We start from the raw sequence: 243,793 nt of genomic DNA on the forward strand, positions 1-243,793 counted from the left end.
CTATTTGAGGGAGTTACTGTAGAGCCATAGCATAGCAAAGCTCTTAACTAGTTTGGAAAGGTGGAAGTGCTAGGTGGTAAGTCAAAGAAGAGCTGAATAGTTAAAATTGTTGATAATTTTGCATGTTATAATTATGTTTCATTGTTTTGGTGGTTTTCTCCCTTCACTGTGCCTAGATCACTTTGGTCTCAAGCTTTGCACACTTGTCACAGGAGAACTGTGGAGGAAGCCAATTCCACTGCTCCCTGGGAAGGGCAGGTATAGGCCTGATGCATCCTCTCCTCCCATAACTCACAAGTAATTACTCATAGCCTTGAAAATCATCCTCACCTGAGGTTCAGAGGAACAGGTGGGCAGAGAGTTGTATACTGTATTTCACTTTTGCTGCTGTTGGGTGCTCTACCACAAGTTTTACCTTGGTGTCATAGACCGACTATTTCCTAGTAAGGTCTGGACTGATGGCAGCAGTCCTCCCCCCCCCCCCCGCCTTGCAGTGTGGAGATTGGCTGCTCCCAGAAACTTGGGGAAGCCAAGGGATTGCTGGATGCTATGGGAGGATTCTCCATGACTGGCCCTGGTCTTGCTGTGTAATGGTAAGAGAAACATTAACATAGTTACTCATGAGGGTACACTCTCCAGCAGTGTGGAGGAGCTCTGACGGGTGAAACAGGCAGGATGGTGGCTAAGGTGATATTGTATCAAATGCAACCAAACATAGTCAAGATTGCATAATCATGCCTACCACATAGCAGTGAAGGAGGCCTTGAGAAGTTGTCCAGCAGAACTTTTCTTAGAGATGATGGGGTTGGTGGGAACTTCCCTGAAGGGCAATAGACTGGAACCCTTTGACTCCTGTTGAGACAGGTTTGCTAGGCACTTTGGTGGCAAAGTTGCTCACATCTGGGCTAAGCTTATGACAGGTCTAGTGGGGTGTCTAGAGCACTGGTCTTCAACCTAATCCAAGGTGGGTTGCAGCAGGAGCACTCTACCACCATGCATGGTACAAGATTACGAAATGGGTCCCCAAATGCATGTTGGGTTTAAAAGTGGGTCCAGGGCCTGAAAAGGTCTACACTACTGGTCTAGATTGCTCTTATCTGGTTTGGGATGAGTTTCTCTTGATGAGGCTCAAGGTTGTAGACAAGGTACTTTAAAGCATTTGGCCTACCACCTGAAATCTCAACCTTTGCACTTGGCTTGTAAGAGCTAGTCAAGGGGGAATGACTGTGGGTGGCTAATTCCACCTTTCAGGAAGGGAATGTGCCAACTGCTTTGGAAGAGGCAGTGCTGTACTCCTTCCTCAAGAAGACCTCCCTGAACCTGGGAGACTATAACAGTGATGAGTTTTCTTTGAGCTTGATCTGGGAGTGAAAATGGTACCTTTCGCAGAACAAAAATTGCTGAGTGTGTTTCCACAGTGAGCCTACTGCTCAAATGATGCATGTCTTTACGCATGCTGAATACACCTTAATTGTACGTAAGATACCCATGTGCTTAAAGATAAATGGACAGTCCTTAGCAATTTAGAGTAAACAGAATAAAAAGCGGAGAAAGCTATATATTGTTGTATAGGTAGAACGGCTTCACTATTTGTATTTTGAGCACCTTAAAAATGGCACTAGCCTTAACAGGCAGTCATATTCAACAAAATAAGAACTCAGTAGTTTAATCTAGAATTTGCTTTTTTGTTGACTGAGGTGATAATGCCAAGTTGGCTGTGTCTTTCTCAACCCTACCCATGTGCATATGGTTAGCCTCTCTCTTTAGCTGTCATTAAGGAAGACTTCCAAGTTGGTGCTGTATCTGCATTGAATGCAAATAGGTGTTTCCTCCTTGCTGCCTAATTTGCACCTGCTTCTAGTAAGGAAAATGTACCAAAAGATTGCCAAATCTGGTACCATATGCTCCAGATTTACCACCAGTCAGAATCTAAGACTGCCTAATGAATGAGCCTGCCTTTTGACATAATGAATAGGTTTGTGGGATGTAATATACACCTAAACAGACAAATAAATTGTGGGCTACCCTAAATAGTAAGCAGAATGACCCTAAATAGTAAGCAGAATGCTACCCATGGACTGGTTGTGGAGACCAACATTTGTGGCAAACAAGCAGGATCTTTGGAGATGGGATCAATCAGCAGCATTTGAAGAGTTACTGTTGCTGTTTAGAGGCAGAATTGCTCAGATTTTGACAAAAGTGGATAGCACAATTTGAGCAAGTTCAATGAGGATGTCTAGAGTACTGTCTGTTCCATCTATACTGGATTAGCTTACATTATTGCAGCCTGAGAATGTGGACAAGTTGCTTCAAGAAGTACAGCCAACCCACCTGCCTCCTTGTGCCTTGCCCATCTTGGTTTCTTAGAGCTAGTCGTGGGGAGCAGACTGGGTGGGTTCAGGGACTGATTAATACTTTACTGGAGAAGGGGTAGATGGAGGCAGTGGTTTGTCCCATCTTTAAGGAGACCTCCCTGGACCCAGAAGTGTTAACAGTTATTGCCGTGGAGAATAGAGAGTTGACAGTCTACTTTCAGGTCTGCTTGGAGGAAACTGATTACTCGGAGACATTCAAGTCTGGCTTTAGGTCTGCTTGTGGCACTTAAGCTGCCTTTATCACCCTGGTTTATTACATTTGTCAGGAGAGAGATGTGTGGGCAGTATGACCCTGCTCATTCTCCTCAATCTCCCAGTGGCGTTTGATACTGTTAACCATGGTTTCCTTCTGTAGCATCTCAGGGAGGAGGTGGGGCTTGAGGGCACTGTGCTTCACTGGTTGCACTCCTACCTCTAGAATGGTTTCCAGAAAGTAGATATGGGGGGGGCTACAGTCTGGCATGATGGGAGGTGTCCTGTAGTGTCTGTCCCACTGGATTTCATCTTGCCCCGATGCTATTTAACATTTATATGAGGCTCCTGGGAGCTGTCATTAGGAGATTTTTGGTGAAGTGCCATCAATAAGCAGATGGCACCCAGATTCTAGTCCATTTGAATCTGGAGAGGAGGTTGAGATGTTAGACTGGTGCTTGGAAACTCTTACTGGGGGGGACACCAGCATGCCCAGGTGGGTGTGTTACCTGTCTGTAATAGACATCAACAGTCAATATAGGAGTAGACGAGAGATAATCAGTGGTGGTCTGATATTGGGCTTGGGCAATCATCTGCATGTGAATATCCTAATGGTAGTGTCATATATAGGTAGGGTAAGGTAAGGTATGATAAGGACATATGTGGACCCCATTCTCTCATCATCAGTTTGACCACCTTCAAGTTAAATTCCAAACCCCAGCAGCTATGGATAGTCTAGTTTCCTGTAGATTAAACACACCCACACCCACACACCCTACTACACCTGAGAAGCTGATGCGATTCCAGGTATCTTAAGGTTACATCCCTTTGTTTTTCAGCCCCATTGATACTGAAAGCTCAGGGTGTTCGCAGATTCCCTTGTGTTCCCCAAAGGGCATGACACCATAGCTTGCCAATTCACTTTAGAAGAGTCTTCCTTTGAAACTTACACCACCCTGGCAATTGAACTAAAAAGCATGCATTTATTCAAGGGGAGTTGGGTGGACTCATTGATCGGGTGAGATGGTGGAAAAAGCCAATATGGTTTGTTTTGTGTTCTTGTATAGATCGGAGTGTGACCTCAAAGAGTTTACATCAAAACACAACCTATCGACAGAAATCATACACAAAAAACCCTGTTTATCACAAAGGACACGGAGGGCGACTCTTCTTCTCTGGGCCTGTGTGTCTGTCCTGCTACTTTCGGACGCTCTTCGCCTATTTTTCTCTATGTGCATCTTTACTGCGTCTCTCCACGACAGACTCTCGGAGTGTGTGCTTCGCTGCGTGTGTGTGTATACACACGTACGTGTGTGTACACGCGCGTGTATAGCTCTCTCTTCCGCGGAGGTGTCTTGCCAATTGGCTGGTGATTCCGCGAGTGCGTTATGTGGGAGCCTCCTCTCTGCTCCCTGGGCAGACAGTGCGCGCCTTTCTTGTCCCGTTTCGCCCCCTCCCGGCCCTCTGTCGGAGAAGAGGGTGGGTGGGTGGGTGGCGGTGGCGGGGAGAGATCTGTGCGCCCGAGGCGGGTGAGGAGACTGAAGGGGGGACGGGGGCGGAGCCAAGGCTGCTCCTGCTGTCTGGGCTTGATGGATGAGACGGGGGCTCCCGATGTGTGTCTTTGAGAGCGAGGCAGCGAGACGCGAAGGCAGCGCGTGTTCCTGTGCTTAACCCTCCCGGGCGGCCGGAGCTGCTTCTTCCTGCGACCCGGACAGGCGACGAAGGCGCCAAGTGGAAGCAGCAGCAGCAGCCGGGGTCGCCCGCCTGCGCCAGAAGGCAGCCTCTCCACGCCGCCTCGGCGAGCGCGCCGTGCGATCATGTGCGGGGCAGCCCCTCGCTAGCCAGCGCAGGCAGCATGGCTCCCGCGAAGCGAGCGGCGTCGGGCGGCGTGTGGCTGCGGGCGGGAGCCTGCCTCTTGGCCTGGGCGGCCTTTTGCCGGGTCCGGGCGAGCGCCTGTCCCGCGCCGTGCGCCTGCAGCGGCACCACCGTCGACTGTCACGGGCTGGGGCTCCGCAGCGTCCCCAAGAACATCCCGAGGAGCGCAGAAAGGCTGTAAGTGCTGGGGGGCGGGGCGGATCGCAGGCCTCGGAGGGGGAGACGTTTGCGACCCCGGGGGGTCCTGGGGGTGGCCCCTCTCTCGGGTAGGGGCTCCGCCGGTGCCGGCCGCCACACCCCCTCTCCCGCCCTCACAATGGAGCCCCGCCGCTTAGGATGTGCAGCTGCGAGACGCGCTCAGACGGTCCGAGATGGGGGGCAGACAATGATCCATCTGGGGGACGTCGGGAGGGAGTTGGGTCGGGCTGAGGCGGCCGCCGCAGATCCCTTCGGAGTCTCCGGGAACAATCACTCGATTGCCTTTGTTAGGGAACTGCGGCGCGCGCCCGTGCGGGTGTGCCCCCCTCCCAAACCATTGGGTGGGTGTGTAACGTCTTCCCAACCCACCCTGCCTCTCACACGTGCGCCAGAGTCCGGTGGCCTGCAGGTCCGGGTCAGGTTTAGAGCAGCGTGGGTCGGGGGGGGGGGAGATTCCTGCTGGGCGCGATCCGGCCGTTGCGCTGCGCCTCCTTGCAGCGCGTGAGATGCCCGGGACCAGGCTAACTTTAGCTGCACGAGCTGGCTGCTCGGCGAGGTTCCAGAAACGGGGAGCACGCACCGTGGACGCGTATGTGTGTGCTGGCGCGTTCACGCGGGTGTGAATCTCCTGTGGGCCGGCTGGCGGGGGCTTCTTATTTTCTCCACTTATCTGCATGCAGTGTGTGTATGTTTGTTCGTGTTCTGTCTGCTCTAGTAAGACTCTCTGGGGAAACTGCCTCCTCTTCTGTGGAGCTAGATGGATGCCTTTTGGGGGCCCTTCCTTGGAAATGGGAGCTTACGAGTGAGAGGGTCAAGTCCTCTTTAGGAGCGTAGCCCCCTTTCCTACCCCTACACCACATAAGTGTATCTGACACGATAAGGCTGCACCCACACTATACATTTATTTTCCTCAAACAATCCTGGGAACTGCAAATTGCATGCCCCGAGCTACAATTCCCAGCACCCTTAGCAAACTACAGCTCCCAGGATTCTTTGAGGGAAGAAATGGGCTTGAACTGTGGGTGCGACCTTTGAGACAGAGGAGCTCTGTGGAGCAGGAGGAGGTGGGTGTGGAGGATGGAATCTGGACCGTGGAGTCTTGAGTGTCCCTTGCCGCCTCTTCCAAACCCCTACGGGAGGGGGCTTGCTGTCTCTAGCCAAGGCTGCAGCCCTGGTGACTGTCCTTTCCCATCTCTCCCTTTGCCCCCTCTTTCGACAGTTTAATGAGGGGTGAAGAAAGAGGATCCATGGGGGGGGGGAGAAATCCTCTCCCCATGATCAACCCTTCCCACTCGGGCAATATCCATGGCAAAAGCAGAATACCAGGCAGATAAAGGGGAGATCAATTGGGGAGGGGTTTGAACATGGGGTGGAAGAGACAGACAAGGGAATGGCAGCCCAGGCACTGTGTGTGCCTTTCATCTCTGCATGTGAGGTTCTGAATTATCCAGAATAAAGGCAGGAGGGGAGGGGAGGGAATGGGAGCTCAACTGGAACAGGGGCTGATCATTAACGCACACACAGACCCCTCCTCATTACACACTTACCGTACTTAATGCTGGCTGGAATGCTCCTCATTCCTTCGCAGCAGCAGCAGCCTGACGGTGTCCATTGCTTTGGTGGGGGGTGCAAAGGGAAGTAAAAAGCTGGAGGGGATGCTAAATAATTCACCAGAATGCAGCACTGGAACGTGCTGTTTAGGCTGGGGGGAAACAAGGGGGCTGAGTGGTTGGATTTATTGCAGTCAAGCAGGATATTCCCTCCTTGCACCTCTTAAGGCCTTGCGATTCTTTCCGTTTCTTTTCTGCTTTTACGCTTGAAACGGAACGGACAAAGTCTGTAGGAGAGAGTCAGGACCCTTGAGCCTGCCTTGCAGCTCCTGTGCCATTGCTGTCTGGGCTCCCCCAGAGCCTCTGCTCAAGCCCCTTAGTCTCTGTTCCTAGCCTCCCTCCAGCCTCCCCCAACCTGGCACTCTCCAGATGGCTTGGACGACAACTCACGTCAGACCCGGACAAGTACAGCTTGCTGCGGTCCCAAACATCTGGAGGGGGAGGAAGGCTGACCTACTGCTCTCCCCACCACCCAATTTGCTGTCTCTTGATCTCCTCTGAGGAATGTCTCCCTCTGTCGCCAGACAGGCTGGGACGGGGCTTCATGTGTAGGATACTCTTTCAGATTTATGCTTGACTGCAGGGTAACCTAGAAAAGAATGGGGGTGACATGTGGTGTAAAATGTGAATGTGGAAGATTCCTGTGAGCATCAGGTGCAGCAGAAACTTGGTGGGCAGGGGTGCTCCCCTAGCTACCCAGAGAGATGCTAAACCTGAAGTTAAGCAACTTTGCATAAAGGGCAGTACCATGAATATTCTCGCAGCGGGTAATTATAGCAGTTTTGTTTAGATGCAGCCCTTTTCCTGGTCTCTTGTGAGGGTAGCATCTTGTCTCTGGTCAGCATGGTTCAAGACAACTCCACACCAAGGCACCAAAGCTTTCCTGCTTCTGGGTATCATCTTCTTTGCTCCCGTCTGAGCTCATTATTGGGCCAGGCATGGGGATATGATCCATCTACCCAGTTCTAAGTGTGGCAGTGCAGTGGGAGCACAACAGTCCTCCCTCCCCTTGAAGTCCTGCTGATTCTAAGAGTTTCAGAAGCCATATTCCAGGTGCTAAGGCAGGCCTGGTCCGTTGTGTGTCATGAGGATCTCCTACAAGGCAATCCACCCATTCCTATTTGTTCCTACAGAAACAAAAAGCACCACCATGTGGGCAGATGTAAAGTAATCGGTATAAATTTGGTAATAATGGATACAGCTGGAAGCAATTCCTGTGATCACAGTGGCACTTTCCCCAGTTGCTGTAATTGCTGCTGGCTGAATCTGCAAAGGCCTGTTAACATGCTATAATGCCCATGCAGATTCATACTTTGAAAAAGAATGCAGGTGTTTATTCTGAGAAGGAAATGTGTTGTAGAAATCAGCCCTTAGTCTGATGCGATGAAAAGATGGCTCAAGGCTCAAGGTATGGTGGCACAATTCAGACATCATGCCAGGCCATGCTTAATGAAGTTTAACCATGGTTTGTCTTGATGTCTGAATTTACAAACTCGGTAGCATCTTGTGTGGTGGGGAAGAACCATCCTCTTGATGATGGCATTGCTACTGCTTTATTTGGTTTGGTGTGGGTTGGCAGTGAGGTTGAGGACATGTGGTTGTATCAGTGGGACTACTGCCACCCATCTCAGACTGCTTCAGCTGCAGCCGCACATTCCCAATCTCACTGCCTCTCTGTCCTGGCAAAACGCAACAGCACTAGTGTTAGATGGTGGCTTCAAAGCTCCACCTCAGCATGTACTCGGCTACTGGACAAACCATGGCTTGTGATCTGCCAGCAACCAGAATCAGAAACAATGATTTGAAGTGGGCTGTTAAACCATGGCCTGGCATATTTATATTTACAAACCATAGTTACGGTCATCAGCCTGTCTATAGAGAGTTTGCTGCATTGTGGAGACAGGAGTGAACTTAGGAATTTATGAAGCTGTGTGTATGTGTCGGGGTGTGTGTGGGGGGGATAACAAAAGGAGACAAGCCATTCTACATAATGATTTGCTTGTTATTTATAAATATTTTTTATTGCCAATTTCAAACAGAAAAAAATCACCAAACATATATAATCCCTTCACCAAGAAATAACAAACAAAGAAAAGTATACATAAACAAGAACATAAAAACATCATCATGATTTGCTTGTTGTACATTTTGAAGCTTGAACTGCAGTTTGAGTTCTAAACTATGGTAAGCACAATCAATGGTTTGGAGTGATATCTGAACGGAACCAATAACTCTTAAGTTGGTTTCCCTTGGTCCAAGTTTTGCATTTTTGCAGCGGAGGAACAATCTTCCCTAAATGGTGACAAACTGAAAGTTTGACTAAAAATGGCTCTTCACCATTTAGAAATCTGCTGAGCCTTGAGCAAACACTTCCTAATTTTGGCCATCTATGAGATAATATTCACTTCCTCTCCACCCCACCCTGCTTTTGCCTGATTTGAAATCCTATATTTCTCGAGTTCTTTGGGCAGTTGCCACTGTTGTCCTGCCTTGGATATTGCTGGGCAGCTAAAATGTTGCATTGTGCACGTTTTATTTTTATTTTTGAGAGAAATGGCTTCTGATCACTGAAGCTAGATCTCTAGGTGCTGCTTACATATATAATTTTTTGTTTCTCTTTGACTGTTTCCCAGTGATGAAAATATATGGGATCCACTCTTTAAAACTGTGTGCCATCATGTTGTCTGTCTTTAGAAATAAATAAATCTCAAGCTTGTAAAGGTGTGTGGAGGGCAATATTTTGGCAGGAAAGCAATGAATGTGAGAAGCAACAACAATCTCAGGATGTTGTCATGCCGTTCGGAACAAACTACATTCTGCAAGATACTAAAACCAAATTAAATTTAGTACCCAGTACCCACACAGATTGACATGCAATGAACCAGGCACAGAAAATAAAATAATGCAAACATATGCTATTGGCTAAACACTAAGGACCAGATTCAAATGAGTAGTTTTGCTAGCAGGAGCCCTCACAAGGGCTCCCCCTAGAGCAGTAGGGCTTTCCACTCTCTCCCTGTGTGCCAACTCCATCAAATCAGTCCTGTGGGGGTCAGGATAATCCATTGAACAGTGTGCAGGGGGAGGAGAGGTGAGGTTCTTCTGCTGGGCAAGCAAAAATACTTGTGCGGTTGAAATTGGTTTAGTGCAATGTTGAATTCTTCCCTCTTAGGTTGTATTTAAGAAAGTCATGTTCATTGACTTCAGTGGGTCTTTTCTGAGTAAGAGTAGCATTGAATGCCACCCTAAGCTTTGATTTAGCAGTGCAAAGCTATCCATGTCTACTCAGAAGTAAGTCCCTTTGAGTTCAGTGGGGCTTAATCCCCAGTGAGTGGACCTAGGAGTGCAGCCTTAGCCACCACTGGGAGGCACAATGGCAGGACACAGATGGTGTGGGAAGTTACACAGTCTAGATGTTCTGGTCAGAAGCAGAGCCTGTGACACAGTATTTTTGGTCTTAGAGGTATGGCATGCATGACACATGGTCAGTTGACAATTTATCAAGTGAAAAATGAACCCTTGTTCAAAACAAAACCCAAACATTGTGAAAGGCCCAATTCTTTTAAAACCTAAATGGACAGGAGGCAGACCCACTATGCTGTGGTGCTCCCCATGCTGCTTTGGCAGTGGTGGAAAGGAAACAACCAGGCCAATGGGCATGATAGCTTTCCTCTGTGGCGTCACCAGCAGAGCAATGTCAGAATGGGAAGTGGCCATTTTTCAGGCGGCCTGTGCATGCATTTCTTCTCTTTGCATGTTGCCAGAAAGGTGTGGGAAATGACCAGGCTACAGTGACTCCTATGTCCCCATACTGTTAGGACAGGAATATACATTGAACCATTATTCAGCCCTGGACTGTCTTTGTTCATGTAAATCATCCTGCTGTGTGTACTTCAAAAGCTTTTCAAGATAAGAAATTCTTCAAATTTCACTGTGATTCACACGGAAGGTGTTTGTCTAACTGAGGCCTGTTCTTGATGCCTTAGAACTATTGTTCTCTAAATCATGGCAGCCTGCTGAGAGGACTTGAATATTTAAATGTTGAAATGGCCCACATGTGTAAATTAGGTTTTGTACATTCCGGAAATTAAACCTCATGTAGAAGAGATGGCCTTGTCAGAACAAAGACTCTCATTTGGAATCGGCCAGGCATACCAAAGGATACCTTTTTGGGATACATCAAATATAGATGTTCTTTATATAATGCAAGAAAAAAAATACACAACAATTCTCTCCTAAAGCTACCTTATGCCATCAACCAGTGGTTCCCAATTGGCAGTCTGAGGACCCCAATAAGTCTGTGGCACATACCCATCAACTGGCCAGGATATCCCATTTTGGGGCACCATGCTCTTGTATGGCTCACATGACTCATGTGGGAATGTAGTCTGAAGACCCATGATCCAGTTTTGCATTAGGATGTGTTGGAGGGTATGGTGGCACCATTCACATTACAGAAACTATCACAGAGAGATCAGCATTTTCAAAAGTAGGGGTTCCATAGCTTGGCTTATGAAAAACGGGGGGTTCTCTGTACTTAGTTGGGAACCACTGCCATAGACAATTAAGCACGCAGGTTCTTCTGCCCTGTCCACATATCTGTGTTATGTATCTTCTGAACTCATCCCCATTCTGTCCTGTGTGACACTGAATGTATCCCTCTGGAGCACGTGGCCTCAGTGCAAAGTCCAGGGATGCGGTGGGCACTCTGGAGAGCCCCCCAAAAGAAAAGCGGGTGGCAGTGATGGGCAGGTAGCAAGGCAAGCGTCTGAGGGATAAAAAATGACTGCTGACCAGGGCAATTGCCCCTGTCTGCCTAATGGAAGGGATGGCCCTTTGGAAGTGCCATGATGCTGCTAAGCTTACCACAGGCACCTGGTTGGCCACCATCAGCACAGAATGCTGGACTCGACAGGCCTTTGGCCTGATCCAGCAGGGACCTTCTTATGATCTCACTTCATGTTTTCTCAAGAGTTTAAAACTGAGCAGCCTCTTCCCCAAGATTCACACCTGTCACTTCCATAGTCTAGCGAAGCTCTCTTTCCTACCCTTTTCTCTTGTCTTGTATCCCTGCTTCATGGCATGCTGCTTGTGCAATATGTGTGCTGCCACAGCCATCCCCTGATCTAGGCAACAGTTGCAGTATGTTCCCGCTCTCCCTTTTTGTCAGAGTAAAGCTGTCTCTTATCGTGCAGCTTCACCGATCCCCGTATGTTCCATTCCAAGTTGCTTGCTGTTTGAATAGTGAAAGGCTGCTGCAGAGACTTTGAGGGTTGAGTGTCTCCTTAATCCAGCATCTCTGGATGGATTAGGCAAGAAATCCACAGAGTGTAGCATGCTGCTCAAAAGGGAAGCATGGGAAGTAAAATTGGAATGGTAAAAAACTGCCTTCTGCCCACATTTAATGCCAGCCGTGCTGTACAGAGCAGAATGGCAGGTGTGGCGCTGGAACGAACCCAGAAGTGTTTCACAGCTTTGGCAGCTATCAGACTCCAGCCTGCAACCTAAAACATAGAAATAAGGGGGGGGGGTTGTGTGTGTATAGAAAGAGGGGAGTGTGAAGACTGAGCATGCTTGGATAGCATTTAGCCTCCCAGATGATTGAGGTTTCTGGCCCTTTCCTCATATTGCTTTGGAACTGGGCACAGGATTGCCAATGGCATGCCAGCCGCCTAGGGATTAAGCTGGCATCAATTCTAAACAAGCCGCTTGGGGGCAAGAGTTGGTTGAGGTGCATTAGGCTCCTGCTTTGCTAGCACTGCCACAGCCCGCAAGTTCTGAATTTCTGTGCTTGTTAGTATTGTGCGCCTAGGTAAATGGATCAGATTTCAAGGGAAATCTTTCCTCATTTTTCCCTTCTGTTGCTTTGTGGTACTACTGGGGAGGGGGAGAGTTTGTATTGCAATGGTTAGGAGCCAAGAGAAAGTCCCCTTTCCCGGTATTCGCTCACATATGTTCACATTGATGTATTGCAGTAAGCTAGGCATCGCAAGTAGCAAATGAATAACAGGCCCTCTGGTTTCCTATTGGACTTTATGTGAGTGAGTGAGTGAGTGAGTGAGTGAGTGAGTGAGTGAGACAGACGGGCAAGGCAGGCAGGCAAGTACATCTAGCTTATCTAGCTGAAATGGGAGTTCAGATCCCACCAGGGAGCTTCCTAGCTTGGCAGAAGGTGCTCCCGTGTTGAAACAGCGTGGTAGGCTTGTGGTGGATCACACAGGCAGTCATGTTGCATTTCCTTTCCTTCAGATCCTTCCCTGGGTTGTGGGGAATTTGCAATTCTATTCCAGTTTCTCCCTTCAGCTACTTCCCAGGCAGATGCTGTCTATGCATTGCCATGGCAACGCTGTGTTCGCCTCTCCATGGAATTGCATGCTGGAAAAATATTAGTTTAAAAACTATGCAGTGTTTGTATTGATGGAAGCCGAGGTTGTTAGCAGGGATGGATCATCCCAGGCATGAAGGAAGCCCCAATAATGGGCAGTAAAGCAGCAGGATTTGCCTCCAGGGGACACTTCCCAGCAGCAGGTCGAGAGGCTCCCTACAAATACAATTCTGCCCTCTGTTTTATGGCACATTTTAAAATATAGATATATACTTGCCTTAAGTGTGCCACAGTGGCCCTTGTAAATGTAGCTTAGCTGCAAGTACTTTGAGTAAGTGTGAAAGGGGTTTAGTTATTATTTGTATTTCATTCTTTAGGGAGTTCAGAACAGGATTTTTCTTAGCCCACAAACAACCCTCTGGGCTAGGCTGGGCTGATAAATAGGGATTATAGACTGAAGGTTGCCCACTGGGTTTTATAGCTGAGCAAAGTGATGAGCCAACAGAATTCTTAGCCACTGAACCGCACATTGTTTCTTAAATGTTTTTTCAGCGCTCTTTCCATTTCAGCAAAAAAAAGTCGCTTGTAGAATAGATCAACAAGCCTTCCCCCAACTTCTTCTTCTTTGAAATGTGTTTTGTCAGTTTTCCTGAAAACATACAAGAAAATCAACATAGGCAGGTGAATAAACACACAACCTGCCCCAGCTCAACTTCCCGAAGCAGGAGCTTGGTTCTTGAAACTGCCTGTTTCAGCTCCATTTGCATCTCCCCAAACTGAGAAAATCTGTTAGTTCTATACTGGCCATGCTGCGCCATTCAAGACAGCTAGTCAAAGCACATGTTGGCAGAGGGAATGCTGCTACTTAGCCTGGTTTTGTGTGTGTGTGTGTGTTTTGCACAGAGAGAGGATCTGGATGGATTTTGAGTGGAGGGGTGGAAACAGTGATCACTTTCCAGGGAGGGATTGCCAAGGGGAAGCAGCTGTGATGGGAGAGCCAACAGAGAAGGAGCTTTCTGTGGGTGGACGGTCATAATCTCTGTCTCTCAGTGCATGTGCATGTGTATGCTCGCATGTATGTATGGAACCATTACCAAATAATAAAACTTTTATTTGTATCAGTAATGGATTTTATTACACCTATGGCTCCAGTAAACATTTAATTCATCCAAATTAGCCCTTGGTGATTTCCTAACGAATATTGCGGGCCTATTGTCTGCTGTTCTGCCTACAAAGCAGATACTGTGGTCCCCAGACATGGCAGTTTGTGACTCTGCTGCAGAGTGCATTTGCTACACCATTTCTTACAGCAACACTACCAGGCATTTCTCCAATGATTTTGAGCTTCTCAGTGAATGGGACTTTAGTTGCTACTTGCAGCAGAAATAACAAGTTGAAAGAAAAGCAATTATCCCTACCATACTCCCTACTTCTATATAAATAAAAAAATTATCTGGACTGCCCCAGAGACTCTGGGTGGCTTCCAACACATATAAAAACATAATAAAACATCAAATATTAGAAACTTCCCAATACAGGGGTAATAATTATAATATATTATAATATACAATATAATTATTCGATGTTGAGGGAATGGAGTGTGTAGAATCCCTATACAGTCGTACCTCGGAAGTCGAACAGAATCTGTTCCGGAAGTCCATTTGACTTTCAAAATGTTCGGGAACCAAGGCATGGCTTCTGATTGGCTGCAGGAAGCTCCTACAGCCAATCGGAAGCCACAGAAGCCATGTCGGACATTCGGGTTGAAAACCAGAATAGTCACTTCCGGGTTTGCAACATTTGGGAGCCAAAACGTTCGACTCACAAGGCGTTCGACTTCCGAGGTATGACTGTATGTATTTATCTCTCTGCTTTACAAAAGCCCCTTTCTGACATTTATTTAGTATATTTTATCTATAGTCGGTCCATCCTCAGAAGATCTCTGGGCAGTGCAAATGGTGGTTCTCCCCATGCTATCTTCTGAACAGCCCTGAGAGGTAGGTTAGTATGAGACAATGACTGGCTGAAGCAGGCAGCTCTCCCAACCTTGGTGTGTTCATTACAATGTGCTTCCTGAGAGTGCAGCTGTATACACAAGGCTCTCTGTTATAAGTTCATTGTAACATGTGCAGAGAGCCTCACATGTGCAGCTGAATGTGCAGAGCTCGCTACGCACACAGGTCTGGTGCCTGCCATGGCAGTGTTGCTCCCTCCTTACCTGCAGACATTGAGTTCCAGGTAACATTCTAAAAAGGGCAGAAGTTTAGGTCGGAATGGTGACAACAATATCTCCAAAGTCAAGGAGAGTGTTCCCTTGCCCTCCCACACTGGATGTGATCTGTTCCCTACTTTTTACTCCTCACACCAGCTACCTTTGATGGAGTCATTCTTAATAACTCTGGGTTCTGACACTTGCTGGTTGGCGCAGGCCCTTGGACACAGCTAGAGAGCCAGTGTGGTGTAGTGGTTAAGAGCGGTAGACTCGTAATCTGGTGAACCAGGTTCACATCTCCCCTCCTCCACATGCAGCTGTTGGGTGACCTTGGGCTAGTCACACTTCTCTGAAGTCTCTCAGCCCCACTCACCTCACAGAGTGTTTGTTGTGGGGGAGGAAGGGAAAGGAGAATGTTAGCCGCTTTGAGACTCCTTCGGGTAGTGATAAAGCGGGATATCAAATCCAAACTCCTCTTCTTCTCTTCTAGAGACTGTACTTGTAGCTGTTAGCCCAGAGCAGACAGACAAAAAGGCAGCCAGCTGTAGAAAGGAGCTTCGGTCTAGATTGAGAAGACCAACAAACCTGAAGCATAGCAACCTTTAGTTTCTCTGTTTTGAAGTGAAAAATTATTGGGCTGAGAGCAGGTCTGCTGCAGTGTGGTTTAGAGCAGTGGTTTCTACTTGAACTTAAGGACAAAATCACTGGTCAGAAAGATATCAACTAGCTTTTATAAGAAGGCCCAGGTGCATGTGGGTGGTTCTCTGTCTGGTGTCAAACACCACCAAAAACTGAACATAGTGTCTGAAGTCCTCGCTGCTCAGTCATGCCCTGAGCATAAAAGAGGCAACTCCAGACACTTGTCACATGCAGTGGCTTTTTTCTATTAGGGATTCTGGTAGTGGAGCGAGCGCTTCAGAAGAGCAACCCCAGTTAAACAGAGCAGTAGCGTTGTACGCAGAGAGTGACTCAGTCTCAATTGCCAAAATCAGAAGGAGAGGTGGAATCTTTTCGAGCAGTCAAGGGGAAGACAAGTTCATTGGCCAGATGGGGAAGTGCAAATGGCTTTTAAGCATCTGGTGTCACTAGGCAGGAGACAGGAACAGATGCAGAGTTTACTGGAGGCTTCTCTGTTCCCTGGAGAACTGCCAGAGGTGAGCAACAGAGGAAAGAGGCATAGCTGTGAGACCCATTATACCTTATAGCATTTGTGTGTCTGGGCTCAACTGATGGCATCCTCATTGCATGTGGATGACTCCAGCTCTGAAACAAAAGCTAACCAGAGCATTAGTTTCCCTTGTGAAGATGTGTGAGATGAAGGAAGAACAAAGAGAGCTCTGGAAGGATAGATTTAGGCTTCCTGGATGGGTTAACTCTGCCACTTTCTCATGATATGGACAGAGATAGAGGGCCAAAGGAGAAGTGAAGCAGGAAATATGTGAAGAGGATCTCTTGAGAGGGTTTCAAAAGAAAAAAAGATCAAAGACGCTCTGCATGTTTGTTTTGGGGAGGGGACTGAAATCATGGTGCTCTAGAAGGGTTGGTTTTTTCCTTAAAAAATTCCCTCCCGGAACCATTTTGCTCATCAAAATGTGCTGAGGTGGAGAGAAAGGAACAGAACCTGCCATTTCCAATGCAGGGCAAAACATACAAACATACAAGGGTCCTAAGGGTCTTCTCTTCTTAGGGCCTCGTTGTCATAGGGACAGGGTCATTCAGTCCTCAGGAGACAAGGGCAGAGCTGCTGTTCTCTTAAACTAGGAGCTGGGAACCTCAGGCCCAGGAGTGAAATGTGGCCCTCCAGGCATGTCTGTCTGGCCCTTGGAACTCTCCTCAGGCTACCTCACAGGCCCTGCTTGACTCCCCAAGTGCTTTGACCTGGTTGAAGTATAATGTAAGAAGAGTCCCCTGGTCAGCCAGATGCCTGTGTGAAGCCCACAAGCAAGTAATGGAGCTCAGCAGCAGCACTTTGCCCACTTGCAGTTGCCAGCAAGTGGCTCAGAGGTATCCAACATCTGTCCCTGGAAGCAGAGCAGAGCCATCATGGCTAGTAGCTATTGATCGTCTTGTCCTCCACAACTTTGCCTAATCCTCTTATGATATAAGATGATATCCGTAGACAACTGGATCGAGGCGGGTCAGGACTGCTGATCCTTTTAGATTTGTCAGCAGCCTTTGACATGGTCGATCATGATCTTCTGGACCATCGCCTTGCAGACGTGGGGATACAGGGCATAGCCCGTAACTGGTTGTGCTCTTTTATCTCTGGTCGGGGACAGAGGGTGGCACTAGGGAGGGAAATGTCGTCACGCCACTCCTTGGTGTGTGGAGTGCCGCAGGGCGCAATTCTCTCCCCAATGCTTTTTAACATCTTTATGCGCCCCCTTGCCCAGATTATCCGGAGCTTTGGGCTGATGACACTCAGCTCTATCTGCTGATGGATGGCCACACCAACTCGGCCCCTTACACACTGACCAGATGCTTGGAAGCTGTGGCTGGATGGTTTCGTGGGAGCCGATTGAAACTAAATCCTTCGAAGACAGAGGTCCTATGGCTAGGTCGGGATAGCATGGGGATGAGGGACCAACTCCCTTCTCTTGCGGGGGCCCAATTAGTGCCATTGCCTTCCGTTAAGAGTTTGGGTGTAATCCTTGACGCCTCCCTTTCCATGGAGGCGCAAGTCACAGCAACAGCCAAGGCGACATTTTTCCACCTTCGCCGCATCAAGCAGTTGGTCCCTTACCTTTCCCTTCCCGACCTGGCCACAGTGATCCATGCGACAGTCATCTCCAGGCTTGACTACTGTAATTCGCTCTACACGGGGCTGCCCTTGAAGCTGTCCCAGAAACTCCAGCGGGTACAGAATGCTGCAGCGAGGCTCCTCACAGGGTCTCTGCCATGGGAGCATATTCATCCAGTTCTTTTCAAGCTGCACTGGCTCCCGGTGGAGTACAGGGTCAGATTTAAGGTGCTGCTTTTGACCTTTAAAGCCCTTCACGGCCTAGGACCCTTGTACCTACGAGACCGCCTCGCCTGGTATGCCTCACGGAGAGCCTCAAGGTCCATAAATAACAACACCCTAGTGGTCCCAGGCCCTAAGGAAGTTAGATTGGCTTCAACCAGAGCCAGGGCCTTTTCAGCACTGGCCCCAACTTGGTGGAACGCTCTGTCTCATGAGACCAGGGCCCTGCAGGATCTGATTTCTTTCCGCAGGGCCTGTAAGACAGAGTTGTTCCGCCTGGCCTTTGGATTGGAGCCAATTTGATTCCCTCCCCCCCTTTTCTTTTTTCTTTTCCTTCTCCTGCAATGAGGCTTCATTTTAATATTTTAATGTTCCATTATTTTAATGTTGTATTTTATTTTTGTTTTTAAGTTGTAATCACTCATCTTGTTTTTATTATTGCTTGTAAGCCGCTCTGAGCCTGGCCTTGGCTGGGGAGGGCGGGGTATAAATAAAAAAATATTATTATTATTATTATTATTATTATTATTATAAAGCCACCTCTTGTGGGAGCAAGTTCCCTAGTACTGCAGGAAGAAGTTATTTCTTTTATCTGCCCCAAATTTTCCAACGTTCAGCTTCAGCAGAGGTCTGTGAACTCTGATTCTGCAAATGCCCACAAGGTCTGTATCTTTGAGCTCTGATAGTAACTCTTGCATGTGTGGATGGAGGCTAGGGAGGTTGTGTGTGTGTGTGTGTGTGTGTGTGTGTGTGTGTGTGTGTATAAATTATTCTGCAAATGCAATTTCCTTCAGAGGCACCAGTGCTCAGTGAGTTTGCAGAAGTGATCCTGGCGAGATGAATCTATGAACTGCATCCATTTTAAAAAAAAAATGGTTCACAACCTGCCGTCTTGAAAATTCATTGCATTTTGTGAATGATACTTGTTCAAACATTTCTGCAGTTACTTAATGGTAGGGAGATCAAGAAGATAACCAAATCTGATATAATCTTGCTTAATCTACTTCCTGGAATGTAACTTCTCTTGGTAAGGGAGCAGGAACAATGGCTTTTGTTAACACCTTTGTTTTAATCCCCAGGTTTGTTGGGGGAGAATGGCAGTGGGCTGTAAGGGAAGGGTAGCTATTTCAAAGCATGCCTCCCTTGTACAGCATAGGACAGCAATGTGTGTGTAAGAGAGAGAGACAGAGATTATTATGCTTGCTGCTCTTTGGAGACTGAAGACATAACATCGCCTCCCTCCGCACCAGGCAAATGGGAGCCACTGTGGTGCAGTGGTTCAGAACCTCACAGCCATGAAGCTCATTGGAGATCTTGAGCCAGTCACTACCTCTGAAAACAAAGCATGTTCAGCTGCCTTGAATTTTAAAAAAAAAGTGAATCTCCTGAATCATGTTTAGTTTGGCCAATTCTTGGTATGACATTTTAGAAAAGTTTGATGCTTAGTGACATGCCTAAGAGTTGGTGTGCTGGATGTTGGAATGTCTATATAGTAAGGACAGCCAATGTTGTGCCCTCCAATTCCCATCATTCTTTATCATTGACCATGCTGGCAGGGGTTGATGGGATCTGGTGTCCAACATCTGGAAGGCATCACATTGTGTTTCCCTCATCTAGAGGATCAAATAAGCTTGTCCTAATGCACATTGATCAGTCCTGCAGAATTATCTGGGAGCCTTACCAGGTCCCACACCCCCTATCATTGCACAGTTGTTGTGGAATCCAGACATCAAGTGCTTCTTTTCTGAGTATTCACTTATGAGTTTTCAAACCACAGTATTGGGATTCTTCTCTCCAGCCAATGCATCAATTTGTTGTAGTTAGTGTAGTGTGGAATCCTCCTACAGAAAGATTACCCTCCCAAGCATTATGTGGGAATGGATACTGCATAGCACTGTTGGGTTCTCATTTGTTGCTCAATCTGCTGTCCAGATGCTAACTGCTGATGGGTCACTTTGAATCTTTTGCTCTCTCTTCTTATGGCTCATTATCTTCAAACCCGATTTTCGGCCAGACACTCCTTCAAACTGAGCCCTATCCTCTGACAACTCTTTAAATAGTGGACTCTCTTGTGGAAAGTAGGACATATAACCACCCATCCAATCATGTATAGTCCACCATAGTGACTAATTTAGCCCTGAAGTCAAAGAAAGGCTAAAGGCAAGAACTTCATTGCCAGGAATGATATTGTAGACGTGTACTTGATAATCCTTATTGTTCTCTGCCACATTCAAAGGATGACATGGACTGATACAAATGTTAGTCTTTTTACAGATCCTAATGTGGTTTCGGGAGAAGTACTGTGAATGATATAAGGATATTAGACTACATTATTCAGTTTGTAGAAAGCTGTACAATGTAACCAGAGGAGTCTATGAAGCTTATTAATTGAAAAGATTATTATGCCACCATATAGCCAAAGAGTCGACGGCAGATTACAAAAATTTAAGATGAAAAGAGCAACAATAGAAAGTATGCACACGAAAAGCTGCACAGTTATAATTCAGAGTTTAAAATAATCACGTTGGAAAAGCTTGAATTTGGGGGGTGAAGTTGGCTCCCTGTCACTCAGAGTGGTGACAATTTCTGTCACCTTTCTCCCTCTCCTGTAGTTATACACTCCACTTCATCTTACTTTGCTCTATACTATTTTTCATACCTATCACTTCTGAATGATCTTTGCTTCATTGCATATTAGGTGTAATGTTAGTCGCCGGGTTTGCAGGCCTTCCTCATTAATCATCCATGTCTTAGGGTGCATTTTAAATGGGTTTGGGTAACTGGAATATGCTAATTTCATGATTTATTTAAAGCGTGTATGCAAAGGTCTGTGCTGTGCTTATCACTGCTTGTCTCTATTTGAATGCAAGAGTTTGGGAGGACCTGCAGGAGAATTCAGAGCTGCCACAATCGTCAGGGCTTGTCAGGTGCACAAATTCTAGTCAACATCAGTCTGACAGTAACTCCCCCTTTTTGTGCCCCAACTTCCCCTCTTTCTCAATTGCCAGAGTCATTAATTCAGTCACTTTATACACCAGAGAGCATTGCCGTCACAGTGGGAAAACCCGGTAGTAAAAGCTGTAGAGACCAGAAAGTCTTGCCTGCCTCCCATTATGGCTCTCACAGTTTGGTGCAGTTTTTGAGGCTTAATGTTTTATGGCAGAGCTGGAACAGTTTAATAACCTCATAAAACCTAATGGAGTGTTGTGTGCTCGTACTCAGTGGTTGCCAGTTACCATTTGCTTGCCCTTTGTCACTTTGCAGCTAGTGAAGGTTGTGAATTTGGTAATATACGGGGGTGGGACAGTGGGACACTGTAACTAGGGATACTTCCCTGACAAGTGAGTGAACTGCGGGCAAAGGTGAGCCCCCTAAAACCAGTAACCCCCTTCTTGCAGTTTTTTCACAGCATCGCATTCATTCCTTACACACGTTCATCCTTATTATCTTTGCTTTTTCTGTCTGGGGCTTAAATTCCTGCAAGCTCCTGCCCTGGATCATGAAGCCTTTGCTTTTGATATTAACCATACACTGCCTTATAGGGCTAATGGTCTTAATGCAAGAGCAAATGTTGTGAATATTGTTTTATTTGGGAGAAGCATGTTTTCACCACCATCCTGCCTCATTTATTTCTCTCTCGGAAGAAATGCTTGCAGCGCTTCCTGATTACTCGATAATCAGGTAATTTTGCTGTGACTGCCACTGGTTTCTGTGCCACGTGCCCTTCTCTTATTTACATGTTTTTTGAAATGGCATTGAAAAGTTTTCAACTTGTCTATGTTGGGGTTTTTAAAGTGCCATGAATAGAAGGCTGTTCTGTAAATAAAACCATTTATTGTTATTAATTATTAATATTCTGGATGATAGCAAATTGGGCTACATCAAAATCAGCTAGAAAGATGGTCTTGATGGTTAATTAGAGAGGAAGAACCAGCCCCGTCATCAGAGAAAAATAATAATGAGGGAATTGATCCATGGGAAAATTCTCGGTGCCTTTGGGAGAGCTCATCTATATTTTAGGAAGCAGCTGACTGGTTGCTGCTTTGGTATTCTTGAGAAATATCAGGAATAATGGTTGTTATAAGAAGACTCCTGGGTTATACACAAGGGTTTGATAAGGCTAGCAATGATGCTGCCACTACAAAAAGCATTTTGAAATGGACTTACCTATGCTAAAGGGTAAGTTCCTTTTACAGCCTGCAACCCCTTCTCATTCTCAATTTCCCTTTGGAGCATAAGAGATTGAGCCAAGCCAGTGCCAGCATATTGAGAGGTAGTTTTCTGAATCAGTTCGATTCTTTAAATTATCCTTGACTATATTTATCCAGAACTGTTGGATTTTCTTTTCCAAAAACATTGTGGTTCTGCTGAATGTATCACCTCTCAGACTTCAGACACCCTTAATAGGATTGCCAGCTCTTGCCCAGGAGGCTACACTTCTTGCTTTAGTACCAGGTTTCACAGGCCACATTTAGGAAAAGGCATCTTCTGCCATTGTGCCTCGCCAGCTAATTCTGGGGCGAAAACAGTAGTCCTGCTCACAACAGCAAGCAGGGAGGACAATGGTATCCTGTAACATGGAGACAGAAGACAGCATACCCAAATCCTGCCTATCTGACCTGGAGATGTTAATATGTCATTAATCATAGTCTCCAGCTCAAGAGCTGCAGCCCTAAGGAGAACGGGCAAACTCCATCAAACCTACAAAGGATTAAGCCAGGGGCAGGCAACCTAAGGCCCACGGATGGTCTGGAAATCAGCGTGTTTTTACATGAGTAGAATGTGTCATTTTATTTTAAATGCATCTCTGGGTTATTTGTGGGGCATAGGAATTCGTTCATTATTTTTTTCCAAAATATAGTCCAGCCCACCACATGGTCTGAGGGACAGTGGACAGGCCCACGGCTGAAAAAGTTTGCTGACCCCTGGATTAAACAAAATGCTTGTGTCACAGAAGTAGGCAAAACTATGCAGACCACATTTTCAACTCTCAAAGACTGTGTGTGTGTGTGTGTGTGTGTGTGTGTATATATATATATATATATATGCTTTCGTAGATTTTCACGGGTACATATAGTCACTATGTAATAGAGGTGGAAGCTGTTAGCAAAGATTCTACCACTGGTGACAGCAAAGTCTGACATCCTTTTCTTCTATGGAGAAGTTGTTGTTTCGTTTCATAGCCAAAGACCAAAGTTGCCATGCTCTTGATGTGTCCATGAGCTTCCTGAATCTCATTACATGTTTTTGAGAAAAGGCTTCCTCCACCCACCCTTTCCTTTGCCCCCCCCCCCACCTTTGGTCAAGGCAGAGAATTTGTGATGTGGTAGAGGTATGACTTTGACAGACTATAATTAATATCTGAGAGATTGATGGGGACCTGGAGGTGGAAGAACCACTATTGAGTTAAATAGCCCTGTTGTTGTAACATCATTGCAAATAAGCTTTCACCTGCTGCTAACTCCCTTCCGTGTTCTCAAGGCCATAATTCAATGGAACAAAGAAGCTATGGGAGCCGCAGATCTAGGGCAGTCATGGGCACATATGAGGGACACAGAATTGTGAATGAGCTGGGGGGACACTGGCCAGCTCAAGGGCAAACTGTGTCTTGTACACAGGTTGGAGAGTCTGTCCCTTCTAATGGATTTGATCTGAACAGAAACATCTGGTCTAAAGATATATTCATGGAGCAGCGCAGGTACTATCTATTCATAACTGAAAATACTGTAACCTGTTCTGAGCTCACAGAATGGGGAGGAAGCCTAAAATATATCATTAATCCATTTACACTCTTTGCTGATGGGGAGGAATAAGCCAGTGAATCCACAGTCTATATCCCTCTTGTATGCCTGTAGAGGTAATAATGTTTAAATGTATTGAGGTGCCTTCTATATAGAGAGGCAAATATATTTGATGTGCCTCTCATGGCTACAGGCCTGGGAGACTCATCCACTCCAAGCATTTAATGCACTCTGACGTCACTTTAAGTCATGACTTTCCTCAAAGAATCCTGGGAACTGGTTAAGGGTGCTGAGAGTTGCTAGGAGAACCTTAACCAACCCCAGTTCCCAGGATTCCTTAGGGAAAGCCACAATGGTCACAATGGCACAAAAGTGCTTTACATGTTTGGTGTGGATGGGGACCCTGTTGCTATGAAGATTTGTGTTGTTTTTGCAAGATGGCTATCCCAGTATACGATTGTATGTCCTTAGCATATCAGGAAGCCAGGAAATAGCTAATTAATCATTGGCAAAATGTAATCTACTGTCAAAGGTGTTCATTTTAACATTTCAGTGTGCAAGGAAAGTGACAAGCAAAACACCCAGGGCTGTATTAAACCAGATTGTTTCATTAGTGAAAACCAGCACAATGATGCGAGTGCAGTTGGACCCTGCATCCCTATGTCATCCCCAAATCTGCTCTGGAGGGTCAGAAATGCTTTTAGTGACAGAATGCCTTAGCGTGCTTTAGTGTGACATTGAATACAACCCCCTCTCCCTTTTGAGCTGTAGGATGGGATGCTTCCCCCTTAGCGTGCTAAAACTAAGGAGTTACGCTGCATTCACTTGGCATCCTTACTGAATTGACAATCAGGTGCTTTTCAGAGAAATGCACTCTGACACCAGTAACTTAATAGTCACATTGAGATAGGAAACTGGAGCAGAGGGGTGGGGGTAGTCTGCACTGAGGGGGTAAAACAAAAAGATTCAGCTATACCAGGAAGCACTTGATTCCCTTCTAGGACTGGCTGCCCCGAGCTGGGAGCCCCGAGCCAAAAGGTTGCGCTTTTGTAATTGAAAATGTAAATTTCTTAACGTTGCGGCTTATGATCTACTCTGGCATTTGTGTGTGTGTACATGACTATGCTTCTGCCTGCACACCTGCAGCTGAGTTCACATGTGGCACCCAAGACAATAGGCACATCTCCTAGATGGCCCCTAGACACCACAAGCAATATAAATGGTAATTTCCTGATGAAGTCATTTTGTTTGGAGTGGCTGGTTTACCCCAGAAAGCCCTTGAACACATGACCCTGATTTCTAACTGCTCTTCCTCCTTCCATATGTGATTGAGCATAGGGCTGTGCGTCGAGGCACCCACTGAGGCGCATAAACATTAGAACAGTTTCAACAGCTGCAGCAAACTCTTTCTCTCTCTCTTTCTGGCAGTTGTCTTGACTGCTGTGATGTTCTCTTGAATGGCCTTTTCGATTTCCCTGTCTCTGGAGGTTCTGAGCCTTTTATTGGCACGGTTTAAATTTCTCTTCACAACATGCCAGCAAGCAGCAAAACACTGTTATTATGATCCTGTGCGCTTGAGGACAAGATTACCTTGGCAGTTTCCCCTGCCTTATAAATGTTGTGGGGGGGCAGGGGGGGGGACGATGACGGCTAGCTAGATTTTTAACATGGCCTTAAAAACCATAGGCTGTTCTTTTCTTTGGTGATCTATGTTCAACTTGTATGTTTTCATCCCTCACTAGACTGACAATATCCCTAAAAGAACTGGGAGTTCTTCCCCATTAAAAACAAGAGGCAACAATTCAGTAGGTGTAGTTTTCCCTGCCAATGATGGGAGAAGTTGCATCTGTCGGACTTACGTTTTCCTCAGAACTCTTAAAGGAACAGAAGTCTTTCCCCTTTTGGAGCAGGGGTAGCTAACGGGGGTGTTTCCCAGATGTTGATGGACTACAACTCCCATCAGCCCCGATCACTGGCCATGCTGGCTATGGAAGATGGGAAATGAAGTCTAAAAACATCTGGAAGACACCACGTTGAATATCCCTGTTTTGGATACCTTTACCTTTAGCTGCTCCCTATTTCAGGAACTGAAAGGAAAAATGGTTGTAAAATGCAAGTTTTTGCCTCTTGCTCTCTATTTCTGTGGAGAAGACCGAGCTCCAAATCATTCAGGTTGCTGAGCAGTTACATTCCCATCAACTGTCCTGGAAAAAATTGGGACATCCCATATTTTCTCACGAAAGGACGGCAGCCATTTTAGCCGCCATGATTTTGCACAATTTCGGGCCACACTCTCACCCTGCAAAGGCGTTTTTTGGGGCAGTGCTTTTGTGTGGCACCCCGAAATGTGCATTTTTGGGTGCCGTGCCTGGAAAAAGTGTTTTTTTTTGGGGGGGTGATGTCATGTGGGTCATGTGACTTGCTCAGAAGTGCACTCCTGGAAGATGGTGTCTCGGATTGGAGCCACTATGTATTGGTGGGTATGCGATTAGCCTTTTAGCTGCCTCAGGTTCTTATTATGCCATGCATGTTTGTCATTGTAGCTTGCATAATTGCAGCAGGAATGGGTGTAGGTTTCAGCCTGCCACAAAAGGGCAGGGAGCAATGCTTGTTCACCCCATCCATTCAGGGTGGTCCTTCCTGGTGTCTTGGAAACGTGCTTCCCCGTTCCACCCGCACCAAGCAGTCTCATAATGAAAGGAGGCCAGCAATCTTTGTGATCGAATAGATGCAATTAGCTGCCGTTTCAGCTGGACAATGAGGTCTCTCCGAGGGATGATGCTTGCTTGTTTCATGGGCGAAGCCATATCCATAGTCTTGACCCTACGCAAGCCAAGCATACAAATTATCTGTTTGTGGAACAGTCTGGCTGAGGTGGAATTGCAAAGAAATTGTCCCAGGACCCTCCTATCAGTAGGCAGTGGGTTGAAGCTGAGAGTGGGATGAAAAGCTGGTGCTGTGTATGTTTGCTCTGACGCATCCAAAACTCCACATTCATCACAGTTGGAAGGACAGAGAGTTGGCATTGCACACAAAGGCGCTTCCTCCAGCCATGGCAAGTAATTAGTGGTTCCCTGTGTGTCAGTCTCCTTTGCCACCACACTGGGCTAGAAAATATATCTTTGAACACCCAGAACCCTAAATACATACCATATAGCCATCACTTCCACACTCTACATTACATACCTAAAGTTTCACATAATTAACGCTGTCTCAACACAGACTCTTTGTATATTCCAGATCCCATCTAAAATCTCTCCCTGGTCTATCCAGGCTCTGGTTTTCACTCCTGCTCAAACCAGTCAGGTTTTTCCTTTCCTCTCTTCTGTCGGTGAACCTTGCCAGTCCTCCCACTGGCTACTTTTGGTTCTCATTTGGGGGCTCAATTAAAAAAGGGGGGAGGAAAGGGGGGAGTAGTTTGTTTCTCATCCTCAGTAATTGTAGAAAGAAACTTGAAACTGAATAGCTGTAGCACAGAGACCTGAAGGTCAGAGAGGGGCATCAATGCACTACAACTGCTGCCATGGACCTAGTTTTTCATACCAGTGAAGAGGCAAAGGATTGAGGAGGAATATATACCCCCCCCCCCATGTTTTCTGCAGTGAAGCAGGCAGGGAAAAGAGATGCTGTTGAAATGTCAGAATTCAGACCCATCTCAAGTTTGTAAAAAAGCTGCTATTTTGTTTTTTATTCCATTCATTTCATTTCTTACCTGCCCTTCACCACAAGATTCCAGCATGGGTTACAGCGCTATAACATACAGGATTAAAATTAGTTAAAATAATTTACAGTCAGAAGAATAAGGTGGGTCCTGCCTGTCTGCCTATCTATGTGTATGTGTGCGTGCATGCATGTGAAAGGCTCACAACCCCCTGCTGCTCAATAGATGAACTCTTGTGAAATATGGTGCTAACTATGTGGAAAGCATAGTAAGGTGTCCAGGACAGGTGAACTCTGTTTTGCTTGTATGGAAATAGTACATATGAGGCTAGCACTCTTGTGTTAGGGACTACGGATCTGGCACTGGGCTGGTCCTACCATTAGGTAAAGTGCGGTGGCCACCTCAGGTGGAGGTACTGAGTGGAGGAGAGAGCTCCGCATTGCACACATAACCTTCCCTGCAGCCCCTAAACTAGGCTGCTGCCCTCAGGTGCATTTGAGCATACTGTCCCATCACGAGTCTTGGAATAAGATTCAACGGCTAGTCCAGTCATAGCCTCTGCATGGCATGGCAGTGGGCAGGCGCCATTTTGTCCTCTGCCTCAGGCAGCTGAATGTGTTTTAACCATGTGTCTGCTTCCTAACTTAGAGTGTTTCTGTCCTTCACTTCACAGGGAGCTGAATGGGAACAACATCACCCGCATCCACAAAAATGACTTTGCTGGGCTGAAGCAGCTGCGAGTTCTGTGAGTGGCCTCTCCCTGCTGCCTCCCAAGTGATATTATCCTCATGTCTCCACCCCTGTTATTACTGAAGCCACGTGGGGCTGCTGTGTGTGTGTGTGTGTGTGTGTGTGTGTGTGTGTGCCTGTGTTCCCTTTAATTCAGAGGTGGGGGACCTTTTCCATCCCAAGGACTGCATTTCTTTCTGGGCAACCTTCTGAGGGCCACATGCCAGTAGTAGTGGGCAGGGCCAGGAGCAAAGGGGCCAAATTTATGCCTTTGTACAGTAACTTGCCTTCAACAAACACTCACACACCCTTCTCTATCCTGTGCACAGTCAGCCCAACAAAGAGGAACTCCCATCTGCTAGGATGCTGGGCTCCCTTTGTCCTCTTCCTCTTGTTTTTCCCTTCTGCTATCCCAGCTCTGATGCTCTTATTCCTTTTTCAGGCAGCTGATGGAAAACCAGATCAGCGTGGTGGAGCGAGGGGTGTTCGACGACATGAAAGAGCTGGAGCGACTGTGAGTGTCTCAGGGAACTGATCAAACTACAGAAGCTGGGGGTGGGGGAAGTATACACACAGAGGGAAAAGATGTGTGTGTGGCACGCGGTGGGGGGGCGTGTAGAGATTTCCCAGCAGAAACCCTGTTTTCTCTCTCCCCTCCATGCAGGCCATTCACAGGCCTAGGATCATGCACTTGGTGGGTTTCTTGGTCCTAGGAAGTTCAGAGGTGGGACTGGGCCAGGGGTGGAAAGAACAGCTCAAAAGCAGTCAGCTCCAGTACCTACACCAAGAACCAGTGCTTCTCCACCCCCTCCCTCCTGCTGACACAGGCAGATGGTGTGAACACTAAGTGTTTTTACACCCAGCCCTGAACAGCCTGGCTGGTATTTACACCCAGATGCTTCCCAGTCTGTTCACCATTTCTTTCAAATCTAAAATAATTCTCAGCAGTGTGCGTTCAACGAGGGGCAGTGTTCAAATCAACCCAAGCTGTGTCTGCCTCTTTTCCACACAACAGCTGTAAATTGTCACCTGCGAAACGTGCTTCTATTGTCTCTGAATATATCCTTGCCTTGTCCTGCCACTGCCAGGGGGAAAGAGTTGTTCCAGTGCAGTCCTGGATGAGACTGGCATGCCTAGCATTGTGCAGAACATGCTACCCCTTTAATTGGCAAATGCCAGGCTAAATGGACTTTCATCAGTATAGAGATATCATACAGAAACCCCAATCTTCATCCATAAAGCATCATGGGTAATTTATTATTGGAAGTTTAGGCTGCATTGCCTTTTCATTAATCTGTGGCCACACTCTGACCATTATCCATGTCCTGTACAAATCTGCAAACACCACAATTGGACCTCTTATCTAGTTGTGTCTTGATACTTGGTCCTATACTACCTTTGTATTAGTTGCCCATTCAGATTCTTTGTTCTCCCCCTTCCTTAAAAACAATACTAAATTATATTTTAAAACACATGTAGTTTGCAATCTGAATTTAAAACCCCGCGCTAAAACTGCACACATCTGTATACAGATAGGTAGCTGCGTTGGTCTGACACAGTCGAAATAATAATAATAAAAATGTCCACTAGCTCCTTAGAGAGCAACTAAGTTTGTTCTGGGTATAAGCTTTTGTGTGCATCTGAAGTGTGCATGCACACGAAAGCTTATACTCAGAACAACTTAGTTGGTCTCTAAGGTGCTACTGGACATTTTTATTTTGACACATCTGTATAGTTTACCTGTACATTCCTACGTACCTTTGACAGAATTTGTACCCCTCTTTTCTCTTGAAAATACACACTTGTACCTTTTATCACAAGTATTTTTATGTTCTTAATCTGTAAGGGTGTGCTGAAGCAAATGGAATAGTTGGCTGAAAAATATCGGCAAAGGTTTTAGGGAGGTATTCTAGTTAAGCTGTGAGATCATTGGGGCACAAAGACTACTAGTGGCAGCAACAGTACCAAGTGACCTTTAAGCCCAGCTGCTATTGTTGTAAGACATATAATAAGGTGCAGAACGTGTGGACTCCCAACTCCCATCAACCCAGGCTACCATGACCAGTGATCAGGGATGATGGGAGTCTGTGAATGCTTATGAAACTTCCTTCCCCTCTGTTTTCCTAGACGTCTGAATCGGAACCAGCTGCACACTTTGCCAGAGCTCCTATTCCAGAATAACCAAGCATTGTCTCGGTTGTAAGTACCTAGAAATATCTTTCATATTGCTTTTGTTTTTTCTATCTTGAATGGGAAAGCAGCAAGAAAATGGTTTTTGGTGTGGTGCACCAATTGCTGTGTACTGGAATTGGCTGATGGGGCTACCAGAACATCAAGGTGTGGATCTGTGGTGTGCCCTGAATGTGTAGAATGAGAAGTGGGTCACCTTTGTCCAGTCCACAACTGCCACATCTTGAGATCCAGGTCACAAGAGTTTTAAGGCATGGTACAAATTGAGGCTGCATGCTCCCTGACCGGTTCGTAGAACAAAAATGTAGTTTTTCTCCGTCCAGAATCATTCATCCTCATCATCAACATGCTGCTTTCAGTCTTTGATTCTAGAACCTGCCATTCTCAAGAGGTGTGTGGTTACTTGATACACATTTGAAAACCCTCACCTTGATTAGGTTATCTATGCCTTTTCCTTTCTGCATATGCTCCAGGTAAATTAAGTAGGAAGTGGTGACTCTAGCCTTGGTATACACCCACCCACAGTGTTATTGGGCAAGTGTTGATACATTCCCCCATTCATGGGTCTGCTTACATTTCTCTTCAAATGGACACACTGCATTTCAAATGGAAACAATCTGCAATGAGGTCCCAGTCCCCTCTGAATTAAACCACCTTCTCAAGTAATGTTTTTTAAGGAAGGTGGAATACGCAATAGCTCTAGATTGCATGCGAACTACATAGAAGAAACAAGTACTCAGTCTCCATTGATTCTAGAATAAAATGTTGTGTGTACACAGCCTGGTATTATTGCCACCTGGGTATGGAGAGACCAGTGGGTTCTTGAGCTCTCCATACATATCACTTGGAAGCTGAGGACATTATGTGTATTGGACATTTCAAAGGTCATGTGTTGCACACAGATGACCACAATCCACCATGAACTGCAGATTTTAGGTGGACTGAATCCCGCTGAATGCCTACATAGAATAGCAGCAGAGATATGGAAGTTGATCATTGATCATTTATCTAGAACGCCTTCCTGTAAAACAGAGGTGGGGGATATTTTTCAGCTTGAGCGCCATGTTCAACAGGGGCTGCTTGCTGGTGCTGGACAGGGCCAGAGGCAAAAAGTGGGTGGGCAAGTGGATGTGACTGTTCCCTTTGTATACAGTGGACTTCATTCCAGACATGCAGAAGTCAGAGGTTTATACGCCCCAAATTGCATAGGTACCATTAAGCATCCATTTGTATCTGTGTATACCTGTATACCCCACAAAAAAGGGCTGTGATGAGTGATGCAAGAGGACTCTTTAGATTTTTGCTTTGCTGAGTTGATTGTGAATCTAAACATTTTGTCTCCCTAGTTGAACAGACAATATATAATCACTTCTATCCTCCCTTGCTAATTACCAAGAGCTAGGAAAGACAGAAAATGAACAACTGTGTCTTTTAAAAATAAAGATTATTGATAAAATGTTCATGTAAAATAATTAATAAAAGGAAGTATAAAATAACATTTCCTTTGTATACCAGCCTCCTTAAAAGCTCGTGCTAATAATTTGAAATATGCAGTTGCCCATAAAACGTGTTTATAATTATGTATTTCTTTATGGCTTCTATAAATACAAAAGTAACAATGACTTGCGTAACATGTTTTCTTCTCTGTGCACCGGCAGCTGCTAACAAAACATTATCAAAATCATAGGGGGTGGGCACCTGCCAAGGCTCATTATCACATGTTGGAGGGATTCAAAAAGGGCTTCTGGCAAAGCTTTTGAGTCAGAAAAAGCCAATTGCATTGTTAAAGTGTGTGTGTGTGTGTGTGTGTTTGTGTTTGTGTGTGGGCACAAACACAGAAGGTAGAAGCATTAGCAGAGATGACAGCTTGCAATAGGAGAGCTACTAGTAGAAACAAATGAATTACTTAAGCTGAGTTTTTGGCTTGGAATACTTTTTGTTTTTTAGCTTTTGTAGAAGTTGGCGGATAACCATGAGTCATTTCATTTTTCCTGTCTTATTTCCCTTCCACATCTTCACTTATCCAGGCTTGCCTGATTTTTAAAGACCAATTTCTAGAGGCTGGTGGAAGGACTTTCAGATCTCATTTAAGAACAGAAGTTCATACAACCACAATTAAAAGATTTTAAATCATCACAAGTGTTCTTGTAAAAATTATATGTTGGTATACATTCTCCTTACCCACACAGAGAATGAGGGTCTTTACTGTGTCAGAGGTAGCCAATGTGAAGCCTTGCAGATATTTCTGACCTATAGCTCCCATCATTCCTGACTATTGGCTACACTGGCTGGGGCTGGTGGAAGTTGGAGTATGATAACATTGAGAAGGCGTCATTTTGTCTACATGAGTTATAAGGGGAAGGGATGGGCTGCAGTGCATCAGAGAGTAGTTAATTTTTATCTTCATTTTGTATCCTTCACTTACGAATTGCCTTTCTAATGACATATGAGTTTCTTAGAGAGATTAAAAACTCACGAAGATCAGAAAATCAACATGTATTAGCTTCAAATGCTTACTTACATTGTTCCTTGCTGAAGGCTATGAATATGTGGCAGGGTACAGATGTCTAAAGCCATATTCTTCCGATCAAGTGTCTGAAATGGACCCCTGTCAGAGCTAAGGAAGACAAGCCATTAGACTTAACACAGTAATGTTGTCATTGCATTTTTACCCATGCAAACCAGACTCTGCAGAGTGCCTGGAATTATATTGGGAAGAGGTAAAAAGCCCAGTTGAAGAAGCCCACATGATCATAGCACAGTATCCTCAGCCAGTGGGTGGCATTCTGTGACTAGAAAAAGAGCACAGCGATGTATGTAAGGGAAGAAGAGGTTTCAGAGAATAAGTGTTTGCTCCCCTTCCCTCTCCCAACATTTTAAGGAGTGCCAGGTTGATTCCTGAGGAATGTCAGCTTGGCCTGGTTTGTTTGGGGCTCCAATCCCAAGAACAAGGACAGGAGGCATGTGCAGATATTTCCCACTGCTCTCCGGGACATGCTTCTCATCCAGATGCAAGACCTTAGGAATGAGTGTGAAAGGAAGTACCAAGGAGATGGTTTCCTCTGTTTTATATGTGATTATAAAAGGACAAGAGAGGGGATAGGCCTGTGCCAAGCCCCCTAAAAGGCACGGTTTCTGAGGCAGCCGTTACCATGGCAGCTGATGGCTTGATCTAGCTCACTGCCATTGACTGTCGACTTTGCTTCTTCAAGCTGTTAAACAGTTATTCACTGTTGTTGGACAGTGTGCCCCCACAACTGTGTATCGCCCCCTCCCAGAACGATGTATCCCCAAGTCATACTCAGAACAGACCCATTGAAATCATTGTCCTTGACTAAGGCAAGCGCATTGATTTCAGTGGATCAACTCTGAGAATGGCTTAGTTGGATGCAAATTTCCATAAATAAAAATGTAGACATTTGTGAGTTTGCCTGAGGGGCTCCAGAGCATATGTGCACACAAGTGCACACTCACAAACCCACACATAAAACCAGGGTGTCACGCTAACTATGAAGTTCTGGATGGATTAAGCCCTGCAGTGCAAAGCTACTTCTTCCCTACCTGATCTGGCCTGGATGTGATTAATTTTCAACCTTATGTTAGATGCAGCAGATACACACAATATTTATATTATTTCATTATATCATAAGGCATTTCGGAGAAAGGCAATGGCACACAACCCTATTTCTTGGTGACATCTGAATCAGATATGAGGCTGTGCAAGCTCTGGGCCAGTGTCTGGATGCAGTGGTGGACCTGCAGGAGGGCTAATGAATTGTGTTTGAATCCTGAGAAGATGGAGGCTCTTTTGGTACCCCTGGATGTATCTTTGTCCCTAGAGGCTCAGGTGTCCTCTCTGGCTAGGAGTGCCTTCTACCAGCTTCATCTGGTTCACCAGCTATGGCCATTCCTGGTCAGGGACAGCTGACTTCTGTAGTTCATATGTTGGTAACCTCAAGTCTGAATTACTAAATATGCTGTACGTGGGGCTACCCTTGGGCCTCGTCTGTGGTGGCTAAACTACTGATGGGGGCAGATAGGTGGCAACATGTTACACTGTTGTTAAAATCTCTGCAGAAGCTGCCTATCTGCTACCTAGCCAGGATCAGTGTTCTTGTATTAATTTACAAAGCTCTGAAAAACTTGGGATGAAATAGAAGAGATGGTGGCTATGGTGCCCCGTGTCAAGGAAATGGTGACGGGGGAGGTAGAGGATTCCCTCCCTTATTCTTGGGGTGGGCCAGCCATGTCTGCCTGGTTCTGAGTTTTAAAAAAATGATGTGCACGCATAAGCCTTGGTCTAGAATGAAGGAATGCAAGTGGTCAAATAAGCCGAGAATTGCATATACAACTTGGGGGGGGGATTTTGTCCCTGTTGGGGGGGACAAATGTTAAGTATCATGAGCTTCCACATACCTAAGTTTCCCTTGGGTACGCTGTAACCTTTGATTTGTTGATAGGAAGAAGCATTATCCTTTCATAGTCATTGGCACAGGGCCACTCAAATTCAGTATTGGAGGACTTTGTAACATTTGCTGCCATGGAACAACTGTAGAACTCAACATTCATATTCCACAGTCTGATAATTTTCCAAAAAGACACACAGATCACACTAGGAAGTGGTGTACAAGAACTGAGGCTGCCAGAAGTGTGTCTTTCAGAAATATGGGTACTTTTCTTTAGGTGTTTCGGGTATTCATAGCTCTTTGAGAACCTTCGTTCATTCGACCACGATGCTCCCTCCCCTGGAAGGACTCCCTTGGTTGTTGTATTTCTTCCGTACAGTGGTGCCTCGCAAGACGAAAATAATCTGTTCCGTGAGTCTCTTCGTCTAGCGGTTTTTTCGTCTTGCGAAGCAACCCTATTAGCGGATTAGCGCTATTAGCGGTTTAGCGGCTATTAAAGGCTTAGCGGCTTAGCGGCTAAAAGGCTATTAGCGGCTTAGCGGCTTAGAAAAAGGGGGGGAGCAAAAAAAATCACAAGACTCGCAAGACGTTTTCGTCTTGCAAAGCAAGCCCATAGGGAAATTCGTCTTGCGAAGCGCATCGAAAAACGGAAAACCCTTTCGTCTAGCGGGTTTTTTGTCTTGCGAGGCATTCGTCTTGCGGGGCACCACTGTATTTATTGTGTTTCAGGTATCTCTGGAATACAAAATCTTACCGATCTGAGGCGAGTTGTTAAAAAAATTAGGATATCCTTGTATATGCTTCAGTCTCAGATATTAAGGATGTCATAGAACAGACTTGTAATTATGTCCCCATCTCTCTTTTAAAAAATGCAAATAGAAAAAGAAAAACCAACACCATTAGCTCACATTAGCAAAAAACAATAAGTCGTCAGTCCTGCTTTAAACATTAATATAAACAGTCCAACTAGATCCCCAAATGAGATTAATGATAGGTAAGATAAAACTTTATTCGCATTAGCCAATGGCCATAGCAACAGTAAAACATTACAGTATACGCAGAAACGGAAATTTGATATAAGAGCACAATTTAAAGTCCTAAATCAACTGTCAGTTAGTGGCCCTTATTCTGATTGCCCCTGCTATGAACCTAGCATGAACCTTTGCTGTTATCTGCTCATTTTGATCTGATAGAAGAAAGGACATTGTGGCAGCGGTTGAGCGCCCTGGGATGGTTAGTATGAGTGGAGTGATGATCTCGTTCCTGAGGTCTTTCTAGAGAGTACAAGACAGGAGGACGTCTGCCGCTGTTTCGGTGCTATGATCTCCACAGGGGCAAAGGCATTTCTTGGGTGAGATCTTTTGTAATCGACCCTCAAGTACCGCAGATGGAAAAACATCCAGCCTTGAGAGATTAATGATGATATATGTTCAAATGTAGAAAAGGCTTTGAGTATGTGTGTCTTCATGTGTGGTGCATTATTTGCCTTTTGGCATTTCAGGCCTGGTGGCAACACCAGTGCATTAGCTGATGTATATTTAGCTGGGCCCTGTGTCTTAGGTGCTGTGGGATATTTAAGTTCAGTCGCTGAACTTGAGTGAGTCACTTTGTGAGTGAGTCACTTTGGAAAGAAGGATGCCAGGGATGCTGTAGGCAGTGGCCTGTGGAGAAACACTGCCCAGTTCGCTGGCTGGTCACAGAGTAGCTTCCCCACAACTATCACACCTCGTCTTCCAACTTTCAGGACAGAACCAGTCAGAGAAACCAAATGTGTATGCTGTGCAACAGCATGCCCACAGTCTGGTAATGGCACCTCTTTAAAATTAAGCTACAGACATTGCTATAGATCTTGGGTCATAGATGTGTGTGGAAATGGCACACAAGTATATGCTGGCTGGAACTAATGCTGCATCAAGGTCACCTCTGACTTTTACATTAGAAATAAAACAATTAAGATAATTATTGTAGAGCAGAATTCTGCCCCTCCCTTAATCGGCTCTGTCTTTAATGCCATCCTTGTAAACCCAAATCTCATCAACAGAAGATGGATGTGGGAGGGAGGAATGTTTAGGAGACTCCCTCATATTTCCTTCGTTTGTTGGCCAAGAGGTAAAACAGCTAGACAGAGGCAAGGGGGAGTGGATGGTAGGGGAGGGATCCTAGTCTTAGAAGATCTGGGTCTTCACAGTTTCTGACCATTTCCCACATCACCTTTAGTTCCTTGTCACATTTTAAGCTTTGTGTTGTTCTTTTACAGAGAACAACTATGTACAGTGCTTGGAACTTCTGTATTGACTTCTCCTGACTACATGGAGAGTATCCATGCCTTTAATTGAATGTTTCTGCAAGTATTTGCTGTTGGTGTGGAAATTCTCCTTGGAATTGGGACGGTCATAAGGACAAACTGTCCAACATATTGGAGCTGGGCAGGGAGAAAAGCAACGTCCTACATAGACCGTGGTAAAGAAAATGAGCAGTAAGCCCAGAAATTCATTAGTTTAGCACACAACCCAACTATGAATATATTGGGTGATGTTAAGCAGGCCACTACAATATTCCAAGTTTGAAACACTACTGTCCCCCAACTCACATTTATAATATGAGGAGGATAATACTGACCCCAATGTGCTGCCAGACTCAAAGCCTGGGGTGACTCCTTGTGTTCTGACTTTCAGTGAGTTGTGTATGGAGTTCTCCTCTGATGTTTACTCCTGTCTCCTCTCCTATGGTTCATTCCAGCCTTAATATCCTGTACTAGTCATAAAATGTCCTCTGCAGTTTATTGTTTTCTCCTATAACACAAATAGTATTTTCCCACCATGACGATGATGAATTCGGTTAGGGTGAAACCGAGTCTGGTGCATTTAAATCAACTCTGAGCACTAGCAGGAATGACAGCCTTAAACTGCGGTTACCATGCCTTGCATGGGAAATCTTGGTCGCACAGCTGGAAGTGGTGTCACCCTACAAGCCAGCTGTCCTCCCATGCCCTTTACGAGTCTCGTTTTAGAGGATGGCCCTTTATTCCTCACAGTCTCCTTGAATACAAAGGATGCCCCCTTTTTCAGTTATGAATGTTTCTCAAGGCTATTATTAAGTGACAAACAAGCTGGTTTGGCTGTAACAGTTTCCCTCAAGAAACCTTCGGGGTGTTCTTTGATGGGAGACGAAGAATTCCCAGCATCTATACAAAATTACATTTCACAGGAGAAATCATGATAGTTCAAAACCTGTTGAGATTTGTAATGTAATCCTAATGATCACTTTTGCAAATGACATTTTTTAAAAAAATATCAGTCCTAGGAAATGCTTTTTTCTGGGGGGATGCAGGGGAACACATACCCCTAAACATTTTGTGAATCTAAGTTTGGCCTCAATATGAGTAGGATACTCAATATGAGTAGGAAAATGAGAGTACCCCTAAACATATTTTTTAAAGAAAAAAAGCACTGGTCCTAGGCATGTGGCTCCCATTAGTTGAAGTCTGCTGTAAGCCTTTGGCCTGTAATTGTGATTGTTAGCTGTGGCCAGGTAGGCAGGGTGAGAGGGCGTGTTGTGGCAGTGGGGAATTTCTCTCTCCCCACCTCATGGACCTTTGTGTAAAAGGACTAAGACTTCAGTCAACTACCCACTTACCAGAACTCAATGGGACTTCCTTCCAAGGGGGCATATACAGGGTGAGTCTTTTAAAAGAGGCCCCATGGAACATGTGTACTCTGTATCCACAGGGCCTCTTTTAAAGGACTCACCCTGTATAAGGCTGTACCACTGTGGGGGAGCAGGCTGTGTCAGCTAATGGGCAAGACAGTGGTATGTTTAGATTAAAGGGAAAGTTTCAGTGGGAAAAGCACAGTGTGGAGAGAAGATGGTGTTTGGGGGAATTGACCTGAGGCAGGACTCAAGTCATCAGCTCCAAGGAAGGGTACCTGCTAATGTTGATCAGTGACCTGCATTTGAACTCAGATTTCTGCATGTGTGGATTTGGATATGGACATGTCTCTTTGGGCATTCTTTCTACAAGGTATATTTCATCTTAACTGAACAACAAAGGCTGTGCATACGGCAGAGTGCTAATGCCCATGTGGGTTGCACAGATTTTTCCATGTGAACTTTTGTGTACATTCATCTACGCATACGCATGAATGCTTTGAATTGAACTCTGTTCCCATCAGCGCTAGTGGACTATGCTTGATGAGGTGTATTTACTCCATGTTGCCGTTCCCTCCCCTCAATTAGTATTTCCCTACCCTCCCTAAGCTCTGAAAACCTAAGGTCCATTGTGGGAATGCATGAAGGCATATACTTTTTTTTTTTTTGAGATACAGGTTTTCCAACATACCAGACTTGCCCAAAATACTGGGTTACTGTTTTGTTTTGTTTTGTTTTGTTTTGTTTTGTTTTGTTTTGTATGCATGTGTATGTTCAGCCTGACCTGGCCCCACCAGTAACGCACCCTCTCTGAGTTCTGGAAAACTGAGGTCCATTGTGGGCATGCACACAGGTATCATGGGTACAAAATAGTGGGTTAAAGAATACAAAGTAATTATGTGTGTGTCCTGACCAGCCCCACCAACAGCTTACAAAGGAGTGACTCACCAACAGGGGGTGTGATGATAGGTGACGGAAAACACCCTACCCACACAATGTGCTTCCATACATTCACAGTTGGGTAACATGCAATTTTATGTTGGATTTCTCTCCTTAGGAAAATCCAAATTAAATGGGGTGGGGTGGGGAGAGTATGGACTACTACTTGAATAAGAGCAACGTTGTATGGATGACGCAAAAGATATGGACACTTGGGGTGCATCAAATCCACTTTAAACTGTTGTGTGGACACTGCTAGAGAGTTCTATAGCAGTATAAAGACTTGTCGTTTTCCATGCCTCAGGCTATCATGGCTGCCTCTCCTGAAGTTGCTCTTTCCTAACTGCTGTTGCATCACTGACTATCTTCATGGTTTATGTGTGGTGTAGTTGTTTTGATTTAGGTCCCTCATTCCCTTTAAGATGGCATATATAGGTCTACGGTATTTTGTCCCCGCAGGAAACCTGTGAGATATGTTAGGCTGAGAGGTGGTGATTTACCAAAGGTGTCCTTAAACCTATGCTCTTTGTCCTCTGGAGAGTATCTCATTAAGTAGCCTTGGTGCCTGAAAATGGTGCTTAGTTGATATTTTGCTGGAGAGCACCTGACCTTGCTGACCCTGCCTCAAATGGGGTTTAATTAAACTGTCAGCACTGGACGGAGGAACAAAGGGCCAGGCCTCCCCCACTTCTCCCCAGTCTCACACTAGCAGGAGGGCAGTGTCACTGTGAAAATGAAGAGCTGTTAAAAATGAATCTTGTTTCCCATCAAGGAAAATTACCAAGGCGGGAAGGTGACCTTGGCAATCATGCAGCCAAATACATTTCCATCGCTCTCGTTCTTGCTATGCATATAGTTGGTGACCCACAGGGATGTCCGAAAGATAGGCAAAAGTGGTGACAGGGAGAGAAAATTGTGGGGATAAAACAATGTAGGTTTCAAGATACAAGTTGCTTGTTATTCCTTGCCGGCCTGGCCACAGAGTATGATCGTCTGTCTCCCTGCTCTCTTGACTCTACAGCTGTTTTATCCAGCTACTCTATACAAGGCAGCATTGCTGTTTTCGTCCACACCATGTGAATGACAATGCCGTGCCTCCATCTCTGTGGACACTCACAGCACTCCTGTCCACATTCACAGTCTTCCAAATAAGGATCAAACTAGACATTATACCACAGACTTGCGTAACAGTCACTTTCTCTCAGATAGGTAGACAGAATGGATATAGCTATAGATATATCAACCATGGAGACTTCATGTTTGAGCAAAGGACTGGCAAGGCGGGGTCTGCTTAATCTTTTCTCCCTCTGCTCAAGATTCACCCTTCCTCAGCAGCTTTGCCACCTATGGGGAAAGGACATAGATACCTCTTTTCATCACAGGAGAGGCAATTTTGAATGGGGACTGGAGGGCAAAGGGTGAAGCATTCCCTCCCCTTGCTGTATCTTCACTGAAGATTGCAGCCGCCTGTGTCTCCTTTTTATTCTTTTACTTTAAAAACAAAGAAACCCAGTCTGCTGTGTGACTTCTAAGATTATTGTTCTGGAATCCATACAATTTGTCACTATCATGATCAGAATGAGTTCCTTTTAAAGGAAGCAAACAGGAAACCTGGTTAACTAAGCCTATAAATGTCACTGGGCTGCCATTTCAATTGGTTTAGCCTATAGTCGCTCAACAGTATTATGAATACCAAATGTCTGAACCTCCAGTTCCATTAAGAGGATATAGTTTTATTGTAGAATTGGGGACACATGGCAATATAGGCACTTTTCTGAAGCTAAGCAGGTCTGGTCAGTTCCTGAATGGCAGATTGCCTCGAACCCCATCTCCTCATTTCTGCAGGAAAAAATAGGCAGGTATCTTATATCTGCTGATGCCCCCCCACCCCCAAATACCACAACTGCCTTCAACTAAAAACAACAGCATGGGATATATGGTGATGGTTCTCTTGCCAACTTTCATTCAGGCAGCAGTCTAAGAATCTCTTTCCATTAATCTCCAGTTCCATCACTTTTCATAACAAATCCTCTTTTGGCATACAGTTTCCATAGCACACATATGAAATGTCTTCTAGGCAATAAAGAGGTAATAGATGAAGAGATGGTATCTTGCTGGTTATTAAAGAAGTTATCAACAAAGGCTATTTGCATTTTGACAATGCATGTTTAGGGCTTTCTACAGTGGCATACAAACTGACCTAATTTGCAGATTTTGACTTATTGCCTTAGGATAGATGCAGTGCATGTCCGTCCTGTCCCCCCACACCCTTCAGTGCTTTGACTACTTGCTGGAGATGCATAGTTTCTCTCCTGGTTGCAAATATGTATGTTTGATGAGGCAATGAACATCTTCCAAACTTGGAACAGACCCTCAGCAGTGCGTTCCATGTAGTGCCGCAAATCAGGACCATCTGTGGAAGCAGCAGGTGTCAGTCATTTTATGTGTTGTCGGAGCAATCAGATCTACACCAAGTTTCCTTTTTTTAAACAACAACAACAATACAACCCATTGGGTCCAAGATACATCTGACGCTGTTCTTAACCTGAGGTACCACTTTAGCTAATGGGGCCAACTGCTGCCACCACCGCACAATTTCTGTTCTCATCCTGAAGCAAAGTTCTTAACTCGAGGTACTATTTCTGGGTTATCGGAGTCTGTAACCTGAAACGTCTGTAACCCGAGGTACCACTGTAATAGAATCATGGAAGTATGGAGTTGGAAGAGACCCTGAGGATGTTCTAGTCAAGTCCCCAGCAATGCAGAGATCTTACCTGAAGCATCCAAACTCTGCTTAAAAGCCTCCAAGGAAGAAGAGGTCACCACCTTCTGAGGATGTCTGCTCCACTGTTAAGCATCTCTTACCATCAGAAAGTTTCTTCCGGGTGTTTAGTTAGAATCCCCTTTCCTGTAACTTGAATCCAAGTTTGCTCCATCTTCCATGTGACAGCCCTTTAGATTTCTGAAGGTGGCTATCATATCTCCTCTCAGTCTCATTTTTACAGGCTAAATATACCCAGCTCCCTCAACTGCTCCTCATAAGAGTAATGACTAAATGTCTACTTTTAGAACCGTAGAATCACAGAATTGTAAGGTTGGAAGGGATATTGAGGATCGTCTAGTCCAGCCTTTCTCAACCTGTGGGTCCCCAGGTGTTGTTGAACTACAACTCCCATCACCCCTAGCTAGCAAGGCCAGAGCTCAGGGATGATGGGAGTTGTAGTCCAACAACATCTGGGGACCCACAGGTTGAGAACCGCTGATCTAGTCTAACCCCCTGCAGTGCAGGAATATGCAGCTTTCCGTATGGAATCTGCTACCACTCTTTAACCAACTGACCTATCTCATGCCATCAGGAATGCAGTGAATAGGCATTTCATCCCCCAGTGGAACAGTGACAACCTGTTGATTTGGTGCTGGTTTGGACCTGACCTGTTTTCTTTTTCTTGGATGTAACATTCCTGCAAAGTGCTTCCTGTGAGGTGAGAGTTTTCCTGCCTTTATGCTTTCCCGCACTGGTGAGGGGGCAACTCTTGTCACCCGACATGTCAGGGTTTACCATTTGCAATTCTCTACCACAATCCCACAGCGCTGGGGAGGTTGAGTGTGTGTGCTTAAATGGCATAACTGACAAAAGACCCTTCTGTGGGAAGAAGGCAAGAGGCTCGGTGCTGAGAGTGATTTGCCGAATACCAATAAGGAGGAGAAATTTGCTTTGCCAAAATGGTTGGGGTGGGGTGGGGTGGGGGGAGGTGTGTGTCTGGGTCTGTGCAACTCAGCCTGGAAGGAGGGGGAGAGTTGTGGATGCAGGGTTAATGTCAACAGTGATCAACAGGAAAATGGGATGGGATGGGGGGGGTGAGCTCAAAGCAACAAAGAGTCAGTGTGGCTGGGTGACAGTGATAACAAATGAGGTGCTAATGGGTGAGGAGGATCACCAGAGTTCTTAGTCCAAAAGGAGTTGGCATGAAATAGACAGCTATACTTGGCTGTGTGGTGGAAGAGGCTTCAATCTGCACCCCTGCTTTATGTGCATAAAAGTTTCAACTGTGTCCTCGTGCATGATGAAATTAATTTTCTGCATGAATAGCCAATCAACGAATGGAACAGAGGGAGCAACTTTATTATGAGCCACACCATGGTCCATCTCATTTGGTATTTTCTACACTGACTGGCAGTAGCTCTCCGGTGTTGCAGGGAGGGGGCTCTCACAGCCCTACCTGGAGGTGCCAGGGATTGAACCTGGGCCCTTCTGCATGCAAGTCAGACACTCTACCACTGAGCACAGAATGCAGAAACATTTTCCAGGACTGAGACTGCTGGTGTTACACTTCCTGGCCTACGGTATGACCTATATGTTGTAGTGCATGGAGTGCTGAGCATGAATGGGTTCAAATTCCCATTCATGGTGCAATCCTGTACACACCTAGCACTTACTTCCGAGTAGACATGCATACTTAATTCAGGAAGCTCACTGGGCAGCCCACCTCTCAGCTTCACTCATCTCAAAATGGATAAAATTGGACAATACCCATTTGCTACCACGCTGAGCTCCTTGGAAGAGGGGCAGGGATCCTAGCAATTCTCCCAGATATTGATAAGGTAACTTTTATTGTTTTTCATTGCATAGAAAAAGGCACCTTCTCCTCCCCCCGCCCTTTTCTTGTGTCAGTGCAAATAGCCCACCATTTATCAGTTTCCAAAATTCATCTTTTTTTAAGCAAAAGTTTGGAGCTCTGAGTACTACCCTTGGACACTGCTGAGAATTCCATCTATCCAGCTGGTCAATGTTATTTCACCAGCAGAGCCACAGAAAATAATCCTTTTGAGGGTTTAGATGCTATTAGCAGAATTAAAAAGACCATCCTCCTAATGTGGTTTAGCTCAATCCATATAATAAAAATAAGTCAAAGCAATTAACAGAAGTAAATAAAATTGCCAATGGTTTACTAAGCAAATCAATCTGGGATAATTCGATTTGTGGAAAATAGAGAAGTAAAGGCTATTACTGGATGCTTTTAAGTGGGGATTATTAGGAATGGCTGGTAGGTAGGAAGCTTGTGGAGATGACAGGCTGCCCTATAGCTATGCGTTAATACTGAGCACATTTGCCCTAGTTGCTTTTTGTCCATTGATTTATCTCGGTTGGATCCACTTCTGATGAGCAAAACCTGTGGCTTCTTTGTTCCAGCAACCCCTTAATAAGAACCCTTTCTTTTTGTTGATTTTGCTGTCTCTTTTTGTGCATACCCTGCTTGTACTATTCTTTCCCACCCTGTTTGTGCTGCCTGTAGTCTTGAACATGCGGTGACATTTCCAATTATGCCTGCCTGTGTTTGCAATGGGACCTCATGTCAGTGTCTAGGCAAATCCCTGTCAATTGTGCTTTCTTAATCACTGGCATTCCACTGCTCAAGGGTATCTGCTCAAGTCTGGGCTCATTGCAAGTAGTCATAGCAGCAGGTTTGTGTCCCACAACACCTCACATTTTAGAAAACTGAATATGGTTGAATATTGAGAAAGGAAGAGATTTAGCTTCATGTCAGTCTAACGTTACGTTATTATTGTGTATGTGATATGTGTTCTTAATGTAGTTAAACAATTATGATGAAAGATATGGGGTGGGGATCATTAAAGGCAGTCTGGTTTTGATTCACACACTGCTAGAAATACCTGATAAAGTATGTGGTCCTGTTTCCAGTTTACACTAGCTAGATGTGAATAAGGTCACTCTAAAGTCTCTTAGCATTGGCAGAGGCCACAGATGCACAAATAAGGAATCTGCATTGACCCCATAACACTATTAGCTGAAGGAAACTGAGTGGAGTTGGGGGGCTTTGCAGAAGTATTTATTTGCAGTATTTATATATCACTTTTCAGGCAGACCTCACAAAATGGTTTACAAAAGATTATTAAAACAAAAAGCAGTGCTTTTAAAAAGTCACAATAGAATGGGCAAGACAACATGTTTGTGCAGAAGGAGCTGTTACTGCTTCTTCTCCCCTCCTCAGGGCAAGGTCTCCTGTAGTGGCTGTTTTGGGGAGAAACATGGAGCCCCCAGCCAAGGATCAAACTTGTGACCCCTGGTTTACAAGACCAGTGCTCTCACCTCTGAGCTATGAAGTCAAGTCGAAGTTAATTGGGATCATGTGCTCACAAGGGTTGATGCTACACCTGATGACAGTGAAGCACAATACCTGTGAAAGTGGTGTTGTGAATTTAAAAACACCCAAGTCACTCAAGAGCTCCAAGCAGTTGTTGCTCCTCCACCACCTTAGCCATAATGGAGGGGAGGATTCTAAGTAACTCTGCAAACAATTGTGGCATATTAGCAGGAGTAGAAAAACTCCAGCAAGGAAGCAGAGCTGATACATTAAGACAGCACAGGGATACACCACTGTGCCCTTGTGTCTATAGTACAGTACAGTACAGTTCTCACAAAGCTTTACCAGATGGGTACTTGCACAGACCTTGAGGCTAGCAACAGATAGAGGAAGGTCAGATGAATAATGCTTGTCTTCTCAGAGCCCTTACAGGTACTCTGTCTCTTGGGAATCTGCACACAAACATCCACCAAGACCCTTCCCTCCACCCCAGCATTTGGGCCTAAAGGGACAAGGCACCCCATGCAGGTAAGCAAGTGAGGGAGGACTCACCTGGAGGGCAGGGTCCTTGCTTTAAAGCTTGACACCTGCATCTCCTCCATCCCTCCTCCTAAATTCCCCAAATGCAAGGGGATGCCTTCCGTGCTCTGGAGAGGGCAATGGGAAATATAGTTACCTCTGCTGGTGAATACAAGGCACTCTTGCTTGGCCTCTTGCTACTGCTGGCCAAACACAGCTTGTTTTTCTTTGCAGGGCACATGAGCACAGGAAACAGAAATTACAGGTGGCACTTCATTGCATCTTCCTGCAGCGGATGGTTGAATGTTGTCTGCCCTGAGAAGTGAACATCCAGATGCAGTTAACAGGTGGATTGTCAGTGGAAAATTGCGGAGACCAGAGTGAGGCATTACCAGTACCTAGGGAGATATTTTCCCCTCCTTTATGCATTTGACAGTCCCAAAGTAGCACATGGTTACTTGAATTTAATGCCTGTTACCATCCTCAAGTCTCTTGTCTCTCTGCAGGCGACAAGGCAGCTATTCAACACACTCAAGAGGCAGATTCCCTGTGCTAGGCAGACAAAGCCTACAGTAGCAGTACCAGCAAGAAATTTCTCTGTGGGGCTACCATATTTTTAGTTCTAGTAGGGCCCCTGTGCCTTTCCAGAGTGTACAATGCACAGAAATGTATAAACTGCTGCATTACCCAGGGTAGAGATGCTGTGATGGAGAGAGGTATGTCAGGCAAGGTATGCAAGGCATTGGGGCCTTGCAAGATAAAGAAGGATGCCAACCCTCCATTATTCTGTGATGATGCCAGATCAGACTACAGAACCAATGTTCTTCAATAAAACTTGTGACCACTTTAGCTATGCCTCTGTTCTCATTAGCTGATGGGGAACCTGCATGTTTCTCACCTCAGGATGGGACGCACTAATGGGAAACAGTATCTTTAATCTTCTACCACAGCACTTCACCAGGGATGAGGAGCCTGCCTATAGTGGGACACTAGCAAGGGAAAATGGAGGTCTTAGTAGCACAGTGCTGACATCTCTCACCCCCTGCCTCCAGATACTGTTCAGGTGAAAATGAACCAATGCAGCTGGTTGGATGAGGAATGTTGGGTGGATAACAATATGTCCTAGGAAAATAAAAGGCAGGCACAGGCAGTCATCTCAACAAGTGCATGTTGCAGAATAGAATGAAGGAGGCTAGCAAAGTGAATGGTTTCCTGTGACACAGACAAGTCAGATGGTTACCTTGGGGTATTTGTTTATGTACCAGACACTCTGGTTGGCTATCACATTTCACTCTTTTTGGTGTGAATACATGTCCCAGAACTTTGTCCTGTGAGATTTTAACCAAAGGTTGAACCTCAGTCTTCATGTAGAAGAAGATAGTGCTTTTCCACTGTGTTTTTCCACTTATCCATGGCTCCAGTTAGGGTTCCTTTGGAGTTGGACTACAGGTCTGGAATCTCTTGGTTCCATGCACAGGTAAGCTGGCGGGTGACAAGTGGTGTGTACTCATGGACGTGGCCTCTGGACAAGCACAAAGATGTTAGCGGTTGGTTATATGGCTAAGCTGTTGCTCTTTGAGTTTTTGTCCTGCTCCCTCTCCGTGTTTCCACCTAAAATTATTGTTGCCATTAGAGCCCAGGGAAGTTAAGCTTTGTCCTGCGATGGACACATTTTTTTCTCCCTAAAGTTGCACCCACATCTCTGTTTCCTATTGCATTGCTCTTTCCCACTGAGTTACCAGGCAATATATTACCTCCCGTGACCCTGCTTTTGTTACTGTCCATCATGGCTTATTTATTACATTTATATACCACCTTTTCTCCCAAGGAGCTCAAGGTGGTGCATTTGGTTCTTTCCCCCTTCCGTTCTATCCTCACAACAACCCTGTGAAGTAGCTAAGGCTGAGAGATGGTGACTGGTCCAAGGTCACTCAGTGAGCTTCATGGCTGAGCGGGCGTTCAAACCCTGGCCTCCCAGGTCACAGGCCATCTCTCTAACCATTACGCAGCACTGTCCTTCCTCCCTTCAGTAAAGATTTCCCCTCTCACTCAGGTCCAGTACAAATGTGTTATGTGCAGTATTGTTGGTATTGGCTGTGTGGAATCATTGGTACCCCAGCAGGACTTCTGGGAATCCTCTGCATTATATGGGAAGCATTGCCCTCTATTCCTGTGGGCACGGCTGTGTGCATTGCCTCTGGAAGGAGGGATGTGCTTGCTCCAGGAAGCAACCATTGCATTCTTGTCTTCTGTCATGGCTAATATTGGGGCACCATTGGCAAGCATTGTCACAATTGGCAGTTGATGGTGGCAAAAAGAAACTGCCTTATGCTGGGCCAGACTGTGGGTTCATTTAGCTCTGTATTGTCTCCACAGGCTGGCAGCAGCTTTAAAAGATTCCATAAGGTGGCCTTTCCCAGCCCTTCCTGCAAATACCAGGAGTTATGTAGCTCTCCGTGAGCTACTTGCCTCCAAGAGTTGTCAGGGTGCTGTGGAGTGACTGCTGGCCTCGCTGCATGAGCTTTTGCTTCTCATGCTATTGCCGTGTTTCTGTCTTTGCTGGTGGCAGTGCGAGGGATCCCAGGAGGATAAGATCATAGAATCGCTCTGGCTATCAGTAAATGGGGGGGGGGGATAAGTGTCTCTTAAGAAGTGTCTCATTCCTGGACGAGTTGTCCACAATGGGTACATGCACATGTGTGTGCAAAGACACACACCCTGTCATTAACAGCATGGGCCACAGTTATTTAGGAAGAAAAGGGGGGGGGTTCATTCCTCTCGCCTCTGTTAAGCTAATTACCATTCCATGCTTATCTGCTCTTAGGCACCTAGACTGAGAGTCTGTGGTTAACTTCCCCACCCCTTGCCTAAAGTCTACTAGAGTGCTTGAGCAATTAAACAGTCTTTGGATTAGCATGTCTCATCACCGGCTGCCTCTCCCCCCCCCCTTTAGAGGCTTCAATCTCATTTTACGCCCATGTTTTTCTTAAAGACAAGAAAAGCTGGATTAATTTTTACTGTGCCCAAGGGAGCCATTTGTAACTAAAGATGTCTCACTGTCTGTGCACTGGGTGGTAGGAAGCAGCAGTAGAGATGGCTTGCAATATATAGCTCTGAATCTCCATCCCCACCCCCTCCCTGTCCTTCTCTCACATCTGACTCTGGACTTTGCCAGGAAGAGAGCTGACAGTCAAGACAGTGCTTGGCTTTTTAAATGAGAGGGGGCAAAGCTGCTGCCTGCTGTGATATCTTTCCTCCCCTAACTCCAGGTATCCATGTTTATTCAGACTACTTCCACCACACCTTAAACTGTCTGTCTTCATCTCAGTTTCTCTAAGCAAGGAGGTTGGCAGCATGCCTGTTTGTACAGTAGTTTTACACAGGTGCAAATTTATAAGGGAACAAAAATATGATACTAAATTAATGTTTGTTGTCTGCAATGTGATTTTTTTTTTAGGTGAACCCATGTAGAAGAATTATGTTTTGTTCTGGTTTACATAATTCTGTGGTTATTGTTCCATAAACAGGATCTCAGGTTCCCCATGAGTCCTACTCAGAGAAAATTTACATGGATTTCCCATGTGTATATATGCTCATGAGTGTTTCAGAAAGTTACCATGTGAGAATCAAGTGTTACACCAGAATAGGATAGGCTTTAGAAAGCTCCATGTGTATATACTGTTTCATTGGTAACGTAAGAGGAAAAATGACTATTACTCATACTTAATCTAAGCACAATCACAAGGGCTCCTAATTAGGTGTTTAGCTATGTGATATTGAATGTTAACAGATAACTCTGTTCTATCCTGTTTCCCCTTTGTTTTTGTTTAAACCAATTCACAAACCAGGAACTTATACATTGCCCACTAATAGCTATTTTTGTGATGTGCAAATGACATGAAAAGACTTGGTCTCTTTATTTGTGTCATTTAGTATTGCTATGATCCTTGTTTATAAGATCCCAAAAAGTTATTTAAAAGGGGGGAGCTCCATGTGCATGTTTTTTCATGCTGTGTTATATGGGGCCGAATGTGCCTGTGTTTGGGCAGGGGGGAAAGCATATTGTGGTATTGAGAGTTCTGTTCATTTTCATACTACAGCTTCACTTTGGCTGTTTCTTTCTCGCTTAAAATTGACCCAATTTTCTCTCAAGGCCAAACTCCATGCTACATAATTAATCACATAACTTACATGGCTTTTTTTCTTTTAAGTGTAGCAGGACCATGAAGCATAGGGAAGAGGTTTAACTTTTGCCCTGTGATGTAGTCCCAAGGAAAGTTGCCACCTGAAAAGAATATTTGGCACAGGAGGAAAGGTGCCATTGCCAGTGTGGTGTAGTGGTTAAGAGCAGTAGACTCGTAATCTGGGGAACTGGGTTAATGTCTCCGCTCCTCCACATGCAGCTGCTGGGTGACCTTGGGCTAGTCACACTTCTCTGAAGTCTCTCAGCCCCACTCACCTCACAGAGTGTTTGTTGTGGTGGAGGAAGGGAAAGGAGAATGTTAGCCGCTTTGAGACTCCTTCGGGTAGTGATAAAGCGGGATATCAAATCCAAACTCTTCTTCTTGCTGACCACTAGTCACTACCCCCCCCCCCGAAGTATTTTTTAATGGAGAAGCTTTTAAGGAGACAAAGTGGCTTTGCCCTTTGGTAGCCCCATGGTAGGACAGGAGGCAGTGGAGAAAGTCTGAGAGAGATCTGGGGTTAGAAACTTTTTGCAGACGTACAGAGAAGCAGAGAGTCACGTGGACTTTTCTAGGGTTGAGATAATCCAAAAGGGACCATGTAAAAAAGAAAAAAAAAAATGTGATTGCATTGGAAGGGGGTTCTTAGTACTTCAGACTGCTGCAGAAGCCAGTGGCATGATTCCTAAGAGGATTCCAAGGCATGTCCTCGGCTTAGCACACTGAGCTGGGTTTAGCTGCAGGATTAGGAATCTAAGGGCCTTTCCAAATTATCAGTGAAGGGGTCTCCCCATGCAAATTTTAATCTTTTCATGATAGACTTGCACATCTCTTTACAATGGCAGCACAATATCTTAACTACATGCGACACATAGTAAAGCTTTTCTACCTAATCTATTTATGAACAGAATATGAGGAGTTTCTAATACCACAGTGTGCAGAACGCAAACCTATTCTGCTCTATGTAAAACAGCGTGATAAACCATATACAGTGGTACCTCCGGTTATGAACTTAATTCATTCTGGAGGTCCGTTTGTAACCCAAAACCATTCTTATCCTGAGGCGCGCTTTCGCTAATGGTGCCTTATGCTGCTGCCATGCCACCAGTGCGCAACTTCCGCTCGCATCCCGGGGCCAAATTCGCAACCGGGAGCACCTACTTCCGGGTTACTGGAGCTCGTAACCCAAAGTGTGTGGCATGGGTAAGAAAGTGTGCTGTTGATGTTGGTGTAGCCCTTTTGCACCTGTTTGGACTAAAGTGCATCTACTGTTCCTTGCATGTTGCTCAGTAATATCTGCTGCTTAACCGTGAATTGGATTCTAAGTTACAGGTAGGTAGCTGTGTTGGTCTGCCGTAGTCGAAACAAAAAAAAAAAAATTCCTTCCAGTAGCTATTTTGGATTTTATTTTGGATTTTAAGGGCAGTTTCACACACAAACCGCTGTTTTCATCCACATAAATAGTCCCAGTTGTCTCTGGGTATGTAGTTGTATGGACAAATGTCATGTGTGTGCAGCCATGTCATCAAGGATATGGCTGACAGCAATTCGTGTAATTGCAGCAGAAGAAGAAATGCACGGTATCATGGGAATTGTTGCAGTCACATCTGTGGTCATTCTGATGGATTCCAAGTGATTTTTGGATCCTTGGAATATATCTGTTGTTTGATCCAGGGAAACATGGGCAGAACTGGTAGTTACCCCTAAACAGCTGCAGGCTACACAGGTAAGTGCAAATGGGACTTGCTCATTTCCGTTTCAGGCAGATGGGGTAGCTGAGGATTCTCAGGACCTAAGTGATGAATATATATACCTGTCTTGGAATAACCACCAGATAATATACTTGTTTTGGCTTATGAAAATGGTTTACAGATGGTACATGACTCCAGTCAAGCTGGCAAAAATTTATCATTTGCCCGATAATAAATGTTGGAAATGTAGAGAGACTGAAGGCACCTTCTACCACCTCTGGTGGACGTGCCCGAAGATTAAGGCTTTCTGGGAAATGATCTATAATGAAATGAAAAAGGTACTTAAATGTACTTTTCCTAAAAAGCCAGAGGCCTTTCTCTTGGGCATTGTCGGCCAATTGGTGTTAAAAAGGGATAGAGCTTTTTTTATGTATGCTACAACAGCAGCAAGAATACTCATCGCGAAGTATTGGAAGACACAAGATCTACCCACTCTGGAAGAATGGCAGATGAAAGTGATGGACTATATGACATTGGCTGAGATGACAGGCAGAATCCGTGACCAACGAAAGGAGACGGTGGAAGAAGATTGGAGAAAATTTAAAAGCTATCTTAAGGACTATTATAAACTTAATGAATGTTAAAGTGTTGTGGTTTTTAGAAATAAAGGGATACAGTGATATAAGGTCAGAATATAGAGAGGAATAAGATGACAGAGGGTGGAAGTAACAATTGGGAGTTGCTAAAAATTATGGACATTGGGATGCAGAAAGGGGGGGGAAGGGGAAGTCCAAGAAAAGAGGCTTATGAAAATATGTTATGAAACTATACGTGTATGTTTGTCTTTTTAAGTGTTTGTTCGTTATTTAAAAACTTTGTAAAACCAATAAAAATTTTATTTAAAAAAAAAAAGATAATATACTTGTTTTGGGACGCAGGTGGCACTGTGGGTTAAACCACAGAGCCTAGGACTTGCCGATCAGAAGGTCGGCGGTTCGAATCCCTGCAACAGGGTGAGCTCCCGTTGCTCAGTCCCTGCTCCTGCCAACCTAGCAGTTTGAAAGCATGTCAAAGTGCAAGTAGATAAATAGGTAGGTTTACCTTCAGCAGGAAGGTAAACGGCGTTTCCGTGTGCTGCTCTGGTTCGCCAGAAGCGGCTTAGTCATGCTGGCCACATGACCCGGAAGCTGTATGCCGGCTCCCTCGGCCAGTAAAGCGAGATGAGCGCCACAACCCCAGAGTCGGTCACGACTGAACCTAATGGTCAGGGGTCCCTTTACCTTTACCTTTAATATACTTGTTTAACATCTGTACTTTCAATATGTGTAGTATTTCTCATGAAATCTAGGATGTGATACAAAATTTGGTGCTTGTGACAAAACCTCATTTTTCATGTTAAAAAAGTAGCATGTTTCAATGCCTTGGGGTCATGGTGATACATCTGAAACGTCAACGCTGTACTTATAAAAGGCTGTAGTATCCAGGAACCTGTGACCCGCAAGTTTTCCTCTACCAATAGCTTTCCCTCAGTTAAACATAAATCTCCTCCTGCTGTTACATCATTCCCATCAAGAAAGAAATTGAACCACATATATATATTCATATTCATAGAACCATAGAGACCCTGGTGGGATCACCTAGTCCAGCCCCCTGCAATGCCGGAATCTCAACTAGATCATCCATGACAGATGGCCATCCGGCCTCTGCTTAAAAACCTCCCAGGAAGCAGAGTCCACCTCCTCTTGTGAGCGTCTTTTCCACTGCCAATCAACTCCTACCATTCAAATAATGAGCTGAGCTCGACAGTGTATGCACATATGTAAAATATTTTACATATTTACCCATTTTCATAATTTATTCTGTGTGCTGAATTTGAGTTCCCCCTGGTACAAATGTGAGTTTCTTTCATGGGAGGGGGTTTGGATTTTGGGGAGAGAGGTGTAGATTATAGACAGGTCTGGATAAGGATGAATCTCTTAAAATCTGGGTAGTAAACTAAATCCCTAAGTCCCAAGCAATTGCTGCTGGATGTACAGCGTTCTTGCACTGGGAACGAGATAAACAGTAGTGCTAATAAAGAGAATGGCTGCTGTGAAAAATAGTGCACTGTTCTTTCAGTTCTGCAACACATTCCTGAAGCTTAATGTGTGCATATTTGCGTGGAGGATTCTGTTGCATTTATGATACTTCCTTGGACATGGAGGAGCAGAAATGCTAACACCTTGTTAGTAGGCTCAGAATAGTGATTAAACCTAGCTGACTGGCAGACACAAATTTTTCCATCCCCTTTACTTGGAATCTAGAAAAGGGGATGGAATTTATTAAGCTATTGAGGTCATAGGTGGACTAGTTACACACTCAGTAAATGTGCAGCTTCTCTTCAAAGGTGTATTAACTGTAAGAAACAAGTCAGTGCAGGAGTTGTGACTCCTACTTCTGATCCTCCCCACTCCCCAATCCATTATATTAGCCCACTCTTCTTGCACAACTGATGCCCCCCGCTTTCCTACTCCTCTCGCAGATATGGGAATGAATGAAACATGGGAGTCCTGGCTTTCTGCCTGTTCTCGTACACATTGCAAATGCATTGCGTGACTCCTCTAAGGAGTGCCTGAAACATCTATGCGTGAGAATTGCATTGCACCCACAGATGCTTGGCACACTTGGTTGCGAGAAAAAACTAATGGACGTCTCTGACTCTTTTCTATGGCCCCTAAGAGTGGATTAGCATGTCCCGCAGGAGTCGGGAGGGTATCATTCCTAAGAGGGCCTCTCTGGACTAGTTTGTTCATCTCAGGACAGTTCCGGGTCCTCAGGATCCCATTCTTTGCCAGCAGGGACCTGGAGCCAGAACAGGACCCAGCAGTTTGCCAAGAAACAGCTGCATGTGTTTTTCCCATGGGCTATTGTTCCTGGTTGCTAAGGAACAGGGCCCTTCAGGTGTCGCCCGGGAGACAAGGGCCTGGGTATTTGGTTTTAGGTCAGCCGCAATAAAGGCGACAGAACTGCCTGGGCGTCCTGGGTCCTCCTCTGTCATTTGTCAGCTGCTCCTCTTTCCCTGTGCATGTAATACACTGTGTGTGTGTGTGTGTGTGTGTGTGTGTGTGTGTGTGTGTGTTTGTGTGTGTGTGTGTGTTCAAGAGAGAAAGACTGGGCAGACTGCCTGCCAGTCTGGGACCTATGCCAGTTTGGTAACGCACCTGACATCTCCCTGAGCAGTGTGTTATTTGCCTGGGCTCACTTTGGCCACATGGCAAAAGCACTGATGGGCATCCTTTCCCCTTGCTGTCAATATCCTATCATGGAATCATAGAATTGTAGAGATGGGACCCCGAGGGTCATCCAGTCCACCCCCTGCAATGCAGGAATCCTGCTCACAGCCATCCCTTGGTAGGCTCAAACCACCAGCCTTTTGATTAACAGCCAGGCGCATTGACCCATTGTTTCATCTGAATCAAGTATCTGGCTTGTATCCTGTAGACTTCTGGGGTCACCTAGGCCAGCATAGGGAAACATCAGGCCTGGAGGCCGGATGAGGTACTCCAGGGCCCTGAGAACATCACATACAGAGTATTTCTGCCTGACTGGAATGTATCCTTGAACTCTGATAATGCCTGTCATTTGTGTATGTACCATATGTGCAGAAACTGGCCTGCTTTACAAAGTTAAGATTCACATTCATTGCTCCGGCCACTTTTGCCTTTGCCCCGGCATCACAACTGACTGCCATGTGTCCCCAGAATTTACGCAGCCTTCGTGCTGAAAAGGGCTCTCCACCCCCACCTTCGGCACACATCTGGCAGCTTCCTAGTCCCTGCCCCCGAAATGGTTTTCTTCTACTAGAAAAGCAAACTCCTTGCTTATTATTTTTCTATAGTGCCCAACAGCCAAAGCTCTCTGGGTGGTGCACAAGATAAGAGATTAAAGCTATAAAATACAAGACTATAACAATAAAACTTACCATAAAATCTAAAACAAATTTAAAGCAGCCACAGAATAAAAACCAAAGTCCTTTTCCCTCCCTCTGCCTTTTTACTAGAAAGGGGCGGGGGGCTATTCAACCTGCATCCGATGCATTATTCTGTCTTCCTTTCATAGGCAAAGCCAGTCATATGCTCATGCATGGTCCATGTTCCCTAGAGAAAAGGCTGTCAGGTAGCAGATATGAAAGACCTCTGCCTGAGACCTTGGAAAACATACATATTTGGGAGGAAGTGGGTTTTGGCTCAAGCCCTCCCAATCGATTATAGACAACCCCCGATTTGTGCAGGGGTTGCGTTCTGGGTCATTGTGCGCTTGCGTGAAATCACATACAATTGAAACACTCTGTTCCGCTCTTGCCGCTGCCCTTGCCGCACCCTTTTAGTGATGTCTTTTATGAAGTTTCTGGGTTAATTCTGGGTTTGGCGCTGTGCACATGTGTGCAATTGCATACATATCAGTCACACCTAAAACAGGGGTTGCCAGTACTGTATGTGATTGATTCCTACCCCAAAACAGTGGCACCCAGAAGCCCCCTGTTGCGTCTCCTCTGCCTTGGTTGTTTCTTCTGCTGCTCACCATTTGGTTTGTTTTCTGCCTACCACCCCATTACCACCTATCTTACCACCTGATCTCACAGGTTCATGTATTAATCATTGGCTGTCCACATTGCCTTGGCAACTGCTGCTTATGTATTTTTGAAGTGTTCAACTCATAAAGTCATGTTTGCTAGTGAATCACATAAACATAATCCTACAAGCTGAACATATTTGTATGTATCCAGTTGGAAAGTACCAGGTTATACAAAGTGTGTCATTGAACGTCTTCCTCATTCTGCACAGTGTGGTGTAGTGGTTAAGAGCGGTAGACTCGTAATCTGGTGAACCGGGTTCGTGTCTCCGCTCCTCCACATGCGGCTGCTGGGTGACCTTGGGCCAGTCACACTTCTTTGAAGTCTCTCAGCCCCACTCACCTCACAGAGTGTTTGTTGTGGGGGAGGAAGGGAAAGGAGAATGTTAGCCGCTTTGAGACTCCTTCGGGTAGTGATAAAGCGGGATATCAAATCCAAACTCCTCCTCCTCCTCCTCCTCCTCCTCCTTCTTCTTCTTCACATTGGCTATCTTAATCCAATTGGTAGAGGGCACCACCACCACATTTTTGGGGGGGGAGGGGAGCCTTTTATGGTCCAGTGCCCAAGGCTGTTCAGAATCTGTGTCTGCAAGGAAATCCAAAATCTGAAATGTGCAGAAGAATAAAGTTTTCACATTCTGGTGCCATAAGCCAGAACTTGTGTGCCTGTGGGTGTGTACAAACTGAATTGTTCTGTGACCACTGCGCTGATACCTAGGGATTTAGGCTGCTGTTGGTTTGCATATGAGAAGAAATAGAGCACTGCATCACTGCATGGTTTCTTGATGCATAGAAGGCTCATCAAAGAGCATCTTTTTAGAATCTGCCTTCTATTTCAGATGCCTTGCTCTTCTCATCCTGAGCTCCGGATGCTTTCTCCACACACACCCAACTTAAATAAAAGCGGAACATCTCAGGGAGCCAAACCTGTGCCAGATTCCAGAGTGTTGTACACGGTACTAGGCCAGTGTACAGTTGAGCATATAGTGGAAGGAAAAAGCTAATGCCACCTTCTTGGAAAGACTGATTTGGATGCTACAGGGCTCCGCCTTTTAGCTGAGAAAATAGCACCACAAATGGGCGGTTTGGAGCATCTGTTGGTTCTCGCTCACTCTTGCCCAGCCTTCTCCATCCTAGTCCCCTTCAGATGATTCAGATTGCAACTTCCGTCAGCTTCAGCCAACACATGTGTTGGCTGAAGCTGTTGGGAGTTGTAGTCCAAAACCTCCGGATAGAGGCATACCTAGGGTCCCTTGCACCCTCTGATAAGGAGCTATATCTGTGCTGCCCCTCCCCAAATCTAAAAAGCAGGCAAGGTTGCCTGGACAGGAGGAACATGACTCTTCAGGGTTGGATGGAGTGCCCACACTGCTCCCTGCCTGGAAGCTGCTCCAAGGACTTCTTTCTGTCCCCTCCTGCAGCAGCAGCAGCAGCAGCTTCTCCTATTGGAGATCCTGGCGGATTCCTTCTGTGGGTGAAGCAAGGTGCTGTAGCGCTGAGCTGAGGTTGCATGTGCTCCAGGTGTCATGGGAGGATGTTGACGATGATAATAATATAATAATTTATTATTTATACCCCGCCCATCTGGCTGAGTTTCCCAAGCCACTCTGGGCAGCTCCCAATCGAGTGTTAAAAAAAATACAGCATTAAATATTAAAAACCTCCCTAAACAGGGCTGCCTTCAGATGTCTTTTTAAAATAAGATAGCTGCTTATTTCCTTGGCATCTGTTGGGAGGGTGTTCCACAGGGTGGGCGCCACTACCAAGAAGGCCCTCTGTCTAGTTCCCTGTAACCTTACTTCTCACAATGAGGGAACCGCCAGAAGGCCCTCGGCGCTGGATCTCAGTGTTGGGGCTGAGCGATAGGGGTGGAGACACTCCTTCAGGTATACAGGATGCCTGATAGGTGACATTTGTGGGTCCTCCCCAGCCTACGCCCCCAGGTGGTTTCGCCAACCCCTAGGTCTGCCTCTGCTTCTGGAGGAACTAGGTTGGGGGAAGGCTGGTTTAGCCGGTGGAATTGAGGCTGGAGGGAGGGCCCACCTGTTGGCTTTCTCCAGACATTCTGCTGCTGGGCTGCCTGCCTGGTTGCATGGATTCATGTTTCCTACTTTCTCTCATTTCCTTCCATAAATGATAAAAAAATAAATAGTGCAGAATGAAGAGGCAGGGCTGCAGAGGACTAGGGGGAGGGGGTGAAGCAGGAGATAGATTACCGGCCTCATTCGGCCCATTTTCCTTTACACAGGTGCTGACCCCTGACATTCCTTGGCAGCTTGGGGGCCTTAACCTGAGAAAAAGCAAACATTCGCTCTCCTCTACGCTTTGGCGGTGGAGTCTCCGCTCCTAGCCAGCACTTGCACTGGCCTTGTGGCTGCAGGATGGGTGGTCTTCACAGAAAGAGTTATCCCACCCTTAACCAGAGAGGCAAACCTTTCTGATTTGCTCAGCTCCTGATAATGGCTTGTTCCATAGTGGTGTAGCTGGAGGTTTGCCTTGTGGGTGGTGGCTGTCATCAGTGATGGTGAGGCAGTGGGAGAAAGCAGTGTTTTCAGATAAAGGAGTCTACACTGAGCATAATACTTTGCTTAAACTACGTATGTCTTTTAGTATTGTTGGGAGTGCCTCAGGCATGCCTTAATCAACTGACAGGGTTGTCAGATCCAAATTGAACCTACTTTGTTCTATAGAGTGGTGACATCCTGGATTAAGGGATAAACAATAGGATACCTGCTCAGACACAGGGCATCTGGAAGAAATACTCCCGAACCTTTTTCATAGGAGTCCCTTGGGTAGGGAACAGTCCCTAATGGGTTACTGCCCAAATCTCACTTGTGGGTCTTGAGATTCCCCAGGATTTTGAAAACTGTATGCTTTGACTCAGAACTAAAGACAAGTAAGAGGACTCCATAAGGGGCTTAAACAGTACTCTAGTTGGAACAGGACCTCACACCAGCTCAGTTTTATAGTGTGCACATAATTGCCTCTTGGCTTCGGGATTGTAATGTATAGCAGATGTAGGACTGAGCCACCTGGTGCTGCAAGGGAGGGTCAGGGTGGTGAATATTTTGACTAGGAGAGGCAACAGTGGCTGGTGAAGGTGCTTGGCTACTTTGGGGCAATGCTCAAGTCAGGCAGGAAATCTGTGACAAAGAGCAAAGGATATATACAAGGCCTCCAGCTGGCCCTGCATGGAGCCTTCGAAGGCTGCTGGGCGACTCCTAGCAGAACACATCATGAATATGCCCATCTCCACATTTTTATAGTCTTGTTCTCTTGGCATAGTCGCTACTTTGCCTTGCCCTTGTGGCTCTCCCACCCCCCACTGCCAGTATGCTACTCAGCTGAACAGACTGTCGGTGCCAGTGAAGGTTTGAGCTCCTGATGCTCAGGGTCAAAGGACTGCCTGAAAAAGCTGCGCTTTCTGGATAAGCAGAAGCGAAACAGATTTTCCTGACATAAATAGGGGATTTACTGAGATATTACGGGGGCAGCTGAGGAGAGGAAATGCAAACCTATCTCAGCTTACTAAACCAACTTAAATCTAACCCTTGAGTATATGTAATAGTGAAATGTAATCACCCACACAGAGTGAATGACTTTGGATTGGCCTCCTCAGATTTTACACTGGCTGTCTCACCCCATATATATGTGGGGCGGGGGGAGGATGTGGGGACTGCATCGGAGACCTGAGGCTTCGACCACCCAGATTTGACGGAACTCCTCTTGTTACATCCTCTAAGAAACTTTTAAAACAATGACAAGCTCTGTCCCCTTTTCCAATGTTCTCTATAGATTCAGAATTATAATAAGGTGGTGCATGCGTACATGACTGGGAAACTGTGGCAGGGAGCATCACATGGTTGTGAAGAAGGGCATAAGTGCTGCCTTGCTAAATAAGGCCATAGATTAGGATCGGAAACAGGAAGCCCTTTGGCTCTGGCTTTCAGAAGGAAGCATTCAATCCAGATGAAAGGGAGTTGTAAAAGATGTGACAGGAGTAACCGGATTTGCTGTCAGGCAGCTTTGAAGGACTGGGCTGTGTGGCATTATCTCATCGCTCCTCAAACCCTTTTCAGAAGGACTCCCCAGGAAAAGCAGTTTTTGGCCAGGTCCATAGGCCAATCTAATTCAAGATTCTGTCTTTTGCAGCAGCCAGGGCTGACCTACCCATGGGGCAAGGTGAGGCGACTGTCTCCAGTGTCCACAGGGGCAGCAGATCCAGTTTCCAAGGAATGCATTGCCCACTGCAGTAACAGCAACAACTGCGGCACACTCCTTGGAAGCCGGATCTGCCATTTTCTTGGGCAACCGTTTCCATGCCACTTCTACAGTGGCCTCTTGGTGAATAGGAGGAGCTGCTGCTCTCCTCCCACCCTTGTTCCCAATGCAGAACATTATTCTCCACCCTCCACCTTGTTACCTGATATAGATCGCCACTCCTTCCATGGCAGAGAGTGGAGTGCCATTTTGTGGTTCACCTCAGGTGCCAAAATGTCTTGGTCTGGCCCTGGCATCGGCCATTCCATGCACCTGAGAAACCCACAACTAGGGCAGGGTACAGCTGGTCATCCCCAGTTGTGGTGAGCATCACTAATGTCTGGTAAACAGATGAATGTGAGGTTTGCATTCTTAGCTATAATAACTAATATACAGTGGTACCTCGGGTTACAGATGCTTCAGGTTACAGACTCCGCTAACCCAGAAATAGTACCTCAAGTTAAGAACTTTGCTTCAAGATGAGAACAGAAATCATGCTCCGGCGGCGCAGCATCAGTGGGAGGCCCCATTAGCTAAAGTGGTACCTCAGGTTAAGAACAGTTTCAGGTTAAGAACGGACCTCCAGAACAAATTAAGTTCTTAATCCGAGGTACCACTGTATACTGCTATGTGTGCAAACTATGGTAGGCTAGTTGGATCTTTCTCAGGCGGTTTTAATAGTTGTTGTCAGGTGACAACTTCTAGTACTACCCATGTTCGTCTGTGGTAAGGGGCTTCTAGGCAAACAATAACTTGCAACTAGTCATTCTGATCCACTTTTTCTCTTTGTGCTATTGTCATATGAGGTTCAACATAGGCACAGTTTAAGTCCTATGCTTTCCACAGCTATACAGCAGTTTCCCATTTACACCAATGGGCCGTCCTTGAGGGGAATGTTCCTATGCTCGGTGGTCTGGCTCCCCATCTATATAACTACTCCCTTGTCATCCACTTACCTTTTCCTGTTCTGGACATGTGCACAAGTATTTCTTCTCCTTAGGGAAAAAGTGGCACCCTCTCCCCAAATACAGTGCAAATATTTAAATTGACAGTTTGCTGCTATTTCTCAAAATTTGATGTTTGAGGTATTCATTTTCCTCTGCTGACTTTTTAGGGTCAGCACTTGGCATAGTAGAATCATAGAACTGTAGTGTTGGACAGGACCGTGAGAGTCATCTAGTCCAACTCTCCAATGCAAGAATCTTTTTGCCCAACATGGGGCTCAAACCCACAGCCTTAAGATGAAGAGCCTCATGCTCTACTGACTACGCTATCCCAACACCTGCTTCTGAAAGCTGAGAAGTCCTCATATATATTTGTCCTCATGGGCATATATTTGTGCGCACACACACACACACACACACACACACACACACACCCCTCATTGCCTCTTCCCAAAAACCTTTGCATTTGATGATAGGCATTTCCCCTCAGGCTGCCACTAACAAATACACCTATTCTGCTGCTGGGTTAAGGGATTTGCACAGAAAGCCCAGCCTCTACGCTCATGAGAAGAATTAGACCTCACCCGGTCTGCAGGGAAGGTCACAGGAAGTGAAGCATGCGGCTCCTTTGTGTCCCTTTTGTAATTCTTTGTCACAATGAACTGCCCCTGGCTGCCCACCCAAGTTAAAGTGCATAGGCCTCGGTGACAGGAGCGGTCTGTCATTATTAGCCCCCACCTCTTTGGCACGAGTGCTTCACTCTTTTGCTACTGAGCTCACTTGTCATCATTCTGCCTGTCACCATCCCAAACTGCACAGAATGGTGGCAGACCCAAGTCTCAAGGAAGTGAAGGTTTCAGCTGAAATATCCCAGCTTGTTTCTATCTCCATTTAATTTAATCCCCCTTCTGCAGCCCTTAATGTAGGTGGTCCTGCTCTCAACCAATGGGGTCACAAGCTTGTGACTCTCTCATCCACAGAACCTCTAAGCACCAACCTGTCTCAGGCAGGCTATCGCCAGCTCTGCCATCCCATGGATATAATGAACCGTTCACACACTCGAACCCTTAAACCTGGCAAATTACAACCCTCTTTTGCCCAGCCTCTTAAGACTGGGCACCTGCAGAACTTTTTGCTGAACTGGCTACAGTGCTTTGCTGGCTGGTTTGCCAGTTCACCTTGGATTGTCAGTCTAACTGTATAAAAGTTCAAGTGCAGTGAAAGTAAAATTATATAAATGCATTCAGCATTCAAGGGTTGAAGGAGATATATGGTAAGCAAGTATATTGGCAGTACTGGCTCTTTCGCTATTTCAGTTCAGCATTCCCAAATCCAAACTAGCTCTTTACCTTACAGTTTCTTTTAATTGTCATTTGGTTTCATGCAGCCCCGGATGTTTATTTTCCAGCTATCCCAGCATACATTCAGACTAGGGAACCCGCTTTTTAGGGATGGGTGTGATTCCCCATCCAATGCATGTTACAGATGCTTGGAACAAAGGGGTTTCTAGCTGTATTCAGTTGCCCATTACTATGCATTGTTTCCCATCAACAAACAGGCTGCAGTCAAGGCTAAGGGGAGGGAGAATGGCATTTGTCCACTTTGCATAACAGAGTTGCTTGGCGTCAAACAATCCTCTTGCCCAGCAGTCCTCTTGCAGAGAGCATTCTTTCATGTCAAATCAATGTGCTTACTAGAAAGTATGCCAGGTGTTCTTTCATATAATATACAGCCATTTGGTTTCATGTCCCAGATGTATTTTAGCACTAAACCAATTTTATCCTGGCATTTTCTCATGAGAATATCTCCTATTGTGGAACTAGAGGGCAACTGATTGATGAAATGTGGGATAAAAGAAATTAAGGTTTGTATCAAATTAAGAGAGGGCAGCTGCTGAAATGGAAACATGGAAATAAGAGTATTATACTTAATTTAGCTAAAATCCATGCAATTGGGGGGGGGCGCAGGGGACAAATTGTATAACTTTGTTTCATAGTTTTATGCTATCATCTCCAAACCTTAAAAGTGGCATCCAGTTAATGAACGATTTATACTGATAATTATGGAGATCTTAATATTGCTTTTAGTGCTTTTTTCACTGTTCTGAGTACAGACTGCTAACGTTCAGTATTTCCTTTCTTTGGCTCTTGGCATTTAAATCATCCTAACCTTACGTCTTAACTCAGCATCCTGGGGAGTTGCTTGCACTTAAACAGAATATGCTACAAAACTACATAGGCCAGGAAAACCTGATTTTCTCCCCCACTGCCTGTATCTGAAGCAGAGTCCCCATTGCCACTTGCACTAACAGTTCTCCAGGAGCGTCTCAGGGTAAGGTAATGTCCAGGACTCAGTCATAGTGTATTTGCTTAGCGACACTTGGTTAAATATTTATCCCCTCGCTGTTCCTCCCCCCTCCCGCAACTCAGAAGCACATTAGTTGTTAAATGCCCCTCCTCGGGACAGCATGTGGCTCCCGGACCCTGACAGCTCAAGCTATCATTTGTACCTGTGAATTATTGATAAGCTATCAGACAACCCAGGTCTTGGAAGAGACAGGCTGCTTGGATGGTAAAGGTGCTGGGCTGCCCCTCTGCTCTATGTGTGTGTAGGGGGGGGAGTGGTCCAAGGGAAGATTTCCTCTCACTGGTGCTCAGTTGCAACAAAAGCTATTGTAACGCAGTATCCCTGTGTTTGGATCAGGCGTCTCACTTGAGTGTGGTGTCATAATACAGGGCTTGGTCAGAATAAGCACTTCCATAGGATGAACACCAACATGGCGTGGTGATTAGTGTGCCAGGCTAGGAGTGGGCAGGCCTGGGTTCAGATCGCCTGTCTGCAGTAGCTAAGGGTCAACACCTTGCCTTCTGGAGATGTGTTGGTGGGCGGAGTTCATTATTAGTAAAAGCCATTTCCTAGCAGAAGGCTGTGTCTGGTTTGTGGTCTGTCTCTTCTTTGTAAATTAGGCCCAGTTTGAAATGATGACTTTGGATGTTTGTCACCTCTAACCTACCCCACAGGGCTGTTGTGTGGATAAAACCCTCAACTCCTGGTAAAAAAATGGAATAGTAGGTCTTTGCATGTCAGTTCAGGAATTCACAAAGCTTGGAATATGTAGATCTACTTGCTGTTTCTCTCTAATAATAATAATAATAATAATAATAATAATTATTTATTATTTGTACCCCGCCCATCTGGCTGGGTTTCCCCAGCCACTCTGGGCGGCTTCCACAAAGACCAAAAATACACAAAGTTGGCATACATTAAAAACTTCCCTAAACATGGATGATACTAGGCGTCTGGTTTGAACTCTGGGCAGTCCATACCCTACACACACACACACACACACACACACACACACACCCATACAAGGGTTGTATTGGCCAGCCACTGGCCTTGAAGAAGGCACAGATCCAGGCACAGATCCAGCAGGCATTCCAATCATCCGTGTTTGGGTTGGCCCACATTTGGCTCAGAATCCAAGGAAAAGCCAGCAACTAGTGGAAATGCCTTTTCCCTAGTCTGAAGGAGCAATTCCTCAGGGAATCTGTTAATGTGCTGCTTTTGTACATATATAATCATAGAATTGTAAAGTTGGAAGGGACCACAAAGGTTATCTAGTCCAACCCCCTGCAATGCAGGAATCTTTTGCCCAACATGGGGATTGAATCCACGATCCTGAGATTAAGAGTTTCATGCTCCATTGACTGAGCTACCTTCTCTACACTCAGGGACGCGGACTTATAAAAAATATTGGGGGGGCCCGGGAAAGCTCGTGAAATGTAAATGAGCTCATGAATATGCAAATAAGCTCATGAATATGCAAATAAAGTGGCGCCGCCCCCTCGCGAGCGAATAGGGGAGAGCGTGCTGCTGCCTATTAATCAGCTCCGGAACAGCTGATATGCGGGAAACCTGGGGCTAGAGGCAGAAGCCCCCGCCCCCGGGGATTCCCCTGTTCTTGCGGGGGACGGCCGGGGCTCTCCAGCTAGGGCGCGCGGCTGGCTGGCTGGCTGGCTGGGGAGAGAGCAGGTGGGGAGGAGGCGGGGGACGGCGGCAAGGGCGCCCGAGATTATTGGGGGGGCTGAGCCCCCCCCAAAAAAATTTTGAGGGGGCTCAAGCCCCCTCAAGCCCCATGGAGTCGGCGCCTATGTCTACACTGATGTATGTGCTTCTGGAAGAGGTAAACTCTACTAGTTCCTGTAATATGACTCTGGAGACTGCACAACTCAGAAAGCAGCCCTAGATGAATTATTACAATGACCTTACAATTACAGTGACTATTACAATGTAATTAAATCCTTTCCCCCCACAAGTGGTAGGGAGCACCACACAGATGAAAATAAGTCCCAGGCTGCAAGTGCAAAGATACCTTCACTGGCTCTGCCTTCAGTGTATCAATATCAAGCCCATTGTGGACTCATGCTAGCCGAAAGCCTGTCATTCCTTGTTCCCTTTCTGAGTCTTAATTCTGAAAACTTCCCAAGGGCAGTCCAAAAGCCTGCAGCTGGTGTGCAGAATCTTTGGCCCTCCAGCTGTTGCTGAACTGCAACTCTCCACCATCCCTGGCCATTGGCTATGCTTTCTGGGGCTGATGGAAGTTGTGGTTTAGCCACAGCTGGAGGACCAAAGGTCCCCCACGCCTGGCCTATGGATTCTTATCAGCCACCAGAGGCAGAGCTTATAGTTTCCAGATTCCCACCACCAATGTGAGGCCCCTGAATTGCTGAGTTATTAACTTCTTGGTGAGTACCAGGATGGCATTGGGGCGTTTGTTTCATTTCTGATACATTTTGGATAGAGGGAAAGGAGTTGGACTTGTCCTCAGTGCACACTCATGCGCTGACCATGTTTCCAGCAGGCTGTGCTCAAAATCTCACAGCTCTGCTCCGTACATAACCATGAATTCCAGAATCTAAACCAGCCTTTGTGGTTCTTGAAATGTGTGTAAATGTTATGGTTGTTTAAAAATGCAGTAGATGGTAAATATTTAAACGTGAAGTGTCCCTGGTTCCCCAAAGTGTGTAGAAACTGGTAGCTGAAAGCAGTTCTGCCTCCCTAAACTCAGCAATATGTAGATAAGCAAAGGAGACATGTGTGTTCTGGAGGCAGCGGGAGAATTGAGGTTGGCCCTGAAGACAGGCCTCATTAGAATATTATTTTCGAAGTGACAATATATTTGCATGTCTGAAATGGGATGTGAGCATTGGGGGAAAGGTATTGTGCGCCATGTTTTCACTGCAGGGTATTGTAGCAGCTTCGTGAAATGCCTACCAGAATATTTTGAGCATTCTTCCATGATCAGTTATGGTCAGCAAACTTTTTCAGCAGGGGGCCGGTCCACTGTCCCTCAGACCTTGGGGGGGCGGACTATATTTTTGGGGGGAGGGAAGAATGAATTCCTATGCCCAACAAATAACCCAAAGATGCATTTTAAATAAAAGCACACATTCTACTCATGTAAAAACATGCTGATTCCCAGACTGTCAGCGGGCTGGATTTAGAAGGTGATTGGGCCAGATCCAGCCCCTGGGCCTTACTTTGCCTACCCATGAGTTATGCTATATAGAGTTACACGATGGTAATTGGAGGTAGGATGGTATACTCCAGCTTTGTGGAAAAAAATAACCTTGCTTATGTATATTATCTGGACAAAGGCATGAAAGGAAAAAAGACATAATTTATTATTGCTTTGTTAATTGCCTTCTATGCAATCATCTCAAGGCAATGTACAGTAGTAAAAAAAGACATGACCCAGCCACTTTCAGATGTCACACAATGGAACTGAGTGGCACAACCCTATGACCCTGGGAAGGCATCCCAGGAGTCATAGACTGGATATCCTCTCTGGCAGTGCTCTGAAGTGAGATCTGGTGCCAGATCCCCCATCCCTGATGCCACTGAAGCCATGGCCTAACTGATGTTGGTGTTTTCATGGTTCAACTTTGATGTGACTGGAGCCAACGTGCTACTTTGAATAAGCAAGACGCAAGTGTAAATGGAGGTGCCTATTCTGAATTGGTTTGGACGTGTTTGTCTTTATCGCTAAGTACAATACTAATATTGCTGTGCTTTTGTGAATGTATCTGCATGGTCAGAAGTTTGAGGATTTTAGTCCCTGTTGCCTGTACAACCTGGGAAGGGGAGCTTCATTTGCTCTTTCCCCACCATCTGAGCCACCCTTAGACCATCCTCATGGATAGTCTTGGCCTTCCTCCATTCCTGCCCTTTTGGTCTATTCCTGATATTATATGACCCTTATGGATAAAGACCATGTCGTATACACCGTTCCGTACAATACTCAGGGCACCACTGATAAATGTATAAAAGTAGTTATAGTTAACGACTGCGACAATTGCTCCCTGGGGCTATTCCACCGCTCGCTTCTGCTTTGCTGTGCTGGAGCAAAGGTGACTGCAGGCTTTGACTACATGCAATGCTGTTGAATTTAATGGTGCATTTCCTATTAAAAATCTTATACAGGAGATTGGCCTGGATAGCCATTAATTGCAGTGTGTGGTGGGGTGAGGGGCCAGCTGGAGCCCAGAGCAAACTGAAATCTCTGGCAGCAAAAAGAAGGAAAACGGCAAGGGATTGATTGCAGCACAAAGGCCAGAGAGCCTAATTCTTTCCTCGTCCCCATCCGCCATCACCCCCCCCCCTTTTCTTCAGTCTCACTCTGCCTCAAATCTGGCAGGCAGCACAGGGCAAGACTATTCCAATATTGACTTTGAAGTGTGAATTTCAAACCCTCGTGGCCTTTTTATTATCTCGCCTGGGCCTGACAAGGAGAGCGAAGAAGAAGTGCCGAGAGATGAAACAGCTTAGCTTTTCAAAGGCTGCCACTTCCAGGTTCACTTCCACAGCCCTATCACTTTGCAGGCAATTACACTGCATTCTTTCTCAGCAGTGATTCTCTGCTCCCTGCTGAAAAGCCAGGCTAGAAGGGTAATAAGGAGGGGGTACCTCTCCTACCTCCCACTCCCCCACCAACTTCACTGATGCTTCTGCCTTGCTTCCCTCAGTGCAGCTTTCTGCTACAAAACTTTGGAACTAAAGTGGTCAAAAGCATCGCCACATGTGCGTATATTGCCTGTTTGCATGTCTGAACTATGAGGTGAGTGATAACCCAAGAGGTCCTTTTGTGTACCAGACAACAGTATACCTGCAGTGGTTTCATGTGGCACCTCTGTCTTGCTAGGCTAAAAGACAACCGCCTGTGCTCCCTGAGGTGCACTCACAGCTCCTTCCTTGCTGTGCCTCAGAGAATAGTCATGCAGTGCTTGAGGCCAGGAATCAAACTCCAAGCAGTTCACTGTGTTTGCTTAGCTCACTGGGCTGTGTTAGGGCTACAACACTCTGTGTGTGTGTGTGTGTGTGTGTGTGTGCGCGCGATGTGATGTGTTGGTAGTATTTCAAGCTGATCACTTTCTGTCCCTTGATGAATCTCCAACCCTAATAAATGGCTGCAAGAAGGCAGATGGGGCCCTGCTTCCTGTCTGAAAAGAGAGATGTATGAAGATTGCTCACCCAGCCAAAAAGACACGCTTTCCTTGCCGCAGTGTCAGTGGACAAGGGGCTAGTTTGCTGTAGCCTGCCGTATCTAACGCAGTGTCAGAAATGCCTTGAGATCCTTGCAATATTTAATTAGCATACAGCTCTCTGAGCGCCAGGCAGGAAATGTGTTTGCTAATTAGACATTGTTGATTTCATACCCAGGAACATAATGAATGCCTGGCGGGTGCCCAAAGCAGAATCCCTTCCTCATTTCTATGCATGTATTCCACTTCCTACCAGCTGGGTCTTGCATGTCTGTGGGGCTGGTGTGCATTCACACTGGGCGCCTTATAGCAGCATCTTATGGTGATGCGAGAACACCAAGTATTCCTAGGTCGTGACGTGGAACTTCCCTTCTCCTCACCCAAAGTGGACACTAAGAAATGAACTCTTAATGAGAGAGAATTAAAGTGGCAAAAGTGTACAATGCATGCGCATCAATATTTAAAGGAGTTAAATGAAATGAGAAATTTTGCCTATGAATCAGGGCATCTCTCCAGTTACAACATCAGCTTGTTCTGTGATGGAGTGAGTGATCTATCTATAAAGAGAACTCAACTAAAACTACAATTCCCAGAGTTCCTTTGATAAAATGATAACTTACACCAGTTTGGTTGACGTAGGGTGTGTGTGTCCTTAGTCTTTTTGTTTTCACACTGCATTCCCCCCCCCCCATTTTCACAACTTATGTGCATTGGCTGTAGGGTGCTGGAATCATGAACCTATAGTCCTCCAGATATAGTTGCACCATAATCCATGTACCCTGGTCATCCTGGCTGGGGCTGATGGGAGTTGGGAATTCCACAGCTACTGAATGCCCACAGAATGGCCTATCCCTGATCTGAGGCCTGTTTCAAACAAAAATGTTTGTCTACATTGAAAGCACACGTTGCACGTACCCTAAGAACATACCACAGATCTATTTAATCCAGCGTTCTGCTCCACTGCTACTGCCTTGACATTCTTGTTGATTTCTTATGGCAATTATATGTAAGTTGCTTTGGTGAGGAAAAATATAAATAAATAAATTTCCACAGCAACCAACTAGATGCCTCTAGGAAGCCACAAACAACATGTGAGGGCAGCAGTCCCTCCCGGCCACTGATACTCACTGACTTGTTGCCTCTTATTGCCACATATATGCAGTCGTCACATGTCTTTACAAGGGTTGCATGCTTTTTCCTAGATGGAAGAGCTGTTGGTGCTGAAATTGTTTCATGTTTGAAGCAATCCTACCCCCCCCCCCGAGTGTTGGATTCATCAGAGTCCTTCAGATATTCAGATAATATCTGTGCTTCAGATGACCTTTCTTCTGTGTCATGGATTTGCATTGCTTGCCATATATTTGTTAGCTGCCTGCCTGCTTTTTCCATTGCTCCCATGTTCAATGCAGAGTTCTTCTTTACTTCCATGCCTGTTGGGATGTTTGATATCCCAACAGGCATGGAACAGAATACAGAGTACAGAATAGAGATGTCCTCTATTAGTTTTAGTGGTGTCTTGCACACATGGGGAACTGGGCAGCCCCTGTTGAAGCAACCACTAAATGTTACCATGAAATGGGCTCATCTAGCTTACTGGTCTTTTCCTGCTGCTCTTCACTGGAGCTACTTGTAGAATGATTATTGCAAAGGAATAAGAAGGGATCATGAGCAAGGCATTTTTGTGTGGTTATTGTAGCTCAGGAAATGTCCAAAGTGATGTGTGTCTCATAGCAAGCCGTAGTGGGGAAAGCAGAGTAAGGGCTTACATGGAAGTGTTTTGATCATTGTTTGCTTAACTAAAGGCTGGTCGCTGTCTGGCTGTCTGGGTGGCAGAGACCCGGGCACTGACTGGACATGCTAATACCAAGGTCTGAACTGCTGCCACCTACCCTATGACTGGAGGCTATGATACTAGTCTCAAAGAAATGGTGCTGTGCCTGCCAACTGCTGTCTGCTTGGCAGGAGATGCAATGCCAGCTCTTATTCAAATGCCTAGTGCCAGTTCCTTGGGATGCTGGTAACATGCGCTACAATTATTTGGAGAAAGACATGGCTGGCCTCCTCTCTTTCTAGGAAGCCATTCATGTTCCACGTGACTGCATTTGGGAAGCTGCAGTTTTTGAGCAGCAGTTGGGAAGGAGTGCTTAATTTTTCCACTAAAAAATTCCTTCCCTTAGCTTCCTTTTCCCCCTGTAGTTTCCAAATCATGAAAGCTGCCAAGCAGAGAAGAATATAAGCACCCTGATGCCTTTGCTCAAAATTGCTGCTGTGCATTTAATAAAGCAGTTGTTACGTGCATTTGCATGTAATGTATAATTTGCCCTTTTGTTAGTACAGGAACTGGCTGACAGCCTGGTTGTGAAAGTAGAGAGTTGGCCCTGATGTGCTTGTGTCCTCTTCATCTTTTATTGTCCCCATTTCTTTACGTACCTGGGCTGATAATAGAAAAGGAAGGAACTTTGGGAGATGTTTATAGTGAAGGAAGGAACTCTTGTGTCCAACTGTCTAATTGCTCCTGTCCTCTGACACTCACTCCAGAACAGTCCCTCAGGACTCTGAAGACGAGAAACACATGGAGAATAAAGGCATTGTAGGAGACACTTTCTGCAGGAGGACACGCTTTTGTTTCTTTTGATACCTGACCTCTTAACACTGATTTCAGAAGTTCTAAGCACTGTCCCCTGCAACCCCTCTCTGCACCCAAGCAATTACCTAGACACTTATCCCGTGTGTGTGTGTGTGTGTGTGTGTGTGTGTGTGTGTAAGTGTGGTTGATCTGGCACACATTTTCTCCATGCAGGTTTTTGCACCCAGGGCCCCACCATTCAGAAATCTCATTCCTCACTTTCATCTTGGCTGTGGGAAGGCAGGGAGCCGATAATGAGGAAGGAGTATAAATGTCAACAGAAAACCAGCTTCAGTCAAAACTGATAAAAATAAACCCACCAGGCTTTTATTTCGCAGGATATTTATTGTGAGAAGGTGTCTCTTCCATTGGGTCCTCGAGATTCTCAGTGCAATCTATGGTTTTTGTGCAAATGAAGACTTCCTTTAAAAAAAATTTGAGCTGACTTCCATTGGTGGGAATGCAGAAGGTGAATGGAATCTTTCCTTAAACTGTATGAGATACATAGATTGTGTGCTAATCAGAAACACATCACATGTAAAACATTTGTCTGGAGTGTTTTAATCAGAGGTGGGATATGAGTAAAGCAATGAAGATTACCTTTTTAATAGCAAGGCCTCTCTTTCACATTTATAGTGCATTTCAGTTCTCTCTCTTTAAAGTGTCACTGTCCCAACCATTGTATGATATGAGGGATCATAAAAGGAACTGTCCCCGCAAGGTGAAGGAGGACAAAGTTATCTGATGCAGGTCTTCTTGTTCTCAGGTTACATTGTCAGGTTGCTGCACACCATACAGCTGATTCAGGCTACAAATAGAGCTACCCACCAATCTTTGTTGTTGCTGATAAGAAACTGTATTGTGTTGCATCCTGCACTCAATTCCCCCCACCCTGCAACGTCCTGCATCTGTCACACACACACACACACACACACACACACGGCTGGCAATGTCCGAAAGCCACAAATTCCTAATTATAACACCCATTAACTCCCCCTCCCCATCTTCCTAGCCAAATTTAAATTCTGCTTCCATGATGTTGAGAAACCTGATTCCACTGACCCAGCCATCCCACAGGTCCCACTTATTTCCTACTTGGGTGTACTTGAAAATGCACTTGTCGTCTACAGTCTTAACAATTCAATAGTTTGAAAAGGAGGCATTTTCAAACGCGGGGCCATTGTATACATTAGAATTTAAACATGTTCAAAATTTCTCATGTTTAATTTATGTGACTAAATTAGCAATTTATGGACAGAATTCACAGTTTCTGAACTCATTTGTACAAAATACTGTATGCATTCTGGTAATTTTTATTAATGCCCTGAAAAATCCCAAGCTTTGTGCTCAGTCCATAATAACATATTGTAAGATAAGAATGACATAGGCTTGCAGTGAAAGATATTGTGGTCTTCTGTTGCTGTGTGATCTGATGTTGCAAGTGTAGTCACAGAATTGCATGAGTGGGACCTGTACCCTGCTCCTTCTGTTCACTCTTCCAGCCAGCCAGTGCCACAATAACCCAATCCATTCCCCCTCCCACCCAGTTTCCCACTCTCCATTTCACCTGCTTAATAGTAAGTCAGCATTCTGCGGTTACTGAGCACTCTCGTTACTTATTGGGCTTTTGTGGGGGAAGGATTCCCCCCCCACAGGGTTTTTTCCTTGAAGATATTGGGGGGGGGGTACTTTTGCAAACCATAGGATTCAGCCAAGCCTGTATAACACACTGAATATATTATAAAGTGAGTGTTGCAGGCCTGTGCCTCTCTGCCTCTTAGTGGGCTGACTGCAGAATCCCAGTACAAACAGGACTCAATTCTCAGCTTGGCTTAGCTTTATCTTCACCTTTCTCAGATCTGCACAGGTGAGAATGCCCACTTCACACTTATTAGCGAAGTAAAGCCATCGCAGTGGGAGTAAAATGAACTCTGAGCACAACACCATCCCTGAAAAGCCCCCTGTGGGAACTAGCACCAGCACGGAAGAAAGAGACCATAGCTTTCTCATTTTCACCTTGGATGAGTGTCTATAAAAACAAGGAGCTCCATGCTGACAGGGACATGCCTAGTGCCAGCCATCCTATCCGGCTGGAAGAAGAGACAGTGATGAAACTTATTATGCATAACCACAGAGTGTAAAGTTATTTGGTCTTCTTGAAGCACAGTGCCTCCTGGAGTCCATTCTGGAGCAGTGCAGGTTATCAATTCCCCTTTGGTGGCGAAGGTCAGGCAAATGAGGATTCTGTTAGGTGCAAAGCCTTCCAGGCCTAAGGCATGATCCATAGCACTGAATCTAGGGGTGCTTCCATATGGGAGCCTTCTATCAAAAGTGGGTAGTTCAGATTCCATTTGTGCATGTTTGGCACTGTAGCTTCCACACATTCCTCTTTTTGTCCCAAAGTCATGGATAGCAATTGATATTCTGCTGTTGCTGTCTATACCAGTGGGTGGTGCTTCATGGGATATATCTAGTCTCTTATGTGTTTTTGTCCCTCTCCTCCATTACCCCACCGCACCCTCTACAGATTTTTTCTGTTTTGGGCGTGCACATAGGTATTTCTGAATCCCTGCATGTGTCCCTTTAAAAAAAAAATTCTGCAGGAAGTGTGCAAGAGCACAACAGCCAAAACTTTAGCTACCACATTTCACAATGGGCAAAATGAAGTGAGGGAGGGCAATATCAATTTCCCTGTGTTTGTTTATTAATTTTTAATACTGCGGTCTTATGCAAGAGTGAAAATTACCTGACTAAAGCTTGCACAAGACTGACAAAGGGGGATTGTTGCTAAAGACTTATCGTCATCATCATCATTATTATTATTGAAAGTCGAATGTATGTACTGCCATTCTAGCCTCCAAGGTGATTCCCCACATGTACTGTGTGGGGATCATGAGAGAATGGCTCCTCTAACTGGGTTGTTAACATTCGAGAATGCTTCCAGCATGCAGCAACTGATGGAAATATCATTTGGGCCACCAGAAACAAAATGACTTTAAGTTCAGGTGAAGAGCAGATGGAAGTAAGGGAGTGTAGTGCTAAAGTCTGCTTACGAAAACAGCACCGTTAATGTGACAAACTGTCCACCTAAACAACAACAAATGCATGAATGAGCTTACACACCAGTGAATAGCCTGCTGGATCAGATCAATAGTCCATCCAATCCAGGAGCCTTTTCTTACAGTGACCAGCCAGATGCCAAAGGGAAGCTCAAAACAGGACTTTCCCCACTTGCGATTCCCAGCAACCACCAGCAACGATGATGGAAGATATAGAACAGGTTATTTTTTTACTTGTAGGATTTTATTTGATAAGGGGATATCTCGATTAAGTGTAAAAAAATAAAGTATGAGTTGGTATTTTAATGATTACAACGTTATGTGGACATCACACAAAAAAGACTTGTATGCATGACAGTACCCATTTCACAATAAACTCCTGTCTGGAAGCTGTATTGCCAAACAGGCTTCACTACAACAAGCGATCTGCTTATCTCCAATGGGAGGTGCTGTGTTCACCTCTCCTGCACTAGAAATGGATAGAGAGAAACACATGGATGGATTGAGATATGTAGAAAGTCATTTACGCCCAAACAAAGAGATCTTGATATCCATGATGACTCAGAACCATAATTAAATGGCTGTTCCCAAGATATTTAGATAAGGGGGTAATTAGTTAATTAGCAACAACACCAATCAGAGGCAGAAAGCACAGCAACTCTGGGAATCACCCGCCCCCTTTTTCCCATAGTGAGCACTTCCCAGAGTGGAAGCCTTTTTCAGGCCCTTGGTGGTGGTGGTCCACCTAGGACTTGGTTGTGCCAAGTGACCACCAAGCGCTGGGCTTTGGAGCTGCATTGTCTGGGATCCCAACAGGAGTGTGTCCTTCAAAAAACCTTATTCCATGTAGATCTTCATGATTAGAAGAATACAATTTAGTGGGATTGTGGTGCAGAAGAGAAGGCAACAGTTCTATGAATCTGTCTCCAGAGTCATATTTCCCTTGTTCATGCTAACCTTGCATCACGTGAGCAAGATGAAACCAGTCCCTGGTAAATCATATTTCTTTTAAAAAGAAACCTTTTAAGATATTTGACAGTGCCTCTTGTCCCCATCACTTCCATAAGCTAAATGTGGTTGGTCCTATTTCCCCTTTATATGTTGTGCATTCTGTAAACCCTTTATTTGTCCTTGTTTCTTTAGTACGAATCCTTTCCAGTTTGTTTGTATCTTTATAATGTGGTGGCCAGAAGTGGGTAAAAAAAAAAACACCACAAAAAAACAATTGAGTCAGCAGCTGTGGCCGCTTGGCAGTGGGAGCCAAATTGTCACAGCGTAGTGCAAGCTGCTGGGGCTGCAGAGTCAGGGGCGTAATGAGATCTTAATAGTGCAATTACAGCCCATTGATTTACTCAGCACATAATTGGCAGTGGCAGCAGCTGCCCAGTAATGGATGGCTGTGATTATTGGCAGTGAGGAGTCAGGAAAGACAGCGCTGAATTTTTGAGGGGCCATGGCTCAAGCGCATGCTTTGCATACAGAAGGTCCTGAACACAGAATCGGCTAAAGGATTTCAGGAAGCAGGCTGGGAGCGACCTCTTTCTGAGATCCTGAAGAGTGATGCTAGCCAAGAGTATGAAATGCTGAGCTAGGCAGACCAATGGTCTGACTCAGGATAAGACTGTTTCATATGTGCCCGTGTGGCACAGTAGTTCGAGTGTTGGACTAGGACCTGGGAGGCCAGGGTTCAATCCCCCAGTCCCCATGAAACTCTTTGGGTAACCTTGGACTATTCACAGTATCTTAGGCAGCCCACCTCGCAGGACTGTTGTGAGGGTAAATTGGGGAGGAAGAAACCATGTACACCACCTTGAGCTCCTTGGAGGAAGGGGGGGTGTAAACGCAAGATATAAATATATAATAAGTTATGGTAACCTATGGGGTAGCAGTGGTGGAAGTCTTATGCTGGTAACAGCTTATGTTAAGAAATACTGCAAGGGGAGCAGTAGATGGAAAGGAAAATTAGGGGTTTTTTTCCAGGTGCATCAAATGGGCTCACTACTTCCTCTCTCTCAATCACCCACCAGTAACACTTTTTGTTCTAGATTTGGATGTATGAGGAAGGATACATGGCAGATGGAATTTGGATGGGGCAGATCCACTGCAGGATAGTTCATGTACCACTGTAGGTGTCACCTCTGTTACCCTGGCCCCAAGTGCAAGGATGGCTCCCTACAAACACGACAATAAAGAGCAGTACGTTAGCAGTGCCTCTTTTGTTTAGGAGGTGGCACGTTGGTCTTCTGTCACAGCTGCACTGAAATTCTGGATTTCTCCATTGATTTCTGTAAGTAGCTCTCACTTGTCCCCTGGGGAGAAAACAAGAAATGATTGAAACCAGGAACTGCTCTGTGTGCTAATTTTATAAATCTTGTGATCCAGACAGTTTGCAACGAGTCACCTGTCTCAATGGCCCTGGTAGGACATGTCCACTAACATTGCCTCTCTTGGCAAGATGAAAAAACAGAGGGAAAAGGTGCATTGGGCTTTGTTGAGAATGTAGTGAGAAAACTTCTTGGCACTGTGGCAGGACATGAGAAGCCAATGGTTTAAATGTTATCCTTAATGAAAAATGAGATCCTGGTGAGCAAGAGGGCAGACTTTAGGTACACTTCATGCAAACATTCCTAAAAGACCTGGTGGCAGCCACATCCACAGCCTATGCTTCACGTTTCACACCGCACATAGTTGAGCAGGCCTGTGAATTTCTGAAAATCCATGTTGAGAAGTAACACAGGAATTTTGAAAGCAAGTTATCCTCTCTGAGGTTTTCATCCCTAATGAAGGTGCTAATTGCCCTTTTTATTTCCATTAGAACATGGCACCCTTCTTAGGCCTCACATTTACCATTCTGACAGCTCCTGCTCCTTCATAATATGGTCAATAACCATAGTCCCTAACAGCAGTACTGTGTTTGGAGAAGTGAAACTCATTGTTTATTCACCTGGAATTTAGTTAGTGGCTGTACGTGCAGTCAGGGTCAGGGAGGTGGATAAAGTTCCTGCAAAGAATTTCAGACATTCCTTATATTGGATTAAACCTGTCATGCAGCACTGCCTAGCTGTGACATTTCTTCTGGGTCACAGAACCTAAAGTGCTGCTTCTTTTCCCTGCAGCTGGTATTGGACTTTCCCCCCACCCATTGTAGTGGGTGTTCTTAAGACCTTGGTACAATAAGCAGCATGCAAACACGTCTTGGTCTTGCCTCAGAAGCACAAGGTGCAGAGGCTTCCTATTTTCTTTGCATCTCTGTCACATCTGAAGCTGCTCTGTACAGTTTCTGGTATTGTGCGATCCAGTCGCCCTATTTGCTGTTCCTTCACGGAACACACGGCGGGGTGGGGGTGGTGTTGTATATAGTTAGTGATCTCTTGAGTCCTGTTATTTTGGAAGCAAATCAAGTGTGTTTCTGCACCATTTCAAATTACAGAGAAAACTTAATATGTAGGGTTTTATCAAATCTGGGAACCAGGAAATGGGAGAATATGTGAAACCCATCAAATTCCTTGCAGTATCCTGTCTGCCAGGAAGCCCTGAATTGATTAGAATCATGATCAAAGGGCTTGTTGTGAATGTCTTCCTCTACAAATTCCAGAGCCAGTATTGTCTATGCTCAGTCTGGATGTTTGAAGTTTGCCTCTAAGCATGACACTGTAAAACGCAGCTGTCCTTGGGTCGGAAAACAGCAACAACAAACCAAATTAATATACAAAACACTGTCTCAAAACACAAAGACAGAATTGCAAGATGAGAAGGGTTTCTCTCACCCACCCTCCTGGCACAGGCCAGGGTATTTCCTCTTGTTAACACTAAGCCCATTCTATTATTATTATTATTTTAAAAAACCTTGTCTTTGGCTACACGTGTCACCTCTAGGAAAGCTCCTGGTTTTGCTTTGCAACCTAGGAGTGGTGGTAAATGCATCCCTTCCCTGGGCAGCTTATTCCAGTGCTTAATCCAATTCATAACCATTGTTGTTCCCAAGTGGGATGTGTCATGCTTCACCTCCCAGCTGTCAGTTCTTGTTGTGCTTCCTTCGCTCTTTAGTGCTCAATTTCTTCTCCCTGGGAAGGTATCTGCCAATGCACTAATTCCATTGCACCCTTCTCTTTAAGACATTAAACAGATTTGAACCCTTATTGTCTGTGACTCTCAGACTCTCTCATCTAATTTCTAGATGGAGCAGTGATGGCGGGGGGGGGGAGGGGGAGGGGGGATACATGGGTGAAGGTCTGAGGATCCTTCCCTGATATTCCATCCCACAGAGATTGAATTGGCCAGAGTATCTCATTTGCATGCAGGGGGCTAAATACATTTCAGCTTTCCAGTCACAGCGGGAGAGGAAGGAGGCAACTGCTGCTGCAGTAAATTGCATTTGAATTTACAAGTACCTGCCTGCTGGCCTGCAGTTTTGAATGTGTTTTGGGGGGAGACAGAGGGAGATTACTTTTTTTAAAGGCCCATTCAGAACACTGTGATGCTTAAAATCCTTTGGGGGGGGTTCTTTCTACCTTTAAAGTGTTGCCATGTCACCTCCGGAGTCTGTGTTGTCAGTCCGATATAATGGGTGGCATTCTTAACATGCCCTCCAAGAGCCTGCCATCCCATGGCTGGCCAGAACAAAACAACTGGTGTTGATTCTATGCTATCCAGTGTGCTTTGTGCAATATTCTTAACCCACAGGTGTAGATTCCTGCTTTGAATCTAAATAAGTGTGTCAAAGGGGAGCGGCGTTGCAAGTGTGCTTGCCTTTGGCACAAGTGCAGGGTATTCCCCTGGGAAATGCGATCCATTTTCACCACCCGCTGGCTGTCGGCTGATCCTACCTGTCTCCTGGCTGTTGTCTGCATGCCTCCAGCAGGCACAGCAAGGCCAGCAGCTGTGGAAGCGTCACTCCCATGGGCTGGATCCAAGGCCACTTTGGTGCTAATTACTGCCCACAAGCAACAGGGACGAATGGGGGCGAGGTGTTTGAAGGATGCACGCTGTGTTGGTGGTGCTGGTGACCAGCTTGGTGGGAGTGGCTGTGGTGCCATTTAAAATCTAGTGGGGCTTCTTGGCCCCACAGGAGTTTCTTCTGCTCCCAACCCTGGCAAGATGCAGCTGGAGTCTAGTGCACCACAGGACATCACAGACTGCCAGGTCAGGGATGGCTGGGATAGAGACAGATCTGAAAAGCGCTGGAGATGTGGCAGCAGATGTCAGAGCAGCTTTCAAGCTGGGCCCAGTACACCATAGGCCTGGGAGCCACCATGTTTATTCCCAGAAAACCTCTGTTTGCCGGGAAAGGCTTAGGCTTAGCACCAGGAGTTGATTGCAACTGGCTCAGGACTTATGTGACATGGATAATTTAAAGCAAAAACACTCCTCAGGAAGCCTGCCTAGTGAATGTCACACCAACAACCTTTCATCTGTAGAACCTGCACTTGGCTGAAGGCTTAATGCCATTTAACTTATAGCATGGTGGCGTGAGAGAGCGCAGCACTTAGCTATGTAGTCTCCAGAGGAAAATGAGGCTGACAGTAGACTCTAATAAGGAATCAGAATTCTGTCTTCTAGGAGAAGCAGTTCTGAATGGAGCAAAGGAGATAACTAGAAGGCGATAAAGAGAGGTGGAAATGGAGGTGGGAGTGAGAGAGAAAGACGCAGTCACGTGCACACAGGCAATCACTTTGGCAGTCTGGAAATTTTTAGAGGCTGAACATCAGGAGTGCGGTTGTTGGTATCTCCTCGCTTGTTAGCAAGAAAACTGTGTCCAGGCACTGTAGTGGCTGTTTAGAAAGGCTGGTGTAAGAGGGCAAAAGTTTTGTGTTTTAAAACTTCCATGCCATCCCTATATATCTGTAAGGTTGCTTATCTCTTCTGAATTCAATGTTTCCACAGAGAATGGGCTGGGCATGATTTTATTTATATACATCCTAGCTGCTATTTCTGGACAAGGTGGCATACAAATCAAAGTTTGCAAAATATCAACAAAACAAAAAATTTGCAACCTTCAATCCTTGTTAAAAATCAATCAACATACTCAGACTGTCAGTTAAAACACTTTTCACAGCACTAGCAACCCACAATCCAAGCCAGAAGGCATTGATCAATAACAGGCTAAGCAGGTGATATGTATTTAAAGACCTCCAGATAGCTTAATGAATGGCAGCTCTCTCTGGACCCTCTGGAAGGGCATTGCAAAGCTGTGGGGCCACTACAGAAAAGGTCCTCCCTCTCACGGCCACCAACCTCACTGATGTAGGAGGTAGGTGCATGATGAGAGCCGCCACTGCACATCTTGGTGTGTGGGCAGCATCATGATGGGTGCAGGTGGTCCCTCAAACAATTTAAGACTTAAAAGATGAAAGCTAGCCATTTAAATTCAACTCAGAAATGTCACAGAAGCCAGTGTGGCTGGTATGGTAAATATATTACTGAAGCTGACATTCTTATCCCTATCAAAACTTAAGTTTCAAAGGGCAGTCCCACAAAGAGCATAATACACTTGTCCAGCCTGGATGTGAGCGGGCACAAAATGTTTTGGCTGAGTGATCGACTACATGGAATTGGCAGATATGACTGGCAGAATCCGAGACCAGGGAGAAGAGATAGTGAAAGAAGACTGGAAGAAATTTAAAGACTATTTACAGAAATATTGTAAAATTAATGAATGCTAGAAGGATGTTGGATAGAAACTAAGGGGTTTCCAGCTGTAATGCTTTAGGAGATACGAAAAAAAAGGTTTACAAATGGGTAAAAGCTTAATGGTAAGGATTTGCTGAACTAACAAATTGAAGTGGAATACAAAGAAGGGAGGTACGAGGAGCTCTGGGGAAATAAGTGTAAGGAAGATATGTTATGGAAAAATATTTGTTTTTTTAACTTTTTATGTTGTATTTTGTATTTTGTTTTTTTTATTTTTCATTTTCATTGTTATATTTTAAAAAAAACTTTAATAAATATCTTTTTTTAAAAAAAACAAAAACAAAATGTTTTGGCTGAGTTAGACCTATCCAGATAAGGCTGCAGTTGGCATATCAGCCAAAGAATGCACCCCTATCTACCAGTACCACCTAAGCATACATAGGTCACACCAAGTCCAGGAGTGCTTCTGAACTGTGTACCTAGTCTTTCAGGGGAGCACCACCCCATTGAGAACCAGCTCCAAACCTCCTTCCAGAGCAGTCAGTCTTCCATCCTACAGGACCTCCGTATTTCTCTGATTCAGCCTCAGTTTGCTTGACCTCCTCCTTCCCAGTGTGACAAGCTAAGGAACCTCTCTTGGATTGGAAGATGGAAAAGACTGATAGAGTTGAGTGTCACCAACATACAGCATGCAGCAGACACAATCCAGGCATGACAAACTGGCAGATCCTTCCTCTGTGGGTGCAATATATATGTGCCTCATACCTCCTTATGGTATGGATGGAAGCGGGGAGTCTGGGGAGCAAATTCTGCACTGCAGGTTCATTATCTCCCCACTGGTGACTGGGCAATGAAGACAGGATTTTCCATGGCATGGCTAAAGGCTGGGCAAGATGGTCTGGAGCAGTAGGAAGCAATTACCATCCCGCTGAGCCGAACCCTAATCCCCTCAAACAGCACGAGGGGCTGGCAAGCCAAACACGCCTCAATCAGGTTAAAGTGTGAAGTTGGGATTAGCCAAGAGAATGAGAGCCTCATAATACCATTGCACCCCCTGCTTGCACCAGGCTCAGCCTGGCCCATAGGGCAGGAGATTAAGTGCTTGGCTTGTCTGCCTGAGTGGGCTCCCCACTGGGAAAGCTGTGTCCTATGGATGTCAGACAGTTTGGCTTTAGTTACTTGCTGAGTGCTGGCCAGGATCTCGCACTGGGAGGCCTCGCTTGCTCCCATAATCGAGACACCAATCCCAGCGAGGGATCCCTCCAAGTGGCTCATGTCCAAGGCACACAGGGGAGGAGGGATGGCTGAGGCAAAGACAAAAGAGAGGGTGCAATGTTAAGGGTGCAGACTAGCCGGGAAAACTCTCTCGGTGTAATGATTTGTTTAGTGATGGGATGCGACCACAGCTGAAACTGGAAATTGGGTCAGATTGCCCTGGAGAGGCTGGTGGTCATGCCTGTTTTAAAGGAGTCATTGGGTGAAAGAGATGAGCTAAGCTTTTCTAAACTAAATGCAGAGGTAATTAAAGGAAATCAGCATGTTTTCTGGACAAAGTGGTTTAAGTCTTTGCACATCACGTTGTATTAGGAAATATAAACAAAAGGGTGACTTGGGGGTCTGTTGGAATTATTTGCAGTAGAATGGAAGAGATGTCTTGAAACACCCTTGTCCAAACTGAGCATTCCCATCACATGTGGAACCCCCCACCCCCACCCCTGTTTATTGCCTATTTAACATTGAGCAGTAAAAAGTAACATAAGCACTTTAGTTTTATGAACCTCATATTCTATTTGTGTTGCTATTAAAGGGCATTTACGGTAGTTCAAAGTCAGATGAAGAGCCTGGGAGATATTTGCCCTGCTCTGTAGTCCGACCAGAATTTGCATTGCTTGAAACATACTTTGTTGTATGCATACTGGTTATGGGGTCCCCTAGTTTTCACTCACTAAGAGATGATCCTTCATAAGGCTGCTTTTCTTGGGGGTTTTGATTTATCTGACTCAGCATAAATGGATGGCAGGATGGTGCAAGTATTGGTCAAAATGTTCCTCTAAAGCTAGACAAAGCTGTTGCTACAAGCTGTCATTCATCAAGACTGGAGCAATTTGTGTCTGGGAAACTGGCAGCTTAATGTTCCTTGGAGTTACTGTGATACTGAATGAAAACAGGTCCATACATGTACAAGAGGGAGAGAACATGGTGATTTTCTCCATTATTTCCACTAACCTCTAGGGCAGCTGCCTCCCTGAAGAGAGGAGTGTGAATATGAACTCTCCAAAGGCAGGGAGAGTGGAAGGTTACATTACTCCAAACTATGCTCTGGCTCAACATCTGTGCAGCAGGTTGCTAGTCCTGTTGATTGGGGACAGACCAGACCATGGAGACGAAAAGAACCAAAAGTGAATAAAAATAGTGATAGAATCAGGCACTGTGAAAAGCTGGTGGACTCCAACCAAGTCATTTGTGGTAACAATGTTATAGAAAGATTTGAAGTTCCTAATAATCTCTAATATTCCCAGATTTTTAATTCTGAGGATGAAGCGATTGGAAAACCTACTTTCAGAAGAACTATGGTTTTAAAAACTTTCAATACGACACAGAATGTTGAGTTGTCTAGAACTCTGAAAGTCCTCATTAGATGGGAATGTTATTTGTGCTTTGGCATTTTCGCAAGGGCCTGGTTGTTCTAACGGTTTTGTGATCATGCACTCTTTCAGAGGAGAAATGTTGGCTCCCTGTTCCCAAAGGTTCTTTCCTTAGATTTTCAAGTGCCTCTGGCCAAATGCGCCCAATGGATGTTTTATAGGATTGTGTGAATGGGGTCCAGTTCATATACAATGCTAATTCATGATTTATTAGACAATGGTTTATTAAGCCATGGCTTAGTGTTATGTGTGAACCTAGTCCAGCTGCTTCATTGATGGTTTAAGGTCACTTGTTAACCAAGATTTGTAGTTTAATCTTAGTTAAATTTACCTTAGTTAAAATTACCCACAGCTTAGTCCTGTATGTGAACTTAGACCTCTGTCTTAAATATGGTTAAGGATCTATTGTGTCCCAAAAGCTACAGATCTGCTGTTGAAAAGTGGCAAAAAAATTGAAACTGCTGTTAAAATTTAACTGCTGTTAAATTGCTCTTGCTGATGCTTTTAACCATTCTGTGGCATAATAAGCTAAGGCTTAAGTGAAAGCCTGACAGGCACCACAGCTTTAACTATGGTTTGTTTTTGTTTTTTAACTATGGTTAATGTTAAACATCACATGTGAACGAGACCTATGAGACCCTAGAAACAATTCCCCTTAGGGAATATATGGGAATAAGGTTAGCAAACACTTCTCACTAGCTAGTTGTCAAAAATTGCCATTAAAGTCATGGTGGTCCCGGAAGAAATTGAGAAAAGTAATAGTGGAGGCTGGATTTTCTTTTCTTTTTTAAATTGCCTAGGTAAATAGATCTATATATCAGAGGCACACAGTGTGGTGGGGCAGTGATGCTCACCTCCCAACAGCTGAATTGTTGTTGCTGCTTACCAGGTGGTGTGGTCCAAACCCTAGATCAGTGTTTCCCAACCGGTGTTCCGCGGCACACTAGTGTGCCGTGAGACACCGGCTGGTGTGCCGTGGGAGGGAGGCGGGCGAGGCGGGCGGCGAGAGGCGGCGGCGGCGAGGATCCGCGTCGAGCCGGGGGCGGCTCCGCGGTGGTGGTGCCGAGCGGCGGGGCAGCGCGCGCAAAAGGGAGGAGCGCGAGACAGCGGAGGAGGAGGAGGCCGGCATGTCCGGGCAGCAGCAGCAACAGCAGCAGCAGCAACAACTCCCGGCGACGGCTCCTCCTCCGCCCGCTATCGCCGCCACCACCACAACAGCCGCCGCCGCCTCAGCTGCCGCCGTCCCTCAGTCCCTCGCTCTGCTGCCTCCTCCCACCCCGCAAGGGGAAGGGGAAAAACGTTCACTTTTGTGCGTCCCTCCCGGCGTGACGCTGCGCGCTGACGTCACGGGGCGGGGCTTTAATGGTGGTGTGCCGCGAGATTTTTTTCCGGTAAACAGGTGTGCCGTTGCCCAAAAACGTTTGGGAAACACTGCCCTAGATTGGCTCCAAAGCAGTAGCACCAGGTTGGTTCTGCTGATGTGATTGCACCATGTCAGCCTCCTCACTGCCTCACCCCTCCCAGTTGGCAGCAGCAATTGAACTGTCGGAAGGCCCCACCATGGTCTCTGCTGCTGCTGATACATAGAGATTGGTGAGGGATCCCATCACATGAAAACCCTAGTGCTATTTTTAGCACCTCCTAATAGTAAATTGCCTCTTTATAGCATACACCATTCACATGTGGAATAAACCGAATGAATGAATAGATAAATAAATGTGTCAATCTTTGGAAGTGTTTTGGTCGCCCCCAACATTCACATATTACCAGGAAGTTGTCAAGCCTCTGATAACCCCACAGTGCCTGGGTTAGAGAGATGTTTCAGAGATGAATTGGAGAGGAATACGAAGATGAACATATTCTCAGCTCTAAGCCTTTTCATCTCATTCTCCTTAGAAAAGGAGTACAGTCATTAATATTTTTTTTTTTAATGGATGTACCGTGCTATATTACAAGAAAAAAAACACACCTTGTTTTGATGAATTGGAAGAGCCACAAAAAGATTCCATTGAGCACATGGATTGATAATATGGACAGATTAGCTACATATGAACAAATTGTATGTTGACGCAAATTAAGAATGGATAAATATGAAGAAATCTGGAATGAATATTTAAGCGATAAGGTGGATAGTGGGGGGAAGTGGGGGCGGAGAGAGAGGTGGGAAAATATTGTTAAAAGGGGGCAGTCATAGGTATATCAGCGTATTTAAATCTGAATTGTCAAATTGTGCTATTATTGTTATCATGGTTTTTGTTGTAGTGTTTTTTGCGGTTGTTGCTTGTATCAAAAAAATGATTAAATATTTTTTTAAAAAAAATACCTCGCATTGCGTTTGCTTCAGGTTGCGTTGCATTTGCTTTCAGGTTGCGTCCCGCGGCGACCCGGAAGTACTGGAAAGGGTTACTTCTGGGTTTCGCCACTCGCGCACGTGCATGTGCAGAAGCAGAAAATCGCGACCCACACACGTGCGGACGCAGGTTGCATTCTGCTCGGGTTGCGAACGGGGCTCCAGAACAGATCCTGTTCACAACCAGAGGTACCACTGTAGTGGGATCTTGGGGGGTGGACTAAAGGGAAAGAGGCTGAAGAAAGTTGCTTCCAAAACGCGTCCTCTGAGAGAAACATGTCCCTGTGGGCAAAAGGTGCACAGCCGCTGCCAGTAGTGACATGAGGGTCCAATCTAAAGGAGTGTTGGACACTCACTATAAACAGTGGAGGCTTTTTAATGATGCCACGTAGCTGGAGAGGTTGGTTGTTAGCAGAAGTGTGGCGAAGAAACCAGGATGTCATGCACACTTCCTTTCCTCAATGCTATGTGCCAAGTCTGAGGAGCTGCTGTTCTGTCTCAAAGGTAACAGACTGAAGAGGTGACATCAGTCGGCAATGAAAGAGCTTCTGCTGCCCTCTCCTGGTTAGGATTGAGCTGTACTGTGGCAATCCTACTTTCTTCCTGCTCTTAGATTGCAGTTCTTATTTTCAAAAAAGGTTTGCAGGGGTGGTGGAGCAGGCTGTATGTTTGTGTCCACAATAGCATGTGTGCACATGTGTGTGTGTTAGTCTCATGATACAGAAACTTATCAGAAGGCACCTCACTGATAAGCATCAGCCATTATAGGCTTGCAGGAAACAATTTGGAAGTCGGGAAATGGCAGCAAGGCAATTATAAACCATCACAGCTTGTGCTCTTTTAAGATAAGATAAGACCGTGGTGTGACTCACCTTGTTTCTTGCATGCAGATGCCAGAGACTGGAATATGCATCTTCATTGTCCATTAGGTCACCTCCTTTGCTATTTTTAAAATGGACTGTTCATGTTTGTTTTGCTATTTTTAAAATGGACTGACTGGGTTGCTTTTGTACCTTGCCATAAATCAGGTGGACAGTGGATGTTTGAAAACGTGCATTCTTATTTTAATTGCTTAAGGTATTCAAACCACCATCAGCCATCTCATCTTGCTGTCATGACAGAAGTGGCATGAGATGAACCATTCATTATATGAACGGGGCACATAATACAATGCTGTTTGCTGTGCCAGTGTCCTGGGGGGTGTTTGGTGAAAAGAGCAGCATTTCGGGCCACAAACAGCACCTCTTCAGTGCCAGAGCTCACTCTGGTGCATATAAAACAATAAGGATGGTCATGCATCTGAGCATGTGCAGAATATTTCTTCATTGCTGCTTAGTATTCCCCTGCTAGTCCTCATAACCCGATGCCTCACTACCTTGCCAACCCCCCATACTTCATTGTTTCTCCACTGACAGATGGCTCTCTTAAAATTATCATCTGCAGGGACTTGAGTGAGAACCTCCTTCTGGCTGTTCCCAGGAAGGCGTTTCGTGGAGCTACTGATCTCAAGAACCTGTGAGTGACCTGGCCCAGCAGGGCAGCGGATAGGGAAGCACAGCATGCCACATTGCCCTGGAGAGATTGGCATTATGTTTCATGCATGCACATACTGAGGTCATAGGGCTAGCAACTGTGTAGAGGAAGATCTCAAAAATTCCTTCTACAACAGCAAATACTAATAGGATAACAGCAGTGGGAACGTGTCCCACAGATATAATGAAGTGCCTGTTGTGCCCCAAATCGTATTTCCCACCCACCCATACCTATACTTCTCCACCTCTTGGCTACTTGCAGTTCTCCAGTGATTCTTATGCATACCACAAAGTCCTCCAGCATTTCTTCTCCTTTCATTGAGTGCAGCAGATTGGTCTTTGTGTCGAGCATCCTAGGTATTGGTCTGCCAGCACAGCTATTGAGAACAGGTATATTAATCTCCTCTTTCATCACTCAGACAACTGGACAAGAACCACATCAGCTGCATTGAGGAAGGGGCCTTCCGTGCTCTCCGTGGCCTGGAAGTTTTGTAAGTGTCTCTGGGGGGGCTGTGTAGAAGGTTTGTCCCATCAGGCTGGATGGAGAGCCTGCCTAGAGAAGCATGACTGTGGTAGAATTCAGCTCAGTTGATGGGAGGGTGGTCTGGAAGCATCCTGGGGTTAGGGCTAACTCTTCACAAGAAACAGTGCCCATCCCTAAATTTGGGCAAAGAGTCTGTTTTTCTATATAGCTTTATCACTGGTGTACGATTTGCAGGCTCAGGTGGCCATAGCCTTGTCCCCTTCAAGTCCCACTCCACTCCTGGCCACATCAGAAATGTTTTTAACTTAGAGTGTATATCCTGAGATTCCCACCCATGCTGGTAACATACAGGGTCCAGGTAGCATTCCATCTCCCCAGAAGGATGGAGGTCTTTTGGTATTACACCGATTCTGTATCAGTTGCAGTGCTTCCCATCAGAACTGAAAGTGCTATTTCCCACCTTTAGAGCCCTCATTGGTTTGGGGCTAAGTTATTAGAAGGAAAAGCTGTGCCTGTATGAACCTACCTTTGCTTTAAGGTGGATATCAGAAGCCCTACTTGCTGGCCTGCATTTGAGATCATTTAGATTGGTGGGAACCGGGAACCAGAGCCTTCTCAGTGGTGGCCCCTACTCTATGGGATACCCTCCCAAGAGAAGTGTTCACTTTAGCTTCAGTATTTAATTTGTTTTGAACTGTTTGTAATGTTGAATTTTAAATTGTTTTCAAAGGGCGGGTGATAAATCAATACTACAACGATAGTAATGATTAGTAATAATCATCCTATTATATTACTATGCAATTGTGCATAGGATTGTAGCTTAAGAGGGTTTTTTAAATCCCAGTGGTGAAAACAAAGCAAAACAAATAACATTATACCTGGGCTGGTTTCAAAAGTGATCAGGTGACAACCCAAAGCCCAGTAGCTCCCCTTGTGCAAACCACTGGAGCCTGGTCCTGATCTTACTAATGTAAGGAGGACCTTCCTCCCAAGCTTGAGGGGAGTGTTGGGTCAGATGAAGGGGTTGCATGCAATCCCAGGGAAGCTGATCTATTAGTCAGTGTAACTTTTCTTGCTAAGGTGAGCCCTAAAATTCACCTGTTGCTCTGTCATTCTAAGATCCTCTGTTGTAGGGGTGTGTTAGAACTGGCCCTTGCTTCTCCCATGCTGAAAGTGATTTTGAAAATAAGATGTGCTGTCAATCTGAGAAGTGTCACATGCCACTCTGTGAGCATTGATTTTTTTGTGTGTACACTGCACACACAGCCAGATGAAAGGACAAGATGTTTCTCTCCAGCGTTCACTGATGCTCTTCCTCTTCCTCCTTCCTGCAGGACTTTGAACAACAACAACATCAGCACCATCCCCATCTCCAGCTTCAACCATATGCCCAAACTGCGCACCTTGTGAGCACATGATGAAGCAGCCCAAGGGCGGAGGGATTGGGGGTGGGGTGGAAGACCGCAGACTGGACATTTCATAAAGCATGGTGGGCTGGGAGCTACCAGTCCATACAAGGAATCCTGGTGGCAACTTTTCAGTTTTAGATCCTGCAGATCTCCCATCTTGGCACTGATGTTTTCATAGTAGGTAATGCCTAACCCTGTGCCCAGGATCCCAAGAACTTGGGGCCCTACGAAGATGTGGGATGCTGCCCCCCAATGGCAGAAAGAGCCACAGCTCTGTTCATGGAGTTGTTGGCTCCTTCAATGACAAGGTGTATCATGGGACAGAAAGGGGTGGCATTAATGTGGACACTGGGTGAGAGCAATCCAGTCCATGGAATGCAGAGTAAAAAAAGAGGTAAAGGTAAAGGACCCCTGACAGTTAAGTCCAGTCGCGAACAACTCTGGGGTTGCGGCGCTCATCTTGCTTTACTGGCCGAGGGAGCTGGCATTTGTCCATAGACAGTTTTTCCAGGTCATGTGGCCAGCATGACTAAGCCGCTTCTGGCGAAACCAGAGCAGTGCACAGAAATGCTGTTAACTTTCCCACCGGAGCGGTACCTATTTATCTACTTGCACTTTGACATGCTTTCGAACTGCTAGGTTGGCAGGAGCAGAGATCGAGCAACTGGAGCTCTCTCTGTCGCAGGGATTCGAACCGCCAACCTTCTGATCGGCAAGCCCAAGGCTCAGTGGTTTACACCACAGCGCCACCCGCATCCCAGAATGCAGATGTCACTTTGCGACTCTGAGTATATTTCAGCAGAGTACTAAGGCCCAAATCCCACAGCTTCAGATCCCTGTTAGACTAGACTCTCCTTCCCAGGAAATGTCCCCACATTTTCATTCCAGCTCTGTAAACCCAAGTCTGTCTCTCTAGAAATGGCTTTACCTACAGTATCTATGCAGGTGTCTCAAGAGGTAGCTGTGGAAAGAAAGTAATTGATGTTTCTTCCCCTGCCCTAACCTTTCCTCCCCTGGGTCCCTACAGCCGCTTGCACTCCAACCAGCTCTTCTGCGATTGCCATTTGGGTTGGCTTTCCCAGTGGCTGCGCCAGCGCCCCACAATTGGGCTCTTCACACAGTGTGCCGGCCCTGCTGCCCTCCGTGGCCTCAATGTTGCAGAGATTCAGAAGAATGAATTCAGCTGTTCAGGTCAGTGGCATCTATGGGGTTCCAGAGAGCTTTGCAGACCCCCAAAATCACCAGAGAGAGGCCCCTTCTGCCCTCAGATTCAAGGCATATCAGTCCTGGAACCAAAGAGTTAGTGAAACCCGCCACAGGAGACCATTGGTCTCTCAAATTAACACAGACGCTCTTACCATGACACGTTAGTTTCAGGAGCTCTTGTGTCTCGTGTGCAGGCCAAGGTGGTTGCATGACTGCAGCTTGGACTGCAGAAATTCTGTTAAAAGCATCGTCTCCTTTTATCCTGCATTTTTCTGTTTCTGACAGTGTGAAGCTATCAAACCATTAATGCCATCTTGAAAGATGCCCGCTTGCTCCCTGTGCTCTTTATGTAGTTTTCCTCACAGCGTTGTGAAATGGTGCACCATGCTGCCCTTTCTATCTCATGCTCATTTGTGCACTTGCCCTCCCCTGTCCATTTCTTGTCTCTGCTGATTTGAACTATCAACCTGTGCAGCAGTTCTGCAAATGTATATGCCTGCATATGTATTCATCTCTACATGTCAACATCTGTGGAGAGGGGCTGAGAGGAGGGCGTGCTAGTGGCCCAAAGGCTCTCTAGCTGCCCTGAAGAAAGAACACATTCCAAAACCCCAACAGACCACAAGCAAAGAACAGGTAGGCAGGGCTAGGGATGCCCTGCAGTGCTGTGGGTTGCAAGCCCTATGCAAAGAGGATGCACTAAGCTTCTGCATTCTTCTCTGCAGGCCAGATGGATGCTACCAGGACCCAAATCTGCAGCTTTTCATCAGGTTCCTGTCCCGCCATGTGCACCTGCAGCAATGGCATTGTGGACTGTCGCGGCAAGGGGCTGACAGCCATCCCTGCCAACTTGCCTGAGACCATGACTGAGATGTGAGTGGATACTAGGAACATGGTGGGTAGGCAGGGGATGGTGGGGCCTGAGCACTAGCACCCTTCCTAATCACATCTACTCTGCTTGGGTGCTCCTGTCTCCTTTGGCTAGTATTGATTCAGCTGGTATTGGAACAGAGAATATATTGTTGCCTAAGGAGCACCATAGGGCAATTCTCAACTGTGACCTTATGTCAGGGGTGGGGAACCTCTGGCCCATGGACCAGATTTGGCCTGCCAGGCCATTTCACTCAAGCCATATGCATGATGTGAGGACAGGGCATGACTGAAAGGGGCTTTCCAAACACCCCACAATCAGCCAGTTGCCATGTGTCTGGGAAACAAAGCACAAAGCACTTTGAGAGGCGTGTGTCCAGCATTTCCCAAGCACCAAGCATGTGACTAGCAAAGCACTCTGCACAGTGCTTTCCCAAATATCTGGCAATCACCTGGTTTGCTGGGCGTTTGGGAAGTGCTGTACAAAGCTTTGACAGGTGTCGATCACCTGATGCCATTATGTGTCAGGTGACTGGCATATGGGTGGCCCTACTGACTGTTGAAGTTGGCCCACAAGGGTAGGGGGAGTTAAAGATGTGGTCCACTGGTCCATAAAGCTTCACCACTCCTCCCTTATGCAGAGATGACTCTAGTTTTTGCCAGTCCCTTTTGTGGCTAAAAGCTGTACCAGGATCAGAGATTTCTGCTTCCAGAGAACTGGGGGAGATGTGTCAAAGTGAACTATCCAGGAATACAGCTGTCTGCCTACTCTTGGGGACTACCTCCTGCCTGATCTCTGTGGCATCCTTGTTGGAAGAGATGGCACTTCAGTTGCTCCCATGGTGCAGTCAAGCTGATTTGCTTCCTTGTGTTCTGTTTCCCATGCAGACGCTTAGAACTGAATGGCATCAAGTCTATCCCACCTGGAGCCTTCTCGTCATATAAGAAGCTACGAAGGATGTGAGTGTCTTCAGCCAGAGTGAACAGTGCTGGGCTTGATGGACAAATAGTCTGTGCAGGCCTAAGGCAATACCTTCTGTCCAGACATGATATGGGCAGAGGGGAAGCAGGTGTTGCATTGCAAGGTGTACTCGAGGGAGCACAGAGCTGTATGGGCTGATGTGCACCTCCATCTCAGTCCTGCTAAGGAACAGGAGTGAAGCCTTTATTATACTCTGTAAAGAACACAAGGTGGGAGAGGCACCTTCAGAGAAGGAAGGAGCAGTGACTACATGCGTAGGAGCGTTAACTTTGCCTTTGCCTTTCAGAGACCTGAGCAACAACCAGATCTTGGAGATTGCGCCTGATGCCTTCCAAGGCCTGCGCTCACTCAACTCTCTGTGAGTAGCCTCAGTGGGAACAAGCATGGCAGATATTAGTCTAGGTGGGGAAGTGAAATGCCACTTGTATGCAGCATGAGAATGTTCTTGCACAAGCTCCACGCACAGGCTATGCGCTGTGGCTTCCTGAATATGCCAATTCCAACTCACAGCCCCCTTGGCCAACATATTGCTTGGCCTTTCTAATTCATTATCGTTACGTCCGTTATGTATGAAGGGTGAACCTGGGTTCAGTTGTTCAAGATGGCCTCTTTCCTCAAGATACATCAGGACTTAACCACCGAGAGACACTACTAATTCAAGCACTGGTTTTGTTTCTTTTCCAGAGTCTTGTACGGGAACAAGATCACAGAGCTGCCCAAAGGGGTATTCGGGGGCTTGTATTCACTGCAACTACTGTAAGCACAAGTGAGAGGGATGGCTAGAGGGCCATTTGGACATCACTATAGCAGGGGGCGAGTGTCAGTGTGGAAACCTTGTTCCAGATGGCAAAGGGGCTCCAGACCTCACATCTGGCTCCTATACAATTTCAGCATAGTTCTGTACAAACCTGACAGCCCTTTATCTCTTCCCTGGAACCTGCAACTCTCCTTACTACTTAACAAGCCTTTTCTTCTTCCCTGCCTTCATCTTCCACACAGCCCGCTTCACTGTCCCCTGTGTCTTTCTACTCCACAATCCCATCTAGAGTTACTGTCTTCTCCCCAGCTTTAATCTTTGCTTCCCTCCTCATCCTCTTATATTCCTCATCTATACCAGGGGTCAGCAACCTGCGACCCATGGGCCACAAGTGGCCCACGGGGGTCATTTAAACAACCCACAAGCCGCCCGCTTGGTGAGTCCCTGTGCGCTGCGCTAAACTGGAGCAGTGTGGAGCGGGAACTCGCTTCTGCAGAACCGGAAATCGCGTCTGCACAGATGCAGACGCTGAAAATTGCATCTGCACAGGCGCGATCCGGCCCACGGAGCGATCTCTGTGGGAGTGAAGCATCCCAGGCGAGGTAAACCTTGCCGACCCCTGATCTATACTATCCCTTCCTTCTGTCCACCTCAGATTCAGGGAAGGGTTGTGGATATCCTGTCTCCTCACCTGTCTTCTTTGTGGCCATTTTGTTCTCTGACCTACTATCACTTGGTCTAGGCTGTGTGAGTAACATGCTGGGTGTTAGTTGAGTGGGTGGGATCTGCAGAATCCCCGGCTGTGAGCAATGGCTAAGAATACTTTTTGTGTGTGTGTGTGTGTGTGTGTGTGTGTGTGTGTGTGTGTGATAGCCACTACCACTATGACCATCACACACTCTGATATGGTGTTTTGTGCTCCTTCACTCCAGGCTCCTGAATGCCAACAAGATCAACTGCATCCGGGCAGATGCCTTTGCTGACCTGCAGAACCTGTCGCTGCTCTCACTGTACGACAACAAGATCCAGACCTTGGCCAAGGGCACCTTTGCCACCTTGCGAGCCATCCAGACTCTGTGAGTGCTGGCTTCTCTGAAGATATGTCCAATGAGAACAGGGTTCTGTGGGAGGAAGGGAGGAAATGCCCTTGGAACATTGGGGTCCCACTGAGAAGGCAGGGAAGATTCTGTGGTCAAGACAGGAGATTACCACAGGGGCAGAGCTCTAGAAAGAGAGCAAAAAGCATTGCAAGGTCATGCTTTTGCAACCATGTTCAAGACCAGCCTTCCCTAATTGGGTGTCTTCCCATAACTTGGCTGGAGCTGATGGAAGTTGTTCCAAAAATATCTGAAGGGCACCAAGTTAGGGAAGACTGCCGTAGGGTGTAGAGGCTGGCCCAGGGCCATTGGCAAAGCCCAACATCCTGGCACCAAAGTGAGGTCACAAGGAAATGGACCACTTTGCCTTTGGGGTGCCTACGAGAGCATTCAGCATTATGCCAGCTAGAAGCAGCATCTTGGTTGCTAGATTTAAGGTTGCTCTGACAGCAGCCACCAGAACAACTCTGAAATTCAAGCTGCTCTTGTTTCTTTCCCTCTACAGCCATCTGGCCCAGAACCCCTTTATTTGCGACTGCAACCTGAAGTGGCTGGCAGACTTCTTGCGTGCCAATCCTATTGAAACAAGTGGTGCTCGCTGTGCCAGCCCCCGCCGCCTCGCCAACAAGCGCATCGGACAGATCAAGAGCAAGAAATTCCGCTGCTCCCGTACGAATGATCTTCTTCTGTAGGGCTGCGTATAGATTTGGGGATCACGACAGAGCAGATATGCACTTCATTGCATACTTATTCAGGGATCCTGACATTAGCACCTCAGTGAAATCTAGGGGAAGATATTGTAGAAACATGCCCCCCCCCCAACTGAAAAACTGCAGTGTTTCTGTTCTCTTATTTTAAAAATTAACTCTTTCATCTTGTGCACACTTTGATGGCTGGTGGTGTATTTGTCTATTTTTCATCAGAAATATATATTAAGTTAATATGCATGATGTCATTTCAAACATATGTATCTGGATAGAAATATGCATTCTGTTTTCATTTCACACACTGCAGTATATATACTCGTTCATACATGTTTGAGGAAGTTATGAGCAGCACGGCCTTTAATATCTTAAGTTTGCTGCATTCAGATTAACACTCTGCATATTTCTGTTCACAGCCAAAGAACAGTATTTCATTCCAGGTAAGGGAGCCAGTATGGAGATGCTAGAATTTGCACGTGAGTTGCATGCATATGTTTGTGGTATGTTTGCACTACTGGAAGAATGAGGTTGCAGCCTTGCAGGATTGCTGTTATGATGTATTTTTAATGGCTTGCATTAGATCCAGCAGGGGTGGCATGGACTGTTTGCAGGCACTGTGTTCTTCCAGAGGCTCAGAACAAGATCAATCAGTCTCTGTCTTTTATATCTGCCTTCTCCGTTTGCTGTAGCACAGGAGTGGCAAACTCAATAGACTACAAGTGGTCCACAGCCAATTTCAATTTGTCAAGTCTCCACTGCTGCTGGCTACTCGGTGGTGGTGCCACTTATTGGAGCCTTACTCTATGTGCAGAAATTTCTGGCTTAATTATGCTGGCCAGAGGATTTATATATTTTTATTTATGAGTTCTGCATTTAACTGGGATCCCTGATAAAGCAGAGCTCCCAGATGCCTGGTGGCTTCTACAGTTCTACTCACATTCAAGCAGCCATGGTAGAAGCTTCCTTCAACAGGAGAAGGTCTGGGACTGGGTGAGCAGGAATGGTGGGGGCAGAGTCAGCATGTGAGGCCTCATGCCCTCAAACAGAAGGAATCCCCTTCCAGAATATTATGCTTATGCAACAGTCCCAAGTATTCACACACACCTCTGTGTGCACACTTTCTCATTGCTTTCTCTTGGTGGCAGGTACGGAAGATTACCAGTTGAACAGTGAATGTCACAGTGACGTCGTCTGCCCCCCCAAGTGCCGCTGCGAAGCCAACGTGGTTGAGTGTTCCAACCTGAAGCTGACAAAGATCCCAGAGCGCCTCCCTCAAGCCACAGCTGAACTGTAAGTTAGCATGCTTTGGCCATATCTAAGAACCATACTTCCTTCCTCACTATCAAAAACCAAGTACTCTTATTTGCTTTCCGTGTGGCTTTATTTACACAGTTGTGGATAGCAAATGTTGCTATTGTAGGGTTGCTAGTGTTTTGAGGACTGATCTCTGTGGCAGGGACATGGAGGCATTCTCTATGGTTTTGGGGTTTGCCCTCCCCCATCATGTAGTGAGATGGAAGGACTTGCTTGCTGATTGGCTCCCCCTGCTGAGGCACACCTGACTGGGTCTGCCTGCCATCTGTGAAGCAGGATTTCATTTTAACTCTATAGAGCCCAACAAACATAAGAAGAGCCCTGTTGGATCAGGCCAAATGTCCATTTAGTCCAGCATTCTGATCTCACAGTGGCCTATAGGAAGCTTGCAAGCAGGATCTGACACAACAGTGCTCTTCCCACTTGTAATTCCCAGTGACTGGTATTTGGAAGAATGTTGCCTCTGACAGTTCCCTACATACTTGCTGCTAACCATGAATCTATGAAACTCGCAGTTCTTTTTCTTAAGGTGAAAATAGAAGTGAGGGGGAAACTCCTTGTTGTCTAAGGGTTTTTTTCTTCTCATACTTAATTCATACTTTGAATCACTGCAGTATGTCCAATTCTTCATCATCGTCGTTGTTGTTGTTGTTGTTGTTGTTATTATTATTATTATTATTATTATTATTATTATTATTATTATTCCCCACCCATCTGACTGGGTTGCCTCAGCCACTCATCTAAGATTCCTAACTTCTGTACACACTGACAAAGCTTAGAACTTCTATTTCTGGTGCATTTTTCACTCCAGTGCCTCTGCCTTCTGTAGTGCACTGCATTGCACCCAGCATCCCATATTGTGTACTAAACAGGTATCTGAAGCCTTTTATATGAAGCATTTATTCTCCATGCAAGCACAGTGGAATGGCCCTTGGCCCTATCCAGTACTGAGTCTTTCATTGGGCCATTTCACCTTCTATTTCTATTCTATATTAAATTCTTTGAAATTATCTGTGTGTAGGAAAAGGGCACATTGTTCATGTGGACAAGTGGCTTTCTGCTGCAGATGCTTGATTTAGAAAGCTGGTGTGTATTGGCTTTCAAAGCCATATACTTACTCCTGGCAGAACAATCCATTTGCATTATGCTTTATATTCTGATATATATATGCACATTTTTATACACAGGGATTAACTCAGTACAGAGTGGAAAGAATGTGTTAAGCAATGCAAAGTTAGTTTTCAGAGATGGGCCTAGAATACCCATATATTTTATTTTATTCATGGCTTTGCTTTCCGAGCTGTATGTTTACAATCCTTTATTTCTGTTGCAGGCGGCTGAACAACAATGAGATCACAGTGCTGGAAGCCACAGGCATCTTTAAGAAGCTCCCACACTTAAAGAAAATGTGAGTATGTGGGTAAGGGGTTCTCATAGCAGAGGAGATACTCCAAAGACCTCTTGTGCACACAAGATCTGGGGGAAAGGAGGCGGCAATATGAACAGGGCTTAGAGTGCAGCAGTATTCCAACAGGAGCCAGATATTTCTCATGCAAGAGGCTGACATGTATGCCTAGAATGGAAAGGCCAAACTAGAGATGACCTTTGTCACATTGCTTGGTGTTGCATAGTTGATTTTTAAAAGTTGAACAGCTGCCATAGGGGGGCCAGCCAGATCAGGACAATGGTGTGGAGTGAGGGGAGCTTTGACCCAGTGCTGGAATTGCCCCCCACCACCACCTCAACTGCTGTTTACAAGGAGAATAAAGCTTCCATTGACATCAGTGGGAGCTTTCCTTTCAGTGCAGGCACAGGATGGAGAAGATTCTGATCAAGACTGCCAGGGGCTACTCAATGGGCCTTCAGAAGCACAAACATGTTTTTTTAGAGGAAGTCAAAGGCTTAAAACTAAACATATGGCATACATTCAAAGTGGGTTCAGCAGGCGCAGGTTGCAGAAGAATTAAAGACAGCAAAATAAAACCAGCGCTGTTGGAACTACTACAAATATTCTTCATTTGTCTCTGTTGGAGAGAAATGCTCCTTGTAGGCTGCGCACTGAGTTGAGAAAACTTTCTGCCTGCTCCTGTGTTCTACTATCACTTCATGTTCCTTGCTTTCCCAGAAACCTGAGCAACAACAAGGTGTCAGAGATTGAGGATGGGGCCTTTGAAGGGGCAGCTTCAGTCAGTGAGCTACACCTGACAGTTAACCAGCTGGAGTCAGTGCGCAGCGCCATGTTCCGGGGCCTCGAAGGGCTGCGGACCCTGTAAGTTGGCCTAACTGGGGTTGTTGACCTAACTGGGGTAGGGAAGATAGGAGAGAGGGGCAGCGGTGGGTTGTCAGTACGCAGGAGGAGTAGCAGGGTGGAGAATGCTGTCAGGCTCCTTTGGCTTTCAAGGGGTAGTTTGTAGAACGGGCTTCTTCCCATTCTCTGTCTTCCTTCCAGGATGCTGAGGAACAACCGCATCAACTGCATCCACAACGACAGCTTCACGGGACTGCGCAATGTGCGCCTCCTCTCGCTGTACGACAATCAGATCAGCACCATCGCACCTGGGGCTTTTGACACGTTGCAGTCACTCTCCACACTGTGAGTTGCGAGGCAGGGAAATTCCAACCTATTAACTAACCTCTGAACACGCTCAGTCCTCTATTCCTTGGTGAGAGCTGTCTGCACGGTATAGGCCACTCTGCTACCCCACCTTGATTGTAGGGAGGATCCATAGCTCAGGAGTAGAACCCACACTTTCTATACAGCAGGTCCCTACTTTAATCCTTGGCCTCTCAAAAGCGCTCCTATGTAGCAGTATTGGTAAAAATCTGTCCCTAAGACTTTGGAGGGGTGCTACCAGTATTGTAGACAAAACTGAGCTAAGCAGACCAGAGGGTTTGGCTTAGAATAAATCAGCTTCCTTCAAACATAGACTGTCTGGCCTATGTTTTAGGTCTTGAAAGGGAGAAAGTGATTGAGCCCTACCTGCCTACAAGCCTTTGCTAGATTATCCTGTGTTTGCCCAGTTTATTTATCTCCCTCCTGTACCCCTCCCGCCCAGGAACCTGCTGGCTAACCCCTTCAACTGCAATTGCCGCCTGGCCTGGTTAGGCGACTGGCTTCGTAGGAGGAAGATTGTGACTGGGAACCCCCGCTGCAATAATCCGGATTTCCTACGCCAAATCCCACTGCAGGATGTGGCCTTCCCCGACTTCAGGTGTGAGGAAGGTAACTCACAGGCTCTCGGTGGGGATGAGGAGGATGGGGAGGGAGCAATTAAGCAAACTGAGGCTATGATTGTATAGCAGGTTATCTTCCCACAGACCCACATAAGGCCCTATTTGAGTTTCCACTAGCAGACCAGTTGTGAAGGCTGTTGTGGTTGAACGAGGTTGATACTCCCATTAAGCCATAAATGTCCAACCCTTTTCCCTGCCCAGAGTTGTTGCAATATGAATTTAAACCAACAGAGGGCACACAGGAAGTCATTACGGAAAATGGGAGTGCCATGTATTAAGCCAGATTTTGAAAACACTGAATGTCCATTAGCCCAGGCTGCACAGTGTGTGTAAACTGCCTCAGCCCTCAAATCTTGCAGTGGCAGTTCACACATGGAAATGAGTTTCCTCACACAGATCAGTTGAAGTGGGAAGAACCCAAAGGCTGTTGTAAAGGGCAAAGAAGGCTGCAGCCACTAATGAAATGATGTGGTCGCCCCATCCTGAAAAGTTGTGGGAGATTTAGGGCTGTGTGTGTGTGTGTGTGTGTGTGTGTGTGTGCATGCATGTATGCCTTGCAATCTTCTTCTTCTCAAACTATTTCCTCAGTTGGGATGGCCTTTTTTGTTGTCCCAGCATGGGCAATGGTCAAGCTCAGCAGCAATTACATGGACATGCCTAGCAGTTTTTGTATTGCATGGTAGCTTCAAACTAGACATAAACTGAAACATAGCACAAATCTTGTCAGGGATGCAGCAGGTCCCCATTTATGTAAGGGGCTGTGCCGCCATGGTTAGGAGTGGTCTCAAGGTTCCTCCCCCCCCCCAAAGTCAATTAATTGGTTAAACGCAAGGCAATTTAATCAGCTATTTAACCACTCAGTATAAATAAGTACAGTATCTTAATGCAGGAAATATTTTTGGAGATGTTTAACACAGCGTCACTTTACTAAATAGGTAAATCATTAACTGTCTAGCAAATCATCTTAAGCCGTTGGCCCTGGCCCAAACAGCAGCTTCTGATATGGTGCATCTATGCAGGGTGTGGAGGGGTGGCTGCTGTTCGGGGGGGGGGGGAATTAACAGCTCCATAGCTTTTCCCATGTGCTTCTGAGAATTGAAACCCTTGTGTAAATCAATAGGAGGACATAGATGTCAAAGGGACCTTTCACACTCTTTCCAATTAAGAGCTGCGTTTTATTTGCAATGAATTAATCACACCAGTTGATTAATATTCTCAGTTCTAATTGCTGCTGATGCCTTTGGCCCTTTGATAAAGTGGGACACTTTATAATGGTGATATAAGGGCAGACTGAAATCTAGATTTCCCTGGAGAAACATAGGATAATGTCTGCTTTCAAGATCTCCTATTCCATCTCTTTCCACTGTGAACCCTTTGGCTTGTGCCTTGGCAGGTCAGGAGGAGACAAGCTGCTTCCCACGCCCTCAGTGTCCCCAGGAGTGCACTTGCCTAGACACTGTTGTTCGCTGCAGCAACAAGCACCTGAAATCCCTCCCCAAAGGGATCCCCAAGAATGTCACAGAGCTGTGAGTAATGCTGCCTGGGCCCTTCTGCTGACGCTGCATCCGGGAAGAAGGGGCAATGTGGGAACTGGCAAGTCGCACCCATGGATGAAGGGGCTGGGAACAGCCTAGTGAGGGGCATGCAGCTTTATACCTTGCACTGTTCTGCAGATCATCCTCAAAAGCTAAACACTGATCCAGTGCATGCCACATTCTCTGTGGGTTCAAAACTGGATGCCACTGAACTCTGAAGGGATTTTTTTATTTAGGGGAATGAATTCTGTGGCAGGTGGAAGGGGCCTGTAGTACTCTTATATTACTCTGCAGCGTTAATGAATCCAATGTTGATACCCTAGAATCAAACAGCTGGAAAACTGGAAGAAAGCAAGGCAGCCTGAGACAAACATAGTTTCAGATTTAGGAGAGCATGTATGCCACCCTGTTAGAAATACAGGTGTGAAACACAGGCATTTGCAAGTACAAGATAACTCAGATGGTTCTCCCTTAGCTGGCACCATTAACAGAGGAGCAGGGACGGTGCTTATCACTAGTTATAGCTTCTAGGTTTAGAGTCCTTTGAACACCATTGTTGGAAGTTTAACAATCCTCTCCTGTATTGCTGCTGTGACCTCTGATGCATCCTTCATTGTCCTTGCAGCTACTTGGATGGCAACCAATTCACCCTGGTTCCTGGACAGCTCTCCACCTTCCGTTACCTACAGCTGGTGTAAGTATCTGAGAAGAAGTGGCCTCGCCTGGGTCCCCGAGAGCTTGCCATAGTCTTTTTTTCAGAGAGGCAGGCGATGGGCTGTGGGCTGTGGCCTTTTCTCAGACATTTGTGCAGCATGTCTGTGGAAATTTTTAGACCAGGCCTAGGTGGGGAGTGGTGCAACTCATACCTCAGTGAACGCTGATCAATTGATTTGGCTTACATGGTATCAGCCTTTGACTAGTACAGAGGGGCTGGTTGGGGGTACAGGAGATCTTTGTGGAATCAGGTGACCATTCTGTTTTCAGAATAAAGAGAATAAAGCAGGTGCAGAAAGGCCGAGTGGCACCCAGATGTTGTATCTCCCACCTGGTTCTTCCATCAAAATGCAAAAAAAAGCCTTTTCGTTAAAACACACATATACCATAGAGCAATATGGAAGTAGAGAAGCTTCTGAAAAACAACAACAAGAGGGTGGTCAAAGAGGCTAGCATGAAGGATAAGAAATAATTTTTGCCTAAGGGAGAATTTGAGGGGAGGCATAGGACCCATTCTGAATTACATAAAATTATGCTTAACATATTAGCTTGTACAGCTGAAGAGGAGGTGAGAGGTGTAAGGCAAGAAAATTAACTATTAAATGTTTTTAGATTTTAGCCACCTTGGTTATGGGGTCAGATTCCCCAAAGAGGCTAAAATGCAAATGCTGTACAATTAAAAAAGCTGGATTCTCTTGAGCAAGATGCAGTTAACTCAGCTCAGGATATTGGGTGAAATGAATAATTCTAAAAACACCATCTAGTCCATCTGACTTGGGATTTGGAGTTCATCCATCTCTCTATTTACTTTGGTTTCCATGGGCATTAGAATAGCTTTGCTTTTCTGCTAAGGCACTGTGAGTCCTTTAGGAACTGATTTCAGTTCCGAAAGAGGTAGATCTGGCCTTCTGGCCTCTCATATATGGTTCCTGAAATTTTCTGAATGATAGCCTTTTCCCCTGCCCCATTGACCCCACCTCACTGACTTTTCATCTCAAATGTTTGTTTATTGCCTGCCTAAGGAATTCCAAAGGAACTTCACAGTTTATTTTATTTGCTGGCTGTTGAAATGCAGTTGAGTCTAAGTCTTAAGCACACTGACTCCAAGATTCACTCCATGCTCTGCAGGTCATCTTGTGGCTTTCCCTGGCCTTCAGAGCATGTGCACTGCTAGATTTCCTTCTTCCTACATGATACAGTTTATCAAGATTCCTTTCTAGCAGCACCAGACAGAGAAGAGTTTAGAAGAATTAGCTGACATCATGCAGTTATCGGCCCAGAGCTGTTGCCAAAGGAGAAGGCAGATTTGAAGGTGCCACCAGCGCTGCATCTGCTGGATGTTCAATCTGTGGAGCCACTGTTCACATGAGAGCGTCCTTAGATATGCAAAAGACTGTAGAGTTTGAATGCAGAAATCTGGGAAGGACAGAATTGTTCCATCCCTATTTTCTCAAATGGAAATAGGGACACCCCATTCCATAATGATTATTTTACTATTTTTACTCCATACATCTTATTGGGTTGCCCCAGCACTCTGGGCAGCTTCCAACATACATAAAATAATAATAAAACATTATTTTTTTAAAAAAAAAAATCTTCCCTGTACAGGATTGCCTTCCTGTGGCTTGGGAGTTGGATAACTCCATATACCCTCCAACATTTCTCCAATGAAAATAGGGATATCCTAAGGAAAAGCAGGACATTCTGGGATCAAATCAGAAACCAGGATGGCTTCTCTAAATGAGGGACTTCCCTGGAAAATAGGGATACTTGGGGGGGTCTGTTCTATAGGAAGAGAGAGTTAAATGTGATGTGAGCTTGCACAGTGCTTTTGTCTTACAGGGATCTGAGCAACAACAAGATCAGCTCTCTCAGCAACTCATCCTTCACCAATATGAGCCAGCTCACCACTCTGTGAGTGCCCAATACAGCATTTGAATAGCAGATCAGAAAGGGAGGATGTCCTACTGCCTCCAAGCAAAAAGAGGCCTCCTCTACAGGGAGAGAAATGCCTTTTTAAATGACTGATGTTACAGTATACTGGCTTATACTGTGCAAAGCAGGGGAGAAATGCCATTGATCCCTGGGGTCTACTGCCTGGCCAAAGAGAACATCAATTGATGGGGTGGCAGTTGCTGGTTCCAACTAACTAAACAGGAATGCATGCCTACTGCAGTTCATTCTTGTCTACAAAGTGTTCTGTGACAACAACTACTTATAATCTGGAATTTCCTTAAATCCATGTGACCCATACACATGTACTCGTCTGTTCCCATCCTGATATTAGCTTATAAATCCTAAAGCTGCTACATCATCATTAACGTTAGGTTAGGAGGTTTCTTTCTGTTCTATTGACTGTGGTGTTCAGTTTCTGAGTTCCAAGCTTAAGGGTCAACCAGAAAGGCTGGAAACTTATTTTCATTTAAAAGACAAATGTAGGATTGAATGCCTCAGTCAATAAATACAATTAAATTGTTTTCTAGCAGCCAGAGCCTTGAAATTACAGGATTTTAGTGGGATTTCAGTCATCCCAATTGAAAGGGGGCTGGTGACACATATTGTTGATTGATCTCTTGAGTAATATATTTAAAATCATCTTAGCAGTAAATAGAATGCCACTGCTATTTAACTGAAAGACACCTATCCTTTAAAAAAAAAAAGTTGAACTGAGTTGAATAGAAGTAATGTAGAGAGTAAAAATCCTTCATTGGCCAGCAGACCCTATTATTTTCTGTGTTACCATCAAAGTTGCAATTTTAGACTCATGCCAACTACTTGACCAATCTGGAGAGAGTATGAACTTCATGGGTTGTTAGCATCGTCATTGAGTGGAATCCAACCATACCCCAAGAACACACTGTGCCCCAGTTTATGTGAGCTGCCCATTAGAGAATCTTGAAAGAAACAATGGCTTGGCTCCTAAGGTGTGCTAACTTAGGGAACTTCACAGAAGGAAATTTTCCTGTCCGTCCCCCCCTCCCCCGTGCCCTGCAAAAAGCCTGTCAGTAGACTTGGTGGGGGTGGCTCCTGAACAATGGGGGGGGGGTGGGCACAGAGGTTTGCTGGAGGAGGAAAGGCCAGGAGGGTTTCCTTCTGTGAATTTTCTTACATTAGCTTACCTTAGGATCTGAGTCCAATTTTAGGGAGACCCCCCACCCCACCTGCAGGAGAAGCGTTTTTGATGGGCACAGGGAGCAGGAGGGAATAAACTTTCCTTCCTTTAACTAATATGGGGCCTGGGGGAGGGATATCAGACAGTATGTGGACTGTGTTTTTTTTTAGGAATGTGTGATGATTCAAACTCTTCCTTTTCTCCACCATCCCTCAGGATCCTCAGCTACAATGCCCTGCAGTGTATCCCTCCCTTGGCCTTTGAGGGTCTCCGTTCACTACGGCTGCTGTAGGTGCCTTGTATTCCTGTATTCCCCTCTGCCCCAGTTCAAGGAGAATCCCCTCACTGGAGTCTGACTTTGGCCTAATTCCTGGGAAACTGTTACTTTAAGAAGTGAGCAGCCAGGCAATTGTTGGGGAGGGAGTACAATGGGCTGAGGGACCCTCCATTTGCTTAGTTTGTGTGTGTTATGTGTCATATGGACATCCACTTTGCTCTCCTTGTTTGTTTGGCTAGTTAGGGCTCAGCTACACATCATCTGGGCACAGAGGAGGCAGTCGTATCATAAGTCCACGTGTTCATAATTCAGTGCTTGACATATGATGCAGATGGTATGGGGGGGGGAGTCTAAAAACCCCAATTACTGACTTCCCTGGTTTTAGGCAGATCATGCTCCCCTAACCTTCTTAAAGGGTCCATCAAAACAGGTAAGAGAGGTGGGTCCCACAGTCCAGGACACTGAGAATGCTACTTGTGTTTTGTGCACAGGTCCCTCCATGGAAATGATGTTGCTACACTTCCTGAGGGGATATTTGCTGATGTCATCTCCCTATCTCACCTGTGAGTATTTGCATCAGTTTGAACACCCATTCTTTCCTCTTGCATGAGAATCCCAGCTTGGCACTACTACATGATGCTCTGTGGGACAGTACTTGGAAGGCAAAAGCTAGAAAGCATCCTTTGTTTCCCGTTGTTTATCCACCAGGTCAGAGAATGATGCTAGGCAGGGGTAAAGCCTATTTTCATTTTGGTGTGATGGCTGCCTTGGCTGACATGATGGCAGACGTTGTGTGCTCTGCATGCTGAACAGCAGCAGGAACTGGTCTGGTTCTGCTTTCTTGCAATGTTGCTGAAGTTCCTCCTGGCACCTTTTATCAGGAGGCAGCAACCAAGCTTGCGGTCCTGTAGTTTGCACCTCTTAAGTAAGGCAAAGGAGTTAGCATGTGTGTGTGCACACACACACACACACACACACACCAGGCTGTACTGGCTCTTAATGCCCAGTTGACTGTGGGTGGGGTGGGGGAAGGAAGTTGGGGAGGAAGTTGTGTTGTGCCTCTTGTCTTCTACTGCACTTCAGAATAATGCAGGAGAAACCAACGTAGACCAGCACCCCACTGCTCAGAACTATAAAGCACTGCAACAGACTCTACCTGGGTTAGGGTCTAAGAAGAAGGATGGGGAAAGGTACATTTAGGGGAAGAATGGGGTATGTTTTTTGTTTAGGGTTTTCCCCCCTAGCAGGACCCTCAGCCTGCAGAGCAATTTCAGCCTTCATTGTTTCTCAATTTACATACATCTGAAAAGATTTTAGATATGCTAATAAGCAGCACCTCTAGGCAAGGCGGCAACCCTAGGGACTACCTCTATGTGTGTTCATCACTCAGCACCCGCACCCTGAAGTGATGAGTGGTACCAACACCATGCATTACGGTGGCCGCAATTTGCACATTTAGCTGCATCTTATTGAGTGATGTTGTCAGGAACTGAGATAGCAAGTTGCAAGCCAGCATGTGTGAATCATACCTTTAAGAACAGTATGAAGAAAGAGAGAGACTACCTCAGATTGCAGCTATGTTGCTCTATGAGGGCAGTTTCAGAGTCTGAAAATAGAAACCTTACTTATTACCGTATTTTTCGCTCTATAACACGCACCTGACCATAACACGCACATCGTTTTTAGAGGAGGAAAACAAGGGAAAAAATATTCTGAATGAAACAGTGGACGTATCATTTTTGTGCTTCATGCTGTGGCCACAGACATGTGATCTGATGGTGAATTTGGGGTGACCCAATGCAAAAATCCTGAGAATCCCTGTGGATCCATGCTTTGTAACCACGTTTTTGCACCATTGCAGCCCCAGGCAACAGTGGGTGCGTGATTTTTTTGGGGGGGGCAGGCTGTAGCCATGGACATGCTATGTGCTCTGATGGTGAATTTTGGCTGACCCAATGCAAAGTTCCTGAGGATCCATGTGTACCCATACTTTTTAACCACGTTTTTGCACCATTGCAGCCCCAGGCAACAATGGGTGTGTGATTTTGGGGGGGCAGGCTGTAGCCATGGACATGCTGTGTGCTCTGATGGTGAATTTGGGGTGACCCAATGCAAAGATCCTGAGGATCCATGTGGATCCATGCTTTGTAACCACATTTTAAGTGGGGAGGGAAGGAAAAACACAGAAGGCTAAGAATGCAGGAGAGGGCTATAACGTGAGGAAAGGAAGGCAAAAGTTTCCCCCCACCCACCCACACAAGCCAGCCACTGTTTAAGGATTTCATCCTTTTAAATGGAAGAAAGCATATTTGAATGCTGTGTGTCTCCAAAAACAAAAAGCAGGAAGTCAAATCAGAATTTTAAGCCGAACCTGTAATCTCTCTTCCCTTCACATACATTGTTCCCTCCGGAGCAGGGACAGGATAGAGCGACGCTCTGCTTTCCTCTCTACTTGCCTGGAGGGGAGGGGCTTTCCCTGCTCTTTGTTCCGTTTGAGCAAACACAGTAACAAAACAGAGCAGGGAGGGCAGTAAGACCCTGAGGCAGAATGCAGGAAAGCAGCAACTTCCTGTCTCACGGAGCTCCCTTCTCCCTGAAGCGCGGTTTGATTTTTGCCTTATTTTTCGGCTCCAGCGACCACACATTCGCTGCATAACACGCACAGACATTTCCCCTTCCTTTTTAGGAGAAAAAATCTGCGTGTTATAGAGCGAAAAATACGGTAATCAGTTCCATGGCCACTAGAGGCAGCCAGAGAGATCAAATGCAATGATTGACAGCCCCCCTCCAGACCTTAAGGAGTTATGTAGAGATTCTGGTTCTCCCTGCTTCACAGAGCCATCGGTGCCAACCCACTGCACTGTGATTGCCACATGCGCTGGCTCTCAGGCTGGGTCAAAACTGGCTACAAGGAGCCTGGCATTGCCCGCTGTGCTGGCCCTGCGGATATGGAGGGCAAACTGCTGCTCACCACTCCTGCCAAGAAGTTTGAGTGCCAAGGTAAGTGAATAAATACTTTATAGGATACTTTATTCATTTTGTAGAGCAGCTTTGTCTAAACAATGGCTCTTTCTGGTCCACCCTACCCTGCCCAGTTGCTCTTTGGCCCTCTTCCCTTTCCCAACCAAACTGGGACCGAGGTTGGGGCACCTTAGCTCCAAGGCAGGTCAGGTAAACAGTTTGGGTAACTCCAAGTACTATAGGGCTTGGGCCTGTTGGTTGAGCATGAGGCACATAGTGAGGGAGCATGAGGGCTGTTAATGTGTGAGGAGGGGGGAGATGAAAGGAAGGGTTTTATGCTAGTAATTGGAACTGTGGCGAGGCTTGTGCAGCTTCTGTGTCTCACCACATTGGCCCACACATGTGCTACTCCTATCATGTTTGGTCCATAGTGTTGAGAAGGTAAGATGAGTGTCTTGGTGAAGGAAGACCTGGAGGAAGGACACAGGCTGGAGGCTATGTTGCCTCCTCCTTCCATAGCCTTCTCATCCAGCTAAGTCACTAGAGACAAATCCAGCCTAGCTGACGTGGTAAGAGTGTCTATATAGGAGCACTCCAACTGTTCGCATCTTCCAGCCTGTTCCGGGCCTCTCTATATGGCAAACCCCATTGGGCTGTTTGTTCATCATCCAAAGGTCTTTCCCATCAGTTGCCACCCAGCCCCCCCTTTTTAAAAACTGGAGGAGCCAGGGATTGAACCTAGGAAATTCTGCATGCAACGCATGTGTCCCAGCACTGAGCTACAGGGCCTCCTATTTAAAGAAGAAAAGCAAGTAAGCACAACCTGGCTTTGTGCCACAGAGTGGGGTGGGGAGGCTCTCCTTTCAGAACTCCTCCATCTGTTAATATATATTCAGCTCCACCATTAATCCGTTTGCGATCTCCTCTATGTTTCTGGCAAGTGCCTTGCAAAAGATTCTGGCCAAGAAGGGGGACAGTCTTCACAGGAGGATGTGTGGAAATCCTCCCTCCCGTTCAGTGATTCTTTGGCTCTGACTCCAATTCCTAGTTGTCTGGTTTCTTTCATCTATGCAGGGCCTCCTCCCCTCATCATCCAGGCCAAGTGTAACCCCTGCCTCTCCAGTCCCTGTCAAAATAGGGGCACATGTCAACAAGACCCTTTGGACTCCTACCGCTGTATCTGCCCCAGTGGCTACAAGGTGAGAAGAGGGATGGGGGGGAGGAGAGGGGTGACTAGGGAGGGTGTAGGGATCATTGACAAAGGGAAGGATTGGGCTTTCTCCCTGCTTTGGGGACCATAGCCTCTGACAGCTTGTGTCGACCAAAAGAAAAAGGCTCAGAGAAGGACCAAGACATGGTGGAAGGAACCCATTCTCCAGTTTGACAACCAGCCTAGTTTATCACTGCCATCAGGAATGGGTGAGATGCACTCTCAGTCCCTACTGATTGGACCTAGAGCTGCCACTATTTCTGGGGGTGGGAGTGGGGAATGTGGAACTGTCTGTTTCATCTGAATGTTCGCCAGATGTTTTGATCTAGAGTGTCCATTGTCCCTGATCATGATGGAAACTGAACTTCAAAACTTACAGAGGATGCTTGGTTGGGAAGGCAACTCTTGACTAATAGCTATAAAGGAAATCCTGGTGGCGAAAACAAGCAATCCCAAAAAGGACAGCCTGCATTATTTATAGGCAGAAATTCCTATTATTATTATTTTGTTGTTCTTTTATGGCTGATGAGCAAGGACCTGAGACTGAGAAACCTCACGTCCTGGCCAGAGCTTTATCATTTGTTCTTTGTATTGTGGCTGCTACTTCTCCTTGTCTTATTCCAGGGCCAAAACTGTGAACTCTCTGTGGATGGCTGCTCCAGCAGACCCTGTGAGAATGGTGGGACCTGCCTGTCTCACGAGGGCAGCGAAGCCAGCTTCACGTGAGTGGCTGCTCAGGTTCTCAAATGGGGGGGAAATGGTAGAGATTTCGGTAGCGACTTTGGGGAAGAGTTTAGGGCAAGAATTAGAAGAAAGCAAAAGGAAGAGTTTGGGGCATGACAAGGAGAATAAAGACAGCAGGCCTCCCTAAGAAAGAGGAACCTGATGGGGCTTGAAAGGAGAAAATAGGGGGAAGGGGAGTGGGGGTTGGCCGGGTGATGGGCTCGAGAGAGTTTCATACCTTGTTCTGTGAGGCTTTGGTGGTATGTGGTAGAGATGAGAGCACCTCTTCAGCAGTAAAAAAAGGGGCGAGGAGGAGAAGTGGGAGTCCACAGGGATGTTACTGGGCAGAGAGAGATGAGGTCTCTTTGATATCCAAAGGATTCCTAATTGGTAAGGCAAAAAGCATCACCTTTTATGCTTACCTTGGGCTTAAAAATTAGCATAAAAGCAAAGAAGGCAAAACCTGTCTTCCTGGCAGTGAATGAGTGTAAAGAAATTAAAATGGTGTCTAAGATGTTTGCAAAATGGCTTCTTACAAATGCATCTTAATCTGCTGTTTATGTGAGTTGGAGAAAAGAGATTAACGTGTCTTTTGGACTCTGCAGACAAGAGCCTCAGGCAATCAAAACTTCTTGATTAGTAATCGTGAAAGTGATATTTTGGTGGCCATATCCTTGTCTATGGTGCTCTTTCGTTTACTTCTAAATTTACAAATTATAAGGGAGGAATGGCAGAGATTTACAGTGAAAGGAGACAATGAATTTGCCAGGGGCTTTTGCAGCTCAGCTTGCTTGGAACATGTGAGCTTGGCTTTCTGTAATGGAGACTCTCTTGAGGCCTCTCCAGACTAAAACCAATGTCCTTCTGAGGTGCAGGCCATCATAACAAAAGCTGGATGTTTTTAGGGGTGCTTTGTAACAGATTTGGGGGAAAGATTTGGGAAGCATTCTGTTGATACTGTGCAAAAAGGCACTCTTTACCCTCCACCAAGATTGTCCACCACCACAATCACTAATCCTGGAAGCCGTAGTCAGTTTCTTTCTGTAAAAATGGGTTGGGACCCGGCAGGGGGAACCTTTTAAGACGTATACAGCCTCTTGGGGAGCTGTAGCTCTGGTTTGCAGTTGGACCTCAACGCACAGGGCTCCTCCCCACTTCACTCTCCAGAGTACAGTGTGGGTGGCTTTCTGGGAAACAGACCATAATTAGTGGCTGAAAATAAACCACAGGCAGTAGAGAGAGAATGGGGCCCTAGCCCTTTCTGTGTACCCAAATTGCCAAGATGCTAAATGGCCTCTCATCCCGTCACCATAACAACCCAGCATCTTCAAAGCCAGCACATAATGTCCTTTGGGGGTTGTCAAAGCTGTTTGCCTGCACATGCCAGACTAGATTCTGCCTTTGGGGAAAGGTAGTAGGCAGGGAGATGAGCCCTCTAGGAAAGGATATCAAGACCCTCAGCCTGCAGAGCCATTCAATATGCCAGAGACGAAAGGTCTTCAGTTCTTCCACCTCTGCTTCCTCTTCCAGCTAAATAGGCTACAGGCAGTATAAATGGAAATGACAGCATATGCAGCACACACTCACCTGTGCTTTTAGTACAACAGACCCCCCCAACACGCAAATATATGTGAATGCAATGCGTCCCTTTCCTGATGTGTGCACAGATGTGACATGGTACACGTAAATGAATCTCAAGTTCAGACCCACGCAGTACACAACCAGGCGCATGCATACACAGCACCACATGCATTATGTACATAGAACTGTAGATACAGCACACACACTGATCTAGCTTGGGCATGCAAAGGCAGCCATAGGTATAGCTTTGTAAATTGATTTTATTTGCCTGTTTGCTGGTTTACATTTTTATTTAAGATAGTTGTATACTGCCCTTCATGAAAATGGATTTCAGGGTGGTTTATATAAAAAAAAAATTCAACAACCAGAGAAAAATACAGTAAACACACCCGAAACCACTGCTGAGTAGCAAGAAACAGTTAAGTGACAATACTTAAACAAACATTTAGGCACATTTAATGTTGAGTGTCATATCCTCTGACTTCTCACATCTGTGTCTTTTTCTTGCCCATCCCAAGGGTCCTCTTTTCTTCTTCTTCTTTAACCCCTCCCTTCCCCTGCCTGTTCCACTACTCAACTTAAAGCCCCTCCAAATCATAGCTGTCAACTTTTCCCTTTTCTTGCGAGGAATCCTATTCGGAATAAGGGAATTTCCCTTTTAAAAAGGGAAACATTGACAGCTATGCTCCAAGGGTGTCTGCCCCAGAACTCTCCTGGAAACAATAATCTCTTTAACCCCTTCTATGCCGAGTGGCCTCCAAAGTGGATCCATCTACATCCTACCAACCAGAGATGAAAGTGCCTCAGGTTCAAGACAGTGCAATATTCAGAACCATTGGTGGAGCATTGAATGTTCTTCTGGCAAAGCCCTGACTTCCTTTCACTCTTCTTTGAGCTCTTTTCAAGAATGATAAAGAAAAACCACCCACAAAACCCCTGAAATGCCCCAAAGTGAGCAGCTTCTAACCTCTCCGTTTGCTAAACAACCCTCATTTCCCTTTTGACAGGTGTTCCTGCGTGGATGGATTTGAAGGTCCAACCTGCAGTCTAAGGACCAACAACTGCAACAATAACAATTGCAAGAACGGTGCCACATGCATTAATGGATCCAGCAATTACACATGCTTATGCCTTCCGTTGTTCACAGGTAGGGCCAGGCTTGTAATGGAAGAGGATGCACTTGAAGAGAAGCAGAAGAGAGCTAAGGTAGCAAAACATAAACTTCTAAGCTGGTCAGTGCCAGAGGCAGGCTTATCCTAAGGATCTGACTCCAGTGCCCAACATTTACTTTTTTTAGTTTAGTGGTAGCACCTCTCCTCCACCAATACCTGAAGATAACCCAATGCATTTTTTTAAACTAACTCTAGCTTCCCAAAGTAGTAGTTTCCCCTTCCCTGCCAGGTTAGTATCTAGCCCGTGAACAATAGTGTCTTTCCCTGAACAACAGAAGGAAATCCACCTATACCCTGGTTGAATATTGAGTCATGGGTTTGGGAGTTAGATACAAATAACAGCATTCTGGGCTGAAGCATGAGACTATAAATATTTTATTTTAAATTATTTCATAAAATTTATTGTTAAAAGAAAAACCACCCCTCAAAATAGTTTGGCATCTATTGTATGAATGGAAGGTTGCCATACCTTATCTCACAGTGCTTCTAGTGGGCTGCCCATGAGATAGGGTTGCCATACGTCTGGAATTTTCTGGACATATCTGGAATATTGTAGTACATCCTGCTAAGATGTCTGGGAAAATCTGGACGTTTTTGCTGATTTTCTTAAAAACTAACTTAAAAACGTCATGTGAATCTGCCCAAAAAGCTCAACAACTTTGGGCAAACTAAGAAAAAGCTCAATAACTTTGTGGGTCCAGATATGGAAACCCTCCCATAAGTTGTTGGTTCTGTTGCACAGATGCAAGTGATGGGACAGCAAAGGTTGTTCTTCCTCATTCCCTTCCCTGCCCTTTCCTTGGGGGAGCTGGTTCAGCCAAATGCAGACGGGGCCCGGGGGACATGAGGCCTGAGCCTGCTTCTCTCTACTTTTCTCTCCTTCCTGCAGGGACTTACTGTGAGCAGCTAATGGATGTCTGCTCCCTGGAGCTTAGCCCCTGCCAGCATGATGCCGTGTGCAGGGTTACCCCTGATGGGCCCAAGTGAGTGATTTAGCAGTTACCATTGGTGGCATGGGGGGAAGCAGAAGATTTAAACCTACAGCAAACCAGGGGAATTGCAACAGACTTCTAAAGTGGATAGGAAAGGGATGCAGCTACATCCAGTGAGTGGCTTCTTCCTGTCCCTGCCTACAGATGTGAATGCATGCCCGGCTTTGTGGGAGATAATTGCAGTGTAGACTATGACGACTGCCTAGACCATCGCTGCCAGAACAACGCCAAGTGCTTTGATGAGCCAAATGGATATTCCTGCCTTTGTACTGGAGGCTACAGGTAAGGTTGTGAGATGGGCAGGAGTATATACCAGTTCAACTCATTCTAAGCTACCTGCAAACCTCAACACTTGGGATTGCCCTCTACTGGAAGAGTTCCACAAGGGTGGCTGGGAGAAAGAGGTACAACAAAAAGAGTGATCAGCTGTTACCAGAAGTGTCAAACAGTGATTACCGTATTTTTCGCCCTATAGGATGCACTTTCCCCCCTCCAAAAATGAAGGGGAAATGTGTGTGCGTCCTATGGGGCGAATGCAGGCTTTCGCTGAAGCCTGGAGCGTGAGAGGGATCGGTGCGCACCGACCCCTCTCACTCTCCAGGCTTCAGGAAGCTATCTGCAAGCCTTGGGAGCTTCCCGCCGGGCTCCCAAGGCTTGCGGACAGCAAGCTCCGGGAGCGATGGCAAAGTTGAGCACAACCTCGCCGTCACTCCCGGACCCGTTCTGGGGGCTGGGGTTGGGGGAAGCTCGGGCTTCCCCCACCCCCAGCCCAGCAAGCTCCAGGAGCGATGGGGAGGTTGCGCAACCTCGCCTTTGCTCCCGGACCCCCAGCCCCAAGGCTAAAAATAAAGCCAGGATAGCTAGCGGGATCCATCCCGCTCACTGTCATGGCTTCTTTGCTCTTTGGGGCTTGGGGGGGAGGAATAATTTTTTTTCTTTATCCCCCCCCCCAAAAAATAAGTGCACCCTCTGGGCCGGTGCGCCCTATAGGGCGAAAAATACGGTAGTTTTAAGAGCCTTGCTGTTTCCAGAGTTGTTTGACTGTGCTTATGAGATTAAAAGAATGCATCTCACATTTGCTGGGACTTTGTACCACACAAGGAGTTACAGGCCTAGTGTGAATTGCTCTGCCCACCAAGGAGTTGAGACAAGTTGTTCTGAACATCCTGGCAAAAGTAGTTCCTGTATACAGGGAAGTAATGTACAGAGATATGCAACACAGCTGTGTCCTGCAGCTGAGGTCAGCTTAAAAGACTTGGGGCACATGCCCATGACATAAACCTGCATAAATGTAGAATGCCTCTGGGCAAATTAAGAGGGTGACAGGGCCAGCTTGCCCATGAGACAAAATGAGGCAAATGCCTCAGGTGGCAGGATCCACAGGGCAGTGGATTCAGCCTCAAAGGGATGCTGTGGTGGCAGCAACAGCTGTGGTGTACTCCTTGGAGGGCAGATCTGCCACCTCCTCAACAGCCCCCCCCATGTCACCTCTACAGTGACTAGGGAGAAAATGGTGGGGGTGGGGGCTGCCCTCTGGGCATGATTCAGAGTGAGCCCCCCCATGGCCTTTGATTCCCACTTCAGCCGTCCAGTAAGGTTGACTCTATGTTCCTGATGTAGATCTTCACTCACCCTTTCTTCCCTGGTTGCGGGGGGAGCACACCATTTTGTGGTTCACCTCAGATGCTAAAATGTATTGGGCTGGCCCTGTCTCCTGGACCACCCCATAACGACACCCCTGGCCAAAGATATTCTGGTTGTCTTTATTGATGAAGAAGCAGAAGAAGCAAACTGAGTAAAGTGTGTCAGTCTTCTCTTAGGATTCAGGGCGGTGTGATGACTTGTATGTCACTTGAGTATTTGCCTTGCCCATTCACTTGATGCCCCAGTGCAGTGAACTGGAGTGCTTTTACTGCAGGCACAAACAGGGACCAGGAAAGATCATGGGTCAACACACATGCATGTGATTCCAGGCACATTTTACTCACCCTCTGGGAAGAGGAAAATCAGAGGAGAGGGCACACTGCCTTAAAACTGTATGAGTGCCACAGGGTCCAGCTGTGGTCCTGCTAAGACCCTGTGCTGTTGTCTCCAAGTTGCCTCCTGCAATTTGTGCCTTGTTGTGTTCTCACTCTTATCATAGTGGCCAGCTCTGTGAGATTCCACCCCATGGCTCCCTCCAACCCAGCCCATGCGAGAGGGCAGAATGCCAGAATGGTGCCAACTGTGTGGAGCTAGGCAGTCGTGCCTTATGCCAGTGCCTTCCTGGCTTTGGGGGGCCCAAATGCGAGAAGCTGCTGAGTGTCAACTTTGTGGACAGGGACACGTACCTCCAGTTCACTGACCTGCAAAACTGGCCCAGCGCCAACATCACTTTGCAGGTAAGTGTTGATTAGCAAGGCTGCCTCCTCCGCCACCCCAAGAGCGGGCATCTGCCCACACTCTTCATCCATGCCATTTGTGGGACTGGTTGGAATGTAGAATTAATGTTTCTGCCCCTTGCTTGTTCATTCCCTCGTTCTCTGCAGGTCTCCACGGCTGAAGACAATGGGATCCTCTTATATAATGGAGACACTGACCACATGGCGGTGGAGCTGTACCAAGGCCATGTGCGCGTCAGCTATGATCCAGGCACCTACCCCAGCTCTGCCATTTACAGGTAGCCCTCTGCCTTTGGCTTCTCCTTCCAGCTCAGAGTGACCCTCAGTCATTGAGCAAAGCTGCACATTGACCATGAAGGCAAAAGGAAGGGTTTGGGGGTCTGGATCGTGGGGAGTTAGTGCAGAAGTGACAGGGAACACAAGGCAAAGCGGATGCAGGTGCGGGTGCTGCACTTCCATGCTGGATGGGTGCAGATGGCTGTGGATGCCAGATATCAGGCCAAAGGTTGGGTGCCACCAGCCTTTCCCATCCCACACCTCCCTTCTCTCCCTAGTGCAGAGACCATCAATGACGGGCAGTTCCACACTGTAGAGCTGGTGACCTTTGAGCGGATGGTAAACCTCTCCATCGATGGAGGAGACCCCATGACCATGGACGGCTTTGGCAAGGCCCACACGCTGAACTCTGAGGCTCCACTCTATGTTGGGGGTAGGACTGTGACTTGGGCCCATTCCAGTTGGGGAGAAGGGGGTGAGAGAGGCTGGGTCTCTGTCACCTACATGCTTGCACCTGGAGGGCACTAATTGAGTGGAGAACTGCTTCACTCTTCTTAGCTCACGTCCATTGGATAGTAATGATGCAAGAGGAACGCTTCTGTTCTCCTCTCCAGGGTGGGGTGTCTGAGCTGATACTGCAGGGCACTAAGAGCCAAGTGCCAAACTGAGGAGGAGTGACGGGCGCTGTGGGAGAGGGGAGAGAAATGGAAGAAGGTGGCTCTTAACATTCCACACAGCATTCCAGAATAAGGAATGCTCTTTTCCTTCCACCAGCACCATCTCTCTTTCCCCCAGGACCTTGCTCTTCCCTCCTCTTCCTGCCCCTTACCTTGTTGTTCTGGCTCTCCCCTCCGCAGGGATGCCCGTGGATGTGAACTCTGCCGCCTTCCGCCTCTGGCAGATCCTGAATGGCTCCAGCTTCCATGGCTGCATCCGCAACCTCTACATCAACAACGAGCTGCAGGACTTCACTAAGACGCAGATGAAGCCGGGGGTGGTGCCCGGCTGTGAGCCTTGCCGCAAGCTCTACTGCCTGCATGGCATTTGCCAACCCAACACCCCTCATGGCCCCATTTGCCACTGTGATCCAGGCTGGGTCGGGCCCCATTGTGACCAGCCCGTTAGCAACCCCTGCCAGGGCCACAAGTGAGTACACAGCAGCAGAATCCCCCTCCACCCTTTCCTTGTGGGCTTTTTCTCTCACTGCAGTGCTGTGTGCAAGATGGAGAACGTGTGGGGAGGGATTGCAGCTCAGTGGTGGAGCATGTGCTTTTCACACAGAAGCACACAGAATCCCTAGCATTTCACACATAATCCCTAGCATTTCCACTTTGAAAGGATCAGGAACGACCTCTGCCTGAGACCCTACAGAGCCACTGCCTGTCAGAGCAGACAATTTTGGGCTAGATGCACCCATAGTCTGACCTGTGTTCCTAAGTGTGACTGGAATTGCATCCATATCTTGTGGGCTCTGATGGGCAGTATTTTGCCTCTCCTGTTTACTCATCTCTGATGAGGCGGGGCAGGCAGGGCATTTATGATTGTAGCAACAAAAGCAGAAATTAGTTGCCTCTAAAGCCCAGCACAGGGGCATAGGTTTGGCAACAGTGTTCAAGAACAACAGCACATACCATATACCAACTCCTCCTTCACCTTTAAAGGAGCATCAATAAAGTTGTATTTGTATATTTGGAGGATAAGGGAAGTTGGGGAGTCAGTGAGAACGCTCCTCCCCTCTCACTTCTTTGTATTCCTAAGATGACGTTGGAGAAGCCAAGGTGCACAGAGAATCTTGCAGGTCCTTCCTATGTTAAATGATGCTTCTAGAAGATGGTGGCCTAACTGCAACCTTTTGAATTCACCTATATTTAGCTTTATGTTTCACTCATTCTACAGGTGCATCCATGGAATCTGCATGCCCCTTGATGCCCTTTCCTATAGTTGCCAGTGTCAGGATGGCTACAAGGGAGCCTTGTGCAACCAGCAAGGGGAACTCCACAACCCATGCAAGAGCTTGCAGTGTGTTCATGGTCAGTGCCAGATCTCAGACACAGGCGAGGCCTTCTGTGAATGCAACGGGGGATTTGATGGCGACCTCTGTGACCAAGGTCAGGCACATCTCCCTTTCTTCCTTACATTCCCACGTGCTCCATAGCTAAGGACCCTGAGGGCCCTCGCCTGATAAGACGCTTGGGCCTCTACCTAAGCTGCCAGTATTGTGTTAAGCCAGGTATGCTCACCGTGGGCAGAGGAAACCCCAGCCAGGGAGTAAAGGTAAAGGGACCCCTGACCATTAGGTCCAGTCGTGACCGACTCTGGGGTTGTGGCGCTCATCTCGCTTTACTGGCCGAGGGAACCGGTGTACAGGTTCCAGGTCATGTGACCAGCATGACTAAGCCGCTTCTGGCGAACCAGAGCAGCGCACGGAAACGCCATTTACCTTCCCGCCAGAGCGGTACCTATTTATCTACTTGCACTTTGACGTGCTTTCGAACTGCTAGGTTGGCAGGAGCAGGGACTGAGCAATGGGAGCTCACCCCGTCGTGGGAATTCGAACCACTGACCTTCTGATCGGCAAGTCCTAGGCTCTGGGGTTTAACCCACAGCACCACCCGCATCGCAGCCGGGGCGTACTTAGATGCTATTTCTTGCCTAGCCTCTTCCCCTAGTAAGTTTTCTAGCAACTGTAGACCCCCATCCCTTCTGTTGCACCGGCTATAAATGGGAATTTGGAATTCCGTGGTTCCACAGAACAGCCAGCGTTGTACATCCCAGTACAATACCATTGCACTCTTCTTCCAGACACTATGGCCACAACTTTGGTAAGGGAGCATGAGCAACTGAGCCACAAATTCTTGATTCTCCACCCCACCCCGTTCTGCCTCTCTGTCCTCCCCTTCCATTGACAAAAAGCAAGACCAGTTTTGCAGGACCCCCAGCCAACAAGATAAGGGACAGATAAGATTTTTTCCAACCTGTCGCTAACCATTCAAAAGGCAAGATCATTCGTCATAGTATGCTTATACATACTAGAATGCCCAGCTTTTTGAGTTGACCTTCACCAGAACCCCAAGCATAATGTGTAATGAAGGCTTTCTCAGAGGAGCCTCCTTGCCTGACTTCCCTCTTCCTAATGTTTTCCCTAGAGTCGGAGTGTCGGGGTGAGGCCGTGCGAGACTTCCACCAGGTCCAGCGAGGCTATGCCATTTGCCAGACAACCCGGCCTGTCTCCTGGGTGGAGTGCCGGGGATCTTGCCCAGGGCCAGGATGCTGTGCAGGACTGCGCCTCAAGCGCAGGAAATACACCTTTGAGTGCAGCGATGGCTCTTCCTTTGTGGAGGAGGTGGAAAAACCCAGCAAATGCGGCTGTTCCCAGTGCATGTAGCCTCCAGCAAGGGACAGGCCGGAGCCAGAGACAAGTGGGCCAGGCCTGCTCTGACAGAGGCCTTGGGAACACCCTTGCCATCTCCTCTTGCTCCTGTTGCTGCTTGGAAGAGGGGTGGGGCAGGGCTCTCAGTTTGGCAACGGAGCATCTCCTTCGGCATGGTGACAATGGCTCTTCTGGATGGACCAGACAAAGGTGTAGATAGAAGACTTTTGCTGGGAAATCCAGCCCAACAGATGTATTTATATCCAGCACAGACTCTATCTGGGGCCACTACTCGTGCACAATACGGATTCTTAGCAAGCCTGGCCATGCCTGTTTGTTTTGCCCAGTGTGGTGCCCTGAGAGGCCATGTCCACAGCTCATGCCTAGACACGGGATCCTGCCATTTCATATCTTGTCATTTTACCTGGTGTTAGACCCTGCTATCCTGCACCATGTCTGTCTTTTTCCCCCTTTTCTTTTGGCAGTTTTGCTTTTTCTCTTGTTGAATACCCACCTTTCCTATTCCTACTGGCTGCTCGTTGCAACCTCATCTTCTGCTTATAGGACTAAATTGCAAGTAATGCAGAGGCAGCACCCGGGGCAAAGGCAGGAGGATTGTGTGCTGCAGAATTAGCAAAGATAAAATCCCTTAGGTGAATGGGAAGCTCTGTATGAACAGTTGCCTCCTATACCAGATGGTTGCAAGGTAATGGTATTTAAAAACAGCTTAACCTTGGAGCTGCAGTCTGGTCTCAACTAATAGCAGAAAGGAGCCACACTTGCTCCACGTTGAATGATCCACCAGCATTAACAGGACTTACCACCACTTCCCTAATTTTGAAATCCTATACTCACTTAGCTGGGAGTAAGCACCATTGAACACAATGAGACTTAACTGCCAAATAAGCATGTGTAGGATCTTGTTGCATGAGGGCTGGAGAAACCTTGGCTAGCAGTCTTCCTGTTGTACCTCTGCTGGATGGGACAGGGAGACTTTCATGTCCCCAGTTATAAAGCCAGCCATCTCCATGATTTGAGGGCAGCAACAGGGACAGACGTAGTTTTCTCTGATTCTGCCTATATCACTGCCTTTCTACACCGCAAAATCTGTCTTCTGCCCAAATGCCATCTGGTTTGCTGTAATGAAAAGTCTAGATATTTTCAGAGTGGTGCCTGTTCTGAAACCCAACGTCTGTGAACTCGAGAATAATCATTTTCATACCCATCATGCTCACTTTCACCTGCCTTTTAGAACGGGAGGGGGGAATGAATTGCATGTGTCTCTTGCACTCAGTTTACTGTAGCATTACTCTTCATACACCAGGCCCACCCACAAAGTACCATTGTCCTCTTGTAATGGGTTGTGGGGTTGGGTATATCAGCCACCGCCTGCAATAAAAGCTGAAGCACAGGCTTCCAAAGCAAGTGCTATAGATTATTTGCTCAGGTGGGGTTTGGCCTGGGCCACAGCATCAGAAGAAATAAGATGGCTCTTTAAGATCTAGGCAGTTAAAATAAACTAAGCTGACAGTACCTTCTCTTGCTATGTTTCCAAATCCCTGTTTGATAGAGTTTTTATGCTAGACCCTGGACAATAGAGCTGCAAATTGGTCAAAGACACTTTTGATCTAACTTATTCTTGCAGAGAAAAAGTAGTTTGCACTTATCACCACTAGCTACTGACCAATAATTAGAAGTAAAACCATTAGAGTTGGGGGGTGGGGTGGGGGGAGAAACACCAAGCCAGATTCCTTCAAATGCTGCACATGAAAAGTTAATATCTCTGATCTATATGCACTATGTTAATTAAGCAAATCTGAAGATTATTTACAGAGTTTGCGCTGCTTCTCCTGGTTGGGAGGAGAAAAGAAATAGCACACAGAAGCTGCCATGTCCCAACCACTGGAAATGCTACTTACCCAGCCTGGGTTGTTGAGATTTCCACCAGACAGAGGCTTTAAAGTGTGTAGGAGACACTTGAAGGCTTGAAACAACTTTGTTAAAAAAAATTAAAAAAATGAGATGATATTCTCGGGATGCAGAATTTTCACCCAGTAGTCATGCCAGAATCCAGTTGCTGAGAAACAACATGCTCTCCGGTACAAGCCTGGAGGCCTTGGCTGTACATGTGTTCTTGTTTCCAGGGCAACCTCAGCCAGATGATTGTTCCCTGAAACTTATGGATCATGTTTCCTATGGTGGGGGGAAGTTTTCCTCCTAAAAGGTAGAGCTACTTGCCTAGAAGCATCTGGTATATGTGATCTCAAGGTTGCAGGTTTCTAGGAGGTACATTGGATATGGGAGAAATAAAAGGGTAGCATCTCGGGATACCCCCTAGCATAAAACAATTGGCTATTAGAAGCACAGGTTTTCAACTATACACTATATTATGGGTAAAACCAGCAGCAAGGAGGCTATCCTTTGCTTCTGCAGAGAATCAAATGGATGGCTAGTTGCAGGGGCTTCTACAGGGGCTCCCACCTTGTATCTCTGTGTGTGCTAGTCATGCAGAACCTGCTAACTCTTCCATTGCTGCAGGTTAAGAGACAGAAACTACATGACAGCAGGGCATAAGTTGCCTTGCTAGTACTAAAAGCCTTGACTGGTGACTTTTGCAGACAGGTACAGCATGAAACTCTGTTAACATAACAGGATCTGTGGGGCCATTTAAATCTGCAGCCATTCTTTCATATTCTGGTTTTGCCATCTTAAGTATTTTTCATTTCTATTTATTATAGAAACCTCAAGAATGTTAAATGTATTTTTCTTCACACTGAGAATGTGCAGCTTTTAAACTTCCATTTGTAAGGTTCCTAAACAAGTTCAATTACACAAAATAAACTAATTAGGGTTTTTGGAATTTCTTATGACTTCACATTTCCGATTATAGCCATTACACGTATCAAACGGAAAGTATTTTATGTCAGATTTTTTTAAACTGTGCCTGCCACTGCAGTCCATACTTTGGTAATAAAGTAGATTATATTGGGTATTGTTTGGTAGCCATATGCTGCAGAGGGCAATGCTTGATGTTCACTGTTCATTTTGTCCGTCATGTACCAAAGTAAGTTTACACTTGCAATGTTATCTCAACCAAGTGGCAACACCTTCCACTTATCACCATCCTTGAATGAAGATTGTACCAAGCTTTTGCTTGTTCACTGCTGGCTTTGAACCTCCCAGTGATCAGAACAAAGTATTTTGGTGCCTACAGGGAGGGTAGCATCAAAAACCAAATTGGTGCAACCTTCAGGGGCAGCTCATGGAAAGGGTACTCAGCAATTGTGTGAAATGATGTCTTTTGTCACCTGTTGTAAGCTAACAGCTGAAGTAGGTCTTTATACATAATACTTAGATTCTTACATATATTAATATATTTGTATTTGGTATAGTATTTTTCTATGCTGTAAGGATGTCAGACAGCATTTCTCTGTTCTTGGCAGGTGCTTCTCTGTCAGATGAAAACCGGCATCATTGGTTTTAGTAACTGAGGTTTGTGATTCTTGCCACGCTTTTAACGATCCGAGTTTATGATGACTCAAGTGAGGGAACTCAAAATTGTCCCTCCTTTAGAAACAGCAGAATTGATTTAGTTGTTGTTTTTTAAACTACCAGTGTTGTCATCCATGTGAACATGACATTAATTTAGCCACGTGGCTGGTCTTTTCTTTCCCCATAGAAAAATATAATAGGCTTGTCTCCCTCTCCCAGAACAATGGCCCAAATTAAACCTGCTGTTATTCAGTTTTCTCAGAAAAGAAAATTAGAGGCTCACTTCAATACAGGTCATGGCACTTTCCTTTTTTTCAACAATCACACTTGAGAAGGGGGCAGTCATCTCCTTCAGTTCTGTACTCGAGGAAAGTACTTGGTCCACAGCTTAAACACACCAAATTTTGCTCCTTAAGCAGCACTTGGACATAAAAGCCCCACTTCTGACAGGCTTAAACAACCCTTGGACCTTGGGCATGTAAGAGGAAGTGTGGCACTGACATGGGATTGGTATTCTATTTCTGAGGTAGCTGGACCTGTTTCAGACTTGTACTTGAGCTTCTAGGTGCTGCTGCCACCAACTGATTTTATCCAAATTCTCCCGTACCTCACAAATGAGAGGCTGGGTAGTAGCTTGCTCAGGAGAAGTGGGACACATTGAGCTACACCTTTGCTCTTGTAGAGCCACTATGTGGCAATTAGGTGCAACCACACCTGGCTGGCAATAGTGCCAAAATAGCGCCTCCTCACACACACCGACAATGTGGTATCAAACCCAGCCTAAGCACGAAGAGCCAAGCACAGAGAAATGGGTCAACTAGGAGAGGAAGACTGGTATCAAAAGCAGTGCAGTGCCTACCTCTGCTGAAGCTAGGGACAATGACCAGGCTCTGAAGTTCCTACCCAAACTTTCTGGTTTCTTTTGGAGAGCCAGCCTGCTGTAGACCAGGTCAAAGACAACACCCACATGGGAGTGGTAGCTAACAAGGCAATCTTTCCATCTTCCAACAGTTCATTGTTTGGTGACATCCTTCACAATTGTGTATATGTCCTGATAACCTCCAAAAGCAGCAATTGAGATGGCTCATCAACATGTCTCGTCTTTGCACATCAAACTATATCACACCACACCAATACTGATATAAAAGAAATGTTTAATAAGCGGCAATAAAGTAAGACTCCTTAGGGCACGCAGAGTACATACACAATGCATAAAGAGGAAGAAGAAACATGGAAAGAGGCAGAGGTCTAAGCCTCACCTGCAGCCCCACAGTCTGTAACAAGAATGTGTTCTCTTCCACTGGTGAGTTAATAAAGCACACAGAAAAATCATGGAGCTGTCACAAAAGTAATGGCAAAGATTTAATACAATTTCCATGGTAAAGTAGCCCTAAGTGTTGTAGGTGTGCCAAACGGGTAGGAAGCCACTGAACAGAACCTTTATTTTTATATACATTTTCAAATGTTACTCAGGTGAGGTATATAAATATTACCTAATGACACATTTTACCAACAATTCACAGCAGACACGCTCTTCTTCTAAAGTCACAGCATTTCCCAGGGCCCTGAAGGGAATGAGGCTCCAACTTAAGCCTTCAAATACCCAACTCATGATCACACACTGGGTTTGGGTGATGTGCACAGTACCAGACCTGAGGGAAGGGGAATAGAGAGAATAGACCCCCCCAACACACACATTTGGTTCATCATATGGGGAAGGTAGGAGTCTCTTAGACACAGCAAGTAAAAATACCTGTGCAACACAGAGTGAAAAATGAACTGACTATAAATCAACACAGGAAGTGCAGAACACACCTGCAGTCTTGTTGAGTGCTGTGCAACACACTGATAGAGGTTCATTCAACTGGGCAGGAGGTTATCCTAAACTTCAAGAATGCCCTTGTGGAAAGGTTGCAAGTCTACCCCCCCCCACCTCGTTTAACAACTTCATCTGAGAATAGAGGACTTTTACAATGGATATAGGCAGGGCTGAAGCTTTTCAGATGGCAGAAGGAGGGTGCAAGCAAAGCAACATGTTTTCTGGAGCTACATTAGGAAGCTGCATTGCCATGTTTTCCATAGAAAGAAGAGAGGGGTGATGGGTGGAAATTCTGAATGGCCAAGACAAACAAGAAGAAACAAACCCTTAGGAACTTCCACACAAGCCTAACTTTAAAATATATGAGATAATCACAAAAGAGACATTCAAAATAAGACTAATACAACACAGGAGGGAGCAGAGAGCATTGAAATACTTAATGGTCCAAAGTAATAAAATAAAATAAATTCAGGGAGACAGAGACAGTAAAAAATGGGGCCCTGGACTCTTACAGCAGCTGGAAACATGGGAAGTGATGAATGATTGGCTTAATCTAAAAGAAAAGGGGGGGGGGAGCACAGGAAACATCAAACACACAACACAAGAGGTGCTGGTTAGATTACAATGGTCAGCTATAAATGATGCTTAGAGGGCACCATCACTTCCTCCATGTATGCCAATGGCATTTCTCCCATCCTATCCCCAGCAAGAGCTCCCCTTAATTCAGTATCCCTGAGTCCACCTGCCCAGGTGAATAAGCATGCAGAGATGTTGAAGCAAAATATGTCTCTTTCTCTATGTGGCAAGGCCAGTGAAGAAGGGCAGTCTTCAATGAGATGTGCACACACATTTACACAAATATCCCCATAAGGACTTAAATATTAATTTGTCACTGAAAACATTATTACTAAAAATTCTTATTGCTCACATGTACTGTCCCCAAAGATGCACGTGACAAGGCGGGCTGCCCAGAACTGTACTTTGACTCGCTTCCACAGAAAATGAGATTTTAGATAACCCATGTAATGCTTTTACTCGGTTTAGGCCCAGTTCTAAGTAATGTCATAAGCCGGGCCTGGGCTGTTTCACTTCGGACTGCAGGCGAGAGCTCACATGATTGAACACTCTATCATATGAAAACATTCTCCCACATGCACAAGCTAGCATATCGGGGAGGATAGGCTAAAACAATTCACTCCGATCGCTTGCTTTCCATGTGAAAGGGCTTTTAAATATGGAGTATTCAATTATGTAAGTGTCATTAATATTCATTTGTCTATTCTGGGTATAGCCCAAATGCAGCTTCAATGGGAACTAAGTCCTTGATTTTGCAGCATAAACTCCAGACCAGATGCCAGTCCTTCTCCCCCGCCCCCCAATGTCCAATTATTTTTGCAGTAGAAACCCCCCACCCACCCAAAAAAACATACTACCGGTACATTGCAAACCAACAGCACACCCAAGACTTATTAGCACAAAGTACAGGAAATAAATATTTTAAAACTATTTACAGTATTCTTCTAGTTTTTGTGACCACCCAGGAAGAAAAGGCAGCAATTACCCTGCACCTAGGAAAGCATTACAACCGCTAGCTGGATGCTATGTTAACACAGCACCTACTATATATATTTATATATAAACACACATATACATATATGTATATATTCACATTGCATTTTAAAGTCACACACAAAAAGCAGATCCTTAAAAAACCTTTGATAAGCATTACAGTGTAAAAAGACCCACTTAGGTAAAAGGTCACACACGGGTAACAAAACCCATTCAGACTCCACTCATTTCCACTATTTCTGTGAGAAACAATTCTTAGGGCGACACTTCAAGAGGGAAGGGTTTTTAAGAAGAGGCCAGAGTCTCCTCTACCTGCAAACCAAAGCTCCTGAGTTCATCTTGGACTAGATAGGAAATTTTTCAGCAACCTAGCTAAATGCTGGGGGGGGGGGGTTGGAAATACAAAAGAAACTAACTGGCAACAGGAGAGCAAGAAGAAGGCTTAGGGAAGAGCATACAAGTGTCGCTTCATTGAGATTATCTGTGCCAGGAAGATGCCGCATGGAGATTATCTCTGTGCAGGAAAATAGCATGCATGAAGTGGCCCAAGGCAGTTTAACCCCTCAAAACCCCCTATGATCATATATGGGACCTTTCAGAAACACAGGGACCTCGCCCAGATAGGGCCATTCCATGAAATTCAAGAGCTAGGCAGAGCTAGATCAGGTGTGCATGTAGCAGGGAAGGGAGAAGTGGCAGATGAAGTCCAAGCAAGGACAGAGGTGGGATGTGTGAAAGACTAGGGAGGCACTGGTTTGTAGGCCATTGCATAGCATCATCAAATATCTCTTATCTGCATATTTGTTTCTATTTGGTGGGCATGTGGGAACTGAGTGAAGAGAGTTATATTTATAGCAACATTTTCAGAGGCACTCACAGATTTAATGAAGTCCCTTTTCAATTTGTGGAGGAATTCAACGTAGCACTAAGGAGATTATTCTGTCAACACAAGCATTTCAGTTTTCCAGAAGGAACAATCTCCCTTCTCCCTCCTCCGCTTGCTGTCAATTACCCTGACACACAGCCCCGAGCCAATTTGGGAGGCAGGGAGGAGAGGGGCTAAAAGCCCTGTTGCACTCACAGAAGACCTTGTGCTGCCTCCTGCTGTGGGACTCAATAGTTGAATCCAGCCCAATACTTTACATTTCCCTTTGGCGCAAGTTAATTCCCCATTGCTCTGCTGTGCTTCCTGGTGATGAGGAAGAGTGGGACCAACACTGATTTCTGCAACAAAAAGAGAAGCAAGGTACTGGCTACCACCTTTAAAGAGGACAAAGGCAGAAGACTGTCTTATCAAAGCCTCTGCCAAGCTAGTGTCATCTAGATGTTTTGGCTAGGGCAGATAGGAGCTGCAGTCCAAAAAATTGGGTGGGCAGCAGGCTGGCAAAGGCTGCCTTATCACATGAGGCTACAAATGGAACAAGGAAATGACTCTGGAGAGAAAAAGATCTTTTCAGCAGCTTCTGGTTTAGAAGATGAATAGGAATAATTGGCCAGGATGTTGCAGCTCATAATAATAATAATAAATGATTAGTGATAAGCCTCAGTAACAGTTTTGTGCAGCTTAAATATTCCCCAGACATAGAATGGGAAAAGGGAGATATCATCATTATTTTTACTACTACAAAGCAAAACCCTATGCATAGTGACAGTAATTATGTCAGGAGGAAAGAGCCATAAATAGCATTCCTGCAGGAGCCACCCAGAAGCTATGACAGAGGAACTGTCCAGAGCTAAAGTTGCTACAAAAGTTTCTCTAAGCATTGTGTGCCCTGCACCATCAATCCTTAATAATGTGCACAGAAGTTGGGGCTTTCCCTTAAATAAAAGATAACAGCCTTCATTGAAAATTACTGAAAGTAGTAATACTCTCAAACACAGGGAAAGAAAAGCACTGCACACTTGACCAAGAAAAAGGCTGTTGGGAGAAAATGGAAGACAACTAATGGAAGATCTTTTTGTGAAGAACGTCTAGTTTGTCTCAACAAGAAGGGACGGCAAAGGGCCAGATTTAAGGAGATGAGATATAAAGAGATGAGCAACAGAGCAAGTTATGGAGAATTCTCCACCATACCATCGGGGGGAAGAGGGTCTCTTTTCAAACACGGTGGGTGCTACAGGAGAGGCTAGGATTCATGATGGTCCATTGCATCTGATGGAAAGAAACAGTACAGAGGCTGGTTTTATCCAATAAGCAAAGCCATCCACTCTCTTCTAGGAATGCCCAGGTAGCATGGAAACAAGAAGGCGCAAACCATCCCAGTTTGACTATACTTGTGAACAGGGGTTTTGCGACAGTACTCACTGGTATCACCTCTTTTTTGCTGCCCATGGCAGCCATCTTGTGCTGACACCTACCCCACTTTTATCAAGACATGATACTTCACTTTTAACCCCCACAAAAAGCACTGCCTTTAGACCATTTTGGCAATGGGGCCCAAGATGCTTAAGCAGTAGAACCTGCCAAGCATGTAGAGAGGAGCAGAAACAGAGCCACAGTTAGAGGTTGTCACTATACTGAGTAAGCCTATTACAGTCACAACCCCAGGCTTCTCCCCTTACTCTCGCAATTCTTTTGCTAGAGAGCAGTACCAGGTTAGACCAAGTTTATAACATCACCAGGCCATAGCAACTGTACTACTGCAGATAACCATTGATTCTGGAAAGAGCACCTATTTTTGCTGCAGAAACCAACAAAGCAAGATTGCATTTAACAGATGACACACACTCCTTGCAAAAAAAGAAAAGAAAAAGAAAGACAAATGCTGAAGAAGTGGATGGATGGGAAACAGTGTGCAGGAATTAAGCCCCTGCAAAGAGAAGAGCCCAACCCAAGAAGGCTGGTTTCCAAAGTTATATCTACTGGAAGAATTAAGAGTCAAGTTCTCACTATCACAAAAGTGGGTTACAGGGCATCAAAGGGAGAGGAAATGGCCTCTTTGCAACTTACTTAGTGGACAGCATATCAGCCTGGCATGTTGGTGACACAGTGTCACTTGCATGACGTAAGGACTGATGCACAGAGCACAGTCTGAAGAATGCCTCTCAACCAGAAGGTAGCTTTGCTTCAATATAAATCATACTAAGCTATCACCATCAGAATTTATTTTTTTTAAAAACCTCTAAATTGCTTTAATCTACTTTGCTCACTTCTCTCCTCCCCTGCACCCCCAAGCTTACACTAGTCTATTGTCTACATGGCAAAGGCTTGCCTTGCCTTGCCAGAAGCCACTGGTGCTAGAACCTGGGATAAATCAACCACTGGACCAAACTCTCTCCAGACCTCACCAAAACACTGCAAGGCCTGGTCACTGTATTCCAACTTCTCATAGGCAACCTTGCAGAAAAGGTGGGAGGGGCAACTGTGAAGCTCTCAAATGCTACACAGGGCTTACAAAGGGATTCTCTTAAGTTACAGACCACACAAGAAATGGGAAAGCAGAAAGGTGTAGAAATATTTTATTAGCATTGTTGGGATCAGAATCAGTAGCCAAAAGTACCACAAGGTGCTCGGCCACCCAGCAGTGTGTTAGGAAGCAGCCCTGGGTTGAGGGAGCACGAAGATTTTACACCTATCTGGATGGAGGCGTTTGAAGTTGGAGAAAAGTAGAGGTGAAAAACCTGACACGCTCACTCTTTCCTCTCACTCACACATACATACTCACGCACCACACTTCCTTAAATACCTTTTAATACTCCTGGTGGAATGTCTAGCACATTTTATATGTGCAGTTCAAATAGCAATCAGACAAATACGTATCAATCTTTACAGAGAATGCTAGGCCTGACTTAATGCTTACAACAATTCATTTTATACAGCATGATTTACATCAAAAGACAGAAGTTAAAAATCAATGATTCAAAAGTATTCATACAAAAAGAGTCCACCCTGATGTGTCTTATAGCTTTAGTGCACCCTCTCAAGACACAGACTTGGGTAAGCAGGTGAGCAGGAGGGCTTTGCAGTTCCAGGCGCTGCCTCCCAAATCTCTTTGATCAATGGAACAAATTATACAGCTAGTTATTTGTGTTCTGCCTGCAGTAATGAGCTTTGGTATAGGAGTGCCAATGCTAATGCACCCTCCCTCCTTTAAAAAAACGAAATAAAACCAATTTCCTTGCACCTAAGCCTTGTTCTTGCTCCCTAAAGAGTTTGCCTTTCCTTTTATTCTACAAATCCCTCACCAACTGGAAAGACTGGTTCCAGCCAGTTAATATAATAATGTGTAAAGATGTGTTTGAGTACGTCGATCTCAGATGGTATCCATGGAAAGCTTTTCTGAAAGGTCAAGCCATTCGAAGGCCTTCGCAGGAAGCTCCTGGGTGCCACGCACAGCAAGCGAGAGGAAGTTTGCACAAGTTTCTAAGCAAATACCTCTGCCTTTGTTGTGATTTAAAGGAAAACTATGGAAATAAATAAAAGGCTGCTTTTCTCTCCAAGCCCAGAGTAGCAGCAACCACTGTCTGTCACCCAGCAGATGGGTAGCACAAAGTACAAGGGGCAGGGAGTTTCCTCTGAGAAAAAGGCTGCTTCCAAATGCTGTCAGATCCAAAACAAATGTTTGCACTGAGAAGGGGACTGTTTGCCTTTCTAATAGGTGTTCGTAGAAATACCTTGTCTGAAGACAGATACTTCTTGACCTTTACATAATGCATTGATTAAACTTGCAAGGTGAGGCCTTGCAAGGGAGAGAGAAGCTTGCTTACTCTTAAGCTGGAACCAAACCACACTTGCAAAAGCACCAGATATTTCTAGTTGCTTCCTTGTCTGCAGCCAGCATTGCCTTCTTCTTATTTTAATAACAATAATTTTTAAAATCTTTTTGACATACGGCAAACAGGGAAAGATGAAAAAAGAACTTGCAACAACTGCATAGAAATCATGTAAGTTTACAGCAGAGAAGAACCTCTGACTACAGGCGCTTTCCAACATTACTTTTTACAGACCCACAAGATGCATGGAAGCTTCACTTTGGAATGGTTTTTTGTCCGTCTATTTCACTGCTAAGATGTGCTTTCAAGTACCCATATTTCAGGGGTGTTCAGGCCTCACAGTAAAATGGACAAGAATACCACCATTCTGAAATGCATCCAGGCTGCATTTGAGGACACAGGCCCAAAGGCGCCCGCCTGTAAACAACCATGTCAGAAGTGGCAGGCAGTGTGCATGTACTTAATAGGGAAGGGCTCTCCATCCAAACAAGCGGTCCAGTTCCTTTCTTGGCTAAGTACAAAGTTGGCCTAGCATGGCTGCCAATCACGGACGCTTCGGAATCAGCATCTTTTTGACACGAGAGCAAGGCTACATTACAGCCAAGCCCCAGTTACACAAGATAGTCCAACTGTTCATACCTTAACAACAACACACACCATTCTGACTGACTGACAGGATTAAAGGATGCAAATGCTTTGGGTTTTGGCTTTATAATGCCCTGCTTGGTTTAAACAGTGCCAGGATGCTACAATGCACAAAAGGAAGAAAATGCTCCTGTGTGAACCCCAGCAGGTGGGCTGCCAAGGTCTATGGGATGTGCATGAAAGCTGGTTCTCTTTCCATTACAGTTCAAGTGCTTGTGCATTAACTATAAACTGCCAGCCTTTAAATCACACAGATTAATTTATTCAGTTCCTAAAAGGATAAATAAGGCACTGTACTCCGAACTGAAACTGCCAAACTCCTAGTTCCACTCCAGGAGCTTTCAGAAGCAGCAACTTTCCTTCTCAAGGGCAGAGAATAATAGCTTCCCCTTCTGGCTGCAACACAGCTAGGGGGCTCCTCATCATCTGAGAGCGGGGGGTTGGCCTTCGGCTAAACACTTGCATCCCTCCCCACAACGTTCAGAAGTGGATCTGTTACATGCATTAGGAAGTATTTCCATGACCCACCTCCTACCCACCCCCAACCCCAGCCGGTTACTTTGCATCCAGACACCTGCGTTTGCTGGGTGAAGAGTCTTTGCTTGCCCTCAGCTTCCTCTTGCCCTGGGCTGTGCTGCTCTCCTGAATTCGCTTCATTGACCTAGTCAAGGCTTTGCCACTGCTTGCCTTTTGGGCAGCCACTTTGGGAGGCCGGCTGCTGGAGTCTCGCACCACTTTCTGCTTGGGAGGCTTAGCAAGCCCTTCTGGCCTGGAAGGCAGACTTGCCTTTTGACCGGCCTTGGCTTTCCCCTTCTGGACGGGAGGCTTCCTTTTCCCAGGTCGCAAGTCATTCAGCTTCTTTGCCTTCTCGTTCCCAGACACAGGCTTATGACTCTTGTCGGCAGCCGCCTGCTTCCTGGTAGCAGGAGGCCCTGCAGGCTTCGGTTTACTGGCTTTCTTAAGAGGAAGCCTTTCTTTGCTCGAGGTACTCAACAGCCTCTGTGACCTGCTGCTCTCGGTCGGCGACTTCTTCTTGGTTTGCTGAAGGTGGCCTTTGGATGAGGTGTCCTCCTGTACCTTGCCTTTCACCTTTCGCCCCTTCCCTCCTCTTTCAACCAGGCTTGTCTTAGTCGCAAGTGGGGGTGCTTGGACCTGCTGGGCCAGTTTCGGAGACACCAGGGGCTTAATGCACAGGCTCTTGCCGCTCGGCTTGCTTTCAGCAGAGGGGTGCTTGGTCACGCTGTCGTTCTTGTCCTGCTTGGCCACCTTGCGTATGGTGTTGAGTTTGCCTCGCAAGTTGGAGTACTTCCTCAGGATGCGAGAGCTGGTTTGCACAGGCGTGCTGGGAGGCTGGGCGCTCTTGGCTTCGGCTTTGTGCTCCACGCTTACTTCGGAGGGAGGCGTCTGCTTCGAACTGGCAGCCTGCTCGGGCTCCTTGTCCTCAGAGCCCTCTCGAAGCTTAGCCCACAGCCTCTGAATCTTGATGGTGTTTTTGGCCGGGGTCATAGCAGCAAACTTCTTCAGGTGTTTCTTCAGGCGCTCAGCTTGAAGGGAGCTAGGGTAGCTGCCGGAATAGCAGCCCTTCTGGAGTGGAAGCTTGATGAGGGGGATGTCCCCTGGGAGACGTGTGTTCATCTTCTTCACAATGACCAGAGACTTGGTTTCAGTGGTCTCCATAAACCACTTGCAGATGTTGGACATGTCAAACCCCTTCATGAACAGCATCTGAACCGGGGAGAGCTTCTGGCCTTCCGTGGGCCCTTTTAATTTGCGGGTCCTCTTCTTGCTTTTCCAGATCTCTTTCAGTTTGTCGGATTTATTCTTGACCTTTGGAGCTGGCTGAGCCTCTTTCTCCAGCTGAATCCACCCTTTCTGGACCTTCATGTACTGAGTGTTAAAGTTAGTGATGAGTTCTTGGTTCTCTTCCTCAGCACACCATTCCACAAAACTGGGCTTGTTGTCAGAGAGCACTTCCATGCTACTGAAGCCAACAGTGTCTTCACTCTGTGCATTTTCTTGGTCTGTGACATTAGAGCCTGCTTGTATAGTCACAGCATTAGAATCTCCTTGTACGGTTTCTTTTCCAGAAGTGTTTTTGGAGGCAGTGGCCACAGGGGTTGGGACAGGGGTGTGCCTCAGGTTGTAGAACTGGAGAGCTGGCTTCTTAGATTTTACCGATCTCTCTGGTGGTACAAGCTTGCTTTCACTCCTGCTAACAGAACTGGGCCCATGCTGGGTGTGCAACTCCTCTGTAACCTCCATTATACTGTCAAAGTTATCTGGAGTGCCTGATGTCAAATCTGACTGCTTTTCACCCTTGTCAGAGGTCTCTGCTGAGACACGAACACTTCTCCTAGCAGAATCACCCTCTAAGCAAATTTCAAGCATTGCCCCTGCCTTGTCCTTGTTTCCTTCTCCATTCTGGTCTTCCTCTACTATGGTCTTTTTCGCTAACAGTGTCTGAGAGGCCTGTCCCATTGTGATGTCATTTCTGTCACCTGGCTGCTGCTCAGAAGAATTCCCAATGTTGTTTAGCAGTGTTTCATGGAACCCGTCATTTGGGAAACACAGCGATGCTGCACCGTCAAGTTGCACCTCCCTCTTGAAACGCTTAGCAGGGCTCTTAGAAAGCTTGATCTGAACTTGAGGAAGCTGTAGAGACATGGAAGAAGTTGATTGCTCAGGACTATCCTCTGCAGATGACAGGGATTGCTGGCTTCGAAGACAGCGATCGGATACAATCTGAGGTTTTTTCTCCCGCTTTCGTTTTTTGTCCGGGCTTGTTTTGGAAAAAGCTCCCTCCTTGTTGTCCACTTCTGATGTTTGGGGCACTGCTGGAGCTTCGCTATCAAGTTCCTTTCCATCATCCACCTTGCTTGTTTCACTTGTATCTTTTACTGTTCCCTCTCCCCAATCTTCATCATTATCTGCAACAGGCAACACAGTCTCACTTTCCCCAGAGTGGATTCCACCTGAGTCCAGAATCCCTTCAATGCTATTTTGAGTATTAATACTTTCATGTGCATCTGCACCCTGCAAGCTGCCAGGGAGCTCTGCAGCATCCAAGTCAGAAAGTGGCTGTGAGAGCTCCATATCTAACTTGCCAGGTCCCACCACTGGAGATTCTATAGAAGGAGCCCCTGAAGGAGCCTCTAGGTCAATATGGGCAGGAGGCTCAGACACCACAATGCCAGGAGACACTGCCCTTGAACTGGCAACAGGCTCCCGTGGACACATACGCTCTGGGATAGGAGGGAGTTCTCCAGGGAGGGCTATGGAAGGCTCCAGATGGACAAGGGCGGGAGGTTCTGCCAGGTCTATAGGGGAAAGAAGTGGAGGTTCCACATCGGAAGGTAGTTCTGCAAATGGTGGCAAGTGTTCAACAGGGGCAGGCTCCTCCAGTGGAGGCATCAAGTCCATTCCGGGGGGAAGGTCTTCAGGGGGCTGAAGGGCCATGCTGTCAGGAGGCACCTGGTCTGGAAGAATGGAAGGCTCAGGGGTAGCCTCGGTCTCTGAGAACATGGCACTTTCCTCACCACTGGCAACCTCTGAAGCAGACAACACCACAGATTCTCCTGTGTTGCCACTGTCTTCATTGGGTCTGCTACTCTTACAAGAGTCTGTGCCATGGCCAGCCTTCTGCACAGTGTCCATGTCCATTTCGTCCTGTGGCTCCCCTTTGCTCAGTTGGCAGGGAGAGACAAGAGTGGTCTGCAGTGAAGAATTGGACAGGCTGCCTTTCTCTACACGCAAAACAAGGCCGGGTGGCGGGGAGAGAGCAATTGTGGATGCTTCAGCAGAACTGTCTTCTCTCTCCTTCACAAAACTTACCTCAGGAGCAGCCTTCTCAGCCGGACGCATCTCATCTCTCTCCTGAGTACTGTTGTTGGAGGCATCTCCTTGAGGGACGGCCATAGCAGGTCTTTTGTCACCATCGCCACTCATGGCCTGGGCTGCTGCTAAGCAGCTATCACTCGGAAGAGAAGCTCCCTGGCTAGGGCTTGCCAGCCCCTCAGGCCTTGGCGCCAGTGTGTTCCCACTCTCCTGTACATGGGAAGTCTTGGCCAAGGTGCGAACTGTGGGAATCTCACAGCACTCACCGTTGTAGTAGTATCCACGAGTGCTCTTCCTTGCTGTCTTCCTAGAGGAGACCACCCTCTTGCTCTCAAAGTGGCACTCTGTAATGGGCTGGCTGATATAAACAACATCGCATTGGTTGTCATAGTCATTAATTCTCAACCCTGAAGGCCTTTTGCTCTTACGTGTGCTTTTGGTGGAGGATGAGTTACTCTTGGTCCTGGAGTGTCCATTGGTGGTTTTGTGGTGAACCACTGGCACAGGGCTATTGGATAGCCAGCCGTCCTTGGCATTCTCCACATGGGTCTTGTCAACAGGTTGCATGTTATAGCTCCCCTTGCTTTTCCCTGAAGCCTGGAGGTGGTTCTCTGCCTTCAGTCTTGCTTCTTGGTCATTCATTTCAGTATCCAGGTGCGAAGAGGCTTTGGAGCTGCACTGCAAGGCATTCTCTTTGTCTGCTCTCCTAGGGGAGTTGGTGGTGAAGCCTGGCTCTCGTGTTTCCTCTGGGAAAGCTTTAAAAGTGTTCTTCTGGGAGCCCACCAGACCGTCTTCACTCATGTGTATGTTTGTTGCTTTCACAGCATTGTAGCCTCCCAGCAAAGCTCTATTTTGCACCTGGTCTTTGTCATCCTCACCTTTCCTACCCCCCATCTCTTGGTCACTACCTAGGACTTGGCCTTCCAGACTTTTAGCAGAGTGATGGGAATTGGAGGCAGTGAGGTATCCTTGAGAGGGACTGTCCCTGGGACTTGCAGAACTTGTTCTAACGCTAGGAAGCTCAGGGAAGTCTCTTCGGACAACTGGGCTGCAGTTTTCCCTTCTATCTGTAGATTTCAGATCCACAGCCTGCTTCAGGGCATGGCAAAGTTTGCGCAGAGAGCCATGAGACCCTGATTGCTCTGTGTCCAGGGAAGAAGGGAGTTTTGATTCAGAGCAAGAAGTTCCAAGCTCCTGGTTCTCAGTGCGAAACTGGCTACAGCCAGAGCTACAAGTGGACACATCCATGTTTTCTGCTCCAGGTAACTGCTGTCCCTCACAGCCTGTCTGTACTTCAGTGCAAATGTCGTTTAGGACACGGACGAAGTGCTTCTGATGGTACGTGCACAGTCTGACCATAAATTTTTCCAATGGAGATTTCGGCTGGCCAAGACAATCTGCAGCGTCCTCACTAGAGAGAGGGAGAGAGAAAGAATCAGTAAAATTGGGTAGCAAATCACTTTACACTGCAAATCTTCACAACTCTCTCTCTCCTTTCTGCTCCCCTACATTGCATGCTTTACGAAGATGGCAGCTCCAATTGTCTACCTAAAATGAGCAGGCAACTAAAGCAAAAGCTCAAGATTATGTTTGTCATTTCTCCCTTGCCTCCTCATGGCTCACCTATGTCCTCAGTACATTAAAAACTGAAAAGTTATTGGGACAAACCTTGCTTTATCCCTTCACATTTGTCCCTTAGAAAGATTGGTTCTAGGGGAAACCAATCTGAACTAGCTGGAAAACAACTACAGTCATACCTTGGCTTTCAAACGTCTTTTGAGTCAAACGTTTTCGGCTCCCGAATGTCGCAAACCCAGAAGTGACTGTTCCGGTTTGCAAACTATTTTTGGAACCTGAATGTCCGACGAGGCTTCCACGGCTTCTGATTGGCTGCAGGAGCTTCCTGCAGCCAATCAGAAGCCACACTTTGGTTTTCGAATGTTTTGGAAGTTGAACAAACTTCCAGAAGAGATTCCGTTTGACTTCCAAGGTACGACTGTACCAGATTCCCCATTTCCCTGCAGACATTTCCCCATTTCAGGCAATGAACAGACTGCCATCACTGCTCTGGGAATCTGGCCGAAGGGAAGGCCAAATATCTCTGTAAGTAAAATAAATATTCTCTTCCCAAAGTCCTCAACAGCTTCACAGGGGCAGGAGTTTAGGAAGACACAGACACCCAACAATAAATAGTCTTTATAACAGCTATATACATGAGATCCTTAGCATACTTAGACTGAATAGCCAACCTATAGACAATAGCATTTGCCCTCTCCGCATCAGCCACCACAATTCCATAAACATGAAGATTTGAAAGAGCTGTTTTGAATAATAATTAACTCAACAGGTGTGGAAGGATGTGGCAGCCCTGAGGACAGCAAGGGGCTGGGGGATGGCAGCTGGAGTGTTTGAGAACAGCAAAGCATCAATAAACATCCCTATCAATCTTTTCCCTCCTGCCCCTAAAGTAGGTAGCCAGGTTCTGATTTATATATAACTTATATAATCCAGTGGCTAGGCTGCGGGTAGAGAAGATACATCATCCTAGAGAGTGAGCAGCATTATCTCTTGACAGCTACTGAATAAAACTATCAACCTTTCCGTCTTTGGGAAGTGCATGAAAAATTATTCACTCTCACTCATTATTGAACTCAGGAGCTGCACTACTGAAGCGGTTCATATGTTAATGGCAAGCTAGGTGACAAGGCCTTGTGCTCATGTTTTCCTCCTCCTTGTGCCCCACTTCAGTTAGTTACTTCCTCTTTAGGACAAATCAGAGTTTGCCATCACATCTAATCTGGCAAACTGTGGTTCACACCTGTCCTCCAAGCAGGAATACAAACAAGTTTTGAACCACAGTGTGCAATCTTGGAGAGCAAGCACAGAAGCCATAGTTTGTGCTCTGATGAAATGGCATCTGAACAGAGGAGAGCTATGGACTATCGTGTGTGCTAAAGAGAAGGAAACTAACTGAACCTGAGTATGGGAGGGAATAGAGTTGTGTGTGAACACAAAGCTTGTTCAAATACAGTCAAACCCCGTTTGTCGAATGTAATCCGTTCCAGAAGCTCGTTTGGCTTCTGAAATATTCAACAACCAAGGCACAGCTTCCGATTGGTTGCAGGAACTTCCTGCACTCAAGCGGAAGCCACGTCAGATGTTTGGCTTCCAAAAAATGTTCAAAAACCAGAGCATTTACCTCTGGGTTTTCGGTGTTCAGGAGCCAAAACGTTCCAAAACGGAGGTGTTCAGGATCCGAGGTTTGACTATATTACCAAACCATGTCTGAATGGAGCCACTATTAGAAGCTGGCTACTGATTCCAACGAAAAAGCATTCACATTAGTTTCTTATCAGGATTGCTCAGGCCTATCTCTCACAAATGAGTGAATACTCCTGTTTCTCAGCTGTACCATTGCAGATTTCTGTTAGGGGCTCAACAAGATTGAATGCTCTTCCATTTAAAAAAATGCATAGAAAACTAGATGGCTAGGAGAAGGATCCTTGCCTTTCTCTCTAATATGTTAGTTTTCTATGTGTATTTCTTTTGAATGGAGGAACATTCAATCACTTTAAATCTCTAACCATTTACTGAAGTGGTACAGTCCAAACACAGGTTTGCCACATGAGACAACTAGAGCTCAGATTGCCTGAAGTGGAAACTTATACTCTTATTTTGTAGCTTCTCTTTACCTGAGCTCTAATTGTTGGGTACATAAACCTCATATCTGAATATTTGCAAGCCCACATAATCCATGGAAACTTCCTTTCTAGCTCATTCATAAACAGTGTTTGCCAATCTCTGAATCAGAATCGTATGAAGTATCTTAAGTAAAAATATAATTGTTCAGTCCAATACATGTTCAAATGCATGCATAGGACATCATCCTAGAAAACAGGTTTTTTTCAATCTAGTTTACTAATTATACTGAGATTTCAAATCAGCATTCAATTACAATGTCAATCAAGCAGTTCTTTCAGTGTGAAACTGAAGAAAGAATCAATGGAAAAAGTGACCGAACTAATGATGTAAACCAAGCTTTCCATTCGGTTATTTGAACTATCCTTGAGAAAGTCGGGCAAACTTAACAACTATCGTCAGTAAGCTAAAATGATAGAACCTTGGCCTAACTGAAACCCTGTCACAGTCCAAAGCAGGGGTAACCAACGTGGTACCTGTTGTTGAACTATAACTCCCATCAACTTCAGCCAGCATGAGCAGTTGTCAGGACAGCAGCCATATTTTAGTACTTAAACTGGGCTATAAAGATCCTGGATAGAGTATGGCTTCTCAACAGCATTCCCCTGGGTTCTGTTCAATCACTGTTGGGCTTTCTTTCGTTTGTTAAATTAACTAGAAGAATACTGGAAACTTAAAGGACCCCAACACACCAGCATATTTAACTGAGTCACATTGATTTTAATGGAACTTGCTTCCAAGTAAGTATGCTTAGGATTGCAGTCTCAAGAGGCCAAATAAAAGGTGAACTGTGCTTATTAAGGTCACTTCTTAGACCTGTTTATTGAGCATTCATCCTATTTTTTGTTAGCAAAAGGCTTGCAAGGAGGTTAGACAACATCATTTTGATTTGTTTGAAGGGAGTTTACACAATATTGCATCAAGCAATTGTTACCCCCCATTTTCACAATACTTTCCTCATCACAAAAGGTCTAGTTTTATGGGAAACACATTTAATAATAATAATAATAATAGTAATAATAATAAATTTTATTTATACCCTGCCCTCCCCAGCCAAGACTGGATTCAGGGTGGTTAACACCAGGTAAAAACAATTGATTAAAATACAACTTAAAAACAAGATTAAGTAATTTGATGTACAAGAGCATCAAATCAACCACATTTGTGCTCCTTGATTTGGCAGTATGTGACTGAACCCCACCTGAAAATAGCAACAGTCTAACAGCACCTCAAGATCATTTAATAGTTAGTTTTTAAAATGAACAAGGGATGTACTCATGACATTTCACTGAGTCTGGTCCAGACACTGCAGTCAAAAGGTTTCTTAGCAACAATTAGGATACAGGTAGGGTTCCCCGCTAGGTCACAACCTGCAGAACCTTCTCATCTCTTGGGTAGAGCCACAGCCATTAAACAGGATTCAGCTGTGGCTTTTCCTGTTTCTCCTCCTGGGCCTCTTACGCACCCTCCACCCCCAGCTGCTGTGTGTCAAAACAAGAGTTTCTCTGGCTGCAGCAGGTGGGGGAAGTGTGAGTGTGGAAACTGAAGCTGCATCCTCCTTCAGAGCTGCAGCAATATTAAAGTAACAAAAGGATTCACATGGTTGACGCCTGGCAAGCCTTGATGCATATAGGGATGTCGAATCTGGATCTTGATCAGCTAAGCTCACACACTGCAGAAGAACTCCCATTTGTGTAAGAACAAAAGAACATCCAAAATGGTGGTTGTTGCATATGCTTGTTTGCAGATAAAGTACCAGTAACTCTTTGCAGGATCCACTTTTCCAAAACTCTTGAGAGCCTCCAGCTTGCATAGATTTTCCTGCACATTTTTAAAAATACTAACTTTTAAAAATCCCAGTATAAACACATCTTTCATTGGAAATTGAGGGTGGTTTATTTTTGCTATCCTTTTCTATTACTTTACCTTGTTGATCTGACACGTCTTAGCCCCTATAAAGCCCCCTCCCCCCAATTCATCAAGGAGCTCTGTTCCTCTTCTGTTGTGCACGTAATTTTAAGAGCCTAGAGGTCACCCGCAACAGATTTCACCTCTCTGCCTCCTGACTTTGGGGCTCTTATAGCACCTGCCACAGCTTTCCCCAGGGCAGCCATCATTGCTTCTTATTCCAGTTTGTCACTAAGTACGAGAGAGAGAAATCAAGGGGCAGTAGCTGTCATTTGTTCAAACACAACTGTTGCCATGCAACAGTCACAGTGCCACAATTAATGCTTTTCAGATTTTGCTCTGCAGTGCAGCTATTTGCATAGCTGGATGCTGAAACATGTCTATTTGCACAGAGCTGTCACTGGCTGGTGTTCTGTTCTCAATTAGTATGTGTGCACAAATCCCTACATGCACATATGCAGTCTGTGTTTTTTTTGTTGTTGTTTTGTTTTCTTCTGAAGGATGTGCACAGGCTGCTAAAAAACATTTTAAAATTTCTGAGCAATGCTGGTGATTTTTAGGGTGGGGGCAGGAGATTAGCTACAATAGCAAACAACAGTAATCTTCAGTTTGTAGGGATTTGGAGGGTTTACCTGAGAAATGTAGTTTTTGAAGTTCAGGCCATTCAGTTTGGCCCCTATTTGTATAACCACCAAAATCTTCAACTTAACACACAAAACACCCCTCTATTTCCCACTTCCTTAATATGACCAAAACAGATGCATCTTCCCCAGCTACAGAACAGACTGTTTGGAATCCATCTAACTGAACTGCTGTATATCCAAATAAGAGGGGTGCGTGTGACCCAATTAATCACCCACTGCCTCCCAAGTTTCCTTTCCATCTCCATTTAGCCCCCTGGTAAATCAGTTTGACAGAGTATATGTTTACAGGTATGTTTTGTACCTCAAAGGCACAAGAAGAAGCAGCAGAACAAAAGTTCAAGGCTAAGTGTTTCTGTTCCTTTCAGATCACTCTAAGCACCACGATTATAGCTCTGTAAAAAAAACAAGACATAGCTATAAACTTATAAAACCCAGCCCTGTGTTTTTTTTAATACATCAAGAGGGAGACAGTTCTCTCCCTCTCCCTTATGCTTTTCAGCAGCCAACTCACAAAACAGATTATCAGCAGCAGAAGTCCCAGCACCCAGCTGTAGCAGAACTTCCTCTCCCCTTCAGACTGAGAGGGCAACAGAAACCTCAGTCAGAACATGAAAAAGAGTTTGAATTTGTCACAAGATGGACATGGTTTTGAGCCTGGGCTGCAGAGGCTTTAGAAAGGTCAGTGAAGAAGTGACACATCGCCTCTGTGCAGAAACACCCCTTATGAACAGTGGTCCAGACCTCCTCATAGCAACCCAAAAAACACAGGTAGTTAGTTTGAAAAACTGCAGCCCACACCTGGATGGGCTGAAGAAGAAGAAAAACACACTAGTTTCACCCTTAAATGCATTTTCAGAACACCAATAATGCCCTTTATTCCTGAATGAATCTCTTGCTGATGATTTTTTAAAAAGGGGGAGACCCACTTCAAACTGAATAAAATTTTCCATCAATGTGGTTTTTTTCATGTAGAAAATGCAACAAACAAACAAAACTAAGGCCAGTTTGTGTTGCCTGTGTTGTTTCAGACTGGCTAGTTTATGAATCAGAACAACAAAAGCATTGGCCATAACCTGGAACAAGTCTCGTGCTTCCCCCCATTTGTCACCCAAATGCAGGGTGGTTGGCAGAAATTAGTCTACTCTGAACACACAGGGAAATCTGAGCCAGAAAAAAATAGTTTATGAATTAAGGGACCTGTAAAGAGGAGGGGTAGATTTTGTACATAATTCTTAAAAAAGCCAAATACATAGGCAATCAAACCTACAAGTCCCTTGATTTTCTTTGTTTTTGATTATGTCTTTTGGATTAATATACTTTATATGGGAGAGCAAGGCAGAATTTTAGCCCTTCAGAGTATGGAATTTTGGAAGTACTATACATTTTTTAAAAGCAACCTTCTTCACTATCTGAATCCAATCAAGTTAGGTAAGGAAGCCTCTGCAACCTATATCAAGGGTACCTGATCTGTGCATTTTATTTCTTTCCAGAGTGTTCTGCTCTCCTTCCCACCCACCCACCCTCACCCACCCACTTTCCCCCATACAACATTTTAATCACCAGCTGTGACGCATCTAACAACCTTCTTGTGGCTAATTGAAAAACGTTATCATTCAGTCCATCCCTTTTAAACCAGGGGAGATTTATCATGCTGAAACATTAACCCACGTACTGCTTTCATTTCAAGGGCTTTTCACAATGGTCCTTGCTAATTTTTCTGATTATCAAGGACATTGGGGAGCTTTTCTTCCTCTCCCCCCCGCCACGGGTGAATGCATGGTGTTCCTGCCGCTGATAGTACAAACATCACTCACTCACTTAACAGCTGGGCGTCGTGGCAGCCACCACGGCCACCTTTATAAAATAAAAACACAAATAAAAGCGTACAAACTTATGAACTGATGAAAGGCTTTAAACATGAAACTCAAGCCCAGAACAAAAATCTTCTAATCTAACAATTCCAGGGCTTTGAGAATGATCTCCGTAGCTAGAAATAGAAGCCACAAGCTACAGAGGGCTAGCTGACCCAAGGCCACCTCTACTACATTAAAAGGTTAGTACTGTACAGGTTTATATAAGTCTCGATTTTACTACACTCTATGAACAGAAGATACCATTCATTCGCTTAGCACAAGTTCATACATCAAATCCACGAGTTATCTTAAAAACTTCAGGTGAGGATGTCAACCAATCATTAGAAAATGGATGAGCATCTTTAAAACATCACATGATGCCCGTATCCTGTGCAAACAGAAGTTTTTAAGAGAAGATAAATATATGGATAACAATTAATTGCTGTTATGTGAGTAAAGCATTTGTTATTTATATAGATTTATATGCTAGCCTCATATTACTTATTATAACCCAGCCTAGAACTATGGCAAACAAAGCGGATAAGAAATACAAATAAATAAAATTATACAGTAGCTAAGGGTATAATCTGGGGTCCTCAGTGCAAAATAATGGGCAATACAGCACTCTCAGGCACCTGACTTGGTGCCCCCCAATCCTCCTGCCCTCTTAATTTTTTTTTAATTTAGTTCTTTAGCTTCTTGGAGAATGTTGACTGTGTTTTTTCCTGTGTTTTATTTGCTTGGGGTGTACAGTGTTATGTCTGTGTTTTTGGGAGGGGGATTCACAGCATCTCCAGTTTTTTCTTGTGTGAAACTGGCACTTTATAGTGGCTACAACAGTTTATTCAATTTCCAAATGTGCCCTTTGACAAATAAAAGTTGAGGACTCCTACAAATGCCTTGAGTTATCTCTCATGATTAAGGCTACCCACGCTAGACAAAAGGCACCATCAGTGCAGTGGCACAGAAAGGGGGTGCAGTGGGTGTGGGCCGCCCTGAGTGTCATCACTGAGGGGGTGACAAAGTGGCAAAAATATGTGTTTCTGGGTCACTACTGGGTGTGCCGCAATGCTCAGTCATGCACATATTGAACGTGTGTAAATGGGGGCTGCCTGTACTGTACACACACAGCCACAGCCCCCCCCCCCCCAACACCAGTATCTACTTACTTCTGCATAGAATAGGATCTTAAGACCACTACCATGGTTGCCAGTTCATTTCTGGGCCCAATTCAATGTGTTCATGTTAGTGTTTAAAACTGTAAATGACACAGGCCCCAATTTTCTGAAAGACTGCCTCATTCCCTATAGACCAGGGGTCTGCAACCTTTAAGACAAAAAGAGCCACTTGGACCCGTTTCCGGAAAAAAAACAACAACTGGGAGCCGCAAAAACATTGCAACATTTAAAACAAATATAACACTGCATATATTGTTTCTGGCCTTAATGCTATATATACAGGATGGTGCAGTCAGCTGTCAATCTCAAGAAAAAAGGACAAATTAATAGCTAATTAAAATATTTAATTTACAACCAGGTAACCAGGTTAATGGGACTTTTGCTCCTGAACCTCAGTGCTCAGTGTCTGCACATCAGGGCTGTAAGACGTCACCTTCATTTTCACACAGGCTTGCAAGCTGTCATCTGTGAGGCGTGATCGGTGTTTGTTTTTAATATAGTTCATGTTGGAGAAGACCTGCTCACATACATATGTGGAAGAGACCACGAGGGCCATAGAGTCCAACCCCCTGCCAAGCAGGAAACACCATCAGAGCACTCTTGACATATGGTTGTCAAGCCTCTGCTTAAAGACCTCCAAAGAAGGAGACTCCACCACACTCCTTGGCAGCAATTCACCATACTTTCACCTGCTTAAGTTTAAGAAGGGGCTTCAGGCAACTAACTCCACGTGGAATTCCACGCGACCGCGACTGCATAATCAATGCCACAAAATGCCAAAGAAAATTAACCAGGGCCCCAGTGAACCATAAATCATAATCAGTGCCTGATGTAAATAATAATTAATAATGAGGGCCCAATGTCATCCTCGTCATTATAAAAATAATCCCTCTCTTCGTGCCGCCCAGCCTCCCAAGAAAAAAACCCCACTTCAAACGGTCACAAAGCACAAATTCCACGCGACCGCGACTTGCTATGCCCAATAATCAATGCCCCAAAATGCCATAGAAAATTAATCAGGGCCCCAGTGTACCATAAATCATAATCAGTGCCTGATGTAAATAATAATTAATAATGAGGCATTTGTCATTATAAAAATACCGTATTTTTCGCCCCATAGGAAGCTCCGTCCCATAGGACGCACCTAGTTTTTTTGGGGGGAAATAAAGGGGAAAAAATTTCCCTTTATTTCCCCCCAAAAAACAGGTCGGGGAAACCGAACCAGGTCGAGGAACAGCGGGATGGCGGCGCTGCGCCTCCCTGCTGTCCCCCGAGCTTGTGGGGCTGGCCGATGTCTGCCTGGCGAGGGGGGCGCTCTGCTTTAGGGCGCCCCGCCGGCCGGGCGGCAGGCTGCCATCCGCAGCGTGGGGAGCCTTGCCGGGAAGTCCGGCAAGGCTCCCCACGCTGCGGATGTCTGCCTGGCGAGGGGGGCGCTCTGCTTTAGCGTGCCCCGCCGGCCGGGCGGCAGGCTGCCATCCGCAGCGTGGGGAGCCTTGCCGGGAAGTCAGGCAAGGCTCCCCACGCTGCGGATGTCTGCCTGGCGAGGGGGGCGCTCTGCTTTAGGGCGCCCCACCGGCCGGGCGGCAGGCTGCCATCCGCAGCGTGGGGAGCCTTGCCGGGAAGTCAGGCAAGGCTCCCCACGCTGCGGATGTCTGCCTGGCGAGGGGAGGAGGCGAGGGGCGGAGGCGAGGGGAGGAGGCGAGGGGCGGAGGCGAGGGGCGGAGGTGAGCAGCCTGCCGCCCCTCGCCTCCTCCCCTCGCCTCCGCTCCTCGCCTCCTCCCCTCGCCACCGCCCCTCGCCTCCTCCCCTCGCCTCCGCTCCTCGCCTCCTCCCCTCGCCACCGCCCCGGAGCCGCAGCAAAGGCTTTAAAGAGCCGCATGCGGCTCCGGAGCCACAGGTTGCCGACCCCCGCTATAGACCATGGGTAGGCCAACTAAAGCCTGCGGGCCAGATCAGGCCCAACTGCCTTCTGGATCCGGCCCGCAGATGGTCTGGGAATCGCCGCGTGGATTGCCAGCACGTGCGTTCTTTCCCTCTCCCTCACAGGGCAGCGCCGGCAGCGCCTCCTCCCTCCCTCCTCCTGGCTTCTCCCCACCCTGCCTAGAGGAGAAAAGGGGTTGGGCTTTGTTGGTGCCAGCAGCAGCAGCGCTTGAGCGGCCGCCATTTTAAGCAGCCCCTCTCCGGAGCCCTTTGGCGCGCTGCTCATCGTATCCCCCCCATCGCTGCCAGCCTCTGCCGCTCACAAGACACAAGTAAGCAGCCACCGGGGCTCGTGGTGCTCTTGCATCATTCCCCCATCAAGTCTGAGGGACAGTGGACTGGCCCCCTGCTGAAAAAGTTTGCTGACCCCTGCTATAAACCATCTCAAGTGCAGCAACTTGTGGGCGGTGTAGCAGCCTCAGAGAGGACCTTCTCTGTGGTGGCCCCTAAGTACTTCTTCCCCACAGAGGTGTGTCTGGCACCTCTTTACCCTGACCTTTGACACTTGAGGTGTATATCTTAAGATGGGCCTTATTTTGCCATTTTAAGTTGTCTTAAACCGTTTTTAATAGGTTTTAAATGTTTTAACTCACCCTGGGACCTTAGATGAAGTGCAAGAACCCATCCATCCATCCATGAGTACCAGTAGACATGACTGCAGCAGAACCAAACAGGACAGAGTTCTGCTTTCTTTCACAAATTGAAACCAGTGCCAATAGGGGCTAATGGAATCCTTATTACTAGGACTATGCTAGAGTTGACTGGATTCTCTCAGAGAAAAATGCACTATTCAAATCTCAGCCTGGAAATTAGCACCGTTTTCAGTGTTGTGTTGCTGAGTAAATTTGATGTTAAAGTTTATTTACATGCCTGAAACCTCACAATGCTATTTCAAAAGGATTGTGTGTGTGTGCATGTGAGTAAAACTAAAGGATTAAGGACAAAGTTATAATAAAAGGGAAAAGTCACAGCAAGGTGCCTTAGCCAAAGCTAACAGCATGACATGGAAATCATGCAGAGCCCTCCCTCCTCAATTGACAGGGCAGTGAGGAAGGGAAATCCAGCCTTGACTTCCCACCTGTATTATGTTATGTTGAAAGAAGTATATAGAGTTTCTCTACTGCTGTGCGATGAACTGAATGCAAATTATGCTCCTTGCAGCAGATGGAAGGATTTTGCTACCTGAAATAACAGCCACCTGAATTTTCTACTGCCTGTATTACTCTTCCCCCTCTTCTCACCCACAGCACAGGAAGCTTTGCTAGTGAAATGAGCTGTTGTTGGGTCTTAAAATATTTCCAATTAGTTGAATCAAATATCTGGAGTCTACAGGCAAACACAGAGCTTAGCAATACAGTGAACAGAATGAAGTGCTGCCAGTTACTCTTGTTATGCAGAAATAAGTAGCATTTTTAACAAAATCACATTATTTGGGCTCGTATACAGGCATTTCAGGCATAGGTAGTACTAGGCCTGCTGTCAGGCTAGTTATTAATACTAACATCAAATCTTCAGCCTATGTGGCATATGAATCACTAAAGAAAATGGCTCCTTTGCTTGTTCTGCAGCCAGCAGCACCAACTGCTCCCACGCATGACTCACTAATAACAGCACACATATTGGGAAGTGAAACCCCACTAAACTCAGTCAGACTTCCTTCCCAGTAAAGGTGTTTAGATTCAGGCTGCTACCGTCAGCGCCTCCAGCTAAACCTATCGTGAGGGCTGCCACATTGAAAGGACTGGAAGGTTGTCATTCAAACAGAAATCCACTGGGCAAAGATTATTTTTTCCCCAAAATCCCATTTGATTTGCAAATAATAATTTAAAAAAATGAATAAATTGTTTGGTGATCCAAGGACGTTGGAGGATGTTTGTGCAGGCAAACATGTTTCTTGCTTATACTGACCAAAACAGAAAGGATGAATTGTACACCACATCTCTTGGTTCAGTCGCACTTCCTAACTGGGTTCACTGCCGATTCGATAAGCTTGAAAGAAAACAGCCTAATTAACACAGGGATGAATCCAGACTTCACTCCTGTTGACATGCACATCCTCTGAGCAGAGTCCCACATCAGAGAACACTTTCTCTAGCAGAGTAACTTCTGCAGATTCCCTCTCCCTCTGCAGCCCCCAGTGCCACTGCCTACACTCTGCCGGAGTATTGGTGGGTACTCCAGAACAACATGGGAAGTGGTACTGGGAGCTCCAGGTGATGGAGAAATCTGCAAAGTTGGTTCATCCCATCCACCAGCAAGATCCCTCTGCTGAATCAAAACCCTTCCATGGATTGAGTCAGTCTCTCTGTCAACAGAAGTTAAAGACAAATTTGCCTATTCCTAGTATGGATTACTTAGCTAAAATACAGTGTATAGATAATTAATTACACCTGGCCCACCAAGGCTTTAATTGTACTGTAGTAGCTTTTACCTATATGGATGCCCATATACATGGAAAGCCTGGCATTCCCCAGATGTGTATACAAAAGCACATACTGGCATATTTTTGTTTCCAAAATTCAGACTATTCCTGCAGTAAAGATGGGTAGAAGATCAGAATTTCATCCAGCAATTGAGAGCACAGATTGTTGCCAAAGTAGGTCAGTTTACTTGAACACTAATTGGTCAGAACTTCCCAGGAAGCAAGTGCACCCCATGTTATTTAGTTGAAAGGTAGAGCTGTTGCCAGTTTTTGTGCATTTGTTCTTGTGCATCTGGGAAACAACCTGCCCAGACAACCCTCCTGAAAAGAGTCTAAGGCTGTGGGAGAGGAATCAATAGGTTTCCAATCCCTCTCCTAAAACAAAGTTTGGGAAGGGAAGAAAAGAATACTATGCTTCAAGGTGTTAAGTGCAATGTTTAGGTAAAAGGAAGAATGTCCTTACTCCCCCACCCCAAAAAAATCATGGGGTGCCACCATGTTTAGTTAGGGCAATAGGGCAGACCGCACAATTTCAAAAGCAACTTACACCGCCACATTGGATCTGTGACGGACCGAAGGTTTGAGAGAGAGGTGAATTAGTAAAGGACTGTGTGTAGTAAATGCATATGGGGAATATATCGGCGAAAGAACTGTACTCCAACTTGACAGATCTTTAACACCTATATATAAACCACAATTCCCAAGATTCTGTGGCATTCTAATGTCACATTGAGAACAAAACTCTGGATGGGGACAGGCAAAGGGAAGGAGGGGTAGCTTTAGTTCTCAAAAGACTTTCATTGTATTTTGTGAGACAAACTAAATGGTCTACAGTCTGGAACACCATCAAGAATAGATAGGCAACAGCAGGCTTAGCTCTCATGCCACTATTGGGCCCCAAGTAGTTCCCTTTAATTTCTCCTATATAAGTAAATATTGGATGTTCATTGAGAAGGAGGGAAATAAAACATTAAGACTTCTAGCCAGCTTTGCAGTGCAGGCAAAACCTTTCACCCCTGACAATAATAACCTAGTGTCTACTGATAAAGAATTGTGGGTGACACTGGGTTGCAATATACAGCTGCTGCCTACGTACAAGAGAACACAGTATAATGATGAACATTCTGCAAGTAATTCATAATTTGCAAAGTGTCTATTAGGGACAGACAGAAGAAACTGTAGGAAGCTGGGATAAGTAATATTGTTATGCAGAAACATTATGCCTCTATGCAGCTACACTATGGAAAATGTGATACCCGGCAGAGGCAAGTCTTTTTGACCCTATAACGGTGTACAACTGACCATGTCTAATCAGGAGTAGGTCCTATTGAATTCAACAGGGCTGACTCTCAGGGAGTAATCTTAGGACTGCAGCCTTAGTTTCTCAGAGGAAGCAATTCCCCTCCTCTCACAATGGACTAGTCGATTAAAAGTCCACTTATGATGGCCCATAGAATTTAAAGAGAGTTGTTGAAAATGAAGCCTTTTTCTGTCCACATAGCCTTGCCCTTGGTTGTGTTTGTTGCTGATGGAAAGTGTGTGACAAAGGAGGATCCCAAAAACTTGCAAATATGTAATGACTTGAGAACTCAGCAAACACCACAGCTGAGGTAGTTAAGAGTGCATATTAATAGGAATATGAGATTAGAAGGAAAGTGCTGTAAATGAATCATTGTGAGTGAAATATAGGATGGTGGAAAGGTTGTTTATAAAAAGTACAGGCATCACTAATATGGCCTTCTAACCAGCAGCTGCCGAAAACCATAGATCTACTTCTTTGACTGACTTGGGGGAGACCAGACTATGTAGAAAGGCCCTATAACACTGATTTCAAATCAGTGCCTAGTGGCAGCATTGTGCTACACATAAGCCAAATGCAAAAGGGATTAACCTTTTATCCAGACATGTACTGTGTTGCTCAAGACTTTTGTCTTGCCCATATAAAGGCTCTTAGCAATTACAATTACAATATTTCACAGTGTCTGTGGTTAGATTCAGATATTCATTTTTGAAAGAATGTAGCAAACACAAGTTCACACATTATTTTCATATGGTGTTAATTTCTTCTGAACATGCTCCCATGTGGCAGGCCTGAGATTTAGCATACCTCGGATAAAATGAAAACATACTGTATCTAGTAATAATACCTCACTACACTGAAAAGAGCATTCGGAAGAACCACAAGGAAGTGAAAGGTAAAAGACACCTTGTGGTGACATTTCTCATTTGGTACAATTTATTTTTAAATCTTGCATCCCAGTTCTATATAGGAGCTTCAAAAGAGCTAAGAATAAAAAAGATAAAACAATTCAATTTAATCAATTTATGTAAAAAGTTAACTCAACTACTAAAACTGATACAATAACAGTTTAGATGAATCGAAACCATAATAGCGGAGTATGTCATTGGATAGTGCTATGTTGCTAGATAATAAACCTACACATCAGCTAATCATTAAAAGGTGGCCAAAGGAGGGAACTGAAAATGTGGCTGAGAGGTAGTTACTGCATGACAAGAGTACATTTTTACATTCATGAGCATCTGCTCTGCTACTCAAATACAAAACACAGCTTTATTTGTATATATAAACATATATCGACCCACCCTGGTACTCCACTGAAAGAAAGCAACACAAGGAAACAGAACCATAGATATTTTAAAAAGACACTTTAGAAACCAGCGCTTTGAACCATTCAAGTTTTCACAACAAAATTTATTAGAAGAATAGTGGTTCTGAAAAGTCTAGCATCCAGTGAAAACTACCATACACGTTACAGCTGGGAATGTGTTTTCAAAATGACATGGCCAAAGAATACAACAGGGCTGTTAAACCCTTACACATGCACAACGAGAGAATCAGCGCTTTTGACATACAATGCAAAAAAAAAGTGGACCACGTGAATTAAAAATTTATAAGTACTTATCACATACATTAAGACACAGCTTATTTAGTCCAGTCAAAAAATCAGAACTGCATTAAAAATTAAATGTAGTGCAATCAAACCAAAACCTTAATTTGTGATCATAAGTGCTCTACTACATAAAATGTTGATCATAGCAAGGAACAAAAAAGTTCAAATCACACAGTACAAAAAAAATCTGTAAATAAATACAAACTACAGTACAAGAGAAATATTAAATTATACAATTCCGTCAAACTGTAAACAGTATATTGAAATGAGGTCCATAGATTAAAAAGGGGGTTCCTGCTTTATTTTTCCATGACACTTGTACTTTTAGAGGTCTGTGAAAAATGCCATTTTTCCATACTCTACATAAATAGAACTTTCTAAGGTGTAAAGCATCAAATAATAAAGCAGAGGCATTGCTGACGCACAGTTACGGTGAAATTAATGCTGGTGCGAGCAGCAGGCTTTATTTTAATGTGTTACACACATGCTCAGCAAACAGACCCACCACTACAGGCGTGAAATGCCAACACACTCACAATTAGTGCGCGGCACAAGAGGTGGCACGCCCGACAAGGAGCATAAAGGTAGGCGCAATCATGTGCTCCCACAATCTATGTGCTGCTGCTGATTATTTGAAAGTTTTACACTCTTGCCATAAAACACCAACTTTGGCAGAAGGGTTACTAATAAACTCAAGCCCATCTAGCCCATTGGCTTCCATCACAGTGGCCAGTGCACAGAATTCCTAGAGACATTGCATAACTAGAATGTAGAGGTCAGACACCCAAGGGCCAGGGCTCAAGTTTAGAAGTACCTGGGATGAAGGAGAAACCACAGCCGTACTGAGAAGCTGCCCCTGTTCCATTTACAGGGACAGCCAGGAATGTATTTGACATTAGCTGTGCTGGCTTGGTAGTGGCATTTTTAAATATATACGTTTAAGATTACATATATAATATATATGTATATAACATAATACACATACTATATATAGAAATTTCTTACAATACATAATTATCAGGAACCCCCATGCGATCTTGCTCAGTAGTAATAACTGAATATACAGAATGCCACTACGTGTCTGAGGCACTGCGTGCTGGAGAGTAATATGCAGCTTTAAAATCCGTTTGGCTGAGTTATACCTGGATACCTGAACTGAGTTTAAGTTGACATTCATCAAGGATGTGCTATTAGCACATCAAAAGAAAAGCAAAAACAAAATACAAGTCACTGCTAGGTTTAAGAATAGTGTACAAGTACCTGAATTGAGTGAGGGTAGTGTGTAAACTGTCCCTGAGGGTTTTCAAACAGTGTGTGTACAAGCTGGAATCCTAAGCACGTTAGTTTATAACTTACACTGCGGACTGATAAAATACCAACATTTGACAATTTAACAAGTGGAGGTTAGAAAGAGTTATGAGCAAACACTCAAAACATATTTATACATGTTTAAGCAGCAGTAAGCTGCTGTAAGCAAAAATCCCATGGATATAACCACCCAATGGGACTCTGAGAGGCTGCAGTCTGTAATCTGTTTTTCTGATGCTAGGGCATATGACAGCCGCCATCTACCCTCTCTCAACAAGTAAAGAAGTTTCACCTGCTAATGTAGAATGCACCTAGTTACAGACTAGCAATTCAAGATTAGATTTTTAATCAAAGACTTTCCTATTACATACTAAAATCCCTTAAGATCACTAATGCTGGTATGCTAATCTAGTTAGTTTTTTTTTAATTTCCCCCTTCATTTAAGAAATATACCATTCGACAACTTAAACATTAAGATCCATTTTCAGTCCTCTGATGTAAAAAGCATGTCAGTGAATTTATATTAAAAATTTACATGGTAAAAAGGCTTGAATTTCAGCCAAAGATTCTAAATACTGCTCATTCCCTGAAGACAAAAGGGAGAGAGAATCCCTACCCATTTTCCTAGTGATATACTTTCAAACTGAGCACTACACAATGGTCTAAAACTATTCTTCATTTGGGAAACTTTACCTAGCCTCCCCCATTTAGATCCCAAACCTTAAAGCCCTGAAATGGTCTACTGAAATGTTTAATTAAAATATCATGCGAGTACACCCAGAAGCTGCCTGAACATTATAAAATTCCTGGACTGAAACTTTTACAGTACCTTAGACTCTGAAGACCAGATAAATTAAGACTCTAGTTGTAACAGTAAAAGTGCTGAAAGGTCCCTTTTCTGTCTTTTTTTTAAAAAAAACAACAACAGGTCAGACAAGTGCTTTAATGGTCTATCTATCTTTCTATCAAGTCTGTAAAGGTCTGATGAGTGTAGCACCAAATGTGAGGTACATTAGAGGCTGAAGTGGCATGTCCACAATTTTAGAGTGGGAGAGGAAATACGTAAGTCAGATTTTTATAAACTAGCGACCAAAGACGCAATGTATTTATTGTATAGAGAGATGGAACATCTAATCTTCTAAGGATCTTTTTTTAAAAAACCTTTGTATTAATAAAAACGGATTGTGCAATCAGGTTAATAATTTGAGAATTTTATAATGAATGTTTTCAGGCCATTACCTAATTGCAGGTAATTTTGCAGGCTTGAAAATATTACTGACTTATACAAACTGACTAAATCAAATCTAGATATCTGTCAGAAAGATGCTGCAGTGGCCAACAACTTGAGTTTTTATTTCTCTGGAATTTTGAGTGCATCTGTGGATTATTTTAGGTGCCTACATAGATTCATCCACAAATTTGCAAAAAGTAACATTACAATACTTGTTACATCCAAATAAACTGCATCTGCATAATTTTAGACTTCAACAAAAGCTTGCTCACTTGCAAAATTTCAGTTTATGACTAGATATTCTATGGTGTATTTCCAAGGAAGTTGCCAAGTTCTACATTTGAGAACTCCATAAGGCTAAAGAGCCAAAAGACGCACATCTCCAAATCCTTCCCTCTCTTCCAAGCCCTAGATCAGGCCCAGACCCTGGTCAGTCTGCAGCTCCTTCCTTCTGCCTATCAGCCCACGATGTCAGAGGCCCAAATATCTACAACTGCATTCTTCTCTTTGTCTCCTTTGAACCTAATGCGAAGCTGCAAGCTTTTGATGGAAGGAGTGAACAGAAAATCTCTATCTCTAGTACACCAAATTCTCCATCAGTGATTTTCTGTTCACAATCTTGAACTGCCCAGATTTGGCCAACCCTGGTATATATCACGACAATTTAATAAACTGTTCACTTATCAAAAAAACTTGGAAAGCACAGATATAATGACCACATTTGGGCATAATGTTAAACTATGGTTTAGTATTATGCGAATGAGCCTCACCTCCTGCCGGGCTCATGTATTTCCTCTCCTCATTCCTGCTGCACAGCAGGGAAGAATTTAAAAGCTTTGGTTTGCTTTTAGTTAAGTAGGGTGTGCTGCTTCATCCTAACTGGGGATTGTTGTCTAACACTAACTTTGGCTAACATCACGAAGCCAGGTACTTAACTCATGGTTTGAAAGTGGCTTATTTTTAAAATAACCAGTCTGTGTTGAACCACAAACCCTAGCTTGAATGAAACATACCACAGTTAACTAAAACCAAAAGCAAATGTTTCTGAGCTCCTTCTGTAGAAAGTGTGGAGAGAAGGAGAGAACATGCGAATTTAGAAGGAGACTAGACTTGTTAAAATGGTGCTAAATCACAGTGTTTTAAAATTCAACTATGAAAGCCATTAGACACCCATGTGTTATAAAAGCCAACTGCAAAATGTGTAATTTGCAGACAGCAGGGAAGTTGATTTTTTTAATTACATTTCTGAAACTGCAAGGGAGAAATGCAAAAGATGCCTGATCCACAAAGAATGGACACCCTATAACTTCCTAGAAGCACCTATTTTTTTGCCTGAAAACATATGGAAAAAATTATTTTTATGTCAAGTTTATCTTTTCAAGACTGCCCAAGTCCTTCAAGCAGCCTTGGCTAATATGTGAACCATCCCACTATGGGGCTGAAAGCTAGACTTTTAAAAGTTTCTGTTTTAGAGTTCTAGCAAAGTGCTTTTGGATAAGAAAGGGGGATGCTAGGAATGCTTCCCCAACCCACTCAGGTGCCATGCCTTTATCCTCTTTATCACCTCTGAGACACTCAGAGACTTTAGGAAGATTTCATCCTAAATTTATTATACATGGAGGGTGGAATCTGCTTTTCCCTGTCAACACCTCAATGAAATTTGACTCCCTTTCCATTTTTTTGGCTTGCTAAGGCGCTTACCATGAGACATCAATAGCATGATGTCAATGAGATCACAAATACAGCCAATGTGTGGAGGTTTTCATGGGAAAACATTTTTTTTAAAAAAAAAATGCATAAATAATTCCTGACAGTTTCTGAGCAATCATGGTGTCATCTGAGATCATAGTTCAAACTGCCTCATCATTTGTCAATATGCTTTGGGATAAGCCACAGGAAACAAAGCAGACCTGAACTACTACCATGTTTATAAGGTACATCTCATTCTTAAAGGATAATGAAAATTTATTCCAGATTTGCATTAGAAAATATTTAAGAAAACATTCAGACTAGGCCTTTCCTTTGGAGGCAGAGCAGCAGGCAGTATGGAGCAGTCCTAGGGCCATACAGAAGCAAGGGCATATTCTTGGGGCATTTGGCTAATGCAAGAAGAGGATCTTCGTGCCCCTGGAGGAGGTATCTTTCAATTCTTTTAATAAACTCAGGAGTTTGGAGATTATATATATATATATCTATATATATATATCTATATATAAAGTAAGGGCAACAGTCCAAACCCTACAACTTCCATTCTTTATAGCTGTAGTGAAAACAAAAAGGCCTGGGGCACAGAAAATGAGGTTCTAGAATGGCTGACAGAGGTAATAGTGTATCAGATCGCCAGGAAAGAGCTTTTATATTTTACAGATCCAAGTAAAAACTGATACATTTTCTACACACTGGGCTCGCTCCACAGAACTGCACAATAATTAACTCCACACTTGTACCCCTACAACACTAAGCCTTACTCATCTGTATAACCTGCTGTAGCAAAAGGTCACCAAGCAACATCTAAATTCCAGTACAATAGTGAACTTGATTTTAAACGTTACACAAACACACTCTAACATTAGTCTTCTAGGCTGGGAGTAGAGGGAGAACCTATCCTTCATGATACCTGGTCTGTATAAGCAGAGGCTGCCACAAATACTGTTCACAGTTTCATTCTGTCATTCAGGTGCACATGACACCATCAACAGATACACAATAATTCCACCAAATTTTGGTTCTGGATCTAACACACATGTGATCAAAATGTCCAGTTCTTCCTCCCAAAGACTTCACCATTTCTGGAGCATTGCACCTGGCTTGTCCCCTTAATATGCTCTCAAAAACGACAGGGAAAACAAGGCCTAAGCCCTATGTCTTGCGCAAGTTACATGAGCATCCATTTACTGGAAAACAGGAGAAAACAAGGCTTCTCTTACAAAGACAGCAGCGAACCACATCTTCCCACATCAAACTATGGTCAGTTGAGGATTTTGGCCATGCAAACTTCTGTTCAGCAGAAAATTAAGCATGCTAATGGATAAACACTGATTTCATTTTTTCCTAACAGCAAAGATGCTTCCAAATGCTACTCAAAGCTGCACCAAAGGCGTCTGTCAGAGCAGTCTTACTTCAGTGAATCACTTAGGATCTAGAGTGAGATACAGTCACAGGATGAGCCACCTGGGCAAAAACAGGTGAGATGAAGTCTTAAACAAAAGTTAAACATTAAAAAGGTGCACCTGAATATTACAGACTAAGTTTACAAAACCTACAATAAGGTAAAATATAGATATATTTATATCTTTTGAATATTCAGCAGCTTTTTGTTTATTTTTGAGAGGCTTCTGAAATTTTAGAAAGGGACAACTAACTAATTTCAACCATGCTTCACAAAACAATAATGGCTATTTTATATTGCAATTACGAAAGTAATGCAATTAGTGCTTTAAAAATAACCTACTTTTTCCTTTTCTTTTTTTAAGCAGAGACCTTTTGAGGAAATATGGTTGTTCCAAAGCTTCTGGGATTTTTTTTTTACCTGAATAGGAAGTGATCACAGATATTAAGTGTTATATTTCAAAGCTTTGCAGATAGGAATCTTACAATCGTCAGGTCCCAGGACTTTTATCTGAGAAAATTAAGTGTTTGGTTGTTTAATTCATTTTCTAACCAAAGCAATAAGAATACGCAACTATCACTATCTATTTACAGTTCTCAACCTATGGTCTGAAATGACGTACAAGTAGTTCTCTTTCTAAACTGCAGCATTAAAGGGTAGGCACACCATTTTTCTGCTGCACGATTGTCATCCACTTAATGATACACATAGAAAATATTTAGGTAAGTAAAATGAGCACTCCACATACACTATGACAAGGTTTTACGGAACTCAACTCATACATCACTTAAATAAAAACAGCCACAAAAGGTTAAACCTCTGACAGTAAAACTCTATGCAAGTGTTACACTTCTAGCTTGCAGCAAATCTTCTCCCACACTTTCAATAGCAGATGAAACCACAAATTTAAAACAGTGCATTTTTATTGCAATTTCCAGAAAAACTGGAGTATATTGCAGAGTTTCTACACCACTATGGAGCTTCAAACAGGTTTCTGTACTGAGATGACACCTAGATAGCTAAAGGAACTCTGCTTTTGAGTATGGAAACACATTAAGCTACCAAAACAAAAAGAAAAGTCTAAGAACAGTAGTACAAAGCATATCTGGGCCAAAAGCCCAGTCTCTCTCAAGAATGAGAAGTGCATATTTAACACGACAGCAATGGTGTGCCTAACCTTTGAATACAGTGGGTTACTGGGAAGCAATCAACCAATCAAGAAGGCCAACTCAATTAATTGCCCCCAAATTCAAGCAGCAGCCCTGGGGCTATCTAGGCCTTCTTCCTATGAATCTTAGCATCCACTTTCAGTCATTAACACAGGATAACTAATTAAGAACAGTGCTCAAATGATGTCTCACATACAAATTCCATTGCCTCTTTTGGTTGTGCAAAGCAGTAGAGTGGAGTCTTACCAATCTTTTGCACAGCTAAGATTAAATTGTTTCTCTACCCAAAGAACCATTAAGTCTGATTCAGTGAAGCTGCAAGTCCAGAAAGCTTTATTTAAAGCTTAACATGTAAGAATGTTCAGATGCCTCTGCAACTAACAAGACTGAACTGTGGATTTAGGAGTGCTAGTGGTGATCTGCCTATGCGAGTGTGTGCTAGTCCCCTATTAAAATCAATAGTGGATGAAATAAAAACAGAAATTCAGGATATGCAAGCACATTTCCTGCTACTGGCAACTGTAGTATTTAAAAAGGAAACACCCATTGGGTGTTCAACCCTGACAGTGTTACAACTAGATAAGATGCTCAGCCTAAGTCAGACCAGAGTGATCTGATAATGGGTTTTATTAAAATTTGTAAAAATTTCTTCCCTGAACATTAACATAGATCCTTCATTTACATGACTATTTAGGCAGACTATTGAGGTTGTATGTTTAGAGATCAGTTGGTTTGATGAGGATTTTTGTTTGTTTTTTGCCCAAGATTACAGTAAGCTGTTATATGTATTCCTGACTCCCAGAAGAGAGTTCTTTAAACGAGATGTTGGAAACGCACAGTTTAGCAAACTCAGAATCCAGTCTGTTAAAAAGCACGTAGGTCACAAAAAAGCCATTATTTTGTTAAAGTGAGGAATACCCTAGTATATCATTCAATGTACCCTGATGCTCCTGAATGGAGTGTTGAGATAAGGCTACATCCTCAAGCAGGCAAGCTGAACTCTCTCGCCTTTGCAAAAGAGCAAACACAATTACAGTGAAGGTAGTGTTCCAAAGGAATGAACCAAAGCATTCTGAAGGTAGTGTATGTAAAGTTCCCCCATCCCACTCCCACCCGCCCCGCCGGGTGAGCACTAAGCAGATTGCAAATAGTAAAGGAGGAGTTGAATTTAAAACAAAATGGCTCCGATTAGACCCAATTGACTAGGAATCCAATCACTAATCACTGAATTCAAAATGACTAGCCATACTTAAAAAGGTTAAAACTCTCTTTCAAGCCAACTGGATCGAAGAAGAAAAAAACTGTGAAAGCCTAATTATAAGCAATTATCCAGTTTTTGTTTCACAAGTCTGGTACTAGAGCTCAAGAAAGTGATTTTTTTAAAAAGGCCATATGAAGAAAGCAAACCCAATAAAATAACTGAAAGTCCATGCAGGCTCAAGAGGCAAACAGTCCACTTCCATGTCTGCATTCTTTGTGAGGTAACTCAATTCTCTATAGAATATTAGAGAAACATGCAAAAGGCCAAAAAAAAAAAATATCCCCCAACAACAAAACAAAACAAAAACACAAAAGAGGGCTCTAAGCCATTCCGGGCCAGAAAATTTACAAATATGCAACATTCAGAGCACCCTTTTCCCCCTGTGTCCACACAAGTCTTTGCTGAACTGCAAAGGAGCATGTCCTGCACCCAGTGACTGAAGAGGAGTTGGGTACATACAGCAGGAGTTGAACAATGCCATAGTGCTCACCCAGTTTATAATGTAATTGGCACTCTACAACATCCCTAATCATCCTTTGACTCATTCGCACTCTGTGCTGCCTCTCCCTGGGGATCTATCTCAAGCTTTACAGAGACATCCTGTCCCTCCGGCCGCATTAATTTCATTTTTTTCTTTGGAGGGTTTTTCAAAGTGCCCAGCCTCTCTTTCACTTTATATTCCAGGGTGCTATGGGGAATCCCATAAATACTCTGAGCTTTGGAGACGCTCATTTTCCCACTCATCACCACAGAGATCGCTTCTTCCAATATCTCACTGTTGTACTGTCTGTATCTGCCTCTTTTCTTCCGAGGTTGCTTAGAGCCAGGATCTCCCTCTTGATCAGAGGTGGGATATGGCTGTCCAGAGGTAGATTGCTCAGCATCTGAGCCCCAGGAGTCTGGTCCAGGATCCAGCAAGCTCCTTCTGTTTTGTTTCGGAAGGATAGCCCTTAACTTTTTACTAAGCGCGCTCTCCGTTTGTGAACCCATCACCAAAGAGCTATAGCTATACTGGTCGCCAGAACGTGACTCCCATGAAAGGTCCATGCCTCGAACTTGTGGTATCTTTAAATCCACAGGAGTTGAATGGCTCATGTCCTTTTTCCCATCCTGTTTAGTTTGAAGTGCCATTTTTTGAAAGGCTGAATTTTCTGTAAGAAAAGGAAGGTCACTGATGTTGCTGAGTGCACCGTTTCCCCTGAATTTCATTCGGGTGAAGTTGAATTCGTAGTGTGGTTTTGCCCAAGAAGCCTCCCTGGATAGTATCATGTGCTGTCCATGATTCTGCAGCCCAGACGGCCCATGGCTGGCAGCTGTAGCATGCTGGTTTCTGCTCAGCAGTTCTTCGCTTATCTGCAGTGATCGAGCCAATGGAACTTTGAGAGATGTGGAGTGGCCAGACCCTTCCCTCGTTCCATCCTGCCAACTTCTCGGGGGCACCCCATCACCACTCCGAAGTCCCTCTGCATGGTGCTGGCTGGGTCTCCCAGGTCGCCTAATTGGATGGAAGGAAACTGATGTGAGCAGGACTTGCACAGGTAGGGAGGAATGGGTGAGGGGGCCACTCCTTTATTAGAAGACCTTGCTTGGGTAACATCACTTTTGTGGGTTTTTATTTTTATTTTTTTAAGTCTCAGCAGTCAGTTTTTTAAAAAATTGTTCAAAAATAAAGAGAAGCTTTTTGGGCAAAGAAAAACGAAACCTGTCAGCTGGTCTTTGGTTGGGTTCACAAAATCTTGGAGCAGAAAAGGCTTCGCGCAAGTGTCTGAAAATAGCATCTTAATTATAGATTAGAAAGGAATAATCATTTGCTAGAGTCTATTCACGACTGTATTACTAGTGTGACGTTACCACTAAACAAGTACAGTAATAAAAGAGTAAGCCAAGTGACAAAATGCAGCAAATTCAACACGCATACTCTCACACACCAGCCACCTGCACTTTTTATAAAATGCTGAAAGCTCTGGAGGGCATGGATTAACACTATATATGCTAAAGTTGCTGCTCAGCATCAAGAGCGCTCAGCAGAACTCAAAGGTGTTTGCTTATTTTGCATTAAACATTAGAACAGAAAAACGGAATGGTTCTCAAATAAAAATGTTGCACAAATTCAGACTCCATTTCCTTTTAAAATTAATCATAAGTCACATAAATATCAATTTGATTCTGTTTTTCACATGCCTAGGTAAAGAAGCAGGATATTTTCTTGCCACATATGTATTATTTATTACGCTCTTTCCAACTTTACTGATTAAACAGATCCAGGTTAAATCTATTTTTTAAAAAGAGTATGATATACAGTCTAATCAGACTATCAATCTTGTTTTATGCACACAATTATTTCAATTCCTGTAAATAATATGAACAAAAAGTATGCAATGCATTCTTGGTACTTTGCTCATTAAGATGATTACTGTGTATATCCTATCTAGCAAACAGCCTTTATATATTCACAGACCCCTTTAACCTAGCCATCTGAGATATGTATTTTAGGACCCACCTTACTCTCTTTACTGTAATTTGTATTTCAATATTGTATTTTTACATTTTTGTAACCTGCCCTAGGACCTCATGATGAAGGGCAGGTAAGAAATCTAATCAACAACAACAATAACAACGACGACAACAACAACAACGTACAGAAGATTTGGATGCATAGCAAGGCAGAAGGAAGAACTTACATTCAAGTTTGGACTTCCTAATTCTTTAGCCTATTAAACATTGCTCAGAATTTGAAGATTCTTAATTTGGTAACGAACAGTCCACATGAATTCTGAACAAGAACCACCCCAGTGTCAAGGGAAATAATAAATTTCTACCAGAACTTTAAACATGCATTGAATATTTCAGCTAGTTCTAAAACAGTGAAGCACTGTCCAGATATAAAGATTAACTAGCGCAGGCTTCTTCAAACTCGGCCCTCCAGATGTTTTGAGACTACAATTCCCATCATCCCTGAACACTGGTCCTGCTAGCCAGGGATCATGGGAGTTGTAGGCCAAAAACATCTGGAGGACAGAGTTTGAGGAAGCCTGAACTAGCACTTTGAGAGACAAAGGGCAATAGTTAACTGGCATTTAACTTAACAGTACAAAGCAGAAACACATGCTGATCTCTTGAAGATGCTTTCAGTCAGCCATGTAGGAACACTTTTTTGTTTTAAATGCACAGAACCTGTTAGAATATTCAGAAAGGGAACAGAAATTGATAATTCTCCTTCACAAGACAGTATTTAGAGTTCTGACATACAGGGTTAAGTAATATATCCATGTTGTGAGGAATTTAAATGTCTCTTTTGCAGTTATAAGTCAGTGACTGTCAACAATGGTTATTTTTATATCACTAGAAGTCCAGCAACTTGAAGATTATGTAATTCCACATCTATATTCAGCCGCTTAATATTCTAAAGGCTGATTAGCTTTAAAAATATACAAAAAAATGTATTCTATCGCAGCATTTTAAAGTATCACCCCAAATTTCTTTATTCTCATGTATCTTCTCCCTATCAGCACATGCAACAAAAAATACAAAGTTGATGGGATTGTATAACCTTCACCAAAAAAAATTTGCACCCAGAAACTGTCTACTAGTCTAATAATAGTATAGTATTTGGAATGTTTGAATTATTGAGTATTCATCTTGGAAACAGCTCCAAGGTAAGTAACTACAAATCCGTCATATATCTAATGAGCCATTAGAAAACAAATGGAATTATAGCACTGTACTATAATAGTAGGTTATACAAAAAAAAATCCTAACAAATATTTTACAATTCTTGCTCAACCACTATCTTTACTTTAGTGGCCTTGCCTAGACATTATGACTACTAAAGGAAACACTGTTTGGTTTGCTGATCTATTCAAACTAGGCAGCCATCATCCCATCCTATCAAAGGCTGAGATCGGGTTCAGATACTTATCAAGCCTCATGTGATCACCTGTGGGATGTGCATGGAACTACCAATGGTTCACAACCCAACAAAGATCATGTGCAGCCACTGGTTGTATGACCTGATACCCCCATACATGAAGCCACTGAAACTGCATTGTGATAAAACTTTCTGACTCGCTACAATCATGAAAACTGCAGTAGTCATTTGTATAAGCTTCAAGGGGAAATGGTTGTTCATACAACTGGCACCCAACATAACCCCTGCCAAGTTGTTAGCCCCCTCATAGGCCCAATGCTCCCATAGTCAAATGCACAGGTGTGGCTGAGCATGTGAACAAAGTCAAAATAGTCAACTTTTTAAAAGGTTGAAAGATCATAGCTCTACATTTCACATATCAGGTACAAAACCAAAGTATTCCTGAAATGGAATTAATTTTTCAGTTGACTTCATATTTAAGGATTGGAAGAAGGTGTTTTAACAAGATGTAATTATACTCTGAAGGGTTAAATCAACCCTGTCTGTGGAAGCAATAAGGAAGAATTTGACCCTCAGTTTGTTGTTATGCAAATAACTTGAGGGGGGTTTTAGCTTAAAAATACTAATAATTTCCCTTACCCATTCCCAGGAGTAGCGGAGCAGCCAGGTGAATGGCTCAAGGAGGCGCTGCCTGCACATGGACTTTTCTTAGTGGACAGATCAAGTACTCCGTCTGCAGAGACATGAGAATTACTTGAGAATAGGAAGAAATTAATAAAACTAAACACACACAAACATACAACTTGGTAAGTTTTTATGGCTGAAACGCTGTCTCAGTTAATCTTGGGTTGCTTTGGAACTTCCTACTGAACCTCAACCAAAGTCTCTTGACACATCAGCCATTATTTTATTTTCTTTATTTTGTTTTGTTAAGGACATATTGATATTATGACTTTCATTCAATAAAATATTAATGGTAGATTAAACAGTATGAACACATTATATCTGAGAGCATAGAATGCAAGTTAATTTCAAAACATAGTTCTCTGCATATACTTCATAATGTCTGAAAAGTGGATCAAGTTACTTCTTTTTGAGCATGTATACTTCTTGTTATCCACCATACATTCATTAAGATGTAGTCAATGTACTGATAGTTTCAAGTAAGACACAAAGGAGAACAGGAAAGAAAAAAACATCTTAACAAGCAGAACCGAAGTTCATGTACCCATAAAAGAAAACTCAACAAGTGTTTAATTCAGGTACTACAAATAGGAGCAAGAGTGGAGAATTTATTGCCTTACAATTATTACTGCAAACAAACTGCAGCTTTCATATTAAGTATTTTCTTGGTACACTTCATTTTATTTAATATATTTATATTCCATCTTTAAATTTAGCAAAAACAATACAATTTAATGGGATAGCTTACAGGGCACTCTCCAGATGCTATAGACTACAACTTCTATTATCCCTGACCACTGGCCATGTTGGCTGGGGTAATGAAAGTTGTACCCCACAATATCTGGAGTGCACCACTTTGGCTACCACTAATCTTGCTTTTTAAAAAGTGCTGCAGTCCAGATATTCAGTCCATGAGCTATTCAGTTAGAACAGAGATAACTAGTTCAGCAATGCTAGCCTTGCATGTTCCAAGGCAGTAAAGAAGATGCTAGAAAGTCATGTGACTGGATTTTTAAAAAGTCATGTAATAATATATTTTGCATTTATAAGATAATTGTTAGCCATTAGTGGAAGACTAACTAGTAAGCTTGATGAAACCATTTTTTCTACACAAAGACTACTTACTGCCTATCTCCCATGAAGCTTAAGTATAAACATTCTTAAAAGCTGCACAATTCTGGAAGGTAACAAGCTACTTGTTATTACTAACAACTTTTAAGAGGTAGTCAGTGGGAAAGAGGAAGGGTAAGTGGTGGCAAGTGTAGTTACCAGACAATTTGCCAACGTGTACATTTACAGATGCCCGCATCCTACAAGCAGGATAGATTCTCTCTTCTTTTTCTTAATAAGCTGGGTAGATTCTCAATGAATTATTGCTGTGTTTCATATAACACCTAAACTCTCAAGGGATCCAACTCCATTCCCAGCATATGGAGTATACAGCAACTTCTAATGCACACAGGAACTCACTTTTTAGCAACTGCAGCTCAGTGAAACAGTGTCTCCTTTTCTAGCAAAAAAGTAACAAGCTATGGTTGTACAGACCACCTTTAAGACTCTTATCCAGAACTTTATTATGAATCTAAATCTTTCTGTTCTCTCCTCCATCAAAACAGTTTTGGAACTGTTTCAAGTCTGTTTGTAACTACATTATTAGTACAGTTAAGGAGGTTTGTTAATATTTGCTGTCCATGCATTTATATGGTAAAATGTACTATTTGGCTCACAGAAATGGAAAAGTTCATAATTATTCAAAGCGATGTTATTTAAAGCAAACCTAAATTTCAAGATCATCTATACTGTTTAACAATAAAGAATATTTAGTTTTTCAACATGTATTTTTGCAATTTAAGGGGCCAGAGTAAGGTCTGAAAAAGGTCTACTTATTATTAGAGAGATGGGGCAGTACTTCGTTACACCTTGTCCAATTAAATACTTATTTGGTTCTGCGAGAAAACCAACTAGAAGACCCATGTTATACTTCCAAGGTAGAGATTCACAATCCTTTTCACTATCACTTTTCATCTGTGTCTGGTGTAGGTGAAGTTTTACACATATGAAATAACATGCAGAAGTGGAGAATAGCCAGCTATGCATGCTTACAAGGATTTGAGGCTTACAGTAGCTAACGAAATTACGTGTGACTCAACAACATCAACCTGTGACAAAGATTAATTCTAATTTGCATTACATTAAGACTTAAGTAATAACAGTATTTGTCGGTTAGACATTCTTTCTAGTGGGTCAAGTTTTTGGTTCAATATCTTAAGAAAGTGTTTAAAAGCTAGTGGATTCTGTATATATGTGGAACTCTCTCTGGTAAATTATATGAGGAAATGCTACAGGAATAGGTATATGTAGCCTTGAGACCAGAAAGGCAAGTGGGCAAACAAATTATGTTTTCAAGAAATACCAGAATGGAAAGAATGAATGGTTTTTTCAGCTTTCTATGAAAACAAAGCAGTTACAGGTTTAAAGTGGGAATTTGATGCACACTCCCTTAGGAGAAAGCACAATTGAACACAGTGGGATTTTATTTAGTAAACATGTATCAGATTGCACTGTAGATTACCTAACTGTAATGATTTAGAAAATGGACAAGTTGCTTAAGCTGTATGTGAAAATTTCTTAAAGTCTTTAAGAAAGCTAAAAAGAAAATGCTAGACAATAATATTTTAAAGTGCTTTATTTTCTAACACATATGTATTGACTTTTCAGCAAAGTCCAAGTGGCATACAAAATAATCCAACTTTAGGGCAGACAACTGCTTTCAATAGCTTATGGATTTCTCTTGTCTCTAGAATGCATTAAAATAAACATACATTATAATGTAAGATGAAGGGCAAAATTCTTCAGGTCCATTAAAAGTACTGTGTATATGTTCACTTCCAAGGGAAAAGAACAAAATATGCAACTGCTTCAACCTTGCATTTGCTCTTTCAAAAGCACTTGGTCAACACCAAGGTTTTCTTTTAACATAAGCACCACAATCAGAGGTTGACAAATGCAGTTACCATATCTTAAGATGCTGGCAACCACCTGCTACCTCCAGCATAAGATGAGAAAGGTGGGGCTCATCTCTGATGATGTTCGGGACTTTGGAAGAATGTAAGAGCCTCCTGGATCAGGTCAATGACCCATTAAGTCAAGCATCCTGTTCTCACAGTGGCTAATCTGATGCCTGTGGGAAACCTACACCTGGAATCAATGAGAAGTTCCTCTGCTTCCAAGTGTTCCAGAAGGTCAGGAACAAAATTCCATCTTTCTTCTAGAACACCCAAAAAGCGTTGATTTCACCTGACACTGGACGGAGCATCAGTATTTCCAAAGTCTGGTGAGGCAGTTACAGTAATTTAACTAAGGCTGAAACTTGGGGGAAAGGTGAAGTCTATTGTTTGACTTTGCCCTAGACTTCAGAATCACCTGGAACCAGTGAGAAGTGCTAATGCTTCTGGGGCTCAGAATGACACAAGCCACAAATCTCCTTTGCATGTCAGAAGAACAGGTGGAGAACAGGGTCAGTGATAACCACAACTGGTTCCTGGCTACCAAGGGCAGTCAAAATCTGTGGATCTTGTTTAAAGCCCTTCACCAGAAGACACACTCTTATGTGTAGGGTAAAGGTAAAGGGACCCCTGACCATTAGGCCCAGTCGTGACCAACTCTGGGGTTGCAGCGCTCATCACGCTTTATTGGCCAAGGGAGCCTGTGTACAGCTTACGGGTCATGTGGCCAGCATGACTAAGCCGCTTCTGGCGAACCAGAGCAGCGCACGGAAATGCCGTTTACCTTCCCGTCGGAGCAGTACCTATTATCTACTTGCACTTTGACATGCTTTTGAACTGCTAGGTTGGCAGGAGCAGGGACCGAGCAACGGGAGCTCACCCCGTCGCGGGGATTCGAACTGTCAGCTTTCTGATCGGCAAGTCCTAGGCTCTGTGGTTTAACCCATAGCGCCACCCGCGTCCCAATGTGTAGGATACCACATACTTAAAAGATGTCACACACAAAGAACTAAACACACAAAGAAAGTTACAATTGACATGAAGGACTATATTTTAAGTAAATAAAACAGCCTTTACTAAGCGGCTGCTGTAAGACAATCTGAGTATTCAGCTCCAATTACAGGCATTCTGCTTATGAGCAAATTGCCAAAATACTTGCCAAGTGTGATTACAGGCACAATTCACTACATGGAGGCTGGAAGTACACTATCAAACCCATTAATTCAGCATAAGTAAATTTCCCAGAGAGTAAGTTTCTTTTCTGGCAGACCCAGCATCCATCTGGAATATGCTTAATAAAATGAGGGCACATAGCTGTTAGCACTTTCGCACCATTTTCAGCACAGCTTTTCTCCATTCCCTTATGCACTACTAATCAATCCATGCGTCTCTTCTTTCCGTTCTATGATTTACTTAGTCATTAATGGCCAGCAAATTGCAAATGGTTGCAAGGGGCTATGAACAGAAATGTGGCATACCTTGTTCGCTAGGATCCAACTGAGACTTTCTGACAGTGAGGTCCAAGGGCGAGTCCTGGTCAGCCATGAGAAGTTTGCTGAGCACAGGATTTTGAGCCGTTGCACCCACAGGGGATGAGGCTACCAGAGATGCTTTCAGCAGGCTTTGGTTCTTTGTGCTATTGGGCGAGCTGGAGTCCTGAGTAGAGCTAGTTTTTGAGGTATATTCAGCAGCAAACTGTCGAATCATCCGCTGCATGATCTCACGGGCCACTAGGGGAATGTTGGGGTCAGAGACCCTATGACTGTCTAAATGGTAAAATAAAATAAAATAAATAAGAAGGAAGTTTTATGTAGAACAAATTTTAAAGCAAGACAACTTCCGATAGTGAGGGTTGTGTGTTTTTTTAATTAAAAAAGCTACAATATTTTAACGTGCAAGTGCAAGACAATAAAAAGGCACAGATCTTACATCAGGGGCTCTCTTAATTGCATCTTCAAAATCTGAAGCAACTTACAGAATTGTGACCCATTCCCTACAGCTCCCTCTCTTAACTGCATTTAAAAGAGCCACTATGTCTGCACCAGCTCCTTAAGATCACAATGCCCAATTTTTAACACAGAGAATTTAAAAATGATATAATACATTCACAAGAATGAAATAATTTCTTCAATGCTGAAATGGGAAGAGGGAGGCAAATTAAGCATGTATTTCTTTGTACAGAGGTTTAAAGAATCACCTCCAGTATAACAGCCCTTTGCCAACATAAGACAGAGACCCTATGTATGTCCCCAGATAGAATTCTAGGTCTACAATAATCTGCCAACCAAAATAAGCTGAGCTAAAGAGAACGAACTAATAAATTATCAATGTGAATCTCATTTTAGTCAAAAGTCTCTAGGTAGAATTAGACACGCCATCTTAAATCCATAATTCCTCTTACCTTCCCCACAACCACATGGATATAATATTTGCCTATTTACTGGTTCTGAGATATGTGCAGTACTTTGAACACAAACTCTGCTGTGTAAATGCTATTATTAGTAACTCCCCCAAATTCTTCTCTTCCCACCAGTCCAGCTAGGCACTACCAGGGCTTTTTTTCAGCTAGAACGCACCAGAACTCAGTTCCAGGTGGGTGTGACTGCCATTATAAGAGAAAAAGAGAAGTGTTCATGGCACCTCTTTTTCTAGAAAAAAAGCACATGGCACCGCTGCATGGAGACAAAATTTAGAGCACAAACTACCCAGAGGGTGGTGAGCCTTTCGGGCCCAGTGGAACAGAACTTTATCTTCCCTCAACTCTGTGAGCCAACTTCTAACAGGTGGGTAGGATTGCCCAAATGTCAATCATTTAACATCACAATAACACCGGCGGATTGATACATCAACACTGGGCCACAGGAGTCAGAGGACTCAGAAGATAGTTCAAAAGTCTTGTTCTTCCCTGTATGCAGCACTTCACAAATGCCTGAAAACCAGGTAATTGTTTGGCCTCTGGGAAGTGCTTGGGAAGCATGTCGGGTGCAAGATATATTTAAAGGTGTCAACCAGTGTCCTTTTATAGATTATTTGTACAGATAAAAAACCTTGAGATTCTATGGAAATAATACATGGCTATCTCAAAAAAAGTATTTTAAAAAGATCAGTTAGCCAAGCATGCAAGCCAGTTAGAGTATTGATTTCATTCTTTCATTATGACCAACCTTTTCGATAAAAGACTGCATGGATAAATTCTTCCGCTTGCCTCTCGAACCGAATGATTTTCGCTTGCTCTTGTCTAAGCAGAGCTTGGTGCCCAACTTCCAAAGCTGGCTCATCCAGACTGACTAAGTGTTCCTATGAAAAATATTTAACACAAATGTAAAAATATAAACACCTCTTCTTTTTTATGCTGACTTTAAAAAAACTGCTCACTGTAAAGACAGTGATACAATTTGATCTGATACAATTTGGAATATATGTCAGAATTTGTCAGCCATCTCTCACTGCTTAACATTTAGGGCTGCACATTTATTAAGAAGCAGTTTCCACTAAACTCAGTGGCAGCTACATCTGAGTAAAAATATTCAGGATCTTAATTCATCTTAAATGATGAATGCAACTACAAAGTCACAATACAAAACAAGAAAGGCAGAACCATCTTTTCATTATTTAATAAAATTTACCATATAAGGAAAAGTACTCAAAATTTTCACTCCAAACTGATCAAACACAGGGTTGTTCCAACCAAGGCCATGGGGGGGGGGTGGAGGAATGGCAACCTGCCTGGCTGCTGATTGCAACTCTACATTATGTGAAGGGGCAGGGGAAAATTGGTTCAAGGAAAATATGTGGGGGGATTATGTTGCCACTGCTGCTTTTACTACTAAGTTCTGCGCCCCAGTCTTGAAAATTTTACCACTTTTTCATGCCCTCCAAAAAAACTACTTCATTTTTCTCCTCCCACCCACCTAAAAGTCCCTTTCCATCAAAATCTCTACCACACTACTCATAAACTATATTTAGGGAGAGTACATGCAAAGTAGCTAAGGAAACTGATCAACACTGAGGTCAAATCACACGCCCAGTTAGGCATGTAGGTAACCTATCCATTTTCTGTCAAAGTTGAACTTAAATCTCCAGAGTCAAGATTTTATGAAAAAATGACTGTCTGAGAACCCAGTCATCAGCACACAATGAAATTCAGTTTGTTAATACTCTTACCCCTATTTAAGAAATTGGGAACTTTACATCTGAAATAGACCTCTTTAAAAGAAATCCCACATCAAGCACAGCTGTCTGTAAAATCACTAATACAGGAAACAGTTACAAAGTTCCTACTTTCCATATGCAACCAGTAGATAGCACTCCTGGCCATGGTTGCCACCTGGCCTTTCCAAGAAGAAACCTGGATTCAAAAGATATTGCCAAGCAGCAAACCAGGTTCTTTAAGAGTGTGATTACATTCAACAGGAATTTCCCCCTGTCTCCATTAAATCCCTGTTGATTAATTCTTATCCAAAATAGTCAGTAGGTATTTATGCAGGATGAGGACATCTGCTGCTGGATCCAAAATAAAGAAAAATTGTAGTTTGATGTTATCCATACGCAACTCTTTCCAATAGTCTAACCATCTCAACCCAGTGACATTATGCAGCTGTTAAACCATACTGGCAAGTGAGTATCTCCAAAAGGTATCACAGAAGTAGTAAAGGTGCAAAAATGATAATCAAGGTCACAGCCTTTAAAATATTGCTTTAACTATGGGAGCACATGTAAGTAGTTCCTAAAGTTCTGAATGTTATAGATGGAAATGAAAATAAATGCTCAGTAGAGTCTCTCTTGTACTATAGTGAAGAGAATGACAAGATGGGGTGCTCACCCTAGGTTTGATGTAACAAAATAAGTGGAGGGGGGAAAACACCTCTTTCCATTTGTAGGTTGTCATAAATAATTATTTCACCCCACACAATATATAAATAACATGAAATTTCTATAAGACAAGATGGTTTCTAGTAGATATAAACCTATCAATGAGTATTAGACACAATACTTAAATGTTATGCTCATGTTCAAGAAGCAACATACCCTTCAGAATTAAAGTCTAGAACTGAAACAACAGGAGACACCCATTATCATTCTGTTCTGTTCCTGAGCTTTCTAGTTATTATTCACCACTGTTGGAAACAGAATGCTGAGCACAACTGAATGGACAGATCCATTTTTAGGTTCTTAATCCAAAAAGTCATCAAAACATTGCCCTTCAACACACACACAATGGGAACGAAGAAAAAGAAAGGACTTTAAAATATATGATCAGTGCCCGTTAAGAGGTTGGGTATGAGGTAAAGTGTCTAGCATGTCTTAAGAAACAATCTCCCAAGTGCTTCAGGCAACTTATACCTTTAATATCCCACATATGTCCTTGCCAGAATTATGCAAAATAAGCAGCATGGCTTAAGCTCTTCAACCTATGCATAATTTATAAAGGCTAAATAATTTTATTTTTTCTTGGCACAATTTAGTTTACCTTGCTGCCTGTTTGATTCAATTTTTGAAACACATGAATTTTAAGACCCTACTTTATTCTGCTCTGTCTGAAAATCCATCCTTTCCTTACAGGTAAAAATACCTTGCATAGAACAAGGTATCTAATGTTAGTATATATCAGTAAAGAACTCACGGCACTTTCAGTAACACTGGCTTCATTGAATAGGGTTGCTGCTGTCCACATATGCCAACTGAATATGGTTTATAACGGTGAAGGACAAAAATGGATCGAAAAACAATTGTAAGGAAGGAATAAAGAAGTGGATCAATTACAGTTAGGCAGCAAATGTCTTCAAGGAATGAACCACCCTGTGTGCTGGTGTATAGCACACTGTCAAACATAGGCTAATAACACAAAACACAATATGCTCAGCAGTTCTAAAACATCAACCACCCTCAGACTAAGGCTAGGTAGGGTATTATGTAGCCCCAGCAAACCTTGGTACAAAAAAGCAACAGTGAAGGATATCTCATGTATCCAGATGACAGCGAGGGCTTACACCACTCTTGACCTATAGAACCACAATACGTAGGATCACAAGAAAGAACTTGGCGATGCGAAACTTTAGTGAAAATGTACTGTACACAAACCCAAGGATAACAGGGTGCTGATAAAAAAGTGCTACAGAAAACAAAGAAAAATAGAACATTTGTGAGTTCTGACTTTCCGAAGGAATTCTACAGTATTTATTCATGTCATACTTTCTTCCACAAGGCAATTCAACAGTGCATAGATAGGGTTGCCAAGTGCTTTCCCAATCAGGCACTGGCCAGAACCAATCCTACTTCAGCTTCAGCAAGGCTGTTGCAACATGTGCCCTCAAGCCATGCTAGGATTTGCATTAGGATTCTGGACACAAATGCCAAACAGAAATTTCAACTCTTAAGCTGAAACACAAGATGCAACACGAAGCACCAGCACTGGTAACCAAGGGAGGGGGAGGGCAGTTTAACACCAAAGTGTATCTTAACATACACCCAGAACAGGGATGGGCCAATGATCATCACCAAGATCAAGAAATGTTTATACCCAGGTAAGCCCCCAAGAGAAGCTACTAAAGGAATGCCAAGCACAAACAACCAAGGCCTTGGATTTCAAGCACTCTGCTCACTAGCAGTGCTTGATCTAACAACTCTATACTATCCTTTCTTGCATAATAAGCACAACCAGAAAATACATGGCAGAATAATCATGACTAAAGTAAACTATGACTGCCTACTGTAAATCACTTAGAAGTCTTTTGTTGTAGTAGACTGAAAATAAATGTTAAATAAATAAAAAGTAACTTCAGTGCAATATGCTCCTCTGGAAAGATGCATACAGTCCCTAATATTAAATTTTCCAACATCTAAACCCCACCTCAATGATGGAGAATAAAAGGTGACCACAATGACAAGAGGAGCATGTATGGGTCTTTATAAAATAATCTGAAACCAGAGTATAACACAATAAAATGAATTAAAAATCAAGCAATCAATGAACAATAAAACATACATAGTTCAATAGCTAGGATGCTTCCCTACCTGGTACTACACAAACAGCTAAGATAGCCTGGAGAAGAAGCAATCCTTTGCACACTACTTGAAACCACCAGAAGAACTGAGGGAGCTGAAGCAGTTAATCCATTTACTTGACACTATTGGAGGTGGTTCAAGCGCAGGCGCACCACCGCAGACTTCACACATATCATGTGTATGCAACAGTGCCCACGAAGGGATATCTGAGGCACTAACTGCCTTGCTGCAATAGCCACCAGAATGGGGTTTAACATCTTCCCAATGAGTAGTCATTCCTCATCAGCCATGATAATCTGGCAGGCCCCTCATTCCCGCCTCAACCAGAAGTGCCAACTTCTAGAATGTAGCCAAATAATTATTTTTATTTATAATCTACCAACTCATTAAAAATATGGTGGTGTGCAGTTAAATCATTAAAACACCTTAAAATCGTAGGCTCGTAAAATACAGAATGAATGGCCAACAGTGAAAATACAGGGGGAGGTGGAAAATGAACACAAAGCGAGAGATGACCTGGGGATATGAGCATTCACTGACTCATTCCATCCACAATGGTCACTGAACTGTCAACCACTCCAACTAGTTTCCCCATCCTCTGTGGGACTTCACAGTTGGGGACACCAATAACTGCACTTGGAAACTATGTTATGGGGCAATGAACTCATGAACAAACAAAATATTGCACCCAAATTTTGTGGTCCACTTGTATAATTAGTGGAACAGGGCCAACAAGACAAAGCTCAGGAGTTGAGGTTGGGATGTTGCTCTGGCCCCACTGTCTCAAATAAATTGCCTTTCTGCTACCTCTATCCTTTACCATCTGAAACTGTTGCCAGCAAGAAATCTATTCAGCATACTGCACCTTGTACAAAAACATTATCAGTGGCACCAGCATCATCTAAGAATGAGCTTATGCAAACCATACCCATATACTCCCAGGAACAGCCTAAATATCCTAGAGTCTCAAGTGTAATACACAGAAGCTACACCTAATATGCCATTCTACAAGGCATGGATGACTAACTGGCTAGACTGCTGGTGCAGGCAAACTGCCAATGGCATGTATGAACTCTGCTAAACTATCTGCACTGGCTGTCCATTTGCTACTGGGACCAGGTTCCAGGCTCTTGTGGTAATATATAAAACCATGAACAACTCAAGTCCAGGATACCTTAAGGACCACCTGAGCCCTTATATCCAAACTCAATCATAAAGATAATCCAGAGGAGCAATTAGTTGTTCCCTGAGTTAGAGAGGTCCAACTGGCTTCAACCAGAGGTTGGGCATTTAGTGTTGCCAGGCCCATGCTGTAGAATATTCTTCCACCACAGATTCATGAGGTATCCACGCTACTGACTTTCGGGTGTCTCATGAAGAACTTTTTATGCTGACAGGTTTATGAATTTATTTAAACTTTCCTGATTAGCCAGTCATTTTAACAATTACTATTGGGGGGGGGTTAGTTTTCATGGCATGTTATGTTTTATTGTATATACTGTTGTACATCACCTTGATATTTTATGAGTTGGCAGTATATAAATATTTCTATAAATAAAAATGATAAAAGCAATGCAAAGCAACACCATTATTGCACAACATAGCCATCTGCAATGCAGATACTTTGGTTACAATCTTAACACCCTATCACTGATCTATGACAGAATCTCTGTGAAACAGGCATCATCATTGCCTTTTGTCTAAGAGAAGGGAAGAGTACAAAGAAGGTTCCACATATGCAATAAGGAAACTTCTGCTAAGCTTGGACACTTGTGGATCAAAATGAGCACTCCACACAGATCCCTATCCAGCTTCTTAAAAATGACATGGGACTGATCTACTTCCCTCAGTGGACTCAGGCATAACTGCACAAAGGGTCATGGAGTACAGACCACAAGTACATGCATGCCATCAAAGTTTCTTAACACCTACCAAAATAGCTAAAATGTATAAGACAAAAACAAATCTGTGCTGGAGGTGTGGTAAAACAGAGGGGACACTTATACATGTGTGGTGGACCTGTGAAAAAAATCAAAAGCTTCTGGAACACAGTGTATGATAAGCGTAACAAAATGTTTAAGTATAACTTTATGAAAAATACAGAAGCTTTTCTACTAGGGATAACGGACACAGGCATAGCAAGAGATGATCAGAAAATATTCCTTGATGCCACAGGAGCGGCAAGGATCCTAATTGCTAAAAACTGGAAAAAAGAAACTGTGCCAACAAAAAAGGAATGGCAAGATAAACTTAGAGTATATTGAACTGGCGAGATTAACAGAGGCAATTATAGATCACACTAGACAAATTTCAAAAAGCATGGGGGGGAATGCATAGAATACTTCACAAAACAGTGCCCTAAAATACATACCTGGACTTGTTTCGATTAATGTCAGCAGGAGACTTTGTGGATATTTAAGTTATAATTAGAAAAATCTTAATAATTATTCATAAAGGACACAATTTATAAGAAGTAAATAAGGAGGCCAGATACAGGATAAAGAAAGTCTTTTATTTGGTTGTTTGTATTGTTGTATGTTATGTTCACTGTGGAGTGGGGGTGGGGGGGTTGTGTTATGTTGTAAATAAAATTTCAATTAAAAAAAACAAAGTTTCCCCATAAAATATGTAAAAGGAATATAGATAATAAAAAGGAATTAAGGCCAAATAGAATTTTTTGAGAGTGTTGATATTTTGTATCTGACAAAGAGAAAGAATGATACCTTGATGTTAGTATTTATTGATTTATCCCCTGCCTTTTTCTCTGACGGAACTCAAGGCAGCTTACAGATAAAAGTAAGAACTGCTAAAAACATAACAATCATTAAAAAAATGAAACATCAATAGAATTAAAACTATATACATATATAGAATCTGTTAAAATCATATCAATAATTACAACACAGCATCAGCTCTTTCATTAAAACAGTCAGTTCACAAAAACATGTTGAAGCAAGGAACTCTTCACCTGCAGGCAGAAATACAACAAGGAGTGAGCCAATGTAGCTTCTCTAAGGAGGGAATTCCAAACTCTGGGAGCAGCCACTGAGAAGGCTCCCTACCAAGCGCGCCTGCCAGGCTGGCAGAACTGAGAGAAGAGCCTCCTCTGAAGTTCTCATATGAACCCAGGAAGGTTCATATGAGGGAATACGGTCTTTCAGATAGCTTGGGCTTTATAGGTTGTAACCAGCACTTTGAATTGTGCCTGGAAACAGACTGGTAGCCAGCAAAGCTGTTATAGCAAGGGAGACATATGCTTCCTATAACCAACCCTGGGCCCCAATCTGGCTGCAGCTCTTTGAGCCAGTTGAAGTTTCTGAGCACTTTGCAAAGTGTAGAGTGTGTTACAGGAATCCAAATGGGATGTAACTAAGGAGTATGTCACTGTGGCTACTGATCAAGGGGTACAGTTGGCACACAATCTTTAACTGTGCAAATGCACTTCTTGCCCCCACAGAGACATGGGCATCCAGGCCCAGGGCTAAGTTCAAGAGCACACCCAAACTGCAAACCTGTGTCTTCAAGGAAGTGTTACCCCCATTCAGCACAGCCTGAATCCCTATTCCCTGTTCTGCCTTCTGAATGACCACTACTGTCTTGTCTGGGTTCAGTTTCAATTTGTTCACTGTCACCCAGTCCATTACTGATGACAGGCACCATTTGAGAACCAAGACAGCTTTCTTGGATTTAGATGGAAAGGAGAAATAGACCTGGGTGTCATCAGCATACTAGTGACACCGAGCCCCCAAACTCTAGAAACCTCTCCCAGCAGTTTCATGTAAATGTTAAATAACAGGATAGAACCCTGAGGAACCCCGCAGGTCAACAGCCAAGACATCAAACAGAAGTCCCCCAGCACCACCTTCTGTGTTTGTCCCTCCAGGAAGGGATCCGCTGTTAAAGAGGGTCCCATCCCAGCAAGGCAGATCTTTTTTTAAAAAATATTTTTTTATTGTTAAAATAACACACATATTACAAATATACAAGCATATATTTCATACAATCCTTAAAAGTGTTCAAACATACCTACACTCATTCCCACAGATAATTCCTTTTCCCATCACCATCCACCACCCCTCACCCCACCTTTGTGTTAGACTTCCAATCTACTCAGTTGCAATTTCTTCCCACTTCTATTACTTTCTTTCACACACCTTTAAGTTAATTTCATACTTCTTTTTCTATTACACATTGTTATCCACCTTGTTTAGTATTTCAGTATTTGAAACGGAACTTGTTTATTCTAATAGGAGTTCTGATTTTTCGATATGGTTTTGCAAGTATCTTTTAAACACCTTCCAATCCCTGTCTATCTTCTCTTTTGAGATCTTTCCAATTTCTCCCATTGTTTTGGATATATTGTAGTACTCCAATAATTTGGCAAGCCACTCTATTTTTGTCGGTACAATACCACTTTTCCAATTTTTCGCAATCAATAGCCTTGCGGCTACTGTTGCTTATAAATATAAGGTCTTGTCTTCTTCCTTTAGGCTTCCTGGTACTATTCCCAATAGAAAACCTTCTGGTGTTTTCCTAAATGAATATCTGAACATTTTTTTCATTTCGTTATATAGTGTTTCCCAAAATTGTTTGATGTTTAAACAATTCCACCATATATGTATCATAGTACCTTTTCCAGTGTTGCATCGCTAATCAGTCTCCTCCACTCAAACTGAGGTGCCACCACACACTCTAGAACCTTGCCCAAAAATGGTATAAAGCAGATTGGAAAAGTTTTCTTTTTGAAAAACAAAAGTCATATTATATTTAATGTTACATTTACACTGACAGTTTACCTTAAAATAAGTGTTCTGTGCTCATCTAAAATACAAAACTAATTATAGAGCTCCTACCAAATATATTTCTATTTTTAAAACTCTTTTATGTATATTCTGGTGGGAAAACACCTTTCTTATCAGGACATTCATCCCTCCAGATTTTCCTCAAATGTCTTATTATCTAACAGTGATATCCAATGCAGTGCTCACACAAGAGGGCTTCTCCTTTCTCTCCTCCCCCTGCAACCTCTTATAAACCTCCAATCTGTTTCAGAGGATTGAGACACTCTCCAGAGCAAATACTGGGGGCACACAGAGGCAGTAGGGGGAGAAAAGAAATCAGAAATCCTATTCTGCAAGCAGATGAATATATTGGATGTTGTCCTAAAGTTATGCTTGTTAGAGCTTTTGTCTCTAAGTGCCTTGTTGAATTGTCTCTCCATCACCTGAGAGAAAATACATTTAACAAAGCTCAAAAGAGAATTGCAATCATAACTTAGGATGGCAACTGCATAGTAACACTAGCCATGTAACATATCAACCCAGCTTAAATTTATTTTATCTAGCATTCATTTTTCACAGGACAAAAACAATCTGCAACTTTAGAACTGAGCTAACAGACAAAATGTTCAATACCATCAGCATGACTGAGTAAAGATAAAGGTAAAGGGACCCCTGACTGTTAGGTTCAGTTGCGGATGACTCTGGGGTTGCGGCGCTCATCTTGCTTTACTGGCCGAGGGAACCGGCGTACAGCTTCTGGGTCATGTGGCCAGCATGACTAAGCCGCTTCTGGCAAACCAGAGCAGCGCACGGAAACACCGTTTACCTTCCCACCAGAGCGGTACCTATTTATCTACTTGCACGTGCTTTCGAACTGCTAGGTTGGCAGGAGCAGGGACCGAGCAACGGGAGCTCACCCCATCGTGGGGATTCGAGCCGCTGACCTTCTGATCAGCAAGCCCTAGGCTTTGTGGTTTACACCACAGCGCCACCCACAGGGACACTGCAAATTCATATCCATCGTCCTGAAAACAGATTAATATTCACTGCATAAGGACATAAATCAGGGGTCTCCAAACTTTATGAGCCCCAGGACCATTTCACAGAAGAATAGGAAATGGCCAGGACCCTCCAAAAACAGGCCAAACACACCTACATGGACAAAGAAACACACACACACACACACACACACACACACACACACACACACACACACCAAAACAAACAAAATTCAGGCCAAAGAAAAAGCAGGCAACTTTTCCCCAAACAAAACAATTATCAGTTTTTTTAAAATTAAATATTAGGCAGGGCAGCGGGTCTTGGCAGGCACCAAGGAAGTGTCTGAGGGCACCACAGTCCGCACACTTTGGACCCTAGGCTTAAGGATATGTACCCTACATGCATCAGCTCAAGCGCCGCCTAATCCTATAATAGCCATATATGGATTCAGAATGGAAACAAGAATGAATTAGGTAGAGAACTTGCAGTGAGGTGAGAAGTGCCATAAGCATAGTGCTGTTCCTACACTTAAAATTAGGGTCACTAGCATCTGCTTTCCAAGCAGTCCACATTCTGATCTGCCTAGATTACAAAATACTTTCTTCTCCTCGCTTTAATAATGATACAAAAAAGGACAGTGGTGGTGTGTACAGTGTGAAGGTATTTCCAAAAACAGCAAGGCACTTGTCGCTCCTCTAGACACTGGACTCCGCACGTAACTGCAGTATCTCCTGAGTTTACTGACAAAGGTGCATAGCTTATTTAAAGATTAGTAGAAACGCTTGTGAATGTAGTACACAGTCCACTATGCCAAGAAAAGAAGGTGCAAAGCTAATAATATCTATTGGTAATTGTGGATTAATGTGTGCGGAGAATGAAACAGCTGCCATCAGACTGAACTCTACCCACATGCTAGATACTTATACAAGAACCACAACCAAGCAATGAAGTTAGATTCTGGCAGATATAGCTTTCTGTTGTTCTTATGGCACAACTTCATTGCAGTGAAGCAACAGATCTCCACAGAGTGCACATAGGAAAAATGACTCTATATTGCAATCACAGACAAAGTGACATGCTAGGTAGCTCCTATAGACTGAACCTCACAGTTGGCAACCACTGAAGGAATTGAGTACCATTTGCCTTCACATACAACATAGAATTTAAGCACCCCTTGACAATACAGATTCCTCTAAATAGGAAATGAGTAAAAGAAAAAGACCTCCACTGCCCAATTTTCTTTTTCTTTTTCCTTTGTTCGATGTCCTTTTACTTTAAGGAAGCAAATGTAGGTTCCTCTACCCATTACTATTTTGCCAAACTAAAACCAGATAAAAACCCAAATCCTTTTTTAAAAAAGACTGAGCATATTTGCATTGTTACCTTCACTTTCTCTCGTCTCAAACAGCAGAAAAGACAATTTTCATCAAAAGACCAATCAGAAACACCTTCAGGCTCAAAGTCTGTGAAGAAGAAGATGCCGTTACTTCATATCTATAAAGACCACAACTTGCTTATGGCTAAAGCTCATTCCCAATTCACTACATGATTTAGAAGACACTTGGTGAAATTCAGAAAACACAAATTTGATTTTTGTCATGCTTTTAATTCCACAATGTTACAAAAGTATAATATTTGCCTACACACAAAGCTGATTTTCCTAAGCAACACCAAAACCACTGCCAGTTATACAGAGATGAAGGCATGCTCATTAGTAATTTTAGCCAATATGAAACTAACTGTGAGCATTGCCTGGGGGGAGGGAAAAAGCACAAATCACCAAGGTAACATACATTTTCTAGAGGCAGAGCAGAGGTTGATTTTGTCATTAGAAATGCAGATCAAGGCAAAAAAGGGGGGGAGATGTAATACCTTTAAACAAACTCAGATCTTTTAATAATTCAGGTCCAAACAGCCCTTCTAGAATACTTTCAAATCCTAAAAGCAAAGAAAGAATAGTTAGCTTTCTCTATAGTATATGTTACTGTCAGAATATTGAAAATGGTTCTTTATTCATCCGTTCCTAGCATTCTTTTATGCAATGAACTCAAGGCCTCCTGGTCAATCATGACAAATAAACTGGGGGAGGAGAAATGAGCCTTTATGTATATTATCTTTAACAGTTACACTAAATAACTATATTAATAATTAAGAAGTATATGGTAGAAAAAAGGGAAATGATTGTGTATCAATGCAATTAATTTTTCCACAAAAATCTACCACTCTTTTTAGGTTATAAAAAATATGTCTTTTTGCCTCATCTTATAGATCAGTGTTTCCCAAACGTTTTTGGGCAACGGCACACCTGTTTACCGGAAAAAAATCTCGCGGCACACCACCATTAAAGCCCCGCCCCGTGACGTCAGCGCGCAGCGTCACGCCGGGAGGGACGCACAAAAGTGAACGTTTTTTCCCTTCCCCTTGCCGGGGTGGGAGGAGGCAGCAGAGCGAGGGACTGAGGGACGGCGGCAGCTGAGGCGGCGGCGGCTGTTGTGGTGGTGGCGGCGATAGCGGGCGGAGGAGGAGCCGTCGCCGGGAGTTGCTGCTGCTGCTGTTGCTGCTGCTGCCCGGACATGCCGGCCTCCTCCTCCTCCGCTGTCTCGCGCTCCTCCCTTTTGCGCGCGCTGCCCCGCCGCTCGGCACCACCACCGCGGAGCCGCCCCCGACTTGACGCGGATCCTCGCCGCCGCCGCCTCTCGCCGCCCGACTCGCCCGCCTCCCTACCACGGCACACCAGCCGGTGTCTCACGGCACACTAGTGTGCCGCGGAACACCGGTTGGGAAACACTGTTATAGATCACATTTTTAAGCAAAGATTTTGAACTTGAAGCCTTAGAATTTCTTAGAAAAAGGAAAGCCACTAAGGTGCAAAGGAAACAGCAAAATACAGTGTGCATGCATTGTGTATGAGCTTGTTTATTACAGAGAAGATTTTCTATGCCTTTTTAAAGAGTGCAGAGTGTTTGTGTTCTAAAAGATTCTACCACCACCACCCAATTATTGCCACTATTTGTAAATGTAAATTCAGTGTTAATCTAAATCATGGCTTGCAGCTAAAGAGATAGCCAAACTAGCTACCCGTTACCCATACCATAAGGAAAGGGGCACATTCTAGAAAATATACCAGGGACATTTTAGGAGACATTTGTTAATTCTGCCAGAGTTTGCTCTGAAAAATAAGACACATTTTTGGGATTTTATAGTACAATCTCCACATATACTTAACAGTATTGTACTTGTATAATTTCTACTTTTCCTACAATATTTGAAGTCAAGAAAGAAAATGTTTTTTTTCAAGAAAGCCTTGGAAAAAAGCAATGCAACAGCTATTTTTGGAGCCACAATAGAGTGCAATATAGGGCAATTGCTTTAGAGATGCATGACTCTCTCTCTCTCTCCAACAAGCTTCACAACCCAGTGGTTGTACTTTCATTTATAAAGTATACACAAGAACCATATTGCAAATTTGGATGTGTTACAGTCATTAGCTATCAGATGTAAAACTTAAAACACACTTCTATCATTTAACGTTAGTAAGAGGTTAAAATTGCTACTGTGGATTGAAACTGCTAACAGAAACATCTCTTGATCAATGTTGATCAGCTAACAACAAATCTATCAGGGTGAAGCACAAACACAGAAGAGACAAAAATACAGAGAAAAGAAGGAGGGAGTGTAATAAATATACATGTGTGTAATGCAATGAGCACACAATAAGCCAAAATACAATGGATGCAGCTGGACATCATTATCTTACAGTTACTCTGCTAACTTTTAAAAGTTACAAAGCAAAACTGACAGAAATATAAGTCACAGTCAAGTCTGGGGAAACATCATTACTAAGAAAAAGTTAAAATTCTAAAATACTATTCTAAAAGACTTATGCACATGTTTGCAACAGAGAACCGTTTGCTTTATTATTATAAAAAATAAAAGCCAGAGAAGAATCTGTGAAATGCAGAAATGGCAAGCAGAGAAACGTCCCTTCCTGCAAATGGCAACTAATTATTTATTTTTAAAGAAAAAAGTGTTGGGGCACTCTTGCACATATGCATGTAACATGTAGATGTTATATAAATATTTGTAACTCAATAAACAAACAAGTCATGGCCTGTTTCTCCACCTGCTCTTGCCTCATGCCTTTGTAACTTGGTGAGTGAGGTGGGGTGGCAAAACAAAGCATTGTTAAGTGAGGATATAGAGTATGGACATAATATGAAAGCATAGCCCGAAAAGAAACCATGGTTAGTCTCTTGGGTTGGGTCTGCAAGTTCAGCAAACCATAAAGGTAAAGGACCCCTGACAGTTAAGTCCAGTCGCGAACAACTCTGGGGTTGCGGTGCTCATTTCACTTTACTGGCCGAGGGAGCTGACGCTTGTCCGCAGACAGTTTTTCCTGGTCATGTGGCTAGCATGACTAAGCCGCTTCTGGCGAAACCAGAGCAGTGCATGGAAATGCCATTTACCTTCCCGCCGGAACGGTACCTATTTATCTACTTGCACTTTGACGTGCTTTCAAACTGCTAGGTTGGCAGGAGCTGGGACCAAGCAATGAGCATTCACCCATCGCGGGGATTTGAACTGCCGACCTTCCAATCAGCAAGCCCTAGGCTCAGTGGTTTAGACCACAGCGCCATCCATGTCAACAAACCATACCTAGGCTAAACAAAGCATTGCTTTACATTATATGCAAAGCAGGCCAAATATTATTAAGTTCTACTTATACATGCATGTAATTTTGTTCCTGTTCATTATTCCATGGTGACGTCCTATGTTACTCTAAAGTATAAAATACTTCCACTATTCAATAAAATCATTTTTATTTTCCTGCCTCAATCAATGGTTTTGTTAGCTTTGCCAATAGCCTGCTTTCCAAAGCTTGCAATACCATTGTTCTAGCAAGATTTACTTATGTCTTCCAGTTTCTCACAATGATCTACAACTTGCTGTGAGATAAACAGTAACATTTCTTTGTATCACATAGTTTTGTTCTGCCCTTCAAATCACATGGTAGTTTGGGCATACATCTATGCATTGCCCTAATATTTTTACACACAGGAAAAAAATGCCAGAAATTGTTTTTCAAATTGCCAGAAATTTTTTTTTCCATCACGTGTGTTAGAACATTGCCACTTCTAGGCATCCTCTGTAACACTGAGGGCTTGGCAAACTGTATATGTGGCGTATTTCTAATGGCGTTAAATATCATCTGTGATTTTGACTGCATTCTAATCTTTGTTGACACAGATTTAAAGGGTCTTTTAGTCCATAGATTCCCATTGTTCTCCTTGTAGTTGATCCCCCATGTCTTTTCTCTCTATAGCCACTATACCTTCTGTTGTGTCGTAGATTATTTTACTATTCTTCTATATATGAAACCATCCCTATATGCTTAGTAGTTGTTAATATTCTATTACAAGTCTGATTGCATCTGCTCTTACTTTAATGTCAGAGGTAAAACTAATTTGTAGTCAGCTACTTTATATTTTACAATTGTTATTTAAATGGCTATCCTGGTTTTTTGTTTGTTCAGGTATATTAGTTTCCTAACCTGTATAGGTCCTTAACCTCTCTATCTTCATATTGTTGATTCTTTTCCTGATAGAATAGCAGGCAATATAAAAATGGGATAAGCTGAAATATACCCAGGGATATTTTTTAAAACCATTCCCTTCCTCATAATTGTAATGTTAACAGGATAAATGGATAATGTATTCTGCTGATGTTATTTTATCCGTTATCTGGGATATCTATTGTTTTCCTACATCTCTTTCTGTACCATTGCTATCAGAAGCTTTAGTTGGTATGCTGCATCAGACCATCCAAAATTAGATATTCCTATATCACTTTATGTTTGTTTTTCTTCTAAATCCATGCACTCCCCTCCCCTAAAAAATGTATACATGAAATCCGCAGCTTTTGCTAGGTTTTTAATTTCTCAAGAATATAAACTGGAAAAACTGGGTGGGGTAGACAGAAAGCTTGGATACAAAAGCATGCAATGTGTAGTTAGGATCTAAATGTTACTACTTAAGATTACAGTCAGTTTAGTTCTGTGCAAGGCCGAATGCTTTAAAAAAAACACCCAAACCTCTTACAATATCTGTAATAGTAATTACCAATGATTCATGTCCCATGGAGTTTGCTATGAATGCAATAGAAAATTCACAATGTCTGCCAAGTGGGTTACACAGCCTGGACAGTATAGAATCCTACCTTGTTCACTGTTCTCACCAATGGTAATGCCACTTGATTTTTATTAATATTAAATATTAGATTTAACAGTTGCATAGCAACAGCAGAAGAGCTTATATGTAACACTTGTCACCAAAAACGCCAAATAAGGCAAGAATGAATATATTCAAAAATTATTTTAAAGGACTTGGCATAATGCAGCAGCAAACAACATGCAGCAAGAAGCAACACAGAAATGAAGGGATATGACCTGCCTGTTACTTTCAATCACTTAAGAGTCCAGAAAAAGCATGTGCACGTATCGGCAACAAATACCCTGAAAAGATCTTGAAAAATGAGATCCTGGCTAGTTTTTACTAGGATTTGTCTCAATCACTCTTAGGAGATAGGAGAGAACATTCCTTTCTCCAATGATATTTTCCTTCCTTCCCTATTTGACAGATTATGTTTTCTCTATATTTCAAAGGAAAAGAATTAACATGGCTGTCTGTTAAATTCCTGGATTCATACCTTCATCATTCACATGCATGTTTGATCATTTACAGCTGCTGAAGAGAAGCAGTTGTACAACAGTGACAAGCATAAGAGCACAGGAATTGTAAGAGACTCAGGATGTTTCAATTGTGATATTTTTCACAACATTTCACAACTGATTTTACGTAAGAAGACTAGGCAATAAGAGAAGGCCATTTACAATGAAAAACAGGCTTGCTGGTGTTTTCATTCTACAAAAATGAGTAAGGGTACCTGGATTTTCTAAAGTTTCCTCTACAAGAAATTAGCTATTATTTACTATAGAAGGACCACTGATTATTGTAAGAGTTGCTTGAAAGGAAACTGTATCTTGATGAATGCATATACACACATTTTCTTGCACTTTGGATATAATAATAATAATAATAATAATAATAATAATAATAATAATAATAATAGTTTATTATTTGTACCCAGCCACTCTGGGTGGCTTCCAACGAAGACTAAAAATACATTAAAATGTCACAAATTAAAAACTTCCCTGAACAGGGCTGCCTTCAGATGCCTTCTAAATGTCAGGTAGTTGTTTATCTCTTTGAAATCTGATGGGAAGGTGTTCCACAGGGTGGGCGCCACTACCAAGAAGGCTCTCTGCCTGGTTCCCTGTAGCCTTGCTTCTCGCAGTGAGGGAACCGTCAGAAGGCCCTGGGCACTGGACCTCAGTGTCCGGGCAGAACAATGGGGGTAGAGAAGCTCCTTCAGGTACAGTGGTGCCTCGCAAGACGAAAAGAATCCGTTCTGTGATTCTCTTCGTCTAGCGGTTTTTTCGCCTTGCGAAGCAAGCCCACTGGCGGATTAGCGCTATTAGCACTATTAGCGGCTTTTAGCGGCTTATCGGATCAGCTGATAAGCGGCTTAGAAAAAGGGGGGAGGGGAAAAAACCCGCAGGAACTCGCAAGACATTTTCGTCTTGCGAAGCAAGCCCATAGGAGATTTGTTTTGCAAAGCACCTCCAAAACGGAAAACCCTTTCGTCTAGCGAGTTTTCCATCTTGCGAGGCATTCGTCTTGCGGGGCACCACTGTATACTGGGCCCAGGCCATTTAGGGCTTTAAAGGTCAGCACCAACACTTTGAATTGTGCTCAGAAATGTAATGGGAGCCAATGTAGGTCTTTCAGGACCGGTGTTATATGGTCTTGGCAGCCACTCCCAGTCACCAATCTAGCCACCGCATTCTGGATTAGTTTTAGTTTCTGGGTCACCTTCAAAGGTAGCCCCTTAAGCAGCTCTTTTTTCAAACTAAATTGATCTTGGTTTTTGAAAAACAACTTAAAACAATTTGCATAGTTAAATTTGGTAGTAAATAAATTTCACTGTGGGGTGTGGGGGTGCGCGTGCACATATATGCACCTAGAATATGAAAATTGGCCATTTCCCCTATTATCTAACCTTGTATTTTAGGCTAATGGTTTAATGACCTGTTTCCCTTCTTTGATAATTAAATCTTTTGGAAAATTTTGATGTACACATGCACACACACATTGCATCATGTAGGCTAAAACAAACACAGTTCCTTTAGCTTTTCCTAGTGTAATGTGTTGCATTATCATCTTCAAAGCTCAACACAGTTCAGCACAGAATCTAGGCTGGCACTGGTCTTTTGAGTCCAATTCATCACACTGAAGACTCATAAACCCTAAAATATCTCTCAATTGCTTTACTTAGCCAGTTATCTCTTATTGCATACCCTGGCTTTACATAGCCATTTGTCTAGTCACCTGTAATGAGCAAACACTATAAAAAGAGGGAGACTGGGTACCTACACAAGTTCACAATGGAAATAGGATTACTTTGTGGCACAGAATAAAATGCTCTATTACAGCCCTTTAGAGACTAGACAGAAAGCCCTCTCTCTGAGTCCTAGAACCCCTTCTACTGCTCCTGGAGTGTTCCCTAGCCACCGAAGAGCAGAAACCAAGCAGCTTAGTCCTTTCCTTCCAAACTTCATACAAGAAGTCTCAAATGTCTGTCAAGAAGCACTGTTTTTCGCTGGGTTTCACATGAGAGACTGCATGTGAGCCAAGCCAGCCTGTTTCCTTTCCAGAAAAGTGAAGACTGGAATGCTAGCCAAGCCAGGGAATATGAGCCTAGGTTTGCTTCTCAGAACGTGTTGTGTCATAATGTGTTCTCAGTGATGTGGAGTAGATGGCCAAGGCAGCTGCAAGAAATTAATGGACTTATCATTGGTTCTTTCAAACTGTACAGAATACAGAACACCTTTAGGTATATGACTCAAACTAGTAATCTGCTATAATATTGTTCTTACAAAGTTGCAGTAAGAGCTTTGTGCTACTATTCTTCCTTCTCACTTGCCTCAGATTACTCAGTCTTCTGTATCAAGTGGAATAAACTCACAAATTTTTGATACACTTACACACTCACATTCAAAGAACTAACATGCAAATAGGTAGAAAAGGTTCCTTTCATGTATTTTCTGAAGACCATGAAAATAAGAACACTGCTGGACCACATCAACTGTATTTCTAGGCTACCACAGGGTTTCCCAAGGTGGCCAACCAGGTGCCTGTGGGAAGGCCAAAAGCAGGACGTTTCTCAGCAACTAGGATTCAAAGGCATGCCACCTCTGATCCTGGAAGTAATGTTTAGCCACCAGGACTAGTAGCAATTCATACTAGTATGATGAGAGAGAAAATTTCCACACCATGCACAACATTATGCACTTCTATCATCCCCCACTAACTCACCTTTTTTCTAAACCAAACAGAACCTAACGTTCAAACTTGTCCTCATAAGAGTTGTTCCAGCTCTATGGCTGCACCATAGATTTGTACAGACACGTCGAGATCACAAGGGGTTTTAATTTTTGTCTCTTTCCTGCTGATCTCCAACACGGAATTTGCCTTTTTCACAGCTGCAGTACACTGGATGGTCCCAAAGCTCTCCATCACAACCCCAAGATCCTGTTTCTCATCATTTACTAGCAGCTCGGTCTCCATCACTGCATATATATGAAGTTACAGAAAGCTGTGGCACTGAGTGGGTAGAGCGTATGTGAAGCATTCTCCACACAGGCCATGTGCTTCTTCCCCAGTACTTTAGGCAATTTAATACAATCCACCCAGTAACAACTCCACAGGCAGTCCAACGCACTCACCAAACCAAAGGCCAAGACTTCACTCATTAATAGATGGTGGCAGTGCGTCAGGGTGCATTGAAAGATACCATAGGCTTGCTAGGGGGATGAGGAGTCAGTCAATGTGGCAAGCTTTCCCTTCGGCAGACGGATTTATCTCCAGCTGACCAAGCACACTCTTGCTAACTTTTAATCTAAAGGGAAATTGCAAAACATGTTCCAATGACTACTGCCCAACAAAGCATCTAGACAAGATATGTAGTCAAACTCTAGTTATTCTCAATAAGAAACTATTACACAGTTTGTGTTGTATGCTTCAAAAAGATTTACAGTATGTATAAAGTGGGATACCAGTCACAACTTCATACAAATAAAGATGCTACACCTGAGAAAGAGGTAAAACAACAAAGCTACAGAACACCTGCAGCTGGCACCAACTCCCACTCTCCTTTGCTGCTTAGGAGCAGCAAGTACACTACAAGACATGTATGAGAGGTGGGGCCTCAGTTTTTACTTCAGTATTAGCAAATAGGATACAAGGGAATCAACATTCTAATCCAGCACACATAGGTACCGTACTTTTCCGTGTATAAGAGTAGGTTTTTTTACTTTAAAATAAGGGTAAAAATCTGGGGGCGTCTTATACACGGATAGCGCAGGTGTCCATTTTCTAAATTTGGGGTCCCCCAAAATAGGGGGCATCTTATACATGGGAGCATCTTATAAATGGAAAAATACAGTAATTATCAAAACAACTGATTACATGGGGGGAGACAGGGCCTGGACAACATAGTGTAGTGGACACAGGTTGGCTTTGGACCAAAGACATGGGTCCCACTGTCATAAAGCTCACTCGCAACCTAACCTCATTTACAGTGTTGTTTGGGATAATTCCCCCATGTATGTCATACTGAGTTCCTTGGAACAAAAGCAGAATACAAGTGTGAATAAAGACAGCGCTTTGAAAGGGTGCTCACAGCCCCAGATACACACAATCCTGACATGAGAGTGCGCCTATCTTTTAAATCTAATAGTTTCACAGTTGTTGAAGTCTGACTTCACTGTTCTTGCAAATTTAGTATGTAGATATGTTGGCTCCTTTGGGTAAAGTAATTTTGTAACTTTTGGCTCTGTTCATCAAGAGATAAACTGCCTTTGTTATTTCTGTAGAGATTATTCAAAATGAAGAACTTCATACCAAAATGTATATATGTAATGCATATATATTATAAATACATGTAGGAATGTGACCTTAGCAAGTGGTAATATTTCATATAAATGATTGTGTGAAAACAGGATAGATGTTTATCAGGAATTGTGTAAATTAATTCATTCAGCCACAGGGCAGGACATGAGTTATATTAACTCCATGAGTGTCTTTGAATTCTTCCAAGAGATTCACATCAGCATCACTTCCACCTTCACTAAGATCCTATTAATGACAAACATCTAATATAGATGTTGTATAGCCTCTAAGGATCATATCGACTTCTCACTTTAAGAACATCCTTCACATAAATTGCACATAATTCCTATGTACACAGCTACATGTGTCAAATGCACACACTTCAGTATATGCAACATAAGTTATACATATTAATAATCATATGTGATGAACATGTACACAGAGTTTTTTTATTTAAAAAGAAGCATTAATGTTGCAAAGATATGCTTGAAAATGTGTGGGTGTTGCTTGTTGAAATGTCGGAAGCTAGAGGAATTGCAGAATATGATTTCCAGTAGTTAAGAGAGCAGCACTTCAGCACACTGTAAAGCTTTGTGCCTTCTCCATGACAAACAAAAAACAATGTAAGTTATGCAGAAGAGTAAAAATTGCAGAATTATGCAAAGTACAGTAAGAGGAATCATGCATATCTGCTGAATATTCAGAATTTATAGAAGTTGTAGAATTCAGCTTCCCTTATTACAAGAAAGAGAGAATGAGAAAAGCGAAACACATTCAGCCTCTTACTGAAAACATTCAGTCTCTTCTAAAAATATATTATATAGCAAAGCATTCAAAGAGTTTCATCTTTATACACACACCTTGAATACAGATATTTTTTATAGTAAAACAGCATTATTACCCCATGTTGTGGTTAGGTGCTAAGGCTGAGAGAATGTGACTTGCCTAAAGCTATCAAAATTCAAGATTTGAATAAAGGGCTTCCTGATTTGTAGCTCAGTCTCTTAGTCACTATACCACCCCAGCTCTCTGCTGACATCATGTAATCACCCGCACATCCCTATGCAAAAACCTAATTGACATGGATGAAACAAATCTGCAGATCCTAGGTAATCGTTGCCTTTACCTTCACATGAAGTGGTAATTGCTTTGGCAGACTGTGTCTTAATCTTCTAGATTTGAAGGGGGTGGGGAGCAAAAAACCAACACATCCTTTGGCTTTAACTACTTTTGACTTTTAATCTACCTAACTGTAAATGCTTTTCTCTCACTTTCTACATCCAATCAACAACCTCTTCTACTCAGCATACAAGATATAACTACTGTCCCTTCATCATGCTCACAGAAAAAGCATAATGGATTATTAGAGGAATATTGCATTTTTTCTCCATTTGCTTTAATAATATTTAGACTAGAAACAAAGATTCTTAAATAAGAGATTATTCTGCTGCCCAGACACAACTTCACAGGCCACAGTCAAGGATTTTACTTTTTTTATTACAAGTGTCTGGCTCTCTTTACATGCAACAGCAAATGCAGTCTTATGAATTCAACAATATGGAAGCCAGAATTTCTAAAGCACCATGCACAGCAGAGTTCTTTTCCTAGTTCTGCGCTGTTCTGCCTAAGACCCCTGCTGGCAGTCTGCATATTCTTTACACTGGATAATAACAGTTTTACTTCTCATTTAAAATTAGTTAAGAGTGGTCCAATAGAATGAAATCTAATTTCTTCCTGCACAGCCATAGCAAGAACTAACCAGTGAAATCCATTCCTAGAAGTAACAGCAGCCTTTTTAGGACTAATGGCTTCTAAATTGTCTGGGCTGGTACTGTCAGCCAATCCAAAAATTGTGATTGTGAGGGTCTTCCCCACTGCTGGCTTGTTAGAAGCAAGTACCTCTGCCCAACACCAACAAAAGTTCTCCCCCTGCCCAACCTTTCCTGCAAGCCAGAAGCTTGTGAATTTCAGCCAATGCTTAGTGATAGAGCTCTGGGCCTTCCACCAAGCAAAGGCTCAAGAAACATCCCCACCTTCCTCTCCTTCAGGGAACATGCAAACATCAGCCACTACTCAGCAGGGGACCACCATCATCAAGCAGTGGCTGGAACCCCTACCACCTCTTTCTTGCAGAAAAGAGTGCTTAGGATCATGTCAGCTTTATCAGCTGCTCAGAAGCTGAGCTCCGGACCTGTCTCCCAAGCAACAACTGTAAAGGCCTCTTTATCTTGTGGGAAAGAGAGGCAGGAATGTGTGGGATTCAGCTGGTGAAGGCAACAGCACTTGCTTTCAAATAGCACCCAAGACGTCCATAAGCAGGAAGGGAGAGGTATTGCTGGTTTGTCCCTCTGGGACCAAGAACTCCAGGGGGCTTGGATAAGTGTTAGAAACTCAGATATATAAGCCAATTGACAAAAGGCACCTTTAAACCTAGGTTATGGTCGTGTGTTTGTTGTTGTTAACTTCATTTCTATACCACATTTCTATACCACTATACCACACATATGAGATTTTTTTTTAAATCTCAAAGTGGTTTACAACTCATTAAAACATCAAATAAAACAATCCAGAATAAAACAAATTCAAGATCCAAGGAAAATATTTAATATCCTTCTCTAAGAATTGTTTTGCTTTCCCAATATTTATTTACCAATTTAATTTATACAGCAGCCCAATAGCAGAAGTACTCTAGGAAGCCAGTATGGTATAGCGGTCAGAGTGTGGACCTGGGAGATCAGAGTTCAAATCCCCACTCAGTCATGAAGCTCACTGGGTGACCTTGGACAAGTCACAGCCTCTTAACCTAACCTCACAGGGTCATTGTAGGGATTGACTGAGGAGGAGGGTGAACCATGTAGTCTTTGGAGAAAAGGGTGAGATATAAATGCAGTAAATAAGCTCTTCTGCTTACCTGCTCAAGAAAACTGGAGGAGCAAGCCAGATGGAGATGTAAGTTGCCAACCTGGCATCCACAGATCTCCACATGGTCGCAATTGGACCTGCACCAGTCACAAAATGCGCCTGGTGAATTTCTAGCACAGGCTTGAATCACACAACTTCAATACCATCCCTAGCCTTCCTCCCAACTTTAGAGAGGTGAAGGGGGCAAAGATTGCCTGGACATTTCTGGGATGATCCTTCTCCATTCCCTGGTTTTCAAAGTTGGGAGGAAAGCTGGCCACTCCTCATGCTTGCTAGAGGGTGGTGCCACACTTGCCAATGCAAGAGTAATTGCTGAATCCTGCTCTGCTTGAAGCAGCAGATACCATTTCTCCCTACCTGCCTCAGCAAAAGAATAGGAAACAGTTGGTGGCATTGGATGAAAGAGCAAATGGGCGCATCTCTCTCAGTCAGCCAGCAATTTGTCATTCAGGACTTTCTTGTGTAGTTACCAGAATGAACGCCTTTATATTGCTGACATTCTTATGGTCAGCAAGGATAAGTGCAAATTAAAAGCTTATTAACACATGGTGATTTTAACAGGAACAAAGGAATCACACACATAGAAGGATTTATTAATCCATAGAAATCATCCCTGCGCTAGACAAATATAGGGCTTCCCTTCCCTGGGTAGCAAAATATAACACACAAACAAAAAGAGGAACTCTGGCCTGATGGCACAGCATGCAGTGTAGTGAGAAGTTTAAAATATCTAGCATGTGCCATTCTTGTCAGTAGTGTAAATCAACATCCAGGAAGAGGTTATACATTATAATTCCCACTGCTTGATTGGTTGTACTTTGCACCCCAGTATGAGATGAGCTCTCATACTTGTCCCATGGGAACAAGAACCCTGAACTACTCTGAGTAGACCCACCAATATTAATGAACATTACTTCATTAGGTACATTCATTTCAGTGTGTCTACTCTTAAGTAAAAGTTGACTATTACCCCTGAGTTTTTTACTCACATCAGCCCTGCTTAACATATAATGAAGCTCCAGATAAAAGTATCTTGTATTAAAATGTGAAAAATTGGGGTGAAGCTGCAACAATAGAATGTATAACTCTGTTCGTAAACAGGGCTCCGGACTTCATACCAACTTCTAAGCACATCTATTTTCAAGCCCCAAATTTAAAGCCCAAAACAATGGAAGGCAAGATTCTCAACATGAATTTTGAGCCAGAGTTACCCCTGCACAGCCCTGTGTATTATCTTCACATTAGTAATCTTCAATACTCATATAAAAAAGAAGAGACCTATGAACATATCACATGTGAAAGGGAGGGGGGTCAAGTAAAGTTTGCTCTGGGAGGCTAATTTACTTTCCCCATCTTGTGATCCTTCAAGCTGCAAGGAAGCAGCCCCACTTTGTTTGGAAGGGTAGCTTGGCCTCAGAGAGTATACATCCAATTTCCCCTATATTTGGTCCCTAGGCAGCTGGCCATTTGCCAAAACTCTTTAGCCTAACTCCCAGCACCAGCTGGCTAAGGGCTCTTGCATACATGCTGCTCCCTGCTGCCAACATTCCCTGGCAGCCTGCAAAGAAAACCATCAGCTTCCACTTGTTTGGGGGGTTGAGGAAGAGATGGAGGGTCATTTGCATCCTAATGCTTTTTCCACAAAGGTAGGAGATCTGAAAATTCTAATGTGGCCATCTCTTGTCCTACTGCCCTATCCCAAGCACACATACATAATCTAAAACCTTAATTTACTAAGAAAATGGGGGGGGGGCAGGGAGAAAGCAAGGCAAATAAGAAGATTTTCCCCCTCCTCTAACTTTCCACCCCAAAACCCTCACTGACAGACATGCCAGGGACTAATTTTTCCAGAGAGGTAGCTGTGTTAGTCTGTTGCACCAAGAAGAACAGAGTCCTGTGGCACCTTAAAAAGAATAATTGTGAGATCTGAGTTGGCAAATATTACTGTATACACAAAGGTTAGGGAAAATAAATATATAAAGTGGGAGCTAAATGGCAATGTGGTGCAAAAAATACAATCAGTAGTAATTCAACCAGAGCTTAGATGTGTGTTAAACAGGCACAATATAGGAAAGCATTGTGTCTATTCAAACCAAATTAATGTTACTGAGGCATGGAGCCAGCTCTGGAAAGGGCTTTGGAGCCCTTCTGTAATCAAGGCCAAATACAACTGTGAATTGCATGAGCATTATGCTAGAAATCATTCTAGCCCACTCTTATCCCTGCTCTTTGGGGCCAAACTGTTGTGGCACACAAAGTATAAGAGGCTTCACTTTCTCAGCCCTTTTGTCCCTGATATTTGCCTCAGATCCTATTCTACTCTACTCCTTGGCTGGACCTGATCTGCCTTGCTCCTTTAAATCCATCTAGGCTTGGTGGCTCCAGCTTTGACCAGAAAAGGGCACAGAGCTCCAGAGAAGGAATGCCAAGTGCCCCAGAATTGCCACTGAAACCACAAGTTAATCACTGCACATTGCTCCTTATTTACAATAAACTCACTGGGTGACCTTGGGCCAATCAGTCTCTCATCCTTCCCTACCTTCTATGGTCGCTGTGGGGATAAAACAAGGAAGAAGACAATCATGTACATCACCTTGTGCTCTTTGGAGGAAAGGTAGGATATAAACATAATTAATTAATTAATTAATATTATTCTATGCGTGGTGTAGCGTTTTATAAAACTATCTTCTCTAAACCGCTTTCTGGTTCTATTCCCTTAGCGTACAGCCCCTCTCGTCTGCTGCAGTGATATGCACAATCTTACTGCAATGCTACTGTTCCCCAATCACCCTTCCATCTCCTTCTTTCCTTTACCCATTCACAACTCTCTGCTTTTTTCAACCACTTTCAAATACTCCACTGGTTCATTCATTCCTCCTCACCACAGATTTCTGCATCTTGAACTTAACCATTTTTCCACTCACCCCATACAATATTTCATTCACTCCTGTTAAACACTTCCAAACAAAATATATGAGAGATTCGTGTCATTTCCACTTGATGTTGGAGAAGCTCTGCCGGTAACTAGATGGACCAGTGGTGTGTCAAAGAATAGGAAGTTGGTAAGTAGCAATTGCCCCTGGACAAGCAGCCAAGTGGCAAAAAGGACCACATCCCATGCTTCCCCTTCACCCTCCCACTCCAATGAACTTCCCCTTTGACTGCATTGCCTGTTCACTTATTCTTATCACTGCCCCTTATGATTCCAGTTATAGCAGGACACCTCTATTATGTTTTCCTGTATGTTTGCTTTCTCTTTCATTTTATGCTTTATGTGGAGACTGAACAAAGGGAAGCAAAAGATATTTCTGAAAAGTTATTGACAAAGCTAACATTACTGTTAAGAGAAAGTTCTAGGGATCTGACCATTTACAAACTGCTTTGCATAGCATTTAGAATATGGTAGGAGAAGCATGTTTTCATCTTAGGCTGATTCAGCTATGCCCATCAAATTATTAAGTTTTCAGTCAATCCCTCACATTACAAAATAAAAAGAAATAAAGCAGACACCAAAGTCGTGTATTTCATGCAATTTGCAGCTCTCCTACTTAAGATGGAGACTTTACTGAGAAAGACTGGTGTTAAACTGTGGAGCACAGACTATTCTGAACCAAATAAAAATAATGGGAAAAACCAATGCCATTATTTTTGTGTTTTAGATATTAAAGTCTCTACAGACTAGAATCATCTCAACATATAGCCACTATTTAAAATTATATTGCACAAAACACCTGAATGCAAACCATCTTATAATACCATAATCACAAAGTTTTTATTCCATTTTGGGGAAACAGACACCTAAAATCAGACCCCCAAGTACATTTGTCTTTATTTTAGTTAAAAATACTGAGCTTTCTCAACTCTCATTTGATAAAGGGAACAGACAGTAGTCAGTGCTTCCAAGAACCTATCATATTGGGATTAATTAGGCACTAGGCTTTTGGCACACATTTTCAACATCTTGGCCAAACTTTACAGAAGCTCTGTAAGTTAACTTATTTTACTACTGCTATTTATAAAGTGCCACAATAGCCAATCATAGCCAAACAACCAACATACAAATAGTTATTGGCAACATAACAAAGGAAGGAAAATGGTTTAAATATACTAACATCCTAGTCTTGGGGCATCCAGTCAAGCTACGCAAAGAGGTGTTTTTGTCCCTTGCATACTCCCAAATGTGGAAGTAGGATCAGAAACGGGATCTGGAAGAAAGGGTAAACAGCATGTTAGTTAAATTCACAGATGGTACTACACTGGGTAATGTTGCAAACATTAGCAGGAACAAAAATATAAATGAATTTAGGAACATACGAAGGAAAACACATCACATTTCAGGAAAGTGTGCTAATGACATGTAATGAAATTCTAGCACACAACAAAAATGTTCAAAGGAAACAAAGGATTAGTTGTAACGGATGAAAAGTAGATAAAGGGGACTGCAAGAGATCAAGAAGTTAGAAAAAGTGATGTGCTGTATCTGAAGTCAGTGTGCAAGCAGGACTAACACTGGCACAACAGAAAATCCCTTCCCTCACCTCCCCCCATGCAACCCTCTCATGGGAGAGAGAAGTTCTGTTGCAAAAGCAGAAGTTGTTCTACTCATGCAATGACTTCGTTGGATACAACACTGTGCCTTCAAGCCACACTAAAGACACTCTTGTCTCATTGTGCTAGAGTCACTTGCTGTAAGCCATTGTACCAATCAGCTTTCTTCACTCTTACACACTGCTTATCTGACTAGTAGATTAGAACAGGGTGGGCAGATCTTATCAACTGGTGTTTTTTCACTAGAGTCCTGAGATCTACCAACCAGAGCCGTGTGCAAGGCACACAGAATTAAAGAACAAAGTGCCTTTGAGCATATTCTGAGCATTTTCAGGATCACAACAAATTGAGTTTAGTGTCTTTTCACACAACAGTCCAATCCTGATTAATCTTCATTTCAGCAGACTAATTTTGGTAGGGAAAGTTGTTTTGTTGCCATTGTTTAATAACTGGGAGTCAGAAATACTTGCTGATCTACCAAAAATCATTGAGAGATCCTGAATTACCGTCTGTCTACCCCAGCTCAGACAATGATACAGTACTACATATTGATTTATTTTGTTTCCCTGGAACTTTTTTTCTTTTTCTTTTTTTAAGAAAGTTTGGCTTCAACAGGAAATAAATAAAATTCTATACAGTGGTGCCTCGGAAGACGAAATTAATTCATTCCGCGAGTTTTTTCGTCTAGCGAATTTTTCGTCTTGCGAAGCACGGTGTCGGGAAAGTTTTGGAAAAGCTTCAAAAATCACCAAAGTCTTCAAAAACCTCAAAAAAAGCTACCACACCGCGTTCTATGAGTTGCTCCTCGAAGTCAAGTCGCAACTGTATTAACGGTGTTAAGAAAAAGGAAACAAACTTGCAAGACGTTTTCGTCTTGCGAAGCAAGCCCATAGGGAAATTTGTCTTGCGAAGCAGCTCAAAAAACGCAAAACCCTTTCGTCTAGCGAGTTTTTCGTCTTGCGAGGCATTCGTCTTGCGGGGCACCACTGTACTTCAATTGTTTAATTCTCAGCAAAGCATATTCCAGGAACTTAGAAGTTTATGTGGTAAATTTGAACTTAAGATTGACCCTCAGGTCAATCCAGAGTTTCACTTATATATACTTTTAAAAGTCACTGAAGTAGGGAGATTTTGCCAGTGGTCAGCATGCAGCAAGCTAGGCATGAAGATGTGGTGGGGGAAAGAGTCATATGATGTAGTATTGAAATAAAGGATTCAGAACTGAGAATGGAAGATGAAGCAGGGGAAATAGTTAGATGTCTAAAGGAGGAAATGGGATTAGGAAGGAAACACCCAAAAACAGTGGCAAGGAAGCAAGAGATGCACATTCCCCTTTAAAAACGTAACCCGAAAATGAATTTCTACAGTTGTTTATTCCTTTGAACATTACTGGAGGAGGAAACAAAAGGGTCAATTTATATTAGGGTTGGCTGCCTCCCCCCCCCCCCCCAGAACTCTGGCCAATTAGTATTGGACCAACTTTTCCAAGTTGGTCTTAATGTAGATAAGAAATTAAGTTCAGTACTTAAATACAAGAAAAATGAAATGTAACTTTTTCACTCAATATAATCTCATGGGATTCAAGATGAAAATTTTTGAATAAGCATTTTCAGAATAATTGCAATGGTAAGAAGAGCTTCAATTTATTTCCAATGATCAGGAAACAGAACATTTGTGCAATTTACCTTCCCTATGCTGCAGTCCCTCCCAGCTCTTTCTCTCCCCAAGAGAACTGCACACACACACACACACACACACACACACAATAACCAAGCCTTATTACTATACTAGAATGTCAAGAATTAAGCAAGAATTAACCAGAAGCACCAGTGACCATGTTTTGGACCTTTTTGTACATAATCTGAATAGTTTATAAAATCTCATTATTAAATGTGCACAGCTTTTTTTTTCTTGGCCAAGAAAAATTGGAATAAGTGTATGAACTAATAATGGCAAGGTCCTCAGAGTTAGGTTTCATACTTTTAACACCCACTGAGCTCTCATAAGAGACACAAATCCTGTAACTAACTTTATATAATTTAGACAAAGTTCAAAGCACAATGCAACATATACCATATATTCTTAGCACATGTCTGAGAAACCACAAAAGATGCAAAAGAAAGGGGTTTCCTTCTTTAGTCAAAGAAAATCCCAATGAGAAGAAAACATTTCAATATCTGTATATGCTACTTAACCATGGCTATCTTAGATCAGAGGACAGTGTTAGAAGGTATTTTGTACACAGGTTGAGATGGCTGAATAGAACAGTTATATGTATGTCGTGTATGAAAAGCATATTCTATTTTTATAACACATGAAAGCTGGGCTCAATTATTTCTCAGTTATCACTTATAGATCCTTCACATAGACATTTTGAGAAGAGAACGCTGGTCTCTGTAGCTAGAGCATGTGCAGGCCTCTAAATGTTGTGCATTTTGTTGAAGATTTGTTGTTTTAACATTTTCCACTGCTCTGCAAGTCCCGAGTTACCTGCATATTTAATGCTGAACAACCAGAAAAGCCTACAAACAGAAGTCAATGAAAACAGCCTCTCTAGTCACGATTAAAAAAATAAGCATGACTGTTTTACATCTTGGGAAGAATAACCATCAGGCTATTCAAGGTTTGTAAGTGTATGCATCTATAGTAATACCAATTCCTTATTTTAACTTTTATACAGTATCTAGCACTGTAAAATGATAACTAGATGTAATACTGAACAACCTATACTTGCACACCCACTCACAATGTTCCCAAGTTCAGAGGTACTTGATTTACAATCTACAATGCTACTATTATGTAGGCCATACATAATGATGAATTTTAGTTTCCTGTGATGTTCATGATTTTTAAAAGGCTTAGAGCCAAATCCAGCAGGGTATAGCATTTACAAAAAAGGAAACATATGGGAACATTGAAGGTTTATGGGGTCATTTTTCCTTCACTATTCAGGAAAGTGTATGAAGTAGGTTCAGGGGTATATTAGTGGCGCTCTTATGAAAGGGAGAAGGTTGAACAAAATATTGGCATGTACACTATTGACAGGAAACAAAATATACATTATAATGCACTTTCATTAAGATTCAGAAGAAAATCGTGATTTTATTTTTCTGACAGATTATTAAAATTTACCAGAATAGTGACAGAACATCTTTCCTTGTCTTCACTGTGCTTCTAATTTTAAGTATCATACTTCAGCTTCACAGAATTACATCTTTTGGAATCTGGAGCCAGGTAAGTGTGAGTGTCACTATGATGCCTGCATGAAGGTCTGGTGCATATAAATTCCAAAGGAGCACTTATACGGACATTCGGGTATTAGGTAACCAAAGGTATCTTGTGAATTACTTTTTATCAATACCAAAAGCAACCATAAAAATAAAGCTTGTCGACTTTGTTCCCTGTTAGAAAGTAGCCCTAAGTATCAAGCCTCTATCTGAAACTTCCATTATTCCCTCAGAGCATTCCAAATTAATGAGATTCATATCAAACCCTGAAAAACACACTCCTAATTTCTAAAACATGCAAATCAAAACTACAACTCAGCACTACACTATTTGTATGTGATCCTCTCTTATAGTCATATCACTTCACAGATGTGTAGCTTTCAACATGAAGATGAAAATCTGGCTATCTTAGCATGTAACCTTCATGGCACCAATTATAGCACTTTTTATTACAATACATAGAGCACAGATATCTGATAACTTGTAAAATGACAAGTGGTTATCATTTCAAACTTAAACTCGCTGGCCTGGCATCCAGGCAAATGACCTCATTTTTAACAATGCAAAATATATATTTGCTTCCACATCCTGAGCAATAAGGAGAGCTCACTTAATTAAAGCATATTTTGGTAAGAATAGAACTAAAGATTTCCATTCCAATTTTTAATACTCTCAGCTAAACTTCATTAGAGTATAGTTCTATCAAAACAACTGACTTGCTAACTTTTAACAACTCTGTTCTAGTAAAATTCAAAGCCTTTAAATCAGTGTTTCTCAATCTTTTTTTAACTCATGCCCCCTTTTAGTAATATAAAAATCCCACTCTCCCCCTTCAAACCTGGCTCCTACATTGTTATTTTTTAATTGTCAAATGGATTGAAATTTTGTTTTTGTTTTTTTACTTACACTGTACATATTTTGGGAACACTTCTGTCCCCACTCAAGATCATCATATGCCTCCCTCCCGCCCTGGTTCACAAACACTGATTTAGATGTTTAAAAATCCCAGTTGGACTTTCACCATACTTCCTCCAAGACTTCTATTAAAAATGTTGTTACTGCAATATGGCCTAACCAAAGACCATGAACACAAGATAAAATTAACAGTTTTCTTATGGACTTATTGGCCCAGATCAGACCAATTATAGCTGCCACACATAATCAACCTGTCTTCCATTGGAACTGGAACCTTGCCTCTGAAGCCACAGGTAGTTCTCTTTCCCAGTACTGTTACCTGAGACAAAACCTAAAGTCCTGTATGCAAACCAAACCAATCCTCCCACCCACTAAAGTTTTATTTGGAATGGACTCATAAACTCAAATATTTTACTTCCCCAGAGAAAGATCAGGGGAAAATATCACCAATACTTATTGCACCCTGGAAGTTTATGAAGCTAAGACCTCATAAAACTGATCAATTTGAAGTTCAAACTGTTAGGTGCAATGCTATCAAGATAAAATGCTACAAACACAATTATACTTTGGACCTTCTAAAATGTTTTTGTACTTTACCTCAAAAAATAATCTGGATAGCTAGGTGATTAACCTTCACAGCTTAGTCATTTCCTTCATATCTTCTGTTTACACAAAAGGGGGGAAAGTGCACCCACATAGATACCAAGACTACAGGGGTGGAGAGAGAAGCAAAAAGAATTGTTCCCCCTAGATGCTATGCTCATTTTTTCCAAATCGGCAACAGAAGTGCTCCAACATATCAGAAGTGCTCCAACATGTTTCCTTTTTGTGATATCTGATTAAGTCATACTCAGAGTAGACCCACTGAAATCAATACTTAAGTGGTCTACTCTGAGTATGACTACCACTGGATATTATTTTTTTGAGTTTGCAGATATCCTTAGTATTTCTGACCAATCTTGAGTAAAACATCAGTAGCAATCTCCCCTGCAAATCACAGAATTTAAAACAAATGTCCACAAGTACTAACAGGGATACATAACAACTCAAGTAACTGATGACCTGAAATAATTGGAGCAGATATGTGCAATGATTGCTAGCCTTTAACCTTCTAGTATACTTTAACACTCGGACACTAACACCACCATTCAAGTACATAAAAAAGATACTAGAATGAAGAATAAATTTGTGTTCAGTTCCATCAGAAGAGGAAGTAGTAAAATGATCTTCCAGAGACAGGCACCTAACTGATAGCTGCTAATACAAACAAGCACACTCACAGCACATATTTCTCCTGAAGAAATATTCTAATGCATTACCTGCTGAAGCTTTTCCAAAAGGCAAGAAGCCATTCCTTCTTTTAGTCAACCAGTTAACTCTGAACCACCTTCTAACCAGTGACATCATTCAGATGTGCTTGTGGTTCTCTCCCAAGCCCTGGTCTATTTTTTGATACAGTTAAACAAATATGACAATGTACTGAATGCCATTTAATACATGCACTAGTGCAACAAAAAGTGTTTCTATTTTTTAAAAAAGAAGACAATTTCAGTGTTTTCTATTATACAGGTTAATATTGAGAAATTACTAACTACAGTTAAAAAGGGGCTACTGTTTAAGCAAGAGTTCTAAAGGCAGTTAAATTACAATTAAGAAAAGCAGGCACTGCTACAGAATTTTAAGGTGACTTGCTGGATTACAGTTAACATGATCAGCATCCTTCTTTTGCTGTCTAGGAAACTAGAGTTCAACTTAAAATGATCTGCTTCTACTGCCCTTGCTTTTTTACTCAGGAAATACTCAGTGTTTCAGGATAGTAAAGCTGCTATCCCTAAGTCACATTTAAGGGATAAACCTCAGTGAAAACGGTGGTATTAATTCCTAGTAAGAATGCATGACTGCATCGTAAGTTTAATAGTATGTAGTCCATCTCTGTGTATTAACAAAGCTACTGTCTTAACATGTTGGAATGATGTATTGTTATCTAAATAAATCAAAGGAGAAAGCACATGGGATTTTTAAGACATTTAAATGAGCAGAAAACACACTTACATGTTGAAATAAACCTGTATTTCACATGAAAGGAGCTTTGTCAGTTCAACGTGAAGACTGAATTCTAAATAATATCGCCTTCCACATAACTGCACCTTTTCACCTGCTTCTATATTTTATAAAAAGTAAATGTGCTTTCCCTAGCACAGTGGTTCTCAACCCTAGCAGCTTATGAAGATTCCAAGGCAAGTTATTCTGTCATCTTCACAATCCAAAAGATTTAGGGGAATACTACCTTTTCAACAAGAGGTATCATGGCAATAGGGTATATTTTTCCTAACATCTGAGAACATTCTGCAAGGTAAATCGGTGACTAATATTTCGACACACACACACATCCTTATACACAATTCAGCACCAGGGGATAAACGGAGAAGGATCCTAGCTCCTTGGCCACACGGACACAATGTGGCTGAACATAGGAAAGCAAGGAGCAAACCGATTAGGCGGACGGGGAAGCAAGAATGACCTGTGTGCAAAATTCTGGAAATGGGAGAGGGGCGTGGTCACCCGGGAACAATCCTGCTCTCGCATCATCCCCAGCAAGGGTAACTTTCCCAAGCCGAATCAGCCTCTGACCGGGGGCGGGATAGGGGGGGCGTAATATATATATAAATAAATATATAGTCGGGCGAGGGGGGTTGGGGAGGAGGCCACCCGAAGCACTTCCTTCCCTGACCCATTCGGGCGGACACAGCCCAGCTCACCCCCTTCCCCCAAACAAAGGGCCCTCTTCTCTCCCCCGTCCTCCCACCTTCCCGAGAGGGGGCGGGGGAGGGAGGGAGAGGAGAGACCAGGCCGGAGTGGGCGGGGCGGAGCCTAGGCCGCGGTTGCTCCGTGAGGCGCGAGGAAGGGGGAGGGGTGTGAGGCGCGCGTGGAGCGGCTAATCCGCGCGGGAGGGAGCGAGCGAGGGCGCGCGCGCGGTCAGCCGGCGGGCGAACCGAGGAGTGGGTGGGGGAGGGGCTCAGCGCTCTCTCTCCCCTCACTGTGTGGAGAGAGATGAGGGGAAGTGGGGCGGAGGTGAAAAGAGGGGGGGGGTTGTCTCCACACAAGCGGTCCGCTTCCCCTCCGCCCGCCTGTCCGCCCGCCCGCCCGGGCTCCGCTCCCCTCTCCGCCCCCCCCCCATGGTCCCTCACCCACACAGCGCAGCAGCCGGTGTCGCCACGAGTCGAGCTGGTGGCGGAAGCCGCGCCTCTCGATGGAGCACTCCTGCCTCCCGCACGGACTCGCCATCTTCTGGGGGAGGGGCCCCGAGCCTCCGCCGCCGCCGCCGGCACGCCCGCCGTTTGCGTCACGCGCACGTCATCGCGCACGGCCACGCGGAGGCGGGGGGCCACCAGCGGGCGCAGCTACCGCCCAAACCTGGCCGCGCGCGGAAATGCGGCGGGGGGGGGGCAGGGAGGCGCCGACGGTTGGCCATGGCAACGGTGGAAGGCGCAGCAGGAACCGGGGGAAAGGGCTCCTCCTGGTCCGCGCGCCGGATCCTCTGGGGGACCCCTGGGCTCCGGGGGCGCAGAGAGGAAACGAGGAGAAGCAGAGAGCGGAGGTGCGCGTGGAGCCTAGTTCACGGGGCGAATCCAGGGTATCCAGGGTATCCATGGCTGTGTCTTCAACCCCACTGATGCCAGCGAGTCTGCCCTACGCATGAGTAACACGGGATCCAGCCCTCCGTGCAGTAATGCTTGGGTTGGCAACATCTAGGCTGGCGTCCTAATCGCGCTTAACACAGGGAGTCCGTCCTAGTGAAACCCGGGGAGAGACTTGCCGCTGCCGCCGAGTAAATCTGGCGGTGGTTCTGCTATTAAAAGAGAGAAATCTGACATGAGGATAATAATAATAATAATAATAATAATAATAATAATAATAATAATAATAATAATATCTTTATTGTCATTGCCCCCTCTCAGGGACAACGAAATTACTTGCTGCTGTCCTCTCCTTCCCACCCGAAGGAATATTATGGTGCATCCTTTTCACTCTCGGGCATCATTTCACCTCTATTTGGAAAGAAGCCTTGCAATGCTTCTGGCACCTCTCTGAGTATCTGAAGCTTGTAGATCTGCTGGTATATCTTCTCCGCTATGTCTTCTGCCTTATCCGCCATTTTCTCATTGGCCTTCCCCAGGTGGGAAAACACTAGGAGGATCCCAGCCTCTCTTATCCTTAGCTCAGGATTATAAATGGCCCGCAAAGATGTCTCCAGAAAGGTTCTCTTCTGATCTTCTGTGAAGATGTTTCTGAACAGCTCACCCACCCTGCAGGAATCCACGTAAGCCAGCATTTTCTGGTCTTCATAACTGTGGCACCACAGTTCTTCAGCCTCACTCACGCTCAGCCCCATCTGATCGAGCAGCAGCTCATAAAGGCAGCTGATAGTCAACCTGGCCTGATTGCTCACATCTTCCATCGTATCTGTGATACAGATTCCAAACTGTGCCACGTGGTGTCCCAAGGCAGGAAGCTCACTGGACTTGTTGAAGTCTGGCAGCAGAAGAGCATGTCGCAACACAGTGGTGCTGCAGAGGACAGACCTATACCTCTCTTGGGGATCGTTGGAATGAATCCAGAAGTTGATGTGCTTCTAAATAAACATCAGGTGGCTTGTAGTTGGAACCTCAGACAGTAAGCCCTTCAGCATGGCCTCCATTGTGTCTGCAGACGATTGGTAGAGAGCCTGGCTGTGAGGATTTTCCAAATCTGTATCCATGTTAAAAATGCCATGGAGAGCCAGCCGCAAGATACCAGACAATTGCTCAGGATCAAATGGGGGCTTCATTTTGCTGAGGTTGTAGACCGTGAACATTGAGCAGGTTTTGTGTTTTATATCAAGCACCTTTATAAAAAGCTGTAAAAGTCAGCATTCCTAGTAAAAACAAAAACCATGGTGTAAAAAGCTCTGCTGGATCATACCAAAGGCAAGCCTTCTACCCCAGCAGCCTGTTCTCCCAGATGTTGATGATAAGCTTGCAAATGGGACCTAAGTCCCACAGCATCCTCACCAGTTGCAATGCCCAGCAACTGGTACAAAGAGGCATGCTGCCTGTGCCAGTGTTGTTGGAGCATAACTGTCATGGCTAGGTGCAGGATGCCTCTGGAAATCACATCTCTCTTGGATATCACGGATGTCATGGTGTCTTCATCAGGTTTAGCAACAATGTCTTTCATATTCTCACATCCCCTTGCCGCAGCGATCTCTCAAAGCGTTAACCATTGTGAGCCATGTTTATTGTGGCAACAAACTCACCATACCGATGCCATGCTGACATTGCGCATTTAAACCCAATAAACTCGTAATCCTGCTTCCTCCTTTCCAGCTATAATTCTGCTCTTTTTGCAGCAACAGAAAAGGACACACACACACACCAAACTACTAATAGCTGGAAAGAAAAAATCATTTTGAATTTGACCCCCCCAAGTTTACCTGAGCCACATAGGACACCAGAAAATGGACAGGTGGGCATGGTTTGGGCCAAATACTCGGACCAAATATAGAGGCCTGGAAGGCATAATTAGGTCCATGGGCTGGAGGTTCCCCACCACTGAGAAAGCTGATATGTAGGAACCACATTCACATTTTCAGCCCCACTCCTTTTATATTGGTCTGCACACTATACAGTTGTTCAAAAGCCTGTTGTTCAAACATTTCCCACTTTCCTGAGTAGTGAGGAATTCCGGGAACAGCACTAACATATTTAGTTCCTTTTGAAGAGAGAGAGCTAAAAAAACCTAAGGTGTTTTCAAAATAGTGCTTTAATTACAAATATACAAGCAGAGCATAAGTAGCAGACAGACACACATAAGGCAGAAGATTCCCCATAGAGCAGAGAAACCCCTGATGCAGCAATTGCATTGCAGCCCCAAGCTAATTTTTCTGCTGCATCTCTTTCACTTACTCAAGCACAAATATCTGTCTTCTTAGCTGGAGGAGTGCCATCTTCTCCCAAGTGCTGACAGTGGATTACTCATGCAAAAACCTAGGTTCTCAAGTCAACTATCAACCATATCCTAACTGTAACTACCTACCTACCCATCCTATGAACTCACAATCCACTGAACAAATAAACTGGTCAGCCAGCAAATACTGTATAATACTGCCATAAGCTACGTGAAAGTTGATGGCTGCTGAGATAACTCAGTAGATCACGAGGCTCTTAATTGCAGGGTTGTGGGTTCCATGTTGGGCTAAAAGATTCCTGCACTGCAGGAGGTTGGACTAGAGGACCCTCTTCAATTCTAGTATTCTATGCTGAGGTTGTAGAAATACGCTTCTCTTGCTGTTCATGAAAGGCTTTGCAGCTGAGGCCAATTGTGTGCATACAATGTATAGTTAAAGTATTTAAGGACCCACACACGGAGATCCAGTTTCACCAAGTTTGTCCTGCACTGATTCAGTATTTCTGTTTTTATTTTCTGTTTTAATGTGAACAACCTTAGGAGGGTTTTCCTGAAAGGTGGCATACAAATTCCCTTCATCTCCTGATTTCAGATTCCATAAAGATAGTTGCCATTTTTGGCACACTTGTATCAGAAGGAACAGTATCATTTGCTATAATTTATTGTTGTTGTTGTTGTTGTTATTTATACCCCACCCATCTAGCTGGGTTGCCCCACCAACATCACCACATAATTCTGAGAAGCAAGTTGTAGGGCAGGGACGAGAAAGCTATGGCCCTCCAGATCCTGCTGGACTAAAACTCCTATGAACATTGGCTGTGCTGGCTGGGGCTGATGGAAGTCTGAGTTCAGCAATACCTGGGGAAGCATAGCTTCCCCAGTCATGGTTAGGGTGATGCAACAATTTTTGTTTTGCACAAATTGAAATTGTACCTCATAACCATAAGATAAAATATAAACTTTCATATTAAAAAAACCCAGATCCCTGTTCTAGAAAAAAATAGGGCTGCAGTCACACAAGGGAGGAAGCCCCCATTCAACATAGTGCAACTTACTTTCACATAAGCATGCATAGGATTGTATTATTGGTTAGGATTGTTAATGCATCTGTTAACTTCATATCAGATGACACAGGCTTTCCCCATTGCAAAGGGAACATATCTCAGTGATTGAAGACATTTTTGTATGTAGAACATCCCAGGTTTAATCATTGGCATCTTCCATTTTAAAAACCCACATTCATATATCAAGGGTTAGGAAAGATCTCTGCCCGAGAACTACTTCAAACCTCTTTCCAAATTTGTTCCATCATCAAATCTGACAAAGTAGAGCCCCTCCTAAGATGAACATCCTTAATTTGGTCAGTGTTGTAGACTCAATAAATTAATGTGATGTCCAAACTTGCTTTTCAGGTTTTCACATGCTCTCTCTTTAAAGAGAGCAGAGAGTTCATATCAAATAATATACTTGAGGTAGTCTGCATTTCTTTATCCAGTGGCTATCAGTCACCCAGAAAGAGTGGCAGCACCCATATAAAGTATTTCACCCATATGAACATTTTTGTATGAAGTGGATTTTAGTCCACAAAACTTTATGTGATAATAAATTTGTCTTCAAGGTGCCACAATGTTGTTGTTGTTTGTTTGTTTGTTATTTATTTTTTTAATTTCTATTTTGTATTTTAGTATTGTATTTTGTATTTTCAGCAAAGCAATGCCACACATATATTTCGTGAAGTAGATTGTTGACTAATGGCTCAGGCATGGTGACCAATGTTTCCCTAAGGAGAACTAATGGTTAGAGGATGGTTTCTTGATCATCCCTCAATATATATATATATTTAAAGCAGTTTTTTGGAGGATGACTAATCCCTCCCCAGCTAAGCATGGGTCTTAAAGTCTGTGGGTGGGAAAACTGTGGTTTAAAGAGCAGCAAGAAAGAGGCAGAGCATGAGACAGTGATGGAATCAAAGAAAGAGAGATTAACTGGAGGCTAGAAAGCACCTTGGGGGTAGAGGCACATCTCTCTGGGGTGTTGATGTGGGACAGTGAATCTACTGCCTTCTATGACTATGGACTGCTTACCTCCACATGTAACTGCTTGCATAACTATATCAAATATTACAGTAATACCATCAGTCTCCCCTGCAAAAGAAAGCTAAAACCCTGATAGCATTACCCTTTGACAGCTAGGGAAGTGAGAAATACACATCAGTATTATAGCTCCAATTTCTTCTGCTTCCTCTTCATATTTAATGGCATCTCCAGCCAAGTTGCTCACTAGATGTTTGGGGCTCCTATGATCGGCATGCTGAATATGCTATTCCCTTGCTTGTGCCATTCAAGGACAAATGGAGCAGAGTTCCTTCTGGCAGAAATGAAAGAAGCGAGCTCCCTTCTGTTCTCTGCCAAGTGACCATGGTCAGTCAGGTCTTCTTGCCACTAGTCTTCCCAGAAGGGACAAGATATAACCTTCCAATAGCCTTGTGTTCTCTGGCCAATGGCAGCAATATCAAAGCATCTTCCCCATGTGCCCTAGATCTAGGACACCATACTGAAGGTATCTGTTGTTCCTCATTAAATACCAATAGCATAGCAAAAAAGCCAGTAATGGAGAAGTGAGCAAAGGTTTTGACATTTGAGTTCAAGAGCATAACCACCTCAGTGTGGTGCCCCATGACAGCAAACAGAGGACAATTTTGCTGCAAACCTGAGTATTGGCAACTCCCCATTTACGCGAGGGTTATGTTTTGAGGCACTGCACATTTCAGTGAAATCACATATATTGGGAGCACCATTGAAAAACAATGCAAACACCACAATCGCTCCCATCAAACCTTCTTGCTCAAACTCCAACTCTCCACAGGCCTCAAAAGGTTGGTGCAAGGGCTCCTGCACTTGCAATGGCTTGTGGGATTGCTAAGCACTGTTTTTGTGCCGTTTTGCAGTTTACATGCTTTTTAGGGCCATTTTTGCCCTTTGTGCCATTTCCAAGTTCACAGCGATGCATGCATGTGCCGTTGCACATGTATTGAATGTGCATCAATGGGAGTTCCCCGTACTGCAGTTCTAAAACATAAGCACATAGGTAGCACCATGAAGCCACTTTGTCGCTGAGCTTAGATGAGTGTGCACATCAATTATGTTAGGTGTCTTTTGAATAATTTTAACTCTGCTCTGGTTCTTCAGTTGCATTTTTGTCCTGTATTGGAATGGATATGTTAATATTGTTGAACATCGCCTCAAAACTTCATGGGAGGCGATAGAAAAATGTTTTAAATAAATAAATAAATAAAACAATGAGTGTAAGAATAGCAGAATATACTCAATCATGGTTGGAACAGTAGCAGTGAGTTCCACAGGCTCATTTTCAGCTTGCAGTGCTCATGCTGAACACACAAACACTCCTTGGGCACCATATTGGGAGAGTGTTATGCCCAAACCAAACTTCCCAACCAGACCTCAATACTGTTAAAAGCAGAAAAGAGAAAGTCATTCTTTTGGTATTTATGTTATGGTTTGGGATCACTTGAGTTATTTGGAAGTACTGAGCTGTGAACTGAAGAGCACAGGGATACAACACATGAAAATATGTTGAACCAAAGTGATATTCTAGACATTGCTTCAGTCTAATATACAGTGGACGCTCGGGTTGCGAACGTGATCTGTGCGGGATGCACATTTGAAACCCACAGTGTCTGCAACCCACAGCGTGCACGTGCAGGTTGCGATCCGGCGCTTCTGCGCATGCGCAAAGCACGATTTAACGCTTCTGCACATGCACGACCACTGAAACCTGGAAGCAACCCGTTCCGGTACTTCTGGGTTTCGGCAGTCCGTAACCCCACCCCAAAAAACAACGCAACCTGAAGCGTCTGTAACCCAAGGTATGACTGTACTTCACCCAGGGCAACCTTCTAGTGATATGAATATACAATTTGGGGTGGCTAAATTCAGCACCCCACGTTAGCATGGTTGGGCACCTGTCAACATAGGAGCCAACCCCTAGGGGCTGAGGGGGCGTTGCCCCCCAGTAAAATCTTTGAGAGGGCTGCCATCCCCCCCAAAAAGTTATTGGGCATTGCTATTCAGATAGTGTGCATACACTGCATCGTGTAATTGATTATGAGGTGCAGGGCTTACCTGGGCCCCCCAATATTTTTTTCAAGCTGGCCCCCCTGCCTGTCAAGATGCATTTCAGTGCAAGGACCCAATCACAAGCCACCTGCTGCACCTACTGCTGCCTCTGGCTCCCTGTCTTGCCCTTTCCTTCTGTCTTAGGCGGAAGGATGCAGCTGCCAGTTTCTCATTTGGCAACCCTCTCTGTGGCAAGGGAGCAGCTGGTGACAATGGCAACAAGGGTGAAGTGGGCCCAACACTGAGTGGGGTGAGAAAGGGTGAGCCCACGCCGGCTTCACAACACAGAGCCTGCAACAAGGGATCGCCTAAAACCTATTTAAAGCTTGAGTGCTCAAATGCAGGTTAGTCAATCAGCATTTGTGATGACATGTAAATGAGAGGCTTGAAGACTGAAATATCTGTACAATGACAAGCTGACTTTAAAATTGCTACCTGTTGAACTCGTGGCTGGGCCACATCTTCCTCTGTTCGGAAGGCCTCAGAGCTTCACAGCAGGATGCCTGTTAACATCATAGGTGTCTACCCCATTTTTCTCAGAAAGTTACATCCTAAGCAGCTTACAAGGTATCTAAAAGCACATCATAATTTCCATGGCACTTTGAAATTGATGGATACATACTGGGTTTAGGCAACTAGGTTATTCTCAGTTACACGGACATCAAAGCAAAGCTTGGAAGGCGGATTTTATTTCTGACATCTGTATGGTGCCTCCCGACTTGAGGTTCTCTGGGCAGATTTCATACCTTCACAGAAACAGCCGCTTCTCTTGCTCTCCAGCACTATCTCAGAACAACAAAACTAAAGAAGCACATGTCAGTGCAACTGAACTGTTGAAAAGTTGCTGTATCCCCTGCAAGCTAACACAGCACTGTATCCTAAAGCTTTGGGTTTTTTATATTTGATTTGGTAAGAGATTATATCAGCCACAATGCTTTCCAGGTCAGCAACTAAGTAGAGATTTACTACCAAAAACACTTGGTTTGCCCAAATTGTTTGATTTCAGCCAGCAAGTAATTTATGCATAGTAGCAAAAACCAACCAACCCAGGAACCAGTTTTCCCCTAATAAGTCCTTTCACACACCAATGAAGCTTTGGGTGAAAAAAATGTCACCAGGGCATGTCTAGGGTACAGCTACAATGGCACAGACATATAGTGTGAGGCAGTGAGATGCTTGTTCTGGCATATAGTTCTGTTTAAGATTCGTGTTGCATTTGTACCTCTGAACTGTAAAATGGAGAAGGAACTTCAGATAAGAAACTAGGAACCACTTCAGCCTCATGCTTTAAAGTTTCAGCTTTAAAGTCCTATACTGGCTTACTCAAACCTTTTCACCCCAAGTTACATTACTGATTAACTGCTGTTTTACACTCCCTTTCATACTCGCTACAATTTTTAAGCAGTGCCTTGGACCTTTGGAAGTGGCAAAGTTCACACCACGAACAACAAAGGGAAACAAGTGCAATGCTGCAAGAGGAACAATGCTCCAGGCACGTAATTAGCCATATTTTTCCATCGTGCAGACCCCCAATGACAAGTGTCCAAGAAATCTTGAGACTTGAATTACAGGTTTGTTGTCTTTAAAGCATTTCCACCTTGTGAATTCCAGGTAAATGTGCCCTAGCCGAGAGCCCATGCTGCAGGAGATCTAGGAAAAATATAGAGCTGGTAGCCAGGCCAAATTAAAAAGCAGAGGTGCCAGGGCATAGGATCAGGAATGAGGACTCTGTTCTTAAGTAAGTGAGGAGTTTGTGAAGCAAACATGTAGAGAGCAAGCAGATGGGACATACTGACTTTACATTGTATTATCAAACTGCTTATTAGTATTAAGTCTAGACAAATGTGTGGTTTCTTAACAGGCACTGCAAGGAGGAGCTGAAGAAACAGCAGCACCCGATGGCTTTTTCTATCTGGCTTCAGAGAAACCTTCACCACATGGGTTCGGAACATCTGGACCCTGGAACATCCAGGGTGCCTGGCCAATTGCCTGGGCTGATGGGAGCTGGAGCCCAAAATGTCTGGAAAGCACCGTATGGAGGAAGGCTGCTCCCAAGGATGCTTCAGAGGCACTTGCTTCCTGGAAAGACTCTTATTTTGAGGTTAGAGGAAAATCAGCTTGCCAAAATTATAAGAGACAGAATGTACTAATAGTCTGAGAGAACCAGAGGGCACACATTAAGAGAATCTTGCAGTCATCACGGGAAGATATACTAAATACCGCGCCTAAGAAAGCCAGAGGCACTCGCTCTCTTACAGGCCCCAAGTTGCAGCTTCCACACCAAATTGTCTGATGACATGATTGATCAGGCAAGTTGTAGCAGATATGGCACTCTCTCATGGATTCCCTTGTATCCTATCTGCTAATACTGAAGTATCATGTAGTGTACTTGCTGCTAAGCAGGAGAATGGGAGTTGGTGCCAGCTGCAGCGATTCTGCAACCCTAAGACTGCTTCCTCCCCAGGAAAAAAAACCACCCCTTGAAGAACAGCCTCATGCGTGTAAGAAAGGATTTCCACACTTTCAATGCAAACATGTCTACCACCTTTGTTACATCTGTTTCAGTGGTGCAGGATAAGCGGGAAAAGCATGTGTCAAATACAGTCGTACCTCAGAAGTCAAACAGAATCTGTTCTGGAAGTCCGTTCGACTTCCAAAGCGTTCAAAAACCAAAGCGCAGCTTCTCATTGGCTGCAGAAGACCTGTAGAACGTTTGGCTTTCAAAAGAACGTTTGGAAACAGGAACAGTCACTTCCGGGTTTCAACTGTTTGGGAGCCAAAACGTTCGAGAACTAGGCTGTTCAAAAACCAAGATACGACTGTACATAGAAATGCTAGCAGATGCTGTGTCCAATGAGGACTGAGTATACTCAGTGCTGGCTGACTGAAGGTGGGGGGGGGGGGCAGAGGAAATGGCATAGTGTCTGGAAGAGTGTGTCTGACTGGCTCCCTGAGCTGGAGCACTCCAAATTGCAACCTTTTCCTAGAGATCCCACTTCTACTTTGATACTGCGGGTTCCTGAATTCTCAGTCCAGGCACCAGAGGGCACCACCTATTTCAAGAATGGATTCACAAACAGTACGCCGTGTAGTGATAGTGAGGAGGAACTTGCCCAAAAGCAAGCCTGCATCCTAGTTGCTGGCAACTGACACGGAGTTTGCAAATAGACTGTGACTGTGTTTGCAATCATCAGGGAAAATTTTTACCTCTAAAACTGCATCCTGAAAAAGCTGCTCGCAGCTGTTGAAAAATTAGCTGTGTAGCTTGTAGTCTATGTTTACTGTGTATCTTCCCAAGCTGCAGGGTAGTGTATAGATAAAATAAAGTCTATGGGAGATTTTATGCCTTGGTCTAAAAACTTCCCTAATAGATTCCAGTTGATGGTGCAGATTATGTCTTCTAAACCCTCTCTGCAGTCTCATTTCAAGGAAGTGAGCAACCATATGTATACAAGCAGGAGGTAAGTAGACACTCTCTTGCTGAGAACATGACCTAGCACAGCTCCCTAGGGGGAGATGGAACCAATGCAAAGATGCCCCCTGCAGAACCCACAAAGTACAGAATACAGCAGCCTAGGTTGAAATCAGCTGGTAAACTTGCCAGGATCTTCTGAATGGTATCTTATTCTCCATGCAAAGCAATGACTACATAAAAAATCTCCTAGCTTGTATGGCTTGAGTGATACATGGCACCAATCTCCAAGGAAATAGTTCAGGGAACAACTTGTGCTTTTAATGCTATTGTGTTGTGTTCCGGCTTCAGCAATTATGCTATTTATTGACTGATTTATGTACAGTGCCATCCAGTGGTGAATGAGGCCACTTGCTCCAACTTGCTAAAATAGATCCATCTCCCACACAGCTTCTCTGATCAGCTACTTGAAACGTTCAGGTAAGACTTGAAACATTCAGGATGCTTGCTTTTGCCTTATTGCCAAGCAGCTAAGGCAGAAAGCACAGTTGTGGGGGTTCCCCATGCTGCCCTTCTGCTTCTGCCCCTTTCTTCTATCTCAATCTCCATTCCCACGTCTCACACTAATTCTCTCCTCAGGGTATTAATTTCCTGTAGAATACCCGTTTTATTTAATGTCTGCTTAAGTTGTATTGGCATAGATTTCAGAGCAGAATTCACAGGCCCTTAAATCAAGCACCTTGCTAGCCTATTACTTGGGCCTGTGCACAGCCACATGGAGATGCAGGTCTGATGGAAGACTGCTGGAATGTGTGCTGCTTGCACTTGAGCAAAGACCACGTTCCTACTGCAATTCAGCAAAAAACCTGGAGGATGCTATATTGGGCACAGAATCCAGTTTCCAGTGAGCCTCAACAATCAATTTTTTAAAAAAAGGAAGAAAGAAAAAAGAGGCAGGTTTCTAATCCTTACAGCTTGAAAATTTTGTTTGAATTTCAGCAGGCAATGCCTACTGAGATCTCAAATATCAGGTGTTGCTAGACAAGATTCTCAGTAATCGGGACTTCAGTGTCCTTTGTAATTCCTTGCTCCTATCAACAGCTAGAAAAAGGGGTGTATCCAAAGTAATGTCAAGTAACAGACCTTTCCCATCCCTGCATGCCTCACTGAATCTGTCCTGGCTTTCTCCCCACCAACCATCCAGAGATTTTGGGGAGGGCACAGGCCAGGCATGAGCGAAGGGCAAGTTCCATTGCGCGAGCTTAAATCCATGGAACACATTAGCTAGATACTTCCCTAAGTGATTGCCTTGGTACATCATCATCATCGTCATAGCAGTAGTAATAATAATTATTCCTACTGTGGACTTGCAACTCTAGAAAAGGGGAGAACAAGTCTGCAGGGTTTGTTGTAGAAATATACCATAGGCAGAGCAAACAGAGAAAGGGTGTGGCAGCACAGGAGACGTTCTGGGTGGGCAAGAGAACAAAACCAGCCCACCCAAACCCACAGGAGCTGAAACACATTAACTATTGGCCATTCAGAACTGTGGTGAGCCTACATTCTTTATAGCCCTGGAGAATGTAGACTGGGAGAAACTAGACAACAAGCAGCTTCTGCAGCCCCACCCACAGCCACCTTACAGCCCACCTGTGGCTACCACAGGTCATTAAGACAACAGCACATCCTAACTTTGTGTGACACCCAAGGTGACCCCTTTGGACCTTGATCAGATGAGCTTGATTTCACACCTGTATGAAAATCCCTGAGGCCTTGTACCTTGCCTCCTCCAATCCTGCTGTGACAGATACAGACAGACAAAAAGTAGGAGACTGGGAAGATCTATGATTAGAGTTTATTGTCTGCATAGTGATTTAAGTGGACTGAAGGTGGTTGATGTTGTTTTTCCATTCCTGTGCCCACTGTTAGAGAAAGTGTCCTTCCCCTTAAATAGTCCCTAGAAAAACAGCCAGGATAAAAATTGTTTATGGGATTTTTTTTCTGTTATATTTCATTACAAAACCACGCTGGACATAGCAGCTAGGCCCAAGGGGCACCTGCCCCTGCAGCCATTCTGAGGTAAGGCTGGTGTAGGCAGATGCCTACCGGGCAACGTGAGCCCGAGAGAGCCAGCGTTACCTCTGCAGACTCCGCTGAGCCTGCTTCAATAAGGTGTCGAAGTCAAGGGAGTCAAATTTGCTCCTCGCGGGAGCAGGCTCAAAGTCATCTCGGTTTGAGTCTGAAAAACACAAAGACAGTCACCGGTGAGTCAACTAGAATTAGCAACCAGAAAAGTGCACTGGAATGGAAAGGCTGACTAGGCCTCTAGCCACCTCTACACTCCCCCCCTAGACTGTTTGCCCCAAGAAAACTCTGGAATCAATTATTCCGAACTCTTCTCTCTCTCCCACCTTCTCTGTCACACATAGGTAATGAATATACGGGGGTGTTACTATTATGTTATCCATTTTGGGTTTGTATGTTGAAAACCACCCTGTGATCTTTGGATGAAGGGCGGTATATAAATTTAACACATAATAATAGGCAAAAATCAGTGTCAAGCTAGCTGAACCTCAACTGACAACTCCATTACCCAAGATACTTAAGACCAAGCTTCCTTTGCTGTGTTGCGAGACACCTCAATGCAGGACTGACACCACAAGAATCATGAGATCGGCAAAATAAAGGTTAAGCAGGGGGCTAACCTCCTGCACAAAGAAAGTTCCAAGAAGTTGGATACTCCTGTTTGCTCAATGTCTCAGAGAAAGTTCATGGCAACTACATTTAACCCAAACTCACAGTCACCTCCATGGACTCACCCAAGTCGGCGTAGTTCCTTTTGCAGAACTGCCGGCGTCCTCCAAAGCACAAGTCAAAGGGCTGCTCATCAGGGCGTTGCAGTGAATGCCCACCGTCTATGGCAGCAAAGGCATCTTCAGCATAGCGGTATGTCACAAAGCCATAGTTATCCCTGCCAGATAGGAAGGACAAGGAATTACGATTCTACAGCTGGGACCAGCCAGGGGGAAAGCGAAGGGCCAGAATGAAACACTCCATCCTCTTCCCCCCTCTTCCCATTAGATCCATGCAGCAAAGGAGGTTGCCCAAAGGAAGGCTTGATCCTCTCTTACCCCTGCTCCCGGAAGTGCAGGGTGCATTCCTCAATGATCCCAAACACAGAGAAACGGTGTCGTAGTTCTGAACGAGTCATCCGGCTGGGGATCTTCCCAATGAAGACAACACGCCGTTCTTCCTATGCACATAATTGAGGGAGAGAAGGGGCAGAACTCAGCCACAGTTCTATCAAGCAATCATCTTCCTCCTCCCAATCCACTTGCCCCAACAAGAACACTCACCACAAACTCATTTTTAAATATAGATCCCCCTGCTTACTTGTGCGAACCACTGATGGGGAACTCATGGTCCTTCAGGATGCTAATAGAATATACTTTCCAGCATCAGTGAGCACTGCCCATCCAAGAGCAAAAATCTGGAGGGCCACAGGCTTCCAAAACTTGTTCTAACCCTTCCCATGGTGCCTCTGTGGATCACTAGAAGTCATGAGCCGGTTTAGCTACTACGCAAATAGCCACAACTATTAACCTTTGTTCATGCAAATACAACTTCAACTTCTAATAGAAAGTGCTCCAGGACCAGGACCTCACTTGGAAGTTTGCCTAAAGGGCTAAGACATTGTCATGTTTTCCTCAAGGGAAGGGGAAAAGCCCAAGTAGGTGCATGTTCCCAAGGTAACTCAACCGTATGTGTACCATATCCAGGGAAATCCAAATTCGACAACCAGCATGCTTTTTTGCTAGCTGAGTGCATCTGTTTTTATTTTTCCTCTCTTTTTTTGCAACTCTTGTTGTGTATTTGCCTACCTCAACAAGGACAAAGACTCTGAAGAACATACCAAGCCTAAACCAGCCACCTCTATGGCTTCTGAGATTTCAGCAAGCATGGCCCACATACTGTCAAGGTCATCTCTGCAGCTCAAGAAGTAGCTACTTGCTTTTTTTAAATAAAAAAAAAGCAATTGCTTGCTCAAAAACTGCACTTCTGCACTATATTAGCACTTTGGCAGTGAGGAAAGTTCACTGTCACTTAAACAGGCCAGCCTTTCCTTATCCTTGGATCAATGGAAAAAGCAGAGCTGCCTGGTTCTGGGAAAAACAGCCTAATAGCATTAGGTTGAAGAAAGCATATCAATTCCTGAGCAGGAAAGTGACACATAGTCTTACAATGGCCATGATTAAGGCAGCCCCCCCGTGATGTAGCTGCCCTTCCTAGAACACTGGCATGCCCCAGAAATACTCACTATTGCACGGTCTTTGTATCCGTTTTTCTGCCTTTGGTAACGCTCACGGGAGCTGCTGGAATTGTATCTGTATGGTTTTTTGTAAAAAAGAAGTCAAAGCAAAGCAGAGTGAAAAAAGTGAAATGGTAGCAGAAAGGTAGGAGCAGCTTGATTCTTCACTTAGGGAGATACAGCCATCATCTCCTGGTTTTTAGCTCTTAGAGAAGAATAAGATGTTCCAGGCTGCAAGCAGCTTCCAAGGAAGAGGGGGGGGGGTGGGGAGAGAGAGAGAGTGAGAAGTACTGATCCAGTTGGGGTCCACTCACGTGGCTGGTCAGTATAAAGCTAAACACCCCACTCATTGTGAAGGTGGGGGGGAAGTGCCGCACAAAAAACCCTGCAAGCTGTTGATCAGGTGACAACTAACTTGTGAAAGTTGGCACAGTGGCAAGAATACAGGCAAGACCTGGAGATCCTAGGCTGCAGTTCAGCTATGAAACTCAATGCAAAAGTCACAGCACACTTTACTGCACACGAGGCAAAAAACACACCTCTGAGCCCCTTGGAGGAAGGGCAGAATACTAAGGTGCCAAATACGTGGGAAGGGTTCAAGGTTCCAAGAAAGGAGAATGCAAAACTACTTCACAAGGAAAACCCATATGGTGACTTAAAAAAGCACAAAAATGCATTTAAAACATTTCACATTATTTAATGTGGGGAAACAGAGAGGGAGCCCAAACTGAACATAAAATATTTGACTTTACTTTCATATTAGAATTGCTGGGGTGGTGGTGGTGGTGGAGAAAGGGGAAGAAGACAGATTATATATATTATTATATATATATTCAAGAGAACAAACACAAGTGCTGCATGTCTCACCTCTTCCTTCTGTGCAGAGAGGGGGAGCAGGAGGATGATCTTGATATGTAGGAGGAACACGAAGAAGACCGGGACCTGCCCCTCGACCGGCTCCAGGAGCTCCCACAGGAAGAGGAGCTGGAACTTCGAGAATGGTACCTGGAGTGAAGGAGGGAGCCCAGTGAGACCAGCAGCTACACACACTGTGTGTCCATGGGAGTGCGTGCAAACACACACAGGAGCTCCCAAGTGACCTTCAGCTTGTGCAACCTGCTTGCAATGGAGCTTCAGCATGCCTTCTCTCCCAAGGAACAAGGGGTTCCCAAGACAGAAAACCTTGTGGCAAAGCAGACTGTGACACCTACTTGCATTGGTAGAGGTCTATCCAAAATATATTGGTCAAATGTTCACCCTAAGACATGCCCAAGACGCTTTAACACTTGTTCTGTAAGGGACTGGAGCTTAATAGGGCATTTGCATTACATGCAGAAGATACCCAGTGAAATTCCTAGCATCTAAAGTAAAAAGAAATCAGTTAACAGGAGATGGGGAGAGCTACCCTGGAGAGCTACTGTCAAGAATAGACAATGCTGATTTAGATGGATGAACGGGAAGCTGCCATATACCAGGTAAGACTATGTTTAAGAAGTAACTTACTGCTAACAGTAGAAGTGCAGGATATGCACAGTGCAGTTAATTAAGGGCTGCATAGCCATTTCTATCTCCCCACTACAAGATATACCAGAAGTATGGCAGATGTTCAGGCCACTCTATTCCACCACAAATCGGGACGAAGGTCAATTTCTGTGCTTGGTATGCATTGTGCAAGTTAAGGCTTCATTTCCATCAACAGGTCTTAATACAGTGGTACACCGGGTTACAGACGCTTCAGGTTATGCATTTTCGGGTTGCGCACCGCGCCGATCCCGGAAATACTGGAACAGCTTACTTCCAGGTTTTGGCGCTCACGCATGCGCAGAAGCACTAAATCACACTTTGCGCATGCACAGAAGCGCCAAATCACGACCCACACGTACGCAGACGCAGCACTGCAGGTTGCAAACGCCCCGGGTCACGTTTGCAACCCGAGGTAATTCACCTGATCAAAATTTCTCCAGAGAGAGGCAATTAAGGAGAGAGTGCAACTTGCGCATCCGTTAGCCATGGACTGTTGCCACCTATGTCATTGTGTGGCTAACCTTCCACTCCAAGGGTCCTGAACACTGGGTTTTTGGAAATAATTGAAATCTTAGGCCTTAATCATCATCCGCATCCATGTGCATTCCTTAGTACTATCAAGTGAATAGACCAGCTGAGGGCTGGATATTGGCAGCCGCCTCAGGCAGCACAAGATGTCACTAGAAACAGAACTGATGAAAAGAGAAGCAGAGGCTTAATGGGCCCAGCTGAAAAGGTTCAGCAACCCACAACCTGCCATTCCTAGGATGGGAAGAGTCCTCATGGTGACTATATGTCACATGCAAACTGAATTAGTCTGTGGCCCCTCCGTATAAGGCGCAGAACAAATTCACCAAGAAGGGTATCCAACTAACATGTCCCAGTAACAAAAGGATTTCCATTTATGCAAATCTGCTCCAGAAGGCTGGCAGAACCACCAAAAATAAAATTAGGGGCATGGGGAGACAGGGAGAAACTCCTGTTGTGCAAACAGAAATCCCTGTGCTAACAGGACCGTTACTTAGCCCTGCTTTGGATTCGACCCAAAGGGACAGAAAGGGATGCTAGATGCACACTCATTAGAGCAGTTTGCAAAGCTATCCTCCAAGTAACAAGATACAAGTTGAGAAGTTCAGTCCAAAAGATCCTCTGGATGAGAACCAGAATAGGCATGCAAAGATAAAGGTAAAGGACATCTGGACGATTAAGTCCAGTCAAATTTGGCTATAGGGTGTTTTCCAGGTCATGTGACCAGCATGACACTTCTGGTGCAATGGAATATCGTGACGGAAGCCAGAGCGTTTACCTTCCCTATTGGTACCTATTTATCTACTTACACTATACATACATAGGCATGTATACTGTAGATAAGAGCCTAAGACTCACTAAGCTTGGAAAGGGCCCAGCTATCCACAAGGCTAGCAAAGAGTACAGTGGGCTTCCTCTTGGGCAACGTAGACTCCATTGCTGCTCATGTGCATGCAAAACACCCCAAGCCACCCCACAGCACTCCACACCCATAACCTTCAGCCACAACAGCTGCTGAGGGAAAAGGCCCATAAAACTTCTGTGCCACGCAAGGGCAATTTGACACTCGGGGTGCCGAGTCTTGGCAAGAGGAAAGAGACTTCATCCCTCACCTTCGCCAGCGTTTCGCTGGGGGAGACCGAGAGCGTGACCGAGAAGAGGACGCAGAGGAAGAGGAAGAGGAGGAGCAGGAGGATGAAGAGTCACTGTTGTCACTGTCTCCATCAGAGCTGAAGGATCGGCTGGCGCGGGTCCGGCTGGTGCGGGTCCGCCTGCCTCTCCAGGGCCCCTCTGGGGGACTGGCTGACTTCTGCCTGCCCCGGTAGCACCGCAAGGAGCGTTTGGAAGCCAGCCGCTTCTGCCGAACCTCTTGAGGCTGCTGCAACGTGGGTCCTTCTGCTTCCCGGCAGGGGGATGCAGCCGGAGATAACAGTACGGAGCACGGATCGTCGCTGCCCGCGGACCTAGGTGTGCTAGTCCGGTGGTCCAGGGGCTCCTTTTGTGAGCTGGTGGGGCTGCTGTCCAACAGCGGTGACTCTGATGTGTCAGGGCTGGAGCTGGCTGCAACAGGAATAGAGGCTCTGAGCTGCTCCCACCCAACATCTCTGGGACTCTGGCAGGCAGCCGCCGTGCCAAGGGAGCCAGCAGGGTCCAGTCTGACAGCAGCAGGGAGCTGGCTCGCAGCAGGGGGCTGATCCGGCACTTCTTTTGCCACGGCTTTGATGGGCTTTATTGTTATGTCAGAGTTTTGCTTGACGTTCCACCGGGCACCTCCCTTTGGCTGAGCGGCACTAAGCTGACAGTAGTCATGCTCACCGGAGCCGACGTGAACGGGGGCTGCAGCTTTCCGGTGAGGCTTGCTCAGGGATTTCGTGAGCCTGACGCCTTTGGTGGAGCCAGCCTTACCCAACAGGGAGACGGCCACCAGAGGTTTCCAGAGCTGGTGGGGCGGAGTGGCTGGAGGCGTCAGTCCTGCAGAGAGACAGAGAGCCCTCAGGAGATGGAAGAGAAACCCATGTGCACAGCACCCCCCCACCCTCAAAAAATGTGGTCCAGGCAACTGGCCTTGTTGCCCCTCCTATGGGGGGGGGTGTCAAAGTTTTCACCCCCAGCAATAGCCCAAACCAGCTCAATTTTACAACTTCCTTCCAGAAAAAATTACGAAGACTCCATCTTCTTGAAAAGGCTATGCGGTGGGTAACCTTTTTTTGGGGGGAGAGGTAGCATTCCCTTCCGGGCAACCTTCCAGGGGCTGTATCCCAGTGTTGGGCAGAGCCAGTGATATAAGTGGGAGGAGCAACTTATGCAACTTTTACCACTGCACAGTGGGCTACTTTCTATTTACACACCCTTTTCTGCCCCCCATCTGGACAAGCAAGATACATTTTCAAAGTTTGAGGACACATTACAGCCAGAGAAAAATAGTTTGCAGTGTGAAAGACAAGTCAGTAAGGACTGTTGCCTGGGCAGAGTTCCAAGGGCCACACAGAGAGCCCTGAAGTGCCACACTGCTTCCCTTCCCCATGCTCTAGTCTTTGAGTGAATTGCCACCCCCACCCAGCAGTTTACCTTTAATGTAAATTTCATGCCTTTGCATTTTGACGGCAATTTATAATTACTTGATTCTTTTTCTGCTTTTTAGCTTATGTCTTTTCATGTTTATGAAAAGGGTGTGTCACAGTTGCCCCATCTACCTTCCTAAAAGAGCATCCTTCCTCAGCATGAACAACCTAAGCTAGGCCCCTCAGCAAGAGCTCAACAGAGAATCTCAGGAATGCATTTTTTTGGGTGCTGAAGAGTTGAGGCAAATTAGCTCTGCCCTCAACACTCACTTCACCTCTACCCCACACCACTCCTGGAGAAAGAGCGTGTTGAATTTCCTGGCATTTCAGTCTCAGGGATCATCTCTCAGTACAGAAAGAGCTTAACTCTAAGAGCCTTCACCTGCAACATTGGTGAGCTCTGGCGCCTGAAGCCGGTCCACCATTTTCTTTTCCTGCTGTGCCTCAGAGCTGAAGGGGAGAGAGAGAGAGAGAAAGGCCTCTATTACACACAAAGTGTCCCACACAATCAGGAATCACCTAGTCAGCACATGGAGCACTGAAACACCGCATGCTGGGTACTCCTTAGCAAGTTATCATGCAACTTAGTCCAGGATGTGCGTGTTCTGAAAAGCAGGTCTCTTGCCACCAGTGTTTCTTGCCTGCCTCCAGAAATGCAGTGCTATTTGTCAACCAAGCGGAAATAATTGTGGGTGGGAAGATACCTTGTAAGGACCAAGTTCTGTACTCACCCATTGTTCCCCAAAGTCACATTGTCCTTAGATTTTGCCATACTAGGAGCTTCCTTTTTGGCTAAAAAATAAAATAAAGCAAAGCATTATTCACAAGCATTTTTTCTGAGCACAAAACCTGCCTATCTTTTCTGGAGACCTAGGTTCTTTTCAATGAAAAACACATTCACCCAAGCCAGTGGGCGTATTTATTTTATTTTTACATGTATATCCCCTCTTCCCCTCCCATCAGCTCTAAATAGCATACATGGTTCTCTCATCCCCATTTTATCCTCACAATAACCCTGTGAGGTAGCCAGGCTGGGAGGCAGAAGCTGGCCCAAGGTCACCAGATGAGCCAAGTGGGGAACTGAACTCTGGTCTCAGATAGCTCTCTTCGTTTCCACAAGAAGTGTGGTGCTTTGTGGAAAGAAAGTGCAAGGAAGCCTGGGACTGGCTGCCACCTTCATGTGATACACAAGGCAGTCAGGCATGTTTGTGTCAGCTTGCATTTCTTAGTAGAGAAAATATTGATCTGATATGAAGAGATCTTTCCTATTCTGATTAATTCAAGAGGGTTCTGGAAGCTTCTCTGCGTGAAAGAAACAAGAAGGTTCATGATGTTTGGGTCATTCCTTCAGAGAAGGCAGAGTACAGCTGGCTTAAACTGGTTCTGTTATCTCTTTTGTCAAAGTCATGCTGACTATAATAGGCGGCCAGAAGGAGCCTCGGTTTCACTTTCACTTTCTATCTCTTTTCTCTTCTGGTGTGGTGTTCTGTATACAGTCGTACCTCTGGATGCGAACGGGATCCATTCTGGAGCCCCGTTCGCATCCTGAGTAGAATGCAACCCACAACTGCACATGTGTGATTCGACGCTTCTGCGCGCAACGGCATTTTGAGCGTCTGCGCATGCACAAGTGGCGAAACCCGGAAGTAATGCGTTTCGTTACTTCCGGGTCACCGCGGAGCGTAACCTGAAAATCCTCAACATGAAGCATATTTAACCCAAGGTATGACTGTACAGTCGTACCTTGGCTGTCGAACGGAATTTGTTCCAGAAGTCTGTTCGACTTCTAAAATGTTTGACAACCAAGGCGCGGCTTCCAATTGGCTGCAGGAGCTTCCTGTACGCATCGGAAGCCGTGGAAGCCACACCGAACTTTTGGCTTCCAAAGAACATTCACAAACTGGAACACTCGCTTCTGGGTTTGCAGAGTTCAGGAGCCAAGGTACAAGGCTGTATAGTGTTAAGGTTTAGACTTATTAAAGTCGTTGTAAGTTGAAGTCTGCTGCAACAGGATTTCTTATGGACAATGCAAATCCTGAGGGTATTGAATTTGTGACCATTATGCTCATTTGCCTTAAGTAGCAGTAAAGCTCAGCTGGATGAAATACAATTGCCTCTGGGAATCCTGCAACGTGTTTAAGTTTTTACTCTGCTAAGTATAGGTTGGAATCTGCTCTGGATCAATATGGAGTAGAATTTCAATGACAGTTTTGGGACAGGCGAAGAAGCTGGAGGAGTGAACAAGCCTGCCGGCACACTGGTCAACGTGCTGAGCTGCTTGTCCAAATTTCGCAACTCACCTTCTGTCTTTTCAAATTGCTCTAGCAGGCTGGACAAATCAGAGGCTTCAATTCCTGAGGGGAAAATGATAATATTAACGCATTGTGTACACTCGTTTGGGCTTCGTAACTTCTCAGAAGAAGCTTCACTGGGCGGCCGGAGAAGCCAGCCTCCCCACTATTACTGCCTGGCCCTCTTTGCCAGCATCTTCAAAACAGTGTCTTAAGAGCATGAGAGGGAAACAGACAGAATATGTAACTACTTAAGCATAAAACATGGAATGCAGTTGTTTGGAGCAAAAAAAGGGGGGGGTAAGCAGGTTGCGAACACGTGATGAGCTAGAAAGAGGACTGTCCCCAGGCTTTAAAGCAGGGCTTCCCAAAGGGATTTTGACCTCCTGAAGTGAAGGGGTCAAGAAATACCATGGGGCAGAAATAGGAAAGGAAAATAAGTTTGCAAGGTATAATGCATAATTAGGAATTATGAGCCTCCAATGGATATGGGCTTCCTTTTCTTAGAAGGGGATCCCACCATACAGGTTTATGAGCCCACCAAGGGGAAACCCTGATCTGCACCCCAGGTTCTGTGTCCAGCAAAGGACTGCCTGCCATGCCATTCTTAGGCCACAGATGCCACTTAACCCTCTCCTCCCCCCAAACCTCAGCAGCACAGCCACTCACCAATTTCATTGATAAAGGCTTGAACAATGTCCTCTTTACAGCTGCGCTGTGCAATGTTGATGAGTGGTTGGTACTTCCAAATATGGGCTGTTTTCTTGGAGAGCTGAGCAGTTTCATGCACCTTCTGGGGCACCAATGATGCTGGAGAAGCGGTTGCTGTTGGGGCAGCTTCCTCAGCACCCACCTCCATTGCAGTTGGCGCTGTGAACTTTTCTGGCACTGAGGCAGCAGGAAAGGAAGAACATTCTTCATGTGACCAGGAAGCAGGAGGTGCCTCTTTGGCACTTGAAGCTGCAGTGTGTATACTCAAGGTCTTCTCCATACGGTCAGAGAGCACAGGGGCCTTCCCTGAAGGTTGTAGCAGATCAGGAAAGGACAGCTCTTCTGAGGGCTTTGAGGCCTCCCTAACTTGCTGGGAAGGAGGTGCAGAATGGGGTTCCCCCAAAGACTGAGGGCTGGAGCTCTTCCTGGCACAATGAGACAGTGCCGCCTCCCCTGAAGGCTCAATGACTGATGGTGAAGACAGCTTCCCCAGAGCTACTTGCCTCCTTGGGTCAGACACTCTTCTGGGGTCAGCTTTGATGGCAGAAGGGACATGCGCTGGCGGGAGCTGTGTAGGCAGGCTTGGTTTCTCACTGGCAGCCAGGCTTTGCATTCTGGGCTCTGGCATCAAGGCTGCATTCTGGGGACCAAGTGCCCCTTCGGAACAAGATGGTGCAGGCAAACTGCCAGCCAGATGTCCCTGATCCCCGTAAGGGATGGGCAGCATCGGATGGGGTACTGGCATGCCCGGCCAGTACGGTGGCTGTGGCACCCACTCGACAGAGCTGTAAGGGGGGCCTGGGGCTAAAGGTGGCAAAGTAATGGGCGGGGGAGGCCAGGTCGGAGGGGGCACAGGAGGAACCATGTGGAAGACAGAAGGGCAGGCCTCAGCAGCAGGAAGTGGAGGTGGCAGGCTTTGGTAGGCGGCTGGCACAGGGGCAAAGGGAGGCCAGGGAGGCACAGGTGGTAGGAAAGCCCCTGAGGGTGGGGGCAGGAAAGGCGGAGGCAACGTTGGAGGCACCTGAACCCCAACAGGGGGAAAGGCACAGGCTGTGCTGGGCAGTGGGGACGCAGCAGGGAGAGATGTGATAGGTGGTGGTGGAGGAGGAGGTGGTGGAGGAGGAGGAACAGGGCTCATACAGCCATGCTGCAATGGAGGAGCCACTCTTGGTGCAGAATTTGGAGCTGGCATGGATAGAGGAGGGGCACTTGCACTGCCAGCTGGGACAGGAGCAGCGGAGGAGCCAGCGGGCTTCTCAGGGTCCTTTGCCAGTCCAGACGAAGCAACTTTGGAAGGCAATGGTGGGACCAAGCAAGGAAGCTCAGCCAGTTCTGTGGGGAGTTCAGGGAGGCTGGGCCACTTGCTGGCGCTCTGGTTCTCTGTGCTGCTCCTACAGCTCCCATCGCGAGGCTGGCGCTGCTGACGGCGCTGCCTGTATTCACTCAGGCTGAGAGGCCTGGGCTTTGCTTCCTTTGGGGGGCAGCCAGCATCCTCATTACTGGGAGGCTGCCTTTCAAAGTCTGCAGTACTGCTGGGGAGCTGCTGGGGAGGTTCTGGGCCAGCCACCTCATTCGCCAGCAGGACGGGCTCACTCGGCACATCCCCCTCTTTGTGCTCAGCAAACCGCAGTTCCTTGTTGCATGGCACAAGTGGGGTTTGGGGCTCCAGTTCCTCCATCTCAATGTCTGATCTTTCCACTGTATGGGCTGACTGGTCTGAGCGCAACCTGCCCTGCTCTTCCCCTCCAGCTTTCTCCATCTCCTCCTCTGGCAAAGGGTGGCTTGGCTTAGTCTCAGCCTGCTCTTCAGTACAGACAGGAATCGGCCCACAGCTTGTGGCCTCTTTGCGCCCCATTGTTTCCTTGTTCGATTTTCTCTTGGTGCACATCTTGTCCTTTGCCAAGGCACTGCGCTTTGGTTTTTTGTGTGCAGCTGAGCTAGGTTCAAATAGAAGTTCTTGTTCATCCATTGAGTCCTGGGCTTTTGCCCCTGGATGAGCATCTTCTACCCCTTGGAGGGCAACCCTGCCGACATCTTCAGCCCGCTTGTCCAGGTCAGGCTCTCTGTCCAGGCAGGCAGCCTTGGTGCTGTCATCAGGTGGTAATTTTTCCAGGGCAGGGTCCAGGAGTGCTGCCCCTTCATCCACATGGCTAGCTGTACAGTTGCTTTCAGTTCTGTCCTGGATCTCTGTCTCCATTCTCTGCAGGACCACAGGGATCTCCATGCTCTCTCCACTCTCAGGCACCACCTCCAAAACAAGTGGGCCGGCAAGGAGCTCCTCGGCAAGGGGCCGGTTGTTAGGACTCAGGCACACTGTGAAAGTGGGTATGCAGTAAGGGTGCATGGACCTCACCAGCTCACTGAGGGAGATGCTCTCCGGGGCAATGACACAGGGACCATCACTTGCAGGTGGGTTCGGTTCAGCCTCCTTCATCGCTGATGCTACAAGGGTCTCCTTCACACCTGCCCCCAAACCCTGCCTGCTGCTTGTTGCGGCCGTTTCCTCCTCCTCCTCTTCCTCCCCATCACTGCGCTGCAGCACAGGCAGCTCTCGGTCCCTGTGCCTAAACAGCACACGCTTGCTACTGGGCTTCTTTGAAGCAGCCGAGTCGTTGTGACAACTTGGAGGCAGTCCCAAAGGGAGGCTGGCAGTGCTGGCTTCAATCTGGAGGGGAAGAGAGATCATGTAGTAAAGCTCCTTGCAGGTATGATGATCTTGGGGGGGGGGGCGCGATTTCCAACTTCTTTGCTATCTCACCAAAGGATGCTTCCTAAACACTGACTTTAGAGAGATCCACTGCTAGAATTACAGTGGTACCTCGGGTACAAACACTTCAGGTTACAAACGCTTCAGTTTACAGACTGTTAAGAACTTTACTTCAGGATGAGAAGAGAAATTGCGCAGCAGCAGTGGGAGGCCCCATTAGCTAAAGTGGTACCTCAGGTTAAGAACAGTTTCAGGTTAAGAATAGACCTCCGGAATGAACTAAGATCTTAACCAGAGGTACCACTGTATATTAGTCTCTTAGGGTTGCCAGATCATCACCCAAGGGATGCTTTTACTTATTTAAAGCATTTTTAAATGCATTTGCACCTTTCATAGCTATGTGAAAGGCAGCAGCTAAGCAAGTGGCGTTTCTTCCATTTCTGAAGTACTCTGGTGGCAGAGGTTGCCCTTACTCGACTCCTGCTGATTTGGAACTCAGCTCCCCCTCTATGTAGCCCCCAATCCAGGAGAGGCCATGCCAAAGAGGACTTCATAAATAATCTTGATACAAGGCAGATAGGTGCAGGGAAATATTAGTTTAATATTTTATTTCATTTTTATTGATACACTGCTTGATTGTAAGAAGAAAACCTCAAAGCCATTTGCAAGATAATGTAACGGTAAACCAGAGATAAAAACTGGGTTGCCCACTGCACAACCCACCGATTTGGTTGGAACATCTCACCTTCTCTGTCACAATGGAGCAAAGTCTAGGCTCCTTTAAGTCCTCTATGGTGTGGAAGTCTTGCTCAGGGGGTGTCACGGACAAGCTGAGAAACCTCTGAAACTGACAGAAGGAGAGTCGTTTGGAAAGCAGAAGTAAATTCAACTAAATCTGAAAATGCCATGTGAAGTGCTCCCATTTTACCAGCAGAAGCTGAGCTTTGCAAGATAGCAGCCAATCCATGCTCGCCTGGGGTGCATAGATTGAGGAATGTTCTTCAAACCACATTTAGCATCTTTGCATGTTTCCACCCAATGGCAAGAGAGCCCTTTTAACACTACCTAGCCACCTCTTAATGCTACAACATGTGCACCAGAGGGCGCTCTGACCTTGCAGAGTTCACAGTGTGCTAGACCCATTACATTTGGATGCCAACTGTAAAGAGGGATACTTGCCAGGATTTTCTGAATGCGTGTACTGGTGCACATGCCTGCCAGGAAGAGGCAGCTAGCCTGGAGAAAATGATGTCACTATTGTCAATGTATAAGCAAAAAAAAAAAAAAGACGTGACTGTCCTAAGAAACTTCATCATCAAATGCAGATTGAGATGAGATCACAGGTGAGGAAAAAGGCCTCCAGAACTTCCATAAGGTTGATAAGATCATCCTGGAACTGTGACAAAACCCACAAGAAAACCAAATGCTAGCAGCCAAGAACAGGATGCTGTTGTGTGTATATAATGATGACAGCAATAGGCTGGGAAATCTTGGAGCTGAGTACCAAGCAAAGTATTAAGCAGCTTGGATGCTCAGCCTATGGGAGATGTTTCAAGCTGAAGGAAGAGGAGGATGGGGTCATTCACATCCAAGTCTCCTCTTGGTGGATAAAAAATATATACTTGTGAACTTAGCTGAGATTAGATGAGACAAACTCTGCCAGGGTCCAATCAGCCTATGGTATTACAAGGACAGGATGAAAGTTACATTAGCTTCTCTCAAACTGACATTTCATAATTAACCTTACCCGGGACGGGCTGCAATTTCAAAGGTGCTACACACTGTTGTGGTAACCCCACAATTTTAACTGGCCACACAAGAGAAGGCAAGCAAAATCTTCTGTCCCATAAACCATGTCATACCGAAGAATTATCACGCTCTCTGGGTGATGTCAACAATTCAGAGTCAGGAATGGTATCAAAAGGAGAGAGAGACTCGTCATCCGTGCTATCCAGAATATCTGTGATTGCAGTCAACAGGGAAAGCTCGTTCTCTACATCCATGCGGCCTTTTGTCTGTTAGGAGGGGGAAAACAAACCAAATTTGGAATAGACACTCAGTTCATATATGAAACTCAGGGATGGCTAATTTAGCTTTACCCAGGGAGAGTCCAAGGAAGGAAAGGAGCAACTCTTAAGCTCATTGCCAACACAGGCTTAACTCACTGAAAGTTACAAGGAAAACAAATTAAGTAAACAAGCTGTGGAGGTCAAGGAATGGAATGATAACAGAGGGTTGCTGTTAATGGCAAACAACTCAGATCTGCAAGATGAAGGAGCATTACCAAGATAACTTCACAACCAAATAAACACAGAATAGTTAGAACAATTGAAAATAAAATCCTTGCAGCTGGTTAACATTCCTCATACCATCCAAATAACAACTTCTGAAGCAGGTGTGAGGAATTTAGATATTAGGCCAGCCAGCACATAGCCACTAAGAGTTTAAGGTCTATAAATCTCCCAGAGGATGTCTGAACTTTTGAGCTTCAACGCAGGCCCACACCGGTAGGTTGCTGTGTGCTGGCCGGCTTTCATCTCTCCATAGAGCAGACCATACCTCAGTCAGACTGCTGAAATCCTCAATGATGGAGATGACGGAAGAGTCTAAGTAGTCCTGCATCGTTTCCAGGAACTCTCCTGCTTCAAGGATGGTTTCTGCATCCAGTGATGTCAAATGCAAATCCTCTGCCAATAAGTACTGGGGTGAAGGAGAAAAAGGAAGAGCAACAGATGAGGGCATAGAAAGCTGCTTGGGGGACAATGTAAGTCAATTAAACATTACCTACTAGGTGCAGGTTAGAGCCTTCCTAAAAGTTGACTCTGTCTGATATTAATGCCCTCCCCTCTATTTTCGAACACTAGTCTAAACAATCAGGTAATCTTCAGCATGAAGGGTAGGATATATATCAATTTATTGAAAAAAAGGTACACACAAAATGGATTTATTGCATGTGTGGCACAAGCACCAGTTCTGCAGTTCTAAGCTGTCAAGTGGGCACATATGGGATGAAACACTCCTTCCAGTAGCCTTGTTCCAAACTGCTGGAGGCATTATATACTAACAGAAACTTACTATACGTACATATAGTACAATAACATTGTTTTCTCAAGTGCTACAGAGCAGCTACTTGCAAGAAAAGCTTTAATGCCAATAAGGCTTACATTTTTGGTGTTGAGCTTCTTAAGAGGGAAGCAGCACTAAACTTCTAAGACAGAGAAGACCAACCATTCTGAAGTTTAGGAAAAACCTCCAAGGTGTGAAAAAACTCCCCCCCCCCCCGAGATCATATAGAGGAAACACATACTGGAAGAATTTTGCATCTCAAGGAGATGGGTTAATTGGTTTGTACAATTATTCTTCCTTGCTTCTCAGCACATCCTTCAGGACTTTCAAGGGCTTTCTGGTTTGCTTTATTGTTTTGACTTGCTGCTTGTGTTTCAGGGATAAGTGTTGGCAGAATGTGGGAGGATCAGCTTGTGAACAAGTTCACAAGGTTGGGTGCCTGCCAGGAGGAGTACAGCTGCAGAATTTATTAATTAGGCCAGTGGAGAGGGGTCAGCATATCTTACCTTGCAGGTGATGTGACACTCCTCACACCATCCAAATAATGACTTCTGAAGCAGATGTGAGGAATTTAGATATTAGGCCAGCCAACACAAACCCTTAAACTAAGGGCTTAAGGTACATTTATATAGCTCTCAGGTGGGATCTGAAATTTGACCTTCAATGTAGATCCAGACCAGTAGGGTACTGTGCTGGCCAGCTTCATCTCCCCATTTTCATTCTCATCAACTAAATAGGAAAGTATCTTATCTTGTTTCTGTTATGTTGCTCTGCTTGAATACTGGTTTCAATGACTTTTATTTTGTATTGAGTCTACTATTTAATAAATCACCAAGTTTTTCTCCCCTGGTGTTATTTCCACTGACTCCCAAAGAACTCTTGCATTTGGCAAAACAGATCACTAGAGTCAGAAGTGCAGCCCTTTTCATCCAATAAATGTTGGATTCCTGCCCCTAAGTAAACTCAAGCTGTTTTGCTAATACCTTATCCTCCAATTAGGGTACCAATGTTGCCTTACTACTCAAAGCTGTGAGTGCTAGCATGCACTAGGTCAGGAGTTGTCAATGTGGGGCTCTCCAACTCCCATCAACCCCAGCCAGCATGGCCAATGGAATTTGCCTGGAAAGCACAACCTTGCTATCCCTGCGCTAGTTTCTATCCCCCGTTGCCTATTTCCACAGTCTCTGTTGATTAGCCCACAGCATGTAACTTTACTGAGTCAGTGCATGTTTGCCCCCCACCAAAACACACACACACACACACAAAATCAAAGAGAAATGCCAAGCCACAAAATAAGGTGCAATTTGTTGCTAATGCAAGAAAGGTTCATATCATCCAACTGTGCTAAACGTGTTTTTGAGGAATGGATCTTCAAACATTCTAAACAATGGAATTATCATATCAGCACTGGAATATTCAAGAGACATTTGCACAATAGGATCACCATGCTGATCTCTTGATCACTTCTCAAGGGCTAGTGAGAAAAGACAGGAGCAGTCACCGTAAATGGCTTGCCTTAAACAAGGACAACTATTTCAAGGTAAAGGCTAAGCTGGAAGAAAACAGTGGTCTTCATCTATTTCTACATGGCAGATTCTACAGGAGTAACATTAACTATGAGGCCGCATTCCAAAATCAGTATTGTCAGAGTCAGCAGCAAATAAACATGCATGATCTCTGGGAGGAGCCACCCATTCTGACCTGGGAGATATTTTCTGGCTGCTGAATCAACACATTTAAGATGGGAAACTTGCTAGCTGGAAAAGTCTGCCTTCACTACTGGTTCTGACAAATGGATATGGTGGGAATTCCATTTTCCAATGCCTGCTCCCTAGCCTTTAGGAAGACATAACTGCAAGAGAACGTGATGAGCAAAGTTATGGGAAACTGTGACAATGAATGGATTACCTGTGGACCTCTGTATGCTAATGGACTCCCAGCCATTGTGGTCCAACAATATCTATAGGGCTATAGGTTTGAACCCATACTGGACCCTGTTTAGCTTTGCAGACATGCTAGCAGTTTTACTGCTGCACCACTAAATCCCACTTCAGATCACAGAAAAAATGCAGTTGGTCTCATTCACCCTAAGAACAACAACAAAAAATTCCATTAATGCTCCTTTATTTCTGAGGAATGTTCTCCGGATAGCATATTCCACTGTAGTCTAATATCAGCCAAGGAGCATTATAAAGTCAAATATGCTGTAACACACTGTAGTACAAAAAAACCCTCTAGCACATGCATTCAGTGAATACTATTGCAGTCTGACATATGTTTTGCAGTAACTTGTGATCCTTCTTAGCCCCGTATATCAAACTGCAATGGGAACAGCAACATTTTTATACTCTTCCAATGAACATTCTACAGGCACCACTCAACAAATCAAGGCATGGCCACCCTGCAATTAACCACTTGTTCAGAGTTGCAATCCTGTCCACGTAAGCAGTTTCCTACTACTTGGCCGCACTGCACACACATGGATGTCCAGCAGGCAAGTTGGTAAATGTTATGCAATTATCTGTAAACACTAGGTCAATGGAAGGTAGCAGAGCTGGCAGGATAGGTAAAACTATGAAGCTGAAAACTAGCTTCTCGGGGCAAAGACTATTTTTGTTATGTAACTGTAAGGTGCCCAACGGTTGACCAAAGTGAATCTGAAGGGCAGCCTTTTGTTTTCTGTGTGTGTACATACATGGTTAACAACCAAGTCACCATGAGTAGCAGTCTGTGCTCTCCTGCCAAGGTAACAAATGCTAACATGGAAGTCTGACAGCTGAAGGACACTGTTCCTGGCAACTGAGAGATCACTAGATGAGATAATGTTTTAGAATGCTTTTAAGAACTGTTTTGTTGTGGATGTGTTTGCAGCTTTGGACTCCTTTAGGAAGGGCAGGATACTACTAGTAGTAGTAGTACTATCATCAACATCACCATCATTAACAATATTCCATCAAGAAATTTTTTCACAAATATATGCCTAATGCACTGTACTTTCACATTACAGCTAAACCTTACTCCAGATGAGTTTCTGGAACAGAAATGTCCAATTCATCATCCTTCATAGAATCTATGATACAGGTCCCAGGAGCCACATGGCTCCTACCTTTTCTATCCCTGGTTTCTAACACTGGTCTCCCACGCAGTTGGGGTGGGAAAGAAATAGGGAGTCACATGAACAGTTGCTCTTCCCAGATACCAAGCACAGAGATGCTAAATCCCTTCAGCACGCCTGTTATCATTTTCTCTGTGCTCTGCCCTTGCATCAACTCAGTGGCAATGCCCCCTGCCCCCAGCAGCATCCAGGGGAGATCATTCTGTCTGGCCAGCTAAAATGCTGGTGCTGATGGAACATTCACCATAGTATGAAGTTGAATCCCACCCTGAGTTAATGCTTGCTAATCACCACCAAAGTTCTGCACCTCTCAGTTTGGCTCTCGTTTGTCATAAATCCTGGTTTCCAGTCTGCCGGGTTTCCGTAACAGACTCTCTCTTACCTGTGGCAAGCTAGGGAAAGGATGCTGCATCTTTACCAACAAGCACCTTCTGAACCATTTCAGCACTTTGATCCTACTGCTGACAGTACTTTAACTCCACCAAGGCAGGCTCATAAACACCTCTTCCTAGGGCCACTCCTTTTTTGGGGGTGAAGCAGGGCTAGTCTCAGGGATGCAAACACCCAGAGAGCAGCCAGCTCAGCTTCAGGGAGGGAGGAAATGTGCAGAGCTGGTTAGAAAGCAGGTATGGAGCAAGTTCTAACTCAAAGCATGTTTAACCGCTTCCCTCCCTAGACATCCAGCTGAAATTATTGGGCTTTGCACAGCAGACTCTCACTACAAGGACTTGGCAATACTCCATGAATACCTGGGAGCATTCTTTGGCCTGATGTCCCAGTCACCAAATTTTTCCATGACAGCTTCCCACCTAGTCAGCCAAAATTCTTTTCAGATGCAAAATCCAGAGCAGGGCTGCTAAACTGTTCCACATTTTCTACATGGAGGAGTCTGCATAGCTAGCTTCTCAGATTCTGAAAATTCCCATGGAGTCGTCTGCATTGCTAGCTTCTCAGATTCTGAAAATTCCTAATCAGTTTAAGCTTGAAAATAACCCAAACAAGCTCAAGGTAAGATGGTTTCACATGTGGGGGAGACCACCCTGGCCTTGGATCTCCATTGTGGTCATTAACATCAACTGCTCATCTTTTGGTTGGGAAAGTGGATTTGCCTACCATCTTTCTCTGAAGGTCCAAATGTGGTGTTTTTAAGACACTCCATAAAACGAAAACTGTTGCCACAACATGCAAAAGGAAAAAAGTGAATTTCTCAATAGGACCCATAGCTCATGATGTCAACTGGATAGGACAACATCTTTTCTTGGATTAAATGTTTATGGGTGGTATCCAGCTTTCCTGTTCCACTAGCACAAGAGACTGTGGACCAGAACCCCCCCCCCACGTGCCTCCCCATGCAGTCACCAGCACACCCTCAAAGTCAGCTCTGGAAGGCTAGGAGGGGGGACCTTACAAAGATGATTTTGGGGACAAGCAGGGCAAGGAGAAGGGGGGCTTTTTTGCTGTGCAAGCAGAGTTCTATTTGCAGAGCACTGGGTACAACCCAGGCAGTTAGCTCAGTTGGTTAGAGCACGGTGCTGATAAGGCCAGGTTGTGGGTTCGATCCCTGTACGGACCAGCTGCATTTCCCCCTGTTGAAAGGGTTGGAATAGTTGACCCTTGTGGTCCCTTCCAACTCTACAATTATATGATTAACCCTTCATGTTCCCTTTCCCTGCTGTGGATTTCACAACTAACCTCTTCCCACCCCATGTCTGTAAATGGCACCAATGACTACAGAACAGTTTCCCACCATCAGTAGATTACTGTGGCAAAGCAGGTACCCTGTCACTAGGCCTGAGTCAATATGCTGCATGAAGAGCTAATCACCTAAAGGAGCATGAATGCATCAACAGGTAAATTCCTGACACTGCCACTGACTGCAGGTTTGACCTTGCTGCTCCCTCAAACTGCTGTAGGTTATGTTTGGTTAGCCATCAGGTCCCCGATTACAATGCCATGTCACCTAAAGCTGGATTTTCTCTCCCAACCCCTTTATAACTGTGGACCAGGGATGATGGGAGTTGGAGCCCAACATCCAACTCCCTAGAGAGCTACATGCTCCTCCTTCCTGCTATAAGCTCACAAGATCTTTGTCTATGCTACCCAGTGTCTTACACTGAACCTTGTTTCCAGATTTGCCTTCTCCAATAGGCAAACAAACTCCAATTATATAGTAAGCCCACAACTTACACCAGGGTTACATTCCTGGGGTTGCACCTAAAGCCAAAAGTGCACATACAGTAGTCAAAACACAATGGATTCAATGGCAGGTGGGATTGCCAAAGTCATTTTTCCCAGGCCCCTTTCTGCTCCCTTTCATCATCATCATCAACACCATCATTTTGCCATGCACATAAAGCTGAATGCATACAAGTTATGGGCTTACTGTATCTTAATAAATGCCCCTATAAATATACCATACTTCAATTGTAATTTAACAAAAGTATAGATTATTAAGGAATTAACATTAAGAATACAGTGAAGGGAAATAGAAAACAAAACAAGAATCCTTAAAGAGGATTTAAGAGATGACAGGTTGAGAATTAACACATCTACCACTGTAATAAAGTCACATATGTTATGAAGCCTAAAGTCTGGTACTTTTATCTGCTTTGCAGTGTGTTCTCCATGGTATTAGGAATATAGGAAGCTGCCTTACACAGTCAGACCATTCCATTGGCCCATCTAACTCAGTACTGTCTAACTGACCAGAAGTAGCTTTCTACAATTTGTGATAGGGTATGATTGTACTCAGAAAGAATTTATGGGCTTAGTGAGCTTATTACACTGCGAAATTCAATTAAGATATGAATGTGGAAGAGTGACAAATGAAAACCTAAGATAAAATCTTGCAAGAGAAGCCAAACATAGTGGTTCAGCTTCTGCAGATGAAAGCTAAGGAAGGCAGGTTCACCTACTACTTAACACCCCTTCCACTTCCAACTACAACAGGCTGGTAATTTAGCAATATAAATTATGTTAAATGCATTTTCCTTTACTTCTCACTGCACAGACACACAAAACAACTAATTTATTTTTGCATGGTCAGGACACAGTCTGCAATCACATGCTTAGTACATTCATCACATGGTATGGACGTGGTAGGAAGGAACTCAATTGGAGAAGAAGTCCAGCTGGAGTCCCAGCAGACTCTTCCAGTGAACAAAATGCCAAAGCAGGCCACATGCACATTACTGCTATTTATCATTCCTAACATGGGCATACACTCTCAACTCCCATAAATGGCTTCTCTCTGAAACTGCTTGCTGGAAGCAAAAGCCATGCTCCAAGTGATCATAATTTTTCCAAAAAATATATAAGCCAACACCAAGGGTTTTCAGGAATGCTGGTAGAATCAGATTCAGAGAACAAGAGATGCTAGATTGTTTGGAGCAGACAGAGGCATGCATGCTTGTAGAGTGCCTTCTCTCAGAAGAATTGAAACTGCTGAAAGACTGCATCATCAAATGGGGCTGAACAGGATCAGCAAGTGGGTGGGGATGAACACACCCAGAAATGAAAAGCTTTGGGTGGGGGGTGTATAAGAGGAAGAGGGTGGAGTTAAGGCAGGCAAAAGCATCAGGGCCCATTTTTACATGAGGGAACGCTTCTCAGTCTGCAGCCAACCCAGCGCATGAGACAGGGCTCACCCATCTCCAGAACAAGCAAAAAGTGCTCTAGCCCACATTGGCATGGGTGGAGGAGACAAAACGAGCCCCGCCCCGTTATGAAAGATAATGTGGATATACCACAGAAGAGGGAGTTAAAAAACAATCACGGGAAAGGGGCTCATTCTGAGCCAGATTTGATCAGAGCGATTCCTAAAAGATTCATAAGTGGGGAGGTCCTATTTCCTTTGCTTAAACCCAGGACTCCAGCCAAGTCATAAATACCCCAGTTCTCCACGGAAATAAGTCCAAAACTGCCCCAATGGTGGTCTAGGGGACACCCCCCCCCCGACAAACTCTAAAGCTAGGACTAGCATGTCTTAGAAACCTCCAGTTTAACGTATCCGTTATTTCGAGGCCCTCGATAACTTTTTTTGTCGGGGTGGAGGCCACCTCCAGATCTCTGAACTGCGGTGGCCCTGACCCAGCTCCCCAAATCCCACCTTATGTCACCGTGTCACTCCTCTGGCCGCCACCGCGAGCCCGGGGCCCACGCGAAGAGCCTCTCCGGGACTCCACCATTCGCAACTTCGCAAAAGCTGGAGCCAGATGTTCCGCGAAGCATTTCCCCCTCCTGCCCCCGAAGCTCCCTTCCGAGGGCACCGGTCCCAGCGCTGCCTTCGCCCTCCTCGCCTCCCAACCCCAGGGCCATGCTAACCCCGGTTTCCCGGTCGTGCTGGCCGGTGCCACCTCCCTATGCCGGCCACGCCGCCTCCACGTGTCCACCCAGCGCCAGCCAAATGGGCTAGCCCAACTCTCTCCCGCCCGCTACCAGCCGCCAGACCCGGCCATTACCTGCGTGGAAGAAAGGCCATTGCCCGCCACGGACTCCGGGCCCCCTCGCAGCGGGAGGGTTCCCCCAGCCCCGGCATGTCCCGCGCCGCCGCCCCACAGCGCCGCCATCTTGGCACCTCCTCGCAAGCAGTTTCAGCAGCCCGGCCGGCACGCTAAAACTCTGTTTCCCAGAAGGCAGCGCGGCGGGGAAGTGAGCTTTTCTTCTGGCGCGATGTATGCTGAGACTCCGTTCCCTAAAGCATCATGGGCGTTGTAGTTTCTTCTGCTGGAGGCGGGCTCAAACACTAATCAATCACTTCAGGCTTGCAGTAATAGCGCGGACATTCAGTGGTAAAAGCATTGCTTTATCTTTGCATTGGTCTAAGGTAATGCTACAGTTTTTAGCCTATTTGTTATGCAATTAAGAAACTGTACAGAGGAGAAATCGTTTGGCACTGGACTTCAGTGCAGGGTATAACTAAGAGGTGTTCTTCAGCCTTCGCCTGTCTGAATCTGATGCTTGGTGATGGGATCTCATCAAGCTGCGTGGTTGATTTTTTCCAGCAGCTTGATCGGAGGTTCGTTTTTATGCAAGATGCAGACCCTCAAAAGTTGCTCTCCTGTTATACTACTACGTCGTTAGCATGTAGGGGGAAACGATGCGGAAAGGCTACGGAGATCAGTATTGCAGCAATTATTCTGTTTAGCCTTCTCTTTTTTGTAACAGGTCCAGATCCCAAGAACTAAGGTTGCAAAAATACTGCCAACTAGCGTGCCCATTGAACACAGCGAGATTTCATAGGTCCGACTACGCACGCATAGGTTCGCGCAGCTTAGCACACCATGTGCGCGGTAGGCAGCCTGGTGACTGATTTGCAGATTCGGTGACGCACAGTCTGTAGTTTTGTTCTAGCCTTGGACCCCGAAAGACGTCTCAGTACAAAGCAGTATTAAATCATTTCCGGCAATTTCCTCTTTATTGAATGCGGCATTTCCTTGCTTACAGCTGCCATGAATTCTATATTCTTCTTATGCAGCGCGAGAGAAAGCAGACTCTTAACAAAGATCAGCTCTGGACTTAAGGCCGTTAGGCAATCTTATTACATGATTACAATACAATAATACAATTATGCGAAGGAGGAAGACATTTTACAGTTGGGCACGGGCTGCTGCCTCAGCTCCATCTTAATAGTAGGCGGCCCGCCCTTCGACTCCGGGA

At 44.5% G+C, this 243,793-nt stretch overlaps 4 protein-coding genes across 4 annotated transcripts; 1 reads left to right on the forward strand and 3 right to left on the reverse strand.

Moving 5' to 3' along the window:
* Positions 1 to 4,067: 4,067 nt before the first annotated feature.
* SLIT1 (slit guidance ligand 1) lies at positions 4,068 to 122,980 on the forward strand. The gene is made up of 37 exons (XM_082224759.1): positions 4,068 to 4,619; positions 27,825 to 27,896; positions 28,323 to 28,394; positions 30,008 to 30,079; positions 87,671 to 87,742; positions 88,179 to 88,250; positions 89,578 to 89,649; positions 90,680 to 90,843; positions 91,584 to 91,731; positions 92,617 to 92,688; positions 92,997 to 93,068; positions 93,395 to 93,466; positions 94,400 to 94,543; positions 95,070 to 95,233; positions 95,685 to 95,708; positions 96,414 to 96,558; positions 97,916 to 97,990; positions 98,708 to 98,851; positions 99,032 to 99,175; positions 99,639 to 99,805; positions 101,210 to 101,342; positions 101,977 to 102,045; positions 103,908 to 103,979; positions 105,394 to 105,465; positions 105,946 to 106,017; positions 108,291 to 108,454; positions 109,490 to 109,614; positions 110,250 to 110,347; positions 112,937 to 113,076; positions 113,991 to 114,084; positions 114,238 to 114,375; positions 116,237 to 116,474; positions 116,622 to 116,752; positions 117,029 to 117,183; positions 117,608 to 117,896; positions 118,647 to 118,858; positions 119,897 to 122,980. Exons 1-37 carry the CDS (start codon positions 4,423 to 4,425, stop codon positions 120,133 to 120,135), a joined length of 4,605 nt encoding a protein of 1,534 aa, XP_082080885.1. The 5' UTR covers positions 4,068 to 4,422; the 3' UTR covers positions 120,136 to 122,980.
* Positions 122,981 to 124,749: 1,769 nt separating this feature from the next.
* Positions 124,750 to 142,810, reverse strand: LOC309533440 (uncharacterized protein). The gene is made up of 2 exons (XM_082224758.1): positions 142,745 to 142,810; positions 124,750 to 137,603 (listed from the first exon to the last, which is right to left on the reverse strand). The coding sequence occupies exon 2, from the start codon at positions 137,549 to 137,551 to the stop codon at positions 132,914 to 132,916; it is 4,638 nt and encodes a 1,545-aa protein (XP_082080884.1). The 5' UTR covers positions 137,552 to 137,603; positions 142,745 to 142,810; the 3' UTR covers positions 124,750 to 132,913.
* Positions 142,811 to 152,568: 9,758 nt separating this feature from the next.
* LCOR (ligand dependent nuclear receptor corepressor) lies at positions 152,569 to 207,161 on the reverse strand. Its single transcript, XM_082224763.1, has 7 exons — positions 207,018 to 207,161; positions 183,081 to 183,146; positions 182,592 to 182,671; positions 171,588 to 171,720; positions 169,902 to 170,189; positions 165,374 to 165,467; positions 152,569 to 162,361 (listed from the first exon to the last, which is right to left on the reverse strand). Exons 1-7 carry the CDS (start codon positions 207,112 to 207,114, stop codon positions 161,392 to 161,394), a joined length of 1,728 nt encoding a protein of 575 aa, XP_082080889.1. The 5' UTR covers positions 207,115 to 207,161; the 3' UTR covers positions 152,569 to 161,391.
* Positions 207,162 to 219,163: 12,002 nt separating this feature from the next.
* PPRC1 (PPARG related coactivator 1) lies at positions 219,164 to 242,794 on the reverse strand. The gene is made up of 14 exons (XM_082224827.1): positions 242,596 to 242,794; positions 234,514 to 234,654; positions 233,817 to 233,969; positions 232,700 to 232,801; positions 229,206 to 231,912; positions 228,546 to 228,599; positions 226,977 to 227,037; positions 226,628 to 226,695; positions 224,797 to 225,655; positions 222,500 to 222,637; positions 221,642 to 221,708; positions 220,455 to 220,576; positions 220,143 to 220,294; positions 219,164 to 219,562 (listed from the first exon to the last, which is right to left on the reverse strand). The coding sequence occupies exons 1-14, from the start codon at positions 242,701 to 242,703 to the stop codon at positions 219,459 to 219,461; spliced, it is 4,836 nt and encodes a 1,611-aa protein (XP_082080953.1). The 5' UTR covers positions 242,704 to 242,794; the 3' UTR covers positions 219,164 to 219,458.
* Between the last annotated feature and the right edge of the window lie 999 nt (positions 242,795 to 243,793).

This window comes from Podarcis vaucheri (genome assembly GCF_965113315.1).
Source record: "Podarcis vaucheri genome assembly, chromosome: 5".
Classification (NCBI taxonomy): Eukaryota; Metazoa; Chordata; class Lepidosauria; order Squamata; family Lacertidae; genus Podarcis; species Podarcis vaucheri.

Coding starts and splice junctions, on each gene's coding strand:
- PPRC1 (XM_082224827.1), bottom strand. CDS start 242,703: ATGGCGGCGCTGTGGGGCGGCGGCGCGGGACATGCCGGGGCTGGGGGA. Junction 231,913..232,699: donor GCTCCATTGTGACAGAGAAG/GTGAGATGTTCC, acceptor CTTCCCCTCCAG/ATTGAAGCCAGCACTGCCAG. Junction 220,577..221,641: donor GATACAAAGACCGTGCAATA/GTGAGTATTTCT, acceptor TTATGTGCATAG/GAAGAACGGCGTGTTGTCTT.
- SLIT1 (XM_082224759.1), top strand. CDS start 4,423: ATGGCTCCCGCGAAGCGAGCGGCGTCGGGCGGCGTGTGGCTGCGGGCG. Junction 109,615..110,249: donor TCTGCCCCAGTGGCTACAAG/GTGAGAAGAGGG, acceptor GTCTTATTCCAG/GGCCAAAACTGTGAACTCTC. Junction 114,085..114,237: donor GTTACCCCTGATGGGCCCAA/GTGAGTGATTTA, acceptor CCCTGCCTACAG/ATGTGAATGCATGCCCGGCT.
- LCOR (XM_082224763.1), bottom strand. CDS start 207,114: ATGGCGAGTCCGTGCGGGAGGCAGGAGTGCTCCATCGAGAGGCGCGGC. Junction 183,147..207,017: donor CCGGCTGCTGCGCTGTGTGG/GTGAGGGACCAT, acceptor CTTTGCTTTTAG/GATTTGAAAGTATTCTAGAA. Junction 165,468..169,901: donor GTTGGATCCTAGCGAACAAG/GTATGCCACATT, acceptor ATGTCTCTGCAG/ACGGAGTACTTGATCTGTCC.
- LOC309533440 (XM_082224758.1), bottom strand. CDS start 137,551: ATGGTCAGACTGTGCACGTACCATCAGAAGCACTTCGTCCGTGTCCTA.